This window comes from Hemitrygon akajei, chromosome 3 (assembly GCF_048418815.1).
Source record: "Hemitrygon akajei chromosome 3, sHemAka1.3, whole genome shotgun sequence".
Classification (NCBI taxonomy): Eukaryota; Metazoa; Chordata; class Chondrichthyes; order Myliobatiformes; family Dasyatidae; genus Hemitrygon; species Hemitrygon akajei.
The window spans coordinates 42,865,149-43,153,506 of record NC_133126.1 but is presented as its reverse complement, the minus strand read 5'-3'; the positions used below and the strand labels follow the sequence as shown (position 1 = coordinate 43,153,506).

The following is a 288,358-nucleotide window of genomic DNA, read 5'->3' as shown; positions in this document are numbered from 1 at the left end:
TCAGTTCAACTCTCTAACTGATCGTAGCCTCTTCCTGATTCGTTGTAATCTGCTTCACGGTGAACAAGGCCCCCTAATTTTGTGTCATTTGCAAACTTGTTAATAGTGACATGTATATTCGTATCCAAATCATTTACATAGCTAGACTGGCAGGAGGCAAAGAGCCGGAATCAAGGGGACCTTTTCCGGTTAGCTGTTAGTGACTGGTGGTGTTCAGCAGAAGTCAGTATTCAGACCATTTCCTTTCATGTTATATGTCAATGATTTAGGTAACGGAATTGATGGCTTTGAGGCTAAGTTTGTGGATGATACGAAAATAGGTGAAGGGACAGGCAGTGTTGAGGAAGCAGGGAGTCTACAGAAGGACAGACAAATGGGGAGAATAGACAAAGAAGTGGCAGATAGTGTAGGGAATAAAGGCATAGACTATTTTCTAAATGAGAAAATTCAAAAATCAGACATGCAAAGGGACTTGGGAATCCTCATGCATGATCCCTTAAAGGTTAACCTGCAGCTTGAGTCGGTGGTGAGGAAAGCAAATGCAATGTTAGCTGTCATTTCAAAAGGTCGAGGATATAAAAGCAAGGATGTAATGCTGAGACTTTATAAAGCACTGGTCAAACCACACTTGGAGTATTGTGAGCAACTTTGGGCCTCTTATCTAAGAAAAAATGTGCTGCCATTGGAAACAGCCTAGAGAAAGATTCTAGGAAGATTACGGGGAGGAGGCAGGAGAATGGGGTGGAGAAGGATAATAAATCAGCCATAATGGAATGGTGGAGAAGACTTGATGGGCCAAATAGTCGAATTCTGTTCCTATGTCTTATGGTTATTAACAATGAACAACAGAGGTCCCAACACTGAGTGGGGACCCCACTGGTCAGACGTCTTCAGTTGGACCATCAAACCAGCTTCAGCGGCAGGTTGCTATCGATGCAATGCTCCTCAGACAGGATGAAGAGATCATTACTCCCCAATGCCATTCGGCTTTACAATTCAACCGCCAGGGGTAAGATATGTTAAAGTGCCGGGGTTAGGACTGAGCTTAAGTTACCATTCAATGTATTTTAGTAAACTATTTAAGAACTTTTTATAAGCTATTTATTAATGCTTTTTGAGAGGGTGATTTTTGATGCATATCATATTTATACTGAGTTAAGTATTGTATGTAATTAGTTTTGCTACAATAAGTGTATGGGACATTGGAAAAAATGTTGAATTTCCCCATGGGGATGAATAAAGCATCTATTTATCTATCTATCTATCTATCTATCAATCCCCAGAGGCAATCAAGTCTGGTGACTAAGAAAGTTACAAGAGGTCAAAGTGGAAAACCATCTCACGGGGAAAGTGGCAATCCTCTGCGGACTTCATTGTTCCGTCTGGCCTGAGAGCTGTGCAAACCTCTAATCCAGGAGCTGACCTTCTCAATAAATGTGAGAGAGCTGATGAAGGGAGGCCGGTAGACATGGTTGATCTGGACATTAGCAAAACTTTTGACAAGGTCCTGCATAGTTGGTTGATCCAGAAGGTTAAAACGCATGGGATCCAAGGTGGGCTGACAAACTGCAAAAGCGGCTTGTTGTGGGGAGGCTGAGCGTGTGGTAGAGGGATGCTATTCTAATTGGAAGTTTGTAACCACTGGTGTGCCACAGGGGTCAGTGCTGAGACCACTGTTGTTTGTCATATATATACATGACTTAGATAAGAAAGTATCTGATTCATAGCGGTAAGATTAGTAAGTTTGCTGATGTGACAAAGATTGGTACGATTATCGATAGTAAAGAAGATTGTCCAGGAATACTGAGGGACAGAGAACAGTTGGAAAGCTAAGGCATACAATGGTAAATGGAACTTAATTCAGACAAGCGTGAGGTCAGATGCTGTTAGGGCATTCACAGTAAATAGCAAAGACCCTAAAAGTGTTGTTATGTAAAGAGACCTTGGGGTGAAAGTTCATATTTCTCTAAAAGTGGTGACACAGGTGGATAGGGTAATGAAGAAGGCATGTTCTGACCTTTCTAGGTTGAAACATTGAGAATAAAAGTTGGGACATCATATTACAGCTGTACAAAACATTCACTGGGCTACATTTGGACTATTGTGTACAGTTAGAACCATAGAATGATAGAACATTACTGCACAGTACAGACCCTTCAGCCCTCCAGGTTGTGCCGACCCATATAATCCTTTTTAAAAAAGTACTAAACCCACACTACCCCATAACCCTCTATTTTTCTTTCATCCATGTGCCTGTCCAAGAGGCTCTTAATTACCCCTAATGTTTTAGCCTCCACCACCATCCCTGGCAAGTCATTCCAGGCACTCACAACCCTCTGTGTAAAAAAACTTACCCCTGATGTCTCCCCTAAACTTCCCTCCCTTAATTTTGTACATATGCCCCCTGGTGTTTGCTATTGGTGCCCTGGGAAACAGGTACTGACTATCCACCCTATCTATGCCTCTCATAATCTTGTAGACTTCTATCAAGTCCCCTCTCATTCTTCTACGCTCCAAAGAGAAAAGTCCCAGCTCTGCTAACCTTGCTTCATATGACTTGTTCTCCAAACCAGGCAACATCCTGGTAAATCTCCTCTGCACCCTCTCCATAGCTTCCACATCCTTCCTATAATGAGGTGACCAGAATTGAACACAATACTCTAAGTGCGGTCTCACCAGAGATTTGTAGAGTTGCAACATGACCTCTCTACTCTTGAACTCAATCACCCTGTTAATGAAGCCTAGCATCCCATAGGCCTTCTTAACTAAGTTCAATAGGAACGATTGGGTAGCAATAGAGAGTGCAGATGAGATTCACGAGGATGTTGTTTGGAATGGAAGGCCATAGTTATTAAGAGAGATAGGATTGGCCTTATAGTTTTATAATATGTTAGACAATAATCTCTTTATTCTGAAGGTTTGGTGACCAGGCTTCTTTACAAAGGTCAAAAATACAACTGCAGATGCTGTGGATCAAAGAATACGTACACAACGCTGGAAGAACTCAGCAGGTCAGGCAGCATCCGTGAGAAAAGAGTAGCCAACGTTTCGGGCCGAGACCCTTCACCAGCATATAAATGTCAGTGCAAAGAAGGCATGACAATACCTCTACTCTCTGCTTTCTTAGTAGTTTGCCAGTGACCAAAAACTTTGACAAACTTGTATAGATGCACAGTGGAGAGTATCCTAACTGGTTGCATCACATCCTGGTATGGAAACACCAATGCTCAGGAATGGAAAAATCTACAGAAAGTGGTGGATACCAGTCTGTCAAATCCCTCCCCACCACTGGGTATATTTACATGGAACACTGCCACGAGAAAACAGCATCCTTCATCAAAGATCCCCAACATCCAGGCCTTGCCCTCTTTTTGCTACAACCATCGGGTAGGAGGTTAGAAGCATTTGGGCCCACACCAGCAGGGTCAGGAACAGTTATTACCCTACTCCTGAATCAGCATGAACTGATTCTATGACCTAGGACTCTTTACAATTCATTCTCTCAGTATCATTTTTATTTGCACAGCTTTCTTCATTTCCACATTGGTCTTTGTGTAATTTGTTGTGAAATTTTACTGTATTTCTTTTTCCTGTAAATGCTTGCAAGGAAATGAATCTCCAGGTAGGACTGTATATGGCAACACGTATGTATTTTGATAATAAATTTACTTTGAACTTTAAAAACAATTGCTGTATCAGCTGCTATTTTATGATGGAATGTTAACCCTTTGTTTCAATTTTCCCATTTTATTATTACCAGGTCTGATGCTCTGGAGTCGAGAGCTTGGAATCACCTCTAGTTAAGGTCTATGATTATCACTCATTGTGGGGCCTCTTCAGGGCCAGCACTTCATACCTGTCATCACCCTGACCCTATCATCCTGTCATCACCCTGACCCTATCACCCTGTCATCACCCTGACCCTATCACCCTGACCCTATCACCCTGTCATCACCCTGACCCTATCACCCTGTCATCACCCTGACCCAATCATCCTGACCCTATCACCCTGACCCTATCACCCTGTCATCACCCTGACCCTATCACCCTGACCCTATCACCCCGACCCTATCACCCTGTCATCACCCTGACCCTATCACCCTGTCATCACCCTGACCCTATCACCCTGTCATCATCCTGTCATCACCCTGACCCTATCACCCTGTCATCACCCTGTCATCACCCTGACCCTATCACCCTGACCCTATCACCCTGTCATCACCCTGAACCTATCACCCTGACCCTATCACCCTGACCCTATCACCCTGTCATCACCCTGAACCTATCACACTGACCCTATCACCCTGTCATCACCCTGAACCTATCACCCTGACCCTATCACCCTGTCATCACCCTGAACCTATCACCCTGACCCTATCACCCTGTCATCACCCTGAATCTATCACCCTGTCATCACCCTGAACCTATCATCCTGTCATCACCCTGAACCTATCACCCTGACCCTATCACCCTGAACCTATCACCCTGTCATCACCCTGAACCTATCACCCTGTCATCACCCTGACCCTATCACCCTGACCCTATCACCCTGTCATCACCCTGACCCTATCACCCTGACCCTATCACCCTGACCCTATCACCCTGACCCTATCACCCTGTCATCACCCTGAACCTATCACACTGACCCTATCACCCTGTCATCACCCTGAACCTATCACCCTGACCCTATCACCCTGTCATCACCCTGAACCTATCACCCTGACCCTATCACCCTGTCATCACCCTGAATCTATCACCCTGTCATCACCCTGAACCTATCATCCTGTCATCACCCTGAACCTATCACCCTGACCCTATCACCCTGACCCTATCACCCTGTCATCACCCTGACCCTATCACCCTGACCCTATCACCCTGTCATCACCCTGAACCTATCACCCTGTCATCACCCTGAACCTATCATCCTGTCATCACCCTGACCCTATCACCCTGTCATCACCCTGAACCTATCACCCTGTCATCACCCTGACCCTATCACCCTGTCATCACCCTGAACCTATCACCATATCAGCAGGTGGTTATGACTCAGAGACCAGCAGGATGTTCCCATCATTCTGTGACCAATAGCTCAACTTACCTCTGACTTTGTGGTGTTTGCATTTAGTGCTCAGGTTAATTCCATGTGGTCCAACCAGTTTCATTCATCCCCAGAAGCACGTATAAAGCATATTTAGGGCAGATTTAAAAGTTTAAGACTCAACCATATGGGGTGTGTCTGGAGTCATGTACAGACAAATCCTTGTATGGACAGCAAACTTACTTTGCTGAAAGACAACAGTGAACCTTAGACAGGGTTAAATAACAATCCACTAGTTTTCATGGTCACCACTACTAAGACAGGTTGTATTCTGATAACTTTTTCTTGGACTGGAATTGCCAGGAATCTTTTTCCTCCATATCCTTCTTGTTGTCTGTTGGTCATGGTAGTTGAAAAGCAGACGAGTAATCATAATTCCTTGGTAATCCCATGTAAACCAATAAGAGTTGATGCTGTGTCCATACACATTCACCTACCAGCAGAGGTCTCTACTCACAACTAGGATTTGGACAAACCAGTCTCTTACGAATGGTTCTTGCTCCCCATCGTAGGCCCGGGGATGTTGAGAGATCATCATCGTTCCTCACCTCGCTGAGATAAACACACTGTCCAAATCTCTTCTCTTTGTAGATCAGAATTATGTTCATCTGTTGTTCCTTCAGAAGCATAGCGATCACTGTACATAACTACAGAATAGGTAAGTCAACTATCGATTACTTTCTTAACTAGAAATGTTCTGAAGAAAATGCCCATATTTCCTTTCACACAGCATCCCACGACTCACTAACACTGGTTCTTGGTTCAGCAGTAAAACCATAAAACCATAAGACATAGGAGCAGATTTAGGCCATCTGGCCCATCGAGTCTGCTCTGCCATTCAATCATGGCTGATCCCTCTTTACCATCTCCTCCTCAACACCAGTTCCCAGCCTTCAAGTAACCTTTGATGCCATGTCCAATCAAGAACCTATCAATCTCTGCCTTAAATACACCCAAAGACTTGGCTTCCACAACTGCATGTGGCAACAAATTCGACAAATTCATCACCCTTGGCTAAAGAAATTTCTCTGCATCTCTGTTTTGAAAGGGCGCCCCTCTATCCTGAGGATGTGCCCTTTTGTCCTAGACTCTCCCACCATGGGAAACATCCTTTCAACATTCAAAAGGTTTCAATGAGATCCCTCCTCATCCTTCTGAATTCCAGCAAGTACAGACACAGAACCATCAAATGTTCCTCATATGATAACCCTTTCATTCCTGGAATCATCCTTGTGAACCTCCTCTGGACTCTCTCCAATGCCAGCACATCTTTTCTAAGATGAGGGGCCCAAAACTGTTCACAATACTCAAGGTGAGGCCTCACCAGTGCCTTATAAAGCTTCAGCATCACACCCTTGCTCTTGTATTCTAGACCTCTTGAAATAAATGCTAACGTGGCATTTCCCTTCCTCACCACTGACTCAACTTGCGATACTTCGATACTCGCTGTTAGCGCATCACTTTACAGCACCAACTGTAAGAGTGGGATTCAATTCCCACTGCTCTCTGTAAGGGGTTTGTACGTTCTCCCATGTTCCAAAGCCAATTGCCCATTACAATCCTCATCGATTTGATTTGACGCAAATGACACATTTCACTGCATGCTTTCACGTACATTTGACAAATAAAGCTAATCTTTATTTCAGAAGTACCAAGACTTCTGGCTGCTCACCCTTGCTCTTGAGAATGCCATGGACACAATCCCAGACATCCCTGATCGTGGCACCAGGGGTGCCATCTGGGTGTCTCTATTGTGCCCACAGAAGCTCGTCTTTGTTCCTCTGACTAAGGAATCCCCTATCAACACTGCACCACTCTGCCCTTCTGGTCACTGTGCTCCCTCCAGTAGGTCATCACCCTCAGTAGTATCTGAAGTTATATACTTACTATTGAGGGAAAAGGCCACAGGTGTACTCTGCACTGGCTGCACATTTACCCTCTTTCTCCTGACAGTCACCCATTTTCCTGTCTCCTGCAACCTCCCTGTAGCTCCTGTCTATCACCTCCTCAGTCTCCCTTATGAGTTGAAGGTCATCGAGCTGCAGCTCCAGCTCCTTAATATGTTCTCTCAGGAGCTGGATCAGATGTGTTTATCCAGGAGACTGGGGGCATCCCAGACTTCCCACATCCCACACACAGTACTGAACATTCTGCCCCGGAGCCATTCCTACTAATCTATTATGCCCTAACAGATGAGGAATGAACAAATACAGAGAGAAAGAGAGTAACTCACAAGACAGTTTACCTCACTCAAACCTGATCTCGCCTAAGCCTGATGAGCCAGTCGCTCCAAACATTGGCACACTCACAAGAATGGCCGGTCCACTTGCACTGGGATTATTCTTATTGGCCCTTTCTAATGAATCCCTCTTGCTGATTGGTCAGAACCTGAGGAAGATCAATATCCTTGCAGGCAGGTTGGCTCGAGTTGTTCGGGTGGGTTTAAACTAATTTGGCATCGGGATGGGAACCAGAGTGACAGTGCTGAGGACGAGGTAGTTGGTTTACAAACAGAGGCAATGTGTAACGAGAGTCTTAGCAAGGAGAGACTGACGATAGGGCAAAATTGCAGTCAACAGGATGAGTTGCAAGTTGCAACGTAAAAGGCAGACAAAATCGAAAAGGGTGAATACAGGACTGAAGGTGTTATGCTTGAAAGTGCACAGTAGAAGGAATGACATAGATGAACTTGTAGCGCAGTTACAAATGAGCAAGTATGATGTTGTAGGCATCACTGAATCGTGGCTAAAAGAAGATTATAGCTGGGAGCTTAATGTCCGAGGCACACATTATATTGCAAGAAGGCAGAGGGGTGGCCTGGCTCTGTTGGTAAAAAATGAAAGTAAATCTTTAGAAAGAGGTGACATAGGTGTTGAATCTTTGCGGGTAGAGCTAAGGAACTGCAAGGGCAAAAAGACCCTGATGGGAGTTATATACGGATTCCCAAACAGGAGAAAGAATGTGGTCTACAGGTTACAACGGGAGATAGAAAATGCAAGCCAAACGGGCAATAGTCATGGGGGATTTCAACATGCAGGTAGATCGGGAAAATCAGGTTGGAGTGGCATTCCAAGACGGGGAGTGCCTCTTCTAGAATGCCTATGAGATGGCTCTTTAAGAGCAGCTATCCTGGATTGGATGTTGGGCAATGAACCAGAATTGATTAGAGAGCTTAAGGTAGAAGAACCCTTAGGGGAAAGTGAACATAATGTGATTAAATTCACCCTGAAATTTGAGAAGGAGAAGCTAAAGTTAGACGTATCAGAATTACGGTGGAGTGAAGGAAATTACAGAGAGATGAGAGGAGTTGAACAAAATTGATTGAAAAACAAGACTGGCAGGATGGAGGCAGAGCAACAATGCTGGAATTTCTAAAAGCAATTCGGATGGCACAGGATGTACACATCCTAAGGAGGAAGAAGTATTCTGAAGGAAAGATGACACAACCATGGCTAACAAGGGAAGTCAAAGCCAACATAAAAGCCAAGGAGAGGGCATAAAATAGAGCAACAATTAGTGGGAAGTTAGGGGATTGGGAAGCTTTTAGATACCAACAGAAGGCAACTAAAAAATTATTAAGAAGGTAAAGATGGAATACAAAAGGAAGTTAGCTAATAATATTAAAGAGGATACCAAAAGTTTCTTCAGATACATAGAGTGTGAAGGAGAGATGAGAGTGGATATCGGATGCCGGAAAATTATGCTGGAGAGGTAGTAATGGGGTACAAGAAAATGGCAGACAAACTGAATAAGTATTTTGCATCTGTGGGAGACACTAGCAGTATGGTGGAAGTTCCAGGTGTCAGGGGACAGGAAGTGTGTGGTTATCATAACTAGAGAGAAGGCTCTTGGAAAACTGAAAGGTCTGAAGGTAGATGAGTCAGCTGGAACAGATGGTGAACACCCCACAGTTCTAAGAGAGGTGGCTGAAGAGATTGTGGAGGCAATATTAATGATCTTTCAAGATTCACAAGTTTCTGGAATAGTTCTGGAAGAATCGAAAATTGCTAATGTCACTCCACTCTTCAAGAAGTTAGAGAGGCAAAAGAAAGGAAACTATAGGTCAGTTAGTCTGACCTCAGTGGTTGGAAGATGTTGGAGTCGATTGTTAAGGATGTGGTTTCAGGGTACTTGTAGGCACATGATAAAATAAGCTATAGACAGCATGGTTTCCTTAAGGAAAAATATTGCCTGACAAATCTGTTGGAATTCTTTGAAGAACTAACAAGCAGAATATATAAAGGAGAATTGGTTGGTGTTGTGTACTTGGATTTTCAGAAGGCCTTTGACAAGGTGCCACACATGAGGCTGCTTAACAAGCTATGAGCCCACGGTAATACAGGAGAGATTCTAGCATGGATACCGCAGTGGATGATTGGCAGGAGGCAGAGAGTGGGAATAAAGGGAGCCTGCTCAGGATGGCTGCCAGTGACTAGTGGTGTTCCTCAGGGGTCTATGTTGGGACTGATTCTTTTTACGTTATATGTCAATGATTGGATAATGAAATTGATGTCTTTGTTGAAAAGTTTGCAGATGATATGAAGATAGGTAGTTTTGAGGAAGTAGAAATAGGGAGGCTACAGATGATGAGAATGAGCAAAGAAGTGGCAGATAGAATACAGCGTCGAGAAGTGTATGGTCATGCACTTTGGCAGAAGAAATGAAAGACTGACCATTTTCTAAATGGAGAGAAATTACAAAAATCTGAGGTGCAAGATTCTCTTGTGCAGGATTCCCAAAATGTTAACTTGCAGGTTGAGTCTGTGGTGAGAGAGGTAAATGCAATGTTAACATTCATGTCAAGAGGTTTAGAATTAAAAAGCAAAAATGTAATGTGAGACTTTATAAAGTACCGGTGAGGCCTCACTTGGAGTATTGTGTACAGTTCTGGGCCCCTTATCTTAGAAAGGATGTGCTGAGACTGGGGAGGGCTCAAAGGAGGTTCACGAAATTGATTTCAGGGTTAATCAACTTGTCATATGAAGAGCATTTGATGGTGCTGGACCTGTATTCACTGGAAGTTAGAAGAATGAGGGGTGACCTAATTGAAACCTATGAAATGGTGAAAGGCCTTGATAGAGTGGATGTGGAGTGGATGTTTCCAATGGTGGGAGAGTCTAAGACCAGAGGACACAGCCTCAGAAGCGAGGGGTGCCCTTTTAGAACAGAGATGAGGAGGAATTTCTTTAGCCAGACAATGATGAATCTGTGGAATTCATTGCCACAGGCAGCTGTGGAGTCCAAGTCTTTAAGTATATTTAAGGCAGAGTTTGATAAATTAGGCATGAAGGGATAGGGGGGGGCAGGCAGAAGACTGGGGCTGAGAGGAAAAATGGATCAGCCATGATGAAATGGCGGAGCAGACTCCAGGCAAATGGCCTAATTCTGCTCCTATATCTGATGGTCTTACAAGCAATGTTCATAAGAAAAGCATAAATTAAATATAAAACATGAAAAATTTTTACAAGAATACAATTAGAATCAAAAATGCAATCCATTTTAGTGCAAAGTGATCAAAGTGGATATCATGTTGCCAAACTGTAGTGATTAGGGTTACCTGCTGATACATCTCCTCCCTCACCTCCATTCAGGACCTGCTCATACACCTCCTCCCTCATGCCATTCAGGGCCCCAAACAGTCCATCCAGGTGCAAATCTGCTGGGACCATCTATTGTGCCTGGTGCTCCCAATGTGCCCTCCACTTCAGTGGTGAGACCCATCATGAATTGGGGACCACTTTCCCAAGTACCTTTGCACCATCCACCACAAGATGGACTTACCGTGGCTAAACATTTTAATTCTGATTCCCATTCCCATTCTGACGTGTGATCTTGTGCCATGATGAGGCCACCCTCAGGGTGGAGGAGTAACACCTCATGCTCCCGCTCCTGGTGGTGTGAATCTTCAGGTTTCTGTACCTCTAACTTGTTTGTAGCTGCAAGAAGATGGCATAGGTTGGATAGTGGGGATCTATGTTGATAGCTGTTGCCTTCTTGAGGCAGTGCCTCCTGTAGATAATACCGATAGTCAAATGAAGTTTAGACAATAGACAATAGACAGTAGGTGCAGGAGTAGGCCATTCGGCCCTTCTAGTCAGCACCGCCATTCACTGTGATCGTGGCTGATCATACACAATCAGTACCCCGTTCCTGCCCTCTCCCCATATCCCTTGACCCCGCTATCTATAAGAGCTCTATCTAACTCTCTCTTGAATGCATCCAGAGACTTGGCCTCCACTGCCTTCTGGGGCAGAGCATTCCACATATCCACCACTCTCTGGGTGAAAAAGTTTTTCCGCATCTCTGTTCTAAATGGCCTACCCCTCATTCTTAAACTATGGCCTCTAGTTCTGGACTCACCCATCAGCGGGAACATGCTTCCTGCCTCCAGTGTGTCCAATCCCTTAATAATCTTATATGTTTCAATCAGATCCCCTCTCATCCTTCTAAATTCCAGTGTATACAAGCCCAGTCGCTCCAATCTTTATTGTCACTTAACAACATGCATGTATATAATGTATATAGAAATGAGACAATGTTTCTTTGAACCAAGCACATAACACACAATAACTGTGGGGAGGATGTATTGGCAGAGTCCACAGCTCTCTGCAGCTTCATGGTTCCTGTCCATTCAAATTGTTGAGTGTACTGTAAAAGATACTGAGACACAATTAGAGCTTTATGAAAAATGTTTGAAGTGACCAGAAGTTTAGCCTAAGCTTCATCAAAGTACAATACTAAACGATGACAATTCTCTGATTTTCTTGACAGGCTGAAGTCGAGTTGAAAACATTTTACTTCTTCCTGCTGCGGGATAAGAAGATAAGGGATGAAAAACAGAGCATCTTTACCAACTGACTGACACTTTGAAATCTGTTCAGACTGTTACCCGTCTCAACAGCTATTCAAGAATGTATTTTATTCCTTTTTTGGTTAAACTGAATCATCACTCCTTAGTGACTTAGAGTTAATAGGAGAGGTTCTTCTCTGCCAAAGAATAAGTAACTTTTTAAGTATTTGGTTGTCATGATTTCAAAGCCTGATGACCTAATCAGTTTGATTTACCATTTTCATTCCTCTACCTTCTAACTGTAACATTACGGGGGAGTTAGCTGGAATACTCCGTCTGATCTCCGTAAGAAACTATAATGCAAATGCAAATATAGGAAACAAGATGCAGAGATTAACATTTTACAATCCAGCCTACCAAATAGTTAAGCACGTTATAACTTTGTAATTTTAATAAAGTAATGGAAACATTCAAACGTTTGGTGACATTGCCTGCTCTCGTTCTATTGTTTATAACTGAGATAATTCTCTTCTCCATCTGATACAGACCTTCCTCCCACATCTCTGAGCAAATGATTCATAGATTGGAGCTCAGTCAAATAGATCGTACCCATAGATGGCTAGAATACTTGCTGATTACAAATAGCTTCCAAATGATGGACTTGGTTGGTGATCTGTATCCACATTCTCTGCATTTCTGCTTTGTTATTCGTCAGGCCAGTCAACTTGTTGGCTCTTCTACTTAACAATCTTCACAACTAAATTAATTCACTCATACTGCCTGACTCACTGGTACAGTTTGACTCAGAAACCAAAAATCCTGCTTGGATTAAGTGTCCAACATCTTAATACTGGCAATTAAGAGGTGAATGTACAAACTACTTACTGTAAAAGCATAATTCATGCTGGAATTGCAATTCAATAGGTGAAAAGATGGATAAGTAACTCAATTGGGAGTTTCATTGGTATATGGTATATAAGAGGGATGCTTTCTGTGTATATTATCTATTTTTGATCTGTCATTCATTTACATTACTCCATTAACTTCTCACATGCATATTGGATGCAACACGCAAAGCAGCTAAAGAAACTCAACAGGTCGGTCAGCATCTATGGAGGGAAATGAACAGTCAACGTTTCAGGACAAGACACTTCACAAGGACTGGAAAGAAAGAGGAAAAATAGCCAGTATAAAATGATGAGAGGAAGGGGTAGAGCAAGATCTGGCAAGATCCAGGTGAGGCAGGTGATAGGTAGATGGGTTAGGGGGAGATTGGAAATGATGTCAGACATCAGGAGGTGATAGGTGAAAGTGACAAAGTGTTCAAGAAGATGGAATTTGATACGAGAGGACAGGGGATTATGGAATAAGGGGAAGAAGATAAACTGGAGGGAGGTATGTGTGGGTGAGAGTTTGAGAGGGTGAGGGAGGAGTAAGAATTATAAAAGGCAGGAGTGATTCCCGGAAGTTAGAGAAATTGATGTTCATGCCATCAAAATGGAAACTACCAAGGTCAAGGCGGAAAATGAGGTGCTGTTGCTCTGATCTGCATAGAGCACCTATCCAATAGACAATAGACAATAGACAATAGGTCCAGAGGTAGACCATTCGGCCCTTCGAGCCTGCACCGCCATTCTGAGATCATGGCTGATCATCTACTATCAATACCCGGTTCCTGCCTTGTCCCCATATCCCTTGATTCGCCTATCCATAAGATACCTATCTAGCTCCTTCCTGAAAGCATCCAGAGAATTGGCCTCCACTGACTTCTGAGGCAGTGCATTCCAGACCCCCGCAACTCTCTGGGAGAAGAAGTTTTTCCTTAACTCTGTCCTAAATGACCTACCCCTTATTCTCAAACCATGCCTTCTGGTACTGGACTCTCCCAGCATCTGGAACATATTTCCTGCCTCTATCTTGTCCAATCCCTTAATAATCTTATATGTTGCAATCAGATCCCCTCTCAATCTCCTTAATTCCAGCATGTACAAGCCCAGTCTCTCTAACCTCTCTGCGTAAGACAGTCCGGACATCCCAGGAATTAACCTTGTGAATCTACGCTGCACTTCCTCTACAGCCAGGATGTCCTTCCTTAACCCTGGAGACCAAAACTGTACACAATACTCCAGGTGTGGTCTCACCAGGGCCCTGTACAAATGCAAAAGGATTTCCTTGCTCTTGTACTCAATTCCCTTTGTAATGAAGGCCAACATTCCATTAGCCTTCTTCACTGCCTGCTGCACTTGCTCATTCACCTTCAGTGACTGATGAACAAGGACTCCTAGATCTCTTTGTATTTCTCCCTTACCTAACTCTACACCGTTCAGATAATAATCTGCCTTCCTGTTCTTACTCCCAAAGTGGATAACCTCACACTTATTCACATTAAACGTCATCTGCCCACTCACCCAGCCTATCCAAGTCACCCTGAATTCTCCTAACATCCTCATCACATGTCACACTGCCACCCAGCTTAGTATCATCAGCAAACTTGTTATTCTCAATGCCTTCATCTAAATCGTTGATGTAAATCGTAAACAGCTGTGGTCCCAATACCGAGCCCTGTGGCACCCCACTAGTCACCACCTGCCATTCCAAGATACACCCATTCACCGCTACCCTTTGCTTTCTATCTGCCAACCAGTTTTCTATCCATGTCAATATCTTCCCCCCAATGCCATGAGCTCTGATTTAACCCACCAATCTCCTATGTGGGACCTTATCAAATGCCTTCTGAAAATCGAGGTACACTACATCCACTGGATCTCCCTTGTCTAACTTCCTGGTTACATCCTCGAAAAACTCCAATAGATTAGTCAAGCATGATTTACCCTTGGTAAATCCATGCTGGCTCGGCCCAATCCTATCACTGCTATCTAGATATGCCACTATTTCATCTTTAGTAATGGACTCTAGAATCTTCCCCACTACTGATGTTAGGCTGACAGGACGCTAGTTCTTTGTTTTCTCCCTCCTTTCTTAAAAAGTGGGATAACATTAGTCATTCTCCAATCCTCAGGAACTGATCCTGAATCTAAGGAGCATTGGAAAATGATTACCAATGCATCTGCAATTTCCAGAGCCACCTCCTTTAGTACCCTAGGATGCAGACCATCTGGACCTGGGGATTTGTTAGCCTTCAGTCCCATCAGTCTACTCATCACCATTTCCTTCCTAATGTCAATCTGTTTCATTTCCTCTGTTACCCTATGTCCTTGGCCCATCCATACATCTGGGAGATTGCTTGTGTCTTCCCTAGTGAAGACAGATCTAAAGTACTTATTAAATTCTTCTGCCATTTCTCTGTTTCCCATAACAATTTCACCCAATTCATTCTTCAAGGGCCCAACATTGTTCTTAACTATCTTCTTTCTCTTCACATACCTAAAAAATCTTTTGCTATCCTCCTTTATATTCCTGGCTAGCTTGTGTTCGTACCTCATTTTTTCTCCCCGTATTGCCTTTTTAGTTCAGTTCTGTTGTTCCTTAAAAATTTCCCAATCATCTGTCTTCCCACTCACCTTAGCTCTGTCATACTTCTTTTTTTTTAATGCTATGCAATCTCTGACTTCCTTTGTCAACCACTGTGGCCCCTTTCCCCCTTTTGAATCCTTCCTTCTCCGGGGGATGAACTGATTTTGCACCTTGTGCAGGTATTCCCAAGAATACCTGCCATTGCTGTTCCACTGTCTTTTCTGCTAGGATATCCGTCCATTTAACTTTGGCCAGCTCCTCCCTCATGGCTCCATAGTCTCCTTTGTTCAACTGCAACACCGACACCTCCGATCTGTCCTTATCCTTCTCAAATTGCTTATCATATTATGGTCACTACCTCCTAATGACTCCTTTACTTCAAGATCGCTTATCAAATCCTGTTCATTACACAACACTAAATCCAGAATAGCCTTGTCCCTGGTCGGCTCTCGTACAAGCTGTTCCAAGAATGCATCCCGTAGGCACTCTACAAACTCCCTATCCTGGGCTCCAGCACCAACCTGATTCTCCCAGTTCACCTGCAGTGGAAGCCCTGGACAGAGATGTTGTTGTGCGAGTAGGAAGTTGCCACTGGGAGATCTCAGCTGGTTCAGTGGATGGAGTGAAGGTGCTCTAAGGGAGTATTCTGGAGTTATGTGAATGTAGCAGGTATTAATTCAAATAAGAATCAATTTTCGGTCTTATTGTAAATGCAAATAAGTCCGGGAAGCTTGCTAGTAGCCTTCAGATTTTTTGTAATGTGAAAGCAGTAAATTGATGTTAGAAGCTCATACGGCTCCACAGACTGTATATGCAGCAGTCTAACATTAAGACAGTGGGCTTGTGTTAATTGGCTTGCGTGAAACCAGGCAACACGGCTAAGTTTTTGCACATTGTGACTGATTTCAAGCTGGCGGACTAGACAGATGTTGTCACTTAACATCTCAAGTATGGTCACAAGTATAGGCAGTCAACAGTTTCTGTGTTCCTACCATATCTGTGTACTCAAAGACAGCCCTGACATCATTAATTTTGAGTGTCTGGCTCTCTGTCATCAAAAGGTTTCAGGATATTTGTATTAATTAGATTCTCCCAAAGGTCTTTGGACCTACGGAAGTGTCTTATTAATTACAATGTTCTTCCTCTATTTATCCCAAAGGAACTGTTTGTCAACCCAAAGTATTGAAGCAAACAATGTCATTGTAACTATTGAAATTGTATTGAATCACCTACTGTTACCTTTTGAACTTAAGAATATAGAAAGTGATGTACCATTGGATTTGGGAGCTTCCCTCAAGAGTTTCTCCATAATGATACCTGCTTATTGTGCTGAATAAAGACTTTCACATCCCCAGCTTCAACGTGTCTCCAATGACTTTGATCACAGTCACAACAGGTGCTTGCCAAAATTATTCCCAATTTGCAACCGGGTCTCATCGATGTAAAGGAAGTCACAGCAGGAACACTGGATACAGTAAATGACATCAATTGATTCACATGTGAAGAGTTTGAACAGTCATGAGGGAGGAGGTATCTGGGCAGGTGCAACACTTAATGTGATTGCAGGCGTAAGTGTCCGGAGGAGAATCAGTGGGGAGGGACAAGTGGATAATGAATTAATGAAGAGAGTGATCCCTACAGAACATGGTAAGGGGAGGGGGAAGATGTGCCCTGGTGGTGGAATCTCTTTTGAGATGGTGGTTGTTATGGAGAATGATTCATTGGATGCATAGGTCTAGAGAGGGGGAATGAGGTGAGGGCAGACATGCAGGAAAAGTGGTGAGATGCTGTATACAGAACCAAACTGTATACAAAACTGAAACATGTCATTCTTTACATAAAAACGACTAGTATAATTTCATGGAATACTGAGATATTACTATTATAAAAACCTTCAGCATTTTCCCTGCCACATGATTGTATGACGCCTACATTCACCCCATGCATCTAAGTTTTTGAACTTAGTAAAATTAATTGATCGTAGTTCTAAATGATCTGGAGTTTTACATTACAATTAACAATTTTCATAACCAGATTTAATTAAACTAAATTCTTGCTTAAAGCAAATAGGTTTTTTGTATTAAAATGGCAACACCTTTGAGCATAACTTGATTTTAATGGCAGAATAAAACCTTATAAGCTACATGTTATAATACTCCAGTTATTCTAAAGTGATGGAACATTTGACTGACTATAGGTAATACTGTGGAGGTTCATTAATACAGATGGGTCTTTGTGACTTCAAGGTGAAGCTAACCACGTTTCCTTAAAGGCTTTTGTCTCCCTGAAGTTTTCAGGGCTGTCAGCTAAGGAATTCAACAAGCTATTGGGTTATTAATCCCCTGAATTCTCTATGATTATCTGGCTTATGATTTTCATGATTAACAAAGAGACTGATGATGTGGAGACATTTCTGTGTGCGGACTCGACCACACCTTTCTCTACAGAAAGCAACTAAGGAAGAATCCCAACCAAACTTTCCAGTAAAAGAAGCAAATTAGAAAACAGTTAATGCAAATAGTATTTGTTTCATTTCTGTAAGGGAGAAAAGCAATTAAATAAAGTAAACCAAAATACCTTCTCGATAAACTTTGTGATAGCTGCATTTATGACTTTGCTTATGTAACAAATAAAATAATGATTATGTATGAATTATACATTATAATATCATTATAAATGGGAAATTATTATATATGAAACATGTTCTTACTTTCAACTTTAATTTTTTATATATTTTCTAAAGCTTTCTAGTTATTATCAGTTTTTAAAATAATATCTTTAAAGATACTTTCAGTGAAATATTTCAGAAAACTCCCTAACAAAATTATTCTATAATTATTTCCTGTTGGCTTCTACTGGGAGAGTTTTATTTTACCTCTCCATAAAGCCTGCAGAAACTTCCAAGTTTCGAAACCTATTTTCTGCAAACAGTGCTGGATGATAAAGCAGTCTAATCTGTTAACTTCCCCACCCCACCTCCTCAGCTTTTGGCCTTCCATGTTATTGAACTGGTTGACAAGCAAGTCAAGTTTTCACTTTGCATTTTGTGGTTTATAGTTAATAAACTTACGCATTCACATTTTGGAACACAAAGATCATCAATGTAATAATTTGAATTAAAGCACAGAAGCAAAAATAGCAGTTCTCTTTTTCAGTATCAGGTGAAAATCTGTATAAAAGATATAGCTCAGTTGTAAACCTAAGGAGCTGTTACTAGTTAACTAGGGGAGCTGTAAAACTTTACACATGTGTAAATAAACGGAATAGGGACAAGAACTTTAACATTAAACTAATGAGTTTATAGGGAATCTCAGAGTTAAGAAAACAACCGCAAGTTATTCTGGCATCATGAACAAGCAAAGGCAAGCAAGAATGGTCAGAAGTTTTTTCCTAAAAGGTATTTATGTTTAAGATTTGTCTTTGCAATGCTCCAGTAGTTTCATCATCATTAATATTCATATTAAGTATTTATTCCATATTCATTTTTAGCTGTTGAAATCCTTCATTCACTGTGGTGTGATACAGATTTATATTTCTGGAAAGCTTTTCTAGCAACTTCGTCACTATGCTACATCCCACAAGTAGATGCCATTAGAAAAATATACTTCCCATTTTCTTAGTGATTTCTAGGGGAAACAAGATAAAAGCACACTTGGCTTGTGCTCTTAACGTATAAAGGAATCACAATCATTATATTTTCTGTTGGGGTTTGTTGAGGAATAGGCAGGTGCCTATGGGAAACATGTTTGCATTTTGTGATTACTTTATATGAGGGTAAACAAGGATTGGGCTTAGTAACCTAGCCAAAAGACTCATCCACTGACAGCACCACCACTGGACTGTTAGCTTAGACTTTGTGCTCATCAGGTTCACCAGACTGATTCCTGGGATGGCAGGACTTTCATATGAAAAAAGACTGGATCGACTAGGCTCATACTGGCTGGAATTTAGAAGATTGAGGGGGGATCTTATTGAAACGCATAAAATTCTAAAGGGATTGGACAGGCTAGATGCAGGAAGATTGTTCCCGATGTTGGGGAAGTCCAGAACAAGGGATCACAGTTTAAGGATAAAGGGGAAGCCTGTTAGGACCGAGATGAGGAAAAACTTCTTAACACAGAGAGTGGTGAATCTCTGGAATTCTCTGCCAAAGGAAACAGTTGAGGCCGGTTCATTGGATATATTTAAGAGGGAGTTAGATATGGCCCATGTGGCCAAAGGGATCAGGGGGTATGGAGAGAAAGCAGGTACAGGGTTCTGAGTTGGATGATCAGCCATGATCATACTGAATGGTGGTGCAGGCTCGAAGGGCCAAATGGCCTACTCCTGCACCTATTTTCTATGTTTCTATGTGCAAAAAAGCAATTGAACTATTGACCTTCCAAGTCAGAGGGGAGATTGTTAGCAACTGAGACGCAGCTAACAGAATCTGCCGGGGTAATGGAAGTCACAGATGTTTCTAACGAGACTAAAGAATGATAATGGCAGAAAGAAGAAGAGCTATGGACAAGGTGTTGAGCAGGAAAAGGAAAGAAAAGCTATTGAGCAACTCAAGTACAATACCACTTGCGTGGTAGATCATGTCTAACCAATCCTACGGTTTTTTTCAAGGAATTTACCACAAAAGTGGATGTTGTGTGCATGGACTTTAGTAAGTCATTTGACAAGGTTCTGCATGGGAGACTGGTCAAGAAGGTTCAGTTACACGGCATTCAAGATGAGGTAGTAAATTGGATTAGACAAAGGCTTTGTGGGAGAAGCCAGAGAGTGGTAGCAGAGGTTTGCCTCTCTGAATGGAGGCTTGTGACTAGATGTGTGCCATAGGGATCGGTGCTGGATCCTTTGTTGTCTGTCGTTGATATCAATGATATCAATGATTTGGATGATAATGTGGTTAACTGGATCAGCAGATCTGTGGATGACACCAAGATTGGGGGTGTAGTGGGCATTCGGGAAGGTCATCATGGTTTGTACTGGGATCTGAATCAGCTGGAAAAATGGGCTGAAAAGTGGCAGATGGAATTTAATGCAGACAAGTGTGAAGTCTTGCACTTTGGTAGGACCGGCCAGTGTAGGTCTTACACAGTGAACTGAGGAGTGTGCCAGAACAAAGGGATTTGGAAATACAGGACTATAATTCATTGAAAGTGGCGTCACAGGTAGATAGGGAAATTGGCCTTCACAAATCAATGTATTGAGTATATGAGATGGGATGTTATGTTGAAGTTGTATAAGACATTGGTGAGGCCTAATTTGGAATACTGTGTGTAGTTTTGGTCACCTACCTACAGGAAAGATGTAAACACATTTGAAAGAGTACAAAGAAATTTTACAAGGACATAGCTGGGTCTGAAGGACCTAAGGAAAGATTCAATAGGTTAGGACTGTATTCTTTAGAAAGTAGAAGACTAAGAGGAGATTTGAAGTATACAAAATTATGAGGAGTATAGATAGGATAAATGTAAGCTTCCACTGAGGCTCAGTAGGACTCCAACCAGGGTTCATGAGTTAAGGGTGAAAGGAGAGAAGTTTGAAGGAAACATGAGGGGGAAACTTCTTCATTCAGAGGGTTGTGAGAGTGTGGATTGAGCTTCCAGCACAAGCAGTGCATGTGAGCTTGATTTCAATGTTTAAGAGAAGTTTGGATAGGTACATGGATGGTAGGGGTTTGGAGGGCTATAGTCCCAGTGCAGGTCATTGGGAGTAGGCAGCCTTAATGGTTTTGGATGGGCGAAAAGGCCTGTTTCTATGCTATACTTCTCCATGACTCTGTGACAACAATTTTGAATTTGAAGCATTAAATTCAATGAGTGTCTAATAATAGAGAAAGATATGAGATAGTATACAGATTAGAAGTAGATAGTGAGGCCTGGAGATCCTTTATTTATTTAAAAACACAGTATTTTTGCAAGGAGATCAGTGATTTTAAGAATTGCAGATGCACGTATTTCCTTATAACATTGCCTATATGACATAAAGCCGCAGTGGTGTAGGGGTTTAGCACAACATTACAGCAGCTCAGGGCGTCCGGAGTTCGGAGTTCACTTCCTGCGTTGTTCTGTAAGGAGTCTCCATACATCCTCGGGTTTCCCTCGGTGCTCCAGTTTCCTCCGCAGTCCAAAGTTGTACTGGGTAGGTTAATTGGCCATTGTGAATTGTCTGATGATTAGGTTGAGGCTAATTGGGGTTGTGGGGTTGCTGGGCCAACAGGGCTCGAAGTGCTGGAAGGGCCTACTGCGCGCTGTATTGCTCAATAAATAAATAAACAAATAAATAATATCTTATATTGTTATAAGGCAATATTTACAGATACAGTATCTGCAGCAGCTTCAACTGCTTTCACACCCAAATATAATGTTTTAGTACAAGTAAATTTATCATAATATGAATGCAGCAGAGATGTAGCCAACACAATCAAAACTTTAATTCAAAGTTATCAGTATTGTTCATGGCCATTTAGTCTTGTACACCCCAAATGGAAGAGGAAATGTAGATCCACTCTATTTAAAAAAATGATGTTTAATAAATTCCAGCACTATAATCTCTATTCAGGAAGCACAGCCCAAAATAATGTTTTTCACAGAGGTGTATTTGACTTGTAAAACTAATACGAGGACTACATTTTAATAAAAGGATAAAAACAAGACTGAAAGGCTTGAAACAATAATAAATGTATGTCTCTGTTCATTGATGTCACTGCCTGTTACAGCAGCAGCTAAGGGATCATAAATGTAACAATGTCTTAATTATAGCAGATGGAGAAGTCCTGATTGTTCAGAGTTACTGCAAAGTCACACAGTTGACTGTTGTTTGATGCCAGGCCTATATGCACCATCTCTGCAATCAGAGGCATATTTTATATTGTTACAATATATTTAGCTCAGTACATGTGGTAAACTATGTATACCTGTCTGGACATGCCCCTCTGCTGACTGCTCCTGTGGCTCCTCCCACAGACCCCTGTATAAAGGCGATTGGAGGCACTGCTCCTCCCTCAGTCTCCAGAATGTTGTGGTCACGTTTGCAGCTAATAAAAGCCTATCTTTTGCCTCCCGTCTCCGAGAGTTATTGATGGTGCATCAGTACATAAGTGAGGTGTACTAGAATTGTGAATACTCTAGATCAGCAAAGTTTCTCGAATGGCTTTTGATGCCTATTTTTGTTAAGTTTTCTTGGTTTATGGTGCAGAAAGGAAGATTACCGAGGCTGCTGAGTCTGGTAAACTTTCCTAATTGGGCTTGTGGATTTTACTTCATTTGACACTGTCACCTTGCTTTTTGTAGTCTGCATCTAAGTTGGAGGTTTTTAACGCAGTCTTCATATTTGGGTATGTGGACACTTATGGTCTTTGTTAGGGAGTATTCTGGAGTTAACAAAAGCATAGATGTTTTCTAGAAAGGAAGAAAATTCAAAACTCCTAGGTGCAAAGTGACTTGGGAGTCCTCGTGCGGGATTCCCTGAAGGTTAACTTGCAGGTTGAATCGGTGGTGAGGAAGCCAAATGCAATGCTAGCATTCATTTCGAGGGGCTAGAATACAAAAGAAAAGATGTAATGCTGAGGCTTTATAAAGGATGTGCTGAGTTTGGACAGGATTCAGAGGAGGTTCACGAGATGACTCTGGGAATGAAAGGCTTATTGTATGAACAGTGTTTGATGGCTTTGGGCCTGGACTCGAAGGAATTTAGAAGAATGGAGTTTTCTCATTGAAACCTATTGAAAGTTGGAAGACCTTGATAAGAGTGGATGTGGAGAGGATGTTTCCTATTGTGCTGGAGTCTAGGACCAGAGGGCATAACCTCAGACTAGAGAAATGCCCATTTAGAACAGAGATGAGGAGGAATTTCTTTAACCTAAGGGTGGTGAATCTGTGGATTTTATGGCCACAGACAGTTGTGGAAGCTAAGTCATTGGAAGTATTTAAGGCAGAGCTTGATAGGGTTTTGATTAGTCAGGGCATGAAAAGTTATGGGGAGAAGGCAGAAGAATGAGGTTGAGTGGAAAAATGGATCAGCCATGATGAAAGGGCAGAGCAGAATCAATAGGCCTAATTCTGCTGCTATCTGGTATGGTCTTACAGTTTTTGTGAATAAGACCATAAGACAATGGAGCAGAAGTGAGCCATTCAGCCCATTGAGTCTGCTCTGCCATTTTATCATGAGCTGATCCATTCTCTCATTTAGTCCCACTCCCCTGCCTTCTCATCATGACCTTTGATGCCCTGGCTACTCAAATACCTATCAATCTCTGCCTTAAATACACCCAATGACCTGACGTCCACTGCCGCCTGTGGCAACAAATTCCACAGATTCACCACCCTCTGGCTAAAAAAATTTCTTTGCATCTCTGTTCTGAATGGGCGCCCTTCAATCCTTAAGTCATGCCCTCTCGTACTAGACTCCCCCACCATGGGAAACAACTTTGCCATATCCACTCTGTCCATGTCTTTCAACATTCGAAATGTTTCTAGGAGGTCCCCCCTCATTCTTCTAAACTCCAAGGAGTACAGTCCAAGAGTGGTCAAACGTTCCTCATATGTTAACCCTCTTATTCCTGGAATCATTCTAGTGAATTTTCTCTGAACCCTCTCCAATGTCAGCACATCCTTTCTTAAAGAAGGAGCCCAAAACTGCACACAGTACTCCAAGTGAGGTCTTACCAGTGCCTTATAGAGCCTCAACATCACATCCCTGCTCCTATACTCTATTCCTCTAGAATGAATGCCAACTTTGCATTCGCCTTCTTCACCACCAACTCAACCTGGAGGTTAACCTTAAGGGTATCCTGCACGAGGACTCCCAAGTCCCGTTGCAAAAATAGCAGATATTAAATCAAACAAGAATCAGGCTTCAGTTCTTATTGTAAATGTAAATGTTCAGGAAGCCTGCAATTGACCTCCTGTATTTTTTTTGTAAATTGCAAGCAGCTCCACAGACTAAGAGATTGCAAATGCAAGAGCCAAATGTTAAGACAATGTGATTGTTTTAATTGGCCCGCATCAAACCAGGGAGCATAGCTGAGGTATCTGCACCATTGTGACTTTAGTGCAAGCAGGCAGACCAGACTGATGTTGGCACTTAGTATATCAAACGTGGTCACAGATATAGACAATCAATAGTTTGTGTGTACTTCTGATATTTGTTTGCTCAGAGACATCCCTGACAACTTTAATTTTTGGTGTCTGGCATTTCTGTCCCTGAAGCTTTTAGACTATTTGTGTGAATTACTTTGTGTCAAAGGAGTTTGAACATTCAGAGGCATCTGTCACTGTTGATATTTAATCCAAAGGAAGCACTGTCAACCCAAAATATTGAAAGAAAAGATGACATGACATTGTGACTACTGAAATTGCATTGTATCAGCTACTGTTACCCTTGATCTTCAGTGTATAAAAATGTGATGTACCTTTGGGTCTGTGAGCCTCTCTCAAAAGTGTTTCCGGAATGATGTCTGCTTGTTCTATATCATCAGCTTCAGTGTCTCTCTGGTGACTTTTCACACAGTCACAACAAGGGCCCAGCTATCAGACAGTCTTGGCGAGACAGTTACCAACCACTCAGGATGGTCACAACAGTCTTGAGTGTTGCTGAAACTTCTCACATTATATTTAAACATAATTTTGAGCAGCTTCAGAAACTTCACACTGATGAGGCTCTGCAAATGAGTTGGAAGTGAACTTATGAAAGGTAAGCTAGTCTGCATTTTGATTGGTTACTGCTTTGTGACATGCTTTGTCTTCTCGGAACTCTAGGCTGGCAGCCTCCTCTACATGTCGTTGCCATGGTGTTTACCTCACACCTTGCCATAAGTCTCATTTTTGAGATATTATACAATAATGTTCTAAACTTTTGGCATAGAAAGTACAGTGGTATCTAATCTGTGCCAGCCATTTAAACTGTCTACTCCCATTGGCCTACACTGAAACCATAGCCTTCCATGCCTCTACCATCCATTTATCTATCCAAGCTTCTCTCAAACATTGAAATCAAGCTCACCTGCACCACTTGTGCTGGCAGCTCGTCCCATACTCTCATGACCCCTTACATGAAGAAGTTTCCCCTCATGTTCCCCTTAAACCTTTCACCTTTCACCCTCAGCCCATGACCTCTAGTTGTAGTCCCACCCAACCTCAGGGAAGAAAATCCTGCTTGCATTTACTCTCTCTATAATCCTCATAATTTTGTATACCTCTATGAAATATCGTCTCAGTCTTCTCTGTGCCAAGGAATAAAGTCCGAACCTATTCAATCTTTACTTATACCTCAGATCCTCCAGACCCAGGAACATCCTTGTCAATTTTCTCTGTACTCTTCCAGCCTTAATTAGAGTTATTAAGAGATCCAGTGTGGAAACAGACCCTTTGGCTCTCTGAGGTTGTCCCAACCATCAAGCACAGATTTCAACTGATCCTGCTCTCAACCTTTTCTATCCCCCCCACATTCCCATCAGCTCCTCTAGACTCTACCACTCCCCTAAAACCGAGAAGAATTTGCAGTAACCGATGAACCCACCAACCCGGATGCCTTTTGGATGCGCAGGGAGGGTAGAGCAGCTGAAAGAAACGTGCAGGAACAACATATAGACAGCCCCAGAATACTGCCACTATGTTGCTTGTCCCTGGGAAAAAGTCAGCAAAATTGTAACCCAGAATTTGCAATGAAAATAGCTTGAAGAAACAGTGACCAGCTTTGATAGGCATCTTGGTCAGCATGAACTAATTGGGCCGAATGGCCTGATTCCCTGCTGTATGACTCCATGACAGTTATTAAGGGGTAAATCAGTCACTAACTTTCAGTGGCCATGTGCATGTTTAAGTTAGGGATCTGAAAATTGCTGCCCTGGTTATCCCACTTGACTGAAATACCTTGCGAGCTGATTGTGGTCTCGTCTCACTGGATACTCAGTGAAAGTCTGGGTCTGCCCATGTCTTTGTAGGTGGAGCACTGCAAACCTGAATAGTATCGACTGCCCTGATTTACTCCCGAGTCAAGACTCAATCAACAATGTACCACACCTTTGTCATTCTCCTTTGGGAATCAATCCTGACTTCCTTAAATTTACCTCCGCCTCACTCTCTGCGTATTGCTGTACGCCACCCCTCGCACATGTCACCAGTTATTGAGCCAGGACAGGACACGCGCCTGAACACTACGCTCACTGGCAGACTTCCACTGGAACCGCCGGAAGCCGCGAGTGTTTGTGTGGCAGCGTGGCCTCATCCACTTTGAGAAAGCGTTGTAGCTGAATTACCTCTGATTTCTCCTTTGTCCTTCACTTGGTGAGCTGCGGATATCGAAAATATCTGGCTTTACACCCACCCTACAATCTCCACTCACAACAACCTTCGTTGTGGTTGTTTTTCCTTTCACATAATCAGAGACTGCGGTCAGGCCAGACAGCGGTTGAGGATGGGGGGGTGGTGGTGGGTTGCTGGAATGAGACGCAGAAACATTTGTATTCTGTTACTGATTACTCTGTCAAATCATCTGGAACAGAATATCAACTCAGAAACATTCAGAATCGGCTTTAATGTAACTGGCATATGTTGTGAAATTTATTGCTTTTGCCACAGCAGTACAACGCAATACACAATAATGAATTACATTTATATGTATTAGATAGTTAAGTTCAATAAGTAGTGCAAAAAAGTGAGGTTGTGTTCATGGGTTCAATGTCCATTTAGGAATCAGAAGGCAGAGGGGAAGAAGCTGTTCCTGAATCACTGAGTGTGTGCCTTCAGGCTTCTGTACCTCCTTTCCAATGGTAGCAATGAGAAGAGGGCGTGTCCTGGGTGACAGGGGGCCCTCAATGATGCATGCCACCTTTTTGAGGCACTGCTCCTTGAAGATGTCCTGGATGGTACGGAGGCTAGTGCCCATGATAGAGCTGACGAAGTTTACAACTCTCTGCAGCTCCTTTTGATCCTGTGCAGTAGCTCCTCCGCGGCCCACACTCACAAACGTATACCTGACGGTGATGCAGCCAGTTACAATGCTCTCCACAGTACATCTGTAGAAACCGGCAAGTGATTTTGGTGAAATACCAAATCTCCTGAAACTCCTAATGAAGTATAGCTGCTGCCAAGCCTCCTTTATAGCTGCATCGATATGTTGGGCCCAGGATAGATCCTCAGAGATGTTGACACCCAGGAACTTGAAACTGCTCACTCTCTCCACTTCTGATCTCTCTATGAGGATTGGTGTATATTCTGTCATCTTACCCTTTCTGAAGTCCACAATCAGCTCTTTGGTCGTACCGACGTTGAGTGCAGTTGCTGTGACACCACTCCACTAGCTGCTATGTCTTGCTCCTGTACACCCTCTCATCACCATCTAAATTCTGCCAACAGTAGTTGTGTCGTCAGCAAATTTATAGATGGCATTTGAGCTGTGCCTAGCCACACTGTCATGGTTGTAGAGAGAGTAGAGCAGTGGGCTAAGCACATACCCCTGAGGTGCACCAATGCTGATTGTCAGCAAGGTGGAGATGTTGTTTTCGATCCACACAGAGTGTGGTCTTCCAGTGAGGAAGTCGAGGATCCAGTAGCAGAGGAAGTTACAGAGGCCTGGGTTTTGGAGCTTTTTGATAAGAACTGTAGGAAAGATGGTGTTAAATGCTGAGCTGTAGTCAATAAACAACATCCTGACATAGGTATTAGTTTTATCCAGGTGGTCCAAGGCCATGTGAGGAGCCAATGAGGTTGCATCCACTGTAGACCTATTGCAGTGATAGGTAAATAGCAGTGGGTCTATGTCCTTGACTCTGGCCATAACCAACCTCTTAAAGTGCTTCATCACCATAGATGTGAGTGTTACTGGACGAAAGTCATTACGGCAGCTCACCCCGCTCTTCTGGGGCTCTGGTGTGATTGCTGCCTTTCGAAGCAAGTGGGAACTTCTGACTGTAGCAATGAGAGATTTCCCTCACTCAGACAGCAGGTAAGACACAGCTATTGACAGTCGGTCTTGAACTGAACTTGCCAGCATGGTATAGCAATGTTCCAATGATTAACAACCTCACCATCCTAAACGTAACCACTACTCTCATAGCTATTATATATACACCACTCACGTAGGGCACAAGCTCAGAATTGTGTATGAGGATAGGATCTGAACATGGTGGAACCTCCCCTTTACCCTGCCTGCAGGGTAAGTGTAACCCAGCTGCAGATGAGATCTCAATGGAACTGATTTCTGGAGAAAACAAATGAGTTTTTTGATGAGGCTGTCAATAGCTGAGGGCACAGAGAGGCAACGTAGCCTTTTGGACTGCTGTCTCACAACACGAGAGACTGAGGTTCAAACCTGACCTTTACTTACCTGAACCCTTAGCTCCTAAGTGAAGCATGGGCCATCAGGGACCTTCTATGTCCTTCATCCTCTGAAGTCGATGGTATAGTTGGAGTTCATCAATGCTTCTGCAAACCATTGCATCCACTGTACAGGGGTTTGTCCTATACAGCTTCACCAGAGCCCTGTTGGCTGGCCTACGGCGTACATTTGACGCACAAGTATAAATCAGCCTTTACCCGATTCCACCTCTCACAACGACTTTGAGAGGCTTACCTCGGGTAGTGCCTGTGTACATTTTCCCTGTGTGGTGAACTACATTTACCTGTCTGGACACGCCCCCTGATGACTGCTCCTGTGGCTCCTCCCACAGACCCCGTATAAAGGTGATGGAGGTCTGAGCCCGGCCTCTCAGTCTCCAGGATGTAGTATGGTGGTCACTCACTGCTCATTCCTTCTTCCAGTCAACAAAAGCCAATACCTCGCTTTTACGTCTCAGAGTGAGTTATTGATGGTGCATCACCCTGTGACTACATGAGTTTCCTCCAAACGTTCCAGTGTCCTTCCACATCACGGAGACACGCGGAAGTTTTCAAATACCTCCTTCTTCGCACCCACGTTCCAGACCCATAATATGAATGTTAATCAGCATTGTCTGGTTTGCAATCAGCTCCAGCCTGCAGCTCCAACAATACTATTATTCAGAGCTGCATTTTAAATCCACGTTTAGGTCTGAAGACCGGCTGCTGTTAAAATTAGTATTTGCTATATACCGTAACTCCAGAATATGCCCGAACATAAAGCAAAGCAGATTGAGAGCTGTTTTTAGTGTGTGGCATTAAAGAAACCTACTTTCAGGCAAAAGTAAACGAGAATCTCACTTCCTGGAGCAATGCGCATAAAACCATCCCAAAAGTCATGGAGGCTGCAGTAGGGAGGCTCTCCAACATCGCAAATTAATTCATGTGCACGTACTGCAAGAGCAGAAAAATTATCACTAAGTGAGCTAGCATCTGCAAAGGACCTCCATAGAGCTTAGTTCATAAGATTTGGAGTTGAAAGCCAGGATATTAAATTAGGAATAAAGATGTTATTTTTGGCCTTCTTGGATTATCACTGTATAGTTAACATAGCATTTCAATTGGAACTATGTTTAATGCTTGGGAAAGCTTAGTGTGAATTATTTCAGTTGGCAAAGTTTCTGCAAGTGCAAGTATAAACAAAGCTCAAGGAATTTCTTTACTGATCCCTGAGACAGGTAACATGAGCTGGTAAAGGTCTGCCTTGTAGCTTTGACTCAAAGGTTACTTTCAGTATAAGTTAGCTTTTACACAAAGCAGAATGGTACCTGACAGCTCAATTTGCAGCACCCTGTAGTTAGCAGTTCCTGGAAGTTTTCCATGAGATTATCTGTTGAACAGTTGCTAACTCGAGGAATTTGCACTAACAAGGAATTTCTGCATGTTTCCTTGACTCCTGATCACTGGCTGACTTCTGATTAACTGAACATTTATATTCTAGTATAATTGCATGAACACAATTAGTAAGAAATGCCATCGGAAAATCATTCAATTAAAGTTGTCCAAGTTTGTAATGTCACTCCTGTAGATCCATAAAGCCATCCAATCAATTGTCACAGTTGAGATTTGTACACCGTTTGACAAAACATGATTTTGAATGGGGGTCATTTCATTAGGTGATAGCGAGGGATGGAGGAAGAAGGGAGAAAAGATTATTTTAAAGCCATGTATAAATTTAGATTACATATTTTGTTGCTAAAGATGTTAACTGAATGAACATCTGGAAAACGTTTAGACAGTACTATTCCAAATATTTTGTGGAGACACAAGGCGCTGCAGATGCTTGAATACAGAATTTTTAAAAATCTTCTGGAGGAGTTCAGCATCAGTAGAAGAGGTGAAAAGAATTGTCACTGTTTTGGGTCCTGCTGAAGACACTCAATCGGAGACTGTCACTACCTCCAGTTGAACTCTGTCTTTTGTGTGTTTCCCCCTGAGCCGTCATTCTGTGGTTTTGTATTGCCATGTGCTCTTGATTGTTTCCATGCCCCGTGTGCTCCTGTCCCCGCTCCTGCTCGACTCTGGCCCCTGTACCACTGAGTACTCCATCTCTCACCTGTTTCCCATTACTACCTGTATTGCTGCACCTGTGTCTCATTGTGCTCCACCTATCATCTGCCTCTCTGTTTATTGCTCAGTGTATTTCAGTCCTGTGGTTTCACCTGTTTGTTGCCAGATTGTGCCAATGAGTTTTCCTGATTCTGGTTTTTGAATTTCTCTGGATGGTTGGTGATGCACCATCAATAACTCTTGGAAACTGGAAGTGAACGATAGGCTTTTATTAACAGCAGAAAGGAGCACGACATCTCGAAGACTGAGGGAGGAGCATTGCCCCAATTGCCTTTATATGGTGTCTGTGGGAGGAGCCACAGGAGCAGTCAGCAGAGGGACGTGTCCAGACAGGTATACATAGATTACCACAGTTTGCTCTCTGCCTGAACTTTGATGCTGACTTTGTTTGTACCTCCTGGTTACTCAATAAATATCACAGTGTGCACAGTACTTGGTCTGCGATTGGATCCCTGCTCCATCAGCCTGACAGTACAATCTGGCCAGAATGGATCCAGCAGACCCTGGTTGTCCGAGAGCTGCCCTGGAACAACAGGGAGTGATGCTGGGGAGACACCAGAACCAGCTGGACTCTGTGTTCAGGGCAGTGGAGACACTTCCTGCCAATGTAACTGACCTTGTGGCCCAGACTCAGTCACTCCAGCTGTCCCAGAGTGCCCATCAACATTCTGTGACTGCATCTTCTGCCCTGCCCTCCGCATCCTCGCATGCTCCTCCTGTCCGAGAGCCCTGTCTGCCTCCTCCAGGAAAGTACTCAGGTGAGCCTGGTACCTACCGCTCTTTTCTTTCCCAGTGCACACTCATTTTTGAATTACAACCAACAACATTTCCATCTGATCGAGTCAAGGTAGCCTATGTCATCGACCAACTGTCCGGTCGGGTGAGAGAATGGGGAACAGCTGTCTGGGAGGCAGGCTCATCTTTCTGCATCAGTTTTCAGTTATTTTCTGAGGAGATGAGAAAAGTATTTGATCACTCTAAACGTGGAAGAGGGGCTGCCCGGGAAATGCTTCACATGCACCGGGGCACAGATCTGTGTTGGATTACGCCATAGAGTTCCTGACCCTAGCCACCTCCAGCGGCTGGAACTCGGAGGCACAGGACGATACCTTCCTGAATGGCCTCTCCAAAGACATCACAGATGAGATGCTCCACCTATCATCTGCCTCTGTTTGTTGATCAATGTATTTTAGTCCTGTGTTTTCACCTGTTTGTTGCCAGATTGTGCCAGTGTGTTTTCCTGATTCTGGTTTTTGGATTTCTCTGGATGTTTTGATCTCTGCCTGAACTTTGACGCCGACTTTGTTTGCACCTCAGGATTTGTTAATAAATATCACAGTGTGCACAGTACAGGGTCTGCGATTGGGTCCCTGCTCCAGCATCCTGACAGAGACATCAATATTTCTTCTCTCCAGAAATACTGCTTGACCCTCTGAATTTCTCCACTCTGATTTTTACTTCAAGTAGTTTATATAATCGGACCCAACTCTGTCTACTGTGACACTATTCCTGTTAAACTGCTAACCATCACCATCCCTCTGAACTATATAACCTTGATGACATTTCTTTTAAACAGTCCAAAACAATCTGACTCCTGTGCTCTCACGAACCACTGCCCCATTTTCAAAATCCCCGGCTGTTCAAACATGCATGTTCCTAGTCCACAATTCCATCATTGCATTTTCTGCAAGTTAACCCATGTTTCCCCGGCGTAGTTTCCCAACTTGTTCCTTTGACGTGGTTGAGTTTCACTTTCCACCTGCAGAGGTTTGCCCTCGTTATCAAGCTGAGTGATACTATTGTTGCCTGGATGATGACAAGAGAAGTCAAAGCCAAAGTAAAAGCAAAGCAGAGGGCATACAAGGAAGCAAAAATTAGTGGGAAGATAGAGGATTGGGAAGTTTTTAAAAGCTTACAAAAGGAAACTAAGAAGGTCATTAAGAGGGAAAAGATGAACTATGAAAGGAAGCTAACAAATAATATCAAAGAGGATACTAAAAGCTTTTTCAAGTATATAAAGAGTAAAAGACAGTTGAGAGTATATATAGGACCGATAGAAAATGATGCTGGAGAAATTGTAATGGGAGATAAGGAGATGGCAGAGGAACTGAACGAGTATTTTGCATAAGTCTTCACTGAGGAAGACATCAGCAGTATACCGGACACTCAAGGGTGTCAGGGAAGAGAAGTGTGCGCAGTCACAATTACGACAGAGAAAGTACTCAGGAAGCTGAATAGTCTAAGGGTAGATAAATCTCCCCGACCAGATGGAATGCACCCTCGTGTTCTGAAGGAAGTAGCAGTGGAGATTGCAGAGGCATTAGCAATGATCTTTCAAAAGTCGTTAGATTCTGGCCTGGTTCCAGAGGACTGGAAGATTGCAAATGTCACTCCGCTATTTAAGAAGGGGGCAAGGAAGCAAAAAGGAAATTATAGACCTGTTAGCTTGACATCGGTGGTTGGGAAGTTGTTGGAGTCAATTGTCAAGGATGAGGTTATGGAGTACCTGGAGGCACATGACAAGATAGGCAGAACTCAGCATGGTTTCCTTAAAGGAAAATCCTGCCTGACAAACCTAGTGCAATTTTTTGAGGAAATTACAAGTAGGCTAGACAAGGGAGATGCAGTGGATGTTGTGTATTTGGATTTTCAGAAGGCCTTTGACAAGGTGCCGCACATGAGGCTGCTAAACAAGATAAGAGCCCATGGAATTACGGGAAAATTGCATACGTGGATAGAGCATTGGTTGATTGGCAGGAAACAGTGGGAATAAAGGGATCCCATTCTGGTTGGCTGCCGGTTACCAGTGATGTTCCACAGGGGTCTGTGTTGGGGCCACTTCTTTTTACGTTGTATATCAATAATTTGGATTATGGAATAGATGGCTTTGTGTTTGCTGATGATACAAAGATAGGTGGAGGGGCTGGTAGTGCTGAGGAAACAGTCTGCAGAGAGACTTGGATAGATTGGGGGAATGGGTAAAGAAGTGGTAAAGGAATTACAATGTCGGAAAGTGTACGGTCATGCACTTTGGTAGAAGAAAAACAGGCAGACTATTATTTAAATAGGGAGAGAATTCAAAGATCTGAGATGCAACGGGACTTGGGAGTCCTCGTGCAGGATACCCTTAAGGTTAACCTCCAGGTTGAGTTGGTGGTGAAGAAGGCGAATGCAATGTTGGCATTCATTTCTAGAGGAATAGAGTATAGGAGCAGGGATGTGATGTTGAGGCTCTATAAGGCACTGGTAAGACCTCACTTGGAATACTGTGTGCAGTTTTGGGCTCCTTATTTAAGAAAGGATGTGCTGACATTGGAGAGGGTTCAGAGAAGATTCACTAGAGTGATTCCAGGAATGAGAGGGTTAACATATGAGGAATGTTTGACCGCTCTTGGACTGTACTCCTTGGAGTTTAGAAGAATGAGGGGGGACCTCAGAGAAACATTTCGAATGTTGAAAGGCATGGACAGAGTGGATGTGGCAAAGTTGTTTCCCATGGTGGGGGAGTCTAGTACGAGAGGACATGACTTGAGGATTGCAGGGCGCCCATTCAGAACAGAGATGTGAAAAAAAAATTTTTAGCCAGAGGGTGGTGAATCTGTGGAATTTGTTGCCACGGGCGGCAGTGGAGGCCAAGTCATTGGGTGTATTTAAGGCAGAGATTGATAGGTATCTGAGTAGTCAGGGCATCAAAGGTTATGGTGAGACGGCGGGGGAGTGGGACTAAAGGGGAGATTGGATCAGCTCATGATGAAATGGCGGAGCAGACTCGATGGGCCGAATGGCTGACTTCTGCTCCTTTGTCTTATGGTCTAATGACCATCATTAAATCCCATCCAGAATATCTTTTCACTTCCTACCCTTATTATGTGGTTAAATTGGTAAATTTGTTCATTCTTGTCACATGTACCAAGATGGAGAGAAATGTTGATCTGCATGCTATCCATACAAATAATTTTATCACATCAGTATAGCAAGGGGAAGACAGGGTAGTGTAAGAGGAAGGCAGAATATAGTGTAGCAACCTCTGCAGTCAGCAGTCCATTTCGTCATGGTCTTATAACAGCCAGATGAAGCTGTCATTGGGCCTAGTAGTATGGACTTTCAGGCGTTTGTATTTTCTGCCTGATTGGGAGATAAAATCCCTTCAGTGGCTTTGTCACATCTGACACACAATAAATGGATATTGTTCTTGAGGATGCATTCATAGCCCTAGAAACAGCAGCCGGAGCCATTCCTTCAGTTCCTCATGCCTTCTTTTCTTTTCCTCAGCATTACTTTCATGCTCTGATCCCTGATCTCTCAATTACCTTAATATTGCAAATTTATTTACGTGTCTTGAATCTCCCAAGTGCCTCCACGCCCTTCTGTGGCCATGAATTCTACAGATTCACGAATGGATGGGTGAAGAAACATTTTCTTTTCATCTCAGTCCTGAATGGATAGACCTTGTTTTGAGATTTTGACTTCTGCTTCTAGGCACTCCAGCCACTCCTTCAAGATCCTAGAGAGTACAGGTCAATGTGCATAACCTCCCCTCTGCCTGTCGCGGGAATTACTTTGGTGACCCTCATTGCACTCCCCTTGTCACAAGTATATCCATTGAGACAAGACCTCTGTAAGTAATTCTCATCTTTCCCATGACATAGAAGGAAGTTCTTCAGCCTTAATGGCTCCACAGTCCATTTCTCTGGAATCTATTATCCCTCACATGTCCACTAATTCCACCCTGATTTTCTGGCCAACCATCTACAGCAGGGTAGTTTACGTCTTTGGAATTTATGTTCTATACGTTCTACGTGGGAGAGAACTGAAGGAATCGGAGAAAATCCATGCAGTCATAGGGAAAATAGAAAAATTCCACATGGACAGTACATTGGATCAGATTTCAACTGGGATTGCTGGAGCTTTCCTGAATGTACCACTCTTCCAATAGAAGAGTCAAGGGTTAAACTTCCCTCCCTTCATAAGGTCAGGTGTGAAATTTTTTAGTGCCATTTCAGTGGTGTTCACCTACCTTCACTACTTCAAGTGTCTGTGCCAAAGGATAGTGGCAGGTAAAAATTATTCCTCATAAAGGATACGTAATTATTGTTTCTCAAGTTCATATTAACAAACTCCAGTCCCTCTCCTATAGCTTTCATTGTACCGCCAGCTGAGATATCTCACCTCAATGTCATTGGACTACCGCCGCCCATATCATCGTTTCAGTGGTGTGGCTACAACAGCAATGTACTGGCTCAGTCTTCAAAGTGGACTGGTTTACTTCTTGACCCCCCAAATCTCATGCACCTCCAAGACTCAAGTTAGGCATTCACAATTAACCTCAACATCTGCAACCAAAACAAGACTCAAAAATCCCAGTGCTATAAGAACATGAGTGTCTGTTATCATAAAATCATAAGATATCTGATCAGAATTAGGCTGCTTGGCCCATTGAATCTGCTCTGCATGTCAGCGATGTACTTATTGCTGCTTCTGTCACTGAACTGTGCACCTAACCACAGTTTTAGCTACAACCCATAACCACTGAGCCATTTCAATCTACGGACAATGAAAGACATTAGACTTGAACAGCTTCACACAGATTCATAGCAAAAAACCATCTGTAATTTAATGCTCACTTAGAGACTCTAGCATATTAGAAAATCATGGCGGAACAAAAGGTGCTGTCTTACCTTTGGGTTAAGATTCACCATGACAACAAAACTTTAACTTTGTGATGCTTGCAGGGAAGCACTTCCATCTTCAGAGGAAGAAAAAAATCCAAACTTGTAATTGGCAAAAGTATTTTATTGAAATATATATCTACAGAAATATTAAGCAGGTGTGAATTTATGCACGTAAGTCTTGGCTTTTGTTGCTTACAAGCATAAATGGACTTTGAAGAACAGGAGTCATGTGATAAGACTTTAGATATATTATTTTAGCAGATGCTGCCGTTGGTTTAGAGTTACTGTCTTTAATAAAGGATATTTTGTTGATAGCTCTAACCCTGTTATTTGCTTTTGCCTTGGGATTAGTAGGGCTGAACCACAGCCAATGTTCAGTTTTGAGCCTTTTTCAACTACCTGAACACAACTGGGGAATTCCTTTGTAAAGATTTCTCCTTGGTCACATGCAATGTATAGAGTGGATTACAGTTATTTGGGCCATCAGTTAATTGGGACAGCTGCTTAAAGACCAAAAACAAATAGAGAAAATAGCCAGGCTTCCTGTCATTTATTTGAGACACTATACTGATTAATTGGGGCAGTGGACTGTTACCAAACAGTTTCTAACTACATCAGTCACGTGCATTTGCGCAGCTGTGAGACACAACACCGTGCTTTGAGCGAACAGGTTTTAAAAACCATCAGTTGCATGGGTTTGTGTTCAAAAAGCAGCGATCTTTGTCACTGACAGTTGTCGAGAAATAAGCAGTAAGACAATTCAGAACTGTTTTGCTCGCTGTGTTTCCAAGCATTCAGGCCAGAAACAGCCAGGAGTGAAAATGAAATGATTTCACCACTTCAAGTATGGAGAATTTGGAGGTATCAACGGGTATTTTGAATGTTATTATGAAAGTGAAGATTCGGAAGATGCAATAATCAAAAGCATTGTGTGGAAGGATTTCATTATCTACACTAGGTGTCTGCACTGATTTTATTCATTTACAGTCAAAAGACACAGTGCAGATGAATTCCTCCATCAGTAAGTATAAGAACTAATACACAGATATATAGCACTGCAGTAGTATTATTCTGAATTTCACTTAAATACATAATCTGTTATTCAGGTCATCTTTTTCATATCTCTCCAACTATTTCCATGAAACAGGCTAATTAAGACAGCTGCATAACTAGGTCAAAATGTACTTGTCCTGAGGTGTCCCAATTAACCAGAATCCACTGTAAGTAAATACACATAGTAGTCTCTTTTGAGGTTCAGTTTTTCTCCTTCCAATGGATCCAATTTTTAGAAGTTGGGTGTAGAATGTGTAGGCATCTATGCAACAAGTTTAGCGTGTCTGACACAGGACAACCTTTGACCATAGCCTTACCACCTGAGTTCTGTTGCTCCCAGAAAAGGGAAAATTCAAACCTGCCAATAAGCCAAGGCTTTCCTTAACTCTGTAGTTCCATGTCTTTCCCTCCAGGCCGTAATTATTACATGGACAACATGCTGTGTCTACATAGAATACTACATATAGATATCCAAATCTGAACGTGCAATTGAAAACATGCAGATAAAGGGAAACAACAGAAAAGTGACTTGCATCTTAGAAGTGATATTTTATTAAAGTTTCTTCTGAACATGATGGAAAATACAATCTGTTATGTTTGTGGTACTGGGAAGCCAGGTGGCTGTGAATAACACACACTAGAGACCGAGATGGGAGGAACGTGCAGCTGTTTGTTTTGCTTATAAGACATTCACCCAGAATTCCCACTCACTTTATGTTCTGTACATAACACACAGGGAAGCTTGACAGCAAAACACGTAAGGGTCAAAATATACATGAATACATAACACAGTCTTTCAGAACTATTGCTTTTCCATGACTAATAGACCATAAGATTTGGCAGCAGAATTAGACGCTTTGGCTCATCGAGTCTGCTCCACCGTTTCATGCTAGCTGATATATTTTTCCTCTCAATCCCAATCTCCTGCCTTTCCCCTATCCCCTCATGCCCTGACCAATCAAGAGTCTATCAATCTCTGCCTTAAATACACATACAGACTTGGCCTCCATAGTTGCCTGTGGCAACGAATTCCACAGATTCACCACTCTCTGGCTAAAGAAATTCCTCTTCATCTCCATTCAAAAAGGACGCCCCTCTATTCTGTTGCTGCTACCTCTGGTCTTAAGCTCTCCCACTGTAGGAGACATCCTCTCCACATCCTCTCTATCAGGGCCTTTCAGCTTCAATAGGTTTCAATGAGGTCACCCCTCATTCTTCTGAATTCCAGTGAATACAGACCCAGAGCCATCAAATGCTCTTTATATGACAAGCCATTCAATCCTGGAATCATTTTCATGAACCTCCTTTGAACCCTCTCCAGTTTCAGCACATCCTTTCTAAGATGAGGGGCCCAAAACTCCACCCAATACTCCAAGAAAGATCTCACCAATGCTTTCTAAAGATTCAACATTACATCCTTGCTTTTATTTTGGAGTCCTCTTGAAATGAATGCTAACATTGCATTTGCCTTCCTCATCACAGACTCAACCTGCAAATTAGCCCTCAGAGAATTCTGCACACATACTCTCAAATCCCTTTGTGCCTCAGATCTTTTTTTATTGTCTCTCCATTTAGAAAATAGTCAACCCTTTCATTTCTTCTGCCAAAGAGCATGACCATACTCTTCCCGGCAGCTTATTTCATCTGTTGCTTCTTTGCCCATTCTCATAATCTGTCTAAATCCTTTGTAGCCTCCCTATTTCCTCAACACTACCTGCCCCTCCACCTATTTTCATATTGTCTGTAAACTTCGCAAAAATGGCATCAATTCCATTATCCATATCATTGACATATAGCATGAAAAGAATCAGTCCTAACACAGACCCCTGTGGAACACCACTAGTTACTGGCAGCCAACCAGACAAAGCTCCCTTTATTCCCACTCTTTGCCTCCTGCAAATCAGCCACTGCTTTATCCATGCTAGAATCTTTCCTGTATTACCGTGGGCTCATAGCTTGTTAAGCAGCCTCATGTGTGGCACCTTGTCAAAGGCTTTCTGAAAATCCAAGTACACAAATCACCCGATTCTCCTTTGTCCACTCTGCTTGTTATTTCTTCAAAGACAGATTTGTCATGCAAGATTTTCCCTTGAGGAAACCATGCTGACTACAGCTTATTTTATCATCCTTAATAATTGACTCCAACATCTTCCCAATCACTGAGGTCAGACTAACTGGACTATAATTTCCTTTCTTCTGCCTCTCTCCCTTCTTGAAGAGTGGAGTGACAGTTGCAATTTTCCATTCTTCCAGAACCATGCCAGAATTTAGTGATTCCTGAAAGACCCTCCCTCAGTATTCTGTATACTTCTCATTCTGACCACCCTGCATTTTTGAAATGGCTCATCTGCAATACATTTTTAAATCTGGTAGGCGACACAATCATTTGGTGCTTAGATATGGAACATTCTGGAAGATGGAATTTGTTCATTGATCCAAATTCCTATCACAAAGTACAGTTATTTGTGATACCAACAACATAGGTATTTGGTCTCTCAGCACAGAAAGAACTAACTGACATATTAGTGTTTAAACATTGAAAGATAAAGGAGAAAATGCCCTTCTGAAGCACTTTTCCCAACTTCAGGCCAGCCCTAAGCATCAGCATCTTCTCACCATTAAAGCATTTTTGAAGCATAGTTACCACACTAGTGTTGGTGAATGGCAGGTCTTGCACAAGTACACAGCAGGCTCCTGTGAATGGCAGGTGCTGCACAGGAATACAGCAAGCTCCTGTGATGGGGATCACAGTGTCCATTTCAAAACGATGCTGATTGCGGATAGCTATTGCACTGGGCACAGGATTCTGCAGATGATGGAACACACACAAAACTGCGGAGCAGCTCAGCAAGACAGCTAGCATCTACAGAGGGGGATATACAATCATCTCTCAGCTCCAAAGGTCAACTGTTTCATCCCCTCCATAGACGCTGCCTGACTTGTTGAATTTGTGTTGTTGCACAAAGCATAACCACACCCCCACCTCCCAGTACCAGAGTGTCAGCCTAGACTTTTCTGCTCTACAAAGGTACAATTGTAATTCTTCTTCCTCTAATACTTACACAATTATTTTTATTTATTGTACAGTGATGCTAGAACATTTGTGAACCCTGTAGAATTCTCTCTGTTTCTGCATAAATATGACATAAAATGCGATCAGTTCTTCATGTAAGTCCTAACACTAGATTAGAGAACCCAATTAAATAAATAACACAAAAATCATTACGTACGTGTGTCAAAAAATAGAACAGAGAACTATGAAGCGAGCATTCTGAGTGTTCAAGTGTAATTTTGAATCTCTGGAGTGAGTTTGTTTTTTAATGATAGGGGTCAAAACAGCGGTACTGATTCTTTACAGAGAATACTACTTACAACATTATGTAACAGGTCTGATTCTTGGATCCAGTCTACATTTGTTTAATCTGCGGTCTTTTTAATATGAGCCTTTCCCCTTGTATTGAGACTAGTTCCTTGTTTTATGCTAAACTATCCAGACATCATGGAGTTCTTCGCCTCTGTGTTCTGCAAGCATGATTTCAGAATTTACAATAAGGAGGCAAGTGAGGTTCTCAGTCTTTGAACTTGCCCCACCCCCCACGCCCTGCTGCTCTTCAGTCTGGTTATGATAATATTCACATGAATGTTTATAAAACACCATACAACAAATCTGCTCATTCTCATTAGGAAAAACTGGAGACTTTCCAACAGGATTTGGGAAGGATTATAAAAGGGATCTTGGACTTGGAGGACTTCCAGCACGAAAGAGTACAACCTGGCCAGGGTCCTAAAACCTATCAGTGGATTATATTTAAACTAGTCTCTATGCTCAAGAATCAACCTAACAGGCAGGAAACATCTTGGTTCCAGAAATCTGATTGAGCTATATCCTTTAGATTGTTCGAATCTCTGCGAGTCCACTAGGGATGACAGAGTCCAAGTCCTCTGGAGACTGGAGAGAGGAGGATGGCCTGTCCTGGGGTTAGTGTTTGTGCATGGGTGGGAGGCTGTTGTAGTTTCGTTGTGTTCTGTGTTGTTCTGCTGACATTATGGACTTGCTACGCTGGTGCCGGAATGTTTGCCAGCATTTTCAGGCTGTCCCCGGCACGCCCTCGGGTGTGTTCGTCACTAATGCAAACGGTGCATTTCACTGTATGTTTCAAACGACGCATGAAAAATGGACGAGTTTTAAATCTTGAATCTTGAATCTTTGACCAATTGGTTCTGCAGATGCAGGGCCTCACCCTTGCTTTAGGACCCTTCTCGGGGACAAACCCCTCCAAGAGGACCACAGCCTTGTAATTGGGTTTGGGGGCTTGTGTTGCTCCGTGACCTAGACAGCTATGTTGGCTGGTGTCAGGGGGTTATGCTTTGGCTCTTGGTAGGGTCACTCATACCAAACAGGTCAAAGGGCAGAGGCCAGACTAAGAGTGGTCCACCGGTCCTCCAGGTTTGGGGGTTCAGCTCAGGGCTAGCAACCCTGACTGGTAAAACAAAAGGAAACTGCAATGAAGAATCCTTCGACATCTGTGTGCAATGGTATTCCTGAGTCTCCATTCAGGACTTGCATGATTGACAGCAAAACCGAGAGGAAGCTGCTGACACGCTAAAGGAAGAACTGATCACAGCTAGAGATGGAGTACCTTCGTTGCTGCCCCAAATGCCAGTGGTGTTATGGGGGGGTAAGGAAAGTCAGGGCCAAGCCAGAAATCCCTAACAAAAGGCAGTTGCCAACCACAAAGCAAGTCTGGAGCTTTATGACTGTGAAATCTTTGGTTTCCTGTTGAAGCATTGAGCATGGGCCGGCTGAGCAACAGTGATGACAAAGTGAGATAATAGTGCTAAATATTTTGATATTTTAAAAACTCTTGGACTGCAATACAAGCAACACACACAAAATGCTGGAGGAACTCAGCAGGCCAGGCAGCAACTGAGGAAAAGAGTAGAGTGAATGGTTTGGGCCGAGATCCCTCCTCAGGATTCAGGCCTGAAACATCAGCTATACCCTTTTCCGTAGATGCTGCCCGGTCTGCTGAGGAACAGCTCTTTGTGTCTGTTGCTTGGGTTTCCTGCTTCTGCAGATCTTCTCTTGTTTGACATTGGACAGCAATACATTTCTTTTAAAAACTTATGTGTATGGCAGAGCTGTGTAGGGAACCTGTGCATATTTATGAGAGTGCCACAGCCATGCGGCAATATATCACTCTAGTAGTGAAAACATATGCGCACAGTTTCAGCATGCAACGTATTGTTTGGCCTCTCACTGCATAGTAAGCACTAATTAGAATGCAAATGATGGATAACATTTCTTAAGTATACAAACATTACCCCGTTTCAATTGCCAGTGCTTCAGATAAGCATCCACAATGATTGACATCACTCTACCTGTCTAATGCACAACTTCACCATTCATCTCAATTTTGTAGCTGTGCTGCATTTGCAGAATTTGCAGACAAAATAATGAATTTCACCTGCGTCCGGGACTGAAGTGCTGCTCTACAATTAAATTCACAATGAGCTTGACTTTGAATTTTAATCTTTCCTGAATTCCTGTTCCCATGCATGTGTTTGCTGGTTCTTGTTTGCTGTGTCTATGTCATTAAGGGAAAGGTCAAAGGGTCTGTCCAGAATTGTAGGGTAGTTGAGTTCTGAAGTCTTACCACATCTGCTGTAAATAATGGTGAGCAATTGAACAGACATGAGAAGGAAGAGGCTCCACACATACTGACACCCTGAACAAAGGCAGGGGTTGGCACGGCACATGAATTCTGCAGACAAAGCTGAAGTAGAATTGCCAAAAAGAGACCCACTCAGCTTCCACCTGGGATCTCCACCCTCAGTGAGTCTTCTGCTAGTTCAGTTCAGTCAATCAATGTTAATATGCCAGTTGTATTGAAGAACTGCACTACGGGTTTAGCTGTTCCAATACAGTTAAGCAGTCTGCAAGAATGGAAACTGTCTAAGTCAGGATGTCCAATCACCCTATTGGCCTAATGAGTCATCAACAAAGTGGTGGAAGTTGTCACTGGCAGTGCTATCACATGGCACGCACTCACCAATACTAACAAATAGTCTGTGAGTGAGCCCTCTTGATTGACACCCATTTCTCCATCCTCGTTATTCATTCTCTCTATCACTGGCAAGGAGAGCCTGAAGTGTACATTTATCTATAATTTCACCCAGTCTACTCCAACACCCCCTCCTAAACCTACAAACTCTTCCACAAGGAGATGCACACAGGAACACCATCAACTGCAGGACATCTCCGAGTCACACCTTATCCTGATGTGGAGATCTATTGCTGGTCAGATTTCAAAAGTTAACTACATTAGAAAGGCAATTAATGTTCTGTATCTAAACCTCATATCTTGAAATGGGTTAAGAATTGGAAATATTAATCTGTAGAAACTACCAGCTTTGGGGATCTGAGAAACACTCTAAAGTTAGACTGCTCACCTTAGAAATTATGGATCACGCATCTGTCTACTCCTCAGAATTTCTTCTCTTGGTATTAATCTTGTGTCTCAAGTTAAGAGTTTTTGGTTTAGTATCTCTACTACTCTAAGACATGATCTCTCTTAGAATGTACCTAATTAAGGGTGTCTGGATCATCAAAATTGATCTTTTTTCTTAATTTCTTTATTCACTCTGTCCAAAATCAATGGGACTTCAGTATATTAAAACAACTATTAGCAAAGTAAGAATTTCTTAGCTTACCACCCCTGTTATTAATATGGGGCAGCATAGTAGTGTAGCAGTTAGCACAATACCTTACAATGCCAGCTATGAGATCAGGTTCAATTCCTGCCGCTGTCCGTGAGTTATTTGGATATTCTACCTGGGACTACATGGTTTCTTCCAGGTACTCTAATTTCCTCCCAAATTCCAAAGATCTATGGGATAAGTTTAGGGAGTTTAGACCATGTTATGCTTGTGCTGGAAGCATGATACCACTTGTGGGCTGCCCCCAGCACAATCATTGCTGATTTCATTTGAAGCGAAGGATGCATTTCACTATACAGGTATATTGTATATGTGACAAATAAAGCCAATCTTTTCTAAAGATGTTTAATTTTTTTTAAAGATTGCTTGCAAGCAGTCATGAAATTCTATATTATTGTGAGTTTAAACTATTACAAATGACTGATTACCAGAAAAATCTTGAAGTAATGGGATTGAAAGGGATAGATAAGATAGAAGTAGGAAAGTTGTCTCCATTGGTAGGTGAGACTAGAACTAGGGGACATTGCCTCAAGATTCAGGGGAGAAGATTTAGGACGGAGATGAGAAACTGTTTTTCCCAGAGAGTGGTGAGTCTGTGGAATTCTCTGCCCAGGGAAGCAGTTGAGGCTTCTTCATTAAATATATTTAAGATACAGTTAGATAGATTTTTACATAGTAAGGGAATTGAGGATTATGGGGAAAAGGCAAGTAGGTGGAGCTGAGTTTACAGACAGATCAGCCATGATCTTATTGAATGGTGGGGCAGGCTCGATGGGCCGGATGGCCTACTCCTGCTCCTATTTCTTATGTTCTTATAAAAGAAGTCACATTCAAATAAAGGCACCAGATTATCAGATGACTGTTACACAGAATTAGACTCAGAGAGCATTTAAGATACTGATCCAGAATGGAAGAAAATTATGGCTGACAGATACAAGGATTTCTCAAAGTAATCATGTTATCAGCCAAAGTGCACCCAGGATATTAAGAGTAATTTTAAAACTTTATTAGATTCTCATTAATAAACATTTATTCAGTGCAGGAATGTAGCAAACAAATGAGTTAGGCTCTACGATTTCAGTCATTCTTACTTTTTCATGCCAGCTTTTTATTAAAGTTCATTTTCCAGGATCTGGTCATTGCTGCCAAGTACATATAGAAATTATTTACTCTTGAGAACCCTCTGGAACCACTGTGATCCTTCCTGTGGAGGCCCTTTCACAGCGCTGTTGGGCAGGACATCCCGGGACTTGGAGCTGATGAAGTTGGATGAAGAAGGACTGGCAATATATTTACAAATCAGAATGTTATACAACTGGTGCCAACTGGGTTTCCTGTAATCGAATGCCTTCACTGGAGGCAGTATGTTGACCATTACGAAACTACATTTCATCTACGTAAGATCAACGATACTAAATCAGTGGAACATGATCTAAATCAATGTAATAATCTGAAGTATTAATTACACTGTTAATTAGAGTGAGACTGAGAATTAAAATTTGGTTGAAGATAGCACAGGAGAGATGAGACCCTACTGAAATTCAGAAAGAATGTGGAAGTAGCTAATGCCCGTTTTAGCAGGTGAACGCCACATGGAAAATTTCTGTTCAGACTTCATTACTACGATTAGAGTGCTCAACCAGCTAATTGTATCCACTCAGCATGTTCCTGTATCTCTTGGCTTTTCAATTTAGACACGCAGTTGGGCCGAACAGCAATAACTGAAATTACAACATATACACCTTTAAGATCATTCCCTTTCTATTGGCTGAGCATAAATTGGAAAATTTGCATAATACATTTGAATGTATGTTATAAGTAGCTATATTTCCTACAATGATGCTCCATATCACATATTTATTTAGGGTAGTAATTACAGTTGAAACAGACTGAATCTGAAGTAGTTTGCTTCCTGCATTGTTACTACTGAATGTATTGCTCTATAAACATATTCTTTTATCTTTTTAAAATAGGAATATTTATCACCGTAAGTATGATTATGGGATTATAATTATGATCACAGGCAGGAGAATGGGATTAAGAGGAGAAATAAATCAGCCATGATTGAATGGCAGAGCAAACTCGATGGGATGAATGGTCTAATTGTGCTCCTATGTCCATAATCTATAGGAGCAGAATCTGGCCCTCTGGCCCATCGAGTCTGCTCTGCCAATTCATCATGGCTGATCTATTTCTCCTCTCAGCCCCAGTCTCCTCCCTTCCTGCTGTATCCCTTCATGTCCGGACCAATCAAGAATCTGTCAACCTCTGCCTTAAATATACTTAAAGACTTGGCCTCCACAGCTGCCTGTGGCAAAGAATTCCAGATTTGCCACTCACTGGCTAAAGAAATTCCTCCTCATCTCCACTCTAAAAGGATGCCCCTCTATTCTGAGACTGTGTCCTCTGGTCTTAGACTCTTCCACCATAGGAAGCACCCTCTCCACATCCACTCTGTCAACTCCTTTCATCATTTGGTAGGTTTCAATTAAGTCACCCCTCATTCTTCTGAATTCCAGTGAATACAGGGCCAGAGCCATGGTGTTATGGTGATATCATCCAAATCATGTTCTGTTTCAATTATCCCTCTGAACCATCCAACCTTGGGTGCCTTCTTGAAATTCTACAAACAATTACCTGAGCCAAATCTGGATCATATGTGCTGGTGGGAGGCAGGTGCAATTTTCAGCCAGCAATGTGGGTTTTGTGTGCCCTGCTCACCTATACTCATGTGCAGTCATTCAATGGAGCTGCAGTCAGATCACAAAAAAATTCCTTCCATTTTGGTAATTTTGTAGGGTCAGAAGGCATGGGATCATTCTTCTCAAAATCTCCTACCTTCCTTGCCAAGACCTATTGCTTCTTCCTGTATTCCTGGCTTCCCACCAAAGTTTCAGAACTCCCCTGCCATCTCCAAAGCTACAACTTGCAACTATCTCTACTTGCCCCCCACCCCCTCAACCTCCTATCCACTGGGCGCCTCACGCCACCCACTCTCACCGTACTGTTATGAGAGCTGGGTCAGGAATCTGGGCCTGTGGGCCCACTAATGAAAACTGGTCTCAGTGATCAAGCCTTGATTTAGGACAAGGTCACACAGAACTACACTCAGTGGCCACTTTATTAGGAACCTCCTATATGTTTGTGGTCTTCTGCTGCTGTAGCCCATCCACTTCAAGGTTCAACATGCTGTACATTCGGAGATGCTCTTCTGCACACCCCTGTTATAACAGAAGATAATCGGAGTTACTGTCGCTTTTCTGCAGCTTGAACCAGTCTGGCCATTCTCCTCTGACTTCTCTCACTAACAAGGTGTTTTCGCCCAAGGAATAGCCACTCACTGGATTTTTTTTTGTTTTTTGCATCAAACACTGTAAACTCTAGAAACTGTTGTGTGTGCAAATCCCAGGAGATCAACAATTTCTGAGATACTCAGACCTCCCCATTTGGCATCATTCCATGCTCAAAGTCATTAAGATCACATTTTCCCCCCCCATTCTGATGTTTGGTTAGAACACAAAATGAACCTCTTGACCTTGTCTGCATGCTCTTACACACCGAGTTCTGCCACGTGATTGGCTGCTCAGATACTTGCATTTAATGTGCAGACGGACAGGTGTACCTAATAAAGTGGCCACTGAGTGTATAAGGAAGGCAGTCTTTCCTGCCTCAGTAAAAGGAAGCAAACCCTTTATCTGATGTTTATGTGATGAGCAAGCTGATACAGATTTTATTATTTGTGATGAAGTACAGGTACCAGTCAATTAATAAACCACAGCTGAGCCTATGTCATGGCTGACAGTTTCAACGTCACTTTAAGTGATGGTCTCCTTGCTTAACGTTTTCAGCTTGCAGGACTGCTTGTTCTCTGTGGTTATATATGCAGAAAATGCAGCACTGACTCCGACATCAGCCGACGGAGCAGCCAGCTCGCCTTTGAATCAGTCCGGCCTTCTTCAACCCAACCTCACACTCTACACTTCATTTCTTGCCTTATTAATATTTCAATGGCAATTAAGTATATCCAATATGACCCGTTGACCTTGGGTGGGAATATGTTAGGAATGGGCGGAGAGAAGTAATTATACCCACCAATGGGAAGAGAGAGTTCTGGCACAGAATTGCATTCTTTGATTCCATAATGAGCTGTGGACTGTTTGTTTCCATTAGCAGGGGTGGGGACTGCTGTCAAGTTACATCTGGGGCTGATTACGGTTCACAGTGTGCTCTCCAGTGGAAGACTTAAACTTTAGGTTATTGCGGTGGTTTAGGGATACAAGACAAAACAGTGGGAAAGAAGGGAAGAAGTAGAAAAGCCCCTTTGTACGTGATGTCTGACTGTGAGGGATTAACTCTGGGTAAGTGCCAGTTTCAGTTTACTGCTCTGTCCTCAGCTCTCAGCTTGTGCTCTGTGATACAGATTTAAAAGCTGGACACTCTGCGGCAGATCCTTCAGTGCTGCCAGTCGTCAGGCTTAAGCAACTTAACCTAAACTTGATTTAATTTTAAATAAGCAGCTGGACGAATCATCCAGAACCACGCTCGAGTTGATGAGTCTGCAGGTTTACAAAATCTACGAATATCCAAAGGGTCACAGAATTAAAATAAAGACAGCAGTGGTCAGGAGGGAGGTATATGTGGCTCATATAAATGCATGAAAATAGTTACAGTGCCATTTTTAGAGAATTGCAGTCCCGCTGATTTAATAATTATTAAAGCCAGTTCTCTTAAGGCAATTTGTTTAGCATGTCTAATTGTTGTCCTTTTATAAATGTATATTTAATGCCATTTTATTAAAATATGTCATGGGTTGAATTCTGAGAACTGCATTTATCTCATCTTTTATTAAAAAGGCACTTTAAAAAGCAAATTAACCAGAATCTGAGAGTATAAATCTCACTCTCTACTTTAAATTAGTTTTGACTACTTAATTGCAAAATGGCCATGATACGTTGCTTCAGAAATATACTCACAGTTTACAGAGCCTAAAGAGTTCCCTTTCCGGCTGTTAGGTACTGTAGAAGCCAGAAAAGTGCAGGGTTCAAACCCACGACAGGTCATCCAGAGTTTTTCATCTTTTTCCCCCAATCTATGGAGTTTGAACACCCACGCTTCATTGTCCTTGAGAAAACAGTTGTCAGCAATCTCCATACAGGTGCATTCCCATTGTAAAGGTTCCATATAAAAATGTCCACAGACTATTTGAATGCAGAACATTAGGAAAGCTGCAGATCCTGATGATGCCTGGCACTTTAAGGTACCGTACAGATCAGTTAGCACCTGAATTTGCTGAGATAATTAACACCTCCCTGCAATTATGCAGAGTTCCGGACTAATTTAAAGTTGCTACAATTAATCCTGTTCCCAAGAAAGACAAGATCACGGGACCTCATGATTATAGGCCAGTTGTTCTGACTTCAGAATGCTATCCAGGCAGTGGAAATGAGGAATGACTTCCTCTGACAACCCCCTACCTTGGAAAGTAATGGCCAGGTTGTATCTGTTGTCAAGTCATTCAAATGCTTGGAGACTACCAGCACCAATACATTGAAGTGGGGCAGGCACATTATACTCATCACTAGGAGAGCCCAGCAGAGATTGTTCCTCCTACACCAGCTTAGGAAACTTAACATCTCAGGGCATATCCTGATAAATTTTTATTCATCCATCATTGAGAATGTTTTGGCCACCTCTATCACCATTTGGTTTTTTGCTGCCTCCTTCCTCTCCTGGTCCAGGTCACAGCGAGTGGTCCTCTCAGTGGAGAAGGTCAATTAGCTGTCAGCTACCGACCTTCAGAGACACGTATATTGTCAGAGCTGAAAAAGTACTGCTGACTCCACCCACCTTAGCAGTCAGCTATTCACCAAATTGCCACCAGGGAGTCACAACAGGTCCATCACTCCCAAGACTATATATCACCTACATAATGCCAGATAAACTGCATAACTTTCCTTGCTGTCAAGTTGAGATTTGAATTCAAGTTTCTAGGTTATTAGTCTCTGCCACTGGCTTGCTGATCTAGTATTCTAACCAGTACCCCACCACCGGGTGGTGGGATGGAGATAACATCTCTACTAAAGGAGGTGTAAGGCGCTGCTTCCCTTCACCAGCCTGCAGGTCACTCTTGGGAACATGAAGCCATGGGTGAGGGTGGTAGATGACCGTATGAGCAGAAGGTGCATATGACATGTCTGAAGACAGGCAGACAACCTTTGAAGAGAATTGATAATCTTGTAAAGACACTGCCCAGAAGAAGACAATGGCAAACCACTTCTGTAGTAAAACTTGCGAAGAATAATCATGGTCATGAGACCACGATCACCGATATCTTACGACACAGCACATAATGATGATGATGAAGATGACCCACAACGTATAAATTGGCTAATTGCAGGTGAACGTCATGAGCTTGCTGGATGGATGCAATACAATCTGAAATGTGAAACAAATACCCTCAGTTGGACAATTCTGTTTGCTTTCTTTTGAAACTTGTTCATCTCTCTCTCTATATTGTGGAAATTAAGTATCCAGAATTTGGTCTATGGAGTTCAAGATCATCTCTGAGCCAGCTCATTTAAAAATGGTTGACTCGTCTAGATAGAAGTGAAACAAAAGCTCTTTCATACCCGAATTAAGGAACCTGTTGTACTGTGGTACAGAGGAGTATCAGTCACATTGGTGCTGTGAGCCAGGGAATATAAACCTCGGCAGCATGGTACACCATCTAAGCAATGTACACATTTGAAATTCTTTGCTACTACTAAACCCAGATTAAAGTGAACTCGGCTTGTTGATCTCATGGAGGAAAAGAATTCAGGAGGCGGAATGTGACACAAAGAGACACTTATATTGAGCTAAGAATGCATTTGGCAATTCCACAGTAATGTGAAAGAAAGGGAGTAGGAAGGCCCCAAAAATTGGCTGTAGAAACATGCCTCCACTTTACTGACGTGTGGTTGCTCAGCAAGCCACTTGAGCTACAGCATCAAACAAAGTTCTTCAGTTATAAGCGTTATGGCTGACAGAGGACGTTGTATGTCTCCCCAAAATCCATAACCAACCCAAATCTGGAATTTGGAAGGAGATCACAGTGTGAGTGTCTGGTAGCTGAAAGTGCTATTAGCTTGATACTCTGGTGATGAGAAATATCTAGGCTTAATTCACCTTGCAACAAGAATTGTCACCAGAGTACGAGGGGGTAGCCTCACATACCCAAGTCCTTTTATAATGGAGTAATTGGGCATGGGACTGATGGAGGGTCTCAGCCCAAAACACCAACTGTTCATTCATTTCCATAGATGCTGCCCGATCTGCTGAATTCCTCCAGCATTCTGTGTGTATTAGTCACTGATAACATGTGAGCCAGATTTATTTACGTGGAATGATGTGAGACCAGGCAATAGTTGAGGCAGATACCAAAGTAAAATGAGCGTTTGAAAGAGGGAAAAAACGCAACTTTAGCATAAACACAAAGGCAATAGGATTACTTTAGGATTGGTTGGGAAAAAATCCAACACTTGTAAAGTTAATGGATGAAGATGGTGTACAATGTGAAATTTGCCTTTTTTGGTTGAATGAATGCTTTAATGGACTTCGATAATTCCAAGTATCTAAAAGTAATACTCCCGTATACTTTAAATCATCTCTAGATCACTTAATACCCAATACAATGTAAATGCTATGTAAATAGTTGTTATACTGTATCGCTTAGGGAATAATGACAAGAAAAAGAAGTCTGTACATGCTCAAACAACGAGTGCTGGAGAGAGAACTTCCGGATTTTCCCATTCCGTGGTTGGTTGAATCTGTGCATGCGGAACCCGCGGATAAGGAGGGCTGACTATAGTTGCATTTTTCTGTGTGCATCAAGACAGAGCCTCTCTAAAATTGTGTTATAATTCTTCAGCAGCAGGTCAGTATAATTTGCAGATAGTGACCATTGCGATGATGAGAAGATTGCTTTTGCTTTTCTTACTTAGTTATCCTCTCCTAAAACTCACTTCGCCAAACTATGCTATTGACCAGTACACAGTCTGATCCATGATCGTACTTCGTTGGTGGCTCATTTAGCCAGAGGAGTTGTTGCAAGTGATATAAATTGTAGAACACAAGACCATTATGATTGTACAGTAGTCAATGAGCAGGAATCCTGGATGTCCTTCTTCCCACTCTCCTCACCTTGCAGCAGTTCCGAACCCCTGGCCGTCATTTCTTCATTACATGTCTTGCATGACACAGGCGATCATGGTCTTCCTACAGAAGTGGTTTTCCATTGCTTTCTGATGAGCAGTGTCTTTACAAGATGAGCAGCCATTCTTAATGCACTTCAGAGATTGTCTGCATGGCATCACTGGTTACTTAACCAGGACTTGTGATACGCACCAGCTGCTCCTATGACCATCCACCTCCTGCTCCCATGTCTTCATGCAACCCTGATCAGGGGTTTAAGCAGGTGCTACACCTTGTCCAAGTGTGACCTTGCAGGCTAGTGGAGAGAAGGTGCACCTTATACCTCCTTAGGTAGAGACGAATCTCCACCCTGCCACCTAGATATTTAAAAGAACATAAAATAATTTTTAACTTTTTACTGTTATAAAATAGTTAACCAGGTTAGCAATTTGAGAGTGTTGGCTAATTCTAAACATGCCTTTGGTACTAAATACTGTCACCTACAAACACATTTCAGTGTCAGCTTCTAACAGTTAGTGCATTCCCTCAGATGGCATGTGTCAAATTCAGCAAAACCATTAGGTTCTACTGAGGGAAACGGCGCGAAGTTGCAGATAGAGGAAATTCTCCATTATTTTCCACCAGCTAAATCAATAAGTTTGTTGTGTGTCAATGTGGCCCTAAACATGGGTGAAGTCCTAAATGTGATACCTGACGAGCCCAGAAGAGAGGCAAAGAACTGTAAAAAATTTGGGGCGTAAGGAGAGTGAACAAAATCATAGTGTGGCATGACTCCTTTTGACTGAAAGCCAAATGCAACATCATCTGGTAATGAGGACATGGTTGCTCGTGCTGCCAAGCCATTCCTTGCTTCATGGTTTTATTGAGAACACCTTTTGGAACAGGACCATGTTATGTTTCTGTGGATCACATAAACAGGTCCAGATGTGAACTCACATTCATCTTAAATGATCTAAAACCTCCTTAAATGCTATCATCAGATACAGCAGGTAATTACAATGTGAAATGCTTCTTAGCTGAATTTGCTCCCAAGCAGGACGGACGGACGGGGACACACACACACACACACACACACACACACACACACACACACACACACACACACACACACACACACACACACACACACACACACACACACACACACACACACACACACACACACACACACACACACACACAATGATGAAGGGTCTAGGCCCAAAACATTAACTGTTTATTCCTCTTCATGGAGGCTGCCTGATCTGCTGAGTTCCTCCAGTATTTTGTGTGTGTTATTCTGGATTTCCAGCATCTGCAGCATCTCTTGTGTTTGTAAATTACTATTGAGGAAGGGAAAATATAATTTGAAAGGAAATTAATTCCAACTTTTGAAAATGAGAAATAAGCAAGGATGCAGAAACATTGGAAGTTTAGTTTCATTTGAGAACGCATAAGTGGTAGCACAGGCGTGGTAGGAAGAGTGGCATTTACCCACACGTTAATCTGAGATTCCAGTAATTTAATAGAACATTTATGCTTTTGAGGAAGGTTTAAAGACAAATCAATCACTGTTGTACTGCGATTAGACAAAAGTGAATAATGGAAACATGAATAAGTTTGAAAAATGTTACAAAAGCTGCAAATGCTGGAATATGAAGCAAAAATCACACCCTGCTGGAGAATTCAGTAAATCAAGCAGCGTTTGTAGAGATGGTTGACATTTTGGGTCGACTATTTCCCCACGACACTCTCAGGCCTGATGCAGAAAATCAGCAAGAACCATTGACTATCCCTTTGCCTGCACAGATGCTGCTTAAACAACCTCAGCTGGTTTGTTTTTGGATCTAAAAATGTTACACCCGGAACACTTAATAGAACACTGGTCTGTCAAGTGACTAATGAAACACTTGCACAGGTTTCAATCATTTACAGTGGATTCTGGTTAACTGGAACACATCAGACCAGTACATTTTGGCCCAATTAAGCAGCTGTCCCAATTAGCCAAAGTTTCAGGGAAATAGTTAAAAAGATACCATTTAACTAAGTAACAAATTATGAATTCAAATGAAATACAGAACATATTAGAAAACTACAAGTGCTACTATAGTACAGTAAAACAGTGTATTAGTTCTTAAAGAGGAATTCATCCTGTGAATGCGGCCGTGTTTGTTTGAATGACGCAAATGAACAAGATCAGTGCAGATAATGGACTGCTTTCATTCAATGCTTTCGAGGATTGCATCCTCCAAATCTTCATTTTCATTGTAACATTCAAAATGATTGTCGGTCACTACCTTCAAATTCTTTGTAGTTCCCGGCCATTTCTGGCAGCTTCAAGTCTGAATACTGGCAAACACAGTGAGAAAAACAGTTCTGATTTGTCTTTCTACTTATTTCTCGTCAACTATGGCATCGTGTCTAACTGCCACAGAAATGTGTGTGACTGCCGCTAGTTAGAAACTGTTCGGCAACAGTCTCCTGTTCCAATTAAGTGGCATAGTGCCCCAAATAAATGAAGAGAATTCCGGCTACTTTCTTGATTACCGGTAGTTTTTGTCCCAAACAAGTGGCTGCCCTGATTAATCAGTGGCCCAATTAATCGGAATCCTCTGTATTTTCAACAAATGATTCATCTGATGATAATTTAATATCAGGTGATTTCTGTAAAACTTCTTTAAACAGAAATTTCTTCTAATTTCCCTTAAATTTTCAAAACATCAGAAAATACACTGTATTCTTTTAACATTGTTTGTTTCTTGAAGATTTAACCTATAACTCTAAAATATGGTTCCTCATTGATTTGGGAGATTCTAGATTTCTAGTTTGTGTGCTAGTAACAAAATTTGGTACGAGTGGTAATATATCCCCACTGGACAATGGAACAGTCAGAAAAAAAACAAATCAGCCTTCAATTCCCACTGCTGATCATTTAACATATAACATATAACATATAACAATCACAGCACGGAAACAGGCCATTCCGGCCCTCCTAGTCCGTGCCGAACTCTTAATCTCACCTAGTCCCATCTACCCGCACTCAGCCCATAACCTTCCACTCCTTTCCTGTCCATATACCTATCCAATTTTACCTTAAATGACACATACCTTAAGTGACAAATTGGGACAAAGCCAGGCTAAACTGTGCCTACTGCAGTAACGTGGCCCAGGAACTATTCGTGTCCAAGTGAATTGCTGATAAATTGCCTTTGGGTGGGTGTATCAACAGAACCAGCAATATCCATAACATCAGGTTTACCAGGACCTGCTCACTGCCAAGTGGCGAGGAGAAATTCTGTTGCTGATATTGAGAAGGACATAGAAACATGACATTGGTCCTTAGGGCTAGGTTTAATAGCTAGCAGGTGAGAATTTGCAGCTTGTTTCCACAGCAATTCTTATATATCAAATGAGAAAATAAATTATGTTTTTCTCAATATTCTCACTTATTTTTGAGCAAACTTGCTGCTGTTGTTAAGACTAGTTAATATACATTGTAAACAATGCAGCCCTAGGCCAGGAGACTCATTCCAATTCAATGAAAACAATAGACATGAATGTTTTAGCTGTTTCATTACCATGGTAACGGACAACTAATTTGGATTTATGAAGGAAATCCATTATTTGACAGTTAATTATACATGCAAATATGGACTGTGAACTGAAGCTGAACTACCTTTGCATTCAGAGGAGGGACTGGATTTCTCAACTTTCTTTACATTCATTGAAAGGCATGATAAATGAACAATAGGAGATCTCTGAAATCCTAGTTGAACATAATTTTTTTTGTGGGTACATTCAAGGCAGTAATGTTTAATAAGCAATGGGGGTGGCTGCCTCTGACATTTGACAAACAATCCCATTTTGTAAAAATACATGCGCTTGGGAATGGAAACCCCAGGTCGTTCTTTGAATGTTTATTGGCCTTGCTAGTCTACTGCTCATTAGTCAAAAACAGCCATTAAAAGTGTGAACAGGCTACGTTATTCCCAAAGATATCGAGTAAATAGATCTGCCATTGTATTTCAGTTTTTTAAAAAAATTTTTAATTAGTTTTTCAAAACATTTTACAAAATTAAAAACCCCAAATCCCAATGAGGAGCATTAATACAGAGCAAGGTTAAGCATACAATAACAATATGCTACAGAGGAAGAGAATTTAACAAAAAAGCACCTCAATTAAAGACAATGTATTTCAGTTTTGGTGTTTGTATAGGATGAATTAAATTGTTGGCATTACAAAACAGCAATTAGATCATGGAATTCAGATAAAATAAGACTGAAACTTTTCCAAAATTAGATGAACCTCAAATGCTTCAGTCTTGCAAGTAACTATTCTTTGTCCTAAAACAAATGTTATAAGGTTAAAAAAAAAAGCAAAAGCAGTTTAAGGATTACAAGTATTAAGTTAATCCCCTACCCTTTTTCATAGGATCAGTGATCCCATTGGAATGTATGGAACTGGCTCTTCTTGGCTAAAACTGGCCAGGTGTGGTACATATGGACACTCTCTTTAAGACAGCGATTCCCAATATGGTGTAAAAAGGGTTGGGAACCCCAGCTTTAAGAAGCCATTGCTCCTGTGCTGAGCTCAGTGGTGAATCCAATGACAGGGCATTCAGTCTAGTGTCCTGAACACGACTACCATTGTGTTGGCCTCTCACTTCACATAAAGAGAGAGATATGCTGAAGAATGAGAGACTGCTACCTGACCTTTGCTTGAGCCTAGCAGCTGTCAGTCAGCATACTCAGAGCTCATCCCAATGCCCATTGAAGGAGTTACTGATGAGGCCACTATTAGATTTATTAACATTGTAACTGTCTTGAGTTTGCAGCCCCTATTATTGGACTTGGACTCAAGGAACATTCTCAGTATCTAACCTATCAAATAAACATTTGCAAGGTTTTTGCATTGCTTTGTAATATTTATTATTAACCAAGGAAACCAATCATTTCTATCAAATCGACACAGCACTGCTCATCCAATTCTTTAATGTGAGTGGTTAAGAATGGAAAAGATAGAGCCCTAATTTTATAGATTTGTTGAATCTCAGAATACACTGATAATGTTTTGGAACTCGCCTCTTAGAGGTTCACAAACCAGGTTGTGGGTTTCAGCAGTGAAATGGGTTAATAATTTTCGGTGCTGTGATAATCCTTTGATTTTTTTTCCTTGTGTCCTGCCATGTGAGATAAACGTCTTACAGCTCTGTGATGCCTTGTACTGAAACTGCGAATGACTGCGGTTTTTTGCTCTTTACATGTTCTTATCTACACCTCAATATTTACACGTTTCAAATTGAGAATGTAAATACTAAATCAGTTGGAACATTTTCCTATTATGATCTAATGTCATCTTTAAGAGTCAAACTTGCTTTGATAGTGCTCCAGAGAACTGCCTGGGAGGTTTGTATCGTGAAAAGCACACACAAAATTCTGGATGAACTCAGCAAGTCAGGCAGCAGATATGGAGAAGATTAAATGGTTGATGTTTCAGGCTGGGGAAGGAAAGGGGGAAGAAGCCAAAATAAGAAGGTGGGGGGGGGAGAAGGAGTGAAAGGTGGGTGGGTGAGGGACAGAGGATGAAGTAAGGAGTCGGGAGCTGAGAGGTGGAAGAAGGAAAGGGCTGAAGAAGAAGAAGAAGAGATCTGATAGGAGAGGACGGAGGACCATGGGAGAAGGAGAAAAATGAGGGGCACCAGATGGTCAGCTGAGGGAAACAGAAGGGGTGAGAGGAAACCAGAACAGGGAATGTGGGGCGAGAGAAGGCGGAGGGGGATAAATGACCAAAAATGAGGGAAATGGAAGGTCATGCCATGAGGTTGGAGGCTACTCAGACAGTATGTGAGGTGTTGCTCCTAAAGTCTGAGTGCCTCATTGTGATAGTAGAGGATGCCATGGACTGTCATGTCAGAACGGAACTGGGAAGTTGTATCATGAAAATATTTTATAAATGGATTAAAAAAAATTTAATAAATGAGAATTGCATATATTTTAATTTCCTAAATAAATAAAATGCAGGAGATGCACAGCAAATTAGGTCACGTTTGTGGCAAGAGAAATGGAGGGAGCATTTCTGGTTGAAGTCCCTTCATCAGAATTGGGGAGGAGAGACAAGCAGCTTGTCGAAGGCAGGTCAGGGAGGGATATGTCTCTGATGGAGCAGGACTGGGTTGACCCTGGAAGTCAATGTGAGCGATGAGTGAATGGGAATGGAAACCAGTATTGTGCTTGGAAGGTTGCAATGTACCCATTCGGGGGAAGCGGTGCTGTTCCTCAGGAATCCATTGGACTCACTGTAATGGCATAAGGGGCTCCAGACAGAGAGTGAAGTAGGAGAGAGATGAGGAATTAAAGCAGTAGGCAACAGCAAACTCAAGCACGTTGCTGTGGATGGAACAGAGGTGTTTCGCCAATCTTTGTTGATTTCTCCAGTGCAGAAAACAGATAGTAAATGCAGAATGCAGGACATTAGATTAGAAAAAGTGCAAGTGTGCCATTCCTTCACCTGGAAAGACTGTTCAGGTCCCTGGAAAGGCATCACCTATGATAGCAAGGGAAAGTGCTGGCAGAAGTACCTTTTGTGCGCCACAGTTCCCGAGGAGACATTAGATTGCGCATATTCAAAAAAAAAGATTCAAAATGTTATTGTCATTCTAACCGTACATCAGCTGTGCAGGGCAGAATGAGAGAGCATTTCCCAGGGGCAAGTGCAATCATAACATAACAACGTTGCGGCATCCGTCGGTCTCGAGAGACCATGGATCTGCGCCTGGAGTTTCCAGGGCGCAGGCCTGGGCAGGGTTGTATGGGAGACCGGCAGTTGCCCAAGCTGCAGGCCTTCCCCTCTCCACGATACCGATGTTGTCCAAGGGAAGGGCACTAGGACCCATGCAGCTTGGCACCGGTGTCGTCGCAGAGCAATGTGTTGTTAAGTGCCTTGCTCAAGGACACAAACACGTTGCTTCAGCTGAGGCTCGAACCAGTGACCTTCAGGTTACTAGTCTGATGCCTTGCCCACATAACAAACGCAACAATAAATAGTAAACACAACAATAAATAGTAAAACACAACAACCACACGTCAGTTAAAATCAAGTTATAAGTGTCCAGTGCAAGTTAAAAGTGTCCAAAGCAGAGTCAGGTAGAGCAGCTATTTAGCAGTCTGACTGCCTGTGGGAGGAAACTGTTTAGTAGCCTTGTGGTTTTTGTTTTGATGCTCCCGTAACGTTTACCTGATGGCAGAACAAACAGTTTATAGAGAGGGTGTGAGGGGTCTTTAATGATGTACCATGTCTTCTGGAGGCATCGTCTCTGAAAGAGGTCTTGGACAGAAGGTAGGGAGACCCCAATAACCTTCTCTGCTCCCCTAACCACCCTCTGCAAGGCTTTTTTGTCGGCAGCACTGCAGCTGGAGTACCAGGTGGTGACGCAAAAGGTCAGCACTCTATCAACCACGCCTCCGTAGAATGTAGTTAAGGTGTTAGTGGGGAGTGATGCTTGTTTAAGTTTCCTCAGAAAGTGCAATCTCTGCTGGACCCATTTCACAATCCCAGTGGTGTTTCTGGACCAGGTGAGATTGTCCGAGATCTGCACCCCAAGGAACTTGATGTTTTCCACTCCCTCCGCTGTGGAGAGAGAGTTTGAAAAAAGTGGTATGTTTGCGAGCCACATTTCCCAAGGAGACATTTGATTCTGCAAAATTATGCACTTGGCAAGATGCAATAAAAAGAAGTTAAGCTATTGGAGAGGCTACTGTGTGAGTGGTCCAGTGTGATGAGGAGAGTTGAAACTTTGGCAAGGAGAGACATAGGATATGGGTAGATTTTATTTTCCTTACCTATTCTTCCTTTCTTTCTTTCCTATTATTGATTTAGAGCAGTGGGAATGCCAGGCAGGATAGTGGAATGCTCCTCTTGCAGGATGCGGGAAGGCGGAGAGGCCTCAGGTGTTCATGACTACTATAAGTGAATCCTGCTGTGGCTTCTGACCAGAGTTGGAGCTGGATCTGCATGAACTCCAGATAATTTGGGAGGCTGAGGGGTTGATCAACAGGACATGTAGGGAGGAGGTTACACCCAAGGTACAGGACATAAGTAACTGGGTGACCATCAGGAGGGGAAAGGGGACAGGAAGCTATTCCCCACAACAACAGATACACTGCTTTGGATGCTGTTGGGGAGAGGGATGACTTGGCCTCCAGCATTTTGTGTGTATTGCCCTAATTTGGATGGGAAATGCAAGCAGACCTTTCCCTCCGAGGTTGGTTGGGACTGCAACCAGAGGTCATGGGTTAAAGGTGAAAAGGTGAGATGTTTAAGGGGAACATGAGGGGGAGGTTGGTGAGAGTGTGGGTGGAGCTGACAGCCAAGTGGTGATGGTTAATGGTTCGGCACGGACCAGATGGGCCGAAGGGTCTGTTGCGGTGCCGTAGTGTTCTATGACTCTCTGGTTCTGTAATTACTGCGCTGGCGGAAACGCAAGTCTGCACCAGGAAGCTGCAGGGGTTGTGGCTCCAATTCCTAGCTGTGGGACGTGCCCACTGCACTTCAGTGCACTATGTACAGAAGTACATACAAACCCTTTTAAAGAATCAATAACCCTCTCTTTTAATGTATCTGAATGGTGCTTAATGATAGAACAACCATTAGTCAATCAGAGGTTCAAGTTTCTTGCATTTTCTCTTTGGTTTATTCACAACGGCTAGAATTAGTCTACTGCAGGTAAACCAATAGCTCTACATTACAGTGCATCCTGCTGCAAACACAATTGAAATTCTGGGGAATCCAGCTCTCCATTATATTTCACATCACACAGACTATACAGTTTTATGTTCTCCAGAAAATAAATGACCTAAACTAATGAAAGGACTCTCACTAACTTTGTGTAAGTTACACAGACGGTGTGTATCCTGTTCCCAAATAATGTCAGTGCATCCGGTTAAGTAACCTTATACAGAACAGTGCATTTGCAATCCAATAAGAGACAGACAGGCTATGGGTAATTGCTTTAAAATCAGTTCATAATACAGTTCAAAGTGAGTGCAAGATAAATGTTATGAACATTTTACATAAGCTTTAGAAAACATATCCAACAACAGTCTTTGACTAGAAATAACAGGTAGATTATAATTATGATTGTTGAATATACTTAGATTTTTACTATCAAGATTGTAAAAATCTTTTACATTCAAGATTTTTACAACCATGATGTAATATTAACAAAAGGGAGAGTACAGCATTTCCAGAGAAATGGATCGACAATCATTCAACAGTTAAAAATACCTTCATCCAAGCAGTAAGGACAACATCCCAGAACATTTGCAGGTCCCAGGTCACACTTGCAGTGAAAGCACAGTTAATTGGTGGAATGAGTAACCACAGTACTGAGATTGTAATGATACTGATTGGTCCTATTCAGTCGCTCTGAGGACTGCATGTGGGCGTGGGGTATCTTTCGTCTTTCTTCAGCAAGAACTTAGAGAGTGGCGCTTTATAATGCTTTTGCTGCACTGCTGGGTTACTGCTGATACAATTTGCTTTATCTCCTGTTTAATTCAGACAGAATTAAAAACATTCCAAGTGAGTCTACCCTGTAATTTAACGAACAGACAAGTCATAATATTGAAGATCCCTGCACTCCACTCTCTGTCTTTGTCTCGTTGCCTGTGCCTAGCCAGGGTGATTGGAGAACACCACTAAATTGTGCCCAAACTCCACTCACTCAATCCCATCTGGACTGGCAGGGGTACAGTATATGTTGGGAATGTGGCGACCCACTTCCCAGCGCACTCGAACCGGCATGCGCCGGCATTAAGGCCGGTCCCAAAGAGGGCGCCAAGCCTGCTTCACCAGCAAGGGGGAAAAGCCCGCACGCGGGACGGGACTGTGAATATGCGCCCCCTACAGCAGTCCCGCCCGGGGAGGGCGGGATCAGGAAGGCTTTAAAGCGAGGCCGCGAAGTTTGAATAAACCTCTTTTGTAACTGCAGCTCACCGACTCCGTGTCGTTATTGCAGCGCTGCGTGTAGCACACCGCTACAGGAAGTACTTTTAAACCCACTTCAGATTTAAGTGATTACATGTTCCTAAAAGCACATACCAAATAGGTATGTGACTTTTCTCAAATTCAGCATTTCAGAGTTGTTTGTAATTGACCCACTGACAAACAAGGCTGCTGTGTATTATAACTGCAGCGGTAAATGGCAGTCTGGGAGCAGGCACAGTTAGAGTGGAGCAACTTGTGCTTCAGGTACATCCGATATTACTTGGATGCAAAATGGTATTTAGAGTTCAATTTTGAGTATTCAAACCCATAGAAAGATATATTGACCTTTTTAAGGGGCCATAGTATAAAATAAGTACATAAGCCTTGAACATTTGTAGTAATTTTGTAATATATAAAATGCATACATAAGTTTCATTATGTTTGAATAAGTCCATTATTAATGGAAGCCACAGAAGTGCAGTGGTTAGCGCAATGTTAGCTCAGGTTGTCAGAGTTCAGAGTTCAATTCTGGCGTCATCTGCAAGGAGTATGTATGTTCTCCCCGTTACTGTGTGGGTTTCCTGCCGCACTCCAGCTTCCTCCCACAGCCCAAAGACATACCCAAAGTGGGTTAATTGTAAATCATTCTGTGATTAAACTCAGGTTAAGTGGGTGGGTTGCTGAGTGGCTCTGATTGGTGGGCGTGAAGGACCTGTTCTGCAGTGTATAGACCAGTTAGCCTGACCTAAGTGGTAGGGAAGAGTCAATTGTTAAGGATGAGGTGATGGAGTACTTGGTGACACAGGACAAGATAGTACAAAGTCCTGCCTGATGAACCTGTTGGAATTCTTTGAGGAAATTACAAGTAGGATAGATAAAGGGGGATGTAGTGGATGTTGTATATTTGGATTTTCAGAAGGCCTTTGACAAGGTGCCACACATGAGGCTGCTTACCAAGTTAAGAGTCCATGGTATTACAGGAAAGTTACTAACATGGTTATACCATTGGCTGATTGGGAGGAGGCAGCAAGTGGGAATAAAAGGATCCTTTTCTGGTTGGCTGCCAGTGACTAGTGATGTTCCACAGGGGTCAGTGTTGGAACCACTTCTCTTTTTGCTGTACGTAAATGATTTAGTTGATGGAATAGATGGCTTTGTTTCCAAGTTTGCAGATGATACGAAGATTGGTCGAAGGGCGGGTAATGTTGAGAAAACAGATAGGATGCAGAAGAGCTTGAACAGATTAGGATATTGGGCAAGGAAGTGGCAAATGAAATACAAAGTTGGAAAAGAGTTTGGTAGGAGAAATACCAAATAACCTTTGATGCCATGTCCAATCAAGAACCTGTCAATCTCTGCCTTAAATATACCCAACGACCTGGCCTCCACAGCTGCAAGTGGCAAGAAATTCCATAAATTCCCCACCCTTTGGCTAAAGAAATTTCTCCGCATCTCTGTTTTGAAAGGACACCCCTCTATTCTGAGGCCGTGCCCTCTTGTCCTAGACTCTCCCACCTAGACTCTCCCATGGGAAACATCCTTTCCACATCTATTCTGTCTAGGCCTTTCAACATTCGAAAGGTTTCAATGAGATCCCCCTCATCCTTCCGAATTCCAGACAGACCCAGAGCCATCAAACATTCCTCATATGATAACCCTTTCATTCCCAGAATCATCCTTGTGAATCTCCTCTGGACCCTCTCCAAAGCCAGCAGATGAGGAGCCCAAAACTGTTCACAATACCCAAGGTGAGGCCTCGCCAGTACCTTATAAAGCCTCAGCATCACATCCATGCTCTTGAAATGAATGCTAACTCATCTCCTTCTACCTTAGGCCATGAACTTATCAATCACCCCTGGTAAGTTATTAACTGATGAGTTATTAACTTCAAACTTTCTGCATAATCACTCAAAAAGTTGACCTGCACGTGCATTAACAAGAGCTGTATAACTCATCTTCTTCTACCTTAGGCCACAAGCTTATCAATCACCCCTCGTAGTATCCTTAAGTGCCAAGGAATTTTCCAAGGCATTTGGGCCTGTTGGATTGCTTTTATCAGATGATATTATTGCCACATTACATTTCTTAGCTGTTAATCAGAACATGGAACAACTTTAATTTCAGATTTCCAGTACCTTCAATATTTAGTTTTCAGGTGTCTCTTACGACTCTGGAGGGATATGTATTGTACTAATGGAGACACAAGAAACTGCACGTGCTGGAATCTGGAGCAAAGAAATGACCTGCTGGAGGTACAGTACTCAGTGGCTCGAGCAGCAGCTATAGAGGGGAATGGACAGTTAATATTTTGGGTCCAGATGAAAGATGTTGACTGTCTGTCTCCTTCTACAGATGCTGCTCGACTGGCTGAGTTCCTTCACCATTGTTCCTATTGTACTTACATTTTGACAATTGAACACCAGAGGGCCCCAGTGAGCATAAACACACTCCAGCAATCACATTGCATTATAATGTCTCCCACAGAAAGCTTCAAAGACAATGAAGTAAGACACCGTAATATTAGTATTCTGATGTGAGCACATTATTGCACACAACACTTTCTTTTCTGGATGGAAGTGGTGTAGCATGCCCTCAGGTGTGTCCAAGATCTGGGGACACAGAAGTTGCAAAGACATTAATGCAAATGATTCAGGGGACCAGCCTGACACAAAGCCAGATTTACCACCTGACTTCTTTTTCAATTAAACGTGCACATAGCTTCCCCCAAACTGTTATTTAAGATGATGTAAAGCGATACTATCAGGTGGTCACTTTTAACTGTCAAGTGGGATCCTGTTCATCTGGTAGTAGGAGCCAACAAAGGTTGTGTCACCTTTTAGAAATAGGGGCTTTAACTGCTCACAGTGAGCAGAGCGAAGATGCTACTGTTAAAATAAGGGCTCACTTTTCAGATTGATTTATGGTCCGCTCAAAGTAACAAGGGGACCAATATGATCCATATTTAATGGCATCTGACTAATAAAACAAGTTGCTATTTTTAAAAAATTTGGTACTTATTTGCATCATTTTACAGACATCTTTGAATATTTAGTTACAACAATTTATCAAGGATTATTCTACTGTGATGGGGCTTGCTTCCTTTCTATTTGCATCGAATAGAACTTTTATTCTGTAGCTGCACTTGGAAGTTGGCTGCCAACAGTGTTGCCCATCTGGAATGGCCAAGACAAGAGGGAGTTAATAATTTATTGCTTGCATGCTTAAATCTCCAAGAGCTCTATCAAAGGAATTCTCTGAAACACACTGACAGCAATTGGCTCCTTTTGGTTTTAAGAAAAGCATGATGCTAATGCTGGTGCTTTTGATAAAAGACAAAGAGAGAAACTTCCTGTGGAGACCTTCCATAAGCGTATCTCCTCTAATGGCAACAAGAGGAAGAGAATTTATGACAAGCCATAAACTTAACAGTAGTCTTCGGGGGTTTCACTAATGCATATTTAAGAAGGGTAATTATTGGAGGAGTTTGTTTGATATAAAAGTAGTTTCTGAGGTACCAGGGCAATGATTAACTTAACCTGGCCCTATTTTAATCACTGTGGTTTTGAATTTTCAAGTTTGAACATGACAGCTGGGTCATGGTGGAAATAATTCTTGATTTTCGTATTTTAAATTATAATGAATTCACTACTTATCAGATTAATCCAGTACACTCCTGGGATTTGAATTGCTGAACTGTTTAAAAAAAGGTTTCTGTAATTTTGCGAGCTATTTAATTTCTTTATTTACTTGTAAAAGTTTCTGTTGCTATGCAGTAACTAGAGACAGTGTGCTGTCTCAGTCAAAGCATATGAAATGTGAGAAGTGATATTAATGACCAGTAGAAGTAAAATGTCAGTCATCCGCAGCTGAAAGGAAAGTGCTCAGGTTTGCTGTGAATTTTTAGGAAGATAAGCACAATCTATGTCACTTTCCTTACAGAAAAATAATTTATATTGATACAAATTATCAACATGCTTTACATGCCTTTGGTTTCAACCTCAAGGAAACAAAGAAGAAAACACCATGATCTGCATTTGAAATTTTGCTTGTGATAGCCTTTGTTTTTTTTTCTGAAAAAATATTAAATTTAAGATTTTGATTTTAAATATAATGAAAGCGGCACGTTATCCATATATCTACAAACCGCGTGAATTGTGACACATGATTTTGTGTCAATTTTGTTTATTTAATGTAGAAAGTGCTGATAGCAATGTTTCCTCTTTTATATTGCAATGTGACAGCAGAACAGACTGATCTGTACTAATTTCATCTTTTTTAAATACAAAATGTTCCACAATAACTTATGCTAAACATGACCATAATTGCAGCAATAAAATGTCAAAATTCTAAACAACCAACCCCCCCATTATATGACATTTCTTAAGAACATATTTACAAACTTTGATATTTTTATCATAAGACCATAAGTTATCGGAGCAGAATTAGGCATTTTGGCCCATCAAGTCTACTTTGTCATTTCATCATGCCTGACCCATTTTTCTCCACAGCCCCAATCTCTGACTTGGCCCATATCTCTTCATGCACTGACCAATTAAGAATCTATCATCTTCTGCCTTAAATATACATAAAGACTTGGTCTCCACAGATGCCCGTGACAAAGAATTCCACAGATTCACCACTCTCTGGGTAAAGAAATTCGTTCTTATCTCCATTCTATTCTGAGGCTGCGTCCTCTGGTCTTAGACTCTCCCACCAGAGGAGACATCCTCTCCACATCCACTCTATCAAGGCCTTTCACCATTCGATATGTTTCAATGTGGTCACCTCTCATAGTAGCAAAAGATGTGTGCACACGCACACCTTAGAGGGAACATTGACTCCAAGTGAGGCCTCACCAGTGCTTTATAAATTCTTAACATTACATCCTTGCTTTTATATTCTAGTCCTCTTGAAATGAATGTGTACAATGTCCTGTGTATGTTACTCAAAATGGCTTCTTTGGTTTGTTAAGAGTAGGAATGCTTCTTTGTCTGATAAGTGTTTCTCTCGCAGTTGTTTAGCTTTAGACTTGCTGATATGGGGATTGTATTCATTTGTTAACCAATGGGGAATGTTATTTTGTCTTGTGAGGCTGGGAACTTGGGGGGGGGGGGGGGTTTCGCGGTCTTTTGAGGAGAGTCGAGAGGAAGACACCGAGGAAGGTGGACGTGCGCTGCACTGCTTGGTTGACCACCAGGGGTGGTCCCAGGTGCGAAGACGTGGAGGTCGGAGGCAAGCGACGAGGGGTCGAATGGTTCGATGGTTGAGCTCCAACGATGTGCACTAAACTGACTGAACTTTGATAAGTTGGCGCCTTTTGTTTTTTTTCTTTCCTTTCATATATATTGTATTGCCTAGTACTCTTTTAGTTTTAGTAAACTCTTTAAAATGTATTTCATAACAATATCCGGTGTGAATTTGATACTGTGTGCGGGCGTGAGGCATAAACTTGATTCTCACAGCACCTGCGTGTACGGGAGGTGGGGTTGGTGTGTGGCTGGATCTCCTTTTCCCCTAGACATATACCAGCCTGTTGGTTAAGTGTTACAAATGCTAACATTACATTTGACTTCCTCACCATAGACACAACTTGCAAATTAATCTTTAGCGAATCCTGCACAAGGACTCCCAAGTCTCTTTGCACTTCAGTTTTTTGTATTTTCTCTCCTTTTAGAAAATAGTCAACCCTTTCATTTCTCCTACCAAGCTACATATCCATACACTTCCCGACACTGTATTCCAACTACTACTTCTTTGCCTGTTCTCCTAGTCTATCTAAATCCTTCAGTAGCCTCGCTACTTCCTCAGAACTACCTGTCTCTCCACCTATCTTCATATCATCAGCAAACTTTGCAACAAAGCCATCAATTCCATCATCCAAATCATTGACATGTAACCTAAAAAGAATTGGTCCCAACATAGACCCCTGTGGAACACCACTAGTCACTGGCAGCCAACCAGAAAAGGCTCCCTTTATTCCCACTCTTTGCCTTCTGTCAACCAGCCACTGTTTTATCCATGCTAGAATCTTTCCCGTAATACCATGGGCTTGTAGCTTGTTAAGCAGCCTCATGTGTGGCACCTTGTCAAAGGCCTCTGAAAATCCAAGTACCCAACATCAACCGATTCTCCTTTGTCTATCCTGCTTGTTATTTCTTTAAAGAATTCCAACAGATTTGTCAGGCAAGACTTTCCCTTGAGGAAACCATGCTGACTATAGCCTTCTTTATCATGTGCCTCCAGGTACCCTTTTATAGTTATAGGTTTATAGCTTAATTATAGTTTATTCCACGCAACAGAAAGTGATGGGATTTGGGAACATTAAATTATGATGGCAACATGCCTGACTGCAGCCTCAGGATAACTATTTAGCCTTTTCAGATTCATTTATTTATCAGATGTACATTGAAGCTTACAATGAAATCCATTGCTTGTATTAACAACTAACACAGCCAAAGGATGTGCTGGAGGCAGCCTGCAGGTACTGCCACACATTCCAGCAACAACATAACATGCCCACAATGTTCAACAAAACTGCAATAACAACCATAACAGCAAAACAAGTCATTTCCACCCTCCCGGCAATTCTCTCATACAGCCAGATCTCCATTGCCAGGACAGGCCACCTCCAGACCTCCACCTTCCAGAGTCTGGCATGGACTCACGGACACTGGGCCTCCATCTTCCGGACACACCATCCTAGGGTCTTTGACCATTAGGTCTTGACCTCTGGACTCACTGACTTTGGTCCCAATGACTTAACGATGACTGGACTTTCAACTCTGAGCCTTGAACTCCAGGCTCACACAGATGACCAACGCTGGGACTCACTAACCTGGGAGATTCACCAACCCTCATCCACAGGGCCTAAGGTCATGATTGGCTCCTTCAGTCACTGACCATGGGGATTGCTGGTCTTCGTCCTCCATCTCTGCTGACCTGACATCTTTGCACAGGGATTGCTGGCCTTCGACCATGGACTACCCCGATCTAGACTCTGACCACCAGCACCTGACCCTGTTCATTATCAGTCAATGACCTCTAACCAATGTTGCCTCTAATCTGTAATGACCAGTGTGCTCAAAAATCTTGTGCTGTGCAATTCTTTGCCTAGTGACAACAACATGTGCGTACTGAACGATTTCTTCAATAAAAACAGTGTAAGTAGGCCAGCTCTAAAACCTGCAAACTCCACATTCTCAACACCATCCAGATCATAAACCAGAAAAGGCAATGTGATTGTGTACAAGCTTGAAATATACTTAATATGCCAAGGAGGTAGAAGGTGACAACCTTTTGTGCGCAGTTTAAACTCCTTTGTGCGCTAGTAGCAAAAGATGAGTGTGCACGTGCACATGCACACACCCTCGAGGGAACATTGCCTCTACCTCCCCCTCATTCCTGACTCTGTGACTCTGGATGTCCTGGCATCAGGAGAAAATAGTTCAGGCCCTATTATATTTTATAACTCCAACACATAAAACTAATTGATGTGACAACATGCAGCCAGGGTTGGATGTGAACTTCATTTTTGTTTAGTTTCACTTCAGTGAGGCCTGCACTTATGGCGTGGTCGCATCATGACGTATGCCATTCACGTACATTTACACATAACCCGTAATGAATTATGTAAACAATGAGTATTTGATCAAGCTATATTTACAATATTACTCAAATATTACTGAAATTTTAAATACACAACAGCCTCATGTCAAAGATGTGAACAATAAATTCTGACATAGTAAAGGGTATTGTTAGAATGAGTTGCTAAACTGAGGCCTGCCTTCCTCTCTCAAATAGGTTTGAAAGATTAGCAAACACGAGGAAATCTGCAGATGCTGGAAATTCAAACAACAACACACACAAAATGCTGATGGAACACAGCAGGCCAGGCAGCATCTATAGGGAGAAGTGCTGTCGACGTTTCGGGCCGAGACCCTTCGTCAGGAAGTTTAGAAGGGCTGGACATTACACATATGCCCTGGCTAGTTATGCATTCGTCAATAAACATCATGCCAGTGGCCATCATTACATTGCTTTCCATGGGAGCTTGCCGTTGGCAAATCAGCATTTCCTCCTTTATAACAATTTATGGTCAAAGGACATTCTTTGTCAGACTCTAAGCTCTAAGGAGTTTCAATTTGCCAGCAGTTACAGGGACTGTTGGACAGATCCATTTTGTTATGGGAGAACATATGCAAGTAAACTTTAAAAAACACATTGCATGTATTGTTTCTGAATAGCTTTTTGGGAGTTGTTGTGGCTCCGTTTGCCCCTCCCCTTCCCCATACTCTTGCAATCGACTGCTGGGACAGTCAATTCCCATGAACATAAAACCATAAGACATAGGAGCAGAATTAGGCCATTTGGCCTATCGAGTCTGTTCCACCATCCAATCATGGCTGGTCCTTTTTTTTTCCCCCTCTGCCCCACATGTGGGCAAAATTAATTGCCAATTGTAGGCACAATGATACCTTTATAATTGGCCTAATTCAACAACTCTTAAATCAAGTTCGTAATGAGTACTTCATATTATTAATTGCAAGAAGAGTTAAAGTTTCACAGTGAGTTTACAATTATACTTAAAAGCCTTGTAAAACAGGTCAAAGGGAACATAACCCCTATGATCTGACAGATTTATGGAGCAGATCTGCTATGAGTGTATGGAGAAAGAATGCTGAAACCAACATCATCCTGTGATTCTCTGATTCTGTAGAGAAACCAAGGCATAATATCATTTAGCCACGTACAGTCTGCTTGTTCTGAAAATGAGGAACTTGCTGTTCTCCTGACTTTTATGGATAATCAATCACAGATATCGCGCAACATTTAAATAAATATAAATCTCGTTTTCAACAATGGGTCTCCATGGTCCTCAATTAGTTACATTTTTTCTCTTCATCATGTGATCTAGTTAAAAGAACAATACGGTTACATTATATGATGCGTTTGGCTTTAGAGTGCTGATAATATAATTTGAAACTGTGCAACATTTGAGAAGCTACTTGGTTAAAACAAACCATCTGTATGCATTGTTTTGAGGTATGACGGATAAAAGGACATTGTGTTTGAATATTTATGGAATGACCTGGTACTGAAGATGAAATTATCTGAATTATAAAAATGTGGAGAATGAGATTCTTTCTCTCTCAGTACTAGGAGAAAGGTCATGTGCCATTTCATTTGAATTACATTGAAAGCATTCTCAATTCATATTACCCATGGTGATAAAAGATTGCACAGTAATTTTAATGTAGAAATTGGCATAGTAATGAGTACAGATTTGTTTGAGATAATATAAGATTCTATTAGAATTTTTAAAACTCTTCAATTAATACCTGTAACTGGAAGAGAGTTTCAATTTGCTGCTTGTGTGCTAAATTGACATCAGAGATTGTGCATTATAGAAAATGATTTAATGTCAGTGTAAATTGGCCACCCTCTTAATGTGCAATGCTAGTTTCTGACCGGGGTCAGGTTTAAAATCTACCCCCACCACTTGTAAGTGGAGTTTGTGCTAAATTTTGATTTGTGACTCATCTGGTGATTTTCCAATGGAAGGAACCAAGCTGGTGTGGCTGAGTGATTCATTCCTATCTGCTACAAAAGATAAAATTAGCATAATTTTATCATTTAATGTCAGATCGCTATACCAGTCTAGGTAGTTTATGAAGGGGAAAAGAAATCAGAGCTTTCCATCACTGTGCCCTGACACTGAGAATTGGGGTCCATTGAGAGTAAATCAATCTCCTTCTTGTCCCACTTGCCTTTGGATTCTGCCCTCAGAACAATGACTATTGCTACTCACACCATTTCCTTAAGATCTGACTGTGGAGAGTTATGGTGACATGTTGTTTTAGTCAGATGTTTGACTCAGAAATGATAACTTGTACATCCGTGCTGGTTTTAAATTTTAAAACCCTGCTGCCTGTATCATTCCAGTCCTTGTTTTCCCTTTGAGCACTTTAGGTATTTATCCCTGTCAGCTACTTTAAGATGCTCATTCTCTCTAGCTCCAACCCCAAAGTTAAACATTACATACCATAACCTTCCTCCTCCTCTTCTTTTATGCTCGATTTGACTCTGCATTCGAAAACAATTAAACTCAATGACCTTTTAATGCGACGTAGATTTCCCTTAGTTACATAAAAGAGAATTACATGGAGTATCAATCTTAATCTCACGAAATGGCGTTTACTTCAGTCACTATCAACACCATCATTGGAAGTTCTGTATCTGACAGCAGCCTACACTTGCCAGTAGCTGCTGTTTTAATATGTCAAAAATGTGTGAAGAAAGAAGGAAATGGCAGTGATTTAATGATGTGTTGTCCTTATGTGGAGTCAATATTTATAGCCCTGGCTTAGCTAACACCAATCTGTCAGCCGTTCCCTCCTCATCATCCTATCAGACATTCTGCTTGACACTGCTGATGTGTTCACCTTATTTCACCATCTGCCCAGCATGTGACGATTTTTCCAATATTTACGGTTCTCTCTAATATTCAAAAGTTGACCCATTAGAGTAATAATAAACACTGAATGATTAAGGAGACTTGTGTATGAGACTCTAAAGTGATAGTCCATCATAACTACCAAAGTACATCGATAGTGATTGCCAAGGAATTTGTCCGTGCTGCCAGGGCATTCGGTGGTGCAGGAGGTCCAGGGTGTCTGGAACAGAGGAGTAGGCCCTGTATCCTCAAGTGCTTGCCTTAGTCCGCTTTATCACTGTGAAGGAAATCAGGAAAATGTTGCACTGGTATCAGACAGTAAGTGTCATGCGGTAGTAAGACCCAGGGATGAGCAACATTAAAACAAAATTTCATATCAATGCCTGACATGAAAGAACTTAAGAGCATTCAAAGCCAGAGAGACTTAGCACAAGCCAAAAGGGGTTTCTCCATCTGTCACTTTTATAATAGTCTATACAAGGTAACAGTTACAGGCATCATCAGTTAGGCTAATCAAAGCTTCAGTAAGATTAAATCTGAATGGAAAAGAGCCCATATGTCCAACAGCTTTAAATCTATTCCCTTGAGAATAGCTGTGTATTAATCAAATGACACGATTGAAATATGCCAAAGCAACCACGTGAAGTAACTTAACTGATGAAAAGTAAATACAAGACATGCACCTCTTCATTTTGTTACGTAGAAGTGGTCAATTTCTACCAGTTGTTAAGTCTTGACTGATAAAAAGACAAAAGTTAGATCATTGGAGAAAGCAGCTTTCAGATGAAGAGAAGGAATATTGGTTTATTTCCAAAAACCTGCAATTAACACTGGGCTTCCTTCTCTGTTTTTTTCTGATTAGTTTTAATGGAATTCCCTTTATTCCCATTTGCAGAATATTGTCACATTTTCTGTTTGTTACTGTAAAATGCATTTTGAAAATTTTTCAGCGCATAAGATTTAACCGGGCAGATCCATTAAATGGACACAGAGCAAATCTGAAAAATGCAACTCACTTGTTTGCAGCTCATTACAGTATCATCCATTTCCTTTGCTTTGCTCACAGAAGTGACAGAATAGGAAATTATATTCCCTCTGTATGTCCTTAAGATTTTTCATCACAGTCTGTGCAATGGGCTTACATCATTCCATCCAACTCAGAGTTTTTGTTTTAAAGGGGTGTTAGCTCTTCTTACCATGCGCAATATGATAAATTATTGACACCTACAAGATATAATATCCCATCCAATTTGCAATGAATAAACCTATTATCCCAGTGTTTGAGAAACTATCATATACTTCACACATTATTTGCAGGAGACTACTGACATTGGAAAGAAAGAGTTTTCATTTATAATTCCTAGTTTGGTTTCAAGACGGCCAGACTAAAACTGCCTTCAAAATGTAATCACTGTTGTTCGATAGATAAGACCAAGATCACAGTAATTAGCATTTATATTCACAATTCTATTATTGTAAGGTGCCCCAAGGCAAAAGGAAACATTTTCAAACAAGCATTAAAAAAGATATTATGACAAGTGATAGCTCACAAACGTAGAATGGCATTTGAAAGGAGAGTGGAAGGAAGGGAAATTTTTAATGAGGAAATAGTAGAATTTCAGGCCAAGACGGCTGAGGGCTGATTGGCAGTGCTGAGACAATAAATCAGAGTTGTACAAGGGGCAAAACTGAAAAATTCTTTTAGAAGCTTGGGGAGAGAAGATAAAAGAGACAGAAATTTTGTTTCAGAATCCGCCATCCATACACGCTGCTAACACAGGGAGATAACAATCATGTACAGCTGTGTACAGGACATGGCTGAATATCACTTCCATGAAATTCATTAATACATGCATGGCCCACAAATGGTTTGCCACTTCCATCAAAGCAGACTTTCAATATGAAGCTCTGCTTCGGTGAAACTTAAAGGAGACATGCCTGAAGAGACCATTGTCCAAAATGCCTTTAAATTAAAAAACTTACTTCTTACTGAGGACATCCTTTGTGACAAAGGCTTTCCTTCAGTCATTTAGAACCCTGATCCTATTTATAAATGACCATTGCCACCCTAGGCCACCCAACCAACGTCACTCACCTTGCAGTTGATGCCCCAACGCTCACCTAACCGCTCGATCCTACACTCCTGCATGAGGCCCACTCCAGCCCTGTGACCTACCTGCATTCCTCAAGCCATTCCAACACTTCCAGGACCTTAAATCAAATGCTTCGGTCCACCACACGCAGCGCAGTAATGTGACTCTCAGTTAATGTGACAATTTTCCAGGTCAGGGAGTGGTGACATCTCACATTTGACAGAAAGTGCATTTGGTCCATTAAAATTAAATCGTCCCTTTATCGGATATTCTTTGAATGATTCCAAAATTGGTTTCTAAAGTTAGATTTCCAGGCTTCTATCGAAGATTTTTGAAATTGGTCTTGGGCACCATTGTCCGTCTCTGATTTTGACACGCTAATACTCTCTGCATGTCTACATATAGTGAGTATGTTCCCTTATACTTTTTGAGATGCATAACTGAAAACAAACTTTTCATACATGTCAGTCGTCTTATTCCATGAATTTATCCAGAGGATAGTTTCTTCATTTTGAATACATTATTCATTATAACAAAATGAAGGATTTGTATTAGAGGGGATAAGCAATCTAACTTAGCCTTTGGTTGGGAATCAGACTGAAATTCAGTTATTTTGATCATTTAGTCTAATTAGCAGCATAATTGCCTGATGCCCTGCCATCCACAAAATCTCCTTATGTTGGTGCTATATTGAAACTTGAGTTTTTGAAGATTTGGAATTATTAGCAGCATTCTGAACAGAGCAATGTAACAGCTCTGAGTGTTACACTGTTAAAGTGAAATATTAGCCAGAGTACAGCATTAATTGGACATTGGCAAACAACAAGGCAGAACAGTAAGTGATCAATTTGAACCGAATTAAACTAAATTCTAATCTCCTAACTCTGGTGCTATGTGAAATCTCACAGCTGTGGAAAGTTTATAAAAGACTATCGCATTGAAATTCCCAGATTGGAACTTTCCAATGGATAACATGACTCTACCTAACACAGTAGCATATTCAGAAAAGTGGAAGAAAAGGATTGCTGTGACATGGTCAAGTAAAGGAGTGCAACACATTTGACCCAGGTCACTAAAAGAATTGTAATAAACCGCATGGTTTGAATTGAGTTGCTCTGTTTTGGTCCATAAATGATACAGTACAGTTGATGAGGACTTCAAGATTATTACGTTTCAATGTGCTCAACATCATATTGAAACCCAGAAAATCTTCTTGAGTAAAGCAACAAGACAGAATTTGACTATTTTTATCTTGGACAAGTTCATCTATTCTGCAAGAGTAACTAGAAAATGTACTTCAGTAAGATACCAAAAATATAGCATTCATAAATAATGAAAGTAGAATCAGTTTGATTAAAATTAGTTCACTCTGCTAAAATTTAAAGGTTTGGGTCAGGTTAGATTTTGTACAGTACTGCTAATCTCTCTGACTCCTTCTCCCAAGAATCATAACTTGCTTGCTATGGCTGCAAGTGACTTCCTTTCCAAATGTGTTGCACTCCTTTATGGGACCATTATTGGAATTAGCCCATTATTACAGGGTGAAGTTCAGACTGACGATTGGTTTAGGTAAGAAGATATTAAGTCAGCAGCAGAGAAAAGAAAGTTGACAGGCACAAAGACAGACAAATTAGTTGCACGCCTTTTTCAAGCAGAGCATCGAGCTGGTACTGCCTGTCGTATTTCCACAGTGAGGATCTCTACTTGAGAATAAACTTGGAGCGGTTTGTCCTAAGAGCAGATGTCCTTGGGTAGGGTGAACAGCTGAAGAACAATGGCAGGAAGACAAGTGGTGGAGGAGGGGTGTCCTGAGCTGACAGCAGAGCTTTGTTGCTAGAAGGAATATTTCATCTGTTGTACCTATTCAAGCAGGCTCTGCAATGCCCAGTTTCTCATTTAATACAAGCAAGTGGCCACTGATTAGTTCAGTCAAAATGTCTCCCGTCTGCTTCGGCAGCTGCTTTAATTTTGCCTCAGACCAGAATGACGTGAGGCATTTTTGAGGAGCAAAGCATAGCATTGTGATACTGGTCAGCCAGGGGAATGAGAAATTGAGTGGGGCTTGTACACTGCATCACAGCAGACAACAGTATATAACCATATAACAACTACAGCACGGAAACAGGCCATCTTGGCCCTTCTAGTCCGTGCTGAATGCTTACTCTCACCTAGTCCCACTGACCCACACTCAGCCCATAACCCTCCATTCCTTCCCTGTCCATATACTTATCCAATTTTACTTTAAATGACAATATCGAACCTGCCTCTACCACTTCTACTGGAAGCTCGTTCCACACAGCTACCACTCTGAGTAAAGAAATTCCCCCTCGTGTTACCCTTAAACTTTTGCCCCCTAGCTCTTAACTCATGTCCTCTTGTTTGAATCTCCCCTACTCTCAATGGAATAAGCCTATCCACATCAACTCTATCTATCCCCCTCATAATTTTAAATACCTCTATAAAGTCCCCCCTCAATCTTCTACACTCCAAAGAATAAAGACCTAACTTGTTCAATCTTTCCCTGTAACTTAGGTGCTGAAACCCAGGTAACATTCTAGTAAATCTTCTCTGTACTCTCTCTATTTTGTTGATATCTTTCCTATAATTCGGTGACCAGAACTGTACACAATACTCCAAATTCAGCCTTACCAATGCCTTGTACAATTTTAACATTACATCCCAACCCCAATACTCAATGCTCTGATTTATAAAGGCCAGCATACCAAAAGCTTTCTTCACCACCCTATCCACATGAGATTCCACCTTCAGGGAACTATGCACCAATATTCCTAGATCACTCTGTTCTACTGCATTCTTCAATGTCCTACCATTTACCATGTATGTCCTATTTGGATTATTCCTACCTAAATGTAGCACCTCACACTTATGAGCATTAAACTCCATCTGCCATTGTTCAGCCCACTCTTCTAACTGGCCTAAATCTCTCTGCAAGCTTTGAAAACCTACTTCATTATCCACAACGCCACTTACCTTAGTATCATCTGCATACTTACTAATCCAATTTACCACCCCATCATCCAGATCATTAATGTACATGACAAACAACTTTGGACCCAGTACAGATCCCCGAGGCACACCACTAGTCACCAGCCTCCAACCTGACAAACAGTTATCCACCACTACCATCTGGCATCTCCCATCCAGCCACTGTTGAATCCATTTTTTCTTCAGCTTCAGAAAATTTATTCCTTCCAATTTTTTTGAGATGTGATCAATTAAAAATTTCAAAACTCAGTATCTCAGTATTGCGGAGATATACAGTATGTTCGATGTATAGGAAGAAAGTAATTGGACAGAGTGAAATAACATGATGCTTGTGTTTTAGCAATTCTCATTGTTTTTTTAGTAATTCATCATATTCTTGGTACTACGTGCCATTAGAAATAAGAACCCACATCCTTTCCCCCCAAAAAAGATATATATAAGAAATAGTTAGTTTTCTTTACATTCATAACGTTGTTCAGTCTATACCTTTGTAGTGTTATGCGGCTGATGAATTTGTAGTGTTAGCACATTCGATGTACAAGGGACCACTGCCACATGTGGCCATTTTGGACGATACAAACTTCAAGTGTTAGAGAGGATTGAGGCCCTTACTGTCCAGTGGTAGCAGGACTTTAGACTGCAGTCCTTCTTCACAGAGCCTTTCTGCTGGCTGCACCAGGCTTTAGTGTGTTCTTCGGCCAGTAGTCCTGTAGCCTGAAGTGTGCAGGTGGCAGCATTTGCTTATAGACATCTTGGACTAGAAGGTCACAAGTTTTTGGCAGACCAGAGCATATCTTTCACCAGGATGATCTTCCAGCAGCACTTGACGTTTGGTTAACTGGGAACATTCCCTCTTACATCGGGGAATCCCCTGGTACTTAGCTGCTTAGCTTGTTCCTCAAGAAAGGAACCCTGCATCCACCTCTATGCTCCTGCGATTTGCATCAGTGCAATTTTATCAAGGATAGATTTTAAGGGTCATGAAGCCATTGCAATCCAAAGTTAAGGTAGTGTTTATGGATTTCAGTAAGGCATTTGATAAGGTTCCCCATGTGAGGCTCATTCAGAAGTAACAAGGCATGGGATCCAAGGAGACCTTTCTTTGTGAATCCAGATTTGCCTTACCCACAGAAGGCAAAGGGTGGTTGTAGATAGTTCGTATTCCGCATGGAGGTCGGTGACCAGTGGTGTTCTGCAGGGATCTGTTCTGTGACCCCTCCTCTTTTTATAAATGACCTGGATGAGGCATTAGAAGACTGGGTTAGTAAGTTTGCTGATGACACAATAGTTGGGAGGTGTTGTGGATAGTCTGGAAGGTTGGCAGAGGTCACAGTGGGACATCGATAGGATGCAGAACTGGGTTGAGAAGTGGCAGGAAAGTGTGAAGTGGTTCGTTTCAATAGGTCAAATTTGAATTCAGAATATTAATGACTCTTGGACAGTGTGGACGATCAATGAGGTCTTGGGGTCCATGTCCATAGGAGACTCAAAGACGCTGCATAGGTTGACAGTGTTGTTAAGAAGGCATATGGTGTGTTAGCCTTCATCAACCATGGGATTGAGTTCAAGGGCCGTGAGGTAATGTTACAGCTGTATAAGACCTTAGTTGGACTCCACTTGGAGTACTGTGTTCAGTTCTGGTCGACACATTACAAAGGAAGGAAGTAGATACTATAGAAAGGGTGCAGAGGGGATTTACAAGGATGTTGCCTGGATTGGAGAGCACGCCTTATGAGAATAGGTTGAGGGTACTTGGCCTTTTCTCCTTGGAGTGACTCAGGATGAGAGGTGACCTGAGAGAGGTGTATAAAATGTTGAGAAGCATTGATCATGTGTATAGCCAGAGGCTTTTTCCCAGGGCTGAGATGGCTAACATGAGGGGGCATAGTCTTAAGGTGCTTGGAAGTAGGTACAAGGGGGATGTCAGAGGTAAGTTTTTCCACACAGAGTGGTGTGTGGGTGGAATGCACTACCAGTGACAGTGGTAGAGGCAGATACAATAGGGTCTTTTAAGAGACTCTTAGATAGGTACATGGAGTTTAGAAAAATAGAGGGCTATGCAGTAGAGAAATTGTAGGCAGTTTCTAGAGCAGTTTATATGTTTGGCACAGTATTGTGGGCCGAAGGGCCTGTAACGAGCTGTAGATTTCTATGTTTCTAAGGTACACAGCTGCCATTATTAGTTAAATGGTGGAACATGTTCAGTAGCTGAAAGGACTTCCGTTCCTACAAAACAGAGAAAGGAAAGAAATAAGAAGAAAATTTATTGCACTGTTTGTATCTGTACAAACAACACCAATAAGGCCCTATTGGACTGAAAACCTATTAGTATCTATGGGCTGTAAAATTAACACATTATTTTGGCGTGACAGACACATATCTGGATGCACTGCAACAGCTGATAAGATAGTTGCTCTTGGAATGACAGAATTCAGTCTTTTTCAAAGTAATTTTCAAAGCTTTGTCATGTTGTGCTGTTTGCCTGATCCCTTTCTGATGAAAAAGCCTTGACCTTGCTGATTGCAGAAAGATGTCTTGTTGGGAATAAAACAGAGACTGTGGCAAGAAACCGGCTTGCATAGTTAACTGTGACTTTTCTGTCTAGTCCATCTACACACTCCTCAGATGAGCTAATTTTAATAACAAAATAATTCCACAAATAAAGCTGTAAGCTTAGAAATTCAGGAAGCAGTTGGCAGCTTGCAAATTTGCATTACCAAATAAGTTGTGCAATTGATTTATTGATTTAAAAACAGCACTTCAGAATGGTTTTCATTTCAAACTGTCATCTTAAACTGGGTCTTAATGACTTCATCATGATGTTATTACTGTCGCTTAAAAGGAGATTATGCTGAGAACATGCCTTTATTGTCCCTCCCTCTGCTATCACTGCATCTCGCTGCTTATTTAAACAAATTGTGGAAAAAAGATCACACGCAGAGTCCTATGGACTGTCCCGAATTTGGCTTCTCCAGAACCTGATTCAGGCGCAATGAATATAAAGCCAATACCAGAGGAACCGATTCAGTTGGATTACCATACAGCTCTGGAACCAACTCCAGGTTATTATTTACTTAACCCAATTTCTTGCTTTGGTCGGTAATTGTTGAATTATTTAAAAAGTGTTCTTATTGGGGTTTGCATGACTGAGATGTAAGTAATTTATTAGGATTAGAACTCCCATACATCTTCAACTGAACTTGTTAATAAACTATAGAAATTATTTGATTATTGTTTTAAATCACATAAATCGCATATTGTGTATTCATGAAATCATCTGCCAAAGTTACTGCGGATCAGGGCAGTGACACAGCAGAGCGGCAGACTACTGCTGATTGTTGTTGAAAGCTAATTCATCAGCAGATTCCACTTGTGCAAGGACTCAGCTGCCAAGGTGCCAATTGTCATCAGTTTGAATCTTCACACAAGAATGGCATATTTGTAAAGTGAAGAATGAAACTAATTACTCACTTTGTGGTTGATGAAGGAAAATGAAACTTGCCAAGAAGAAAATGTGCAAATTGAGTTTTTGATGCCTATGTCTTAAACCTAATCAATTATCCCAGTTTTTAAAAATCTGATATAAATTCTTGAATACAATTTCCTGCAACATAATCTCCAACATTGTGTGGCATGTCTGGAAAGTAATGTAGTTAATCCTCTTTGTGTTCAGGTGGATGAATATGCAGCTACTTTATAACACAGAAGTGCTGAATAAAATTGAACATACAATTCACAACTGCTACATTTATTCCTTTAGAAAACTGTCTAATTTTGTCAGTCTTGCTCAATGGAGATATTTATATTGTCCTGCAAAACTGTTAAAGTGCAGTTTGAAGCCCCAGTTCCAAGATGAGCAAGCATCTTCCTTCAGAGCTGATGCGTGATCTTCCTGTTCCTCTGGATATATAGAAAGTATAGAGCTCACCCAGCATTTACACCATAACCAATATAAACAAAGCAACTGGCATTTTTAATTATCTTGCACATAACTGCAAGATGGCACTGTTGAACCACAGCAATGTTCTGCGGGTTACTATGCTCACTTTGGCTGTCAAAACATGGAGGAGTTATCATAAACTCCCACAGCCCACGATCATCCTTTGATTTTCTGGATGCAGGAAAGAAACTCGGATGGTAGTTTGCCTCCCAGGTGCCAGGGTCCGGGATGTTTCAGATTGCGTCCAAGATATACTGCAGTGGGAGGGAGAACAGCCAGAGGTTGTGATACATATTGGTACCAATGACGTAGGTAGGAAAAGGGAAGAGGTCCTGAAAAAAGATTACAGGGAATAAGGAAGGAAGTTGAGAAGCAGGAAGGCAAAGGTAGTAATCTCGGGATTACTGCCTGTGCCACGCGACAGTGAGAATAGGAATAGGATGAGGTGATAAATGCGTGTCTGAGGGATTGGAGCAGAGTTCAGGGATTCAGATTTCTGGATCATTGGGACCCCTTTTGGGGTGGGCGTGACCTGTACAAAAAAGACAGGTTGCACTTGAATCCCAGGGGGACCAATATCCTGGTGGGCAGGTTTGCTAAGGCTACTGGGGAGAGTTTAAACTAGGATTGTTGTGGGGTGGGAAGTGAACTGAAGAGACTGGGGAAGAGGAGGTTGGCTCACAAATAGAGAAAGCTTGTAGACAGTGCGAGAGGGAGGATAGACAGGTGATAGAGAAGGGACACACTCAGACCGAAGGCTTGAGATGTGTCTATTTTAATGCAAGGAATGTTGTGAACAAAGCGGATGAACTTAGAGCATGGGTCGGTACTTGGAGATATGATGTGGTGGCCATTACAGAGACTTGGATGGCTCAGGGACAGGATTGGTTACTTCAAGTACCGGGTTTTAGATGTTTCAGAAAGGACAGGGAAGGAGGCAAAAGAGGTGGAGGCATGGCACTGTTGATCAGAGATAGTGTCACGGCTGCAGAAAAGGTGGACGCCATGGAGGGATTGTCTACGGAGTTTCTGTGGGTGGAGGTTAGGAACAGGAAGGGGTCAATAACTTTACTGGGTGTTTTTTATTGGCCGCCCAATAGGAACAGGGATATCAAGGAGCAGATAGGGAAACAGATCCTGGAAAGGTATAATAATAACAGAGTTGTCGTGATGGGAGATTTTAATTTCCCAAATATCGACTGGCATTTCCCTAGAGCGAGGGGTTTAGATGGGGTGGAGTTTGTTAGGTGTGTTCTTGACACAGTATGTGGATAAGCCTACAAGAGGAGAGGCTGTACCTGATTTGGTATTGGGAAATGAACCTGGTCAGGTGTCAGATCTCTCAGTGGGAGAGCATTTTGGAGATAGTGATCATAATTCTGTCTCCTTTACAATAGCATTGGAGAGAGATAGTAACAGACAAGTTAGGGAAACATTTAATTGGAGTAAGAGGAACTATGAGGCTATCAGGCAGGAACTTGGAAGCATAAACTGGAAACAGATGATCTCAGGGAAATGTACGGAAGAAATGCGGCACACGTTCAGGGGATATTTGCGCGGTGTTCTGTGTAGATATTTCCAATGAGACAGGGAAAGGATGGTAGGGTACAGGAACTGTGATGTACAAAGGCTGTTTTAAATCTAGTCAAGAAGAAAAGAGCTTACGAAAGGTTCAAAAAACTAGGTAATGATAAAGATCTAGAAGATATTAAGGCTAGCAGGAAGGAGCTTAAGAATGAAATTAAGAGAGTCAGAAGGGGCCATGAGAAGGCCTTGACAGACAGGATTAAGGAAAACCCCAAGGCATTCTACAAGTATGTGAAGAGCAAGAGGATAGATGTGAGAGAATAGGACCAATCAAGTGTGACAGTGGAAAAGTGTGCATGGAACGGAGGAGGAGATGGCTGAGTCCGTAACATCAAGCATCAAGTTGGATAAGTCACTGGGTCCGGATGAGATGTACCCCAGGCTACTGTGGGAAGTGAGGGAGGAGATTGCTGAGCCTCTGGCGACAATCATTGCATCACCAATGAGGACGGGAGAGGTTCTGGTGGATTGGAGGGTTGCGGATGTTGTTCTTTTATTCAAGAAAGGGAGTAGAGATAGCCCAGGAAATTATAGACCAGTGAGTCTTACCTCAGTGGTTGGTAAGTTGATGGAGAAGATCTTGAGAGGCAGGATTTATAAACATTTGGAGAGGTATTCAATGATTAGAAATAGTCAGTATGGCTTTGTCAAAGGCAGGTTGTGCCTTATGAGCCTGATTGAATTTTTTGAGGATGTGACTAAACACATTAATGAGTGTAGAGCCATAGATGTAGTGTATATGGATTTTAGCAAGGCATTTGATAAGGTACCCCATGCAAGGCTTATTGAGAAAGTAAGGAGGCATGGGATCCAAGGGAACATTGCTTTGTTGATCCAGAACTGGCTTGCCCACAGAGGCAAAAAATGGTTGTAGATGGGTCATATTCTGCATGGTGGTCGGTCACTGGTGGGGTGTCTCAGGGATCTGTTCTGTGACCCTTACTCTTCGTGATTTTTATAAATGACCTGGATGAAAAAGTGGAGGGATGGGTTTGCTGATGACACAAAGTTTGGAGGTGTTCTGGATAGTGTGGAGGGCTGTCAGAGGTTACAGCGGCACATTGATAGGATGCAAAACTGGGCTGAGAAGTGGCAGATGGCGTTCAACCCAGATAAGTGTGAGGTGGTTCATTTTGGTAGGTCAAATATGATGGCAGAATATAGTATTAATGGTAAGACTCTTGGCAGTGTGGAGGATCAGAGGGTTCTTGGGGTTTGAGTCCAGAGGATGCTCAAAGCAGCTGCGTAGGTTGACTCTATGCTTAAGGTGTATTGGTCTTCATCAATTGTGGAACTGAATTTAGGAGCCGAGAGGTAATGTTGCAGCTATATAGGACCCTGGTTAGTTGACATAGAGTACTGTGCTCAGTTCTGGTCACCTCACTACAGGAAGGATGTGGAAGCCATAGAAAGGGTGCAGAGGAAATTTACAAGGATATTGCCTGGATTGGGGAGCATGCCTTATGAGAATAGGTTGAGTGAACTCGGTCTTTTCTCCTTGGAGCAATGGAGGATGAGAGGTGACCTGATAGAGGTGTATAAGATGATGAGAGACATTGATAGTGTGAATAGTCAGAAGCTTTTTCCCAGAAATATCTCCAAAATGCTCTCCCACTGAGAGACATCATATAGAAGAAAAATAAATAAATAATTTACAGTATATGTATATTGAGTAGATTAAAAATTATGCAATAACAGAAGTAATATTTATTAAAAAAGTGAGGTTGTGTTCAAGGGTTCAATGTCCATTTGGGAATCGAATGGCAGAGGGGAAGAAGCTGTTCCTGAATCGCTGAGTGTGTGCCTTCAGGCTTCTGTATCTCCTACTTGATGGTAACAATGAGAAAAGGGCATGCCCTGGGTGCTGGAGGTCCTTAATAATGGTCCTTTCTGAAACACCACTCCATGAAGATGTCCTGGGTACCTTGTAGGCTAGTGCCCAAGATGGAGCGGATTAAATTTATGACCCTCTGAAGCTTCTTTTGGTCCTGTGCAGTAGCTTCCACCCCGCCCCCCCCCCCCCCCATACCAGGCAGTGATGCAGCCTGTCAGAATGCTCTCCACAGTACATCTATAGAAGTTTTTGAGTGTTGAGAGGATCCCTACCACCCATCCCACCATCTCTTTGACCCTCTACTGTCAGGAATATCAGGACTAGGACTGGGTAACAGCTTCTTACCCAGGCTGTAAAACAAATGAATACCCTGCCACCACTGAGATCTCGCCACCAGGACAAAGAGCTGTTTACTGTTTATCTGTGCTGTGCACTTCACATGCATTTTGAATTATATTCAGTTTTATTTGTGGTGGTATTTTCTTTTATGTGCTATGTGTGATATATTTATTATGGGTAAACTGTGGTTCGGAGCGATGTTGCTTCGCTTGGTTGTATATCTCTACAGTCAGATGACAATAAACTTGAGCTTGAGCTTATGGATTTCATTCAGAGGTACTTCGCACAGACCAGGAACTTTCCCAGAGTGTTGAAGAGAAGGGAGACAGATCTCCCCATTCAAACACTACCACGCTCCACTTTCTACAAGCAGTAATAAGATAATTATGTTCAAAGTTCAAGTAAATTTGTTATCAAAGTTCATATATGTCACCATATCCAACCCTGAGTTGCGTTTTCTTACGGGCATGCTCAATAAATCCATTGTAGAATAATAACCATAACAGAATCAATGAAAGACTACACCAACTGGGGTGTTCAATCAATGTGCAAAAGACAATGAACAGTGCAAATACGAAAAGAAAAAATAAATAACATAAGCAATAAATATCAAGAACGTGAGATAAAGAGTTCTTGAAAATGAGTCCATAGACTGTGGGAACATTTCAATGATGGAGAAGTAAAGTTGAATGAAGTTATCCCCTCTGGTTCAAGAGCCTGATGGTTCAGGGATAATAACTGTTCCTGAACTTGCTGGTGTGAGCCCTGAGGCTCCTGTACCTTCATCCTGATGGCAGCAGTGAGAAGAGAGCATGACCTGGGTGTTGGGGAATCTCTGATGATGGATGCTGATTTCCTGTGACAGCATTTCATGTAGATGTACTCAATGGTGGGGAGGGATTTCCATTCAAGGGCATTGGTGTTTCCATACCAGGCTGTGATGCAACCAGTCAATATATACTCAACCACACTTCTGTAGAAGTTTGCCAAAGTTTTAGATGTCATGTTGAATCTTCACTAACTCCAGAGAGGCACCATTCACCTTGGCACCTGTTCCTCATGGGGAGGGGAGGTGTGTCAAATCGTGCACAGAAGACATTCAGCACATCAGGAAGGGATTCCTGAAAGAAATTCTATAAATTACCTTTATTTTCATTGTGCAGTGCAATAGTATTTGGTTTTAGTGAAAGGAGAATATGACTTAAATAAGATTAATTGTTTGAGCTGTCATCTTGTGTGGGGAAGCTTGGGAATCCCCCAGTTTAGTTCTTTGTCTGTAGCTTACATGACTTTTCTCATCTTCTGCTGACTTATTGCCTCTTGGATTCAAATTCCATACCAGGGATTTGAAATGAGCACCAAGGATTCCAAGCACAAAACCCTGTCATTGTTAGCACCAACTATTTCCACCTCTGCACCTCCTTCTGACGTCAGCCTGAGCTCAGCTCACTGAATGCCTTATAAAAGACATCATTACCATCAGATGTGTTCAGTGCGCTCCCAAGTAGATTCTCTCTTTCTCCCTTTCCAAAAACTCTGCTCTTCACAAAAATATAGATCTGGTTTCCATGGCACTGGCTGTAGAAATCCAAAGGTCCCAAAGCTTGCAGTGCCCTGTGGATCTAGGTCATAATGGTTCATTGTAACACAAAGTTCCATTCACACATTACGTTTCATTTATTTTTTTAATTTAGAGATACAGCTTGGTTACAGGCCCTTCCATACCAACTACACCTATGTACACAATTAACCTCCTAACCAGTATAGTTAACCATACAGTCACTGGGAGAACATACAAACTCCTTACAGACAGCGGTGGGGATTGAACCTCTGTCAAGGGTACTGTAAAGAAATGTGCTAACCACTACACTACTGTACTCCCCACGTCTCAGCTTACTGACCTTAGCTCCCAATTTCACAGTGTGCTGGTTTTATTTTGCCTCTGTTTTGAAGTTCTGTGACTCCGTGCTCCCTTATCTTGGCAATTCCCTCCTGATATTCAACCTTTCTAGATCTGTATGTTGTTCCAGTTCTGGTTTCTTGATCATTCAAAATTTAATGGCTCACCATTGGTAGCTGCATTTCAGCTGCCAAAGGCACTGGTTGTGAAATCTTGTTCATCAACCATTTGATCTGCAACCTTTCTCTCAGCTTGAAGGTGCTGCTTTATTTCTTTAACTGAAAGTTTAGCCCATTTGCACTGGTTTCTTCAATATGCAGTTAGAATTTGCTCCCTGCAGATTTTTTTCACCATCAATATGCTTTATAAAAGCTGGTTGTTGTTGTTTTTGTTATCGTCATCACAGCTTTGAAAACGTGATCTGAATGTTTAAGAAAGAAGCTTATGTGAGGATATTGTCGTTTCTTTGAGCCTGATTAACATGAACTCAATCTGCCAGTCTTGATAATATCTCGGTATTAGACTGCTGTGCACCTTTAGTTGTATTGATTTAAGATATGCTTTGAATTCATTGAGAATTAGCAATTAACTCATAAAAAATCATTAAATATAAATGTCTCAGAGTTCTTGCTATTCCAAGAGTAAAATCCCTCACTTTAACTGTTGAGCCCAGGAAAAAGGCTAGACTACGAAGCTGAGGATTTGAGTAAGGCTACATCAAACACCTAATGCAATATATTGTGATGTTTCCTTGTGATTAAAAAGTCGGCAAGGCCATTTAATGCTGCTTGATACACAAGTAGAGTCAGCAAAGACCTAACTCTGAATCCGGGAGGATTACATTCCCTTTATATCACACTGGGATGATCTGACTGAGATCTACATTGGCACTGCAAGTATAATTGGGATTGTGGAGGTTTTGAACAACTTCAGCCAGTTCCATGGAGACCAGATTAATAGGCCTCACTTATTCACAATGGTGAAGCAACTGCTAGGAAGGACCAAAACTCGATTGATGTTTGACCAGTTTCCATTATTCAGAACTCAATTGGGAACAGTACTAACGCCGTCCTGTTCACTAACTCTCTCAAATTAGGCTGCCTCCCAAATAATGGGCAGACAGAAATAATTGGCATCTGGAAGTCAACCAAATGTACTAGCAGCCAGCCATGACAACAAGTAGAAAGAAATTGGCTCATAATCACTTGTTTTTGAAGTTGAGGCTCATGAGTAAACTTCAGATGTTAGTTAGGCATTGAGAGATAATACTTTTTAATAAAGAGAATTTGTACTCTTGAAGTGTTGGCTACATTAAATTCAAATTAATCTCTCTGTATATTTCAAAGGAGAAAACTTGTAGATATGACCTTAAGTCACAGAATCGTCTCTTTTTTATTTGAAGGGAACAATATGAAGGAGCAAGTGTGTTAAATATTATGCTTATATTTAAGTATTGCTTTAATTCTTAAACCTTTATTTCTTGCTGTGGATTGTTTGATTGTGGATTGCTGCATATGTTGGAAACGAGGTAATCATCCCCGGTTCCTGGGCACTGTATATAAAACTCCACAGTACCTAATAATGTACCTGTGTCTAATAAAGTGGCCACTGAGTGTATATTCATGATCTTCTGCTGCTGTACCCCATCCATTTCAAGGTTCAATGTGTTGTGTGTTCAGAGATGCTCTTCTGCACACCACTGTTGTAACACATTGTTATTTGAGTTACAGTCGGCTTGAACCATTCTGGCCATTCTCCTCTGACCTCTCTCATTAACACAGAGCCACCACTCACTGGATTTTTTTTTGTTTATTCACATCATTCTCTGTAAACTCAGAGACGGTTTTGCGTGAAAATTCCAGGAGATCAGCAGTCTCTGAGATACTCAAACCACCCTGTCTGGCACCAACAATCATTCCATGGTCAAGTTCATTTAGATCACATTTCTTCCCCATTCTGATGTTTGGTCGGAACAACAACTGAACCTCTTGACCATGTCTGCATGCTTTTATGCATTGAGTTGCTGCCACGTGATTGGCTGATTAGAGATTTGCATTAACGAGCAGCTGTATAGGTGTACCTAATAAAGTGGCCACTGCATGTGTCAGGCGACTACTATTTATCAATATAGTACAGCTTCACCGTGTAAAAGTGCAATGTAACTTCAGATAGGTATGAGAATACACATTCCATATTGGAAACTCATTTAGGGTAGAAAATTCGCGCACTGTGATCGGTGCGAGTTGAATATTATGCTGCACCTTCACAATAGTTCTCCATGTCTCCCACCCCCAATCTCTGTTCATTAATCCTATCCTCCAACTACCCACCCAAGCTGAATTTTAACCTTCACCCCATACTGTTTGGCCGCTTCCTAATCACCAAGCTGAATTCAAGCTTGTCTGGTGTATTGAACTTTTCACAACCGATACTCAGCCCTGACCAGGTCTCAGTTCAGACAGGAGCTAATTAAGTTCACAGATGGGAGCCCATAACCAAAATTAACATTGGTACACCACTGCTGCGACATCCAGTGCACATGTTACAACATACCAGAGTTTCTCAGCTTTCCTACATTGATAAGAGTCTGTGCAAAAATGGACTTAAAAAATGATCTCACTAACACCGATAGCTATATGTAATTGGCAAAGCTTGCCTTTTCATAAAGTAAAATTTCAAGAACAAGGATCCAGTTTTGAAATATAAAATTAGATTGGCTTATCCTGCTATGTTTAAAAACAAGAAGACAATCAAGTTCTTTGTAGTTTTTAATGTTAAGAATTATTAGTTAAGATCTGAGCCAAGATGTGAAATCAAATTGCATGACATTTGGTTCATTTCCCCCTTCAGCACTCTGTTTTGTAACTGTGTCATAGCAACAGCCTTTTCATTGCTCCAAAATGTTACTATGCAAAGTTATTACCAGGGAAACGGCGAGAAACATAAACAGAAAGTCACGGAGAACACTGCTTTATCAGCACATGTTAATCAAGTTCACCAATACTCTGTAACATAAATGGCAGCTCTCCTGGATGTGAGGGTGTACAGTATTAATTTTTGTTTCTCCCTATATAATATTCCAGAAATATAGAATTGTGCAGGACAGAAACAGGGGCTGCTCGTTACCCAGGCTTCAAAGGTTACAAAGGTACATTTAATGTCAGAGAAATGTATACAATACGCATCCTGAAATGCTTTGTCTTCGCAACCATCCACGGAAACAGAGGAGTGCCCCAAAGAATGAACGACAGTTAAATGTAAGAACTCCAAATCCTCGCCCCTCCCCCACGTAAGCAGCAGCAAAGCGATGATCCCCCCCCCCCCACCAAAAAAAATCATTGGTGCCCCCTCAAGTGTGCAGCAAAGCATCAATAAAGACACAGGCCTGCAGTACCCCAAAGGCTACTCGTTCACCAGGTATTCAACATACCACAGGCTCTCTCCCTCCCTAATAAGGGAAAAGGAGGTGTCCTGGTTTCACAGTGAAATGGGGCTTGCCTGCATACTTTGCACAATTGCCCAATGACTTTAAATATTCGGGTAGAGGACTGCAAAATATTGTGTTATAGACATGTACAGTTATTGGATTTTGAATTGCTTTTTTTAGCTCAACCATATAGTTAAGGAGACTGATAGGTGAGATGCTCAGGACAGAGATCATGGAAATTGTCTTCATCATCTGCTGCTGCATTCACTTTCTTATCCATTTATTTACCCACTTGTATTTCCCAGCTTCTTTAAACATTCCCATAATCACACATTCCCCATCTTCACACTAAAATTCATGATTACTCTTCCACTCAGACCCTGATCATCTTTAGCCTATTCTTTTTCACTCCTTTTCCTCCACTTGTATTCATCACCTCATTCTGACTCATTCCTTTTCTTCCTCAGAGGCTGATCTTTACACACCACTTTGCCTTGAGGAGAGTTCCAAAGGCTCATAAATCTTTAAGGGCAAAAGCAAAAAGTCACCTTGTCTCTGCTAGAAATGGATGGACCCTGATGTTAAAACAGTGACCCACTGTTTCAAAATTCTCCCACGACCGGGAACCTTTGCTCCATTTCCATTATTTTTATAGAAAATTCCACATTTTCACTTCTAATACTCTGTTTGCCAGATGTTTGCCTACTCAACTAATCTATCCACTTGCATTATTCTTAACATCTCTTCCCAGCACACATTTCCTGATGACAGAAATGTAAGTGAAAAAGTAGAAGCCATAAAAGTAGAGGCTATCATTCAAATCTTTTGTATAAATTGGAAAATATGCAGCCCCAGCATAGATGGTGAAGGGTTTCGGCCTGAAACGTTGACTGTACTCTTTTCCATAGATGCTGCCTGGCCTGCTGAGTTCCTCCAGCATTTTGTGTGTGTTGCTTGGATTTCCAGCATCTGTAGACTTTTTTCTTGTTTGTCTTTCTATCTTTAAATAGCAGGGAGGGTTTAAACTAATTTGATAGGGGGATGGGAACCAGAGTGATAGGGCTGAGAAGGGTTAAACAGAAATAAATCAAAGATTGTGTGCAACAGAGATGATAGAAAGGACAGGCAGGAGATGAGGCATAATCACAGCCAGTGGGATGGGTTACAGGGCAATAGAGGTGTGATGCAGTTAAAACAGAAAGCAACAAATACTGGACTGAAAATGTTGTATTTGAATGCACTCAGCATAAGAAATAATGTGGACGATCTTGAAATTCAGCTACAAATTGACAAGTATGAAGTTGTGGCCATCTCTGAAACTTGGCTAAAGGATGGCTGCCATTGGGAGCTGAACGTCCAAGGATATACGGTGTATCGGAAAGATACGTTAGTAGGCAGAGGGGGTGGTGTGGCCCTGTGTATAAGAAATAATATTAAATCATTAGAAAGGGATGACTTAGGATTAGAAGGTGTAGAGTCTCTATGGGTCGAGTTGAGAAATGACAAGGGTAAAGGACCCTAATGGAAGTTGTATACAGGCCTCCAAACAGTAGCTAGGATGTGGATTACAAATTACAGCAGGAAACAGAAAAGACATGTCATGATAATCATTGGGGATTTTAACATGAGAGTGGATTGGGAAAACCAGGCCAGTACTGGACCTCAAGAGAGAGAATTTGTAGAATGTCTAATGGATGGCTTTTTAAAACAGCTTGTTGTTGAGCCCACTAGGGGAATCGGCTCTGCTGGACTGGGTGTTATGCAGTGATCTGTAGGTGATATGAAAGCTTAAGGTTAAGGAACCCTTAGGGAAGGAACAGTGATCACAATATGATCGAGTTCACATTGAAACTTGAAAGGGAAAAGATAACATCTAATGTGTTGGTATTTCAGTGGAATAGAGGGAATTACAATGGCATGAGAGGGGAACTGGCCAAAGTTGACTGGAAAGGGACACCAGCAGGAAGGACAACAGAGCAGCAATGGTGGAGTTTCTGCAAAAAATGAGGGAAATGCAAGACAGGTATATTCCTATTAAAAAGAAATTTTTGAATAGAAGAAGGACACTACTGTGGCTGACAAGTGAACTCAGAGCCAAAGTAAAAGCAAAAGAGAGGGTATACAAGGAAGCAAAAGCTAGAGGGAAGATGAAGGATTGGGAAGCTTTTAAAAACCTGCAGAAGGAAACTAAGAAGGTCATTAGGAAGGAAAAGATGAATTATGAAAGGAAGCTGGTGACTAATATCAAAGAAGATACTAAAAGCTTCTTTAATTATATAAAGGGTAAAAGAGAGTTGAGGGTAGATATAGGACCAATAGAAAATGATGCTGGAGATATTATAGAGAGACGCAGAGGTGGCAGAGGAACTGAATGTGTATTTTGCATCAGTCTTCACAGTGGAAGATATCTGCAGTATACCGGACATTCAGGAGTGTCAGGGAAGTGAAGTATGTGCAGTGAAAATTACGACCGAGAAGGTGCTCAGGAAGCTTTATGGTCTGATGGTGGATAAATCTCCTGGACCTGATGGAATGCACCCTTGGGTTCTAAAGAAAGTAGGTGGAGAAATTACGGAGGCATTAACAATGATCTTTCAAGAATCAATAGATTCTAGCATTGTACTGGATGACTGGAAAATTGCAAATGTTACTCTGCTATTTAAGAAGGGTGGGAGGCTGCAGAAAGGAAACTATAGACCTGTTAGCCTAACATCAGTGGTTGGGAAGTTGTTGGAATCGACTGTTAGGGATGAGATTAACAAATACCTGGAGGCACATGATAAGATAGGTCAAAGGCAGCATGGTTTCCTGAAAGGAAAATTCTGCCTGACAAACCTACTGCAATTTTTTGAGGAAATTACAAGCAGGGTAGACAAAGGAGATGCCGTAGATGTGGTGTACTTGGATTTTCAGAAGGCCTTTGACAAGGTGCTGCACATGAGGCTACTTAGCAAGATAAGAGCCTATGGAATTGCAGGCGATTTACTAGCATGGGTGGAGCATTGGCTGATCGGCAGAAAACAGAGAGGGGGAATAAAGGGATCCTATTCTGGCTGGCTGCCGGTTACCAGTGGAGTTCCATAGGGGTCGGTGTTGGGACTGCTGCTTTTTCCAATGTATGTCAATGATTTGGACTATGGAATTAATGGATTTGTGGCTATATTTGCCGATGATACAAAGATAGGTGGAGGAGTGGGTAGTGTTGAGGAAACAGAGAGCCTGCAGAGATACTTAAATGGCTTAGGGGAATGGGCAAAGAAGTGGCAAATGAAATACAACTTTGGAAAATGAATGGTCATGTACTTTGCTGGAAGATATAAACGGTCAGTCTATTTTATAGATGGGGAGAGAATTCAAAATGCAGAAATGCAAAGGGACTTGGGAGTCCTTGTGCAGGATTCCCTAAAGGTAACCTCCAGGTTGAGTCGGTGGAGCAGAAGGCAAATGCAATGTTGGCATTCATTTCTAGAGGTATAGAATATAAGAGCAGGGATGTGTTGTTGAGGCTCTATAAGGCACTCATGAGACCACACTTGGAGTATTGTGTGCAGTTTTGGGCTCATTATTTTAGAAAGGATATACTGACATTGGAGAGGGTTCAGAGAAGATTCATGAGAATGATTCCAGGAATGAAAGGGTTACTGTATGAGGACCGTCTGGCAGCTCAAGAGGCTGTATTCCCTGGAGTTCAGGAGAATGAGGGGGGAGTCTCATAGAGACATTCCGAATGTTAAAAGGCCTGAACAGATTAGATATTTCAAAGTTATTTCCCATGGTAGGGGAGTCTAGGACAAGAGGGCACGACTTCAGGATTGAAGGACATCCATTTAGAACTTTGAGAACATTGCTCACTGCAACAGGTATTTCCAATTCTCCTATGTACACTGCCAAGGACTACCATTTTCCACAGCTCACACACTCCACAGCTACCTGTGTCTCAGTCACCTTGTTCTATTTCCTGTGTAAACGTTGACCTTACCGTGTCCTCCATCCTGTTATCTGTGCGTTTAATTTTCCTATGATCAGATTTGTCTCCTTTTTTTTGCCATTGTCTGTTTATTTTTACTCCAATCTTTTTGCATCCAGGCAGATTTTTACAACCAAATCATTTTCCATCTCTGACTGCAGGCTTCTGAGACTGATTGCTTGTGTCGTCCATCAGCAACGCCCAGTGCGTACATCACACATTATCTGTAAACCTGTCCAACCTTTCTAGAGGCCATATTTGTTGTTTATCGTGACTGTAAATGTCGTCAGGTGTAGTGTGGTTAGAGATAGCATCTGTATGGAGCTGAGGAATTATCAACTATAATGATCTCCAGGGATACCAGCACACTAGCAACAACAAACACGTTTATATCACACATATGATGAATATACTTTGGATGCCAATATAGCCCAGTCATAAATTCAAACATATTCTTGAAAATAAACTAGAAATAAAACACAGAAATCAGTGAAGGACTAAATTTTGACCACAGCTCATTTAACGAATATCACATGAACAAAGTTTGTATAAAATCAGATTACAAACCAAATCTTTGAGATTGGCAGCATTTCATTGTCCACTGTGTGTCGTTGGGCAATGGCCCATTTATTGGAGAGTGTGAACAGAAAGGCTCTGTAGGAAGTGTCAGAAAGTTGGCATCTCCACACAGTATCGTGCGGAGTGTTACTCCAGAAGAGCTGACATTTCTTCAGATCCCACGTAAATTAGCATCACGACTGAAAAGTACACGAGTTTGATTCATATTGAAACAGCAGTTCTTTTGTTCCAAATTCTCCCTTTTCGAGACTGCTTTTCGTACGTCTCTTTGTGCCAAACAAAATCCTGACAGAGTGACCTATCTCCAACTTTCTGTCAGTGCTGATATCGAGTTGAGCCAGGTGCAGTTGGGTGGGAGTTGCCCCTTATTCACAGCTCTCCATTCCAAACATGAGCAATGTTTAGCTTCCACTTGACAAATCCTTCAAGGGCTCCAGCTGGAGTGTGCGCCCTGCGTGTGAAGAGAGCATGAAGTCAGCTCATGTCTCTCTCTCCACAATGAGGCACAGCGTGTTGACTTTCTGGTATATCTCAGTACAAAGTAGGCTTTCTGCACTGCAAGGCAACGTGCACATGGTTTTCACCTTTCAAATTATCTATGACCCGTATCACAGAGTACAGGTGTCAAAGGTATAACATTTAGCAGTTCTTCTGATGACGTACTGGCCCAAGCACCACTTTGGGGTGTGGTTGCTCCAATCGTTTTGATGGCGGTTGGGATATTACAGCCTGAGTTATTTATTTCTGGTAGTTTTGTTAAACCTGGCTTTCCTTCTGAAGTTTTTATTTTGTTATTTTATGTTTTGTAATAAAGTCAAAGGAATTAAAATGCCAACATTCTGTATTTTATATGAGAGCATGGAATGTGGGAGTGATTAATTTGTAGCACTTGGAAGAATGGTCCATTATAGACTTTTACCAGTTTACAGGAGTCCCATTTTATTTGTAGGACTAGAACATGCTAGGCCCAGAAACTGATGAATAGCGAATGTTAATATTAATGAGATAGCACTGAATTTTTAATCTATTTTCAAATAAAAACCATCCAATATGCTGAATGAACAAAGTCACCATTAATCAGCTTTTGTTGTAAGCACATGGAAATGAGGTAAGGATATCGAGTGAGAAAGTCTTTCATTGCCAGCACTGGAGTATTGACCACTTTTGGTATTCACCTTGTAAATGTGGCAGGAGGGGCAATTTGTTTGTAAAATAGGACCTTGTGGGGCCATGTAGGAGAGGGCGTTTCTTGTGGTAGAACCTGAAACTAGGAATCATTGTTTCAAAGTAAATCTTTTTTCTGACTACTGCACATCTATGAAACTCTTCCTCGAAGGACAGGAAGTGAAGCCTTTGAATATTTCAAAGGTAGAGGTCTGTGGGCTTTTAGATATAGAAGATTCTGAAACGTTAATGGGTTAGGTAGCAATGCAAAGTTGAGGTTACTTTAAGATCAGGCCTGATCTTCTTGCTCCAGATTCCAATGTCTGCAGTCTCTTGTGTCAGCCATGATCTTGCTGACTGGTTTACATCTACATCTAACTTGTGTGGTCCAGCCGAAGGTAATGGAGCATTGCAGGGATGAATACAGCCAATAACAATGTGGTCACCACATGCAACCAAGGATGGAATTGACTCTAAACGCTATTTAATGACTTTTTGGTTAAATAGCTTGCACAATAAATCTTCTTGTTTTTAAAACAGTACATGCTGGAAACACTTAGCAGTTTTAAGAGAAACAGTGTTAACAATTCAGACCAAAGACTGCACACTGGGATAAAGGGGAGCCAAGTTAGTTGTAGGTTGCAAACAGTGGGGAAGGAATAGATCAGACAATGAGAATGTTTCTAATAAGGTGGTCGGCTCTTAATAAAGCCATCTGGTTGATACAGAATCAGAATCAGAGTCAGGTTTAATATCACCGGCATCTGTTATGAAATTTGTTAAGTTTGCTGCAGCAGTACAATGCAATACATGATAATATAGAAAAAATGTGAATTACATTAAGTGGATATTTATAAAATATGTAAATTAAATAAGTAGAGCAAAAAGAAAGGAAATAAAAAGTAGTCAGGTAGTATTCGAGGGTTCAATGTCCATTCAGAAATCAGATGGCGGAGGGGAAGAAGCTGTTCCTGAAACGTTGCGTGTTTGCATCAGGCTCCTGTAACTCCTTGCTGATGGTAGCAATGAGAAGAGGGCATGTCCTGGGTAATGGGGATGCTTAATGATAGACAATGCCTTTCTGAGGCACTGCTCCTTGAAGATGTCTTGAATACTACGGAGGCCAGTGCCCCCCCCCCCCCACACACACACACCAGATGGTGATGCAGCAAGTCAGAATGCTCTTGATGGTACATCTGTAGAAATATATACAAGTGTTTTAGGTGACATACCAAAACTCCTCAAACTCCTAATGAAATATAGCTGCTGTCTTGCCTTCTTTACAGCTGCATTGAATTGTTGGGACCAGGTTAGATCCTCAGAGATATTAATACCCAAGAACATGAAATTGCTCACTCTCTCCACTTCTGATCCCTTTATGAGAATTGGTTCATGTTCCCTCGTCCTACTCTTTCTGAAGTCCACAATCAGCTCTTTCGTCTTACTGACGTTGAGTGCAAGGCGACACCACTCAACTAACTGGTATATCTCACTCCTGTACACCCTCTCTTCACCATCTGAGATTCTAGCAACAATGGTTGTATCATCAGCAAATGTATAGATGGCATTTGATAGCCACCCAGTCATGGGTGTAGAGAGAGTAGAGCAGTACATCCCTGAGGTGTGCCCGTGTTGATTGTCAGTAAGGTGGAGATGTTATTACCAATCCGCACAGATTGGGATCTTCCGGTTACATTAACGAGGCATATTAAAGAGGGGAAACTCTCAAAGGACTTGTGAAAGCTGCGAAATGCAGGTGGCAGCTGTCAGTGTTAATGGAGAGAGTAAAACTGAGCTATGTTTTCACATGTGTGATCATGAGGAGGACAATTTAGCCTACAGAGTGTTTGCCAACTCACTAATTCTCCACATAGCATTTTCTCCACACATTTCCATCAATTTCCCTCAGAGTAAAGAGAATTTACAGTCCATCTAGTGGTCCTCCTCCTACCTGAATGAAGGCAGAGGCTAAAGATCAAGGCTCCAGAAGTGAGGACAATGAAGAAGTGGCTGCAGGAGAGTCTATGAGGCTGCTTCAGTTCAGTGGACTTGCCCATGTTTAAGGACTTGGAACAAATACACCATGGTTGACAGAGACTTTATGAAGTCAGTCGTGAATTCGTGTGTCCCCACAAGATCATTTGGAGTCTGCGCCAAGTAAAATACAAAAGATTCAGGACGACTCCACATGCCAGCTGGCAACTCTGAACCAAACTGATGTAGATGCCCCACAGGCGCAACAGGGCTTGAAAGCTACCACCTCCTATAAAGTAAAACCAAGCAAAATGACAATAAAGTTTTAATGTCAGGTGAGCTCAATGCCTTTTATGCTCTCTTTGACCAACAAAACATGGAGGCTCCTTCATGAACTCCCACAGCTCCTGACAACCCTGTGACTTCAGTCTCTGAGGCTATTATAAGGGTATCCTTCAGGAGGGGGAACCCACGGGAAGCATCTGGCCCAGACTGGGTACCTGACTGGATACTGAAGATGTGCTGATCAACTGGAGTGTTCACTGATACCTTTAACTTCTCACTTCGACCTTCTGAGGTACCCACCTGCTTCAAGCAAGCTTCAACTATACTGGTGCCCAAGAAGAACATGGCAACATGCCTCAGCGACTATTGTCCAGTAGCACTTACATCCACAGTGTTGAAATGCTTTGAGGGGTTGGTGATGAACTCCTGCCTGAAGAGCAGCTTAGCTCCTCTCCAGTTTGCCAACCATCGCAACAGGTCACGGCCGATGCCATTTAATTCGTTCTTCGTTCAACCCTGGAACATCTGGACACTGGAGATGCACACATCTGGATGCTCTTCATGACTAAAGCTCTGCACTCAACACTATCATCCCCTCAAAACTAATTAATAAGCTCCAAGACTTAGTACTCAATACATCCTTGTGCAACAGGATCCTCGATTTGCTCACTTGCAGACCCCAGTCAGTTCAGATTGGCAACAACATCTCCTCCACAATCAACAGTGCACCACAAGGCTGTGGTCTTAACCCTTGTTCTAGTTCTTTATACTTAGGACTGTGAGGCTAAGCACAGCTCCAATGCCATATTTAAGTTTTGGCCAAATCAAAGGTGGTGATGGATCAGCATACAGGAGGGAGATTGAAAATCTGGCTGCATGGCACCACAACAACAACCTCTCACTCAATATCAGCAAGACCAAGGAACGGATTATTGATTTCAGGATGAGGAGACTGGAGGTTCGTGAGCCAGTCATCATTGGGGGGGGGGGGGGGGGATATCAGAGGTGGAGAAGGTCAGCAATTTTAAATTCCTCGACATTATCAGTTCAAAGGATCTGTCCTGGGCCCAGCACATAAATGCTACCACAAAGAAAGCAGAACAGTGCCTCTACTTCCTTAGAAGTTTGTGAAGATTTGGCATGTCATCCAAAACTTCAACAAACTTCTGTAGATGTACAGTGGAGCATATACCCAGTGGTTGCGTCATAGTCAGGAATGGAAACAGCAATGTCTCAGGACCCACACCTACAGGCTCAGGAACAGTTACTATCCTTCAACCATCAGGCTCTTGAACCAGATGGGAAAACTTCACTCACCCCAACACAGAACTGTTCCCACAATCTATGGACTCAATTTCAAGGACTCTTTATCTCACGTTCCCGATATTTTTTGCTTATTTATTTATGATTATTTTGTTCTCTTTTGTACTTACACAGTTTGTTGTCTGTCTCGTTGTGTGTGCGATTTTTCATTAATTCCATGAATGTTTTGTATTTACTCGGAATCCCCACAAGAAGATGAATCTTAGGGTTGTAAATGGTGGCATACATGTACTTTGATAAAAAATTTACTTCAAACTTTAACAATTTATAGCATGTTACTCTCTTTTTAGAGACCAGGCTACATTATCGTCCATAGTCCTCTCAACAACTCAAACTCCCAAATGGTCCAATGTCGCTCCTTCCAAATCCATATTGCTTGTTTAACTTGTTATTATTCCGGACATCTTGCAGTCTCGCATACAAAAAGTATGGAGATTTGTATGCCCGAAATATCCTTTCTGTCTGAGATTTCATTGACTGTTTTTCATTAATGTGGCAACTATTTTAAGCAGGTGTTACATGTTGAGTGAAAGTTGTACAGCACAGAAATGGGGTCTTTTGGCCCAACTCAGCTTATTGATGTTAATCCTATTTGCCTGTATTAGGCCCATTTCCCTCTACTCATTCTCTTTCAAAGTATCTGTCCAAATACCTTTTAAACATTCTAATTGTATCTGTCTCAAACCATTCTTCTGGCAGCTCCTTCCCTATAACTACCAACCTCCATATGTCCCTCAGACCTCCTTTAAATTTCTCCCATCACCTTAAATCAATACCCTCTAGTTTTAGACTTGGCTCATCCAAGGAAATAGACACTTTCTATGCCACTCATTAATCTCTATAAGGTCACCCTTGGAGTCCTACAAGGTGGTGCAAATGAACCCAACCTGTCCAATCTCCCTTTTTAAATAAATCCCTCCATTTCAGTCAACATCATTCTTGTAGAGTGGCAACTGGAACTGGATGCAATACTCCAAATGATACGTCCAATTTTTGTCAATTGCAAGACACTTATTCTTCAAAAAAATGTAAATATATTTGTATTGGTTGATGGAATATTCTATTACTGAACTCCATATAAAGTTGTCTCCTTGGCCAATAGCAATCATTCAATACCACGAAAGCACCATATTCGTACACTATAAAATAGAGAGTTTTCAATATTTGAAGTGAAATTATCACCTGACAAGAATGTTTGAACATTGCGGAACTTCAACTTTCCATTCCCTGTTTTGTTGATTCTGCCATTATCAGTTGTCTATGTCAACAAATTAATTGAGGGAGAAAGAAGAAAATTATTTGCGCACTTAAACATCTGTTCCTTGAAAAGAGTGATTTGAGTAGAACTTCTTTAAGCATAGTTCTTCAATAGCATGAAGATAAATGAATAACAGAAAGAAAAACATCTAACACAAACCAGAGCTTTTAGAACATGTATCTGATTCATAAAATCACATGTCGAAGGCTGATGCTATTCCTCAAACCCTTTCTGAACTGTACTAACCACATAGATAATATCAGAACATTTAACTTGTTGTCACTTATTCATATTTGCTTTTATACTTTTGGGGGTTTAAGGACACAATAAATGATCCTGACCTCCATTTCCTTTTTAACTGCTAAATTCAGATCCTCGTACTAACTTCAAACCAGAGACCCATTTTTTCTGATAACTACTCTGGATTTTTTAAGGTTAATAGTGGGATATTTCAGTCTTTTAACAGGCAAAACTGATATAACACCTTGAAACAATGGTTACTTGGCTTTGATAAATATATGATTACCACCCTTTGCCAGCTCTGACATTCAGCTTCAATTATCACATATACTTCAATGTTTATGAAATACTTCTATTTCCTGTCTCCAAAAGCAAAGTGGGGTTGACAGAAATGGTCAATAGTTACTATTGTAACCCGGTGCTACAGCGCTAACCTCTCTTGGTTATCAGTGGCGATACTGGCATTTATTGTTTCATAGCCCATCATGGACAGAAATGCAATTTTTTCAGACAATATTCATCCAAGACATTAAATTCTATTTGCCAAAGCGAGAACAGGTCTCTTTTCTTAATATAGGTTACAAAAACTAAGTACTGTGGGGATATTGGAAAGTCTCAGCAGGCCAGGCAATATGTGTGGAGAGTGAAGCAGAGTTTAAGTTCCAGTTAATTTCCATTGATTTCATCACCTTTCAAAATGTGACAAGAAACAAGCTTTTAATTGAATGAGGGAACAATTGACCTTGGCACTGGTTTCATCCCACCAGTTTAGTGTTGGATTACATTCTCTTTGGAAAATCTTACCCAGAACATTTCCAAAGTGTAAACTGGACACGAGTGAAGCTGCCCTTTGGCAGGTGTGTGTAGTGGGAGATGAGTCAGCAGGCTGAATTATGCTGATTTTCTTTTCCAACAGTGGGATAGCGATACATTATTATAGATATTGGTCTTATATAGGAGACACAAGTTTTACCTGAATGGAACCTGCAGTAATACAGCATCTGATTATGATCTCAGGATGCTTTTCAACTGCTGGGTGAATTACTACAGTGAATGAACTTCAAAAATAATGTGAGCAAATGCAGTGAAGTGCTCACTCCATAGCCCAACAAATAGCAAATTAATAATTAACCATACAGGGTGTTCCTGGCAATGTCTGTTCAGGGAGAAATGTTGGCCAAGACATGCAGAGAATTATCTATTTTTCTATGAATAGCACACAAGATCAAATGTTTTATCCAAAATGTGACACCTGTACAAAAATAATCCTCTATTTCGATTACATGATATAACTGACAAGAGAATGTGTCTGATTACAGAAAAGGACTCAAACCAATAAAATTCTCAATTAGAATGCGATTAACTGAACCTAATTAACACTAGGGGGCAGCCCTTGCTAGACTTCAGAACTTGGCAAAACCAGTTGCAATAAATTTGCACGATAATTGTTCTTTTTTTTTGCAAAACCAGCTTGCACCTGAATTTACAACAAATCCATTTGTTTCCAGGCACAGGAATTCTACATTCCTCATTCTTTCAGTGATAGGGAGTCATTGTTTGTTAAGAATTCTGCAACATTTTCATCACAAAGCCAAGCCTCCAAACCCAAGCAATGATTGATACCATCCTTTTCTGTTTTGGATTTGGCAGAAACTGGTTACCCTCAACACCATGAACACCCACAAAGGCAAAGCTTTATAAATCATTTAATCAGTAATTCAGAGCTGGTTGCCAAATTATATGGCTTTTGGAAGACAAAGAAAGTTTTCGTTAATATAAAGAGTGTGGGTAGATAAAAGTAAATAGCAAATGTAAAATAAAATGCTTGCTGTGATTTCCACAGTAATTTAAATTGTGACAGTAGGATACAGGAAGAACCAGATTTGGTGGCTCAGCTGTGTTCACAATAAACATCATGTTTTATGCACATAATTTCTCACCACAGAAGATGAATTCTGAAGGGATGAATAAAAATAGAAATTTATTGAAAAATGCAGCTTAAGCAGCCCATTGAGTCTGGCAAGCCATCATGTGCTTATGTGAACGATCTGAATCAAATAATAAAGATCAAAATTTCAGACAGCAGACTAAATGTGGTGAACATAAGCTACCATCTGCAGTTATCATTGTTTAGAGAACGCCTGGACTTAACTGCATAGGGCTGGGATAATGCATGATCAGTAAAGAAACAGTGGTGGTACAGTGGAGCAACACCCTTCCCCACCCCCACCACCCTCTGAAACCCCCTTGACATTTTCCAAAACCATAATCCAGGCTGCATTTACTGAGAATTCTGGCAGGGCCCTTAAGTGAATATCATCTGAATATCAAAAGGAACTTAACTGCTCTACAAGTTAGTTAGCTAATGTGATGGAATACTCATCACTTGCCCAACAACACTCGAGAAGCTCAGCACAATCCAAGATAAAGCAGCCGACTTGATGAGGAAACAAATGCACCACCCTGAACATTCATCGCTCCCACCAACACTCTGCAGCATGCGATCCCTCTACAAAATTCACTGGGATTATTACTCAGCCAGACAACTCTGTTGGCATATCCCAATCCCGGGGAACATTGCACCAAAAAGGACAGAGAGAGCAGATGCCCGGGAACACAAATGACTACAGGTTCATCTCCAAGCCACACTCATGACTTGACTTGGAAATCTCCTGCCCTATGGCAGTATGGGAGCGGCTTAATCAGAAGGATTGCAATCGCTCAAAAGTCAGCCCTTCACCACCTTCTTCTGTGCTTTCAAGGAGGGCAATGAGGTTTGGCCTTGCAAGTGATGCTCCTCTCTAAAAATGAAGAAGCTGTTAATAATTAAGTAAAGAATTTATTTTATATAATTTAAAATATATCCTTTTTAAAGTAAAGTAAATAGAATAATTTAAAATAAATTAAAACAGATCTTAGTTATTAAATTTGTAAAAATCACATTCTATTTTTTAAACAAGACAGTATGAGTGTTTTTTGTATAGGTCTTTGTTCTGAATCCTTCTCTGGGGTGACAGAGCCTGCAAAAGATCCGAACCAATTAGGCAGCTGAGGAAACGCAGCAACTTGAAGCTCCATCATTGGAATCCCTCTAACCAAACATATGATAAATATGCTGCCAGCTATTGTCAAGCAAGATAGGGCCTTCTACATTTGTCTATGAATGTGCAGATACCCCAGAACTTAAAAGCATATGAACAAGTGCCTCTGTTTCCACTTTGAGCAGATGGCATTGATTTTGTTATTTCTGTTTACAATTCTTCTGGAACCATCGTTTTGTCACTTTACCTGTCCTTCATCACTCCCTTTCACCTTGCACCAAAATCTCTTATGCTATTTCATGTTTTCTGAATTCCACCCTTTGATCTTTCCCTTTTGCCTGCTCGTTCCTTTATCTTCAAAGCTTGTGATGGTTTCACAGTATTTCAGGTTAAAAAGTCATCACCCTGAAATACTGTGTCTCCCTCTGTACAGACACTGCTCAATCCATTGAATACATCCAGCAGTTTGCTCTCACTTCAGATTTCAAACGTTCCTACTATTCTGTTCAGTGACAGATACTTTTGACTCTAACTCATCAATTATGTGGCATTGCCAACCATTCACTGAAATTCACTGACATCTCATAAGTAGTATTTCTTGGACAGCTGTAACTATCACTGCAGGGATAAGATGTACAATTCCACTGGTTTTTGTTGAGCTCAAAATAAATCCCTTTAGTCTGTGTAATGCCTTCAGTTGTGGCTATCAAAGGCAAGACAAAAATATATTTTCCTACATATAAGATATATAGCAAAAACTGAAAACAAATGTAGGTGACAACTAAGGAGGACAAATGTTTATTCTGCATCATCCATAATTTCCCTGAAGTTATATTATTTCTCCCTTTTTCATATTTCCTTAAGATGTAGGAGGATGCTGTTTGGTCCATTGTTTCTTTCTAGGCTCTCAGAGCAATCCCATTAGTTTCCTGTAACCTGTTTTTTCACCCATTAACACCTCCCTGATCATCACACCACACTTGGGCTAATTTCCAGAAGGGGGAGGGGGTGGTGTGTGTGTGTGTGTGTGTGTGGGGGGGGGGTGGTGTGTGTGTGTGTGTGTGTGTGTGTGTGTGTGTGTGTGTGTGTGTGTGTGTGTGTGTGTGTGTGTGTGTGTGTGTGTGTGTGTGTGTGTGTGTGTGTGTGTGTGTGTGTGTTTCCATTTGTTAGCTCTTTGCTAGCTGTTGAACCTCTCTCATGCACACCAGTTCATCATGAATGATTTTTGATGGAGAATTTCAGAAGGTTGTTAGAAGGCTTCACAGCCAAATTCTAATACCTAATCATTCTATCTGTGGGTATTATGTTTCCTGTAGCAGGTAATTTTAAAATTTTGATTGGTTTTCTCCAAACATTCATCTTACTGCATTAAATCCTCATTCAATATTTGTCAGCCAATCTCTTCCGTAAGTTTCTTACCGAGATATACTTACTCTTTTCCTCCCTCAAATTTTGGACTGACTTATTTCCCAACCTAAATTACAAATATTATTCATCCTAACTCACCTCTCATTCTCTCCTCTGTACTTTGGGAGCCTATGGAGCCAGTTTGGAATAGATGGGGCGTACTTGTTGGATACCATGAAGGACTAGGATTCCAAAATGGCATAGAAGGCACAAATGCACTCTTCTGAGCAAAGCCCACTGGCTGCATTATTGAATTGGAATAAAAGGTTTCCCTGCAACGCAAGGTGCCATTGACTCCATGAACGTAATTCTATCAGTTCTCCCATGTGCCTCTATCAATTGGTCTTGTTCGTCCTGCAGTAGGTCCATGCCCACAGTCCTAACAATGGTCACAGTGCCTTCATTCTTCAGTCACCATGCTGAAAGGAAGAGAGACTTCACTGAGAGAAAGCATACACATTGATTCAATGTTGTATTCAGGTTTGCTGATGACACCACTGTTCAGGCCAAATCAAAGCATATAGGAGAGTGACTGAAAATCTCATTGAATGGTGCCACAACAACAACCTCTCACTCAATCTCAGCAAGACTAGAGAGTTGATTATTGACTACAGGAGGCGGTAGCTAGAGGTCCATGAGCCAATCCTCATCAGAGGTGGAGAGGATTAGTAACTTTAAGTTCCTCTGCGTTACCATTTCAGAGGATCTAGTCCAGCACATGTCCTGTTATAAGGAAGGCAAGGCAGCACCTTGACTTTCTGTGAAGTTTATGAAGATTTGGCATGTCATCTAAAATTCTGACAAACTTTTATAGATGCACTGTAGAGTGTATTCTAACTGGTTGCATCATAGCCTGGTATGGAAACACCAACACCCTTGAATGGAAAAAACCTTCAAAAATTAGTGGATACAGCCCAGTCCTTCCCCACCATTGAGCACATTTACAAGGAGTGCTGTCGGAGGAAAGCAGCATCCGTCGTCAAGAGCGGCCATCATCCAGGCCACGTCATCTTCTCGCTGCTCGTATCAGGAAGGATGTACAGGAGCCTTAGGTCCCACACCAGCAGGTTCAGGAACAGATATTACCCTTCACCATCAGCCTGCTGAACTAGAGTGAATAACTTCACTCACTCCAACACTGAAATGATTCTACAACCCATGTACTCATTTTCAAGGACTCTGTGTGTCTCACTTATGTTCTCAATATTCATTATTACTGTTATTTTACTTTATTTCTTGCTTGTATTTGCACAATTTGTTGTCTTTTGCACATTGGTTGCTTGGATATCTTGTATACAGTTTTTCATTGATATTATTGTGTTTAGATCATAGAACATAAGACATAGGAACAGACAGGCCATTCAGCCCATTCCATCATGGCTGATCCCGGATCCCACTCAAACCCATACACCTGCCTTCTCACCATATCCTGTGATGCCCTAACTAATCTGGAAATGATCAACTCCCACCTTAAATATATACCACAGACTTGGCCTCCACTGCAGTCCGTGGCAGAGCATTCCACAGATTCACTACTCTCTGGATAAAATAAAATTCCTCCTTACCACTTTTCTAAAAGGTTGTCCCTCAATTTTGAGGCTGTGTCCTATCTAGACCTTTCAACATTCAGTAGGTTTCAATGAGATCCCCACACATTCTTCTAAATTCCAGTGAGTACATGCCCAAAACTTCCAAACACTCCTCATATGTTAACCCTTTCATTCCTGGAATCATCCTGATGAACCTCTTCCGGACTCTCACCAATGACAACACATCCTTTCTGAGATATGGGGCCCAAAACTGTTGACAATACTCCAGGTGCAACCTGACCATGTCTTATAAAAGTTCAGCATTATCTCCTTGTTCTAATATTCTATTCCCCTTGAAATAAATTCCAACATTGCATTTGCCTTCTTTACCACAGACTCAACCTGTGAATTAATCTTCTGGGAATCTTGCATGAGGACTCCTAAGCCTCTCTGCACCTCTGACGTTTGAACCTTCTCCCCATTTAGATAATAGTCTGCATTATTGTTCCTTTTACCAAAATACCTTTTCCATACATTTCCCAACATTCTGTTCCACCTGTCACTTTTTGCCTATTCTTCCAGTTTGTCTGTCCTGCTGCAATTGCATTGCTACCTCAGCACTACTTATCTCTCCATCTATCTTCGTATCATCTGCAAACTTTGCCACAAAGCCATCAATTCTATTATCTAAATCATCGACAAACAATGTGAAAAGTAGCAGTCCCAATACTGACCCTTAAGGAACACTAGTCACTGGCAGCTAACCAGCCAACCTTTTATTCCCACTCACTGCCTCGTGCCTGTCAGCCATCCCTCTATTCAGATCAGTATCTTTTCTGTAACACCATAGGATTTTATCTTGTTAAGCAGTCTCATGTGTGGCACTTTATCAAATGCCTTCTGAAAATCCAAGTAAATAACATCTGCTGCCTCTCCCTTGTCTACCCTGCTTGTTACTTCTTCCAAGAATTCTAACAGATTGGTCAGGCAAGATTTCCCTTCACAGAAACCATGCTGACTTTGACTTATTTTATCATTAGTCTCCAAGTCCCCTGAAACCTCACCCTTAATAATAGACTCCAACACTTTCCCAACTACTGAGGTTAGGCTAACTGGCCTATAATTTCCCTTCTTAAAGAGTGGAGTGACATTTGCAATTTTATAGTCCGCTGGGACCATGCCCAAATCAAGTGATTCTTGGAAGATCACAACCAATGCATCCATTATCTCTTCAGCAACCTCTCTCAGGACTCTGGGATGCAGCCCGGCAACATGTTATAGTGCTGCATTTGTGAGGGTGAATTGAAGAATATTAATGTTAGGTGATTGAGTACTGTTGGAGGGAGAATGGTGTTAGGTGATTGAAGGCGATGTAGTGAATTGAAAGGTATCTAAAACAGGTAAAATATGGTATTTTCAGTTGTGTTCACTAATCTTGATCACTGGTGTGAGGCCAGTAAATATAAGAATACCCATATCTGAGCTTCCTCCCCACGGCTTTCAGGTCCTATGTGTGGATGTCCTCTTGGTTTCCTTCAAATCGAAGCCATCCCTCTTTCCCATCTCCTCCACTGAGCCTGGACACTCATTCCCAAGGGTAACTATTGATGATCGGTGAACAGCATCCTACTGTGATATTGGAAGAGCAGCTCTCCGTTTAAGAGGCGCGGGACAGATGTAAACAGTGCAAGCTAATTCTAATAGTGATAGAAACAATCAAAAATGGCAGCCTGCCTACAAGCCATAGGGGCATCAATGGCTGCACGCTGAAATCAGTATGATGATTGGACAGAAAAGGTTGCCGTAGACCTAAACCACATAGAATGGGGAAAGGGTTAATCCTTGTCATGATTTTATAGACTATTCAGTTTATCCTCTGTGCCCTTTTGCATTGAGAGCTTGAAATAGTTGCATCATGTCGCACAAATATTCTTGTCTCTGAATAGGCGATGCGGGTAATGTGCTGTGCTATGCATTTCCCATAAGAATGCTTATTACTTTCATCACATATTAAAATCCTCATCCATGCCTACTTCAGCTCGACTTAAGTAGATACTTTCTTCTTCTTATCACTGCCACCCTTCTTAATACACTATGCATTTTTCAAAGCCTCGATCCAACACTTAGTTGTCACTCTTTTCCACTGCTCCTGTCCCTGCTGACCTATGTGGCCGAGTAAGACACAGAAAATGCTGAGGAACTCTGCAGGTCAGGCAGCATCTATGGAGAGGAATAAACAGTTGATGTTTCAGGCCAAGACCCTTCTTCAGGACTGAAAAGGAAAGGGGAAGAAGCTGGAATAAGGAGGTTGTGGAAGGGGAAGGAGTGCAAGCTGGAAGATGGATGGGGGAGGAGGTATGAAGTGACAAATTAGGAGGTAGAAAAAACTAAAGAAGGAGGAATGGGAAAGGAGAGGAGAGTGGACCACAGGAGAAATAGAGGAGGAGCACCAGGGAGAGGTGGTAGGCAGGTGAGGAGAAGAGTCGGTATAAGAGGGGAGCCAGAGTGAGGAATGGAGAAGGCAAAAGGGGGAGAGGGAAAAATTACCAAAATTAAAGACATCGATCATCATGCTGTAAAATTGGAGGCTACTCAAAGGGAATAGGAGGTGTTGCTCCTCCACTCTAAAAGTGGCCTCATTGTGGCAGTAGCACTGGCTGAAGTCTGACATGTGAGAGCGGGAATGAGGAGTGGAATTAAACTGGGTGGCCACAGATCCTGCTTGTTGAAGATGGAGTGAAGGTGCTGATCAAAGCGATCTCCCAGTGTGTGTCAGGTCTCACTGATGGTCAGATGGGGAGCACTGGATACAGTGCCCGACCCCAGCAGGTTCGCAGGAGAAGTATTGCCTCGCCTGGAAGGACTGTTTGTGGCTCTGACTGGAGGTGAGGGAGGAGGTGAATTGGCAGGTGTAGCACTTCTTCCACTTGCAGGGATAAATGCCAGGAGGGAGATTGTTGCAGAGGGACGAATGGACAAGGGAATCATGGAGACTGATCCTGGTGGAAAGCAGAGAGTCAGTGGGAAGTGGGGGGGGGGGGGTGGTTGATACAGATGTTTATCATGGTAGAACCTGCTGGGTTCTTCCAGCATTTAGTGTGTGTTACTCTGGATTTCTAATATCTGCCGAATCACTTGTGTTGATGGCGTACATTGCTTCCTGATTACCTTTGCTTTACATTAACATTTCTGTTCTTTCAGTTTAAGTCCCTTTTCACCTTGTTCAGCCTTACCTTTTCAATCCCATGCAGCGTGATAAACTGACAGCTCCTTTGATTCTGGCTTCTCACCCCATGACCACCACTGCTGGACCTGCTTACATCTCAGAAATTCCCTACCCAAACCTACTGCCTCTTCACTGCCAACTTCACCTTAACATCCACCTTCAAACACATCTCTTCATCAGTTTTTCTGAAATTACTCTGCACAGGATCTTATTCATATGATAGCTCCTCACAGAAATACCCTGAATGTCATTCTGTGTGAATAACCCATCTATTAAGTGCAAGTTGTCGTTGATATGCGTTACGATGATGGCTTTTCCTCATATAAGGGATTCAAAGGAAGCTACATCAACAGAAGGACAGGAAACTTAAATAATGAAATGAGGAAGGGATAACAGCACAGTTGGAACAAGTGGCCACTTTCTGCACTGTGTATTCAATGAATCCAGACTAAAATCAGATAGCTATCTACAAGATCAAGATCAGTAACATCTGCAAAGCATAAACTGATCTATTTACCTAATGCACACAAATAAACATCATACATTATTTTCCAGAAAGGATGCAATTAAATTCTCCACACTGCTGTGAAATGAGAAATAAATATTGAGCTGACTAATGCTGTGAACATTGATTTACTTAGCTTGGCTCCTAACGTTAAGCTGGTCCAGACTTTTTAAAGCAAAATTGTTCCTGTTATTGCTGTTGGAATACAAATCCTCCTTTGTCCCTGAGAGAGAGACTCCTCTGACGCCCACATTAAGACTGTGTTTAGACAATACACTTTCCATGGGCTAATGAGTCACAATGAATATTTCACCAGCACTAAGTGAAGACAGAGGAGGCCATATTAATTGATGACCCAAATGCCTAACAATTGGTATGGCTAGTTCAACCACGGAGCTCAGTATTTCAACCTGCATGATTAAGCATGCTATTTGACGTGACTCTGAAGCTTCCCCTGAGAGATTTCAGTTGATAACGATTTAAGTACTTTAGCGGGGGTCTCTAAAAGGCAGTAATCTTACAGTTCTTAAAAAAAACTCTGCACATGCAGAAGCGGCAAAATTGAGTTTTGCTAACCGAGTTTATAAATAAAAGTATCATTATCAACAAGGATTCTCCAGTTTCCAGAAATACATTCATGAATATTCACGGGTATTTTCCCTGTATTATTTTCAGAGACTCGATCTTCAATATTCACAGGGAGTCGCCTCATCATTATTCACCTCTATTATATAATGGTATCCACACCTCTTTATTAACGTGAATAATTTTGCATCTTTTATCTTCCTGAAGGCATTGGTTCAAAGAAAGGTGTGGCTGTATGGGAATGGAAACATGCCTAAACAACCATTGTTTATATTTGAGCACAGATGGTAAGTACAGGGTGATAACTTCACCCTGGTGATAAACACACCTGGGACCAAATTTGGCCTCATGCAGTGTTCATCCTTAACTTTTAGCTGCAGTCACTGGGCAATGGCACCTGGCTGATTCCTCTCCTTTTCTAATTCAGGCCACTCATTAATTTTTCAGAGGTTTTTGTATTAATTTTCTTTCACATGACTAACCTGCAGCTGTGAGCAGGCAGGTGGCTGCACTGTGTGGCAGCAACATCTGTGTTTCCTACTCCGCAGGGAAGCCCGTGATCTCTGCTCTGCTCCATGCTGCTTCTAACAACTGAGATTAAAACTCAGGACGTGGGAAATTTGTGGAGGCTTACAATGGATTGATGAAGAGTGTCCCGTAAATCCCTGGTGAAGTGGGGCAATGAGATATCAAATATCATGCAATTCTATCATCCTTTTCACTTCAAATAAAGTTAGCACAGACTGATGTTGCAGGAAAGCAGCATCCATCATCAGTGACCCCCATCAGCCAGGCCATGCTCTCTACTCACTGCTGACATCAGGAAGAAGGTGCAGGAGCCTCAGGACCCACATCACCAGGTTCAGGAACAGTTATTACCCCTCAGACATTAGGCTCCTGAACCAGAAGGGATAACTTCACTCAATTTCACTTGTCCCATGTTCCCACAACTATGGACTCACTTTCAAGGACTCTTCATCTCACGTTCTCAATATTTATTGATTATTTATTATTTTCCCCCTTTTTGTATTTGCACAGATGGTTGTCTCTGGCACACTGGTTGTCTGCCCTGTCTTTCATTGGTTGTTGGACTTACTGTGAATGCCTGCAAGAAAACAAATCTCAGTATGTGGTGACATATATGTACTTTGATAATAAATTTACGTTTGCAGTTTGAACTACCCTTATGTAATGCCTGAGTACATCTGGTGAGGCTCAGACCCTTCCACCACTTCACATGTTAGGCCCATTAATGTTGTTACTGCTTTTAATGTTTCCACTTGCTTACTTGTATTAGTTAGATGTGACAGGCATGGACTTGAAAGCACAAAGTTACAAGCTCCGTCCCTCTCATGAGGTTGGCCAGCCTCCAGAAACTGTGGTGAAACAATGGTAGAGTAATGGTTACTGTCCTCTGAGAGTTGGCACCTGACTTCAGACTGTGGGAAAATCTTTCATCTATTCACAGGGTGTCGTTATGCACAAAGTGTTTAATCCCAGGACAAACAGGGTGCTAATACAAAAAGATTATCTGAAACAAAATACCCATACAGCTTCACTCATTTTGTTGAAACCTTTCGGAAATTTAATATAGATGGAATATGGCAGCAAGGTTGTTTTACCCAGTCTTTCAAAGCAGCAGTGATTTGAAGAAAAAGCTACATACTTATATAGTTAGATCCATCTGAGGATGTCATGCTAACGTACTAAAATAACACTGAGTGTTACCAGGCAGAGAAATGCAGTGCATTAATGTGAAAACCCAGCTACTTCTACTTGATGAACCACAGATCAATTTGTTTTTCTTTAATTTGTCCTTATGATCACTAAGGGGAAATATTATTACCATTTCAACAACCTATTGCAGAAATAAGCTTCCAAGCTGCGTATATAGTGTATTCTGACAGGAGTTTCAGAATGACGTGTTTCTGCTTACCACGTTCTCTTCTGATTGCAAGTTTGTGGCTGTTTGTTTTCTGCCCAGTCGGAGTTATCCAAACAAATTTTTGTAGAAACGGTATACCAAGAGAAAGACAAGATATCTACCACAGCAGCCTTGCCTGGACTAACATGAAGTCAAAGACCAATATCAAACCTACTCAGACACCACCTGAACGGCTTATTTGTGGCAAGAACAGAAAGAGAAAATTGGAAGCTCGACACCCACTGATGGTACAACAGTATTTGTTTAAACTGGAGGTTCTTAAAGTAATCCTCCAAGAACTTAAATTTACATCGCACTCTCACATTACAAGATAAAGTAAATCTCCAATAATATACCCAATTGGTCTCAGACCAGCAGATTTTCAGGTCTACTGGATGCCATTTCTACATACACCTCAACACTCTGTAATTCACTTTTTTTATGTGTAACACAGTTCTAGTAATGGTTTTTCCACTTTACCAGCTGAGAACTGAGACCCCAGCGAGTGGGGAGGGAGTCAAGTGAACACTTTCTGGTGAGCCTGAACCCGAACAACTGGCAATTCTGATTCATCAGATAGTGGGTAATGGAAGCTTCACTCTGCCTAATGAGATGATTTAGTGGGCAACTGAAAGCCTGTTCAGAGTGTCAGGCTTAGTGGAAATTTTATAAGGGCAGGAAACGGTGTCCAACAATCTGGGACTAAATGACTTCCAATTCTATAAATGAGGAATAGGTGGTGAAAAGGGTAGTGGAAAATGGCAGAGAGAATTTCTGAATCAGAGGAGTACAGATTGAACATTTACGATGGGTTTGAAATTGGGAAGGGAACTGTAGAAGAATGATAAAATTACAGACCCATTATGGTGCAGGAAGAGGCCATTTGGGCCATCAAGTCTATCCTAGCTCTTCATTCATTCTCATTTGCCCTCTCTTTCCCTATGACCCTTTATATTATTTTCCTTTGAGATCTTTCTAGGTTTCTTTTAAAAATTCTAATTGACTCTTCCACCACCTTTACTGGCTGCAATTTCTTAATTATTGTGACTTATTTATTTTTTTTTGAGTAAAAAAAGATTTTCCTCACATCCCACCTCAGTTTGAATCAGTTTTATCATCACCCCATACTACCCTGAGATTCATTTTCATGTGGGCAGGGCGTTCACAGTAAATACAAAGGAAAGCAATAGAATCAATGAAAAACCACACACAACAAAGATGGACAAACAGACAATGTACAAAAGACAACAAACTATCAACTACAAAAAGAAAAAAAGCAAAATAATAATAATAATTACAAAGAAGAAGTATCGAGAACGTGAGTTGTAGAGTCCTTGAAAGCGAGTCCATTGGTTGTGGAATCAGTTCAGTGATGGGGTAAGTGAAGTTGAGTGAGGTTATCCCCTCTGGTGGTTGAGGGGAAATAACTGTTCCTGAACCTGGTGGTGTAGGACCTGAGGCTCCTGTACCTCCTTCCTGGTGGCAGTAGTGGGAAAAGAGTATGGCCTGGATATTGGATGCTGCTTTCCTGCAACAGCACTCCTTGCAGATGAGCTCAGTGGTGGGAAGGACTTTACCCATGATGGACTGGGCCATATCCATTACTTTTGTAATATTTCCGTTCAAGGGCATTTGTTTTTCCAAAGCAGGCTGTGGTGCAAACAGTCAGCACACTCAGCTGCGTCAGTCAAACTTCTAGATGACATGCCAAATCTTTTCAAACTTCTAAGAAATTAGAGGCACTGCCATGCCTTCTTTATAATGGCAGTTATCTGCTGGACCCAGAACAGATCCTGTGAAATGATAACACTGAGGAATTTGAAGTTGCTGACCCTCTCCACCTCTGATCTACTGATGAGGACTGGCTCATGGACTTCCTATTTCCTCCTCCTGCTTTGTGGAAGAAAGCCAGGTGTGTTGAAAGGAAACGTAAAACACGATAAGATTGAAATTGCAACGAGCCTGTTGGGGGACCGAATAGAAAGGGGAGAGTTCAAAGCTAAATGCAAGAATCTTGAAATTACTTGATAAATCATATGTTCCTAAAGATGTTGGCAAGAAACTTTATGATGGGAATGGAAGACATGGCTTGACTGAAGGCAGAATGGTAGTGGGTAACTAAAAGATAAAATACATGGATCAGTACTTCAATCTACAGCATTTTTTTGGAAAAAATATTGTGATGTCTGTGTGATATTAGAGATGAAATACACTTACATTGGGTTCACACATTACAGTTCAGACACTGATTTGAAGTTAACTGACGCTGCATGAATTTCCTCAGGGGTGGGTAATTCAGTTTTTAGCTTTGGGAGTTCCCGCCAGTGCGCGTTTGCCAAATACTCTTCCATCTGTCCAGCCGCCCCCCGGGAGATAGAGCTGTAAGATGTTAATGAACTACTATGCTTGGTAGGATTTCTGCATCTTTGTTTCATTGGGCTTGTATCTATTTGGCCTCCGCAGAAATAGCAAGGATTTTCAACGTGCAGAGAGATGGTAAATATACGCTTTTCAAGATTTTAGCCGTGGTAAGAAAAACCAATGAGATTGGAAGTGAGCTAACTTTTGGAAGTGTAAAATTCAGCTCAAGGACAAATAAGTCACAAATTTAAAGCAATGCAGACAGGAGCAGATTATGATTCTGCCCATCGGTAATATTATGCTAGTGTGTAAAATTAGACTGGCACGGGTCAGCGGGATGTAATGATGTACATCTATAGAATAAACAGGATTTCCTACAGTCAATAGCACTATTGTTTCTCACTTCCTGATTCTGAAAGGTTGGCCTCTTGTCTACACAATTCCACTGTGACCTAATGATAAAGGCCATGTAGAGAAGATACAATGACTACAGCATTTTTTCAAATAATGAAGACATAGTAGAATGCATCACAGAATTTTTTAAAAGTAATATGAGATTGAAATCTACTTCATCTGAAAAATAGTAACAACAATTTCTGGTTCATTTGAGCTGTTATTAGGTACAGCAGCAGCTCTCTTTCGTGCTTATCCATGGATACATCAGAATTTCAAGGTTTACTTGTTTCAGATGCCGTTTTGAATAATCTGAGATAATCCTGCATTTAGGCTTGTGGACAATATAACCATCTTTCTCCAATTCACTCCTCTCTGCTTTCCTTCTATGAACACATATTGTGGGACAATTTCAAAAATTTTGGACTTCCTTTACGCTGCCTTTCCCAGAAGTTTCCCATAGCATTGACCCAATGTCCATGTGTTATCCTGCAGTGGGAGTTTTCATATAACTCGCAGCTGGAAACGATGGTGCATTCTTAACTCAGTGACATGGATGCTGGTCCCAGTGTCTGTGAGATCAGCAGGGAGTGACACCAACTTGGCTTGGTTTGATAATTCAAAATAGGAATGTGATGAATTATATCTCAATGCAAAACTACTTTTGCACAGATTTAAAATCATTCATAAATCACATATTACCTAAATGTAAATGGAAGAAATAAGGCTGTGTTTACCTTGAACCCTTCATGTCTCATGGATATCACAACATTCCATACTCTTCCCTCCCCTTTCTTGATCTCTCTGTCTCCATCTCTGGAGACAAACTATTGACTGACGTCTTTTATAAATCCACTGATTCCCATGGCTATCTTGACTGTAAGTCTTCCCACCCTGTCTCCTGTAAAAAGGCTATTCCCTTTTCTCAGTTCCTTCAACTCAGCCGCACTTGTTGCCAGGATAAGGCTCTCCTTTTCAAAACATCAGTGATGTCCTCCTTCTTCAAAGAACAGGGTTTCCTTCCTCCATCACTGATGCTGCCCTCACCCGCATCTCTTCCCCTTCCTGGACATCCGCACTCACCCCATCCTCCCGCTGCTTTAACAGGGATCGAGTTCCTCTTGTCCTTATCTTCCACTCCATGAGCCTCTGCACCCAACATCATTCTCCACAACTTCTGTCATCTCCAAAGGGATCCTACCAGCAAACACACCTTTACCTCCCACCCCACTCTTCACTTTCTACAGGGATTGCTCCCTCTGTGATTGTCTACTTGTCCCTCCCCACTAATCTCCCTCCTGGCACATACAAGTGGCCAAAGTGCCATACCTACCCATTCCTCTCCTCGCTCACCTCCATTCAGGGCCCCGAATAGTCCGTCCAGGTGAGGCAACACTTCACCTGCAAATTTGCTGGGGTCGTCTATTGTATCTGGTGCTCCCAATGTGACCTTCTTTACATACAAATACTTTATTGTCACCAAACAATTGATACTAGAGCGTACAATCATCACAGTGATATTTGTTTCTGCGCTTCGTAAATTGTAATAGACCCATTGTAAATTGGGGGACCACTTTGTTGACCACTTCCACTCCATCTGTCTCCAAGTGGAACTTCCTGGTGGCCGAACATTTTAATTTTGATCCCCATTCCTGTTCCAACATGTTGGTCCATGGTCTGCTCTTGTACCATGATGAGGCCACCCTCAGGGAGGAAGAGCCATACCTAATATTCTCTCTGGGTGACCTTCAACCTGATGGTATGAATATCAATTTTTTCTTCCAGTTAAATAATTTTCCCTCCCCTCTCTCTTCTTCTAATACCCACTCACCTCTTCTCGCCTGCCTATCACCTCCCCCTTGTACCCTTCCTCCTTCCCTTTCTCCTATGGTCCACTCTCCTCTCCTATCAGATTCCTTTCTCTCCAGCTCTTGACCTTTCCCACCCACCTGGTTTCACGTATCACCTTCTAGCTAGTCCTCCTTCCCTCCCTCCAACACCCTTTTGTTCTGATGTCTTCCCCTTTCCTTTCCAGTCCTGAAGAAGGGTCTCAGCCTGAAACATCGACTGTTTGTTCATTTTCACGGATGCTGCTGATCTGCCAAGTTCCTCCAGCATTTTGTGTGCATCGCTTTGGTTTTCCAGTATCTGGAAAATTACTTGAGTTTACTATTTTGAACTGTGGTCCTTTCTGTTATGTGGTTAGAAGGATCATCCAAACTAAACACAGTAAGATTCTGCAAAGAGAAACCAAACTACACGACCAGTTAATCTTTACGTGGTGATAGGTTGACTTGAGATCTGAAGACCTTGCCTTCCTGTGAATGCTCATATGGTATCTTGTACAGTCAATGACCACTATATTAGGTACATCTGCTTGTTAATGGAAATATCTAAACAGTCAATCATATGGTAGCAACTCAATGCATAAAATCAAGCAGACATAGTCAAGAGGTTCAGTTGTAGTGCAGACCAAAAATTAGAATGAGGAAGAAATGTGATGTAAGTGACTTTGATTGTTGGTGACAGATGGGGTTCGTTTGAGTAATGCCTCGCATGTAGGTTTGTAATTTGTTCTAAAATGTAATTCAGTTTGAATATCTAGTAGTAATTCATTAAATGACCCTCACGAAGATTCTGATACCCTTTTTTGTCCTGAGGATTTATATTGTTTAGGGATACAATTTCTCTTCTGATGACTTAAAGGGAAAAAGTTCTTCCCTTTAAAATAGTTAGTATAATACTGATTAACTGTTGGTGTAATTGGTATTCAACATTCCAAATGAACCAATAGGAAAAGTATTAAAATGTGTATATTTCTATTACAAAAGAAACAATCAGAAGGTTTTCAGGACAGGACAGTGATCTCATTGAAGATGTTCATTGTAATACCCACATACTAGATGCAGTGTTATGTTCCACAAGGTCCAGTTGACATAATAGCTCTGAGAGCTTGCAGGCAACTTGTCCATAAACTTACTTCTTTACATTGGAGATGTAGGCATAGGTTTAAGGTAAAGGGATGCAAGGAAGATGTTCTTCCATGCAGAGGGTGTTTGAAATCTGGAACACACCACCTGACAGGTTGGTGGAAGCAGAGATTCTCACAACATTTAAGATATATCACAACACTTGATTTGCCCAGGCATAGAAAGCTACGTACCAAATTTTCATAAATGGGATTAGTGTAGATGGGAACTTAATGGGTAATGTGAACTTGATAGTCTGTTTCTCTGCTGCACGATACTATGAAAGGTAACTTACAAAAGCAAGTCTTCCTTTACATATCAAAATGGCACTGTGCTCTTTACACAGTACGATGCTGTGGTATTTCAATTGGTCAGTATCCTTTGATATTTTGCCTGCATATATCGATTAAAACAGGTTAAATGAAATAATTGGTGGGGGTATCCAGATCTAGAGGGCACAGCCTCAAGATCGAGGGACGACCATTTAGCACAGAGGTAAGGAGAAACTTTGTTAGCTAGAGAGTGGTGTGTCTCTGGAATGCTCTGCCACAGACTGCGGTGGAGGCCAAGTCTGTGAGTATATTTAAGGCGGAAGTTGGGTGTTTCCTGATCGGTCAGGGCATCAAGGGATACGGCGAGAAGAAAGGTGTACAGGGTTGAGTGAAATCCGGGATTGGCCATGATGGAATGGCAGAGCAGACTTAATGGGCTGAATGGCCTAATTCTGCTCCTATGTCTTATGGTCTAATTTTAAAATATTTTCTCTAAGTATGTGTTTGTTATCAAAACTTGCAGTTTACTTTCTACCAAGAATCCAAACTTTCCTTTGATTTAGCTTCGTCATATGGGTATTGCTGCATCTTGCACTACTTTACATCTCATTTAGCCAATGGAGCTACAGATGGTTAGACTCTTAAAATGCTGCCAGATTCCCTTTTTTGTAGATTTTATCCCTGTTAACATGTTTTCAAGATCTAAAGCACTTGGATTTTAATAGCTCCCCCCTCTTCTCTAACCCCAAACATTTAAGTGATTTTACCTATTCAGGGCATAAAAGATGTTCAAAGGGAATTATATCCCCAGAATGATTGTAAAGAATGCATAAATAAGCACTTCTCTATAAAATATTTATGAATTGAAGACTATATGAATGGAATATCTGCTAAACATGCAGTAACAAATAATTTACTTGTGTACTAACCCTCCCATTGCTGAAGCAGCAGATTAGACCTCATGCCACCATTAAAAGACCAGTAGCAGTCTGAAGTAATAGAAACGAAGCGTTGCTTTTGAATCGTTCACAATACTCTAGAAAAACGGTTCCAAAATTCTGACTCTGGTTCCTGTTAAACACACATGGATAATCGGCATAATTCATTCTTTATAATTTCCTTCAAGGGCTTGGCCAGACTGACAGAAATGAAAGTTAATTACTCCAGAAGGAAATATAAGTGATTACCTAATTTGGGTCAATTTAAATCTTTGTGCCACGACAGCCTGCAGAAAAAAAATAGAAAATGTGTTCGTTCTCTATTCGTTCTAACAGACTGGTTTACTGTTACGTCCTTCAAAAGGAAATAATTCTTACTACGAACTCTCCAATGGTTTCGTTGAGTATTGGCATTGATCGGCCTGCCTCTCTTAAGCCGTAAAGCCTCATTTTCAAAAAGGATAAAACTAGGAGTAGGCCAGAGACGATTTGCGGGACGTAGATTGATGAATTGGTTAACAGATACCTTTCCTTGTTTTAACAATTATCAGTTACAACTAAACTTAATGAACTTCATGTCTTGAGAAAACCCTGTCGCAGGAGCCAAACCCCGAATATTCCCTAGGCAGAGTATTTTAATAAATTCCAACGCCCGCTGCGGAATGAATGGAAGCACTTGGGAAGTATTTTAAAATAAAAGTCCTCGCCTCATTGCCAAATCTTTAGTTTTCATTCAGCCGACACTAGTTTAAATTCCTACACGAGTTACAGAACTGAATGTTATTTTTCTCAAAACGATCTCGGCAATCTTTAATGCAAATCTCATTCACGATTTGAAAGCTACTCCCATTTAACACAGCCCGCGCTATCTGTCCGCGTTCGCTGGAATTCTATCAGCCTGCCGCCGTGTCGATTTGCTGACAGAAATGGCTGCTTGATCATACGTTGTCTGGCGAACTGAGTGAGGCTGATAGATTCCTGTAGATTCCCTCTTACAACTTCCTCCCTAGTCTTCGCCCAGTATTTCATGCCCGCTTTAGCAGCCTGCTGCATCAGCTGGTCGGATGCTGCGAGGTAATTGGTCAGGACGGCGAGGCTGTATTTTGAAAGGATGTTAGTCCTGTTTTTACTGGTCTAAGATTACCGTCAGAGACACATTTTGGCAGTGTCTTTGCTTCTCCCTCTACTTCGCCGGCTGAAACATTCAGCTTTCAGCCCCGGGACGGCTCTCCACGCGCGGCAGTGTGAGTGAAGAAGACACGGAGGCAAACGCACCACACACACAAAAAAAAGGAGGGCTGTAGACGTAGGAAAGAATCTGATTGAATGGGTTGCTATGGTAACTGACTCTGGCAGGGAGACCCCGGAAAACTGGATCGTGAATGGGGAACATCTCCTGTGGCAGGCAAACTAAGTAACAGAGAGACTGGAGGGAACGGGTTCAGCATGGAGGACGGGTTTTCTGGCTACAACAGCCTCTACGACACCTCCTCGCTGCTTCAGTTCTGCACCGGTAAATGATCTTAGTTTTCACTATTAGTCTTTTTAGTATAGTAGGAGGCAAATTGGGACCTTGGGCTATGGAGTGTTTAAAGATTGGGGATTCCCTGGAAAAATATTTTCCGAAGAATGTATACAAAAAATGGTTATTCCGATCTCCACTAGACTATTTCAGCATTAAATTGTTCTGTGTTTAAAACTGGAAAGTTCTTGTGCTTTCCCATAACTTGGGTTCATTGTATTCATCCCATTATATCCTCAGATAATGGGTCTGTGCTGAAGGGGGCTTCACGGCAAAGCGGGAAGTGATGCCGTTTGCAAGTATTATTGCTGGCGACATTGTGTAAACTTATCTGAATGTGGATTGAACTGGACTGCCTGAGAGTAAAATCGTTGGGAAGTTGATCACTGTGAATGAACGTTGTGCACATCAAAGTGGTTCTGATAATGAGAGTGGGAACTTGGGTATTCAGTGTGGTGCTCAGAGCATGTTGTAAACTGAGTGCTGCCTCTTAAGTTTAAGACGCACGACAATTCCATGTGAAGGGCCTTGGTATGTTCTCTTGTGTTTAAGGCGCGATAAGAATTCAACCTGCTGTTGCAACATATGTTTAGGGATAACAATATATTTTTGTTCTCTAATTGTAGTTAGTTTGTTATTTCCTTATTTTTCAACGTTATTGTTTCTACTTGTGGATGAACTTGTCCTCGTGCTTTTTGTTTGCAAGTTCAGATCAATGTTGGTATTTGGTTATATATTCCAACATTTCTATTCCTCTCACATCTCCTGACCTCCAGGGCTAACTGGAGAATGGCCTGTTTTATCAACAGGTGGACTGAGTAAAGGATCCCTGCACATCTGCTTTGAGAGCTGTGAGCACCAAACAGTGGGCCAGGGGCTGGCTGAGGTATCAGATGGAGTTGGTGTGAGCTAAGTTCAACAGGCCATGGTGACAAGAAGCTAAAGGAGCACAGATGTAACTTTAAATGTACCGTACCTGGGCTATTCTCCTCTGATATCAGTGAGACCTGGTGCAAGAACCCTCCCTTCTTATCCCCATAGGATCTCCGATGTTAAATTGCCTCATTGGATGCTTAAAATTAACCCTCATCCGTTTGATATCTGAGGAGAATGGCTCTGGCAAGTTTAATTTAAAGTTACTTTTGTGGTCCTGCAGCTTCTTACCACCCTGCGCTCACCTGTAGAACCTTCCTACCAGCTGTATCTGATATCCCATGAGCCAGATTTCAGTGCGTTTGATATAAATGTGTTTACTCAACTCCACACTTACTTAAGCCAGGAAACACGGTCTTACAAAATCAATTTGAGGCAATAGTGGCAAATGATCAATGCGTCCTTTAGAGGAAAAAAAATAAGTAAACAGCATAATCAAATCCACCCTGTGCAATTGCAATCGAGGCATTAATTGGCAGTCTGGGCTTGAAAAGCCGGTGGCAAAGTAGCACAAGGTGCTGCCAATGACAAATAAAGAGGCAGAGAATAAATAGTAATCAGAGACTCGTGCCTGGATGCTTTGGTTTTAAAGCACTGTTGATTGCAAATGGAAGGGAAACTGAAGGAGCGAAGAACTTTGGGGTTTGGAGAGATTATGAGTTCAGATAGTGTAACAAGGCAGAGGGGCAGTGAGTGGACTGCGATTAGTATCACCATAAACATCACTTTGAGAAGCTAATCAGTTAAGTGATTATATGCTCGATATGTACCCTTCACATGTTGCACTCTCAACCTGATTAGGTGCTGGCTGCGAGGGAGGCGAAAATGCTTGGATATCAATTCCCAAACACCAGGCTGGCAATCGCAGGAGGTGGAATCGGGGGTAACTGTGGGGGGGGGGGGGGGGGAGGGGGAGGGAATGCACTGTTCTGACCTCCAGCTGAGCAGGAAGAACATCTGTGTGTAAAGTGAAGGGGCTGGGGGTCATTAGGGCATCTGATTTGTAATTTGCACACACATTGCCAGCTCAGCAGCATTCATAAGGTGTATTAATAGAGCTTCGAAGAAGGCCCATTGATAATGATGAATGGCTGGGAAAGAAAAGTAGTTCTGGCCTGTTGACAGAGTTGAAATTTAGCAGATGGGTTTCATTTAAACCTTTGCAGATTTATGCTACAATATTTAAGGTGACTGGATTTATATCACCTTGATAGGTACCATTGATGGACTGAAAAGAATAATTGGACAGATTATCTTTAAAATACTATTATAATTGAACCCAATAATGCTACTTTTGATTTATTCTTTGGGTGGTGTAACCACAGATCAGCTTCCAGACTTAGTCCTGTGTTTAGAAGTCAGGAGAGTGTCTTTGTTTAGTTGATCTGATGTTTTTCACTACACATGAAGGATCAGATGAACACCTCGAGGGAATTTAAACTATCTCACTGTTTGGGGGCTCTGTTGGGGGAAGGGCATGGTTGGGATGGAAGTGGTGTGACAATTACTTCCTAATAATTGTGAACAGCAGAGAAAAAAGCAACACCTGAGACTTGAGTTTCAGTCATTTTTCTTGCGCAGAGGACTGTCTTTTAATAATTCATCTCTTGTCTCTGTTACAAAAACTAAAACAAAACTGCCCTGATCCAGATGGCTGTGCTGCTGTCTCCACGTTGCCAGGGAATTATGTGGAAAAAATGCCTCAGCCTTTGGGTCAGAATGTTCGGTTTTGAAGAATGAGAGAACTCTGCAAAAAATAAGTGAATCCACGTACTTTGTTAAACCTGCAGATGGAGTAATTCACAGAAATTTGTGCTTGTGGGCCATTATTATCCCAACCTTATTATAGAGTCAGTGTGTGGGCCACACAATGTAATCTGTAAGTGTCTAGAACAGAAGGAACTCAGCCAACCACACATTTTCCAGTTGTAATGTGGCAGAGCAGACTCTAATGTAAGCTATTGTGTTGTTTATGTGGGGAGGGTACACTGACCTGATACTAGCAATGGACAAGCAGTCCATGTTGCATTCTGTTAGTGAGTTTTTGTTGAAAGCACTAATTGACAGGAACTAAAAAGTTTACTATGTACTGCTTTAGCAGCAGAAGCACTACTCTACACTTCCTGTCACATTTTTAAAACATAAAAATGTTTAAATTGACTTCAAAGTTCAAAGTAAACATATTATCAAAGTACATATATGCAACCATATACAACCCAGAAATTCAATTCCTTGCGGACTTACCCAGTAAATCCAAGATCCGAATAGAATCAATGAAAGACCACACCCAATAGGGTGGACAAACGACCAATTGCAAAATACAACAAACTGTGCAAATAGAGAAAAAAAAAGCAATAAATATCGAGAGCATGAGATGAAGAGACTATAGAAAGTGAGTCTATAGGTTGTGGGAACAGACCAGTGATGAGACAAGTGAAGTTAAATGAAGTTATCCTCACTGGTTCAAGAGCCTGATGGTTGAAGGGTAATAACTGTTCCTGAACCTGGTGGAGTGAGTCCTGAGGCTCATGTACCTTCTTCCTGATGGCAGCAGTGAGAAGAGAGCATGGCCTAGGTGGTGTTGCTCCCTGATGATGGATCTTCCTCCTCTGCAATACCAATCTGTGTAGATGTGCTCAGTGATGAGGAGGACTTTACCCATGATGGACTATCCAATACTTTTTGAAGGCAATTCCATTCAAGGGCATTGGTGTTTCCATACCAGGCTTTGATACTGTCAGTCAATATATTGAAAAAAGATCTATATTTATTAGTCAATATATTCTCTGCAACACATATACAGAAGTTTGTCAAAGTTTTAGAAGTCATGCTGAATCTTTACAAACTTCTATGGAAATAGAGGCACTGTCATGCTTTCTTTATAATTTTACTTCCATGCTGGGCCCAGGACAAGTCCTTTTAAATGATAACACAGAGTAATTTAAAGTTGCTTACCCTTTCCACCTCTAATTCCCCGATGAAGACTGGATCATGGACTTCTGGTTTCCTCCTCCTGAAGTCAATGATCAGCTCCTTGGACTTACTGACATTGAGTGAGAAGTTGTGTTGTAGTGCCTCTCAGCCAGATTTCCAATCTCCCTCCTATATGCTGATTTGTCACCTTTGATTCGATCAAAATTTGATTTGATTTGATTTCAGGAGACATCCCCCCGCTATGTCTCCCCTCACAGTCCTCAGCAGCCCTGTGTCCACCGTGGAGAACTTCAGGTTCCTGGGAACCACCATCTCTCAGGATCTGAAGTGGGAGCAGAACATCAGCTCCATCCTGAAGAAGGCCCAGCAGCGGATGTATTTCCTGCGGCTCTTGAGGAAATACGGTCTGCCTCAGGAATTGCTGCTGCAGTTCTACACTGCAGTCATTGAGTCTGTCCTGTGCACCTCCATCATTGTGTGGTTTGGAGCCGCCATCAAGCAGGATAGAACCAGACTACAGCGCACAGTGAGGACTGCCGAGCGCATTATTGGAGCCTCCCTGCCCTCTATTGTGGACCTGTACTCTTCCAGGTTGAAGAAGAGGGCGGGGAACATCATAAAAGACTCCTCTCATCCTGCGCACGGACTGTTTGATCTGCTTCCGTCTGGTAGGCGCTTCAGATCCCTCCAGACTAAGACTAATAGGCACTGGAGAAGTTTTTTCCCTACTGCGGTCACTTTGCTGAACAGTTAACTGACGGTTAACTGTTGGCTAACTATTACTTGGATTGCACTACCTGTATGTATAATCTATATTTTCATTTATATTTATCATTAGTATTGTTATGAGCAGAGAGACAACATCTACCGGAAGTAAATTCCTTGTATGTGCATAGGTACTTGGCGATTAAAGTCTGATTCTGATTCTGATCATTGACAGTAGTGTTGTCAACAAACTTAAATATGGTATAGGAGCTGTGCTTAGCTCTACTTTGAGAGTAAAGTGAGTAGAGCAGGGGGCTAAGTACACAACCTTGTGGTGCACCTGTGCTGGTGGAGATGGTGGAGGAGATGTTGTTGCCAATCTGAACTGACTGGGCTCTGCAAGTGAGCAAATCGAGGGTCCAATTGGATAAGAAGGTATTGAGGTCATGGTTGACGCTTATGATGAGTTTTGAGGGGATAGTAGTATTGAATATCGATGAAGAGAATCCTGATGTATACATCTTTGCTGTCCAGCTGTTCCAGGGTTGAATGTAAAGCCAATGAAATAGCATCTGCTGTGGACCTGTTGTGCTGGTAGGCAAAATGGAGCGGATCCAAGTTGCTTCTCCAGCAGGAGTTGATGTGTTTCATCACCAACCTCTCAAAACACTTCATCACCATGGATGTAAGTGCTACTGGATGACAGTCATTGAGGCAGGATACCACGCCCTTAACCAGTATAATTGAAGCCTGCATGCTGCAGGTGAGGACATCAGATGGCTGAAGCAAGAGGTTGAAGATATCGGTGAACACTCCAGCCAGCTGATCAGCACAGACCTTTAGTACTTGGCCAGGTACCCCATCTGGGCTGGATGCTCTCGCATTGGCCCAAGAGACTGGAATCACAGGGGCATCAGAGGCTGTGGAGGTTTGTGAAGGATCCTTGATGGTCAAAGCGAGCATAGCAGGCATTGAGCTCATCTGGAAGTGAAGTCCTGTTGTCGTCTTTGTCGCTTGGTTTCATTTTGTAAGAGGTAATAGCATTGCAGCTCTGCCACTGCTGTTAAGTATCCTTCATTGATTCAGGTTTAGTCCGGAATTGCCACTTTGCCTGTGAGCAGGCTTCCTGGAGATTGTACTTGGACTTCTTGTATCTTATTCCGTCGCCAGACCTGAATGCCTTTGATCTTCTTCCAGGGCTTCTGGTTGGGGAAGACTCTGAATGATTTTATGGGATACACTCATCTACAACTGATTTTATAAAGCCTGTGATCTCCATGGTGTATTCATTCAGATCCCATGATGAACCCTTGATCATGGCCCAGTCTACCAACTCTAAGTAATCCTGCAGCCGTTCCTCTGCCTCTTGCGACCACCTCTTTGCTGTCCTTATCTCTGGAGACCTGATCTTTAGCCTCTGCCTGTATTCAGGTAGGAGGAGGATAGCCAAGTGATTTCCCACAGTATCATTTGGACATGGAACTGTAGGTATTCCTTACCATAGTCTAACAGTTACATGCTGATGGTAAATAGGCAGAGATTTCTTTAAACAAGCCCGATTGAAGTCCCTGACTATGATTTGAAATGCATCAGGGTGGACTGTTTCTCGTTTGATGATGGCAACATGCAGTATCTCAAGAGTCTGATTACAGTCAGCCGATGGTTGTATGTATCTTGTGGTCAGGATCACAGAGGGGATCTCCCTTGGTAAATAGAATGGTTGGCACTTGATCGTTAGGTGTTCTAGGTCAATATCTGGAAGTTCAAAACATATATAGACGTAACCACAGAGGAAGTGGTTAGGAAAATCATGTCAAAGTAATGAATTTTGATGCAACTTTCGAAGAAAGTTGCCTGGAGAATAGCCGTGCTTTAATGCTGAAGGAGGTGGAGGGCAATATAGAAGCAAATGCTGGAAATATTCAGCAGATCAGGCAGCATCTGTGGAAAGGAGAAATAGAGTTAAGTTTTCAGGCTGAACAGGTCCTTTGACAGGAGAGGGGAAGAGAAAAAAGTAAGTTTTTAGATGCCAGAAGGATATGGTAAGAGATGAAAAGGGCAAAGTAAGTATCTCTGATAGGATGAGGCCAGAACTGCCATGGAGATAAATTGGAGTATAAGTGGAAAGAGTCCATACCTGGAGAGAAAGAACAGAGTCAAAGTAGGAAGGAAGAAGCTGAGTGAAGCAACTTCAAGCTGAACCAATGTGTCTAAATCTTGGTAACGAGATAGAAACGAGCTCTGGGATTGTGGCACTACAAGATTGAAATTGTGGAGGGACAGTCCCCTCAAGAAATGAGACTTGTGAGCTGAGAGACAATGGCCTGATGTTCAGTACTGGATAGCTGCTTTGTTTATTAGAAAACTAAACTTATTTTCCTTCCCTGCACCTGTTTGCTCTCCCCTTTCCCATTCCCAATGCCCTTCCCCACATGCTCATATTTGATGCCCCAAGTTAATGAATCAGTCATCCAACCTTCTCCCAGTGTCCCTGAGTTTGCCACACTAGGAGTGCAGTTAAAGTTAGGACCACTGGAACTGAAAACGTGTAATCTAGCACCCAGTGATTTAATAAGGGGAGAGTTACTTTGGAAAGTTTAGCAAGAGATTTCTAAATGGTGGAACTGAGTAGAACTTGCATGCCTATGCCTGGGTGTCAGGATTGTAGGAAATTGCTTTTCCACTGCAAGTCTGGAATTATTTCTTTGAAAATGGCTGATTGCCAATGAAGCACATAAATTCTCTTATTCTTAGGGAACTAAGACCTGGTTGTGTGCTTAAACTTCCAGTGGTTAGAAATGAATATTAGCACTTGCTTAGGAAAACTTTTTTTCTAATATACAGTACATCTTGTGGAATAACATCACACAGCTGCAGGCAACTATAATAAGGTTGCCAATGTGGAGGTGGCCCTTGAGAATATGTGCTCATGTTGCGGATGGAAAGCCTGACCACTATATGGTCTAATATGAAATGACATATTCACTTTTTAGGAATACTGTTGCCTCTGATTCAGAAAATTGTGACTTCAAGTTCATCTTCAGAACCTTCTGGAAAATAATGTAACACTCAAAGAGATCTATGTCATTGCAAAGGGACAGAAATTACTGTCACCTTTGCCTCTATAACTGTATTTTTGGAGGCAGAGGAGGAAGTTCTCACAATTGTTCAGAATGGGGAGGATGCAATGTGCAGTTTGAGATTTTGAATTTAAGCAAGTGCGATTCTATCAAACAATTGGAGAAATGAGTGGTTACTGAAGATGCCTCACATCTCCTCCTTCTGTATGGGTATCTCAGTTTTCTAACCACACTGATTCACGTACCCTCAGCTGATGGGTGTGCTTACTTTATTGCCAGCTAAGAAGACTTATTTTGGCGGCTTCACTGCGAGCCCTTTATGAATGCCACCAGCTGAGGAGACTGTGAAGCAGCCTCTTTTCTGGAAATGAAAACAAACCTAAATAGCCCTCTGTATTAGTGTAAGTGCTCGATTTTTAGTTTTCTGGTGCAACTGAATTTAATTTAAAGCATTGGCAGTGCATCAAGGTACATGAGTACAGTGGGATTGAAAGAAATAGCCATGTATATAAATTGTTCAGTGATTTTTATACAAATTTCCAAGCATCTTTCATACATTGAAGAGCACAGAGATCTCTAGTGCTGACCTTTATTCCCTTGTTGAATCTGATGCCAGTGAGGAAACAGTTCTACCTACTTTGCTCTCATTTTAATGCATCTTGCACACATCATTTCTCACCTTGGTGTATTTTCAGGCTAAAATAAAATTTTATATTTAACTTCATCTGCCCGTTCTCTCTGCAGCTTTATGCAGTGCTGTTTGTTGTTCTGGCAAACAAAAGGCTGATGGATGGTTGCTTGTTATACTCCAGGATTATTCATGTGAAACCATTCTAATCAGAGGAGGCACAACAATCAGAAACAACAAAAGCGTTTATCCAGCGATACTTTGGTGTGCCTCTGATTTTCTTTTTGCTTCCAATCCCAATCTTCTGGGTGTTTCTTCCATGAGTGACTACCCTTTGATATTGGCATTAAAATGACATGACAGGTGTGAACCTTTCCTTGATTCTCCAGTAGTAGTCGAATTAGAGTAACAGATCAACTTTGGCTATACTATTAATACTTGTAGATATTTCAGCAAGATCAACTATTATTTATTTCTTAGGTCATGAAACCCATAGCAATTCAGTCTCTCCTCCTAACACAAGCCTGATACAGGAGATTAGCTCATAGCGATTTTACATATTGTTCCAGCATGTCAATGTCTCTTATTTCTCTGTGACTTGAACTAAATATAACTTGCACTGAGATGAGCTGCACCAAAGTTTGAAGATAAGTTATATTCCATGGTTTGAAACATCTTCTGAGCTTAATCTGAGTTGATTATTGTTCATTTTTGTCGGTGAAGTCTTGATGAGGGGAAAATCATTTTAATATTGAATGGGAGTATTTTTTTCTATTTCACAAGCTCACAAAATATTATAGAAATGCCTATTTATAAATTCTTTCAAGCAGCTTCTACATGCTCTGTGAATTCATTGAATTTGTTTAAACTCACTCAACCAGTTTTACAAGTTGAACAAATCAAATTAGCGTGCTAAAAACTAAATTAAATATTATCAGGCTCTATTCTTCTGGTGTTGGGCAACTAGCCAGATCATATCTTTATCTCTGTAGGATTAATGGAACCAATCTGTATGTCTTAACCATCAATGCGATGAGTTCCACTCGCATACGATAATGATCGAATATTAGTCTTGTAGAGGTAGACTTTCTTTAGTTGCTGATGGACATCAAATCTTGGAATGTGGTCAGACTGCAACTGAGTACAGATATTGTAAAAGTTTCTATTAATGGTGTGGCATTTACGTAGGGTGTGCAGTATGTAGAGTTTAGAATGAAACTGCAAAGTAATATATTTCAGATTAGGTTTCTTCCACATTCACTAATCAACTGTGAGTAGTAATTTTAGTGTATTCCTTTGACATATTCATGTTGTATGACAGTAGAGTCACCAGAATGGAGTTAAATAAACCCAGAGAGGTTTAGTGCCTTTAACTCAGCACTGGAACACAAATTCATTAACTGCATAGAAAGGGGCCCATATTCACAGTTGCTGGGTGTCAATATCTCTGAGGATCTAACCTGGTCCCAACACAGAAGGCAAGCCAGCAGCTATATTTCATCGGGAGCTTGAGGAGATTTCTATTCAGACTTCTACAGATGTACCATAGAGAGCATTCTGACTGGCTGTATTATCGTCTGGTATGAGGGGTGGGGGGAGGTTGCTACTGCATAGGGTTGTAGTAAGCTACAGACCAGAGGTTATAGGGTAAGGGTGAAAGGTAAAAAGTTTAAGGGGAACATGAGGGGAAACTTCTTCACTGACAGGGTCATGAGAGTGTGGAATGAGCTGCCAGCACATGTGCTGCATGTGAGTTTCAATGTTTAAGAGAAGTTTGGATAGATACATGGACACTTGAATGGTTATGGAGAACTATGGTCTATGAGAGTAGGCAATTTTAATAGTTTTGGCATGGACTAGATGGGCTGAATGGCCTGTTTGGGTGCTGTACTTCTCTATGACTCTAAATGTTAATTTATCTGTCATTCACCTTGAACTGTCTCCGTAACTTGTACCATAGTGTTACCAACAGTGGCTATGTAGCCTGAGAGATTTTGGTTCCTAACTTATCCATCTTTTTAATCAAGTATTATTTTAAAAAGGTGCATAAGGAATTAGTTTTCTTGTTCTTTCTGGTTGTCAGGATATCCCATAGTACTTCATATTGAAATATACAGTAGCTGCTGAGTTTTATTATAATAGAGTATTTTCATGACATGTCATAAAATTGTTGTTTTGTAACAGCAATACAGTGTACTGCCCCTTGAAGATGCCTCAATGGTGGGAATGAAAAGGTTTGATGGCTCTGGACCTGTACTCACTGCAGTTTAGAAAAGTGAGGGAGATCTCATTGAAACCTATTGAATATTGAAAGGCCTAGATAGAGAGGATAGAGTGGTATTTCGCTTTACTCAGTGCTGAGTTCCCATCACCAATCACAGGTGGAACTTCCCTTCTTAGAATCATCTGCCTTACGAAGCACTCCTTGCAAAAGGGTTTCCCCTTCGAATGAGATCCTCCCGACATCTTCCCTGGTGCTCTTCTCCCTGCAGCTCCTGCCAGACGTCTCCAAACCAGACAACTGTCCTTCAGAAATCTCTTCCTGCACTGCCCTCTCACATCCCACAGCCCTGATTGGCTGGCACAACATTCTCAAGTTGGACAACATGGCTCCTGATCTTTAGCTGAAGCCAAAACACTCTTACCAGCAGGACACACAGCTTTTACAGACAACTGCTAGAATAAACTACCTCACAGCAGAGCAGTGGAAAATGAACAGCGCATTACATACATTTAAAGCAGTGGGTTGATAGGTTCTTGATTAGGCAGGGCATCAAAGATTATGGGGAGAAGGCAGGAGAATGGGATTGAGAGGGATAATAAATCAGCCACGATCGAATGGCAGAGCAGACTCGATGAGCCAAGTGGCTGAACTTTGTTCCTATGTTTTATGGTCATGGTCGTACCAAATCTTTACAAACTCCTAACGAAGTAGAGCCCCTGATGTGCTTTCTATGTAATTGCATCAGTGCATTGGGGTCAAGATGTATCCTCTGAGATGTTGACACCCAGGAAATGGAAGCTGCCCATCCTTCCCACTGCTGAGAGCTGCTGCATCTTCTCCCAGCTTTCCTTTCTTGAAGTCTTGCTGCTGAGTGCGAGTTTGTTGTTGCAGCACCAGCCAACCTGCACGCCTTGGTGTGACATCTCATCTGAAAGTCAAAATTTCTAAAACTTTAGCAGTCCCTTAGTACTGCACTGTAGAGACGTGCTGTATTATGTCTTCGGAGTTGGTCTGAAAGTCACAACTGTTTGATTCACAGAAGAGCATCATGCACTGAAATAAGATTAAAATAATAAATCTAAAGCATGAAGCTCATTTTGTTTTGGAACCAGATTCAGCATCAGCTGAGTACTTGAGCTGCCAAAATTTAAATGTTGGAATGTTATTTGTGCTATTTGGGAGAACTCAGTTGGCAATGGCGGTATTGCATTAAAGGGCACACATTGTGAAAGGTTGAGATATCTGCGCTTCAAATACTGAAGCGAATGTTTCTTTGCTTAATAAGCTGACACTTGGGCCTCAAATTCAATTTCAGATCAGTTCATTCAATTTAAAATTTGAATGGAATGTATCTGGGGAAATCCTATTCCATTGTGATTCATTGGTTTTAGTAGAGAAAGGGACAAAGGTTACACCAGGGAGGTTAATGTAATTAACATGTGGCTTAAGCCCCCTCTATTGTCATAGACGTTGGTGCACCAGAAATAAAATTAATGCTTTTGATTTATTATTTTAATCTTATTTCAGTGCATGATGCTCATCTGTGAATCAGCCAGTTGTGACTTTCAGACCAGTGCCAAGGACTGAACCCAGGATGACCTGACAGTGCTAAGAGATTGCTAAACCATTAGAAGTTTTGACTTTCAGGTGAAACGTTAAACCAAGTTGTACAAGATGGCTGCTGTTGCAACAGCAAACTTGCACTCAATGTCAACAATGGCCAAGAAATTGATCATGGACTTTAGGAAGGGTAATCCTGGGGAGCAGGTACCAGCCTTCACTGAGGGAATCAGCACTGGATCGGTACTGTGGCAAAAGATTAAAACCTATTGAATACTCAGAGGCTATACTGTTGTGTATTTAATATTTCAGTAATATTTGAGCAATATACTAAATTTATTGTTTGATTAAGCATTAAGTTACAGAGAAAGGTTGAACAAGTTAGGTCTTTATTCTTTGGAGCGTAGAAGGTTGAGGGGGGACTTGATAAAGGTATTTAAAATTATGAGGGGGATAGATAGAGTTGACGTGGATAGGCTTTTTCCATTGAGAGTAGGGGAGATTCAAACAAGAGGACATGAGTTGAGAGTTAGGGGGCAAAAGTTTAAGGGTAACACAAGGGGGAATTTCTTTACTCAGAGAGTGGTAGCTGTGTGGAACAAGCTTCCAGTAGAAGTAGTAGAGACAGGTTCGGTATTGTCAATTAAAGTAAAATTGGATAGGTATATGGACAGGAAAGGAATGGAGGGTTATGGGCTGAGTGCAGGTCGGTGGGACTAGGTGAGAGTAAGCGTTCAGCACGGACTAGAAGGGCCGAGATGGCCTGTTTCTGTGCTGTAATTGTTATATGGTTATATGTAAAAGTACATGAATGGCATATATTATTATGCCACTACTTAATCAGTGCATGCATCACTATAAGTAAAAATGAAACAAAAATGCACGTCTCCCAGCTCCATGTTTTTTTATTTTTTATGTTCATGAGTTACAAAACATAACAGTGGCAACAAGGACAGTTTAAATGAACCGAACTTGACTACCTACTTGTTGAAGCGCAGGGAGACTTTCATAGAAACATAGAGAGCCTACAGCACAATAGAGGCCCTTCGGCCCACAAAGCTGTGCCGAACATGTCCCTATCTTAGAACTACCAAGGCTTACCCATAGCCCTCTATTTTTCTAAGCTCCATGTATCCATCCAGGAGTCTCTTAAAAGACCCCATCGTTTCCGCCTCCATCACTGTCGCCAGCAGCCCATTCCACACACTCACCATTCTCAGTGTAAAAAAACTTACCCCTGACATCTTCTCTGTACCTACTTCCAAGCACCTTAAAACTGTGCCGTCTCATGCTATCCATTTCAGCCCTGGGAAAAAGCCTCTGACTATCCACACGACCAATGCCTCTCATTATCTTGTACACCTCTATCAGGTCACCTCTCATCCTCCGTCGCTCCAAGGGGAAAAGTCCGAGTTCACTCAACCTATTCTCATAAAGCATGCTCCCCAATCCAGGCAACATCCTTGTAAATCTCCTCTGTACCAAGTTTTAAAAAAGTGCAGTGATATATTTGAGTTTAAAAGAATTGCAGCACTATTTTTTCTTTGCAAAAGGAGAAAGACATTTGAGTAAAAATAAAGAATGGTAGAAATGGGAAATTCAGGGGTTCATAAACAGTGAGTATCGGTGATAATAATCATTAAAAAAAAGAAACAAAATGGCTGGCTGCATGGGAAAGACAGTCACGTACAATTACACAACTGATAACTGGATTTTATATACTCAGTGAATAGAGCAGTATTTTGAAGCAAATTAAATAGCCACTGACAAGTGCATGCCAGTTTTGCTGATTGCATTGGATTTAAAGGCATACAATTTGTTTAAAAGTTTAACTGCTCCAACCAAACCAGCTAAAATGAGCTTTGCTGATGTCATGAAAGTAATGCAGGAACGTTTGGAACCAAAACCATTGTTGATTGCAGAATACTTCAGGTTTCATAAGCAGAAGCGGAGTCTATTTCTGTGTTCATGGCTGGATTGAAGAGATTATCTGAGCATTGTCAGTTCAGTAATGATGCACCTAGTTTGCGGAATCTTACAAGACAGTATTCAAAACTGGCTCCTAATTGTCACAGATGCCAGAACAATGCAGAAATTTGCAGAAAACGTAACAAAGTAGGACGTATACAAAGAGCAAGTCGAGCAGACAAAAATAAATGGACTGCACGTGGAAAAGAAAAAAAGATAAAATGTCAAGTTGCAGTCTCAGAAAGGGCACTAATCTGCATGCTGTAGTTGCAAAAAATCTGATAATGATGAGAGTGACTCGGGACTGAGTTGCCTTGAGATTTATAATGTGAACATTAACAGTAGACGAGCAATACCGGAAGTGAACAGCAAATGAATTAAAATGGAATAGGACACTGGCTATACTGAACTGAAGCCTGCAGTTATCCAATTAAGAAAGGAGAACTGCTGTGGGAATGACATTCGTAACAGTTCAATACAACAACCAACAATTCACATTGAGCTAGGATGGCATTGGAAAACTCAAACATATCAAGGGTAAAATTGTGTTAGATGAAAATACCAAACCCAGGTTTTACAAAGCCCATCAGTGATGAAGTAGCCAGTGAGCTAGATCGCATGGAGGCTGAAGGAATTATTTCCAAGGTTGAGTGGTGCCCATGGGCAAAGCCAGTGGTCCAGTAGCCAAGAAGGATGAGTCTGTCAGAACCTGTATTGATTTTAAGGTCAGCATCAATCCAATACTAAAAGTAGATCATTACCCTGTGCCCAAGAGAGAGGATCTCTTTGTGAACCGTGCTGGAGGAGGACACTTCAGCAAAGTGGACTTGGCTGAGGCCTACTACAGATGGAGATGGAAGAAGACTCCAACATACTTCTCACCATAAACATTCGCAAAGGACTTTATCACTACAATAAGCCTATTTTTGGAGTAGCATCTGCACCTACACTCTGGCAGAAAGCTATGGACCAGGTGCTGCAAGGCTGCCCAGGAACTTATTGTTACCGGTGAGGATGACAGGGGATGTCTCCAAACATCCTCAGTGTTAACAGACAGTGTTAAAAAGCTTAGAAGATTTAGGGGATCAGAGCACGATGCGACAAGTGTGAATTCTATAAACTAAACATTATTCACTGTGGTCACACTATTGATGCACAACAATTACACAAGTGTGCTGACAAAATTCAAGTAGTGGCGGGTGCCCCCAAGGTCAAAGGACGTGACATAGTTGCGGTCCTGTTTAGGATTTGTCAATTGCTATAACAAGTTACTGCCAAACCTGGCCACTGTGCTCCACCCCTTAAAGACTGGGGAGAAATGGGAATGGAAAACGCGGTGTGAGGTGACTTTGCAAAAAGTAAAGGAAACGGTGAAATCAGACACTGTACTCACACATTACGATCACGTTGTCCGGTGAAGCTTGCCTGTGACGCCTCATCTTGTGTTATCGGTGCAGTGATGTCATGTGTTATATGTGATGGAAATGAATGCCCCATAGCGTTGGCATCACGTTCCCTTACACTGCAGAGAAAAAATGCACAGATAGAGAAAGAGTCCTTAAGTCTGGTTTGGGGTGAAATAAAATGTTTTAACCAGTACTGGTATGAGTGAGTTTACCCTCATTACTGATAATTAGCCATTGGTGTCCACTTTCAATCCACAAAAAGGTTGTTCCATTAACAGCAGCTGTTTCTTGGAGGACGTAATTACAAGATCGAATTCAAGAGGACTACTAAAGGAAATCCTGATGGATTGTCCAGTTTACCCGTGGAAAAAGAAATAACTGAGAAAGTTACAAAAGAGGACACTTCTCTTGATGTATTCACCCTAATGCAAATGTTCTCCCTATTATGACAGAGATGATCCAAAAGGAAACCAGAAAAGACCCCACACTGTCTCAGGTCCTCACGGAAGCCCAAAGTGGCTGGAACTTGCAGCAGCAACTCTACTTCCCTCATTCTTGCCAGTGCTGGGATGAACTTGCTCTTGACAGGGATAACCTTAAAAGACCATGAGATATAGAAGCAAAATTAGACCATTTGGCCCATTGCCTCTGCTCTGCCATATCATCATGGTGATCAAATTTTTCTCTCAGACCCAATCTCCTGCCTTCTCTCCATATCCCTACATACACTGACTGATAAAGGATCTATCAACCGCTGCCTTAAATATACATAAAGACTTGACCTCCACAGCTGCCTGTGGCAAAGAATTCCACAGATTCACCACTCCCTGGCTAAAGAAATTCATCCTCCTCTCCGTTCTAAAAGGAATCCTCTCTATTCTGAGGCTGTGTCCTCTAGTCTTAGACTCTCCCACCAGAGGAAACATCGTCTCTATGTGCACTCTATCAAGGCCTTTCACCATTCGACAGGTTTCAATGTGGTCACTCCTCTTACATCTGAATTCTAGTGAATACAGGCCGAGGGCCATCAAACACTCTTCATATGACAAGCCATTCAATCCTGGAATCATTTTCATGAACCTCCTTTGAACCCTCTCCAGTTTTAGCATGTCCTTTTTAAGATAAGGGGCCCAAACCTGCTCACAATACTCCAAATGAGGCCTCATCAGTGCTTTATAAAGTCTCAACATTACATCCTTGCTTTTATATTCTAGTCCTCTGGCCTTCCTAACCATAGACTCAGCCTGCAAATTAGCCTTTAGGGAATCCTGCACAAGGACTCCCAAGGCACTTCACACCTCAGATATTTTTTGTTTTTTCTCCATTTAGAAAATAGTCAAGCCTTTCATTTCTTCTACCAAAGTGCATGACCATACACTTCTCAACACAGTATTCCATCTGCCATTTCTTTGCTCATTCTCTTAAACTGTCTGTTCTTCTGTAGCCTCTGTACTTCCTCAAAACTACCTGCCCATCCAGATATCTTCATATCGTCTGTAAACTTTGCAAGAAAGCCATCAATTCCATCATCCAAATCATTGACTTATAATGTAAAAAGAATCAGTCCCAACACAGACCCCTGTGGAACATCACTAGTCACCAGCAATCAGCCAGAAAGGTTCCCTTTATTACCACTCTTTGGCTCCTGCCAATCATCCACTGCTTTATCCATGCTAGAATCTTTCCTGTGATATATGGGCTCAATGCTTGTTAAGCAGCTTCATGTGTGGCATCTTGTCAAGGGCCTTCTGAAAATCCAAGTACAAAACATCACTCAACTCTCCTTTGTCTATTCTGCTTGTTATTTCTTCAAAGAGTTCTAACAGATTCATCAGACAAGATTTTCCCTTGAGGAAACCATACTGACTACAGCCTATTTTATCATGTGCCTGCAAGTACCCTGAGACCTCATCCTTAATAATCGGCTTCAACATCTTCCCAACCACTGGTCAGTTAATTGGCCTATAGTTTCCTTTCTTCTGCCTCTCTCCCTTCTTGGAGTGACATTTGCAATTTTCCAGTCTTCCAAACCATTCCAGAATCTTGAAAGATTACCAATGCCTCCATGGCCTCTTCAGCCACCCCTTTCAGAAACCCGGGCTGTACCCCATCTGGTCCAAGTGAATTATCTACCTTCAGACCTTTCAGTTTCTCAAGAACCTTCTGTCTGAATATGGTAACTTCACACACCTCATGCCCCCTGACACCTGGAACTTCCACCATACTGCTTGTGTCTTCCACAGTAGTATGTGAGGTTTGAAAGTTGTACCATACAAGCTGAGAGCTAAAGTATTGGAGGAGCTTCATGTCAGTCATTTGGGTGTGGTGAAAATGAAATCATTGGCTCAAAGCTGTGTCTGGTGGCCTGGAATAGATCAGCAGATCGAGCACCTTGCCGTGCACTGTTTGGGATGCCAACACACCAAGATACAAAGAGCAGCACCTCCCTGTCCCTTGGAATGGCCTGTACTGCCCTAGCAGTGGACTCATGTGGAATTTGGTAGCAGTGAATACAGCTACAAAATGGCCAGAAGTGTTTTCAATAGCCTCCACTACAGACTCCACTCACTGTTGATGTGTTGGGAATCCTCTTCTGAAGGACTGATGTTCCAGGACACGTCGTCACTAACAATGTTGTCAATTTGTTGTGAAACAGTTTCACTTGTTCCTGAAAATGAATGGATTAAGACATATAACATCTGTACCGTGTCATCCAGGTACAAATGGCTTGGGGGAAAGAATTGTCCAGAGTCTAAAGAATGCACTGCAAGTGATGTCAGAAGAACACAGGACGCTGAATCAGAATCTCGGCAATTTCCTCCTTGCATATCACAATGCAGCACACTCCATAACCAATAACTCACCAGCTATGCTGTTCCGGGGCCATCCTTTGCACTCACACTTGGATCTCCTCAAATATAGTCTCAGAAGGAGTATGTAGAACAACCAGTTAAGACAAATTAAGAGCTCCTCAAACCAGAAGGTTCAACGTTTCATTCCTGGACATGCAGTCATGCTGACGGAATACAGAGCTGAGCAAAAGTAGGTACTTATAAAGATTAAGGACAGAACTGGACCATTTTCCTATACAGTGCAGATTGTGGCTGTCATCTGGAGATGACACATCCATCAGTTGCGGAGAGCAGAATCAATTGTTAGAGAAGAAAGCTGTCTGGAACTGTCAGAACCACTCCCTGCAGTCCCAGAGTCAACTCCTACAACCACCACGGAGGAGGCCGCTAATCCTGAGATTGTTTCACCGTCGCAAGGCTCACCTGCCAAGCAGAGTGTACTCCCCCCATGTTAGGAAAAACGTTATTCGAAAAGAGTAAGACATCCTCTATTGTGATTAAATCTTTAGGCCTGAATGGGACAATTTAAAATTTAGTATGCTGTGCATGACTATATAGTAGTTGTATTACATAGTGACTAAAGAGCACAACATAACATATTTGAGTTGGATGCATTCTATATAGAGTTGGAGTTGATTAATAAGCAGGGAAGAGTTGTGTATTTAATATTTCAGTAATATTTGAGTGATACTGTAACTATATTGTTTGGTTAAGTATTCTTTGTTTATCCAAATAATTCATGATGGGTTATATGTAAAGTATGTGAATTTCTTGCATTCATACACCACAATGTCATATGTGCGTGCCTCATTAGAAGTAAGAATGAAATTAAGACATAATTGTAGACAGTTGTAGCCAACTAAATAGAACACACTACAAAGTTAATGTCCTGCAGCTACCTGGCCCAGCAGAGCCTATTGTTGATTAATGTCCACACCAGCTGCTTTGCAGACTTCTCCTTTACCCCACCTCTTCAACTCCATTCCCACTTGTGCATTTTTGCAGTTTCTTAACAGGTGAAGACACATTTACATGCATTTTTGAACTTACAATTGGATTTTTCTCTTACATTTTCAGTTGGCTTACTGGAAGTTATTTTATATTTATGACTGCTCATTTGGTCTCTCCCAATAATGAAAGCACAATTTCTGCATTTGTTCATTTTTTAACAATCAAAGTATGCCTCCCTTACTGACTGTTTTTTAACAAAGAACACCTGCTCATTCACTGTCTCCTGTAGGTGTAACTTTGCTTTTCTGGCATTATCAGTGTATGTGTACTTTTTCCAGAGCTTCCTCATTCAAGTCAATCAACCATCCAAAATTTTTAATGCAAGATTAACAAAACGCCTTGGCTCTCAATTCCATCTGTCTAGAAATGAACTGCAGTACATTTTTCATCATTAAGCCAAGTTCTACTTAAACCTCTATTGAGCCACATATTTTGCGAGGATAATGTTGCTTCCTTGGGCTTATGAAAACCTCAGGTACTAATTGAAAAAATTGGAATAGGTTTGGGAATTGCAATTCAAGACTAATCCTTAACTGTTGATTGCAACCACAGGCAGCATTTCAACTTCATGGTGTCTGCTCCTTACAGTGATCTCTGCTTCCAAACAGATCTAACCTCTCTGTCCACTTACTGAATGTATCAGCAGGGGAGCAGCATGAGTGGTTGCCTTGAGTTGAAGTTCTCCTCATTCAGGAGTGTTGTAGCAAGAGCAAGCACAGGCTATTATGCAGAAAATGAATTTGTTATGGAAATTAGTGAAGATTGGCAATCAGTGGATAGTTCCAGATTTTAGAATGCTGTATTGGAAGGCTGGAAGTTGGAGTTGGAAGTTAAACAATCTGTCCTATATTTGTTGGAGCTTGGAGACCTTTCCAGTACATACTAAATGTCAATCATCCAAAGAATGGAGTCCAGGCAGCATACAAGAACAACAGTAATGGTTTAGATTCCTGAATGCGCGTCAGTTCAAGCAGTGTCCCATAACTATACTGGTTGATAGACCCACAGATGGTTACATGCCAGGAGAACTCGGGGGTATTTTGGATGCTAGCACTTTTGATCAAAGTAAATTTATTACCAAAGTATGCATATGTCACCATATCTCACCTTGAGATTTATTTTCTTGCGGGCATTTCGAAGTTCAAAGTAAATTTATTATCAACGTACATATATGTTACAATATGCAACACTGAGATCATTTTTCTTGCAGGCATATTTAATAAATCCATAATAGAAGAAGAACCATGGTAGGATCAATGAATGTCTGCACCAACTTGGGCATTCAGCCAGGGTGCAAAAGACAACAAACTGTGCAAGTACAAAAAAAAGGAATAAATAAGCAATAAATATCAAGAACTTGAGATGAAGACTCCTTGAATGTGAGTCCATAGGTTGTTGGAACAGTACAGTGATGGGGCAAGTGAAGTTGAGCGGTTGTCCCTTTTGGTTCAAGAGCCTGATGGTTGAGGGGTCATAACTGTTCCTGAACCTGGTGGTGTGGGTACTGAGGCTCCTGTACCACCTTCCTGGCAGCAGTGAGAAGAGAGCATGACTTGTGTGGTATGGGTCTGATGCACCATCAATAACTCACTCTGAGACGTAAAAGCGAGGTATCGGCTTTTATTGACTGGAAGAAGGAACAAGCAGTGAGTGACCACCATACTACATCCTGGAGACTGAGAGGCCAGGCTCAGACCTCCATCACCTTTATACAGGGGTCTGTGGGAGGAGCCACAGGAGCAGTCAGCAGGGGCGTGTCCAGACAGGTATATGTAGTTCACCACAGGGTCCCTGATGATGGATGCTGCTTTCCTCTGACAACGCTCCGTGTAGATGTGCTCATTGGTGGGGAGGGCTTTAGCCATGATGGACTGGGCCATATCCGCTACTTTTTGTAGGATATTCTGTTCAACGGCATTGGTGTTTAAATTACAGGAATAGAAATTTATGAAAAACTATACACACCAGAGACTGACAAACATCCAGAGTGCAAAGGAGACAAATTGTGCAAATATTAAAATTTAAAAATGTAAATGAATAGAAGTGAGAACATTTGTTGTAGAGTCCTTGAAGGTGAGTCGAGAGGACATGGAGCCAGTTCAGCATTGAGATGATTGAAGTTTTCTATGCTGGTTCAGGAGCCTGCTGGTTGTAGGGCAATAACTGTTCCTAAACCTGGTGGTGTGGGTCCTAGAGCTGCTGTACCTCCTTCCTGATGGTAGTAGTGAGAAGGGAGCATAGTGCCTCAGGGGTGGATTTTGATGGGGTAGGTTCCTGAAGAAAGCTGTTGGCTACACGTAGTACAATGTTTCGGGAAGTCTGCCACAAAGCCTAAGCTTAGTGTCAACGAACAGAGCGAGATCTAGCATTGGCAGCAGATTTTACGGAGGACTTGAAGTCTATTCTTTCCAGCACAGAAGCAGTTGTATGTACAAATAACACATTTGTAGGCCTGACCATTTCAGCTTGTTTGGAGCACCAGCTTTAGCGGCCATATGTCTGAATGCCAGAACTAAACTGCAGCAATTGTAATCCAGGAGAGGGTACACTGGACAAGTACTCAGGAACCATACATATTTAATTTGTTGATGTTTTGGGAAGAATTGACTTTCTTTTGAGCTGGCTTTCATTTTTGCTGAGATGGGCATTTGATGGATATGAAACTGGCGAACGATGGGGAAATGGAGTTGCAGTGATTCATATCACGTTAGGTAAGAATGACGGATGGTCCAGGTACAAGTAAGCTGTGTTGCCACCTTCCTGCTGCTACTGCTCCTTGTGAACACCTATGCCGTGACCACCATTTTCAAGCTACAAGATAACTTGTAACAGTCAAAAAATATGCTTTAGTGATCAATGAGAATTGTCTGTTATATCATTATGGCAGTAAACCAGCACCTACCCTGGTATCATCTGTATCTAGATGTACAAAGAAGTAAAGAACACTTCTCTTCCACACAAACAACTACCGGTAAGTTCTTTCACAGTCAGTAGTTCCACACTCTAGCTCATATGTGTCAAACTCAAGGCCCGCGGGCCAAATCCGGCCCACGGTGGAATTATCTTTGGCCCGCGAGATAATATCTAATTACTATTAAAGCTGGCCCCAGTAATCGAAGCGCCTGTGGCGTATGATATGGCTAATGCTGAGTTTATTCAGGTACCAGGTTTCCAGGGTTTTTAGTGTTTATTCGGCAGTCTTGCTCGGCAGTCTTCTTCATAAGAAACGGAATTTGTAAAGTGAAACACTTTGTAGTTATAGCAGAGACTGAGACACATGAGAGCAGGCTGAAAAAACGGAGGCAACGAAAGCTGCGTTCGCACGCGTCCGACTGATCCGGCCCGCGTGAACCTGCATTTTGCTCAATCCGGCTCGTGATCTAAAATGAGTTTGACACCCCTGCTCTAGCTTGTGATTTGGCTTATTATTGATTACTGATAGTTAAATAAGCTTAGAAAAGAAAATTGTAATAACTTTACAGTTTTTCTACCACAGCTATGAGCTTTAAACACTTGGGCTTATGGTAATTAGTAGTTAATGCCCTTACACTCTGCTGTCTGTGGTTCCCAACACTTAACAACACAATGTTTCATTACGTCATTCTGTTATGAAAAATCAGGTTAAATATCTTACACTTAACATTAACTGTTATAAGGGATTGTTCATTGCAGTAGACACTATATAACCCATTACCTATTACAGCTCACAAAGAGAAATTGATATTTCACCAAACACCATATTTTTAAATTTGGGAGCTTCGTAAAAAGAAAATGCTTTATGAATAAGTACTTTCTGTCTGTTCACATATTTACAGCTATTTGCTTAGCTTACTGGAAAATCTGGAATTTAGTCGGGAACAAAATGGCTTTGATTGTGTTTTGAGCTTAAAAAATGCATTCTGTTGATTTACGAGAAGCTGAGAAGTATAAATGTTTAGCTTGTGAAACTCCACTGCCTTTGAGCTGCGTGAAACTGCAGTATTCTGGGAATTTGTTGACTGACCGAAACAATGTTTCTATATCCAGATTCAAATTTGTTACACATTTGTTGAAACATACAGTGAAATGTGTCATTCACCTTAACAACCAAGGCAGAGGTGTTGCTACATTTTCTGGTGCCAACGTACCATGCCCATAATGCTGAGCAGAACAGCACAGAACACAACAAACAAACAAAACAACAAAATTATCCTCTTTCCTCCATCCTGTGCACTCAGACAGTCCACCAAGTGTCTCCACGTGGACCCGCGCTGAATCTTTGCTCCCAGATTCTGGGTTAGAGAGTGCCAGAAGACTGGGTCTAAATTAAATTATGGACGTCATGGAGCTGTGCAGCATAAAAATGGCCCTCCAGCCCACCCTATCCACAAAGGTGGCCCTCCGGCCCACCCTATCCACAAAGGTGGCCCTCCGGCCCACCCTATCCTCAAAGGTGGCCCTCTGGCCCACCCTATCCACAAAGGTGGCCCTCCGGCCCACCCTATCCTCAAAGGTGGCCCTCCGGCCCACCCTATCCACAAAGGTGGCCCTCCGGCCCACCCTATCCTCAAAGATGGTCCTCTGGCCCACCATATTCATAGCAATCTTTTTCTCCATGTTAGGATTGTATATTTCTAAGTTTTGGCTATTTAAATGTCTTTCTGATTGCCTCTTAGACATAGTTATTGTATCTGATTCCACCACCCCTGCTGGTAGTATGTTCTATATATTAACCGTGCTCTTTGTAAAACAAATGCCTTACCCCACAGATCTGCTTTAAACCTTCTTCACCTCACCTTAAACCTATGCTGCCTTAGTTATGATGTCTCTACCAAGGGGAAAAAAATCTTTTGACTACCTGTTCTGTCGATTCCTATCAAAATATAATATAGTTCTATCAGCCCACACCTCAGCCCATGGAAAATAAACTCCAATCTTTTTCCCCATTTACTGCAGACTTTCGGGCAACGTCCTATTGAATATCCTTTGAAAACTCTTCAGTGCAAACTCATTGTTCTAATAGTGTGCTGACCACACACTGTATTCCAAGTGCAGTTTACTAGTACTTCGTAAAGTTGCAGCATGTCATAATTCTTACATTCCATGACCCAACCTATGAAAGTAAGCAAGCAATTTGCCGCCTTCTCTACTCTGTTGACCTGTACAGGTTTCCCCCGCTATCCGAAGGTAGAGCGTTCCTATGAAACCGTTTGTAAGCTGACCTGTCGTAAAGCAAAGAAGCAGTTACCATTAATTTATATGGGAAAAATTTTTGAGCGTTCCCAGACCCCAAAAAATAACCTACCAAATCATGCCAAATAACACATAAAACCTAAATTAACACTAACATATAGTAAAAGCAGGAATTATATGACAAATATACAGCCTATATAAAGTAGAAATATTGTATGTATGGTGTAGTTTCACATATCAAAATTGGGAAGATAGTGAGCCAAAATTGATTTGGAGAAAAAAAGTTGGCACATACACAACTGCCCGCACAAGGCTTCACGGTCATGTAGTCTTTCTCGGGGTAAATACACATATAAAGTGGGCGTTGTTTTTTCGTAAAAGCGAAAATCCTCTTTGGTTTGCGAAAACAGATACTATGTAGGTCTTTCGTAACAGCGATCGGTCGTAAAGCGAACGTTCGAAAAACGGGGGCCACCTGTATTGCCATTTTCAGAGATACAAACTTGGACCCCTAGGTCTCTCTGTTTACCAACATTTCATACTGTTCTACTATTTATTTGGTAATACTTAACCAATCTCCATTGAAGCCCTCCAGTGGTCGGGGGTGACCATCCTAGCTGTCAAATGTAAGCCAGGGCAGTACAATATGGAGAGCAAACTGTTGCCCATGCAGCTGATGAGTGCCTAGGAATGGCAGAGATCAATACAGTTTGGCACCAGCGGCATCTCACAAGTTGCCAGTCAGTGTTGAACTCAACGTAGGACTCCTTGAGGACACCAGCTTCCATTTTTTCCCCCCTGGGTTTTACTCCCGAAGCCGTCCCTGTGAGTGGGTATAGCTGCAAAGCAGTGGTGGTTTGAGATCGGAGTTTTCCTTCTCCCAGATGATGAGCCCCATTTTCCCAAGGCGACGGGTTTTCAGGCGGCAGTAACGTGCCTTGGCTCCTTCTCCTGCCAGTAGAAACGGTTCCACCAGCCTTAGTAGCTAAGCTACATGTGAGGGCCAGGAGTTGGACTTGGTTGTCAGAGGCTATTTGAGTTGCAGGCCATTGGGAGCATTTAATGGGTAGTGGGAGCTCATCCCCACTACCTCTCCCAGCTGTCTTAATGAACCAGTCTCCATCATAATATTGTTAATGGAGATTTTCATCCTCCTGTGGATCGGGATGAGTAGGCACGCATTCCAAAAACATTCAAGACTGTTGTTCCGTGGACAGACTGGAGACAACAATGAAAAGAGAGCCAGATCCAGTTAACAGCCTATTAGTTTGCAAGATTTATTAAAATATAATTAAGAAACCTTTTGAAAAGAGGATGTGAAAAACAACTATTCCTGAAAGCTAGAGATAAGTAACCCTGATATTAGCTCGCAGAGACGGTAGACAGTGAACATTAAGCAGGCCTAAAGTGTAGGTAAGATGACAGCAAGTCAAAGAGAAGTATTCAGATTAGAACTGAACGTGATAGAGAACTACCTTTAGATTTGAGAGGCAAGAGTTTTGGGATAAAATAAACTTGAAAGAAAAAACAAACAAAAATACAAATTCCAGCTATTTGTTCTGTTAACTGGGCAGATGATCGCCACCTTATTACTTTTTTGCCCTCTTTTTCCATTACTTGTTTAATTTAATTTATATATGTTTTTATTGTAATTTTTTAAATGTATTGCAATATACTGCTGCTGCAAAACAACAAATCTCATTACATACGCCAGTGATATTCAACCTAATTCTGATACTGATTCAGATACAAACAATGAAAGACAAAATGGGCAGGGAGCTGTAATAAGAAACTATAAAAAGAGACCTGCAGGGGATTTTAAAAGTAACACACAAATATTTTACAATTAGGTTCAGTGAAATGAGAGTAGTCTGAAGTGATGCTTGCCTCTTGAAAGCCAATTATGATGATGTTGTAAATTAAAGTTAGATAATGACAGTCATGGTGAATAATTTTGTGTTGCTGCTCAAAGAAGAGGAAGAAGGTAAGGTATCTAACATTCCAAGAAAACCAATATTGAATTAGACATGGGAGCAAACAGAATTAATGAAGTAAAGAATGGTACTCCCCATGTGAGGCAATCAGCAGAGGCCAGGTTGCTGCAGGAATGTGATCCAGCTCTGGCGTGCAGAAACAACAGCTTTACTGCCTGGATGACTCCAGAGAAGCTCCAGTGTAATCATTAGAGCAGGTGTCAGTGTTCATCCGGGTGTGCTGTATACTCTGAGCAGGAGGACAGTGCTTATACTAAAACAAAGCAAGTAACTTGGCTGCAGTCGTAGGAAAAGGAGGAGGGAGAGGAAGACAAAAGGGGAAGCCATTGTAGTCTGCTCTTTCTAGCTTTTTACATGGAGTATAATCCGGACAAGAGTGATATGTTGCACTTTCAGTGGTCAAATGTAAAGGGAAGGTATCAAATTAATGGCAGGATCCTTAACCATTTTTGTAAATAAAATGGCAGAGGGGATTTAAGTTTAAGGGAAACAGTAACAACTCCTTTATTGTAGATCAAACACAGAACATAAAGTGCGGATAAAAACTTCACATCATTATGTCATCACATTGGACCAGCACCCCAACTCAATAACGGTGGTCGTGCATTATGCCTCTTTTCCACCCCTTACGTTACCCTACAACAGCACTGATATAAAGAGAGATCTTATACTCTTGTATGATAAGATGGAGCTTGACATCGAGTCCATCCTGTTATGATCTTGCATTTTTGTCGTTCATCTGCATTGCAATTTGTCAGTAGCTTTTACACTTTATTATGCCGTGTTTTTGTTTTACCTTGTTCTATCTCAGTGCACTGTGTCATGATTTGATCTGTATGAGCAGTAAGCTTTTCACCGCATCTTGGCACATGTGACAATATCAAACCAGTACTAATGCCAGCTTAGGGTCTGAGTTCACAGTTCCCTGAAAGTGGCTGCACAGGTTCATCGGGTAGTAAAGAAGGCATGCAACATAATTGCCTTTATCAGTCAAGACATTGAGTACGAGTGTCAGGAAATTAATTTTGCAGCTTTATAAAACACAGGTTGGGCTACATCTGGTGGACTATGTTCATTTCTGATCTCCCCACAATAGGAAGGGTGTGATTCTCTGGAGAGGGTGAAGAAGAGTTTTAGCAGGGTGCTGCTTGGATTAGAGGGCATGTACTACAAAAAGAGGTTGGATGAACTTAGGTTGTTTTCTCTGGAGCAGTTGAGGCTGAGAGAAGATCTGATGGAAGAGAGGCATAGACAGAGTCGACAGCCAGTATCCGTTTCCTAGCACTGAATTGTTTAATACCAGAGGGCACGCATTTAAGGTGAGAAGGAGTAAATTCAAAGGAGACGTGTGATATTTACGCAGAAGTGGTGGGTGCCTGAACTGCAGAGACAAGGGTGATGGTGAAGGATGAGAGATTTAAAAAAAATTATTAGCTTAATTTGTCACAGGTTCATGGAAACATACAGTGAAATGCATTTTTTGCGTCAATCAGCAAGGATTGTGCTGGGGAGCCCACAAGTGCTGGCACGCTTCCACCATTAATGTAGCTTGCCCACACTTACTAACCCTACCCGTACATCTTCAAAATGTGGGAGGACACTGGAGCACCATCAATAACTCTCGGAGACGCGAGGCGAGATATAGGCTTTTTATTGGCTGGAAGAAAGCACAAGCAGCAAGTGACCACCACACAATATCCTGGAGACTGAGGAAGGGGCTGTGCCTCCAATCGCCTTTATACCGGGGTCTGTGGGAGGAGCCACAGGAGCAGTCAGCGGGGGGGGGGGGGGGGGGGGGGGGTGTCCAGACAGGTATATGTAGTTCACCACAGACACTAGAGCACCTGTGAGAAACCCACATAGTCACGGGGAGAATGTACAAATTTCGTATAAACGGTGGTGGGAATTGAACCCAGATCTTACATCTACCGCGGTAAAGCATTTTGCAATCTGCTAGGCTACCATGCCACAGATACACGTGTTTTATTGGCTGTTAGATAGGCACATAAATATTCAGGAAAGAAGGGTTATGGACTCCGTACGGGTGGAAAGGAGGAGTTCAATTAGTTCAGCATACCTTGTGGGCCAAAGGGCTGTTCCAATGCTGTACTGCTTTATGTTCTATCAGGGAAGAATAATGTTAACTACAACCATAGTTCCCCTTTCATTACTGGTCCTGCGCCTTACCTCTGTTGCTCGTGCACGGCACATAAATAAAGCCAGCACAATATAAAATAAAGCCAAATTTGTGAATGGGCTGTCACTAAATTCCACGTGAACTTGATTGTTCCTGTCTGCCTCAGGGTATTTACTTGTCATCATGCTCTGCGCACTGTTGCCCCTCTGGCTGGAAGGCTTCCAATATTCGTAGGAGGCGACTGATAGTGTGGAGGGAGAGCAGTCTCAGATTAGACGGGGCATGACTCAGTTGGAAACATCACCCATTTTGGATAGTGGCAAGAATGTGATATCATAGCAAACAAACTTGCTGAGAGTGGAGAGCTGACGTGTGCATCATTCGTAGCCTCTGTTGTTAGCCTTTCCACAGTGCAATCCACAACCTTGATGGCATCTGTTTGAGCATGTGAGGCTATATTCTAATCAATGGGTGAAGGTTACCCTATCAGCTGAACCAACTTAGTTCCGGGTTTTCTTTCAAAATATCAACTTTAATCTATTGCAATGGAATAATTTGTTGCTATTGTATTTGTTTTACTGTTTCCTGTTGAAACGTGGAGCAAATAGTTCTGTGTGCCTTCAGGCAGCAAATTAAAATACTATTCCCTACTTTCTTTAAATATGATGACTCGTGTTTGGATGCTATTCTCAGCAGTGGGAAACTGTAGGAGGATGTTTACATCCAATGCAACTTGCAATAAAATGTGGTTATTACCATCCGCTAGCATGTGGTGAACAATGACTAAAGTTATCTGCCAAGGACATTGCTCTTGTATTACTGACCATTTGCTGTCTGTCAGACAGTCATTAACCAAATGAAATGTCTTAAAGCTTGCTAATTCTGCCACGTGGAATATTACCTGATACCAGTTTAATGGACAATGAGAACCTAATTTTCATATTAACCCTGCATTTTCTAAAAAGTGGTGAGGGCTAGTGGTGCATTTTGTTGAGGCTGAGTAATGCTACGTAAAAGATCCAGAGTGCAGATCGAAATTGAGCAACCATCTGAGCTATATCTTTGCCGGCTTTATATTTAATTTTTCTGTAATTATACAGAAGGAGGCAGGACAATGTTGATTCACAGGAGAGAAATCTCCTTGGCCCCATCCTACAGTGCTTACGTTCTGTGCTCATGCAACTTATTCTCTGTCACCATTGTTCATTTTGTTACCATTGACCTATGCCGAGGAGTAATTTGTAATAACCATTTAACTTGCCAACCTGTCTCATCCAAGTCAGTTTGCTATACTCTCGGTATTACCACCGGTTAGTGAAGAATCCATTAGAAACCATTGCAGCTCACCAGTGTCTGAAAGCAGAAACTCTCACCCAGAATTCTCTTTACCCCTTCACAGAAGCTCCCCTGGCATTCCGGAAATTATTGTGATAATTAAAGCCTGTGAAGTCTCAGCTAGATTTATAAATATTAGCTGGACTGAATGGCTTGTTTTATACTGCACCTTCATTTCTATAGGTAAAGTGTTTTCAGTCGTTCTGACAATAAGCAGCGTGCTGCAGCTGCAAATATTCAAATCTTTTTCTAACATGTTTAGAGGGCAATTTTCACCTCCCGTGCCCTTGGGAACAGCATGGCTTTGCTCCATTCCTAACTCTACTGCCAGTGATTTTGGCATCAGTTGAGATACCTGCAGGATTTCACAGAACTACCATTGATTATCGCAAATCATAGTTCCTTGGACAGTTGCCTTGCCAGCGATGCTGTCGGGAAACTAATGAATTCATAAAAGTTGAATTAAAAAATATCTAGCAAGGCAGGTGTGCTCCCATACAGTCCTAGAACTCGACTGTGAAGGGTCCCTTCCCACTCTCCCTTTCTCTTGCTTGCACCTCCAGGTGCAAACTTTAGCTGCCACAACTAACTGGCAGATTGATGCTGGTGACTGCCTCTGTGTCTCCTCCTCTGGTCTTCAAGTGTTTCCCTCAATTTTACTGGAAATAACCTGTGAGTCAGACCAGGCCTGGCTGACAGAATCACCTAAGCTTTTGATGAAAGTTTCCACTTGCCAATGCTGTCCATTCTCTCTGGGAGTTCAAATTGCCCCTTGCGTCTCTTCCATGTGCATAGTTTGGCTTGCAGCATGTAGTTCCTGGAACAAAACAGTTTGAAGTACTCAGCAAGTCAAGTGGTGACTGTGGAGAGAGAAGCATTTGAAGTATTCGGTCAGTGATCCTCTATAATGTGAGAAAGCAAGCTTGGTAAATTGCAGGGAAGGGGTATGAAATAAACTGAGTGGCTACCCAAAATAGTTAAACTCAGTATTGAGTCCCCATGCTCAGAGAGAAGGCAAGAAGCTGTTCCTTCAGCTTACTTTGGGAATTATTGAGAAATGTTGAAGACTAAAGTGGGAATGGGATGGGGACTTCAAGTGACAGGAGACTGGAAACTTAGAAATATTGCTAACACAAAGTACACTGCCGATGCTGTGGTCAAATCAAGACGTACAAAAAAGCTGGATGATCTCAGCAGGTCGACCTGCTGACTTCATCCAGCTTTTTTGTACATTTAGGAATATTGCTGACTGGAGGTGTCTTGCTAAGTGGTCACCCGATCTGTATTTGGTATCTCCATTGTAGAGGAGACCACATTGTGAACACCGGTGTAATACACAGCATTGGAAGAAGTTCAAGTGAACGGCTGTTTCACCAAAAGGGTTATTTTGGCCCCTGGATGGTGAGGAAGAGGTAAAAGGGCAGATGTAAAAACCTCCTGCAGCTGTAATGAGAAAGCGTGATGGGAAAGGGAATAACTTCGGGGGATGAAAAGTAGATCAGGGATCCATGGAAAGAACGTTTCCTTCAATATGCTGAAAGGTGAACCAATTAATTGGAAGATGTGCTTGGTGTGGTATCTCAGTGGAAAGGATGGAATTTATTAAAGACTACCTGTTTTATGCAGAGACTGGTGGGGTGAAATGAGAGGATGTTGAAAACTCTATGTGTTTCTGACAAAGGAGAGGAGGTATGAGTAAAGCTGCAGAAAGTAGAGAAGTTGCCTTCGAGAGCCTTATTAACTGTGTTAGGACCATTTTTAACCATTTCTCTCTTTTTTTCATACAAGTAGCTCTATCAAAGCCACTTAAATGGACAAACATACCGTAGGAGGAGAGTAGATAGATGGAGAAATTCAGAGAATGGAACCGGATTCTTGGAGAGAGTAGGAGAAAAGGTAGTTAAAATGGGTATGGGTGTTGGTAAGCTTTTAATGAATATGAGGGGAGGGATTGTTAAATGTAGGAAGAGCTCCAATATCATAACCAATATAACGCTAAAATGAGTCAAGGGTGGTAGACTGAAAATGATTGAAAGACCACTTCATTCACTTTGAGAACAAGTTTAGCAGGTACAAGAGGGTTGGCAAAATTCTCAGCCGTGTTTCTTCCATTTTCTGCACATCTGTTCTTATCTAACTCCACCCCATCTTCTGCAAGAACACGGATAAGGATCTGATCTCTTTCTCCACATTTTCCACAGTCTCTATAATCAGTAGACCATCCTTAATAATTTCTCCACTTCCAATGGGGTTCCACCCATGAGCACATCTTCCCCTCCCCTCCCATTTCAACCTTCTGTAGGTACCATTTCTTTTATTTCTTGCCGGTCAACTCTTCCATCTTCAGCATCCAATTCTTTCCTCAAAAGCCCAGTCAGGGGTGAAGTTGCACCTTCCCTTTTTACCTCTAATCTCTAACTTTGTTTAAACATCTCAGATGATCTTTAGCTTCCTGCCCTCCGTGACTTTAACTCTCTGTCCCACTACTGGCCCTGTGTTCTCAGCCTCCTTTTTTACTCAACAATGCCAAAAGGAAGCTCAAGGAACGTCACCTCATCTCCCTCGATCGCTCTACCTTCACCTGCCCCTCCCCCACTGCATCATGCACTCTTCTCTCTTCAGTTTTCCAGTTCTGATGAAGTGTCCTTGTCCTGAAGTTTCTGTCCTTTGCATGACCCACCAAATTCTTCCAACACTTTCTGTTTTTATGTCAGATTTCCAGCACTTGCAGTATTTTGCTCCTTGCTTTTGTGAAGTAAGGTTTAAAATAGTGTACCTCTACAAATTGCACCTGATTTGTCCACAATTCATCGTACTAAATGCACTAAATGCATCTAAAATGGTGTCATCCTCTGTTTCAGTGAAGGTTTCTGCCTGTGCCATATGGACAATTAGTGCAAGGTTAAAAACATGAATGACAGCTCTATATAAGTGATAATGAGGTGTACGTTGTACTACTTGTCTACTATTTATATGTTACAGCTTATATAATTACTTATGAGCTACACTTTATATTAGAACAATTAGCTAATTGGATATTTATTTGTACTAAGTGGGTATGTTATTGAAATGGCTTCATTAATAAAATATTGATGATTTTGCACAATGAAAAATTATTTTATCCCACTAGTACAAGGTATCAGTATGAAACTCCAGTGTAAAGCTCCTGTGAGTGATGAATGTAATGAAAGATGTTTTCACTCTTTGACCTCTTCTGTACAATCTGGATAAAGAATGATGAGAAAAGGCAATCTATCCATCTAATCTTTCCACCTCAATGCCACAAATTCTCATTACTAATTTCCTTTACCTCAATTCACTTTATTTTGGTATAATGTCTTTCTCCATCCTGATTTCCATTCATACTGCAAGCCTTTCTGAATTCCAAACCTTTTACTTCATTGCCAAGGTTATTAATATCTTGAAGTAGACTAAATGTCAGGCTATTCAAATGATTCACAGATTGTGTGCTTTTATTACTAATACATGGAATGAGGGTGTTATTGTAAGGTCAGCATTTGCTGTTCATTTCTAAATGCCCTTGGGGGGGGGGGGTGGAGAAAGGTAGTGAACTGGCTTCTTGAACTACTCTGCGGAACGGGTGCTGAATGCATTCCCAAAAGGTCATTAGGTAGGAACCTCTGGAACATGGGTCCCCAACCTGGGGTCCACGGACCCCTCAGTTAATGGTAGGGGTCTGTGGCATAAAAAAGGTTGGGAACCCCTACTCTAGAATCAGTAAAAGAATTGTAATAGATATTCAAATCAGCATGTTATTGACTTGGATGAAGTGGTATTTCCAACTGCCAGCTTTTCAATGTTATTGAGGTAGGAATTGATTACTGAAGACATATTCAAGTTGTTCCTTTAGATACACTGCTGTCATGGGTATTTTCATTCTGATTCTCATTGACTCTTGGTTCCTTGATGTCGTACCAAGTCAAGTGCTTCCTTGATGCCAAGGGGAATTATTTACAGCTCCCCTCTGATATCGGCCTCTTTTTACCATGTTTGGATCAAGGCTGTACTAATGTCTTGAATTAAATGGATTGAAAGTTCAAAGTACTTTTTAGTATCAAAGTACATACATGTCACCATATACAACCCTGAGATTCATTTCCCTGCGGGCATACTCAGCAAATCTATCGAATAGTAACTATAACAGGATCAATGAGAGATCAACCAGAGTGCATAAGACAACAAACTGTGCAAATACAAATATAAATAAGTAGCAATAAATAATGAGAACATGAGGTAGTGAGATAGAGTCCTTGAAAGTGAGATCTTTGTTGTGGGATCATTTCAATGATGGGGCAAGTGAAGTTGAGTATAGTTATCCCTTTTTGTTCAAGAGCCTGATGTTTGAGAGGTAGTCACTGTTCTTGAACCTGGTGATGTGAGTCCTGAGGCTCCTGTACCTCCACCTTGATGGCAGCAACAAGAAGAGAGCCTGACAAGCACGGTGGGGACCCCTGGTGATGGAAGCGACTTTCCTGTAGCAGTGTTACACGTGGATGTGCTCAATGGTTGGCAGGGATTTACCTGCTCTGTCAGAGCCAAAGTTAGCACCTGTGAACAAATTATTATTGAGTAAGTGCTGATGCTTGGCCATGTTAGTGACCCATGTCATTGCTTTGTTAATGATTAAAAGGAGGTAGGTGGGACAACAATAGGGTGGGTTGGATTTGCAGTATATTTGGAGGTACAGCACTGGTATTTTGGCAATATTGTATCTGTGTCCAAGCTCATTTTGGAAGCTTATTACATATTCATAACATAACTCACACTTGATAAACTTTTATTGATTTTTCTGATTCTATTATTGAATCTCAAAAACATCTTATTTAATCGGCATATGCAATCTCAGCTTCAGAGCTTAAAAAGCGGCACACGGCCAAAAGTTTACATCAGTTCTGAGATGTCACAGTGAACTGTTTAAATAAGAGCATGAAATATAAGCAGGAATAGGCCATGAGTCTTTTGAGCCTGGTTTCTATCCAAGATCAGCCTATTCTTCAAGTTCATTTTCCTGCCCTCTCCCTAGAGCCCCCTTAGTTCAAACCTGGTGGGAGAGAGAACCACTCAGAACCAAGCTGAACTTGTAAGAAGAGCTCAGCCTGTCAGTCTGCCATTTGAACTGTTATGGTGGCTTTTTTAAATAAACAACACGTGATGTTGCAGTTCATTTATTGATCTTATTTCCCTCAGGTAATTACATTGCATGTACTTATGTCCATTTGTAAACCCAGAAACAAATAGAAATGATAGACTGCTCGCACTCCCAGCTGAGCCCCAGGATGAAACACCACCACACTTTGTTCATGTCTGACAACAGAAATGGAAAATATAATATTTTCCACCTGTCTGCTCATTTGAAGCATCTACTGTTTTTCATCTGCAAGTAACAATCAGTGTAGTTATAAAATAACTCTGCATTCTTGTTAGAATTTGTGATGAATAATTTATCCAGATATAGAATTAGACTCCGGTTTAATATTACTGCCATGCCGTATGTCATGAATTTGTTGTTTTTGTGGCAGCAGTACATTGCAATGCATGATAATAAAAAACCTATGAATTACAATAAGAAATATACAAACTGGCATTAAAAGAGAGCAAAAAAGAAGGGGAAAAACAGTGAGGTGATGTACAATGACCATTCAGTAATTTGATGGTGGAGTAGAAGAAGCTATTCCTGAATTGTTGAGTGTGTGTCTTCATCTGCATATCTTAATTAAATACTATATGAAAGTGAAAGTAAAAGTAACCAGCAGCACATTTAGACAGGTAAAGAAAGTTCATGTTGAAGAGTTGTTCTTAAAGTAGGTCACATGACCATTCGAGCTTGGAACTGGATTTTGTTTATTATTGTCAGATGTGCAGCGAAAAGCTCTCTAATATACTGTTTATACAGATCAATTCATGAGATTGTGGCTTTCCTCTTGGTTCAGCTTCATTGGCTTTTTCCTGTTCCTGGTTCTACAATAGACATAGCTTGGATGAAGGTTCATGGACTTGAAACCTTTAATTCTTTTTCACCCTCCACAGAAGCTGCTCAACTCACTGAGTATTAACACCATTTTCTATGTTCACTTCCAATTTCTAACACCTGCAGTGTTTAGATTTTGGGCATGGGAATTCTTATTTCAATAGATTGGATATGATATAAATTAAAATAAAGAATGCTGGTGTTACTCTGTGTATCGGGCAGCATCTGTGGAGAAGGAAACACAAAATATTTCAGGTTGGTGTCCTTTAATTGCCTCATCCTCAGTGGTTGGGAAAGTGTTGTGAGGAATTCCTCACAAAGCGTTGGAGTCCATTATTAAGGATGAGGTTTTGCGATTCTTGTAGACTAATGATAAAATAAGTCAAAGTCAGCATGGTTTCTGCAAAGGGAATCTGTTAGACAAATCTGTTAGAGTCCTTTGCGGAAGTAACAAGCAGGTTAGACAAAGGAGAGGCCGTGAATGTCATTTGCTTAGATTTTCAGAGGTCATTTGATAATGTGCCTCACATGAGGCTGCTTAACAAGATAAAATCCTGTGTTACAGGAAATATACTGGCATGAATAGAAGAATGGCTAGCGGACAGGAGGCAGCGCGTGGGAGTATAGAGGGCCTTTGGTTGGCTATCAGGGACTAGTGGTGTTCCTCAGGGGTCAGTATTGGGACCGCTGCTTTTCACATTGTTTGTCAATGAATTAAGTAGTGGAACTAATGGCTTTGTGGGTAAGTTTGCAGAGGACACAAAATAGGTGGAGGGATAGATAGTACTGAGGAAGCCGTGCAATTGCAGCAGGACTTAGACAAATTGAAAGAATGGGCAAAAAAAGTGGCAGATGGAATACAATGTTGGGAAATGTATGATAATGCATTTTGGTAAAAGGAACAATATTGAATATTACCTAGTGGGGAGAAACATCAGAGGTGCAGGGGGTTTTAGGAGTCCTCATGCAAGACTCCCAGAAGGTTAATTCACAGGTTGAGTCTGTGATAAAAAGAGCAAATGCAATGTTGGAATTTATTCAAGGAGAATAGAATATAAAAGAAAGGAGATAATGCTGAGCCTTTATTACATAGAAATATAGAAAACCTACAGCACAATACAGGCCCTTCAGCCCACAATGCTGTGCCGAACATGTCCTTACTTTAGAAATTACCTAGGGTTACCCATAGCCTTCAATTTTTCTAAGCTCCATGTACCTATCCAGGAGTCTCTGAAAAGACCCTATCGTATCCGTCTCCACCACCGTCGCCAGCAGCCAATTCCACGCACTCACCACTCTCTGCGTAAAAAAACTTAGCCCTGACATCTCCTCTGTATCTACTTCCAAGCACCTGAAAACTGCGCCCTCTTGTGTCAGGAAACCTTCCTGACCACACCTAACATACTCCACCCCATCTAAACCCCTTGCTGTAGGAAGATGCCAATCAATATTTGGGAAAGTAAAATCTCCCAGCACGACTACCTTGTTATTATTACACTTTTCCAGAATTTGTCTCCCTATCTGCTCCTCGATGGCCCTGCTACCATTGGGTGGTCTATAAGAAACACCCAGTAGAGTTATTGACCCCTTCCTGTTCCTAACTTTCACCCACAGAGACTCAGTACACAATCCCTCCATGACTTCCTCCTTTTCTGTAGCCATGACGCTATCTCTGATCTGCAGTACCATATCCCCATCTCTTTTGCCTCCCTCCCTGTCCTTTCTGAAACATTTAAAACCTGGCACTTGAAGTAACCATTCCTGTCCCTGAGCCATCCAAGTCTCTGTAATGGCCACAACATCTTAGCTCCAAGTACTGATCCACACTCGAAGATCATCCACTTTGTTCACGATGCTTCTTGCATTAAAATAGACACATTTCAAACCATTGGTCTGAGCGCGTCCCTTCTCTATCACCTGCCTATCCTCCGTCTCTTCAGTTCGGTTCTGACCCCCCCCCCCCCCCCCAGCAATTCTAGTTTAAACTCTCCCAATAGCCTTAGCAAACCTCCCTGCCTGGATATTGGTCCCCTTGCTGTCTTTTTTTTTGGCTTTCCTCCATTATGTCCTGTTTAAGTTTAGAGAAAATAAGAATTCAGACATTGGATGCATCCTTTAAATTTGAGGAAACTTGGCGACCCTTTATTCATTATTTTCATAGGCTTGGACTTATGGCCCTTCCAGTTACCTTTCTGAAGTTTTGGATTTGATCAGAAAGTTTTTCCTTTTTTCCTGCTTTTACTCTCAAGATGAGTTGCCCAGTTGTTATTTCTTTTTTTGTGTTTTTTTTTGTGTTTTGGGTTTTTTTTCAATGTACATTTCAATTATAAAAGTTTCTTTATCTTTTTTTCTTGTTATGGATAAGAGAAGAAACAATTTTTAAAATTATATACTATTAGATTAATTCTAGATCGGGATACTGTGTATTTTTCCTTTTATTTGAATTGTTATTGATATAGATTTTTGAGACGATTCTCTTGTGTGTATGTGTGTGTATATATATATATAATATATGTACTTTTTTATTTAACTAATAAGAAGATTGATAAAGAAAGAATATAGGTCCCCCTCGGATTCAAGTGCAACCCGTCCTTTTTGTACAGGTCACACCTGCCCCAAAAGAGGTCCCAGTGATCCAGAAATCTGAATCCCTGCCCCCTGCTCCATTCCCTCAGCCATGCATTCATCCTCCACCTCACTCTATTCCTATACTCACTGTTGTGTTGCACAGGCAATAATCCCAAGATTACTAACTTTGAGGTCCTGCTTCTTAAATTTCTTCTTAACTCCCTGTAGTCTTTTTTCAAAACCTCTTCCCTTTTCCTACCTATGTCGTTGGTACCAATATGTACCATGACCTCTGGCCATTCACCTTCCCACTTCAGGATATCGTGGACGCGATCAGAAACATCCTAGACCCTGGCACCTGGGAGGCAAACTACTATCCAAGTTTCTTTCCTGCGTCCACAGAATCACCTGTCTGACCCACTAACTAGAGAATCCCTTGTTACTGCTTCCTTCTTCCTTTCCCTACCCTTCTGAACCACAGGGCCAGACTCTGAGTCGCTTCCCCCAGGTAGGCCGTTACCCCCCCTAACATTACTCAAACAAGAGTACTTATTGTTTAGGGGGACAGCCACAGGGGTACTCTCTAGAATTTGACTCTTGCCATTCCCTATCCTAACTGTTACCCACTTGCCTGTCTCCCGAGGCCCCAGTGTGACTACTTGCCTATAGCTCCTCTCTATCACCTCCTGACTCTCCCTGACCAGACAAAGGTCGTCAAGATGCACTCCAGTTCTCTAACCCGGTTTCTAAGGAACTGTGGCTTGATGCACCTGGCACAGATGTGGCCTTCTGGGAAGCTGACACCCAGCACAGAACACGGGCCTCACAGACATACTTCTTGTTTCTATTCTTCACAGGTAACCTACCTTGCCTCGACCTGTTGAACCAAAGCCCTCCTACTCTGTCTACTCTACTCCGTTGTCCAATCCTCCAATGCCTGCTGTATAAAGCTGTCTACTTTTAAACTCTTCGCACTGGTCTAACTTGCTGATGTCCACACGCTTGCACAGTCGTTCCTCGATCAAATTGCTGAAGAAAAGCTTATTAGACACTGGTCAGCCGCACTTGGAGTATTGTCAACAGTTTTGGGCCCCTTGTCTCAGAAAGGATGTATTGTCATTGGAGAGAGTCCAGAGGAGGTTCTGGAGTATGATTCTGGGAGTGAAGGGGTTAACATAAGAGGAGTGTCTGGCAGCTTTGGGCCTGTACTCACTGGAATTTTGAAGAATATGTGGGGATCTCATTGAAACTTACCAAATGTTGAAAGGACTAGATAGGGTTGATGTGGAGAGGGTGTTTCCTATGGCGGTATCCAGAACTAGAGGGCACAGCCACAAAATTGAGGAGTGATCTTTAAGATCAGAAGCAAGGAAGAATTATTTTAGCCAAAGAGTGGTGAACCTGTGGAATGCTCTGCCACAGACTGTGGTGAAGGCCTCATCCATGGGAATATTTAAAGCGGAGTTTGATTCATTCCTGATTGATCTGGGCATCAAGGGATATGGTGAGAGTGCAGGTGTATGGGATCCGGGATCAGCCATGATGGAATGGTGGAGCAGACTCAATGGGCTGAATGGCCTAATTCTGCTCCTATGTCTAATCATACAGATTGATTTGGTTTGATAGTGAACTGTTTTCATATGTAGACCATTGACATAGGAGCAAATTAGGCCGTTTGGCCCATTGAGTCTGCTCTGCCATATAAATATGACTGATCTATCACCCTCTCAACCCCATTCTCCTGCCTTTTTCCCATAATTGTTGATGCTCTTTCTCATCAAGAATCTGTCAACCTCTTTAACTATGCCAATGACTTTGGCTTCACAGCCATCTCTAGCAATGAATTTAACAAGTTCACCACCCTCTGTCTAAAGAAGTTCCTCCTAATCTCTTTTCTAAAGGAATGTCCATCTGTTTTGAGGCTGTGCCCTCGGGTCCTAGACTCATCCAATATAAGAATCATCCTCTCCATGTTCACTCTATCCAAGCCTTTCAATATTAAATAGATTTTAATGAGACCCCACTGCCCCCCCTCACTTTTCCAAACGCCAGCGAGTACAATCCCAGAGCTATCAAATGCTCCTCATACGTTATCTCTTTCTTTCATGGTATCATGGGATAATTCTCATAAACCGCTTCTGGACCCTCTTCAATGCCAGGGCATCCATTTTTAGATAAGGGACCCAAAACTGCTCATAATACTCCAACTGTGTTCTGATCAATGCCTTATAAAGCCTTCGTATTACATCCTTACTCTTATATTCTAGTCCTCTCAAATGAACGACTTAATCTGCAAGTTAAACTTTTTATGAATCCTGCTTGAGGACTCCCAAGTTCCTTTGCAGCTCTGATTTCTGGATTTCTTCCACATTTAGAAAATGGTCTACTCTTTTATTCCTTATAGCAAAGTCCATGACCATACAATTCATTACAATGTATTCCATTTACCACTTACTTGCGCATTCTCCTATTTCTATATCCTTCTGCAGACTCCCTGCTTCCTCAACACTACCTGCCCCTCCACCTATCTTCGTATTGTCCACAACCTTGGCCACAAGGCCATCATTTCTGTCATTGATATACAGTAGATCGTGAAAAGAAATTGTCCCAACACCAAACCCTGTGGATCACCACTAGTCCCTCAGCCAACCAAAAAAGGATCCCTTTATTCCTACTCTTTGTCTCCTGCCAGTCAGCCAATCTCTATCCATACTAGTGACTTTTCTGTAATACCATGGGCTCTTATCTTGTTTAGCAACCTCATAGAACATAGAAATCTACAGCACATTACAGGCCCTTCGGCCCACCATGTTGTGTCGATCATGTAACCTACTCTAGGAACTGCCTAGAATGTCCCTACTGCATAGCCCTCTGTTTTTCTAAGCTCCGTGTACCTATCTATAGTCTCTTAAATGTGTGGCACCTTGTCAAAGACCTTCTAAAACTTCAAGGCACTGCCTTGTAAGTTAACTGGAAGAGAGCAGATAAGCTGCAAAATTCTTGGCTTGTATTATGTTCAGAGTCTAAACAATCATTACACAGATTTTATACAATTCCTGTTAAGATCAACTGCAGACTCCTCTGTTTGACACTTGCATGCATTCATACTGTGCACTTTGAAATCATCTTACTTTCCAGTTTTAAATTATGCTAATGGATATAGAGTGTTCAGAAATAGTAGTTGTAAGGTTACGTGCATCCATTGTTAAAGAGCTGTTTTAAATTTCAGAATAAGTCTTTTAAATAGCATGTCATATAGTATGGAATAAGATAAAATGTACGCAAAATGATTTCAAAAATAAGAAACTGTGCACAAGTACAGATTATGAGTCCAAAATGTATGGGAAATAGAGAGAAGTTGATTATAGTCCCCCAGACAAAGCTTAGTAATTATGCTGGTCCAAACTTAAACATGGTACTCTGCACAAACCACAGTCAGTGCTGGCTGCCTCTTCTTTGAGAAAGGGCGGTGGACATTTCTGTATCCAAGATTTTATCCAGCCCCTGAACAGTTACTTTTTGAAAACCTTATAATGGTTTTGTTGTGCATGTTCTCTGTAATTTAACACAAAACATAACTTGTCTTTTGATAAAACTCTAGCTGAACACATACTTTAGGTGAGTGAGGAGCATTAACATAGAGAAAGTGGGACTGTTGTTAACAGCAAGGAACGTGCACATATGCAGTCAAGTTGGCTAATACATATTTCCTGTTCTGCAGGGACCATGAGTCATTGTAAACGAAGGATAAAACTCTCTTCATGTTTCAAACAGCAAAACTATGAGATGATCATGCAATAAATTATAAATAGCACAGTCAATGCTGCAGTTAACCTAAGAGTTCATTAAAATACTTTAATGCTGGTGGCCAGAGTTTGAGGGGAAATTGTAATGGGTATTCACTGTTTCTGGGCTGGGGGGGGGGGGGGGGGTGGTGTTGGTTTTTCTTTGCCAAGCTCAGCTTTCTATACACAGCAGCCAATACTTCTGAAGATCAAAATGTTGTTTTTGAATAAGTTAAACTTCCAACCATTTTTTTCTTCTTCTTTTGACTTTTAATGGCGGTTGGCAGTCCAACCTAAAAGTGTATTACCACCACCAACTGGACTGGAGTGTGGTGTAGAGTTGGGAAATAAAACCCCTATTAGTTCTTTATCAAGTGAAAACTAAATTACCCCCAAAAGCCCTATAGATTGTAAATAATGAAAGACAATATTGTGAATTAAAGTCTCTTTCATAACATCATAAAGTTTTTAAATGAAAACTATCAGCCCCTGAAGATAGTAGTGAAGCTTGCATTTGATTTCTTTCACCCTTTTATGCTTCAGATTTGAATAGAATGTGCTCAACTGGTTCATAATGATGGCAAAACGTACACATCCCAGAGTGATGTTTTCCAACACGATATAAGGAATAGTTCAGCATGATATGCCCAATTTTACGTTGAGTCAATATAATTGAAATTTGACAAATTCCAACTGTTATTGTTTGTTTAGCTGCTGGTCGTTGACATGAGCCAGACTACAGTTCTTAATGTCAATTGCAAGCAGTAATCAGTTTAAAGTTAACTGCAAACAGAAGCAACCTGGTGACCACAGACCCCTTGTTTAATGGTATTGGTCCATGGCATAAACAAGGTTGGGAGTCCTGGTCTACAGAGTCAGAGATTTGCTCACTTACAGCACATGTACTTATTGTAAGACAACAGGTTATTTAATTTGGCTTGTTTCAAAATAGACAATGCTGGCTAAGTTATTTAGTTCAAGGAAGCTTGCAGATGATATGGATAATATGTAGCATATTAATAGCTGATATTTAGTAAATTGGATGATTTATGTACTCATGGAGTCAACTTCATAGTCTTAATTGTGGGTACCTGGGAACCTTATCTCCAGAAACTTTTAGACTGTGTTTGAAAGATATCTGAAAATATATGTATGTGAAGTACGTACATATGTGGTGACACGGGAGCATAGTGGTTAGTTCAACACTTTACAGTGCCAACAGCCCGGGTTCAATTTCCGCTGCTGCCTGTCAGGAGATTGTACGTTCTCTCCGTTACCATGTGGGTTTCCTCTGGGTGTTCCAGTTTCCTCCTATAGTCCAAAGATGTACTGGTTGATAGGTTAATTGGTCTTTGTAAATTGTCCTGTGATTAGGCTAGGATTAAATTGGGGGATTGCTGGGTGGCACAACTTTAAGGGTTGGAAGACCTACTCTGCACTAAATTCAATAAATAAATCACCCAAGTGACCCAAAAATGTAGAGAGCAGTTCAGGCTTTTTAGGAATGGGATTAAAAACACCAATAAATGTGACAGAAACACAGGGTAAACTAGAATCCATTCCTCTGCCTTGGATTCCCGCAACGGACAACTAGTTTGTCTGCGGCTCATATGTATGTCTTTTTACTCAGTAGAAATTGTACCTGTGTTTTGGAAATCCTTTGTAAGTAGTATAAGATAGAAATCCTCTGAGTTTTAATTGTGTTTTAAGAATGTTGCTTTGATTTAAGCATGTATCACTGAAAATAAATGAAGTGTTTAAACTACTTTGGTAGCTGGAAGTTTCTTCTCTTTGGCAAGGAGAAGGGACCCACCACTCAAAAAGCGGGTATTGGCAGCTAAGCTCGCCGTGGAGGATAAGCAGAGAGGTGAACTAGCCTTTGAAGATTGGGTAGTTACTGTATTCCTTCCTTTAGTGAGAGTACCCATGGCTATCTTTATCAGATAGGACTTAAGGTCTTTGTTTGAGTTTAGAACTTGCAGTCAGCAAACCCAATACCATCACAAAATATCAGTAAGATTGTTGACATTTCCTTGTAACTGATGCAGCCTCTGGATTTCTGTTCATGTGTATATGTCTGAATCCACATGTGGAAATCCAGAAGTTTCTGCAGTTGGCAGTGTGGGACATCCAGTAGACTCCATGCTGAACTCCTCAGCATTTGGTGTTGATGCACCATCAATAACTTTCGGAGACGTGAGTTAAGGTAGGCTTTTTTTGGCTGGAAGAAAGCACCATCAGCAGTAAGCGACCACCACACAACATCCTGGAGACTGAGGAAGGAGCAGTGCCTCCAATCACCTTTATACCGGGGTCCATGGGAGGAGCCACGGTCCGTGGGAGGAGCCACAGGAGCAGTCAGCAGGGGGCGTGTCCAGACAGGTATATGTAGTTCACCACAGGTGTGCAATCGGAAATTTGGGCTGAAGCTCTCCAGTCCAGTGCCAGATAACAGCAGACACAACTGGCCTTTTCCTCTTGGCTTCAATAGACATAAGTAGATCTGAGAACTTCAGCTTTGTGGGTTTTTTATGTTTTTTTAAAAAAAACTACATTTTGCTAAATTGTTCCAAGATTTTAAACAACTCTTTAAAGATTTTAGATTTCTTAATGTTTAAAATGTTAAGCTTTTTAAAATGTTTCAGTGATTTAATTTTTTTTGTCTTTCAACTCAAGTCCTTTTCTTGTGTATGATCTTTATTTGAATGTTTCAGAAATATTTGAAATGCATTGACAGCTGTTGATTATTCCAGTGAAGACTTACTGTCATAAGTTTTTTATTCCTTTTTCATGGGCGTGGGACTTGTTTAGTCTGGCCACATATGTCTATTGGTTGGATTTCACAGAATTTAGTGACTGAACATTTGCAACATCAAACTGCCAGTGTTCACAATTAACTTAAAAGCTGAGTTCAATAACCTTAGCTAAGGTATCAACTACACTGACAGTTTTTTAAATTGTGTACAGGTAAAATATATATACAGCAAGATAGCAAAAGGAATAAAATAATTGTATTCCTCATGGTATGATTGTGCTTTTCTAAACAGTTTCATTATCTTTCAGTCAGACTGTTCCTATATTAAACTTTTTCAACAATTCTGTTACCCTAATCCTTGATGCATTGACTGTCCTACCCCTCCCAATCACTAACCAAGTGTAATGGTACCATTCTTTTCATTCCAGCTAAACACTCCACAAACGTCCCCTTTCACTTCAATCCAAATGGTTGCGTAGGGCATCATGGCGAATAACGGGTACAAGTTTTGCTTCAAATCAAACTCAGTACGTGCTCAAAGGAAATTAAGTTTCTTGTGTGGAAACAGCCTCTGAGAGAGCAGGAGCCAGAATAAGTTTGTTTAGGCTGCCCCTGAAAATTGGGTGATATCAACATCAATGTTCTTTGCATAAATGGTAAATTGGATCTTTACATCCTGACCTATTACTCTGTTGTTTCTACACCCGAGGACTGCTACATTGAAGTTCCTTGTAGACTAGCTATTTATTCATGCCTCGCAGAATATGGCTGAATTTTGCTAAATATGGCCTTCATTAGCAATCTTAACAGTCTTTATCTTGTCTTTATGTTTGATTTAATTTTGTCAGAGAATCATGATCTAGCTACCAGGCATGTCATTTTTTGTTTCAGGCCAAAAATAAATCATTAAAATTGGCTCATACCGAACATATTGCTATGATGGAAAATCAAAGAGACATTTTTCCATATCAAAGCCTAATTCAAATGCACTTTCTTCTGGGCTCCCAAACACCGAATTATTTATTTATTGTTGCTGATATAGCGCAGAGTAGGCCTTCCAGAGCTTCAAGCCCTGCTGCCCCAGCAACCCCACAACCCCAATTAACCCCAACCTAATCACGGAACAATTTACAATGACCAATTAACCTACCGGTAGAAGGAAACCGGAGGACCCAGAGAAACCCACGAATTCCATGGGGAGGACGTACGGAGACTCCTTACAGAACGGCGTCAGAAATGAACTCCGAACTTTGGATCACCCTGAGCTGCAGTACTGTTGTGCTAACCGCTATGCTACCATGATGTCCACTGTGATCCGCATGCTTCTTATGTGGGTAATATTAATGAAAATGAACAAGCTGACTCCATCATAACAGGTCCAACTTAACAGGCACAGGATTTAAAATGGTAACAAAACTCTGTACACTGAATTCAATCTCAGAATTTAGAAAAATAGCAGGCTATGTGTAACCCTAAGTAATTTCTATAGTAAGAGCATGTTCGGCACAGCTTTGTGGGCCGAAGGGCCTGTACTGTGTTGTAGGTTTTCTATGTTCTAACTAACTGGCTGCATCATTGTCTGGAATGGGTGGAGTGAGGGAGCAGGTAAAACACAGTGCAGGATTGAAATAAGCTGCAGGAAGTTGTAAACTCAGTCAGCTCCATCATGGGCACCAGCCTCCCCAACATCCAGGATATCTTCATGGAGCGAAGCCTCAAAAAAACATCATCCATCATTAAGGACCCCCATCACCCAGGACATGCCCTCTTCACATTGCGAGCTTCAGGGAGGCAGTACAGGAGCTTGAAGGCACACACGCAATGATTCAGCAATAGCTTCTTCCCCTCTGCCATCAGATTTCTAAATGGACATTGAACCCATGAACACAACCTCTCTACTTTTTTTTTGCACTACTTATTTAATTGAAAACAGATCTCTACAAAGTGATCTAAATTAATTACAAATATAAAACACAAAATAATTGATTGCACAAGTATTCACCCCCTTCAAGTCAGTATTTAGCAGATGCATCTTTGGCGGTGATTACAGCCTTGAGTCTGTATCAGTTTTGCATATCTGGACACTGCAATTTTCCCCCATTCTCTTTACAAAACTGCTCAAGCTCTGTCAGATTGCATGGGGATCGTGAATAAGCAGCCCTTTTCAAGTCCAGCCACAAATTCTCAATTGAATTGAGGTGTGAACTCCAACCTATACACTCCAGGACATTAACTTTGTAGTTTTTTAAGCCATTCATGTGCAGCTTTGGCTTTATACTTGGGGTCATTGTCTTGCTGGAAAACAAATCTTTTCCCAAGTCACAGTTCTCTTGCAGACTGCATCATGTTTTCCTCCAGGATTTCATTGTATTTTACTGCATTCATTTTACCCTCTACCTTCACAAACCTTTCAGGGCCTGCTGCAGTGAAGCATCCCCCTCAGCATGATGCAGCCACCACCATGCTTCATGGTAGGGATGGTGTGTTTTTGATGATGTACGGTGTTTGGCTTATGCCAAACATAGCGTTTAGTCTCATGGTCAAAAAGCTCAGTTTTGATTTCATCAGATCATAGAACGTTCTTCCATCTGTCTTTTGAGTTCCCTACATACCTTCCAGCAAACTCTTGCCAGGATTTCATGTGAATTTCTTTCAAGAGTGGCTTTCTCTTTATCACAGTCCCATAAAACCTTGACTGGTGAAGAACCCGGGCAACAGTTGTTCTATGCGCAGTCTCTCTCATCTCAGCCACTGAAGCTTGTAACTCCTGCAGAGCTGTCATAGGTCTCTTGGTGGCCTCCTCACTAGTCTCCTTCTTGCATGGTCACTCAGTTTCTGAGGACGGCCTACTCTAGGCAGATTTACAGCGGTGCCATATTCTTTCCATTTCTTGATGATTGACTTAACCGTACTCCAAGGGATATTCAGTGACTTGGAAATTTTCTTGTACCATCTCCCGACTCGTGCTTTTCAATAACATTTTTGTGGAGTTTGGAGTGTTCTTTTGTCTTCATAGTGTAGTTTTTACCAGAATACTGATTTTCCAGCAGTTGGACCTTCCAGATACAGGTGTATTTTTACTTGAGTCAGTTGAAACACCTTGACTGCACACAGGTGATCTCCATTTAACTAATTATGTGACTTCTAAAACCGACTTTGAATCACCAGTGATGATTTGGTGTGTCACATTAAAGGGGGGGGGGTGGGTGAATACTTATTCAGTCAATCATTTTGTGTTTTATATTTGTTATTTAGATCACTTTGTAGAGATGTGTTTTCAGTTTGACACACAAGAGTCTTTTTCTGTTGATCAGTGTCAAAAACGCCGAACTAAATCCACTACAATTCAATGGTGTAAAACAATAAAGCATGAAAACTTCCTGGGGGGGGGGGGGGTGAATACTTTTTATAGGCACTGTGGCTGATGCCTATCATCCATTCATCTTTTTTGCTGAATGGACGGTTGAAAGGGTGCCACCCATGGAGGAAACCTCCAAGAGATTTCTGGGTTACCTTCTGAGTGGTCCGATGGAACGTTCCCATTGGCTGACACTGCAGAGAGCTCCGGAGAAGCTCTGCCTCTCTCCCCAGAAGGTTCCCTTCTGTCTCTGAGCTCATATGCCATTCCAGTCCAAGGCAGAAAGTTTCAAAAAAGTCTTCTGGATTTCTTCTCGCGTTCATGTTGCAGCCTCTTCCTGTCATTGCCGAGTTCAAATTCAAGTTCAGGTTTATTGTCTATAAATGTATTAGAACGTATCTATGTACCTATGAAACAATGTTGCTGCGGACCCTGGTGCACCTACAAAACATATGTCGCACACAGCACATAAAACAAGATATGACCACAAGTAAGTTAATAAAATATAATTGGTAATGCATGTAGTGCAACAGCACAGGTAAACTATAAGGAGCTCACTGTCCGAGTGACGAGACCGCGATGGTGACGGGGTGTCCATTAGTCTCACAGCTTGCGGGAAGAAGCTGTTCCCCAGTCTGGCAGTCAGAGTCCTGATGCTCCTCGTCCTCCTTCCTGATGGTAGTGGGTCAATGAGATTTTGTGGGGGGGGGGGGGGCGGTTAGGTGGTGGGTGGTAGGCGTCCTCTACATATGCAGCACCCCTTCATATACAACACTCCTGGTAAACGTCATGAATGGTGGGGGGAGATCCCAATGATTCTCTTGGTGGTTTTTACTGTCCTTTGTAGTCTTGTGGCTTCCGTACCACAAGGTGATGCAGCCAGATAAGAGGCTCTCCATCTTGCTCATGCAGGAAGTAATTAGAATGTGGGTGGGGAGCCTTGTGCACCTCATTCTCTCAGAAAGTGTAGATGCTGCTGTACCTTCTTGACTAATGAGGAGGTGTTGTGGGTTCAGGTTAGCTTGTCCATTATGTGCACTCCTAAGAGTTTTGTGCTCTTCCCTCTCTCCACGGCAGAACCATTGATCTGTAATAACAGAGTGGTCAACCAGCTCTTTCCTGAAGTCTACAACCATCTCTTTTGTCTTGTCCATATTGAGACCCAGGTTGTGTTTCTCACATTTGACAGGCCTCCCTACCTCCTCTTTGTATGCTGACTCATCACTGTTGTAATCACTCCTGTACTTTTTTTTATCGCGTCACACCAGATGGTCAGCCATTCTTGTCTGGTGCGTGGTGTCAGGATTGGTCTCCTTTCGGATTAACTGGGTCACGATATGAACGTTTCTGACTCGACCCTTGTATTTTTCCACGAGGCCGAGTGGCTAGCTCGACGCTCAACCCAGCATGGATGGAAAGCGTGGTCAGGGGATGGCCTGATTTGGATTCGAACTCGGGAGCCTTCGTTCTGGAGTCTGGCGCAGATGCCATTGCGCCACCAGCCGGCCCTCTCGTGTACTGTATATGAATGACTGTGTGATCACTGTAAGCAATAGACCCAAACTACTTGGGTCCTATGATGTCATTGGAGCCATACCTGTATATGTAAAGTAAAATAATTGTCTCTTTAAAAATGCTGATGTCATCTTAACTGACTGCTCCATCTGTTGGACAGGCGAGGTTAAAATCACTTTACTTAACCCATTTAAAACGGACGAGTCTGATCTTTGAGAACTGGTAATAAAACTCTGCAAAAGTTTTCTTAGCTGGAGTCTTGCTTGTGACCACAGCAGAACTCACTGCAAAAATTAAAGCAAACAAGGGTCAGGAAGGGACCATGAAAGTGTTGTTTAAAAAAAACAGAATGAAATGGTAGGGGGAGGGGAGAAGCTTTAACGTGCCGGAAATGGGGGAGTACTCTGGCTTCTCCCCCCCTTCCTTCCCAGTGCTGGTGAAGGGTCTCAGACTGACAGGTCGGCTCCTCATTTCCCTCCCTGGATGCTGTTTGACCTGCTGAGTCCCTCCCATAACTTGAGCTACTCCAAAATCATTTTGTGTTTGTTCACAATTTCCAGAAATAGTATGTGAGTACTTCTTTTATAATTTAGCCCAGAAAGTAAGACTGATGAACAAGCCAGAAAACTCCATTAGAGATCCAGTCCCAGCGGCAGCGTTTTTCAGCAATATAAAGGATCCTTCAGATGAGAATCATTTGTTGAGATTCCGCAATGATAATATTACTACTCCTGATTTAGCTTTAGTTTTTATTGTGAATTAGGTAATTGACCGTTTATTTTATTCTTCATCTTAGCCGCCCCTTGGGATCAAAGGGTGACTTCCTTTAATTTTCAGGAGTGGAAGTTGCCTTTGCATGATTTTTTTTTAAATGAGGGATTGTTGCAGTCGATGAATTTTTAAAAAATCAGTTCTAGGTCCAATACTAATGAGGTCCAAGACCAGGCTCTTCTCTAAAGTGAATACACAGGCATTACACATCTTACTTGGACACAGCTGTTACAACACAAATTGCTCTCTCCTTTCTCCATGCTCTCTTCCCACTGTGTTACCCTCCCACCCCCATCCCACTCCGGTCCCCCCAGAGTTCTGTTTCCTCTCATTTCTCTCTTCGTTAACCAAACTTCTCTAATCCCCTCATTATGTCAGTCACTCTCCCCCTCACCTCCGTCACTTTGGAAAGCCAGTATCAATAAGTACATGGCATAGTGAGAACAATCTTTCCACAGTTCAAATAAACAAGGCAAGTTGAGTGACAGCAGAATATAACTTAGGCTTAGTGCTAGCAGTGTGCAACAGCAAAGTGATCTCACAACAAACAGATCACTTTAAGTGTCTGCAGTCCTGCCACATGCAGTGATGAGTTAAGTATTGCAAACCTTGGAGGCTGTGCTGGAAAAATACTGACATAGACTGGATCCTGTACAGCAACACAGCTAGCAGATCTAACATACTTACCCACAATGGCATAATAATACACGTACACATAATAATAATGTGGGCGTTGATATAAATTGTTCTTGTACCAAGTTGGCTGTTACGAATTCAGTTACAAATACTGTACATGATGTTTTAATCAAGCATCTCTTTGCATAAGGACTGTTTGACCTTTGATACAGAAAACTGAAATATCCACATAGCAAGTGGCTGCAAGTCCATTGCAACTTGTCATAGGATTTTGAATTGATGGAACAATCTTTAAGCAAGAGCTTCCATATGATTGGCAGTTGTTTAAAATCCTCAAAAAGAACGAAGTCAACTTGCAATTTGCCAGCATTGGAAAATTCGTCATTATTAGAAACAGTATGCCATTTTATTAGATGGCATTGTATCTGTAAACTGTTGCTTTCCCACTCTGCATCCTCTTTCAAACCTTCGTCTGGATTGCTTCCATTGACGTTGAGCTAAATGCTGTTTCCATGTGAGAGCAGCAGCTGGGGAGGTGTTTATTGTAGCCATCTGCTCTGATGTGGCTGTGTGACACCTTAAGTGTCATTGTGCAGGATCAGCACTGTAACCTTCTTTCATTGACAAAAGATGCTCCATCTCATCAGTGCTTTTTTAAAAATGGAATTAATTCTTTAGAAACATGAGAATTTGCAGATGCTGTAAATCTTGAATAACACATAAAATGCTGGAGGAACTCAGCAAGTCACGTAGCATCAACAGAGGGGAATAAGAACATTTTTTGTGTGTTGGACTAATTCTTCATTAAGTTATATTAGCAACAATTGTTTTCAGACCTATCAAATAAAGCGAGCTGTAAACCTAGCTACCAAATATTGAAATGCCTGGATGAAGTAGACGTGAAGAAGATTTGTCCAGTAGTTGGGAGAGTCTAGGAGCAGAGGGCACAGCCTCAGAATAAAAGGACATCCCTTTAGAACAGAGATGAGGAGGAATTTCTTTAGACAGAGGGTGGCAAATATGTGAATTCATTGCTCCAGACAACTGTGGAGCCCACATCACTGGGTATTGGAGGTTGTTATGTTCTTGATTAGTAAAGACATCAGAGGTTATGTGGAGAAGGCGGGAGAATGGGATTTTGAGGGAATAATTTATCAGCCGTGATTGAATGGTGGAGCAGACTCCATGAGCTGAATGGACTAATTCTGCTCCTTGGTCTCATGGCTTTGTGATAATTTTGCTCTGAGTCTTCTGATGTTATTTATAAACATGGTACAAATGTGTTGTCTACATATTGGTGGTTCATTACTGCATCGTGCATATTCGGTGACCAGCAAAAGCCTGCTCTATAGTGAGTGGGTATTTTAAGTTCACTTTCACTTGCATCGTTCAGGTAACTCTTTTTAAATTGGACAACAGCAAAACAGATGTCAGAATGCCGCTTATCAGTTATAACAGCATTCAAAACCTCTCAGTATTAATAAGCAAGTTTCAAAACCTGGGCCTCTGTACCTCCCTCTGCAACTGGATCCTCAACTTCCTCATCAGGAGGCTACAGTCAGTGCGGAAAACATTGATAATCAACACAGGTGCATCTCCAGGATGCGTGCTGTGCCCACTGCCCAACCCTCTCTGCACTCATAACTGTGTGGCTAGGTAGTATAGCTTCATTGCTATCTATAAATTCATAGATGACACCATTATTATTGGTTAAAATCTCAGAAGGCAATGAGCAGCTGTAAGATGGATCAGCTGGTTGAGGGGTGTCACAACAACCTTTCACGCAACATCAACAAGACCAAGGGAATGATTGTGAGCTTCAGGAAGGGGAACTCGGGGAACAACACACACGCTGTCATTATTAGGTCAGCACTGGAAACGGAGAGCACGTTTCAGTTCCTTGGTGTCAACATCTCAGAGGATCTATCCTGGGCCCAGCACATTGATGGCATGCCGGTAGCTCGACTTTGTTGGGAGTTTGAGGAAGTTTGATCTGTCATCAAAGGCTCTTGCAGACTTCTGGAGAACATTCTGACTGGCTGCACCACAGCCCGTCGTAAAGGCTCCAAAGCACAGGATCAGAAGGGGCTACAGAGTGTTGTAGATTCAGCTAGTTTCATCGTGAGCACAACCCTCCCCACTGTCGAGGAGAGTTTCAAGAGGCAGTGCTTAAAGAAGGTGGAATCCATCACTGAAGACTTCAAGTTCCAGGATATGCTGTCTTCCAATTTCTACCATCTGGAAGGAGGTAGGGCCACTGCTAATAATTCAGAAACAGCTTCTTTCCTTCTGCCATCTGATTTCTGAACTGTCCGTGAACCCATGAACACCACCTCATTATTTGTCTTCTGGGCTATTAATTTATTTTGTAATTTATAGCATTTTATGTCTTGGCACTGTACCGCTACTGTGAAACAACAAATTCACATCATATAATGATAATAAACTTGATTCTGAAAATATTTCACAAAGAGTTTGAATATAATTCAAAAGAGCGACCTCAAAGCTTGCAGATGATTCTCCTAGACGGTCCTATAAATTAGACAGTTCAGAGTGGTTGAGAGTTCACTGATCCTGTTGTAACTCACTGCTGACTGACTTATACAACTAACACGTTATGATATATTGCCATAACTTAAACTGTCAGTTCTCAAAAATCATGTTTCCTTCTTTTTCTGTGTCTATAAACAGGGAAAGTTACACATTGTAACAGGGTTTGCTATAATAATTTTCAGCCTGGTAAATGATTATCTTGAATCTCTACACTAATTGGTCTTTTCTGGAACCACAATGATCTAACCTGAAGGCACAGCAGCTTTCTGAGGAGACTGAGGCTGCAAGGTTCCCCGCCCCCATCCTGAAACGTTCTAGAGGAGCATCATTAGGTGGTCCTGTCTGGCTGTATCATTGTTTGGTACAGACTCTGCAGGGCACTAAACTGCAAGATCCTACAGAGGATAGTAAAAGCCACAGAGAGGATCATCAGGGTCTCTCTTCCCCCTTATTTCTGACATTTACCAGGAGCATTGTATACAAAGGGTCCAAAGCCCCACCACCCATCCCACAATCTCCTTGACCCACTACCATCAGGAAGGAGGTCCAGGAGCATCAGGACCTGGACTACCAGACTGGGTAGCAACTTCTTCCTCCAGGCTGTGAGACTTATGAATACCCTGCCACCACCAAGGTCTCGTCACTAGGAATCGGAATCAGAATCAGGTTTATTATCACCAGCATGTGTCATGAAATTTGTTAACTTAGCAGCAGCAATGCATTACGTTATATAGGAGAAGAAGAAAAATAAATAAGTAAATCAAATACAGTATACATACATTGAATAGATTAAAAATCATGCAAAAACAAATAATATATATTAAAAAAGTGAGGTAGTGTTCACAGGCTCATTGTCCATTTAGGAATCGGATGGTAGAGGGGAAGAAGCTGTTCCTGAATAACTGAGTGTGTGCCTTCAGGCTTCTGTATCTCCTACTGGATGCTAACAGAGAAAAGGGCATGCCCTGGGTGCTGGAGGTCCTTAATAATGGACGCTGTCTTTCTGAGGACAACAAGCTGTTTACTGTAATGTTTACCTGTGCTGTGCATGCATTTTGAATGATATTTTATTAGCTTATATTTGTTTTAGTGTTGTGTGTGACATATAATTTGTGGGTGCACCAAAGTCTGAAGGAACATTGTTTCATTTGGTCATATATGTGTATAGTCAGATATCAATAAGCTTGAACCTTTCTAGCAATTGCTCTGTTGAATCCTTGTGTTACACATAGGAATCTCTTGAATCTTCTTGGTTTTATACTTGCAATTGTACTGGAGGTAAACTGGAGTACAGGGGTCATGCTGACAAATTCATCTGAGAGAGGGTATAGAGAGCACTTGTTGAATCTCCCTAACAGTAAGAATGAGGAGCACTAATGCAGCTGGCCGTGTAGCTGTGTACACAGCTTTGGTATTTGCTGCCACTACGGGCACAAAGGTCGCTGTGGAGAATTTTTCTGTCTACCTATGAGTGAATAGTGCTCACTGGGTGTACATCTTTGTACACCTCTGAGTGATATCTTGTGGGGAGATTCTAGCAGTTTTGAGCAGAAATGCTGGCATTTACCCAGAGAAACACACATAAAACGCTGGAAGAATTTAGCTGGCCAGATGGCATCTGTGGGGAGGGATAAACAGTTGACGTTTCAGGTCGAGACCCTCCATCAGGACTCGTGTAGGGGCCAGCAAGTTCAGGCGTGAGCATGCAAGTTCTAAATGTCCTGACGGTTCTCTGCTAGCATTTTCGTGACTGTTGCCCTGTCACCAGATTCCTGTTGGACTCCAAGTGGCAGAGCACAAATGTGCAGTGCTTTCCCAGCACAGTTGCAAAGCAAACCAAAATAGACCAGATGTGGGTAGCTCTTCACTGATTTTAATGGAGAGAAGACCAAGGTATTAAGTTAGACATGTTTGTGCTTTAATGATATTAAGTATTTGAATTTACTTAAAGTTTATGTTATTTTTTAAAATTTTTGATGAATAATTAATTGATTAGCTCTAGAGACTCTTGGCCTTGAGAGCTGGATGGACCAGCCAAGAGCCTTTGGCTGTTAAAAGTCTTGAGCATCCTTGAGGATCCCTTCTGAAACCCACATCAAGGAACACAGGAGGTGTTATCCATTTGGGTTAGCAGAATTTTTTCGGGAAGTCTTTTACTTCAAATACAATGAACTATCCCAGAGGTCCTTATTTTACACAGCAGGATCTTTCTAAGGAAAAGTGGGTTAATTCTGTCTGGAGGTTCTATTGGAAGATGTGTACTTAGTGTGGGCTCGGCATGCAGGCCAGCAGAGGGGACAGACAGACAATGCTGACTGCAAAACATGGCATATTATCAAAGCAGGAGGAGGAGCAGAGAGGGTCATGGAAAGGACATGAGGTCTTTTGTGCAGAATACTGCATAGAGTCAACAAGTGTGCCTCCCCAGAGAGGTAACGGGGAGCCACATTATCAGCCCCAGCCACTCCAGATTAATACCATCCACAAACCCATAAGGAAGCTCGGATCACAGCTTACGCAGGTCAAAGATGTCCTGGGACTCAGGATTACAGGATTCCCTGTAAATGCAGAACTGTGTATATCGGCCAGACGGGACAACGGTGGAAACCCACATCAAGGAGCTCATGAGGTGTTGCCATTTGGGTTAACAGGAGAACATTGTATTCACAGTGGCCATAGGATTGACTTCGATGGCACAAAACTACTGTGTTGTACCAATGACTTTCGGGACCACCTGATGAAGGAAACTATTGAAACAAAGCTAGAGACAAAGAATTTTAACAAAGACAAAGATCTCACTCTGTAAGAACTGGAATTCGATTGTAAACAAGGTTGGAAAGCGTAAATGTGATAGGATGAGAACTAACCAATCAGGAGGAATGAATGATGGGGGTACAAATACCTTTCAACTAGACATGCTCGGGCATCATCCCTGATGAAGATGGCAGAGTTTGTCATTGAAATGTCAGTTAAGATCGATACTTGTACCCGGCTGGAATCCCGAGAAGAGTTTATTCCATTTTAACTACTTCACTCAATTCTGATAATGCTGGATTATTTCATAAACTGCACCATTCAGAGTAACCATTAACTTTTAACATCAGCAAAGAGATACAACCAATTGTATCAGGTTCCTGGATTTACCCAAGTTAGAACAGCACAGAAATAGGCCCTTCTGCCTACGTTGACTATGCCGAACATGATATTAATTTAAACAACTATCATCTACCTGTCAAAGGTCTACATCTCTCCATTCCTCACCTGTACATGTACTGTATAAATGCTTCTTAATTGTTGTTATCATATGAACCTCCAGCACTTCCCTTGGCATCGTATTCTAGTTGCTTTCCACTCCTGAAGTAAAACAAAACTTCCTGGTAGGTCCACTTCTAACCTTTTCCCTTCTCACCTTAAGGCTATTGCATCTGGTATTTGACATTTCCCTCTTGGGGCAAAGAGTCTGACTATTTATCCTGTCAGTGTCTCTCATAATTTTATAAACATATATCATGTTATCTGTCATCCTCTCACTCCAAGGAGACCAATCCAAGTTAGTCCAACTTCTCCTTATAGCTAAAACCCTCTATTCCAAGCACATCCTTGAGGATCTGTTCTGCATCCTTTCCAAAGCCTTTTATGTCCAGCAGCCAGAACTGTACACGTTACTCTAATTGTGACCTAAGCAAAACTTTATACAGCTACAGCACAACCTGCCACTGCTATACTTAATGACCTGAATGATAAAGTTTGTCTCAAGTTCTCTGTGTATGCCATTTTGCTAGAAGTGATTGTGGAGTATTAAATGCAATATATAAATGACACCAAGCTCACAGGAAGACGTAACTGTTTGAGCTAATAGCTCCCTGGGTATGTCCTGCTGAATAAAACGAGCTGGCATTTACCTCACACCACCCCTTCCTCTTCCCTCCTCCCCCTCTGATTGATTCCAACACTAGGATTGTATCGGCTTCTTCATATTCAAACGTTTTTGCAGATCTTTTCAGCAATGTGCCCGTAAGTGTTCACAGAGTTGCCTTTATCTGCCCTAATTCTCTACCCTGGAGAGGCATGGAGACCAAGACCCTGCACCCATTCAGTGCTGAGACCAAAAGATTTCTGGACATTATGAGAATCCAGGATTTAGCAGTAGTGCATCACTGAGGTAGAAGTGCTTGATGAATGTGGAGGAGGTTCAGAGGGTTGATGGCCCCGCTCTTACTCCTAATTATGTTCTTCTGCTGGGCATCCTTACCAACACTCAAATAAATGTGATAATCTATGGGCACATTTTATACTGCCAGGCATGGATGAGTGATCGAGGAGAAGTCTTAACAGGCTGGTATTGCGGCAAATTGCAGAGAATAATTGAATATAGCAGCAAGAGGGGTGAAGTAGTAAAGTAGCTGGCAGTCACCAACAAGTACTTAATCAGAGTGCTGTTCTTTTAGAGGCAAACATGCCATTCCAAAATGTCTCTGTGAAACCCCGTTACTTTGCAGAGGAGTCAATGCAGATTTCATGGATCACAGTAGAAAAACAAAAGCACAAAATCCTTAGCCAGTGTGCAAAACACTGAGTTTTTTTCATATTTAGCTTACAGTGAAGTCATTTTAATTTTTATTTTAATGTTCCCTTTTTATTTCATTTTTAATTTCAGTACGTTTGACTATAGCTTAAAGCTAAAATCAAAATAAATATTCTTCTTTTTGATATCTAAAAGCTTCGGGTTAAGATTCTGCCCAAAGGCTGAACCCTTTGTTTTTGTAATCAATTGCCCTGGTAACAATGGCTGCATCTGGTACTGATGCACCTGGGAGCCTAGCAGTCCAAAACCATCTCATATTCTGTCTGTATAAAGGAGTACTGATGTCTACAGAGCTTCATGTCTACAATTGTATGCAACTATTTCATTATTACTGCAGGCATGTGGAACCCTTAGAGAGAAGTGGAGTGTGTATGAAGTTTAAGCTCAGAGAAAGATGCCCCACTGGCTGAACATACAAACGATGATTTAGGAGCAGGATCAGGCCATTTAGCTTCTTAAGCCAACTCCACCACTTAATAAGATCATGGCTGATCTGATTGTAATCGTATCTCCACATTCCTGTCTGCTGGCGGTAACCTTTCACCCCTTTGCTTAACAAAGCGATATCAACTTCTCCCTTAAGAATATTTAAGGAAGAGAGTTCCAAACACAGCATAAATTCTTCTCATCTATCTTAAATAGGCAACCACTTATTTCTATACAATGACCTTTAGTTTTAGTTTTCTCACAAGAAGAACTATCTTCTCCACATCTATCATGCCAGGTCCCCTCAGGATTTGGTATGTTTCAGTCAATAACTGCTGCAGATATGAACCTGTCCAACCTTTCCTCATAAACACCATTCCACACCTTAGTCCATTATGTTCTTTGTTAGAACCACCCGGTCTTTTTCCATATCCTTGCAATTCTTTCCCTTTGATAAGGCAGAATTCATCACCGAGGGCTCTCACCATCCCAGGTGTGCACTATTCTCGTTTCTACCTTTGGGGAGGAGGTAAGGGAGCCTGAAGATGCACACTTTTTGAGTCTGGAATAGATTCCTTAATCAACCACCGGCCCCAATCAGATTTCTGAATGATCCATGAAAACTGCTTTATTCCTTTTTCGTGCACTATTTATTTATTGTAATTTATAGTAACTTTTTTGCACACACTGCTACCATAAAACATCAAATTTCACATAATCTAAGTACGTGATAATAAATCTGATTCTAATAAACTATCAGTGAACCTGCCCGCAGTGTCCTTTCAGGCAGTGAATTCCAGTTCATAATAGATACCTGCATAAAAATATTCTCATTCACTATCTGCCATGTATTCAACATTGTCCACATCGACAAGGAGCACTGCCACAAGAAAGCAGCATCAGCAACCCCCAGCATCCAGGCCATGATCTTTTTATTTTCGCTGCTATCATTGGGAAGGAGATACAGGAGCCTTAAGTCCCACACCACCAGGCTCAGAAACAGTGGATAACTTCACTCACCTCAATACGGAATTGCCTCTGCAATCTATGGACTCACTTTCGAGAGCTCTGCAGCTCGTATTCTCAGTTTTATTCATTTATTTATTTATTACTACTATATATTTTTGTATTTGCCCAGTTGTCTTCATACGTACATTGGTTGTTTGTCTGTAGTTTTTCATTGATTCAATTGTCTACTATGAATGCCTGCAAGAAAATTAATCACAGGGTAAAAGATTGTGACATTTGTGTACTTTGATAATGAAATTTACTTCGAACTTTGCTGATTTGCACTTTAATGACATCGTCGGTTGTCTTAAGCAAAGCCATTTCACATGTGATCTCTCAGAGTAATCCTCAGCCTTTCCATGTTCACTGCTGTAGATAGATTAATACACACAAAATGCATCTAGGAAGAGTCCAGTCCTGCCAAAGGGTTTTGGCCTGAAACATCAACTGTACTCTTTTCCTAGACGCTGCCTGGCCTGTCGAGTTCCTCCAGCATTTTGTGTGTGTTGCTCAGGTTTCCAGCTTCTGGAGATTTTCTCTTGTTTGTGATGTAGATAGAATAACTCAAGTTAAGGATGATGATAGAAAGTCAAAGCTAGGCAGTCAGAACTAACTCAGATGTGCACATTACATCCAGTGGCAAAGATTTCCTTCCTCTGCACAAATTCGGATTAGGTTCCTAACTTTTTCTAATTCTTGGTGTGGTGAATTAGAAAGTAAAATGCAAACTGTGAAAAGAATTTTATTTTTCAATGCACCACGCAAATCCCAACAACAAAAGTATAGATTGTGTCCGATTTGTGACATTCTTTCTTAGTGACAGTTACTTTACAAAGAAAATACAGGAGCCACAGACAAGCAGAACTAAATGTGTGTGTCTCGACGTTTTTCGCCATTGAGCTGTTAAGCTTGTTAGCCAGTTTAAACCTTCACAAATCCTTCCTGTCATAAAACCTTTTCAATGACCAGGTTGTGACCTACATTTTACAACTATAATACCGCTTATGGCGGAGATTCCTACATTGCAAGGGAATTCATCTTTTGGAATCTGAGTTCTCTAGTAATTTTAATCCTTTAAAGAACTGAAAGTAGTATATACATTGCTATTCCCATTTCCTTTCAGATTTAGCATAACCGTAGAGTAAACTTTGTAGATAGAGTCTTACACTTAACTGTCCTCAAATCTCATGAAGAAGCATCCTCTTTCAATAACTTTTTGCTGTTACTCTTGTCAATTTTGCAGAAATCCAGTCGATCTCTCCCAAATCATGGTTTCTCTAGTATGCTGCCAAACCACTCGAATGCTTTCAATCTAATGCAATGGCTATTTTTGGGAAACAACTTTAGATAATGGAATTATTGATTCACATACAGAAATGATTTTCAGTTTATAATCAGAATCTGGACTTAATTCTAACAAACAGGTATCAGCAATACCACACAGTTAGAAGAACTCTTCTTTGTAGTGAATTTAATATTTGAGTAATATTGCAAATATATTGTTTGATTGTTGTTCACATAATTCATTACGGGTTGTATGTAAGAAGTATATGAATGGTATATGTCATTACGCCGCTACATCATATGTGTGCATTTTACTAAAGCAAAACTCAGTAGCCAAATATTTCAGACACCGGTGTCTTTTTATTCGATTAATTTCTGGACTTACAAAACGTAACAGTTTTGATGAGGAAGTTTTAGAACAAACCCGAGACAGCTACCTACCTGCTGAAGCATTGAAAAAGGCAGAAAATGGATGAAATTAACACTGGTTTACAAACAGTGAATATTGGGTGACAATAAATAAATAGATAGATAGATAAAAAGCAGAAATGGCTGACTACATTGGAAAGATAGATGCATTCGATTGCACAACAATCAATTGCATGATCTACACTGAAAGAATTGAGCAGTATTTTGAAACAAATAAAGTAGCCAATAAAAAACGAGTGCCAGTGTTGCTGAGAGCTGTAGATGAAAAAGTTTGCAGTTTAAATGTTTACCTGTTCCCAATAAAACCAGTCGAAATGAGCTTTACTGATATTGTGAATGTAATGCGGGAATATTTATAATGAAATCCATTGTTGCTTGCAGAACACATTAGGTTTCATAAGTGGAATAAAAAAAGGAAAGTCTATTTCAGCTTATGTGGATGAATTGAAGAAATTGTCTGAACATTGTCAGTTCGGTAATGGGCTTAATGATGCACTGAGCGATCATTTAGTTTATGGAATCTTATGGGACAGCATTCAGAAATGGCTCCCAACTGAAGCACAACTTGCATTTAAAAGTGCAGTTGAAATCACTGTATCAATGGAAAGGGCAGCCAGAGATGCAGTTGAGTTGCAGTCAGGATTGAAATTGAGCGTGAACAAAATTGCAATGTCTAAACAAAAACCAGCCTGGCCGAACAAATTATATTACCATTGTGCAGGGGCTTACATAAATCAGGCCAATGCAGGTTTAAAGGTGAAATTTTCAGAAAATGCAACTAAGTAGGACATAGACAAAGAGCATGTCCGGTAGACAAAATAAAAAGGACTGCACAGGGAAGAGAAAAAGATAAAATGTCAAGCCACAGTTTCAAAGAAAGCACTAATCAGCATGCTGTTGATGAAACTGAGAGTGACATAAGATTAGATAGGTTTGAGATTTACAACGTGTAAAATAATAAATGACAAGCAATATGGCTTACACCAGAAATGACTGGCAAATTAATTAATTGGACACTGGCTTGGCTGTTTCAGACATTCCACAAATTGAGTTTGAACAGCATTTCAAAGATATTGAATTGAAGCCTACAGATATCCAATTAAGAACTTATACTAGAGAAAAGATAACTCTTGTGAGATTGACATTCCTAACAGTGAAGTACAAACAACAAGCCACATTGGGCTTATATGTGGTAAAAACAGGAGGCCCTACATTGTAAGGGCTGTTAATTAGCTGAAACAAATACAATTTGATTGGATGTCCATCTGTAATTTGCATGCCACAGTCAATTGAAAGTGCATTAAAGGTACTGGATGATGCTTCAGCACTGTTCAAGGATGGCATTGGAAAAGTCAAACATATCAAGGGTAAAATAGTGTTAAATGAAAATGCCACAACCAAGTTTTACAAAGCCCATCTGGTTCCTTATACCATCTGGGATTAAGTAGCCAGTGAGCTAGATCGCATGGCGGCTGAAAGAATTTTTTCCAAGGCTGAGCAGAGCCCATGGGCAATGCCAACATCTCCAGAAGCCAAGAAGGGTCTGTTTGGATCTGTGGTGATCAACCCAATACTGAAAGTAGATCAATGCCCTCTGCCCTGGATAGAGGGTATTATAGCAGTTTTTTCTGGAGGGGAAATACATCAGCAAATTGGACTTAGCTGAGGCCTACCTCCAGACAGAGATGGAAGAAGAGTCCAAAGTGTGTCTCATCATAAATACTCACAGAAGGCTTATCTTTGGAGTGGTACTGCACCTGCATTTTGGCATAAAGCTATGGAGCAGGTGCAGTAATGCTGCCCAGGCGCTCAGTGTTACCTGGGTAACATCATTTTTACTGGTGAAAATGACATGGAACATTTCCAAAACATCAAGTCTGTGTTAAAAAGATTAGAATATTATGGGCTCAAAGCATGACATGACATGACATGACAAGTATGAATTATATCAAGCATCACTTACTGCAGTCACTCCATTGACGCACAAGATTTGCTACAAAGTGGCCAGAAGAGTTCCCAAAAGCCTCTCACGCTGTTGATGCGTTGAGAAGCCTCTTCTGAAGTATTGGTGTTCCAGAACACGTAGTCACTGACAATGGACCGCAGTTTGTTGAGGAACAGTGTCAGTTATTCCAGAAAATGAATACAATAAGACATATTATATCAGCACGTTACTTCCCATTGACACATGGCTTGTCGGAAAGGTATGTCCAGATTTTAAAGAATGTACTGTGAGCAATGTCGTAGAGCACTCTACTATCCACTAACGAAGTAGTTTAGTGCTACTTGTTTGCTGCACTTGATACTTCCCACTCCCTCCACTCCTTCCCTGCAATATTGTTCCTTGTCATAACTACTAAAAATAATAAATGTCTAAAGTAATCCCTAAGCCACTTGATTATTGAGGGATGTTAGCTATGAATTACCTGAGATGCAATCAAAGCGAATTTGTTGAAGATCAATGGCTAGGGAGACCCTTTTTTTTACATTGTCTTTTAGGGAGCTAAATCTAGCAAATTGACCATTTTGTTTTTTACCTTCATGTTGTTGCCAGCTGTATCAAACTCATTGTAAGAACTGCTTTGTGTGGCCAATCCTCAGTCAGATAAGTATTTTAAGAAATGATTATGCGGTCAGTTAATCAGCTGCTTCCCTCGTAGGCTATAAATGAAAATTAGAAACACACACAGACAAAGCAGTTTGAGCTGGGGCAAGGTGACTGTTCACAAGGTGACTGGCACATCCATTATTCGCTGAAGTTGACCTTAGCACTCTTCTGTCAGATTTAGGAGTCCCTTGCTTATTGTCTCCTCAGTTTGTCTTGTCCCTCTTCCCTCAGATGACAGTGCTTCTGCAGCCAGCAGCATGGAGGTCACCGACCGAATCGCCTCTCTGGAGCAGAGAGTCCAGATGCAGGAGGATGAGATTCAGCTGCTGAAGTCTGCGCTGGCAGACGTGGTGCGGCGCCTGAATGTTTCTGAAGAGCAGCAGGCCATGCTGAACAGGAAAGGGCCCACCAAAGGTAACAACGAAGCATAAAATATGAAGGTGCAATTAACTACACAGACTATCGGGTGTCTGGGGCACAGACTGGACTGCAAGTACTTTGCCTTGCTTTGACTGTAAAGAAGTTATCCTCTGTCACCCGTGTTAAAAGTAAAATATAACAGCAGTTACATTCTGTTTCCAAGAAGAGGGATACTTTGAGAGTAATTTGTAATATAAATAGAGTGGTACTGGAATGCAGTTAGCCAGAAATTTAGTTAAAGAGAGTTTGGGCTTGGAGGTGGTTTTAAAGGAGCCATTGAAGAACTCACAAAAGAATTTCAGAGAAAGGGTGAGAGTAGAGGAAAGGAGAAGATGCAAGATCGAGGATTTTAAATTTGAGGCATGTTGGACAAGAATCCATGATTAAACTAATAATTTTCTCTCCACTTCTTCCCTTCATTGTGTAACACTTCCAATTACTCGGGCACAACGGTTGACATTTAGAATTGGCAGGCTGTTCAACTACAGGGGGCATCACAGCTCAACCAATGACCCTGCAGTCTGTAGCTCTTATGAAAACCACCAGGTGGCAATCAGGAACAGAAAACATTTCCCTTCTGCTCTTGAGTGCATTAGCTCATCACAAACTCTGCTGAATATGGAACATTCCTAAGCAGAATGATCATCTACTGTTTGGGTGTCTTCATTCAGTTACTAAGAAGCTCAACTATGACGTCTTCAGCCAACTGTAAAGAACATTCAGAGGTGATCTTATTTGTGGAATTACATTTCATTGCAGTCAGATATTTTTATCTAGCTCTCTCTATGGAACTAGACACCATCAGACCCCATATGTTCTGAAAACTCAAGTTTACAGATATAGAAGTTGCATCAGTACCTAATCCAGACTTGGATTCATATAGGCATTTGATAGCTGGGTCTTCAGAAGCATATCAGTACATCCAAAGACTCAAGAATATTCAGAGACTAGACTTACAAGGAAAATGGATGTTTCTAACATAACACTGCTTATAATTGAGGCAAACAAGAAAATTAATTAATTAATGCTTCTGGGCCCCTTTTTGAGTATTTGACACTCGATTGATGATTGCTTTAACTGTTAAAAATAACCCAAGGCATTTTAAAAAGTTACTAAAATGTAAATCTTGCACTAATAGTAACAAAGCTCTAACCCTGGCAATAAAAGTGATAAACCCAAGAGATTCTAGAGATGTTAGAAATCCAGAGTAACGCACACAAATTCCTGGTTCTCAGCTCGAACATGTAGCAAATATCATTTGGGTTTTGTGAAAAAGATACCAGTTTCATCTTGAAATACTATAGAGAGGATTTTGCTTATGGCGATGTGATGGGCCTCGCTCTCCACAATCCTTTACGCTACAAAAGACATTTGGAGTAAAGTAAATATTTAAAGCGAAGTAACATATAAAATCTCATCTCTTTTTGCAATCAAAATTAAATTCTGGCGCTTGGTAGGTGAAATGGTGCAGATGTGCACTTTTAGTTTAATAATATCTAAGTCAGAAATTTCCAAAATGAAACTTACCAAAATGAGCTTATTTTGGATTCCAGACCAGTGTAGAGCACAGAACAGGCCCTTCGGCCTGTTCATTGCACGAAGAACACAAAGATACTGTAATGGTATGTGGTAGCTTAATTAGTACATTCAGGTAGAAATATTCATTACAAACCAGAAAGTGTATTCTTTGAGGTACGAAAGCAGCTAAGGGTATCTATAGAATAGGCACAACAAAAGTCTGACCTTGAAGATCCTTAAGTACGTGTTACCAAGTATTTAAGTTATGCTAATTAGAACATTTCAAAAATCTTAATAGAAGGGTATAGATTATTACAAACAGTTTAACAGGATATATTGTGTCTGATCTGGCTGTGAAATTGTTTTTAAGCTACCTTTATTTCCAGCCTACATCTGAATCGGTAATTGAACTTAGAACAGGAACAGGCCTTTCGGCCCACATCGTTGTGCCAGACCAATTGAATTAGTAATCAAATGGCCAACTAAACTAAACCCTTCTGCTACACAATATCCATATCCTTCCATTTTCCTCACGTTTGTGTGCCTACCTGAACATTTCTTAAAAATCCCTAATGTATCTGCCTCTACTACCACCCCAGGCAGCACCCACCACTCTGTGTAAAGAAAACTTGCCCCTCACATCCCCTTTGAACTTATCCCTTCTCACCTTGAATGTATGCCTTCTGGTGTTGACATTCCAGCTATAGGAAATCTTATAAGCCTCCCCTTAGCCTCCAGTGTAACAGAGAAAACAACCCAAGTTTATCCAACCCCTCCTTTATAATAAATGCCCTCTAATCTAGGCAGTGTCCTGGTAAACCTCTTCTGAACCTTCTCCACAGCCTTGACATCCTTCCTGTAATGGAGCAACCGGAACTGTATGCAATACTCCAGATTCAAGATTCATTTATTATCAAAGAATGTATAAATTATACAACTTGAGATTTGCTTGCTCGCAAAGCAGGAAATCCAAAAAAAAGAATAAAAATAAAAGACCAACACTCGATGGACAAGATAAAAGGAAAAAATACATAAAACATGCAAGCAATTGAAGTGAACAGCAACATTCCAAATGAAAATTGAGGTCAGATCCGAACCCTGGAGTAGGCCCAAAGCCTTGCTTATCGGTTCATTATATAAGTGGGCAGAATGCACAGCAGCCAGGGCAGTCTTCATCACCTCAGCGCCATGGAGAGAGGAGTGACCATGATGTGGCCTAACTAGAGTTTTATGAAGCTGCACATAAATTCCTGACTTTTAAACTCAGTGCCTTGACTAATAAAGGCAAGCATGCTGAATGCTTTCTTAACCACTTATCAACCTGTGTAGAAACTTCTAGGAAACTATGAACTTGGACCCCAAGATCCCTCTGCTCATCAATACTGCAAAGGATCTTGCCCTTATCAGTGTGTTGTCCCTTGTCATTTGGTCTACCAAGGTGCAACACTTCACATTTGGTTTAGTCATAATTCTTTTCAAAACTGAGAAATTGAGACTTTTATTTAAACTCTGAAATGTCTTAAAAATGTAACAATCAAAGTTCACTCCTCTTTTCTCCACTGCCTGGGTTATTCTAGTGGTGAAAGTAAGCTGAAGCAGTGCTCTTGAGAATAGAATAAGAGTTTTCTATTATCAGGTGATATTATTGTATAAACCAACACATACGGCAGTAATTGCAATGGTTTAAAACATTCTCAGAATCAGTTTCAGCTTTAGTATCATATCTATTTTTGGTTTTACTTTAGTCCAAGTTCAAGTTTAATGTATCTGACTACATATACACCATACAACAAATGAAACAACGTTCTTCTGGACCATGGTGCACCCACACAACATATATCACACACAGCACATAAACCAAAATATTATACTATAAATAAGTTCATAAAATATAATTCAAATATAATTTAGCATTGGAAGTGGGCAGCAGACTGAAAGGGCTTTGGCTCAATGGGCTTCAGTGGTAATGGGATGAGGCGAGGCAGTTGCTCATTGCAAAAGGAGCTAGTATGTGTGTGAGGCCAGTTTTCTGTGGTCAGTGTCAGAAGTGGAAGGTCCTGGAGTCTCCCGGCATCCCGGATGGCCACATCTGCACCCGGTGCATCGAGATGCAACTCCTCAGGGACCGTGTTAGGGATCTGGAGCTGCAGCTCAATGACTTTTGTCTGGTCAGGGAGAGTGAGGAGGTGATAGAGAGGAGTTATAGACAGGTAGTCACCCCGGGACCACAGGGAACAGAGAAATGGGTCACAGTCAGGAGAGAGATGGGGAAGAGTCAGGTATTAGAGAGTACCCCTGTGGCTGTACTCCTTGACAATAAGTACTCCTGCTTGAGTACTGTTGGGGGGGCAGCCTACCTGGGGGAAGTGACAGTGGCCATGCCTCTGGCACAGAGTCTGGCCCCGTGGCTCAGAAAGGAAGACGAAGGCAGTAGTGATAGGGGTCTCTATAGTCAGGGGGTCAGACAGGCGATTCTGTGGATGCAGGAAAGAAACTCGGATGGTAGTTTGCCTCTCAGGTGCCAGGGTCCAGGATGTTTCGGATCGCGTCCAAGATATCCTGCGGTGGGAGGGAGAACAGCCAGAGGTTGTGGTACATATTGGTACCAATGACATAGGTAGGAAAAGGGAAGAGGTCCTGAAAGAAGACTACAGGGAGTTAGGAAGGAAGTTGAAAAGCAGGACCTCAAAGGTAGTAATCTCGGGATTACTGCCTGTGCCATGTGACAGTGAGTATAGGAATAGAATGAGGTGGAGGATAATTGTGTGGCTGAGGGAATGGAGCAGGGATTCAGATTTCTGGATCATTGGGACCTCTTTTGGGGTGAGTGTGACCTGTACAAAAAGGACGGGTTGCACTTGAATCCCAGGGGGACCAATATCCTGGTGGGCAGGTTTGATAGAGCTGTTGGGGAGGGTTTAAACTAGTTTGGCAGGGTGTGGGAATCAGAATGTGAGTGCAGGGATTAAGGTAGGACAAGGGCATGATGCTAAGAGTTCTGAGTTGATGAGGAAGGGCAAGCAGTGGACAGAACATAATTGTAGCCAGTTAAAGGGGTTGAAATGTGTCTTATTTCAATGCTTAGGAGTATTAGGAACAAGATGAACTTAGAACATGGATTAGTACATGGAACTATGATGTTGTGGCCGTTACTGAAACTTGGTTGGAGGAAGGGCAGGATTGGATGATGCAGGTCCCGAGGTTCAGGTGTTTTTAAAGGAATAGGATGGGAGGTAGAAAGGTTGGGGGGGAGTGACATTGCTGGTCAGGGATAGTATCACGGCTATAGAAAGGGAGGACGCTGCAGAAGGAGTGTCCACTGAGTCAGTCTGGGTGGAAGTCAGAAATAGGAAGGGATCAATCACTGTGCTGGGAGTAGTCTATAGGCCCCCAAATAGCCCTCGGGACACCGAGGAGCCGATAAGCAGGCAGATTTTAGAATGGCGCACAAAATACAGGGTAGTAGTTATGGGTGATTTCAACTTCCCTCATATTGACTGACGCCTCTTGAGTGCAAGGGGGATAGATGCAGCTGAATTTGTCAGGTGTGTTCAAGAAGGATTCCTGACACAGTATGTGGACCGGCCGACGAGAGGAGAGGCTATACTGGATCTAGTCCTGGGTAATGAACCTGGTCAGGTGACAGACCTCTTGGTGGGGGAGAATTTTGGTGAGAGTGACCACAACTCCCTTAGCTTCAGCATAGCTATGGAAAGGGATAAAATCAGACGAAATGGTAAAGTGCTTAACTGGGGAAGGGCTAACTTTGAAAGGATGAGGCAGGAAATAGCGAGAGTAAATTGGAAACTGATGTTCAAAGGGGAAAGCACAGAAGTAATGTGGGAGAAGTTTAGGGACCACTTGAGCTGGGTTCAGGATAGGTTTGTCCCACTGAGGCAAGGAAAAAATGGTAGGAAAAGGGAACCATGGCTGACGAAACATGTGAGGCAACTCGTCAAGAGGAAAAAGGAAGCATATGTTAGATATAAGAAGCAGGAAGTAGGAGGGTCTCGTGAGAAATATAGGGTAGCCAGGAAGGAGTTAAAGAAAGGACTTAGGAGGGCTCGAAGGTGGCATGAGAAGGACTTGGCTTGTAGAATTAAGGAGAACCCCAAGGTGTTCTATGTGTATGTGAAGACAGGAGGATGATGAGAATGTAGGGGGGACCACTAAAGAAAAAAGAGGGCAACATGTGCCTGGAGGCGGACGAGGTTGGGGAGGTCCTAAGTGAATACTTTGCTTCAGTATTCACAAGTGAAAAGGATCTTGATCAGGGTGAGGTTGAAATAGAGTGGGCCTGTGTGCTGGAAAATGTGGAGATTATGGAAGAAGAAGTGCTGGATCTTCTTAAAAACATCAAGATTGATAATGGCCGGATATGATACACCCCAGGTTGTTGTGGGAATTGAGAGAAGAGATTGGTAGAGCATTAGCTATGATCTTTGAATCCTCTTTTGGCTACAGGGGAAGTGCCGGAGGACTGGAGAATGGCAAATATAGTTCCCTTGTTTAAAAAAGGTAATAGGGAGAAACCTGGGAACTATAGACCGGGGAGTCTTACGTCGATGGTCTGCAAACTACTGGAAAGGATTCTTAAGGATAGGATCTACGAGCATTTGGAGAAGTACAGTCTACTCATGGATAGTCAACATGGCTTTGTGAAGGGAAGATCGTGCCTCACGAGCCTGATTGAGTTTTTTGAAGAGGTAACAAAAGAAATTGATGAGGGTAGGGCAGTGGATGTAGTCTACATGGACTTTAGCAAAGCATTTGACAAGGTCCCTCATGAGAGAGTCATCCAGAAAGTCATGAGGCATGTTTGGATAAAAAATTGGCTTAAAGGAAGAAAGCAGAAGGTAGTTGTGGAAGGAAAGTATTCTGCCTAGAGGTCGATGACTAGTGGAGTGCCACATGGATCTGTCCTGGGACCCCTGCTATTTGTGATTTTTATAAATGACCTGGATGTAGAGGCAGAAGGATGGGTGAGAAAGTTTGCGGATGACACGAAGATTGGAGGAGTTGTGGATGGAGCTGCAGGTTGTCGAAGGTTACAGGAGGATATAGACAGTCTGCAGAGTTGGGCAGAAAAATGGCAGATAGAGTTCAATCCAGATAAGTGTGAGGTGATGCATTTTGGAAGGACAAACTAGAAGACTGAGTATGGGATTAATGGTCAGTTACTTAAGAGTGTGGATGAACAAAGGTTGATAGGGTAGTTAAGAAGGCCAATGAGACGCTAGGCTTCATTAACAGGGGGATTGAGTTCAAGAGTAGAGAGGTCATGTTGCAACTCTACAAATCTCTGGTGTGACCGCACTTAGAGTATTGTGTTCAATTCTGGTCACCTCATTGTAGGAAGGATGTGGAAGCTATGGAGAGGGTGCAGAGAAGATTTACCAGGATGTTGCCTGGATTGGAGAACAAGTCATATGAAGCAAGGTTAGCAGAACTGGGACTTTTCTCTTTGGAGCGTAGAAGAATGAGAGGGGACTTGATAGAGGTCTACAAGATTATGAGAGGCATAGATAGGGTGGATAGTCAGTACCTGTTTCCCAGGGCACCAATAGCAAACACCAGAGGGCATATGTACAAAATTAAGGGAGGGAAGTTTAGGGGAGACATCAGGGGTAAGTTTTTTACACAGAGGGTTGTGAGTGCCTGGAATGACTTGCCAGGGATGGTGGTGGAGGCTAAAACATTAGGGGTATTTAAGAGCCTCTTGGACAGGCACATGGATGAAAGAAAAATAGAGGGTTATGGGGTAGTGTGGGTTAGTACTTCTTTTTAAGGATTATATGGGTCGGCACAACATGGAGGGCTGAAGGGCCTGTACTGTGCTGTAGTGTTCTATGGTTCAAAATGCATGTCGTAAAGCACAGCAAAAGTAAACAGTACAGTAATGCTGTAAGATGGCAGTTAAAATGCATTAGTATTTATATCTTTAGAAAGCTTTTTAAAAATTAAATTAGAGTCCCTCTAACTCCATTTATTTTGATATATTTTAAGCTCCTGTTCTTTATTCAGAGGTTTTTAAATTGCAGTCTGTATTGGGATAATACTGTCTCCCTTTCACAGCCGCTCTGCTTTCATTTGCTTAACACTTTGATCTTTTATTTATTGCACCTTTAGATGTTTCTTTCTGGAATTTTTCATACTTCTGCCACATTTACCTTTTATTTTCCTCTTCTGTTTCTGTCTGTCTTTGCCAAATGTACCTTTTTATGGACCTTTAGATCAGGCAACGTCTAAACGAACAGAGGCAGATAAACAGGGCAGAAATAGCAAATCAGGTAAGCATTTCACTGAGCTCCCCAGAGAAAAAAATAATATTTGCAAATACGTGGAAGGTGTTGATGAGTTACAGTAGCATTGTAAAATTCTAGCACCTATCAAGTCCATTGTTAATCAAAGATGATGGATTGAGTGTTAGATATTTATTTAAAATGTTGTAATAAGATGATGGGTGTTTCGTGACCATTTCTATTTTACTGTGATGAGATTTGCATATTGTACATTGCCCTAGATAAGCCAATGGGATAAGTTGTGCAGGTGAACTGCTTCCTGTCACACCTCTGTTAAGGCTGCCTTGCAACCACATAATGGAAAGTGCTTAAAGAATAGGATATCCTTGTCTTCTGCAATTTGCCTATCACCACAATAGGTCAATGGCAGACACAATCTCAATGGCTCTCCACATGGCTTTAGACCACCTGGACAACACAAACATCAATGTCAGGTTGCTGTCCATTGACTATAGCTCAGCATTTAATACCATCATTCCCACAATCCTGATTGAGAAGTTGCAGAACCTGGGTCTCTGTACCTCCCTCTGCAATTGGATCTTGACTTCCTAACCGTAAGACCACAATCTGTGTGCATTGGTGATAATATATCCTCCTCGCTGACGATCAACACTGGCGCACCTCAGGAGTGTGTGCTTAGCCCACTGCTCTACTATCTATATACACATGACTGACTAGGCATAGCTCAAACACCACCTATACATTTGCTGACAATACAACCATTGTTGGTAGAATCTCAGGTGGTGACGAGAGGGCATACAGGATTGAGATATGCCAACTAGTGGAGTGGTGTCGCAGCAACAACCTGGCACTCATCATCAGTAAGATGAAAGAGCTGATTGTGGACTTCAGGAAGGGTAAGACCAAGGAACACATACCAATCCTCATAGAAGGATCAGAAGTAGAGAGAGTGAGCAGTTTCAAGTTCCTGGGTGTCAAGGTAACTGAGGATCTAACCTGGCCCCAACATATCGATGTAGTTATAAAGAAGGCAAGACAGCAGCTGTACTTTATTAGGAGTTTGAAGAGAATTGGCGTGTCAACAAATACGTTCAAAAACTTCTATAGTTGTACCGTGGAGAGCATTCTGACAGGCTGCATCACTGTCTAGTATGGAGGGGCTACTGCACAGGACTGAAAGAAGCTGCAGAAGGTTGTAAGTCTAGTCAGCTTCATCTTGGGTACTAGCCTACAAAGTACACAGGACATCTTTAAGGAACAGTGTCTCAGAAAGGCAGCATCCATTATTAAGGACCTCCAGCACCCAGGGCATGCCCTCTTCTCACTGTTACCATCAGGTAGGAGGTACAGAAGCCTGAAGGCATACACTCAGCGATTCAGGAACAGCTTCTTCCCCTCTGCCATCCGATTCCTAAATGGACATTGAATCTTTGGACACTACCTCACTTTTTAAAAAATATACAGTATTTCTGTTTTTACATGTTTTAAAAAAATCTATTCAATATACGTAATTGATTTACTTGTTTATTTATTATTATTACTGTTTTTATTTTATTTTGTTTTCTCTGCTAGATTATGTATTGCATTGAGCTGCTGCTGTTAGGTTAACAAATTTCACATCACATGCCGGTGATATTAAACCTGGTTCTGATTCTTCCACTTGTCCTTCATGATCTTCGGGCTCCACCTAACAGTACAGTGGCCATCTCATGAGCTGCTGGGTTGAATCAGGCACTTACGATGGAAAACTTGGGAAAGTAATCTGATCCAATTATTTTGCCTGCATAAAGCATTTAGTTAATGGATTGATTTACGATAGGCCACTTCAGGTTCAAGTTTATTGCATCGGCATACATTACAGAGAACATAAATGCCTTGAAAATCAACTTCTTACAGCAGCAGTACAGTGCATTACAAGCATGACAAACATACATTAACAAACAAATTAAAGAAGGATCTTGTGCTTAAATCAACAAATTATACAAATTGTGAAAACTGTATAAATGTAATGTATGGGCATAGAAACAAATTACACATATTGTATTTATAGTTTTCACAATGTATGTATAATTTGTTCATTTAAGTTTCTTAAATCTAAACATTGCACTCTAATTAACAGTGTCTTACATTTATACACCACCTTGAACATGGAAAGATAATGGAAAACAAAAGCATGTCAGGAGGCTGGAGAATTGAGTAAATGGTTTGTCAGATTTGGGTTTTAAGGACAAGCGGAATGTGTAGAGCCAGAAGTGTTATTTGGGAACCAAGGGTCAATGTAGATCAATAAGAGCAGAGGTGAAAGGTGAGCGGGACTCTAAAACAGAATACAGCCAGCAGGGTTTAGCTTGTGTTGAAATCAAAGGGGGTTGGAGGTTGTGAATGCAGTGACGGACAGGAAGAGGCAGTGTGAAAGAGTTGAGTCTGAAAATGGTGGAATTGCAGGTGAGAGGCGGGGCAGCTGTTGAGCTGAGGTAGAAGCCAGTGCAGGAAACAAAATGTTAGAAGGCTGGTTTTGAATCAAAAACTGGAATAGTAAGCAGTCGCAGTAGTGTGGCCATGAAGCTTTAGTATATTAGTTGATTTGTGTTAGAGGAAATTATGGCTCATTCGAGACTGTTGGCTGAATAAGCAGATGAATGCACAGAGACAGTGCAGTATTCTCAAGGTATTGATGGGTTGGGGGGGGTTTACTGTAAATTGTGGTAATATGAGACTGAGAAAAGCATGTATTGGGAAGAAATGAATTATTCAAGCTCACATCCTGAATAATATTGAAGAAAATTTCAGATGTATGAATGAATCCAACGTCCCATTAATTATTCTACAGAACAAGTGCAATAAGTTTTGGGATGCCTTTTAGGCTGTCTTTTTAGTTGGAAAAAACTATGTGCGATGTTATAAGATGGATACAATAAGATTTCAAGGTTTTGAAGTTACATTTAATGTCAGAGAAAAGTATACAATATACATCCTGAAATACTTTGCAACTATCTTCGAAAACAGAGGAGTGCCTCCAAAGAATGAGTGACTGTTAAATATTAGAACCCCAAAGTCCCCCCCAGCTCTCCTCCTTCCCGCGTGTAAACGGCAGTGAGCAACAATCCCTCTTCCCCCACCAGCAAGAAAAAACATTGGCACCGCTACCGAGCACTCAAGTGTGAGCAAAGCAACAGCAAAGACACGAACTTGCAGTTACCCCAAAGATTACTCGTTCACCTGGTATTCGACATACCACAGACTCTCTCTCTCCCTAATAAGGGAGAAAGAGGTGTCTCCGTTTCACAGCGAGAGGGGAGACATAACAAACAACTCGCTGGGTTACGGTGTTAAAAGTGCATTGTGTTGTTTTTTCCGAACTCTGTGCCCAAGGATCTCGGTTCAGCCAGAGATCCTCCATCTCCAATGACACACTGATCTCCTGCAGAGACACTAACCTCTGGCTTCCCCCCCCACCCCCTCCCCCATATCCAGAGCCACAAAATCTTGGTCCTCCGAAGGCAAGTGAAGCTCTTAGGCCGGGCCCTTGGCATGCCGAACGACAGCCATTCGTGAAACCCCGAGAGCGGGTCCCATACCCGCAAAGAACTGTCAGCGTGTAACTCCAGGTCAGGGTTTTCAAAAGAACCCTGAAAGGGAAACAAACAATAAATAAAACAAACAGCAATAGCTACTTCACTTAGGCGACACTTCACCTGTGAGTCAGCTGGTGTGGTATACTGCGTCTGGTGCTCCCGGTGCGGCCTTTAATATATTGGTGAGACCCGACGCAGACTGGGAGACCGTTTCGCTGAACACCTACGCTCGGTCCGCCAGAGAAAACAGGATCTCCCAGTGACCACACATTTTAATTCCTCATCCCATTCTGATATGTCTATCCATGGCCTCCTCTACTGTCAAGATGAAGCCACACTCAGGTTGGAGGAACAACACCTTATATACCGGCTGGGTAGCCTCCAACCTGATGGCATGAACATTGACTTCTCTAACTTCTGTTAATGCCCCTTCTCCCCTTCTTACCCCATCCCTGATATATTTAGTTTTTTTTCCCCATCCCCTTTTTCTTTCTCTCTCTGCCCATCACTCTGCCTGTTCTCCATCTCCCTCTGGTGCTCCCCTCCCCCTTTCTTTCTTCCTAGGCCTCCCGTCCCATGATCCTTTCCCTTCTCTAGCTCTGTATCTCTTTTGCCAATCACCTGTCTGGCTCTCAGCTTCACCCCACCCCCTCCGGTCTTCTCCTATCATTTCACATTTTCCCCTCCCCCTCCTACTTTCAAATCTCTTACTATCTTTCCTTTCAGTTAGTCCTGATGAAGGGTCTCAGCCCGAAACGTCGACAGCGCTTCTCCCTATAGATGCTGCCTGGCCTGCTGCGTTCCACCAGCATTTTGTGTGTGTTGCAGCAATAGCTACTAATATTATTAGTAAAATAAAACTCCACTAAGCAAGTGGGGGAGTTCCTGGTTCTTAACCCTGATTTACTGACATTGTGTCTTGCCTTCTCTCACCAGTGGCAAACTTCCTGCTGTTTCTGAAACCAGCAGTACCCTCCCATTGGGCATTGGGAATTATTTCTATAAATTGGAAAGAATCGTCATTTTGGTCTACTCTTCCAATTCCTTTTTGTCACAGTTTTCTTCATTATTTTTCCTCAATTTTGTTTCCTTAATCTAACGTTGTTGCTGAGAGGCTAGATGATTCCAGATCCAATATTTCCTGAAACCGTTAATAAAACTTCTCTGTAAAGTCCCTGGATAAGACTTTTCCCATTAGCAAGTCTTTACTCAATATGACTTGGGCCTAAAGCTGAACGGGCCATTATCCAATTTCATTTTGTAGTTAACTCAACAACCCTGTACTTCATTGAAATGTAATTTGTCAATTTACCTTCTATTATTTTTGTCTAATGGCTGACTGAGAGCAGGTTTAAGGCGAACAAGCCATATCCCTCTGCTTTTCCTCTCTGCCATAATGATCAAGTCTGGTCATTAAATGGATTAACTAATGAATCAATGAAGCAGTGTTTTGGAGACGTAGCCTCTCTATTCAGTGGCTGAGAAGGAATGGCACAAATAATATACATCATTAGCTCCTAATTTGTAGATAGCTCTTTTAAAAAAAATAACATTTTAGTTCAATAATTACTCATGAGGGAATGATAATGTTTATGGTACTGTACCGATGGTCAAGCTTGCCTGATGAAGGTTAAAGACTGTTTGCCAAATGACTTGTTGTACGTGCTGCTGGCGGTCCCATTCATATCACACTGCAGCAACGCGTCCGTCACAGAGGGGTCCTGGCAGGCAGCCATCGCTCATCGGCACAACTGCTTTCTTTGCTCTGAATTAGCAATGAATACACAAGAAAAGTCGATTTTGAGAATACACTCATTGACCTTACGCTGAAGGAAAAAGTGACAACATGGTTAAATAGAAAAGCCTTTCTGACAAGCTGCGGGGGGTGGGGGGGGGTGTTACCGTTTTAATTAATGTGCTTGGTAAGGTAATGAGCCAAGGGCCTGTTTGCAAGTGTGTTTGTTCCTGGTTGTGATGCAAAACAACCAAACTGACGAAGAAAATAAGGGGCAGCTCGGCGGTGTGGCAGCCGGCGCAACACTATCACTGTGCCAGAGACCAGAGTTCAGTCCCTGCTGCTGTCTGTGAGGAGTTTGCACGTGCTCCCCTTGTGGGTTTCCCCAGGGAGCTCCAGCTTCCTCCCACATTCCAAAGATGAATAGGTGGGTTAGTACGGTCACACAGATGTAATTGGATAGCATGAGCCCATTGGTCAGAATGAACCTGTTACTATGCAGAACAAAAATAACAGAATAGGTTAAGCCATTACAGGGAAAGCTTGATGGTCTGGAAGAGATGGTTGTGTAGAAAGTCGCAAACGAGAGAAAATCTACAGATGCTTGGAAATCCGAGCAGCACACATAAAATGCTGGAGGAACGCAGCAGGCCAGGCAGCATCTATGGAAAAGAGTATGATGGATGTTTCGGGCCGAGACCCTTCGTCAGGACTGGTGGGGAAAAAAGCCAAGGACTCAGAGTTAGAAGGTGGGAGCCGGGGAAGGAAAAACACAAAGTAATAGGTGTAACGGGGTGGGGGGGGGGGGGGGAGATGTGAAGTATAGAGTTGGAAGTTGATTGGTGAAAGAGATACAGGGCTGCTGGAAGGGGAGTCTGATGGATGAGGACAGAAGGCCATGGAAGAAAAAGGGAGGAGCACCAGAGGGAGATGATGGGCAGGTTCTGAGATAAAGTGAGAGAGGGAAAAGGGGATGGGGAATGATGAAGGGTGGGCATTACCAGAAGCTCAAGGAAATCGATGTTCATGCCATCAGGTTGGAGGCTCCACAGATGGAATATAAGGTGATGCACCTCCAACCTGAGTGTGGCTTCATTGTGACAGTAGAGGAAGCTGTGTGTGAACATATCAGAATGGGAATGGAATTAAAATGGGTGATCCCACTTTTTTCTGGCGGACGGAGTTTAGGTGCTCGGCAAAGCGGTCTTTCAATCTAGTTCGGGTCTCACTGATGTACAGGAGGCCAAACCAGGAGCACTGGATACAGTATATGATCCCAACAGACTCACAAGTAAAGAGTCGCCTCACCTGTAAGGACTGTTTGGGGCTCTGAGTGGTAGTGAGGGAGTAGGTGTAGCACTTGTTCTGCTTGCAAGGATAAGTGCCAAGAGGGAGATCAGTGGGGAGGTTCGAATGGACAAGGGAGTCGTATAGGGAGCGATCCCTACAGAAAGCAGAAAGTTGGGGTGGGGGGGAGGGAAAGATATGCTTGGTGGTGGGATCCCACTGGAGATGGTGGAAGTTACGGAGAATTATGTGCTGGACGCAGTCTGGTGGGCTGGTAGGTGCGGACAATTGGAACCCTATCCCTGGTGGGGTGTGTGAAATGGAAGAGATGTGGTTGAGGGCATTGTTGATGGTGGAGGAAGGGAAGCCCCTTTCTGTGAAGGAGGAGGACATTTCCTTTGTTCTGGAATGAAAAGCGTCATCCTGAGAGCAGATGCGGCAGAGACGGAAGAATTGAGAGAAGGGATTGCATTTTTACAAGTAACAGGGTGGGAAACAGAATAGTCCAGGTAGCAGTGAGAGTCAGTGTGTTTATAATAGGCGTCTCCCATTTTCATTCCGCTTCCCATTCCGTCATGTCAGTCCATGACCTCCTCTACAGTCACGATGAGGCCACACTCAGGTTGGAGGAGCGACACCTCCCATTCCGTCTGGGAAGCCTCCAACCCTGATGGCACGAGCGACGATTTCTCAAACTTCCAGTAATCCAACACCCACCCCCCACCATACCCCATTCCCTTTTCCCTCTCTCACTTTATCTCCTTACCTGCCCATCACCTCCCTCTGGTGCTCCTCCCCCATTTCTTCTGTGGCCTTCTGTCCTCTCCTGTCAGATTCCCCCTTCTCTACCCTGCATCTCTTTCACCAATTAACTTCCCAGCTCTTTACTTCACCCCCTAATGGTTTCACCTATCACCTTGAGTTTCTTCCTCCCCCTCTACCTCCCACCTTCTAACTCTGACCCTCATCTCCTTTCCTCCAGTCCTGATGAAAGGTCTCGGCCCAAAACATTGACTATTCTTGTCCATAGATGCCGCCTGGCCTGCTGAGTTCCTCCAGCATTTTGTGTGTGTTGTGTAGAAATAATGGTTTCAATTCCTCCAGGAATTATTTTTCCAGAAGTCAATATTTGAACCTGATAGGTTGGAACTGCTGTTGGTAGATTGTTGGGGGGTGAACTGCACAGATGTACAGACCCAACCTTCTAATGTTAAAAAATTTGCACGTCTGAAATCAGACTCAATGAGTATAGGGATATCAATGGTTGAAGTAGAAAATTACATTGAAATGATGTAATGGTAAAAAAAATGGGAAATGTCAGTGAAACAGAGTATCCTGAAACCTTTCAGAAAAGGTCAAGACACATTTTTATCTAATTTGGGCTGATGGCGCCAAGGCTAAAAATTAGACTTATAAATTCAAAGACCTCCTATGGAGCACATTTGAAATTATGAATGCTAGCATGAAGTATTATATTGTTTCTGTGGCATGGAAAGGGTCATTAACTCATCATGGCTGTGCTGGGTTTCTGTTTAACATGAGTTTTCGTCTAATTCAGCCAACGTATTCTTCCTCGCTCATTTGTTTATCCAACTACCCCTTAAATGGATCCATGCAAATCCGCACCTTGTGGTAGCAAATTTTATAATCTAAAGCAGTTCCTCCACAATTTCATTTTGGATATATTGGATTTCAATTGTGACTCATTGGTTTGGCCTTGTCTGCAAAAGGAAGTATATTCTCTTTAAGTTTTAGAGAGAGACAGCTTGGAAATACGCCCTTTGGCCCATCAAGTGCATGCCAGCTGTCAACCATCCAATTATAATAATCTTTCACCGATTCCCACAGATTCTTCTGTTCATTTAAACACAGGGAACACTTTGAAGCAGCCAGCCAACTTACAACCTGCACATCTTTGTGATGGAAGAGCAGACAACACATTTCAACGTTTTGATGTACAAAGCCAGTCTTTAAACTAGGAAGGAAACCCACACAATAACAGGAAGAATGTAAACTTTGCACAGACAGCAGCCAAAATGGGGATGGAACCCAGGTCTCTGGTGCCGTAAAGCAGCAGCTGTGCCCCCGTGGCACAAGCTTTTGCATCATCCTAAGTTCACTCATCAGTCTAAACCTTTCTGGGGGAGAAAGCCTCAGCCTGTTCAATCTTTCCAGAAAGTTACATGTATGCACGTGTTTGCATTGATTACGTGTGTCATTAACGTGCTCATCTGAAAGTGGTCAAATTTAAATTCTTATCCCTGACCACAATTTTCACTGGCTGAACTGACCCTATTCTATGTGATAGTAAATGTGACACAAATTTTGCAAATGGAGATCTTCATGCTGGCTGTGGATATTATTGCTGTGACCCATCCTATCAGGGTATAGTTCCTGTTGATCACAAAACTTCTATAGTGAAATACTTACTGAAAACTGCACTTACATTGGAATGTCTCAGGGTGAACTTCTGAAAGTAATGTTATCCAGGTAATTATTTACCCCCTGGCAACGCCTCGGGGTCTGTTTACAGCATGGAAAGCTTAAACATGAACAACTGTTTGCCAAAGGTTAGGTAGATTTTTCACTGTCAGCCTTGTTTATTCTGAGCTGCTTCCCTGCCTTAGTTGGTCCTCTCAAGTATCAAAGAGATGGACTTCTGATTGCTGGTAGTAATGCTACAGGACAGGAAGCCCTTTCCAAAATGGGTTCAAAGACTCTAATGGGAAACCAAGAGCCTCTTAGGAGACAAATCCTAAAATATAAAGATTAGTGAAAGGCACTTTATGATACAATATGCTTTTGGTGAACCTTCATGAAGAAAATCATTCTGAGAATGGTTCTGATGAGTGCTAACTCACCACTTCAGATTTACTTGTTTTAACATGGTAAACTAGAAGTTTAAAGCAACTCATCAGCACCTGTGTGCTTTTCTTGCCGAGGATATGAATGCATTTAATCTCCTAAATTAAAACAGCTGTGAAGGCTGCAATCATTGCATTGTAGACTATTAATATTATTTACTATAAGAACGATACTGCACAGAGAGTAGTGATATGTTTGCTTGCTTTGCAGCGAGACCCTTAGTGCAAACCCTGCCATTAAGACCTACAGTTAACAATGGAACAGTACTGCCAAAGAAAGTAAGTGGCTCTCTACCATCTCCTTCTGGAACCAGGAAGGATATAACATCAGCAACCAAAAGGTAAAAACAAAGTAGCAGATGTAATTAATAATATTCATCATATGCACTGTAATACTTCATATGTCTTAAATCACTTTATATCTAAATGAACTCATTATTTGTATTAAACATTTTATCAGTTGCCAAATTTCCACTGAGTCCTTTTCAAACTTGTTATTATGCTTGGTACAGGTTCATATCGGTTACTTCTGGAGGTGCTCCCTATCACTGTCAGCATTCGGTCAAAAAAGACCATGTCTAGCTACCTCTTTTGAGGAAGTAACTGAGTCGAGTCCTATGCTGGTATTATGCAAACATCCTGATAGTATTTGATAAGTTCAGTATAGTGGATAAGCTATCTTCTGTATTAATATTGTGTGTGTTTTTTATTATCATTGTGTTCTTTATCTTTTGTGCTTTTCTTGTGCTGCATCGGATCCAGAGTAACAATTATTTTGTTCTCCTTCTCCTTGTGTACAGGAAGTGACATTAAGCAGTCTTGCATCTTGTATCAAAATTTGTGAATGGATGAGAAATCGGACTGATTTAAAATGCAAATGAGTAAATGATTCCATTTAGTAAAAATTGCTGAATAAGCTGATTCATGGGACATGTTACTCTTTATTTGTATTAAGAATTGTTTTCAAAAGTGCAAATAAAAATGGTTTGTGTTGTTGGGGGCGTGGGTGGGGGGGGGGGGGGGAGTGTGGATTGCTCTGCACCAGATTAAAGATGAGAACTGATCACAAAGGCATGTTGGAATTGACATTGCGAAGCGTTAACTGGAAGCTTGAGCATTTTCAGACCATTGGCTCCCATCAGTTTTGTTTAGCTTGTAGCATTATTAGGCAATCATTCTAGCAATAATTTCTGAATTTCTCAGTAAAAAAAAGTTCGATATCCAAGCAGCCATGGGGTAGTTGAATCAGATATATTTCCTTAAAAGTTTTATCTTCTTTCTCCTTGAAGGTGTAGTAGGTTCATTTGTGATATCCAGTATCACAAGTATCCAGTTGTTCGATAAGCATCAGGAATTGGATTTTATACGGTACCCTTGCACAGCAAAATGTCACCAGATTGATTTGCAAGACAGAATGATTCAGAAGAATATAAAGTTATTGCATTGAAAGTTTGACAGGATTAATGCAGATTTCACCTTTCCCTGTCTTTGGTGTCTGTAACAGAGGACCACAATCTCAAAGTGAAGGATTGAAAAGAGTAAAAATTTCTTGATCCAAAAAATATTGAATTTCTGGAATTCTCTACTCTAGGAGACTGTGGAGGCTCAGTCACTGATTTTATTCAAGACAGAGGTCATATTTGAAGTCAAGTACTGTAAAGGGAGAATTATGGAGTTCAGGAAAGTGGCACTGATATAGGAGATTTGTCATAATCTGTTAAATGATGGAGTAGACATGAAGGATCCAGTTTACTCTTGTTTCAATTTCTAATATTCTTATTGAGATATCAACAGTTCAGTTTATTCTTAGAATGATTCAATAGCTTCCTCTCAATGTATGTTATTGTATAGTTATTTTAAATTAAAAAGGTATTCTTTTAAGTTGCTCTCTGATTCATATTGCACATTTTTTCTAGATGGCCTCTAGGTGACAAACCAAGTGATATTTTTTCTTCCTAACTGGCCTTGAAGCAGTAAAATCAATGGGCGATTAGAGAAGAGCAGAAACCATTTTTTTCACATCAATGCATCAAACGTTTTGTAGGAAAGCTGAAATAAGTTGCCGTTCAAGGTTATCAAGTAGAGAGAGGAAGATTGAGGAAACGTTGCATTCCATGACATAAGTCCACAGCCTTAATGAATATGAAAAGAAGATAAATGTGTTTTAGTTAACTCAGTTTCACATTTAATATTTGTATGTCAAGCATATTGCAATCCCATTGTCTGCTGAGGGAATAGCTCCAGTACATGGTTAAAACCTGAGTGTGTCATGGTGCACGCTTGCAGAACTGGACCCAGGTGTGGAGGAACAGCAGACTCTCTCTGTCAGGGTGGTCACTGGCACCGACTCAACCCAGCGGCGGCAGATGGCAGCATCAGTCACAGTTAATGCTGTCAACGACTGAAGCCAGGAGTGGAGGAACAGCAGACTGCCCACGAAGAGACAGAAACAAGAGGTTAGACACTGAAATACCAACAGAGCATTGGAGGCACGAGCGAATGACAACGCAAGACAAATTATTCTACACACAGTAGGACAACACTTGCAAAGCACAACGGGAGTCCCCTTTAAATAATCATAGAACACAGGAAACATGAGTCGGTCACAATCAACCCAACAAGACCAAACAGAAAGCTCCTGGGCTTAACGGCTTTAACAATTAGTAAATGCAGGTGCTCAAAAAGCCCAGAGATTTTTGAGATTTAATTTATGACTGAATTTTTGCAAAGGCAAAGTCTATTTGTGTTAGCTGTGTTCATGAAGCTGTCCTTAAAATGTTTTAATGAATATTACATGATGCAAATGTTATCTATTTGTTTATTTATTTAGAGATGCAGCAAGGTACCAGGCCCTTGATGAGCACTTGCCACTCATTTACACCCACATGACCAATTAACCTACTAACTCGTACATCTTTGGAAAGTGGGAGGAAACCGGAGCTGCCAGAGGAAACCCACACGGTCACGGGGAGAGCGTACAAACTCCTGACAAAGAGAGCAGTGGCATTTTACCCAGCCGCTGGCGCTGTAATAGTGTTATGCTAACTGCTAAGCAAAATTTGAAAAGAAGCTAAATTTTTTTCATTCTAGAAGAGTTTACATTGAATTTACAAGGATAAATTTATTCCTGGCTGATTTGGACTAGTTGTAGTATTTTAATAACTTTATATTCAAATATGCAGAATAGCTTTACTTTGAAAACGAGTACCCAGGCTGAAAGGTTTTAGAGTGAAGTGGGCATATATTTACACTACAGCAGAGTATTAGTAATTTTTAAATACAATTAATCATGCTGTAAAAGCCCTTTTTAAAATCAGGCTAAACTGTATGATTGTTATTTTTTCCTTAACAACTGGCAGAACAGGATTAAGAGATGAATGATGTTACAGATGGTTAAATAAATATTGGATAGGTTCTGAAAAAGGACATAACTTTTAATTTGTTCCTCGAGATAATATTTCCTGTCATATAAATTTGGTCATTATTAAGGAAGCTGATTTCAGATAATTATCCTGAATTATTAAATAAAGGCATTTTGTGGTATTATTAAAGGGCTTTCAAATGATCCTTCCACTCTTCTGCATTTAGAATTTTAAAAACCTGCTATATTTCCAGGTGTTATTGATTAAGATGTTTGTAAGAAACAGTGGTGAAATTCCTCATCAATTGGAAGTTCTATGGCTCATTTTCAATCTGTCCGCATTTTTGTGACAGAGACAAAATGTTGCCTTTGGCCCCATTTTTCTGCAGTGAGTGGGTGTCGGAGAATGCGCTACTTCATTTCTCCAGATGGAGCACTGTCAAGTATGCAGGAACATGTGTTGTATGTCTCTTTCTCACACTAACCCTAACCTTCATGTTAGACATTCTAAGCCACACGTACAGGCTCTGAGCAACTGCCAGCAGCAGGATTTGTGACATTCTTAGGCCACGATCCCCCATAATCCTAAAATAAAGCAATTACTTTGCCTGTAATACACACGCTTAAAGAGAAACTTGCATTGAATTGTCATTAAATTTAGATTAAATAGCTCAATGCCAGCTAATCAAGCAAATGTTTTCTCCTGAACCTCCAGAAATCACTGGCTAGGTCTCAGCTGGCTTACTGTATCCAAATCTGTGAACTCTACTTTAGGAAGGATGTCATTGCCTTGGAAATGGTCCAGGGATTTACTGGAATGGTGCCGAGTACAAGGAACCCAGGAATGAGGGAAAATAGCTGCATTGAGAAATTGGAAAGCTAAAAATGTTCTCTTTGCCAAGCCGTCACTATAGGAACTGCAGAAGATCAAATAGGAAGTTTGCCACCACCCTTCCCAATTAGGTGTGGACAATAAATGCTGACCTTGCCAGCAACGTCCCCATCTGGGTAAGAGACTACTAGACAGGTATATGGAGGAATTTAAGGTGGGGGGGGGGGTTATATGGGAGGCAGGGTTTGAGGGTCGGCACAACATTGTGGGCCGAAGGGCCTGTAATGTGTTGCACTATTCTATGTTCTATGGGTAGATAAGAAAGGAATGAGAACATTGAATAGAAATGTTGAAAATGCAAGGTGTTTGATAAAGTGAAATAACAAAAATCTATTTCAATTGAGAGGTGGGTAAGTAAGCAAACAAAAATGTTTTAAGTGGTCGACAAAATAATGATGAGAATGAATTGAATATTTCTACTACAGATATTGTGGTTGTCTGGAATATACAACATAAAGAAGAGGCAAATTAAGATTTAATATTAACTTTCAAAATGGAATTGGATATATACTTGAAAATCGCAGGATTTTCAGGGCTATGGGGACAAGCAGAGAGGGAGTGGGAAGACATGGGAATGAAGGGCTGGCAAAGGCAATATAGCCTTCTTGTGTTCTGTGATTCATCAGTCCACGATTTAGACTGCCTTTCCTCAGGATACCAGGAATCTAAGCTAGAAAACCACAGAATATTTCTGTCACACTGCCATTGCAAAACCATATATTCACAGGTCATGCCATTTAATGACTGTGCTATGTCATTGTTGCATTTAATTACTTACCACCTTCATGCTGTTGTGATAGACCACTGACAATTCACTACACCAAGTACATTAATGCTTTGAATATTTTCATTGTCAGCTTTTTAAAGCTATCATTGTTGTATATTTATGACCATTTTTTTTCAATATCGTATGTCTTTTTATTTATTCCTTTTTTATTTTCTACATAACATTCATTTTCCTTCTGCATTTTTCTTTCCATTCTGCACTTCATCTCTGGATGTAGCAGGCAAGGGTGTCTGACTAGTTTGTCTAAACTGAATAAAGCTACTAAAAGGTGAGGTTACCATGGAATCAGTTTAAATAGAAGTTTCTTCAGTGGACTCTGCTAGCATGCATTAATCCTTTTCAACATTTCGCAGCACTGCTAACAGAGTGCCAATAGCAGCCATTGCATTTTGAAATAAGGGTTATAGCCAGAAGGAGCAAAACAAATTGATTGCATTAAGTAGAGGAGTGTTAAGCTGAGTGCACAGGATTTGCAAAGTTATTTATCTCTTGTTATATTCCAAGCAATTCTGAAAGAGAAAATGACATCAAACACAGTACAATGTACCTAACTGGAGGAGAGCATTTATTGTCCATGTGTTTCTTTAACCCATGATTTATGGTGCAGATCATCACACAGCGTCCCAATAGAGGTCTTGGTGATAAATACAAATAATTCCTCCTTGCTTTCTTCATGTTTCTTTATTTTTGGCTAGTTATTTGGTCAATGTCATTTTATGAGTATTATTTGCTACTTTTAAGCTGTAGATAACAGAGCTTTATATATTTTACAAATATACAAATATAGAAAAAAATTTCTTTATTTCTATGTGAAATAGGATTTGTTCAAAGTTATTTTTGAAAAATAATCTGTTCTGTTTAAACAGAATATCTACAAATAGAATTAAATGTGCCTTAACTAGAGGTTTGACATTAAATGATCAGAGAAATTTAGATTCTGAGGGCAATTATGTTTACTGAAGAAAGGAGTTTCTTTCATTTCAGGAATACGTCTGCTATTGGTTCTAGTCTGATTCTTTTGCTATCCATTGGGCAATCTCATCCCTAGTATGATCTTAATATTATGAAAGAATGACTCTCAACAGATTAAAGCTATATAAATTATTACTTTTACAATTTTTTACTGCATTTCTGGGGCTTCATTTGAATGTAGTTCAAGGGATTTTTGACAAGAATGAGATATTTTGTATCAGTGTGCTACAGTATCTGAGATGTATTAAATTATTTTGTTACACATGACTGTTGATACTGTATAACAAAACTAAAGCTACTACATTAAACATCAAATGAGCTTAATCATCTTTTTATATTGTTGAGATCTCCAAAAAAAAGAAACAACTTTAACAGATATGTAGCTGAAATATTTTCAGTTAGTTGTTCCAATATGCCTGTCAAGCCAGAAGGTTGATTATATTTAAATTTCATTTATGTAATTGGAAAACTGTGTTCAACCAGTTTCTGGCGATGTTGTGTCTGATAAACTGTAGAACTCCAAGGTAGGCTAAATTGTTACTTGTATAAGGAACACAGATAGTATACCTCGTATAAAATACATTCACCCTTTTCCTTCAGATGCACACTTCATTAGATAAGTTTTATCTTGTACTGTTGGGAATTTGAGAGACATGCCTGGTATGTAAAACAGGTGGGCTTTCATTGATAAAAATAATAAATCAAAGCACACTAAAGCTAGCCAGATGTGGTGATATGATGGTTTGTTGAGGTTTGGGAAGTGAATGGAATGTATACTGGCATTTATTGCTGTACTGGAATATTATAACTGATCCTACTGAGAGGTTCACAAATCAGTTAGCTGAACAAGCATTCTAATTTTCAAATCTCCCCAATTTCTATTTCATAACATTTTTGTTCAAAACCTCTTACAATTATTTTCTTTCCTTAATTCTTCAACATCTTCCTCAAGGATAAGAAACGACATTTGTTTTCACTTGTTTTGAAGTTTGGAGCTCCATACTAAGATGCAAATTAAGGAGCCATCTTTCTGTCTCAGGAACATAGGCATAGAAGGCTGCTTCCATTAATGCACAATTCCTACCCAACTTCAAAGTTTTTAATGAGTTCTGTTGGTCTGGTATAACATTACAATGAAGTGTTTCACACTGCATTTTACTTTCCTGCCACTTTCATCACTGACTGATCCAGCTAATTCCATAAATTTAAAATCATCATACTGATGTTCAAGTCCTCTCTGATCTCGCACCTTCCTATTTCTGTAAACTCCTCCTGCCTTAGAAATGTCTGAAAATTCTACTTTTCTCCACTCCAGTCACTTTCACAAAATTTTCTTCCACCATACACCCCCCACCCCAACGTCCTTAGAGTTGGCAACAGCGCCTTCATCCTTCTCAAACACCATTGCTTCTCCAGCCTCCTCCTAAAACCTTTCAGATCCCACCTAAAACCACTTGTTTTGATGAAGAATTGCTTCAGAGTTTTTTAAGTGCTTTCTGCTTTGACTCCAGATTAAGTTGTATCTGATTATAGCTTGATGAAGGAATTTAGGATGTTGTAATTATGTTAAAGACATTCATAACATGCAAATTGATGTTTCTGAGAATCTGCACAAAGACCTATCAGAAATTATAGGATAGCATTGTCACACTGGATAATAATTCTCACTTCAATGATTCAAAGCACGTTTACTATCAAAGAATGTGTAAATTATACTCCTTGAAATTCGTTGGCTTACATGCAGCCACAAAGCAAGAAACCCAAATAACCCAATTTAAAAAAAATAAAGACAAAAACTACTTAGATTTATCTACTTGTATTTAACAAAGAATGAGTTGTTGGTCACAGAGGCCAAAGATATGGTGGCAAAGATCTGATAATATAGTAGAATTACAATAAATGTTCCTGCTGCAGTGTTTCTCTGATTTGTTTCTCATCTAGAGAGTTAGCAAGGAAGGCTGACGTACTGTCACACTGTTTTTAGCAATTGTATTAGCAGAGGTGCATGGAAAGCAGATTCAATCTTGAATGAGTTGGTTGTGGATTCAATTCTCACTCCAGGGACCAATAGGCAAAAATCAAGTTTCACCCTTTACTGTAGCATTGAGAGGTTACAGTGATGAGGTGATGATCCCCACCCCTCACCCCATCCCTCAATTGGTTTAAAAATCTGTGGCATTATTCTGGTTTAGATCATGTCTGAGTTTTCCAGGTGTATTGGTCAATTTTTACACATCAAACAGCAGCACAAAACCAGACAATTTGGCTGTTATTACACAGCAGTTCCACAGACTTTCTGGGTGATAACTAGCTGTTGGACTCTTTAAATGTACTTACTCATGCAAAGTCAACATCACTGCAAGGCCAGCTTCTACTGTCCATCGGTAATTAATCGCTGAACTGAATGGCTGATTTGGCCATTTGATCTAATGCCATATAAAGGTCAGACTCGTTAAGGTTGGTTGATTTCCTTCCTTGCAGAACATTAGTGAATCAAATTGCTTTTTGGCAATCCAGCTATTTTTATGACTTACAATTTTCAGCTTTAATAAGTATATCAATTAAAATTCCTGAGTTGCTGTGGTGAGGTTCAAACCTGTCTCCAGATCAATAATTCTGACTTCTGAATATGAGTCCAGTAATGAATAGTTGTACCATAATCCTACAGTATCGCAGCATCATAGAAGAGATAACACTTCAAAAATATTCAGTTTACAGTAAAAGTCTATCAGGGCAATGTGGTTCTTGGTGGGACCAGTGCCTGAAAGCCACTGCAGAAATACAAGTGTTTCTTCCAGTTTCCATCCTAATCATAAACCAGTACTGGAAAACAGTGAAAAGAAATAATTTCTCAATATTGCTGTGATCAATATCTTTCCAACTCTGATGTATAAAGGCCACAGTTAAAAGAAACTCATACATCTGTGGGAAATATGCTCTGTAAAAAATGCCCAATGTTTATCATATTCAGTCAGTTGTACTGACAGAATATTCCTAATACGATAAACCTAGTATGAAATCATGTGACTGGATAATGCTGATCCTTTCCACACAAATTCCTTTTAGTATTAGAGTTTAATATCCTTGTCATTATTAAGATTTTTTAATGTATATTCTTATAAAAGCAATCACTTCCTTTACAAACACAAGAAATTCTGCAAATGCTGGATATCCAAAGCAACATACACAAAATGCTGAAGCAGGTCTGGCAGCATCTATAGAAATGAATAAACAGTCAATGTTTTGGGCTGAGACCCAACATCAGGGCTCAACAACAGTTACTTTACATGCAGCTAGTATGAGTGCTTGCTTCACATAAAACAGTTGTGAATAAAAATAATTTGAATGAAAAGACATATGATTGGAAGATGTTGCATTTGAAATAAGTAGAATTATTTCTCAATAAATTATCAATGACAGAGAAGTTGTCAATATTTTTGAACAAATGAACCATATTTTAATGTAGTGCTGTGAAGAGAAGCAATTCTTCTGAACGTGTGTCTTCAGCAGCACGAAGAGAGAGTTTCGGAGATTCAAAGAGCAATAGGACCCGCACCGGATCAACCAGCAGTGGATCTAGCGGCAAAAAGATCAGTGATGGGTGAGTTAAAGTGCATATGTACAATTTTCTGACTTGTATGTCATTTCTGAATTGAGTTTAGTAGGATGTTATTGCTACTTCTGTGTAACAAAAGATTGTGGTTAGCTGATAACACAGATGAAATGTCATTAATAGTCTTTCCCTCAGGCTTCAAATGCTTCCTTTAACTTCAGCTCCAAGCTCCAGTCTGAGGATTTATTACTCTCTTCAATGCCTAGCAAAAAAATTAATGTAGGATCTTATTAGGGCAAATCAGGGCAAAAAAATCAAAATAACAGCATTCAGTTTATATTCTTAATTCCAATAGTTTGAATTTGTATGAATTGAATTTGATTAGCAGAAGTCAAACTTACAGTACGGCGAATGGTAAGTCAGTCCAGTTTGGATTTCGATGTCGTCTGAAATGCCTCCTTAGAAGATAGTTTTGGACAGATTGACGTTGAAATAACTTGATGTGATAACAGAATTGAATACTAACCATTGTGTGTCTTAAGCACCTGTGAGAATGACGAGGCTTAAGTAGACTGAATGTTCCCTGCATCAACACCGTGCTTGCTGGCATGTAGATGATGATTGACTTTCTCATCTGACATTGCTCTCACAGCTGTTTAGATGGTTCCACATTTGCTCAGCAGTTTCAAAATGTATTACTGTATTTTTCTAGGCTAGTTATATAACACATTAATTGCTCTTTTAATGCAAACGATCCATCTAAGAGGTACCAACACTAAAGATACATTCCAATGCATTTTCTTTCATAGAAAATCCAAGGACCCTCTCTATAATGCAGGTGAGTAGTTTTGTAAATCATTCATTTTCAGCACAAAAGAACTTATCAAGACAGTCTGTAAATTGTGACGTTCTTGCTTTTTGCTCTTTCCCATTTCAATTTTCTAATTTTTTGAATAAAAAATTTCTATAATTTTGTTTTTGTTTCTATAAATTTTCAAACAGATAAATTTGCAAAGCCAGAAATTAGGGATTTGACCACAATGCCACACAAGTTTGCTATGTTTTTCAGCCATTAAGAAGGAAACTCACTTCAAATCTATATCAAATCCATTGACTGTTAGGCATTGGATTTTTGTAGAATAAGGAATGGGTCACAATACGATGCTCTGTTAATGTATCATTTACATATCAATTAATAATGCTTTCAAGAAATGGGGTATTTGTTCCCAAGGATTTTGCCCTCTTCTTGACCCAACTACCTTTCAGGAGATATGTATCTGCCATGTTTCACTTTCAATCAGAAACTCCTTTGTTGTCGATATTAAATTATATATAGAGATGCTTTGGGAGACTTAGCTGTGGATTATCATGGTTACCTTACTTTTTTTTTACCTTACATTTCCCTTTTTCCTTCCCTTATTCTGAAGAATGGAATAAACATTGCATACATAATGTCTTCCATTGCAACCCTCTTAGGAAATACAGCTCTACAGCAACGCTCTTCCAGCTAAATGGCCCACCGTTTTCTTGACCCGCATTTAAATCAGTGTTTTTCGAGGATGTTGTTAAGATCTGGACAAAAAAATTCTCTCTAAAAGATGACTAATCTTCAATAATGTTATTTTATTACATAATGTAGGTAAATTGTATCACTTTGAACCTATTGAATCTCTGGTTTGAAATGTTTTTCTCACAAAAGATCTCATAAAACTAAATGAAGAAGTGCAAATGAGTTTTTTCTTAGTGCCCTTGTCAACATCAATCCTTCAACCAATATCACTAAAACTAATTGTTTATTCATCAATCCCATCACTGTGTGGAGAGCCTTTATGTTTACAAATGGTCTACGGCATTTCAATAATAACACACCAAAGTTTCTTGAATAATTGTCAAATATTTTGAGAGATCCCAAAATCATGACTGACACAGTATAATGATTAATTCCTCTTCTACTCAGTAAGAAATACTTACTCTTATCCATAAACCTAAAGTAATAAGAAAATCCATTCTCTTAAACTATTTCCCCTGCATCTCCCTGCATTTTCATTCTTAATACAGTTGTTTCCCTTCCTTCAAACTGGTAACGGCTTCTTCCCCGCCCCATACCTAGCAGCAACAGATTTAAATTTAAATACCCCTCTTATAGAACAAAACACATGTCATGTCATGCTAAAGAAGGGTAATAGGAGAATAAACCCAAACCTTGGTCAAAGAGGTAAGTTTAAGGTAAGACTTAAGGAGAGAGAGAGTAAAAGGTGGGATGTTTATGAAATAAACCCCACAGCTTAAAGCTTGAACATCTGAAAACATGATTTGACTTATGGGGAGTAAGAATGATTGGATGCACAAGAGATCAGAAACAATACATTTAGAGGGTGCAGGAAGTGATTAGAGAAAGGGATGTACAAGTCTGTTCAGATTTTCAAATAGAAAGAGAATTTCCAAGATTGCAATGTGCCACAATCAGTTTGAACACTCTTGGGCTGTGGATTGCTTGACTGTGATGGTAGAATGTTGGACATGAAAGTCCTCGGTGTAAAGGTGGAAACCAATTCCCACCACTGCTGATGAGGAGTTTGTATGCCCTCCCTGTGACCACATGCGTTTCCTTTGGGTGCTGACAACAATCCAAAGATGTACCAGTAGGTAGATCAATTTGTCACGTGATTAGGCTGGGATTAAATCAGGAGGTTGCTGGGCAGCATGGCTCAAGGGGCCAGAGGGGCCTATTCTGTGCTGTATCTCAATAAAAAGATTAATTAATTAAGACATGTGCATGCATCATATTGCTAGGGGGCAGCATGTGGAGTAAAAAGTGCCATTGAAAGAAGAAATGCGATGTATGACTTGCGAGGTAGCATAAGATACAGGAGGAAAATCAGGCAGGACACTTGACCTATCAAGTCTACTCCACCATTCAATTGTGATTGATTTATTACCCCCTCTACTCCATTCTCCCTACCTTTTCCCCATATCCTTTGACACCCTAATAAATCGAAAACCCGGCAACCTCTGCATTAAATATTCCCAATGACTTGGCCTCCACAGCTGTCTGTGGTAATGATTTATGCAGATTCAGATATGGAAAAGAAAAGATTCATTGTTGGAACGATTAGTGAGAGAGGAGGATTAGTATTGCAGTTTATATAGAAACAGCAAGGACACCTCAGTAGACCTTTGGAGAGTATCAGGAGAGCCGGAGGGAGTAGCGATGAAATTCAAGTCTTGGATGATGTCAAGAGAGTAGAAAGGGAAGATAAGTAGAAATGCTCAGGGTTGGGACAGGGAATTGGGTTGGTGGGGGGGGGGGGGGGAATCTCCTTGAGGGGAGGCAAATGACGGGATTTTTAGAAGGAAGGAAGAGGAGAAAACGGGTGAAGGGGCCAGGAGAAAAAAGTGAAATGATAAGGGTTTGGGGACCATAATTAAAGCTGGATGTCCTTGGGAGTCCAATAAACGTTTCCTCCCTCCCCCCCTCAGTCCAAAGGATTGCCTGAACTTTTAAAGCTGGTGCATTTGTTGAATTTCAGTCAGTCTATCATCCGAATGAATACAGACAGTTCTGTTTTCATTAAATTAGATATGTTATTACCATAAGGCAGAGATACATTCAGAATTATGTGAAAGTGCCCATTTGGAGAGTTTATTTGTTAACACAGAATTTTCAAAAAGATATACCAAATGAATTGATTTTTAGTTATGTTGAAATTCCCTTCAGGTTTAGTAGGATTGAAATTACATTTGCTCACAATACATCATAAATTAAATCTGCGTATAACAGATTTGGCGGGAGAGGAGTGCACCACGGATTACATCCATAGCAAGCAAGGGACTAGCGTGATCTTATTACAGCTTGGAGCATTGGAGTTCACAGTTCAGTCCCAGCATCTTCTGTAAGAAGCCTCTGTAGGTCTTCACCGTGTAATCCATGGGTTTTCTCTGGTTTCCTCCTATTTCTAAAGGTTAATTGGTTGTTCTAACTTGTCCCGTGATTAGATTAGGGTTAAATTGGGGTTGTTGGGGATTGTTGGGCAGTGCGGCAGGAAGGACCTATTTCGCTCTGCGTTTCTAAATAAATAAACTAGATTGTGAGAGATTATTCAGAATATGTAAATAACTGTGGCTAAGAAGCCATTAGAACAGGTGTTAGGTGAGCCTGACTTTGCTCATACACATCTTTATCTAGCACTTCTGTCTCTGTCTCTGTAATCACAAGGGAAACGCCGTGTGACTCATTGCAAAGGTAGGTCTCATTTGTGCAATACTCTAGCTCTCTGAACGTACCTGCCTCCTTGCTGTCAGGTCTCATTCACATGCACACACAGCCTCTTCAAGCATGCTGACATTTTGTTTTGAAATGCAAAGCTTGTGTATTTGGAAATCACTTTTCAATGTAACCAAACCTTTCAAATGCATTAATGAGACTTTCCTTGGAGCAAACCATCATAGACTTCAAATATTTAGGTTTTTGGGACTAACAGAGTAATGGCGATGAGGTGTCCTGAATCATTTGTGGATTTTTGGGCAGTCTTTATGTTTTGCTGGCTTTTTGAGTCATGTGATTGAGGTGCAGAGAGCTAGGTCACTTGTAAAGTAGTGCTGCTGCTTTTCAAATTTGCTACTATAATTCTGGTGTTTGAGGAATAAGATCTCATCGTTTTGTAATATCCGCATGAAAGTTTGCCAAAATATACTAATTTTTACTAACAAAATTTTTGTAGTGGATCCAAGCTTCGTCAGAAACAAATTTCTCAGTCAAACATGAATGCTTATAGATAAAACATAGTACAGACATAAATGCTTCTAGATAAAACATGTAGTTTTTTTTCATGAGCATAAATTCTTCAAAGCAGTGAGCAAAAGATGAATCTATAAAAATCAAAAAAACTGCAGATGCTGGAAATCTTAAAAATAAGAAATGTTTAGCAGATCAGATGGCATCTGTGGTATAGACAAACCTAGCAAGTGTTACTTGGGTGTTGTGGTGTCTAAACTAGTCTCAGTTTTAACTATCGAATTAGAGGGTAAGTTACTTTGAGCGATAGCATAAAGCATGGTGATGGAACTGTGGACAGTGGAAGAATGGAAATACATTGTCTACTTGCCTTCACATGTTTTATCTTATCACGCAAAGTTACTTCGCAGAATCATCTCAGAAGGCTCTGAGATGCTTCATCGACTGTTTTGCCACTTGCTTTGTCCATTCAGTATTCTTGTCTTCCAGCCACAAGTTTCATTTCAATGTTTTCTCATTTGTGAAAAGATCAGTAACTGCATTAGGACAAAAATAATCAAAGTTTAATGCCAAGCTATGCAACATTTGTGACTATTAAATATGGAATTAACCACTAACTGGATGAGAAAACTGTCTGGAATACAGTTTGAGGTTTATGACTGTAAAGCCTTAATCACTATATTTTATGACTGAAGCCGGTATTTTAAGAGTTGAAAACTGTGGAACAATCTGTTGTTAAAATACTAGTTTATTCTTCACTAACAATGTTAAACATTAAAGCCTCCTAGTCACCGATAATCCTTTTATTGCTTCTGCTCTCCCATATACTCGGCATCTATGACAACTCCATGTAGTTTCAGTACAGGTGTTTCTGGGTCAGACTCCAAAACTGATTGCCTCTCCCAAAAGCAGTGCTGGACTCCTTAGTCTTCTGTTGAACCAGGAACCAACTGTTCAAGAACATGGAACCACCTCAGTTAAAGTTACTGGGAAGCTTGGAACTCGCAAGTCACCCTCTCTGACCCTGCCACTTTCTAAAAGTCCAAGTCAGGTTCTCAACAGCCCGACTGGCATGTCGAGGTCTCCAAGTGTGATCAGCCCACTTAAAACCCCAAGCCAGTACTTCCAGATTTGTTTTTAATCTCTTACCTTTTACAATCGAGTATTTGATGGGCTGTAAGGAACATGCCTGTTTGTTTTTATTTTGTTCTCTCTTTTCCTGTACGTTGTGTTTTCCTCTGTCATGCTGTCTTTTGCCATCTCTTGCTTTCTGCATTGAGTTCTTTGTTTTGTATGTTTAATATCTATTAAATGGCATGTTGAGTCACTGATGTAACTTTGGTCAGATGGAATGTCACAAGTTGCTGCATTTTTGAAAAATTCTGCTTCATTGTTTCAACATGAACACTACTCACTGCATGGAATGAAACTGTATGAAACTTTTCACATAATAAAGTTACTATGCTAAACCAAATGTTGGTGTTGACTGTATTTCACTTTCATTCTGTCTCTAAATGCCTATTAATTCATTTCATTTTCTAGTATTTTAAGAGATTCTAAAAAAAAGAGGAACGATTGCTATATTCTGTCTTTTTATTTTAGAGGAAGGCTACGTAAAAATGTTCCTACGTGGGCGCCCTGTCACCATGTACATGCCCCAGGAGGTTAAGGAGACCTACAGCCTGGAAGATAAAGCTGAACTTCCGACCAAAAAGCTGAAGTTGGACTGGGTGTATCCTTCATCTGTGGACTCCATTTATTTCACCACCATTATGTGCTAACATTTTCACATTGAGAGAAGCCGCGCCAAAGTTGTAGAAACAGCAGTTGAAAAGCAAAGCTTAACTGGTAAAGAAAAGAGCGAAGGGACTTGCATAGAAACTGCTGAAACTACTCAGCATGTAAGGCAGGATCTGTAGAGAGGAAAACACAGTTAATGCTTCAAGTCTCACAGGGAGTCTTTGAACTGAAACATTAACTCCTCCCACAGATGTTGTCTGACCTGCTGAGTTTCAAAACATTTTTTGATACGCTTCAGATTTCCAGCATCTTGCAGTTTTTTTGGTTTTCAAAGTTAGAATCAAGCTTATTTTAAGTTGCAAAGAAAGGAGAGGAATGGAAGTACACAAGTAACACTTTGATCAGATGGTGATAGAGAACACAGGGAACACTGAAATGGTGATAGGGAACACTGTGAGATGTGATAATAGAGATCACAGGTAACACTGAGATGATGGTAAAGAACACGGAGCACTGATATGGTGATAGGGAACACTGTGATATGGTGACAGGGAACACAGGGAACACTGTGATATGGTGATAGGGAACACAGGGAACACTGATATGGTGATAGGGAACACAGGGAACACTGTGATATGGTGATAGGGAACACAGGGAACACTGTGATATGGTGATAGGGAACACGGAATACTGTGATATGGTGATAGGGAACACAGGGAACACTGTGATATGGTGATAGGGAACACGGAATACTGTGATATGGTGATAGGGAACACTGTGATATGGTGATAGGGAACACTGTGATATGGTGATAGGGAACACAGGGAACACTGTGATATGGTGATAGGGAGCACGGAATACTGTGATATGGTGATAGGGAACACTGTGATATGGTGATAGGGAACACAGGGAACACTGTGATATGGTGATAGGGAACACTGTGATATGGTGATAGGGAACACAGGGAACACTGTGATATGGTGATAGAGAACACGGAACACTGTGATACGGTGATAGGGAACACAGGGAACACTGTGATATGGTGACAGGGAACACTGTGAGATGGTGATAGGGAACACGGAATACTGTGATATGGTGATAGGGAACACAGGGAACACTGTGATACGGTGATAGGGAACACAGGGAACACTGGGATACGGTGACAGGGAACACAGGGAACACTGTGATATGGTGACAGGGAACACAGGGAACACTGATATGGTGACAGGGAACACTGTGATATGGTGATAGGGAACACTGTGATACGGTGATAGGGAACACTGTGATATGGTGACGGAGAACACTGTGAGATGGTGACAGGGGACACTGTGAGATGGTGACGGAACACTGTGAGATGGTGATAGGGAACACTGTGATATGGTGACAGGGAACACTGTGAGATGGTGATAGGGAACACTGTGAGATGGTGATAGGGAACACTGCGATATGGTGACAGGGAACACTGAGATGGTGATAGGGAACACGGAACACTGTGAGATGGTGATAGGGAACACTGTGATATGGTGACAGGGAACACTGTGATATGGTGATAGGGAACACAGAGAACACTGTGATATGGTGATAGGGAACACTGTGATATGGTGACGGAGAACACTGTGAGATGGTGACAGGGAACACTGTGAGATGGTGACAGGGAACACTGTGAGATGGTGACAGGGAACACTGATATGGTGACAGGGAACACTGTGAGATGGTGACAGGGAACACTGTGAGATGGTGATAGGGAACACTGTGATATGGTGACAGGGAACACTGTGATATGGTGACAGGGAACTGAGATGGTGGTAGGGAACACGGGGAACACTGTGATATGGTGACAGGGAACACTGTGATATGGTGATAGGGAACACTGTGATATGGTGACAGGGAACACTGTGATATGGTGACAGGGAACACTGTGATACGGTGATAGGGAACACGGAACACTGTGAGATGGTGATAGGGAACACAGGGAACACGGATATGGTGATAGGGAACACAGGGAACACTGATATGGTGATAGGGAACACGGAACACTGTGAGATGGTGATAGGGAACACAGGGAACACTGATATGGTGACAAGGAACACAGGGAACACTGTGAGATGGTGGTAGGGAACACGGGGAACACTGATACGGTGATAGGGAACACGGAACACTGTGAGATGGTGATAGGGAACACAGGGAACACTGATATGGTGATAGGGAACACTGTGATATGGTGATAGGGAACACGGGGAACACTGTGATATGGTGATAGGGAACACGGGGAACACTGTTATGGTGATAGGGAACACGGGGAACACTGTGATATGGTGATAGGGAACACTGTGATATGGTCACAGGGAACACTGTGATATGGTGATAGGGAACACGGGGAACATTGTGATATGGTGATAGGGAACACGGGGAACATTGTGATATGGTGATAGGGAACACTGTGATATGGTGATAGAGAACACTGGGAACACTGTGATATGGTGATAGAGAACACAGGGAACACTGTGATAACTGGTGATAGGGAACACTTTGCTTGACTGGCAGTCACCACCCTAAACATTTACTCATTCATTCTTTCTGCTGCTGTGTGGCTTCAATGTGAACTATCCTCAAGATTCTCAGTGGCAAATCCCAGCCCTATTACCCTATGAGAATACCTTCCAATGTGTAAAAGGTCAATGACAGTGTGCGCATGGTGAAACTGCAGCTTTCCTCCTCAACTCATGGACCATCCTGGCTTGAAAACATATCAGCATTCCATCATTGTCACTCCATCTAAATCCAGGCTCACAAATGAGAGATAGGCCACCAGTATTGGCAGTGATGCCATGCAAATTTAACATGAAAGCAAAGTCACTTTAACTATTCATAACGTGATTTTCTGTTGGACTAAATGAGTGAGAATTTACAGTCTGACCCAAATGGTCTTAAACCTGAGAAATCTATTGGGTTCCAGTAAGTCGTGACCCGCGGTAAGGTAGTGATCACTGAATAAGTAAGTGGTGCATTCTTCCACCATCTACTACACCCCACATGAATCTTCCTGCCTCACTGCTTTAGATGTTATTGTTCTTATAATAGCATAATAAACCAAGGATTCACAATGTTCCGACAGCACACCAAATAAATATGTTGTGCACCGAGACTATGAGAGTTATAAAATGATATTTCACACTCAAAGTTGAATCAAATAGTTCAACTATCTTTGCTTTCTTAGGAGCTTTGAGGCTTTGGGGAGGTGAGGACGGACATGAACAAGTGTATAAAATTATGAGATGCATAGATAGACTTTTTTTTTCCAAGATGGTAATGTGAATTATTAGAGGACGTAAGTTTACGGTGGGGGGGGGGGGGGGGAAGCTTAAAGGAGATTTGCAAGGCGTCAGACACAAAATGCTGGAGGAACTCAGCAGGCCAGGGAGCGTCCATGGAAATGAGGACAGTCGACATTTCAGGCCAAGACTCTTCAGCAGGATCTTTTGCAAGGCAAGATTTTTTACACAAAAAGTGTTAGATGTCTGGAGCATGCGGCTAGAGGAAGTGAAAGAAGCAAATACAATAGCAATGAATTTAGACAGACGTGAACAGGAGGAGTAGAGGGATACAGACCATGTGTATGTAGATGAGATTAATTTAGATTAGCTTTATAGTCAGCACAAACATGGTGGAGAAAAGGGCCTGTTCTATATTCTAAGTCCAAATGATGTATAATACTCAAACTGATACCATACATTTTTGATTACCCTGTTATAGGAAAGATGTGGTTAAACTGGAAAAAGTGCTGAAAGATTTATGAAAGGTACTGCCAGGGCTAGAGGTTGGCCAGGCTAGGTCTTTATTCCTTGGAATTTAGAAGGAATAAATCCCTTCTAAAGGAATTTTAGAATCAAAGGGGCGACCTTATATAAATGTTTAAGTTGATGAGAGGCATACATAAGGTGCATGTTCTGTCTCTTTCCCATGGACCAAATGCAGGAAATTTGGACTAGCTTGGTGGATACTGTGCTCAGCATAGGCTCACTGGGCTGAAGGCTTGCTTCTGTGTTGTATTACTCTCTGTCTCTATAATCTGTGAAATGATATTTCGCTGATTTTATATGCTTTATTGCCATCCTGGAAAAGTCAGCTCTTCATATTTTAGTGGACATTATCCTGCTGGACTTTTAGTCTGTGTGTATTGTACCAGAGTTTGGTGTTCTACCAGCCAGAGGCTGGCAACATTATAATGTCTTGTTGGGGCACTTGGCACTTTCATTTCAGAGGTTCCAGACACTGCCCTTTAACTGTGTAATGGAATATAATAATTTAATGCAACTTCTGAATAGTAAGTTATTCAGAACAGAAGAGACTCCTCCACAGTTGCTGGAAATTTTGAAGACCACATGCCAAATGCAGGAGGAATTCAGCAAGTCAGGCAGCATTTATGGAGGAGAATAAACACCCAACATTTTGGCCTGAGACCTTCGTGACCTCATGAGGATTAGAAATGGGGGTGGGGTGGGGAGAAGCCAGAATAAGAAGGTGGTGGGGAGGGGGAGGGTAGAGGAAGGAGAATCAGTTGTCTGGTGATAGGTGAAACCAGGTGAGGAGGGAGGTGGGGGCGCGGATGATGTAAGGAGTTGGGTGATTATAGGTGGAAGAGGTAAAAGGTGGTAGAGAAGAAAGAATCTGATAGGAGAGGACAGAGGACTATGGAAGAAGAGGAAGGAGGAGGGACACCAGAGGGAGGTGATTTGGCAGATGAGAAGAGAAGGTGTGAGAGGGGAACAAAACTGGGAATGGAAAAAGGGGGAGGGGGAGAAATTACTGGAAGTTGGAGAAATCCATGTTCATGCAATCAAGTTGGAGGCTACCAGAGGGGAATATGAAGTATTGCTCCTTTAACCTGAGTGTAGTCACATTGAGGCAGTAGAGGGAGGCGATGGACCACCATGTCGGAATGAGAGTGGGAAGTTGAGCTGAAATGGATGACCACCAGGAGACAGAGTGAAGGTGATCAATGAAGTATCACCCTATCTATGTCAGCTCTCACCGATGGCACTCGATACAATAATTGACCCTGACAAATCATCTCTGCATCTTACACAATCAAGCCTCCTTAAAGTTTTGTCTGTTTCAGTAACTGACATTTAGCTCTTCTAAACTCAAGAAAACATAGACAAAGCGTTCTTATAGGACAGTATGTCCATCTCTGTTTTCTTTGCTATATTTTCTTTGTAGCGAATATGTCTTTGTGTAGGGAGAACAAAATTGGGTGTGGTCTCATCAGATCTTCCTTCTTGTACTTGAATCCCCTTGCTATACAGATCTTCATACTGTTTTCCTTCCTATTTGCTAGCAATTGCTGTATGGCAGCTTTCATTATCTTGTCTTACAGAGGACATTTGACAACTTACAAATAAGAATAGGAAAGGCAGCAGGTGTTGGAAATCTGGGGCAGCACGCAAAGTACTGGAAGAACTCAGCAAAATCCTGTGTTGCCTGACCCTCTGAGTTTCTCTAGCAATTCATGTGGGTTTACAAATAAGAACATCTGTCTCTCGTCTTTTTTTCTTATTCCTTTCAAGTTAATTGTCAGAGTATGTTTCCATGGTTAAGTTAGTTATATATATTTTTCCTTTCCTGAGCTGTATAGCAGATGGCCCACATTTTTGGGATTATTTTGGCAGCTACATGTTATGCAACCATCCTACTCCGAGTTAAGCCCAAAGATCCTTGCAGAAGAAATAGTATTCGTGTTCCTGAACACTAAAGTCCACAACATCATGATGCTTACAGCAAAATAATGTAGCAGTTTATAACGTGAAGGTGCTGTTTTCTCTAAGAGTATAGTCTATTAGGCTGACAGCATACTTTATAAAATAAAATTATAAATAAGTCACCCAAAATCCTTCCAAGTGCATTACATGGATGTAGTTAGAGCTGCATTGTAGGTTATTCTGGTTCACCCCATTAATAACCTAATGATAAATAGTTGCATTATTTTAAGGGAAGGTATATAGAGAAATAAAATGTATGATTGCTCATTTCCACCAGTTTTCCATCTACTGGTGTGCTCTTAATAGTGATTTTTTTAGTGCACATTCTCGCCTGGCTTCTCAAGATTCTGTAACCTATACATCTTGTAACAGCTTTGTGTTCTTTGCCTCTGGAGTCGATTGCCTCAGAACAAAAATTTGAATTTGAAAAATTCACTTTCAAAAAGTTTACTCTAGCCTGTGTAAAGGTCTACCTCTTACTCGAGTTAACATCTTTAATGAGTTTGTTAGTTATGGCTATCGAGGCCGAGACTGCCGGTGCAACCTGTACCTTCTACCAACAGGAGAGATTGTATATTTCATTGCATCTGTCGTTGTATTGTACAATGTGGAGGAACAGCTTCAGAGACACTACACTGGCCATAATGATGATGTCAAGTGGTAAGTTTTGGAAAAAATGAAGTGAAATATGTCCCATCTACTGATTATTGCTGCCAATATTGAAACTTTTTCACAAATAAAATTATGTGGGCTGAAATCAGAAATGGAACCAAAAAATGCTGGAAGAAATCAGCCAGAGAAACAGCCTCCGTGAAAAGAGTAACCAGTTCATACTTTGGCTCAGGAATCCTTTCTCAGACCCTTTTTACTGTCAGATTGGCTTTTAGTTTGGTTTGCTTGAAGTCTGATTATCTATCATCGTGTGAGAGCATTTGATCTGCAGGGTAGCTGATGTTGTGGAAGTAAAGCAAAATTTGCCTGCCAATAAAACACATATACATTTTTCAAAGAACTATTTCCATTCATTTGCAGGCCAAGCTATGTGTTTGTTCCCACATGTCTTCAAAAGAGCCATCGAATATTACTGATGCCAAAATATTGTCAGGGTCTTCAATGAGATTAATGTAATAACAGTTATTAATAAATCTACATGAGCTATGTTTTGGTTTTCATGCTACAGCTGACAGCTGTTTCCCTTTTCACAGCCTTGCAGTCCACCCTGACAGGATCACCATAGCAACTGGTCAGGTCGCGGGGATAACCAAGGATGGAAACGTGTGTGGTATTTTTATTCATCCAAGCAACACCTAACATTAAGTGACATAGAAAATGCACATATGCAATACATCTTATTCACTCTGGCAGGTGTTTTAATAATAGAATTTTCCAACAGTCTATTTAAAAGTATGTCTGCACGTTTAACGAATTTTTAAGATCATTTTAACTGAAGTAATACAATGGCCTTACGGCAATTTAAAAAAAAGGTTGCTGAGCCGTTTGACAAGGCTTTGATATGGGCTGGACTGAAGTGAAGTGAATCTGCCTCTGCTTTATATACACAGCAAGCTGCTCCCCATGTTCGGATCTGGGATTCTGTGAGTTTGAATACACTACACATCATTGGAACTGGCTTCTTTGATCGATCAGTATGCTGTATTGCCTTCTCAAAATCGGTAAGTGCATGAACTTATTGGCCGAAGAAAGTTATTTCTGTTAATGTTGTAGTTATGTCTGTTGTATCTCTGTGCTTACAATATATCTCTTTCAGAATGGAGGGTCTACTTTATGTGTGGTGGATGATTCCAATGACCACGTCCTTTCCGTGTGGGATTGGCAAAAAGTAGAAAGACTAGGGGATATTAAGGTATTTTAAAATTATATTTTTGGTTCTACATTAAAGTTACATTGCAGTGATTTCACTTAAATTCATGATGATTGCCAACAATCACAGTTCCTTTCTTCATTCTAATCTGTTTCACCTAATCTAATGTGTCTATGAGGAGAGTAAGGGAAGGGAAGGACAGGGTGTCTGTACCGGTGTGTGTAGGTGAGGGATAGCACAGGCCAGACTGTAACACAGATAAGTTTACCTGCACAACTGCACGTGAAAGTAAGAGATAACAAAGACAAAGTTGGGTGCACAGGTGGAACTCAAAGACCTGAATTCAGTTTTACATTGGTTGCACTGGTATTTAATTTCAATTAATAATCTGGAATTTAAAAAAAAATGAAAATAACTATGTGTTTTGTAATACTATAGACCAAAATGTCAGTCCAGACTGATTATCATTGAAGTTAACTGTGAAATGGCTTAGCTCTGTTCAGGGACAATACTGGTGGGTATCAAAAGCTGGCTTTACCTACGATATTGTTATAACCAAAGCAACATCATTTGATTCAAATATTTACCGATGTGTTCCACATCCCAGTTCCTGAGCAGCTTGCCATGTTGACGGACTCTCTCCTAGTTCCTCGAAATCAGATATTTAATTGAAGGATTTACTGTGGGCAAACATTTGCAGAATATGTCTGTTCACTTGCATGGATATTCACAAACTTGTTTTTATTTCTGGACTATGTTACAGTATATTGTTACAATTTTTGTTGAGAAAATGCTACAAAGATATTTGGAATGGGCTTAATATGAAATACTGGTTGTTAAATAACTTTGCATTGCAAAAATGGATTACTTCCCCAGCTCCAAAGCCACAAAATAAATCATTAAGTCAATTTCTACTATTCCCATGCCCCAGAGCTATTGTTCCTTATGCTATTGGTTTAAAGCTATGTTCCTCTAATTAAACGATGCTCCCTGTAGGAAAGTTTAATAGTAAGTTGTCATTTTCCCTGTAATTGAGTGCACATCCTGAATTTCCCTGAATGATGCAAGGTTTTGACCGGCTTTGGTTTTTGGCTCTCCCTGTGCCTCCACAGATGCTGACCGGCCCACTGAGTTCCTCGAGCATTTTGTTATGTGCTCCAGATTACGGCATCCAGTTTCTCCTCTGTATGGCATGACATCTGCTTGAGAGTAGCTCTCCTAAAAGGAGAACAGAAAATAGTCTGGGTGGCTTTGATCACAACTTAATAACTGGGTGAACCAACCATGAGTTCAAGCAGGTGTAAAGCAAAGAAATATTTATCTGAGGTGAACTTCACGTGGCTGCATTACAGATTGGTTTGTGAACACCAATGCCTTTGAGCAAAAAATCCTACAAGAGGTAGTGGATTTGGCCCAATTTATCACGGGTAAAACCCTCCCAACCATTGAGCAGATCTACATGAAACGTTGCTGTAGAAAGCAGCATCCATCATCAGAGATCCTCACCACCCAGGCCGTGCTCTTTTCTCGTTGCTGCCATCAAGTAGGAGCTATAGGTGCCTCACTCACACCACCAGGTTCAAGAACAGTTACTACTGCTCAACAGTCAGGCTCTTGGACAAGAGGGGGTAGCTACACTCATTTAACAAACTTTTTACATTGTTATTTCATGCTCGCTATTTGTCATTATTTATTTATGTCTGCATTTGCACAGCTTGTTTACAGTTAACAGTTCCTGATGTTTACAGTTTACAGTTCTATAGATTTGCTAAGTATGCCCACAGAAAAAGAATCTCAGGGTTGTATGTCGTGATATGTATATACTCTGATAATAAGTTTTACTTTGAACTTCATGTTTTGTACAATTAATGGTCATCGATCAATAATTTTTGGTTATGTTGTTTGTATCTCTGACAGTGTTCAAATGAGGCCATCTTTGCAGCAGATTTCCATCCCACAGAGACGAACATCATCGTAACTTGTGGGAAATCCCACATTTACTTTTGGACACTGGAAGGTGGCTCTTTTGCAAAGAAACAAGGGCTGTTCGAGGTAAGTTTACATTTCTTAAAAAAAAATTGAAGAGCATAAGACCATCAAGTAAAACAACTCGACTCTTACTGATCAGTGAGGACAGGTAAGTAAAAATTAAGATGCTTTTCCAAAAGTGCAACTGACCACGTGCTCAGACAATTCCTATTGTACCTACAGTATTTCAGTAACACACAGTGAAGTGGCACTGTGAGAGTGTTAAAAGGATGGTGTTAGGTTCTCAAAAAGTGCCCTGGTTACATTTTTCATCCCAGCTGGACACAGTATTCTGGATGTTCATTCTTACTGTGGTATGTACTGATCTAAATGTGCCTATCCAATGTATCTGCTTCTTCCTAGAAACATGAGAAACCAAAGTTTGTTCTGTGTGTGACCTTTGCTGAGAATGGTGACGCAATAACCGGGGATTCAAGTGGAAATGTTCTCGTCTGGGGAAAAGGTGAGAATGGGTTGAAGTTTGTTTTTTAGTCACATTTTAATTCCATTTCTCCTATTCGCCTAAGTGCTAGTGACATGTATGCAATTCCATTAACTAATTAATGTGCAAATTACCATGATATAACAATGCTTATGAATAAAACTACAATCTCTGAATATATAAATTGAAATGAGTCATTAGACAGTGGCATACCTCCAGCAAATAACCTTATAGTTGCACTTCAAAATTTATAGCATAGTCTTCCGTTCAGTTGATGTTGCCCAACAGGGATAACTCATTATCACCAACTTAATTTCAAGTTCAATTTGTTGTCATCTGACTGTACATATGTGGCAACCAAATTAAACTATGTTTCTCTGGAAAACATACATATATCACACACAGCGTATAAAACAGAATATCACCACAGATAAGTTAATGAAATATAATTCAAAATGCGTGTAGTACGTAGCACAGGTGAACAGTACAGTAAACAGCTCACTGTCCTAATGACAAGACCTCGGTAGTGGTAGGGTGTTCAGCAGTCTCAAAGCCAGAGAGAAGAAGCTGTTACCCAGTCTGCTAGTCCTGGACATGATGCTTCTGTACCTCCTTCCTGACAGTAGTGGAACCAAGAGATTATGGGATGGGTGGTAGGGATCTACAAAAAATGCTTCAGGCCCTTTGTCCACAACATTCCTAGGAAATGTCACAAATAGGGGGCAGGTAGACCCCAATGATCCTCACAGCAGTCAGTAGGGTCTTGTGGTTTGATGCCTTGCGGTTTCTGTACCGTACAGTGATGCAGCCAGACAGGACACTCTCGATGGTGCTCCTGCAGAAAATTGTTAGAAAGGGCGTGGGGAGCCTTGCACACCTCACTCTCCTCAGAAATTGTAGACACTGATGTGGCTTATTGACTAGTGAGGAGGTATTATGGATCCAGGTTAGATTGTCTGTTATGTGCACACCAAGGAGATTTGGTTTATTCACTCTCCATGGCACAGCCATAAGATATAGGATCAGAATTAGGCCCATTGAGGGTGCTCCACCATTTCATCATGCCAATCCATTTTTCCTCTAAACCCCAATCTGCTGCCTTCTCCCCTTATGCCTCATGCCCTGACTAATTAAGAATCTATCAACCTCTGCCTTAAATATACACAAAGACTTGGCCTCCACAGCTGTCTGTAGCCACAAATTCCACAGATTCACCACTCTCTGGATAAAGAAATTCCTCCTCATCTCCATGATGCCCCTCTACTCTGAGGCTGTGTCCTCTGGTCCTAGATGTGCAATGGAGGGTGTTTGATCTGCACCTTCCACTGTCATCTCTTTTGTCCATGTGGAAACTCAGGTTGTTGTTCTCCCACATTTGACCAGCCTCTCTGTCTCCTTTCTGGATGCTGACTCATCATTGTTGCTGATGTGGCCAGCCACTGTTGTATCAGCAGTGAACTTGGTGATGGTATTTGAGATGGATCTGGCCTGGCCGTCATGAGTCAGCAGCACGAACAGCATCTGGCCGAGCACACTACCCTGGGGATCATTTCTGTACTTCGTAAATTCCATGGTACATATAAGTTATACCTGTAACAAATAATACTGCTCACTGTTTATTAGTACAAGTTGATTGTGTTATTTCACTAAAAAGTGAAACTGTTTCTCTTCTACCAATCATCTCATTTCTATCTTGTTCTTGCAATGTGCTGTGTATGGAATTCTTTGTTGTGAAAGCGCTTGTTGGGAATTCTTATAAGTGTATGGTCTTATAGCACAGAAAGAGGCCTTTCAGCCCATTATGTCCATGCCAGCCATAAGAAGCATCCATCTATATTCATCCTATTTATGAACACTTTGCTGTAGCTTTCTATGCCGCTTGGTTTAAGTCCTGCCCCCATTAGAGGTCCTGAAATATATGACTTCACAACGTTTCCGTAACACGATTTTCTACTATAGTTGGAAATCCAGTCTTCTTGTTTTGTTTTAATTTGCTGTACTAGAAATAGAAAAATACAACTTTCAGCCTGGAATTTACAATCTTCTTCAAACCATGGGAAAGTCACAGAAGCCATGCAAAGTCCCCATTGACAAGTTCAAAAAAATTATTGTTTTGCTTAAAATAAAATGTATTGAGATTAAAAGTTGTCAAATTTTATTGAAATTTTATTGAAACTGATGCCATTTATCTGTTCTGTCTCCAAGCAGTGACTGAAGAAAATATTAACATTATATTATGTTAATATTTGTGGATCTGTTTGATAAGTGAATTTATGTTGTGATAATATGCCTTAGGTACCAACCGCATTAGCTATGCTGTTCAGGGGGCACATGAAGGCGGTATATTTGCACTTTGTATGCTGCGTGACGGCACTCTCGTATCTGGTGGGGGTAAAGACCGAAAGCTGATCTCTTGGGACCGTAATTACCAGAAGATACAAGAAACTGAGGTGAGATCTCAGGGCCAGAAATGCTATCATTTCCCATTTGTACAGATCATCATGACATTTTTGACTTTGTTTTTGCATTTCCTTTAGTTCACCAATAAATCTTGAATATACTCCCAGCAGCAGTTCTGAACTTGGCAATCTTTAGGGTTGTCCTGATAATTTAATATTAAATTTTCCTGATGATTAAAATTTAAAGTACAGGACATCAGAAGAATGTGTTAACCTGCGACTAAAGACATCATTACTGAGTGTGGGTATCTCGTTTGTTGTCAGCTAGGTAATATTACGAAGAGGCAAGGGAAACTTCAGTCTTGTATCTCGATATTAGGCATCCTGATGTTTCAAGCGAAGAATACTATGGGAATGTTAGACAGTGCCACAGTGGCATAGTGGCTAGTTCAACACTATTATAGCTTGGGGTGTTGTGAGATTGAAGTTCAATTCCAGCGCTGACTGTAAAAAGTTCCAGTATCTTTCCCGTGAGCACATCGATGTTCTCAGATCCTCTGGTTTACTCCCACATTCCGAAGATGAATTGGTCATTGTAAATTGTCCTGTGATTAGGCCTGGGTAAAATAGGTGATGGCTGGCTGGTGGCGCAGTGACACCAGCACCGGACTCCAGAGCACAGTTTCCTGAGTTCGAATCTAGTCGGGCCGCTCCCGGACACGCTTTCCATCTGTGCCAGGTTGAATGTTGAGCTTGCAACTCGGCCTTGTCAAGAAAAAACACTGCGCTGTGAGAAGGGTATGGGGGACCACTCACAGAATCTTTCCTCCAAGACAACCACTTGGAAAAAAAAAGTGGTTGCTGAGGCCCTGGCAGAGTATGGCACACAAAAAAAAATAGGTGGTTTCTGGGTGGTGCACCTCACTAGGCCTGTTCTCTAAATAAATAAACCTAAGATGTGCAACACTTCAGAAAGTTGTACAGAGGATGCACAAATCAGTTACCAAATTTATACAAATAAAATTTCACATGCCTTTTAGAACAGTGAGAGAAATGCACAATTTGAAAGATAGGCTAAAAAGTGCTAATTTTTCAAAATCTGTTTTTCTCCTAAACATCTCCTTCTCCAATCCCATCACCTCCTATTCTTCTCTTCAGGACTGCCAGGTTGATAAAAAGTAGACAGTGTTCAAAATATTGAAGCAAGTATGCAGTGTTAGTGTTAGGGTTGGGTGTGCACAGTAATCATTGTGAAGCCACTCTGTGTATCAAGTCATTTGAAACTTTTGCAATGATTGCCTGTAATTGCAAATACTATAATAACTAATATTAACTCTGAAAACATCATAGTTCAAATATCATAAATCAAATTTCAACTCATGTTTATGTTCTCACTTGCATTCTATCTTCGAAGCTCATTCACTAATAAGAGGGATCTGTTAATAGTATTTGATCTATTAATTATAAAGGCAAGTACAATATGGCAAAATAGTCAGACTGCCTGTTCAATAGCTTCTAAAATCATTGCATTGCACTTGAGAACCCAGGCCAGTGTTTTACAAGCCAACTTTGATTTAGATGTACTTTTCCTTGTACTTGGCAACAAGGAAACATTCCCATGCTCCCAAATAAATACAGCAGAATTTAAAATGTTTGTCTACATGACACTAGGCACCATCATCCAGATTAGTTGCTGGAAACAACAGGTAGAGGTTTGTAAAACCATGGAAACAATCAAGAATTAAATTCTATTTGTTTAGACCACAATGCTTCCTGTTTCCAGTTCATCTCCCTTGAAGTGATGTGAATGAATTACCATCTGGAATCATTTGCAACCACGTCCATTTGTGAATTACTTTGGATTATTTATTCTGAAAATTCAAGCTCAAGTTGAACTGCTATAGGAAGAATAGAATATAACTTATCCTCATTTTATTCCCTCAGATTTCTTTCACGTACTTATTTCCATATTATGAAATGGAAATAAGTTAAGAACTGAATGGGCCTGGTTTTTGAATGTTGCCTGGATTCAGTAAAATTTTCTTCCTATCCAATGTGGGCAAACTCTTGCTGACAACAAACAAAGCACAATTCTGTAAATGGAATCTCCTCCCAGTGCCAGCAACAATCCAAAACCTAACTATAACCATTAACATTATGTTGGTACTCTGCCAACTGTACAGTGCATCTTTACATGTGATTTCATGTGGCCTTGTACTATGAACATCATTTTGCCAAACTATGCCTACAGTATTATTATTCACTCTTTGACATAGGTTCCTGAGCAGTTTGGTCCAGTCAGGACAGTAACCGAAGGAAGGGGAGAAGTGTTACTGATTGGCACAACAAGGAATTTCATCTTACAAGGCACTTTATCTGGAGACTTCCACCTCATCACCCAGGTAGGAGCAGATGCCCTCAAAATAGTCCCAGTTTTATCTCTGCCACATCCTTGAATTGATGAAAGAGTGACGTACGATAAATCGTTATCACAAATCTAGATACAACACAAACGTTACCATCACGGGGTCTGATTAATCCCCATTGTAAGTTGCTCATGTGGAACTTGCCAATGTCAAAGTGGCCTTTTAGACTTGAGATATTTATCTGTCTTCTTTAGAAAGATCCTGAGCAGGTTGGCTTTCCTTTTCTGTGAATCATCCTGACTATAGTTTACAACTGGATAGATAATGAGCAGCAATCTGAATTTCAATTGAACTTTTCCCTGCTGTTGGGGAGGCAGCTTTTTACTTTTATTGTTCTTCATACATAGTGGCCAGTGAGCCTTCTTATAAACCAATGACATTTGAACACATTAGGCAGCAGTCAGCAGTAGTCAGGGGTGAAGAATTATTGCTTCTTTGTGTGGGCTCTGCATTTGCTGAAATCCTGTTCAGAAAGCCTCTTTATAACAGAAGGAAATATGAACTTCTTAGCCATGAGTAATTTCATTACTAATATCCCATACCCAGCCTGAAATAAACTTTTCAACTGAGATAAAAATTGAGTATCAGAAAGTACAAGGTTTTGAAAAATCATCATCTGGAAGGAAAATGGCACATTGGTCTTCATTTCAAAGGAGCTGAAGTTTAGAAATGGGGAAATAATAATACAACTATATAGAGTCCGGTAAGCAACATTTAGTTCAATAGCTCAATACAGACAAATTCACAGAAAACAGGAGCAGGGGTTATTCACCTGGCCTCTTCAACATGATTATGGCTGATTTGCCCCCCGCCTCAACTCCTCTTTTGTGCCAGTTCACCAAAGCCTCAATTTCCAATCCTTCAAAAATGTATCTAATTCCTCAAATACCTATGATGATCAATACTCCACAACCTTCTAAGGCAGAAATTTCCAGAGAGTCACCATTCTTTGTCAGAAGGAATTGTTATGTGCCTGTGTTTTAAATGGTCCTCTCTGATCTTGTACTCATGACCCCTCATTCAAGATTCTCACACTCTTGGAAACATCTCAGCATCAACCCTGTTTTGTGCCTTTTTATTATCTTAGACTTTTAATAAGTTCTCTTTTCATTCTTCCGTTTGGCAGGGCAATAGGAACCAGAGTGAAGGGACTCAGGATAGGACAGGTGGTAAAAAAGCAAGGGTAGTGTGCAGCCAGCCTGTTAGGAAGGGCAGGCAGATGACAGGACAAAATTGCAGCCAGCAGGGTGAGTATCAGTGAATTAGGGATGCAGAATCAAAAAGGGTTGCAAATACAGAACTCAAAGTATTGTATCTCAATAAGAAATGGATGATCTTGTTGCACTTTTATAGATTGTTGGGTATGATGTTGTGGCCGTCACTGAATCATGGCTGAAGGATGGTTGTAGTTGGGAGCTGAATGTGCAAGATTATGCATTGTATCGGAGGGATAGGAAGGTGGGCAGAAGAGGTAGTGTGACTTTGCTGTTAAAGAACGGAATCATCTTTAGAAAGGTGTGGCATACGACTGGAAGGTGTTGAATCCTTGTGGGTTGAGTTAAGAAACTGCAAAGGTAAAAGGACTCCCTGGCAGGCCTCCCAACAGTAGCTGGGATGTGGACTGCAGAATATAACAGGAAATAGAAAAGGCATGTCAAAAGGACAATGTTATGATAGTCATGGGAGATTTTGACATGCAGGTCGATTGGAAAAATTGAGTTGGTAATGGATCTCAAGAGAGTGACTTTATTGAATACCTACGAGATGGCTTCTTAGAACAGCTTGTTGTTGAGCCTACTAGGGTATCAGCTGTAACGGATTGGGTGTTACATAATGAACCGGAAGCAATTACGGAGCTTAAGTTAAAGGAACTCTTAGGAGACAGTGGTCGCAATATGATTGAGTTCAACGTGAAATTTGATAGGCAAAAAATAAAGTCTGATGTAGCAGTATTTCGGTGGAGTAAAGGAAATTACAGTGGAATGAGAGAGGAGTTGGCGAAAGTAAGTTGGAAGGCGATGCTGGCAGGAATGACAGCAGAGCAACAGTGGCTTAAGTTTCTGAGAAAAATGAGGAGGGTGCAGGATAGATGTATTCCAAAAATACTTTAATGGCAAAATAGTATAACCGTGGCTGAGAAGGGAAGTCAAAGCTAATGTAAAAGCAAAAGAGAGGGCATATAACATAACAAAAATTAACAGAAAGATAGAGGATTGGGAAGCTTTTAAAAGCCTACAGAAAACAACAAAAGAATTATTAAGAGGGAAAAGATGAAATATAAAAGATGGTATATATTTTGGTTTTCATAAGGCCTTTGACAAGGTACCATGCATGAGGCTGCTTATGAAGTTAAAAGCCCATGGTATTACAGGAAAGTTACTGGCATGGTAAGAGCATTGGCTGATTGGTAGGAGGCAGTGAGTGGGAACAAAAGGATCCTTTTCTGGTTGGCTGCCAGTGACTAGTGGTGTTCCGCAGGCTCGGTGTTGGGACCGCTTCTTTTTATATCTATGATTTAGATGTTGGAATTGATGGCTTTGTTGTCAAGTTTGCAGATGATACAAAGATTGGTGAAGTGACAGGTAGTGCTGAGGAAACAGGAAGCTGCAGAAGGATTTAAGACAGATTAGAAGAATGGGCAAAAAAGTGGCAAATGAAATACAATGTTGGAAAATGCGTTGTCATGCATTTTGGTAGAAGAAATAAATGTGCAGACTATTTTCTAAATGGGGAGAAAATCCAAACATCTGCGATGCAGAGGAACTTGGGAGTCCTTGTGCAGAACACCCGAAAGGTTGAGTCAGAGATGAGGAAGGCAAATGCGATGTTAGCATTTATTTCAGGAGGTCTGGAATATAAGAGCAGAGATGCGATGCTGAGGCTTTATAAAGCACTGGTGAGGCTTTATACGCACCTTGAGTATTTTGAACAGTTTTACACTCCTTATCTAAGAAAAGATGTGCTGGCATTGGAGAGGGTTCAGAGCAGGTTCAAAAGGATGATTCTGGGAATGAAAGGGTTATCATATGAGGAATGTTTGATGGCTCTGGGTCTGTACTCACAGGAATTTAGAAGGCTGAGTGGGGATCTCATCAAAATCTTTTGAATGTTGAAAGGCCTAGACAGAGTAGATGTGAAAAGAATGTTTCTCAAGGTGGGGGAGTCTCAAACAAGAGAGCAGTGTATCAGAATAGAGGGTCGTTCATTTATAACAGAGTTGCAAGGAAATTTCTTTAGCGAGAGGGTGATGAATTTGTGGAATTTGTCACCACAGGCAGCTTTGGAGGCCAGGTCGTTGGGTGTATTTAAGGCAGAAATTGATAGTTTCTTGATTGGCCGTGGCCTCAAAGATTACAGGGAGAAGGCCAGGGAGTGGGGCTGAAGAGGATAAAAAAAAAGGATCAGCCATGATTGAATGGGGAGCAGACTCAATGGGCTAAATGGCCTAATTCTGCTCCTATGTCTTACTGTTTGCTTACAGTACATGAAGTATTTTATATTGATCCATGTTTATTTCAGCCATTGCTGTTCTGGCATCATCCTGGCTAATGACCCCTTTTGTTTTTATGTTGTTTTTGACTTCCACTACTTCTTCAGGATGCGTCTATCCTGTCCCTTCTGAATTGCTTCCAGAAACCAGCCATTACTGTTTTGCCATCATCCCAGCTAATGACCCCTTCCAATCAAATTTGGCCAGATCTTCTCTCATGCCTCTGTAATTCCCTTTACTCCACTGTATTGATACATCTGACTTTAGCTTCTCCCTCTCAAAATGGAAGGTGAATTCTATCACGTTATGATCACTAGCTCCTATGGGTTCCTTTACCTTAAGCTTCCTAATCAAATCTGGTTCTTTACACAACATCCATTCCAGTAACGCCCTTTCCCTAGTGGGCTTGACCACAAGTTGCTCTAAACATCCACCTTGTAGGCGTTCTACAAGTTCCCTCTCTTTTCGGAACCAGCACCAATCTGATTTTCCCAATCTACCTGTATATTGAAATCCCCCATAACTATCATAATGTTGCCCCTTTTTACTTGCCTTTTCTATCTCCTGTTGTAATTTCTACTTCACATCCTGGCTACTGTTCAGAGGCCTTTACGTAACTCCCATCGAGGTCTTTTTACGCTTGTGGTTTTTAACTCTACACACAAGGATTCTACATATTTCCCTGTTTCTAAAGATTTGATTTCTTTTTTTTTTACCAACAGAGCCACCTCACACCCTCTGCCTTCTTGCCTGTCCTTTCAATACAGTGCATATCCTTGGATGTTAAGCTCCCAACTATGATCTATCAAACTCTGCCTTAAATATACATAAAGACTTGACCTCCACAGATGTCTGTGCCAAATAATTCCAAAGATTCACTACTCTCTGGCTAAAGAAATTCCTCCTCATCTCCCTTCTAAAAGGACTGCCCTCTATTCTGAGATTCCTCCATCATTGGGAGCCTCCTCTCCACATCCACTCTGTCAAGGTCTTTCACCATTTGATAGGTTTCAAATAGGTCACCCCTCATTTTTCTGAATTCCAGTGAATACAGGCCCAGGGCTATCAGATCGCTGTTCATACGACAAGCCATTCAATCCTGGAATCATTTTTGTGAACCTCTGATCATTCCCCAGTTTCAGACCATCCTTTCTAAAGCAAGGAGCCCAAAACTGCTCACAATACTTCAACCGAGGCCTCACCAGTGACTTATGAAGTCTCAACATTGCATCCTTGCTTTTATATTTTAGTCCTCTTGAAATTAATGCTAACATTGCATTTGCCTTCCTAACCACTGACTCAAGCTGCAAATTATCTTTGGGGAATCCTGCACAAAGACTCCCAAGTCCTTTGCACCTCAGTTTTTTTTTTGTGTATTTACTCTCTATTTAGAAAATAGTCAACCCTTTCATTTCTTCTGCCAGAGTCTTCCACCTGCCATGTCTTTGGCCGTTCTCCTAATCTGTCTGTCATTCTGTAGCTTCTCCACTTCCTCAAAACTACCTGTCCCTCCACCTAACTTCAAATTGTCTGCAAACTTTGCAACAAAGCCATCAATTCCATCATCCAAATCATTAACTCTAAAGAATTGGTCCCAACACAGACCCCTGTGGATCACCACTACTCACCGGTAGCCAACCAGGAAAGGCTCCCTTTATTCCCACTCTTTGCTTCCTGCCAATCAGCCACTGCTGTTTTTAATTTAAAAAAAAGATCATTATTGTTATTGAGGGGAATAGCCACGGGGTACTCTGCACTCTCAGGATGAGGCTTTTCATTCCAGGACGAAGGAGATGTCTTCCTTTTTTAAACAAAGGGGCTTCCCTTCTTCCACCATCAACTCTGCTCTCAAATGCATCTCTCCCATTTCCCGCACATCTGCCCTCACCCCATCCGCCCGCCACCCCACTTGGGATAGGGTTCCCCTTGTCCTCACCTACCACCCCACCAGCCTCCAGGTCCAACATATAATTAACCGTAACTTCTGCCACCTCCAACGGGATCCCACTACCAAGCACATCTTCCCCCCCCCCCTTTCTGCTTTCCGCAGGGATCGCTCCCTACGCGACTCCCTTGTCCACTCGTCCCCCCCCATCCCTTCCCACTGATCTCCCTCCTGGCACTTATCCTTGTAAACGGAACAAGTGCTACACCTGCCCTTACACTTCCTCCCTCACCACCATTCAGGGCCCCAGACAGTCCTTCCAGGTGAGGCGACACTTTACCTGTGAGTCAGCTGGTGTGGTATACTGCGTCCGGTGCTCCCGGTGTGGCCTTTTATATATTGGTGAGACCCGACGTGGACTGGGAGACTGTTTCGCTGAACACCTATGCTCTGTCCGCCAGAGAAAGCAGGATCTCCCAGTGGCCACACATTTTAATTCCACGTCTCATTCCCATTCCGATATGTCTATCCATGGCCTCCTCTACTGTCAAAATGAATCCAAACTCAGGTTGGAGGAACAACACCTTATATACCGGCTGGGTAGCCTCCAACCTGATGGCATGAACATTGACTTCTCTAACTTCCGTTAATGCCCCTCCTCCCCTTCTTACCCCATCCCTGACATATTTAGTTGTTTGTTTTTTTCTCTCTCTCTGCCCATCACTCTGCCTGTTCTCCATCTCCCTCTGGTGCTCCCCCCCCTTTCTTTCTCCCTAGGCCTCCCGTCCCATGATCCTTTCCCTTCTCCAGCTCTATCACTTTCGCCAATCACCTTTCCAGCTCTTAGCTTCATCCCACCCCCTCTGGTCTTCTTCTATCATTTTGCATTTCCCCCTTCCTCCATTATTTTCAAATCTCTTACTATCTTTCCTTTCGATTAGTCCTGACGAAGGGTCTTGGCCCGAAATGTCGACAGTGCTTCTCCTGTTACGGATTCAAGCAACAATAAATATATCAGTTAGGCAGGGGTTTTTATAACAAATAACATGTTTATTAAACACTGAAAACAAACCCCCCAAAAGTAAACAAATCACTAACGTAACCGGAAATCAGCTGCTGTGCGGCAGCTTAAACAATTCTTAAAGCAATGAAGCTTAAACAGTTCTTAAAGCGATGTTGCAAAACCAGTTCTTCAAAGTAGTATTGCAAAAGTTCAAAATGCTTACAGTCCATTTAAGGAGAGACTTTTTAAGACGATTTATATTCTCTTTCACGTTGTTGTTGCAGTTCCCAGTCAAACTACTTCTCCCACGAAGAATTTTACGAAGATGAAGTGAAACGGCTTAAAGGCACTGACCTTTCCTTTACAAAACTGTTTCCAATCCTTTCTGCTATTCACAGGGATTAACATGGGGACAGGCAACGAATTCCTTTGGAATGAGGATCAAACAAGGTCGAACCCGTTTCACTGTCGAAATCGATTCTCCTCGATCTTTTAACTCCCGAACTCTGATCTTCACTCTCCACTGATTCTCAACTAGCAGTATTATAAAGAAACTGCTGGCAATGACCTTTTAAACTTTAGGCATTAAATAAAACTCCATCTTTCAACTAAACTGCGTCATAACATTAAATCACGCAGTGGCATGAAATCAACGTGGCAAATCCAGCCACGAACTGCCCCTCCTCACAGGGAGGGGTCCTCCTTTTATACCCTGTACAAAAAACCTGTCACATGACCTCTACTGGCAGGAAAATGACATCACTCCACCATCACAAGACCATTACCTCAAGTCCAGTATAGCTTCAACCCCTGTCACGTGACAAGTACACTACTGTCACGTGTCACGGGTACGTAACAGTCCTTATAGATGCTGCCTGGCCTGCTGTGTTCCACCAGCATTTTGTGTGTGTTGTTTGAATTTCCAGTGTCTGCAGATTTCCTCGTGTGTACTCTGCACTGGTTGCCTATTCCCTATCCCTCTCCTGACAGTCCGTCAGGCACCTGCCTTCTGCAACTTGGGGGTAACTACCTTCCAGCAGCTCCTATCTATCACTTCCTTGTTCTTCCATAGGAGCCAAAGGCCCTCATGCTGCAAGTCCAGTTCCTTAACATGGTCTATAAGGACCTGGAACTTGATGCACTTCATGCAGATCTAGTTATCAGGGAGACTGGAGTTTTCCCAGAGTTGCCAAATCTCACACAAAGAACATGCTGCTAACACTGGACCCATTCTCAAACCACTAGCTGTGTACTAATAGACAAAGAAGTTGCTTTAAGCTGCTTTGTTTCTTCTGCAGGGTCACACAGATGAACTGTGGGGTCTAGCCGTCCACCCAAGCAAGGAACAATTCCTAACATGTGGGCATGACAAACATATCACTCTCTGGGACGCTGTCACCCACCAACCTATCTGGAGCAAGATCATAGAGGTATCAAACTATCAACATCTCACTCTACATTATTTTCCTAATCAGAACATTTAATTGCATTCATAATGTTAATTAGGCTGGAAAGATCAATATTTAATTAAAGACAATTGGAGATTGTTGGAAATGTTCATGGATGGAGAAAGTCTGAATCTTAATCCCAACAGAATGACAAGAAAGATTACAGACCAGAATTTTCAAATTCTATTTATTTATTTGAGATGCTCTTAACAATAGAAATGTTGCTGGTCTTGGTGCAGCAAGGTTAAAATATGGTTATAGCATAGTTTAATTATCAGAACACTGTAATTTAAAGGAAATGTTTGCTTTACAAAAAATACTCCACCTACATAATTACTATATACTGAATGTTTTAAACAATTGAGATTTCAAGCCCACCATCTCATGGGGTTCAATTAGTCTATTACTAATAGTCTGTGCTTCTGAATTTGTTTCATCCAAACTTTAGGACCCAGCTCAATCTGCTGGTTTTCATCCATCAGGATGTGTTGTTGCTATAGGAACCCAAACTGGAAGGTAAGAATGAATGAGGGTTTTTCTCTATCAGAATGGGCAATGCCAGTTGTCTTGTTTCAATGCAAATTATTAATTTAAATTTACTACAAAATAAAAAAATAAAGTTAAATTAGTGTGGAACAGATTGTAACTCTAAAATTCATCTTAACAGTGCAATGTTTTATAAACTTGGCAATGGGATTTTAATCTAAACCCCAACAGCTGATTAAAAATGACCAACAATTCCAAAGCTATGAGAAATTGTAGGATATACACCATGTTTAGCTGGATAGTGTTTGAGTGATAGTGATTGGAATGCAATAAACAATTGATATAGTTCACTTTTTTTCATGAGAAAACATGGCTTGAAACTGACCTGAGCCTTTCTGTAGAAGGAGCCCTTGCCTAGAGGGTAAAAGCTATTGCTGTATTAGTTAAAATGCCTGTTCCTATCTGGGCCATTGTCAGCAATGAAGATTCAAGTTCATTCTTCCAGGAAGTCTTCCAGTTTTAAGGTAGACTTTTCTTCTGTGAGTGGCCTCAGCACCAATCTCCCCCATCCCAAGTTTCCATATCCAATGGCACTATTTCCCATTGACTTACAGGTATTAGATGTCACAAATCTACCTCTTATAATTAAAAAAGTGTCCCTTTTCATCCAAGCAGTGCAGAGAAAGTACAGAGGCAAGGCTATATTTCTTGCATAACATTAGGCCTACCCCATTTTAATGCATAGTTAGCTGCATAAGGCCCAAAATTCCTAATTCTAACCCACAAGGTAGGATGCACATTGTGTGCCGCAGAACAACCTGCTTAGCTTGGTCAAAATGAGCTTTACTAGATGTAATTTTGTGTTTAAACAAGTCTTAGACTATGTTTGCAAATTCTGATTTTAAAATACTATCACTTGTTCAATTATTTATCATTTGTGTCAGAAAATAGCTGATTAAGCAAGAGTTGGTGTTAATCTGAGAGCTGTGTAACAAGAGTGAACCCTACTGGTGAGCTACGGAATTGCTGACACAAGTGAAATGAGTGAATGGGCTCGATCTTACTGGCAGTAACTCGCTGCCTCCAATCACAACCACTCCATGTCTTCCCCTTACCTAGTTTGAATTTGGAAGGTTTTCCTTGCTGGCCCTAAATTCAGAGGTATTGCCCAATCAAGAGCAGGTCACCTCATTACAGGAATGATGTGGATACTATAGAGAGAGTGCAGAGGAGATTTACAAGGACATTGCCTGGATTGGGGAGCAGGCCTTATGAGAATAGGTTGAGTGAACTCGGCCTTTTCTCCTTGGAGCGACGGAGGATGAGGTGTATAAGATGATGAGAGGCATTGATCGTGTGGATAGCCAGGAGCTTTTCCCCGGGGCTGAAATGGCTAACAGGAGCGGGTACAGTTTTACGTGCTTGGAAGTAGGTATAAGCGGGGTGTCAGAGGTAAATTTTTCACACAGAGATTGATGGGTGATTCTGGCAGAGGTGGATACAATAACATCTTGTATGAGCCTCTTAGCTACATGGAGCTTAGAAAAATAGAGGGCTGTGCAGTAAGGACATTCTAGGGAGTTTCTAGAATAGGTTACATGGTCGGCACAACATTGTGGGCCGAAGGCCCTGTAATGTGCTGTAGATTTCTATGTTCAATGTTCTTGGGCCTCATGCTACACCCCTGAATCACCCTGGCCCCTGACAGGGTTTTGCCAGCTGTCAAGGAGCTCAAAGTTATTAAATACACTAGTATATTCTTGAGTTTCGAATAAATGAAAAATCTTTAAAATGATGTGAATGTTTTGAAAATTAAATTTATATATTTCAGACAAATTAAATTAGATAACACTAAAAAATTAACAGTTAATTAAAATTAACAAAAAATGAAACAATGAACTAAAATGGCATTTTCCCTACAATTTTCTCTGTGGCCCTACAACTCCCTTTGAAATCAATATGGTTGTGATCCTCTGGTTAGTCTTGTCCTGTCCTGGTTCAGCACCCAGAAGTCAGTTCCACACTGCAAATGCGAGAGAATCTCAGCAAGTTTGAACCCTGCTACTGAACTTAATGGAAACCAGGAATGGAATGCTTTGATATTGCTCCCTCTATTGTGGAGGCAATTCAGAACATCAATGCTTGATCAAGCATACACCAGCACCCTGCTTCTGTTTAATCTGAGTCTGTATTTTAACCAAACACCATTCTTCACATTCGTGTAATGTATAATCCCAGAGCGGCAGTTTCCACAAATGGGAATGTGACTGATTTTAATGCTAAACTTCAACTGTGAGGTATGACCCATTTTAACTGGATCTAGACAGGTGAAACTGGGCAGGCTGCACCTGAACTTGAGAGATCAATGTCAAGCAGGTTTGCTTGAGCTTTTGGAGAAGGTTTAAACTCAATTGGCAGCAGTTGGGAAGCAGAGAGTTCGGCCAGATGATGGAGCAGTTAGTGTAAAGGTAGATGCAATGTTTAGAAAGACTGTGAGGAAGGATAGGCAGCAGATAGGACATGAATGCAGTCAGCTGGATGAGTTGAAATGTGTTTAATTGTGAGAACTATTAAGAACATGGTTGACGTATTTAGAGCATGGCTCGGAATGTGGAACTTCATGGTTGTGGCCATTACGGACAATCGGCTGTGACAAATGCAAGATGTTCCCGGTTTAGATGCTTCAAAAGGAATAGGGAGAGAATTAAAAGAGGAGGGTGTGGGGGAGGTGGCATTGCTAATCAGCGATAATATCGTAGCTGAAGAAAGGGAGGACGTTATGAAGGGATACTCTGCTGAGTCAGTGTGGGTGAAAAATCAGAAACAGGAAGGGAGCAATTATTCTACTGCCCCCCCCCCCCCCCCCCAGTATTAATAGGGACACTTAGGAAGAGATAGGTAGGCAGATTTTGGAAAGGTACAAAAATAACAGGGTTGTTGTCTTGAGTAAGTCCAACTTCACTGATATTGATTGGCACCTCCTTAGTGCAGAAGGTTTAGATGGGGCAGAAATTATTCGGTGTGACCAGGAAGGATTCTTGACATAGTATGTGGACAGGCCGACTAGAAAAGAAGCATTATGATGATATTTGGTAGATACTTGGGATCATAACTTAAGAAAAGATGTTCTCGGAGAAACGCAAGGCAGAAATATGGAGGTTGTTTAGGGAGCACTTGCATGTGGTTCTGGATGGTTTGGTCCCATTGAGGAAGGGAAAGGATGGTATGGTTAAGGAACGATGGCTGATGAGAGAATTGGAACATTTAGTAAAGAGGGAGAATGAAGTGTTGGGAAGCAAAAATCAGACAGGGCTTTTGAGCATTGTAAAATAGCCAAAAAGGAGCTTAAGAAGGGACTTAGGAGATCTGAAGGGGCCAGAAGAAGGCCTTGGTGAATTAGATTGCCCAAAAACCCCATACCATTCTACACATATGTGAGGAACAAGAAGATGACTAGAATGAGGGTAGAACCGATGTGAGATAAAGGACGTAACATGGGTGGAGTTGGAGGAGGTAGGAGAGGTCCTTAATGAATATTTTGCTTCAGTATTCACCAGGGAGAGGGACTTCCACAAACATGAGATCATCATAGAACAGGCTATTATGCTGGAGCATGTAAAGGTTAAGAAAGGTGCAGTGTTAAAGCTGCTGAAAAACATTAGGATGGGTAATTGCACAGGGATGGATGGGATATACCCAGGTTACGGTGGGAAGTGAGGAACGAAACTGATGATATCTTTGCATCCTCCATGGCCACAGAAATAGTAACAGAGGATCGAGGGTGTGAGATGTTCCATTGTTCAAGAAAGGTAATAGGGGAAATTCTGGGAATTATAGCCCTGCAAGTCCTATGTTAGTAGTGGGAAAGTCAATAAGAATTCTTAGGGACAGGATTTACCAGCATTTGGAGAAGCAGAGTCTGGGACAGTCAGCATGGCTTTGTGCGGGGCAGGTCATGCCTCACAAACATGATTGAATTTTTCAAGGAGGTAACAAAACAAATTGATGAAGGGTAGAGCTGTGGATGTGGTGTATATGGAGTCAAGTAAGGTGTTTGCCAAGATACCCTATGGTAGGCTCATCCAGGATGTCATGAGGCATTGGATCCATGGAAATTTGGCTTTGTGAATTCACAATTGGCTCGCCCACAGAAGACTGGGTGGTAGTGGATGAAGCATATTTTGCCTGGAGTTCAGTGTTTCACAGGGATCTGTTCTGGGATGCCTAATCTTTTTAATTTTTATAAATGACTTGGATGAGGAGGGTGAAGGGTAGGTTTTCAGATGGCACCAAGTTTAATGGAGTTGTGGATGATGTCATTAGTTAAAATAGTATGTAGACAAGAATGGAGAAATGGCAGATGGAGTTTAATCTGGAAGAGTGTAAAGTGATACACTTTGAAAGATTGAACTTGAAGGTGGAGTTCAAGGTTAATGGCAGGATTCTCAGCAATGTGGAGGTCTGAAGGATCTCGGGGTCTAATTTCATAGATCCTTCAAAGTTGCTACATAAGATGATAGGATGGTTAAGAAGGCTTATGGTGTGTTGAGGAATTGAGTTCAAGACCCACGAGCTTATGTTGCAACACTATAAAACTCTGGTTAGACCACATTTGGAATATTGTGTTCCATTCTAGTTGCTTCATTATTGGAAGGATCTGGAAGTTTTGGAGATGATGCAGAGGAAATTTACCAAGATGCTGCATGAATTAGAGAGCATATCTTATGAGGAAAGGTTAAGCAAACTAGGGCTTTTCTCTTTGGAGTGAAGGAGGATGAGTCAATTTGATAAAGGTGTATAAGATTATGAGAGGCATAGATACTACATAGAGTGGACAGGGTGACAATGGCCAATACTGGAGAATATCTATTTAAGATGAGTGACAAAAAGTTTAGCAGTGATGTCAGAGGAAGGGTTTTTTTTCACAGAGAGCAGTAGATGCCTAGAGCATCCTGCTGCGGGTGGTGGTAAAGGCTCGTAAGAGATATGTATGAGACTCAGACAGGCACATGGATGTAAGCAGAATGGAGAGTGACGAGTTGTGTAGGAGGGATACAGTAGATTGAGCAATGGGTAGGCTTATATAGGTTGTCACTGTGTCATGGGCATAAGGGCCCATACTATGCTGTATTGTTCTATGTTCTAAATCAAAAGGGGATCAATACCAGTAAGATAATCTAACACTGGTTCCACTTATATTGAAATAATCTAACTGAAGTGTAACATAACAAAGCCACTGTTTCATTATTATGGTCAATTATACAATTAACCTCTAGTGGCAACTAACCAACACACAACCGGATTTCGCATGTGACTCTTTGATAACTGGAATGCTTCCATCATCACCGGGATATCCCCAAACAGATTTCAATGATATTCTAGCAACCAACAGTGGCTCCAGTGGAAACTGGAAGGCACTCCAGTTAATGGTGCACTTTGAAAGCATGGAAAACTTAACTATTCTGATGAAGGCCATTCAGTTCATCTTGTCTGTGCCTGTCTGCAGCCTGCAGGAGTGAGTGTCCAAGCCCTGACTGTGTGTGGTGAGGTTTCCATTGCCATGCTACTTTCAGGAAGTGAGCTCCAGATTCTTCCCACTTGCTGTGAAAATAATACAGTTCTACTCACACCACCCACCCCCACCGGATCCTTCTACCAGACCACTTACATCTATGGCTGTTAGTTGTTAATCCTTCTGCTAAAGGAAAGAGATTCTTCCAGTTTATTCTGTTTAGGCCCCTCTCAGCCCCTCTGTTCTGGTGTTTGAGATGCTTGTTTGGAAAACATTTAGAACTGAGCAGTGAATTTTGTTTCGTTAACAGGTGGTTAGTCCTGGATACAGAGTCAAAAGATTTGGTGACAGTTCACACTGATGGGAATGAGCAGCTCTCAGTCATGCGTTATTCACCAGGTACCCAGCTCTTTCGAAGTTCTGCTGATAAATTATGCCTAGAATTCTATTTCAGAGTCTTGCAAAGGAAGAAAGCATTTCTACGCCATTGTTTCCCCTGATTAATATGAATTTTCACAGCTTCAGGCCTGCAGCTGTCCAATGCCAAGTTGTAAATCTCAAAGTATAACTGACGGCTTTGAGCTGGAAATGAGCATTCAAAGCAGCAGAGATCAAGTCTCTTGTTGCCAACATCAGGAGTGGGGGGAAGGGAGAACTAAAACTTTCATTTCAAAAGGAAACATTTCTGGACAATAATGGCAGAGAGAAGAGTGGGGCCCATTGGATAGCTGTATGAATCTCTGATTCAAAGTTATAACTATCTGTGTCTTTCTTTTCACTTGCTGAAATCTTGGCAAGGAAGTGCATCTCATCTTTAATTAATGTATATTTTCCATTTGACTTCTTCACTTTCCTATAAACGTTTTCCCGTCTATTTCTTTATTGATTCTTCATATCATGATACCTTAATGACTGAGCATGCCACACTGCCAAACTGTCTATAGCTGCATGGAGTTGTACAACTAATCAGAATCAGGTTTATCATCACCAGCGTTTGTTGTGAAATTTGTTAATTTAGCAGTAGTAGAACAAAGCAATACATGATAACATAAGGAAAAAAAGTAGTAAGGTAATGTTCAAACACGAGGAAATCTGCAGATACTGGAAATTCAAACAACACACACAAAATGCTGGTGGAACACAGCAGGCCAGGCAGCATCTATAGGAGAAGCACTGTCAACGTTTCGGGCCGAGACCCTTCGTCAGGACCAACTGAAAGGAGAGATAGTAAGAGATTTGAAAGTAGTGGGGGGAGGGGGAAATGCGAAATGATAGGAGAAGACCAGAAGGGGTGGGATGAAGCTAAGAGCTGGAAAGGTGATTGACGAAAGTGATACAGAGCTGGAGAAGGGAAAGGATCATGGGACGGGAGGCCTCAGGAGAAAGAAAGTGGGGGGGGGGGGGGGGAGGGTGGAGCACCAGAGGGAGATGGAGAACAGGCAGGGTGAATGGCAGAGAGAGAGAAAAAAAACAAACAACTAAATAAGTCAGGGATGGGGTAAGAAGGGGAGGCGGGGCATTAACGGAAGTTAGAGAAGTCAATGTTCATGCCATCAGGTTGGAGGCTACCCAGCCGGTATATAAGGTGTTGTTCCTCCAACCTGAGTGTGGATTCATCTTGACAGTAGAGGAGGCCATGGATAGACATATCAGAATGGGAATGGGACGTGGAATTAAAGTGTGTGGCCACTGGGAGATCCTGCTTTCTCTGGCAGACCGAGCGTAGGTGTTCAGCGAAATGGTCTCCCAGTCTGCGTCGGGTCTCACCAATATATAAAAGGCCACACCGGGAGCACCAGTAAGGTAATGTTCATGGGTTCAATGTCCATTTAGGAATCAGATGGCAGAGAGGAAAAAGCTGTTCCTGAATTGCTGAGAGTGTGCCTTCCTGACGGTAACAGTGAGAAGAGGGCATGTACTGGGTAGTCAGGATCCTTAATGATGGACACCACCTTCCTAAGGCACCACTTCTTGAAGATGTCATGGATACTATGGAGGCTAGTACCCATGATAGAGCTGACTAATTTTACAACTTTATGCAGCTTCTTTCGGTCCTGTGCAATAGCCCCACCCCCCATACCAGACAGTGATGCAGCCTGTCAGAATGCTCTCCATGATCCATCTATAGAAGTTTGAGTGTCTTAGATGACAAACCAAATCTCCTCAAACTACTAATGAAGTTGCTTTCTTTATAGCTGCATCAATATGTTGGGACCAGGTTAGATCCTCAGAGATCTTAATGCCCAGGAACTTGAACTTAATGGCTATGGGTAACATATTCAACAGGATACGAACATACTTTGTGGGATAAACTACACCAGGCAGAGCTGAGAAATCAGAATATTCGGATTTCCAAGATGCTTTCCTTAACACTTGTTTTTGTAACACTTAAGCTTTTGATACACTATCTACTGACACGGCTGCATTGCGTGAATCTCTTATCCATGACTTGTACTTTAAAAATGTTATCACAGCATCTCAGATCCTCCAAAATACATGGCATTTTATATCCATGAGTGTCACAATATTTGGCTTAGGTCGTGGTACGTGTGGTTAGAATTGTTAATAAATGTTCTATTTTGCGGCGTGTAACTCAGAGACAGCAATAGAGCAGAAAATATCCTGACAGATAGCATCTGCCTAAAACTACAAGTGGAATTATACAAGTCATATTTAAATAAGAATATATATCTAGCCATACTTTTACAAATTATCAAAAACATTTTATTTTCAAATCAGAAATGCAGCTAAGCTTACAATAAGTTTACCTCAGAGTCAGACAAAATTATGGTCATACTGCTTTCAAAGTTGTATCACTAACCATTTTTGAGCTCAATTTCAGTAAGCAATGAACTCTTACAAATAAAAGTTGATTTTTGGTGTAATATTATTTAACTCTTCTGACTGGTATATCTTTAGTTTGTATAATGTCCTAGCTGTAGCATGATAATTTATTTGTGTATTTTGAGAAGATTGTTATATTTTTAATAATCACATTTTACTTCAATTAAATTCAGTAATTTATTTTACTTTGTGATTTGTTTTGTTTTTAGAAGGAAATTTTTTAGCTATTGGCTCGCATGATAATTATATCTACATCTACACACTGAGTGAAAATGGCAGAAAATACAGTCGAGTTGGTAAATGCTCAGTAAGTTGAATTTAATCTAAATTAGGTTTAATGCTTATATATCCTTGCTAAACTTTTGGACTTTTTAACTATGAAAGTGGTATAAGTAGAATGATGTTGAATTAGCCTTGGTTATAAAATGTTAGCAAATATCAGAAACTAACAGGCAGTGGCTGTAAGTTAAAATTGGACTAAATTTCTCAGCAGCCTAATTAACTTGGTGAATAAAGAGGAAAGGACATTGATGACCAACCTGAACTTTTCATCTAAAAACCAGGTGCAACAATGTTTTTAGATCAATGTGTAACTTTCCTTTGCATACAATTTTCAGAAACAGCTCCAAAGGGACAGTTATGTATAACCGTAACCATTTTCACTATATAATCCAGATAGATATTATTTCTTCCCTCTCCTAGGGTCACTCCAGTTTTATCACACACCTTGACTGGTCGATTGATTCTCAGTACTTAATCTCTAATTCTGGTGATTATGAGATCCTATACTGTAAGTATTACATTTGTTAGATTCTAAATAAATATTAGTTTAATTTGCAGTTTGTTTCAAAGAACAATTTGTGCCTTTCAAACTAAATAATGTGTATTGACTCCCTGTCCTGTTCTGAAATTCTGATCCTTACAGCAAATCCCCTCTATCATTGTAAACTTCTACTGTCTTGCTCTTTGCAAGGGCAGCATTATGTTGTGTTGTGCCATCATTGATGCTTTAAACCACTTGAGCCTTGAGCCCTGCATTCCTTTCTCAATGTCTATCTCTCATTCTCTATCCCTTTAAGCCTACCAGATATCTCTTTATGTCACCCAGATTTTGTTTGATAACACTCCTTTGAAACACCTTTCTATGTTTGAATATATTAAAGTTATGATACAAATACTTTGTTGTTGAATGGTCTGTTTTAGACTCTTAGTTAATCATTTCTGTCACATATTGGGGTGGCATGGTAGTATAATGGTGCAATTCACAATGCTTTACCGTGCATGGGGGTTCAATTCCCATCACTGCCTGTAAGGAGTTTGTACGTTCTCCCTGTGACCATGTTGGTTTCATCCCACAGTCCAAGGAGATACTGGTTGGTAAGTTAATTGGTCATTGTATATTGTCCCATTAAACCAAGGGCTTTCTAGGCAGCATGGCTTAAAGGCCAGAAGGGCCTATATCTGAATAATAATAATATTAATAATATTCATGTGATATTTCCATGAGAGAGGATTTCTTTGATGACAAGATCAGTGTCTTTATGGCTGTTCATGTCCAGCATTAGTAATTAGCTTTTATAGATAGTTAAAGACATGCATGTGGTTACATGGGCTGTCTTCTGTCTCTCCTGATCTCATATCATCAGGCTAATGCTTTTAGACTTCTTTAAAGGATAAACAATACAAAGAAACTAAATGATAGATGCTGAAGCTGTGCCAATGTTAATTCTTAAAATTTCCCATAATATCAAGGTAGAATTTGACTGGAAGTAGACTTGCAAGAACAAATGATTTAGTTTTTACATGTCAGAGTGAGCAGGGGATCACTACAAGTTTAATTGTGAAACTCATCTGCGTGTTTCTTCAATCTAAAAGTCTAATGTAGCAGAGGTGACAATCATCCATGAGCGACTAGTTAATGGTAGGAAATAACTACTGTGCAGAATGATCAGGACTACTTGTCACCAGAATCTCCAGGATCCATCCAGCACTTGACTGCATAGTACCCAAGCCAAAGTCCCAGTGTCTGAAATAATTTCCTAATTAATGAACTCACATAGGCCTGAAAAGAATTCATCTCAAACTATAGACCTGTTAGCCTGAAATCAGTGGTGAGAAGTTGTTGGAAATGATTGTTAGGGATGAAATTACAGAGTGCCTGGAGGCACATGACAAGATAGGCCAAAGCCAGCATGGTTTCCTGAAAGGAGAATCCTGCCTGACAAACCTACTGCAATTTTTTGAGGAAATTGCAAGCAGGGAGACAAAGGAGATGCAGTAGACGTGGTGTACTTGGATTTTCAGAAGGCCTTTGATAAGGTGCCACACATGAGGCTGCTTAGTAAGATAAGAGCCCATGGAATTACAGGGAAGTTACTAGTATGGGTGGAGCATTGGCTGATCGGCAGAGAATGGGAATAAAGGGATCCTATTCTGGCTGGCTTCCAGTTACCCTTGGAGTTCCACAGGGGTTGGTGTTGGGACCACTGCTTTTTACGATGTATGTCAATGATTTGGACTATGGGATTAATGGATTTTTGGCTAAATTTGCCAATGATACAAAGATAGGTGGAGGAGAGGGTAGTGTTGAGGAAATAGAAAGCCTGCAGAGAGACTTAGATAGTTTAGGGGAATGGGCAAAGAAGTGGCAAATGAAATACAATGAAAGTGTATGGTCGTGCACTTTGGTGGAAGGAATAAACAGGCAGACTATTATTTAGATGGGGAGAGAATTCAAAATGCAAAGATGCAAAGGGACTTGGGAGTCCTTGTGCAGGATTCCCTAAAGGTTAACCTCCAGGTTGAATCGGTGGTGCAGAAGGTGAATGTAATGTTGGCATTCATTTCCAGAGGTATAGAATATAAGAGCAGGGATGTGATGCTGAGGCTGTATAAGACACTCGTGAGACCACACTTGGAGTATTGTGTGCAGTTTTGGGCTCCTTATTTTAGAAAGGATATACTGACATTGGAGAGGGTTCAGGAAAGACTCACAAGAATAATTCCAGGAATGAAAGGGTTACCATATGTGGAAGATCCAAGATGGCGGCGCGACGTAGCTTGCAGCGGTCACTCCGGAGCTGATTATCTGTTATTTGTGAAGTGGAGTGCCATGCGCAATCATAATCGATTGAAAACAGATGTGGGAGCACGGAGGAACATCATGAAATCTCCAGGAAGACCTTCTTCGTTGCTGCTGCTGCTGTGAGGTCCGGGACTCTGCTGAGAACAGGCTCCAGTCCTCGGGGTCGCGTTGCCGATGGCCATTGGTGGGGCTGTCTTAATACGCTCGGCAGAGGATGGTGCTCGGAGAAGCTGTGCCGGAGGGGATGGTAGTCGGCTCAAAAGTTCAACAGACTCGGAGTCCGCTGCGGTCAGGTTGCTTTTGGTGTGTACTGTGTCTGCGAGGCTGGGTTCGACAGAGCTCTCATTGTGTGCTGCGTCTGCGAGGCTGAGTCGGGCGGCGCCATGGAAGTCCATAGCGGGGGTACTCCCTTCTGCCGCCAGCGTGGGATGGCAAGCCTGTTGGGACCCTGGGGACTTGTGGAAACTGTGGTGATTTCTTTTGAACTTATAGTCCTTTAACATCTTTGGACTATTTTTACTGTGCCCATGGTCTGTTTTTTTTTATCAATTATGCTATTGTTTGCACTGTTGTAACTATATGTTGTAACTATGTGGTTTTGTGCAGGTCTTGTAGCTTTAGTTTTTGGTCTTGTTTGTCTGGTGGATTTGGAGTTCCTTTCCGGGGAATGCGCTAAGACGGTAGCGCGATATTAATACGCAGCAACCTCTCCGGACTCTGGATCAGAGATTGCCAAACGTTATGTGGATTTTCTGGTGTAGTCTGTTTTGTCATATGCTTTTGTGATATCATTCTGGAGGAACGTTGTCTCATTTTTTAACTGCATTGCATTTGTGGTTTCTCAATGACAATAAACTGAATCTGAATCTGATATCACATCCCCCATTCATCCAGCCCCATCTCCCCCTTCACCCTCAAACCTCCCCTCTAACCCACTCTAACCACCCCTCCTCTGTCTCCTTCTTTCACTCTCTGCCTGCTCTCAGCCCCTCTATCACCCCCTCTGCCTCCTTGCCCCCTACCTCGTCTCCCTCCCTCTCACTCCTCCTTCATTCTCCCTCTCTCCTAGTCTTTCCTCCAGATTGTACAGTCACTGGCACTGAATGTTGCTATCACATACCCTAGATATCCAACCAGTTTAGAGACAGAGGGAGCCAAGCCAGGGTATTTAACACCATTGCCATAATACACTCACAGTTAATCAGATAGAGCCAAAGAATATTTCAAAAATGTAAATGTGATGTTTGCAATATTTTAGTGACTTGCTCCGTTTCTTCACAGAAAATCCCCAAGACAACTTCACTGTGACAATGCTCTAAACTTTATACAAATCCTTCTTTATTATTAAAGTCCATGAATGCATATTAATAAGTTATGGAATGTACAAAAATCCTTTGATACCACAAGAAAGTAGCTCCTTACACAACAGATAGTATTACCAGTAAGATGTAACCAAGTTTCTTCACTCAACTCAAAGATTATATGCAACTGCAGTAAAGCTACAAAATAAAGTGGGAAGTTTAATTAGAACATCTCCTAATGGTATCTAAAGAAAATGTCATGGTTAAGCAAACCTCTTAATGTGTGATTTTCCAAAGCATTCTTATAATATTTTCAATTGAACATGTAACTTGGAAACCTTTCAGAATATATTAGCCAGGGTTTTGAGATCGGTGTTAAAGAAATAGTTCTCATCATTTGTCAATATTATCATTTATCAAACCTGCTGGATTTTTGTGGGGTTCTAATCCTGGATGGCATTTTCAAATAGAATTATTTGTTTAAAAGGTATTTTGTAAAACAAAGGATACCAACCAGTTGTGATGCCCCCGACCTGTAAGCATGGCTGGCATCTTGATCTTGTAATTTCTTGGCTCAAAGTGAATGCATGAAGTCTGTGGCATAGATGGTAAGTGATAAAATTCATTTCAATTCTCATTCCTTTGTGCCAAATTCTCTGCTCTTCGTCATCAGGGATGCCTTCAGCCTGCAAGCAAGTGGTGAGTGTTGAAAATGTCAGGGACATTGAATGGGCCACTTACACCTGCACATTAGGATTTCATGTGTTTGGTAAGCATCGTTCCTACCATTTTATGTGAGAACCTTGAATTTTAATGACCTGTATTATTGAATGGAATAATCCTTTCTTTTAGATATTTATGATGCACGCTGGTGCTCTGGAAGTGCAGGATCACTGAGATGCTGGGAGTTCAGGATGTGTTATGATTGGGAATCTTATAAGCTCTTAGTATCAGTTTGTATTCCCAAATTGATATTCTGAGTTATGATACCATCTTGAAAATGTTTAGACTCATTCCATTTGAGGGATGATATATTTGTAGTCTATCAGATGATTTGGAAGGCCAAAAACTGATAGATTATGTCTCTCCAAGGAAGGAGAGAGCCATCACATACTGCTGCACCATAAGTTCCGAAGTTGCACTCACTTTGGGTTTCTTTGTTATGCCCACTGTACCAAATTCCCATGGGACAGTGAAGCAGTTGGTAAATTGCCTTATTATTGTTACAAAAGTGAGGTACATTGAGAAACTTTGTTTTTGCATGCCATCCATACAGATCATTTCATTGCATCAATGCATTGAGGTAGTACAAGTTCAAGGTTAGTTGTCATTCAACCATAATGAATACCCATGAATATGGCCAAATGAAACAGCGTTACTCTGGGGCCACGGTAACAACAGTCATACAGAGCACAAGGCCCGTTGTTTCCAGGCACATATAAGTCAGCAGTAAAACACAGGAACACAACAAATGTGTAGTCCAAGTCCCTGAGTCCATGAATGTTGTAGTAGTCTGCAGTCAAACACAATACAGCTTGTCTTCTGCCGAGTGAACACTGGGGGGGCAGCAGTCAGCATGGGCACTGCACCACTCTACCTCTGGCACTCCAGTGGAGTGCCCAACTCTGATGCCTCCCTCTGGGTGGCTGCAAATAGGCAACACCATGGTTTGAGGCCTAGTCCTTGCCACAACCCCGTCAGCTGCCCACGCTGTTCACCAATAAATTAATGAATTGGACTTGCAGCATTCTTCACAACCAATGTCTAACAAGATCTTGCGATCACAAGAAAAGCAACTAGGATGATCACTTGCCGTTAGACTGCACGCTTCCACGTACCGTCGCCTCTCCGCCACAGGCAGCATCACAGTCCGCACCAAGTCGACCTGCTTCAGTTTCTCCACCAATGAACAACTTGCTGATGGGGTAAATCTTTCAGTACCTTAAGTTCTTAATATCCAGCAAGGTCTTGTGATTGTTAAAGATACGTTTAAAGAAAGACAATAGCACCTTTGGTTGACCCCCTAGAAGCAGCTGCATTCAAGTGCACTGCCATCTTATGGGAAGAGTGTGAAAAATAAAAATGTAACAGAGGAAGTGTAGTGCAGGCAGACAATAAGATGTAAGGATATGAAGGCAGATTGTGACTTGTTTCAATATTCAGGAAAAAGACATGCATAACTGAATGTCAAAAATCACAGTTACTTGAGGTACATATTGGGGGTACCAAGGCTCAGCGAGAGAAAGCACAAATGTAGTAAGAGAACTGGGATCCTTGCTAGGATAAAAGCCAGGCCTTTGAAGCCCCCACTTCCAAGTGCCTTTCTTACAAGCACCGGGTGTACGATATAACCAACGAGAACTTCTGAATATCAATACCAAGTGTATTAAGAGCTCTCAGCTCACTCTCACAGAACACATACTGTCAGAGATCACCATAACATCGGGGCGAGCCTCGACACTACCCCCAGTAGGGAGCACAACAAGAGGATGCAGAAGTTTGGTAAGCGAGCCAGGATTCGTGCTAGTCTAAAAGCTACACCAATCAAGCCCCCAACTTCTGAGAGTCTTCCTCGCAAACAACTGATCAATCGCTAATAAATTGGATGAAACCAGACTGTGACTTAGCCCACAAAGGAATTTACTCAACTGCTACGTAATGATCTTCACTGAAACCTGGCCGGATCATAACATACCCGATGCAGCTACTGAGTTTGCGAGCCAGGCTGACAACCAAGGTTTCAGTAAGCAATTAGGCAGTGGCTTATGCATTCATGCTAACAATGGCTGGTGTACGAACTCTGTCATCATTGATAGTCACTGCTGTCCCAGCCTGGAATATTTCATGCTGAAGTGCAGGCCTTTCTTCCTGCTGAAAGAACTCACAGTTGTTAACATCATAGCAGTCTACATTCCACCACAGGCCAACACTAAGTTAGCATTCGCACAACTGCATTATTAATAAGCAACTGTCTGCCTACCCTGACGACGCCTTCATTGTAGTCGGTGAGTTCAACCAAGTCAACCTTAAGACAGTATTCCCTAAATTTTACTGGAATGTGGAATGCCTCACAAAGGGCAAAAATACACTGGACCAGGTTAACACCAATATTGTGGACACATACAGGGCTTATCTATGTCCTCACATGGGACTGTCTGATCACCTGTCTTTATTTCTAATTCCAGCCTACAGACCAGAGATAAGGAAGTCAGTGACAGCATGGTCTGAGGAGCTGTCTCACAGCTTCAGGACTGCTTCGAGCGTGCACATTGGAACCCGGAATTGACTTGGAGGAATACACCATCGCGGTCATGCACTATATCAAATACTGTGTAGACAATGTCCCCAGCAATAAGAACATTCGTGTATTCCCGAATCAGAAGACATGGATGAACAAGATCCAGAATCTGCTCAGGGCTTAGGGTGCTACTGACAAATTTAAAGACGCTGCAGCATACAGCGAAGCTAGGTCAAACCTTAAAAGAGGCATTAAAACCGCCAAGTACAGATGCAAATAACAGAGTCACACTTCAGTAACACCACCACCACTTGACGCATGTTGGAAGGAATTAGGTCTATCACTGACTATAAAGGAAAAATCTCCTGCCCTACAAACAGTGACACCACACTAACTGAGGAGCTAAATAACTTCTTTGCTTGGTCTGAGAGGGACAACAGTGAAGAGTGGTGAAGGCCTTGTATCCTGAGGAGGATACGGTGCTGAGACTGAGCACATGAGGTGAGACATACTCTCCACTGTATCAACACACGATGAGCAGCAGGACCAGATGGTGGGTTCTCAGAGACTGCACTGGTCAGCTGGCAGAGGATTCTGCTGAAATCTATATCTTCTCTCTGTCCTTTGCTGTGGTCCCTGCATGCCTCAAAACATCGACCATCGTACCATTCCCAAAGCCAGTCAGTGGTGGTAGAAAGCCTCAGCAACTACAGACGGGTTACTCTCACCCCCATAGCTGCCAAATGCCTGGAGAGGCTCGTTATGTTCCACGTAGAGTGCCATCACTGCTACACGGGACCAGCACCACTTTGCCCATCAGCCCAGGATGCCATCTCCATCGCTCTCCATATCATACCGGAACACCTGCAAAACAGGGACATCTGTGCCTAATCTACTAAGTTTTGCCTTCAACACCATACTGCCCAACAAGTTGACCATTAAACTACACAGTCTGGGATTCAATACATCAATTTGCAACTGGGTTCTGGACTTTCTACCAATCGCACCCAGACAGTCAGACTAGGCAAGTACACACCAACCTCCCTGGCCCGGAACACCAATGCACCGCACGGATGTGTACTGAGCCCACTCCGTTACACTCCTTTCACCCATGACTGTGCCCCGCCACATCACCAACTCCACCATCAAATTTGCAGATGCCGCCGCTGCAGTAAATGGATTAATTACAAATAACATACAGAGAAGAGGTGCAGAAATTGTCTGAATGGTGCAATAACCATAACCTTTCATTCAACATCAAAAAAATGATTGTTTTCAGTAAATCAGAAGGTATGAACGAACTCCACTGGTCACAAGTGGTGAAGCAGTGGAGACGGTCTCCAGCCTGAAGTTCTTGGGAGGAGCTCTCTTGGACCACCAACACTTGGTCTATAATAGGGTATAGTACACAATATAGTACGCTAGCTGCAACAAGATTGACCAAAAAGCACTTCAGCAAGTGATCAGCACTCCACAGAATATCACTGGGACACAACAACCAGATATGGAGACCATCTACAACTCACGATGTTTGTGGCGGGGTCGCAACATTGTGATGGACTCATCCCACCCCAGAAATCACCTGGTCGATCTCTTCCAGTTTTTTGCCCGGGCTGTTGTGCAGCTGAACAATGCCGCATTTTAGAGTTGTTTGTTATTTAATTTAAATAACTCAGACATTATTTAAAATCTCGTCATTGTGTTTTTAGTAATTGAATTGCCAATTTGCTGCTTTGCACTGAATAAAGCAGCACTGAAATCTCATTTTCCTCACCAATGACAACAAAACTAGATCTAAGTAATTAGTAGTTGTTAAATTGCTGGATTAGAACAGAATTTGAACAAAGATAGGTGAAGAATTAAATTCAAATATTGAAATATGTTTGGGGTAGAAAGCTGCTCTGGCGTATAGCTTATTCCAGACCTACCACTGTGGTTGGCTATTCTCAGAAATGGCCAAGCAAGTCAAAGAACAGTTCAGGATAACATTAAACATTGGCTTTGCCATTGACAAGATTGGGCCAATAATAGCTCTTTAATCTCTACAAAGATATTGTAACCACCATTTAAAAGTGAGACGGAGCATGGTGTTGCTGCAGGTGTTAAATTATCATATTGGTAAACCAGGGGACAGGGCTAATAATCCCATGAGTTCAGATTCAAAACTCATTGCGGCCACTGTGGAATTTAAATTCAGATAATAATCTGGAATTTGGGGAAATTTAAACCAGTCCTAGTAATAATGTCCAAAAAGAAACCTACCTAATTGTTGTAAAAACCCATCAGATATCCTGATGTCCTGATGAAGGGCTTTGGCGTGAAATGTCGACTGTTTACTCTTTTCCACAGATGCTGCCTGGCCTGCTGAGTTCCTCCAGCAATTTGTGTGTATTACTTTAATTTTTACCATCTGCAGGTTTTCTTTTGTTTGTGATCAGATACTCTAATGTCTTTCAGGGAGACCTGTTTGGTCTGTCCAATGTGTGACTTTACCTGCATGATTGATTCCCAAGTCCCTCTGAAATGGCCTGCAGGCCACTCAGTTGTATCACTAATGCTGTGTTAACAGGAGAAAATGGGAAAAAAATGCTAGAAGGTTTGAAGTATTCAAGGAACTGACTTGGCAACACCTTCTCAGGGACATTTGGGGATGGACAATAAATGTTAGCCTTGCTTTTGATACCCAGATGCTGAAATTGAATAATTAACAAAATCTTCTGTTCAATTTTACGTTTATTTTTCCTTACCATTGTTTGAGTAATATTAGGTAAGGCAGAATACAAGGTTCTTGTACTGTACTCCCAATGGAATTACTGTACATCTTATTTTAATGTAATGTGTGGGACCATAGCTTTGCCCACAAACTGAATTACAAAATATAATCCAAAACGCAAAGAAGAAATCCAAAAGCCCATGGGACAGGGGAGTGAAACTCGAACATCAGGTATATATGAATAAAAACTACAAAGTTTGAAGAAGAATTCAAAAGTAGAATTTATTTTATTTAGAAAGTAGAGTATAAAAATCTTGGCATTATTCAGAGTTTTTAAGCTGCGTTTCATCTTTGGAATATTTTATTTAACACTTTACCTCTTTGATTCTGTATTTCTGGAAAGTGATAGCCTTTCACCTGATTTCCAATTTGGAAAACAGCTTTTCACTGGCTGCGTAGAACTGTCCATGCTCCATGCCTTCCCTGGTAATGCTTCCCAACTCACCATCGATGACTGCATTGGTGCTGCTTCATGCACCCATGCTGAGCTCATCAATTTCATCAACTTTGCCTCCATCTTCCACCCTGCCCTTAAATTCACTTGGTTCATTTCTGAAATCCCTCTTCCCTTTCTTGATTTCTCTGTCTCCATCTCTGGAGACAAGCTATCTACTGACGTCTTTTATAAACCTACTCTTTCCCATGACTATCTTCACTATACTTCTTCCTACACTGTCGCCTGTAAAAATGCTATTCTCTTTTCTCAGTTCCTTTATCTCTACTACATCTTCCCCTCCAGGACATCAGGGATGTCCTCTTTCTTCAAAGAATGGGGTTTCCCTTTCTCGACCATTGATGTTGCTCTTAGCCACATCTCCATTTCCCAGACATCCACACTGACTAAACCTTTCCAGCTGCCTTAACAGGGATAGAGTTCCTCTTGTCCTCTCCTAGCACCCCATGAGCCTCCACATTCAACACATCATTGTCTGTAAGTCCTGCCATCTTCAACGGGATCCTATCTCCAAACATACCTTTATTTACCCTCACTCCTACTCTCTGCTTTTGCAGGGATTGCTCTCTCCATGATTCCCTTGCTCATTTGTCCCTGCCCACGAATCTCCTTCCTGGCACGTTTCCCTGCAAGCGACAGGAATGCTACACCTGCCCACTTACCTCCTCCCTTACCTCCTCCCTTACTTCCTCCCTTACCTCCTCCCTTACCTCCTCCCTTACCTCCTCCCTTACCTCCTCCCTTACCTCCTCCCTTACCCCCTCCCTTACCTCCTCCCTTACCTCCTCCCTTACCCCCTCCCTTACCTCCTCCCTTACCTCCTCCCTTACCTCCTCCCTTACCCCCTCCCTTACCTCCTCCCTTACCTCCTCCCTTACCTCCTCCCTTACCTCCTCCCTTACCTCCTCCCTTACTTCCTCCCTTACCTCCTCCCTTACCTCCTCCCTTACCTCCTCCCTTACTTCCTCCCTTACCTCCTCCCTTACTTCCTCCCTTACCTCCTCCCTTACCTCCTCCCTTACTTCCTCCCTTACCTCCTCCCTTACTTCCTCCCTTACCTCCTCCCTTACCTCCTCCCTTACCTCCTCCCTTACTTCCTCCCTTACCTCCTCCCTTACTTCCTCCCTTACCTCCTCCCTTACCTCCTCCCTTACTTCCTCCCTTACCTCCTCCCTTACCTCCTCCCTTACCTCCTCCCTTACTTCCTCCCTTACCTCCTCCCTTACTTCCTCCCTTACCTCCTCCCTTACCTCCTCCCTTACCTCCTCCCTTACCTCCTCCCTTACCTCCTCCCTTACTTCCTCCCTTACCTCCTCCCTTACCTCCTCCCTTACTTCCTCCCTTACCTCCTCCCTTACTTCCTCCCTTACCTCCTCCCTTACCTCCTCCCTTACTTCCTCCCTTACCCCCTCCCTTACCTCCTCCCTTACCTCCTCCCTTACTTCCTCCCTTACCCCCTCCCTTACCTCCTCCCTTACCTCCTCCCTTACCCCCTCCCTTACTTCCTCCCTTACCTCCTCCCTTACCTCCTCCCTTACCTCCTCCCTTACCTCCTCCCTTACCTCCTCCCTTACTTCCTCCCTTACCTCCTCCCTTACTTCCTCCCTTACCTCCTCCCTTACCTCCTCCCTTACCTCCTCCCTTACCTCCTCCCTTACTTCCTCCCTTACTTCCTCCCTTACCTCCTCCCTTACCTCCTCCCTTACTTCCTCCCTTACCCCCTCCCTTACCTCCTCCCTTACCTCCTCCCTTACCCCCTCCCTTACCTCCTCCCTTACCCCCTCCCTTACATCCTCCCTTACCTCCTCCCTTACCTCCTCCCTTACATCCTCCCTTACCTGCTCCCTTACCTCCTCCCTTACTTCCTCCCTTACCCCCTCCCTTACCTCCTCCCTTACCTCCTCCCTTACTTCCTCCCTTACCCCCTCCCTTACCTCCTCCCTTACCTCCTCCCTTACCTCCTCCCTTACTTCCTCCCTTACCCCCTCCCTTACTTCCTCCCTTACCCCCTCCCTTACTTCCTCCCTTACCTCCTCCCTTACCTCCTCCCTTACCTCCTCCCTTACTTCCTCCCTTACCTCCTCCCTTACCTCCTCCCTTACCCCCTCCCTTACTTCCTCCCTTACCTCCTCCCTTACCTCCTCCCTTACCTGCTCCCTTACCTCCTCCCTTACCTCCTCCCTTACCTCCTCCCTTACTTCCTCCCTTACTTCCTCCCTTACTTCCTCCCTTACCTCCTCCCTTACTTCCTCCCTTACCTCCTCCCTTACTTCCTCCCTTACCTCCTCCCTTACTTCCTCCCTTACCTCCTCCCTTACCTGCTCCCTTACCTCCTCCCTTACCTCCTCCCTTACCTCCTCCCTTACTTCCTCCCTTACCCCCTCCCTTACTTCCTCCCTTACCCCCTCCCTTACTTCCTCCCTTACCTCCTCCCTTACCTCCTCCCTTACCTCCTCCCTTACCTCCTCCCTTACCTCCTCCCTTACCTCCTCCCTTACCCCCTCCCTTACTTCCTCCCTTACCTCCTCCCTTACCTCCTCCCTTACCTGCTCCCTTACCTCCTCCCTTACCTCCTCCCTTACCTCCTCCCTTACTTCCTCCCTTACCTCCTCCCTTACCTCCTCCCTTACCTCCTCCCTTACCTCCTCCCTTACTTCCTCCCTTACCCCCTCCCTTACTTCCTCCCTTACTTCCTCCCTTACCTCCTCCCTTACCTCCTCCCTTACTTCCTCCCTTACTTCCTCCCTTACCTCCTCCCTTACTTCCTCCCTTACCTCCTCCCTTACCTCCTCCCTTACCTCCTCCCTTACCTCCTCCCTTACTTCCTCCCTTACCTCCTCCCTTACCTCCTCCCTTACTTCCTCCCTTACCTCCTCCCTTACTTCCTCCCTTACCTCCTCCCTTACCTCCTCCCTTACCTCCTCCCTTACCTCCTCCCTTACCTCCTCCCTTACTTCCTCCCTTACTTCCTCCCTTACCTCCTCCCTTACTTCCTCCCTTACTTCCTCCCTTACCTCCTCCCTTACCTCCTCCCTTACCTCCTCCCTTACCTCCTCCCTTACCTCCTCCCTTACTTCCTCCCTTACCTCCTCCCTTACCTCCTCCCTTACCCCCTCCCTTACTTCCTCCCTTACCTCCTCCCTTACCTCCTCCCTTACCTGCTCCCTTACCTCCTCCCTTACCTCCTCCCTTACCTCCTCCCTTACTTCCTCCCTTACTTCCTCCCTTACCCCCTCCCTTACTTCCTCCCTTACCTCCTCCCTTACTTCCTCCCTTACCTCCTCCCTTACCTCCTCCCTTACCTCCTCCCTTACCTCCTCCCTTACTTCCTCCCTTACCCCCTCCCTTACTTCCTCCCTTACCCCCTCCCTTACTTCCTCCCTTACCTCCTCCCTTACCTCCTCCCTTACCTCCTCCCTTACTTCCTCCCTTACCTCCTCCCTTACCTCCTCCCTTACCCCCTCCCTTACTTCCTCCCTTACCTCCTCCCTTACCTCCTCCCTTACCTCCTCCCTTACCTCCTCCCTTACCTCCTCCCTTACCCCCTCCCTTACATCCTCCCTTACCTCCTCCCTTACCTCCTCCCTTACATCCTCCCTTACCTGCTCCCTTACCTCCTCCCTTACCTCCTCCCTTACCCCCTCCCTTACTTCCTCCCTTACCTCCTCCCTTACTTCCTCCCTTACCTCCTCCCTTACCTCCTCCCTTACCTCCTCCCTTACCTCCTCCCTTACTTCCTCCCTTACCCCCTCCCTTACTTCCTCCCTTACCCCCTCCCTTACTTCCTCCCTTACCTCCTCCCTTACCTCCTCCCTTACCTCCTCCCTTACTTCCTCCCTTACCTCCTCCCTTACCTCCTCCCTTACCCCCTCCCTTACTTCCTCCCTTACCTCCTCCCTTACCTCCTCCCTTACCTGCTCCCTTACCTCCTCCCTTACCTCCTCCCTTACTTCCTCCCTTACTTCCTCCCTTACCTCCTCCCTTACCTCCTCCCTTACTTCCTCCCTTACTTCCATTCAAGGCCCCAAACAGTCTTTCCATGTGAGGCAACACTTCAAATGTGAATCTGTTGGTGTCATCAATTATGTCCGGTGCTCCCGATGTGACCTCCTCTATATTTGTGCGCCCCAATGTAAAAAGGGGAATCACTTTGTCATGCGCTTCTGCAAAAAGTGGAGTTCTCTGTACCCAGCCATTTTAATTCCTATCCTCATTTCCATTCCAACTTGTTGGTCCATGGCCTCCTCTTGCCATGATGAGGCCGTTCTCAGGGTTGGGGAGCAACACTTCACATTCCATATAGGTAGCCTACAACCTGATGGTATGAACATTGATTTCTCCTTCTGGGAAATCTTTTCGCTCCTCCTCCCATCCTTCTGCTATCCCCCACTCTAACCTCTTGCCTCTTCTCCTCCCCCTGGCACCCCTCATCCACGTTCTCCCATGGTCCACTCTGCTCTCCTATCAGATTTCTTGTTCCCCAGCCCTTTACAATTCCCACCCATCTGGCTTCAACTATCACTTTCGAGTTATCCTCCTTCCCCTCACCCCACCTTTTTATTCTGATGTCTTCCCCCTCCCTTTCCAGTCCTGAAGAAGGGTCTCGGCCCAAATCATCAACCTCATTTATTCATTTCTGTTTATTGTTTTCATTTATTCATTTCTATAGATGTTACCAAATGTGAAGTTGAATTTCCCATCACTATTCTAACTGCCAACAATTTCCTTGTAGCTGAATATAGATAATATGTACCTTTTGTGTTGCAGGAGTTTGGCCTGAGGGATCAGATGGAACAGACATCAATGCCGTGTGCAGATCCAATGATAAAAAACTTCTCTCTACAGGCGATGACTTTGGCAAAGTACATCTGTTTTCATGTCCATGTTCACAGGCCAGGGTATGACTTGAGTTATTCATAGTCCTTCTTTAGAGTTTACCTGTCCTTTAAGACTTTCTCCGTCCTCTATAAAGCTTCGCCACTGTTGTTCCATGATGCTCATGCACATAAGAAGTAGAAGCAGGAAGAGTAGGTTGCATAATTGCACCAATCCACTTCATCCAATAAGATCATGACAATTGCTGACTTCATCCCTAAATTCCCCTCTGATTTCCAACAAGTCCTAAATTATTTCAGTCTCAGCCAAAGATATAGACCCGGATTGAGCGTCCCAGTCCTTGAAGTGGCGAGTTCCAAATATCCTCTGGGCGGAGACGTTCTGCTCCCCCTTTGCCCTGAAGGCCAACCACAAGCTGAGTGCCAAGCTGTATTAATAAGCAGCAGCTGTTGTCTAGGTGCTCCAAACCAGTAAGATTGTGCCCACTGTCAAACTGTCCTCTAACATGTGCTGTATTGATTTCAAAAGGGAGCATACTACATTAGATACACAGTATCTTTAAAAAAATAAATAAGGATTACAAAGCATGAATTACAGTGCTGTCTGTTAAAACAGGACCACTCCTACCAGACTTTGTGGGGCCTCCACAGGGTACCCCATCAACATGGAACATATAGCTCAAATATACATGTACAGGCACCTCTCTCCACTGCTGACTAAGCTGATGGGTATGTAATTCGAGCATCTGTGAGAAAGGTCACCAACTCCTCTGCACTTGACCACACCTTCAGTAAGTCAGCCATGTGCCAGGTGAGACTCAGATCATCTGACGTAGAGAGATCCTGTCCCAGTTTGTAGCTCTTGGTAATCAGGGGCAGTTTGCCTTTTAAAGATAAACTGGCTGCTCCGGGAAATGCAGTACAGCCAGAACTGTAATTTACTGGAAGTGTGAGTATTTAGGGGCAGTTCCACTCCGTAGTCTGTGAAACTTTAATTCTCTACTCCATTGTATTTCTTTGTCTACTGCTTTTCCATGTTGGCAGTTCTTTTCCAGTATATATTTGTGCATTTTACATTATTTCTGAAGAGCTATGGCTTCAAAAGTACTTTGAAACAGGAATCAGAGGTAGTTTTGAAATGAACACTATTGATTTAAAGAGAGATGTTGTAAAGGAGCAGATCGTATGTTCTTTGTGCCCAAGGCCAAGAATTAATCAAGTGGTTTGGTCTTTGTACCTTCTGGATGGACAGCAGTGAATAGTGATACATGTGACAGGTAGTGAGGAAAGGTTTGACCAGGGAATGATTACTGGTGCCAGATATGGTTATTGCAGATTCTCAGAAACTGTTCACCTCCTGGGATTTTCATGCACAGCAGTCTCTAGAGTTTACAGAGAGTGGTGCGAAAAACAGATACAGCCTGTAAGCCGCAGTTCTGTGTGCAAAAACGCCTTGTAATGAGCAAGGTCGGAAGGCAATGACCAAACTGGTTCAAGCTGACAGGAAGTAATTAAAATAACCACATGTTTCAGCCGTGGTATGCAGAAGGTCATCTCTGAACACACAACACAGTGAGCCTTGAAGTGGATAGTCAACAACGGCAGGAGACCATGTACACTATGTACATACACTCAGTGGCCACTTTTTTAAGTATAGGAAGTATCTAATAATGGACATACTGAGTGTAGATAACAAGAGTTTCTCAGATTGGTCAATGGAAGATGCTTAACACATGCAGCACAACTTTATGAAATAAACATAATGGAATTTTGCAGACTGCAGAAAATCTCATGTGAGTGAGGTCTTGTGACCTGACATCATATAATTAAGCCTTCAGGAATGTGTTCAGTTAAGGTGGCATACTTGCTTGGAGCGATGTGTGGGGAATGTTGTTGTTGTGTTTGACGGAGAGATTTTCTGAATATATGAAGGACTATCCTCTGGGTAGAATTATCAAAAGCTGTGTGCAACTTTAATTGAAATCAATCTGTTCAGGACTGACATGAGTTTAGCCTTGATCACAGCTTAATGGTGATATACAACTGAGGTAACTAGTTCCTTTATCTGTATATTTGATACACAGTTCAAAGTAAATTTATTATCAAAGTACATATGCATTACCATATACAATCCTGAGATTCATTTTCTTGCGGGCATACTCAATAAACCCAACACGGCACAACTGGGTGTACAACCAGTGTGCAAATACAAAAAGAAAAAAGAAATATAAGCAATAAATGTTGAGAACATGAGATGAAGAGTCCTTAAAAGTGAGTCATCTCCATAGGTTGAGGGGGCATTTCAGTGATGGTGCAAGTGAAGTTGAAGTTGTCCTCTTTGATTCAAGAGCCTGATGATTGAGGGGTAATAACTGTTCCTGAAGTTGGTGGTGTGAGTCCTGAGGCTCCTGTACCTTCTTCCTGTCTGTTGGCAGCAGCGAGGGGAGAGCATGACCTGGGTGGTGGGGCTTCCTGGTGATGGATGCTGCTTTTCTGCAACAATGCTCCGTGTAGATGTGCTCGATGGGGAGAGCTTTACCTGTGATGTACTGGGTGGTAGGGTTTTCTGTTCAAAGGCATTGGCGTTTCCATACCAGGCGTTGATGTAGCCAGTCAATACGCTCCCCACCAAACATCATGGTTTGGCGATAGAAGTTTGCGAAGATTGGCATGACATCTAAAACTTTGGCAAACTCCTAAGGAAGTAGAGGCGTGTCGTGCTTTCTTCATAATTGCACATGCGTGCTTACAGTATGAAAATCAAACAGAAAAAAAAGACTTTTTGTTTAATTTGCAGGCTCCAGGCCACACATATGGAGGACACAGCAGTCATGTGACCGGTGTGAGCTTCCTCTATGATGACAGTCAGCTAATCTCCACTGGTGGGAAGGACATGAGTGTCATGCAGTGGAAAGTCATTTAAATTGACCTTCTGTCCTGAAATTTACTTTTGGACTTCAGAGCAAATGTAACAAATGTGGAATAATATTTGCCAGATGTTAAAACTGCAGCTAACAAAAAATAAGAGAAGTTCCTGCACTTTTACAGCCCTTGATTTGACATTTCTGCTAAACGTCAAAGATTTTACTTAAACCTCAGGAAAATCGAGCCTCTGCAAGGTTACTGGTGCATGGTGTGGTAATGACTGTATTCCGGAAAACAGACTTGATCCTGCTCTCTACGGGCTCCAGCATATTTCTACGTGGTGAAGTGAGGGTATGCCTGTGCTAATGTGCAGTATTGTTCATGAATTTACTCCAACATAATGTCTGTGACTACAAACTTTCGTTTTAATTGGTGAGAATAAGCTGTAATAAATTGTTTACTATTGATATTGTATGCACTAAATTTCCTGTATAGACAAGTCTTTAGTAAACATACTGTATAATGTAAACACAAAAGAGGTTCTGCAGATGCTGGAATACTGTATAATGTGTCTTAAACCTATGTTGCATTTTGTATCTGTTACTAAAGCATGGGGAAGCTTGACATTCAGTTGTCACATTGGCGCAAGCTGCTATGTATTTTCTTCCCCCATTCCCCACCCCGCTATATCCACACCTAAAGGGAGCCACAGTTAGATAAACACAATAATTTATTTGCGGAACCTATAACTCATGCACTCTAAGCTTGCAGAGACAGAGAGAACGAGCCTACACTTCTATGAGTGTGCAACGTCTACTCCTCCTCTGCCCTCACCCCATTCCCTCCCTAGGAGTATGCTGTGTGCATGGAAATTTCCCCATTGTAAACAAAGCTGACTGCTTGCAAGGAAAAATGCAGGCAGGGGTTTAAACAGAGCTGACGAAACAGCTCACACTTTCAGCAAAATCAGAACATGCAGTTTACATTTGAAATGTATGTAGAGTTTTTTTTATTAAATGAAACTTATTGGTACATTATTTTAACACTAAACTTCAAAAGCCTGTTCTGTGAGTCTTCATCAATAAATCAAAATTGCTGAAAGGTACCATTGTGAGTAGGTGTCTGCACTTTTCTAACCTACACAGGATAAGCAATATTTAAAATGAATTTCAGTTTAAAGATTTATTGCTTGTGAATTTGCACATTTTGCGAATATATGCAAAATTAGCTATCGAACACACAGCAAATTAATCAAACGTGCATCTTATTTACATCCTAAGTCAGAAAAAAGGCAGGAGGTGACCTCCACATAATGGAGATGATAATCACATGAGCATGCAAGCAGAAGCCATTGAAGCCAATATGCTCTCATATATTAGAGAGGATTGGATGGGAAGGGGCCGGTGGAAAAGAGAGGATAGAATTTCAGTGGTGTTTCTCTAGGCTCCATCGATCTAAATGAGCTTTAGGGATGTGATGCAGTGATTTATGCAGGTATGCCTGGGAGTCTCTTTATCTGCCCCCAAAGTTATAATGGGAGGTCATGACAATCAGTCATAGAGCACTGCAGTACAGCCAAAGGACATTTTGCCCCATAAGTGCTTAATAAAAGTATAAGATTAACAACATCAGAGGCAGTAAAGTAAGGATGTAGTTGCAAACATGAAATTTCTTATTCAGTGACTAATGCAATCCTATTGTGATAGGAAGAATGGAAAATCAATCAAGAGGTTTCATTCAGGGAATGGTCCCAGCAATCAGATCATATTACAAAGAGGCAAAGTAATCCAGGACATTCGAGAGAAAGTGAAGCTGGATTGAGCCGGTAGGTGCAAGGAGCCAGGAGATCCAAATTGTTATTTTATGAACAGTGACTGGTGGGCGCCATACTAGCTTAACAGCGTGACACAGCTACACCCTGGGTCGTCGGAGCTCAGAGTTCAGTTCAGGAGTCTCTGTACGTCCTTCCCTTGGAATGCGTGGCTTTCCCCAGGGGCTCAGGTTTCCTCCCACAGTCCAAAGACGTGCCAGGTAGGTTTATTGGTCATTGTAAATTTCCCCTAATTAGGTTAGGGGTAAATCGGGGTTGCTGGGGTGACATGTCTCGAACAGGCTTCTCTGCGCTGTGTTACTAAAATCCAGATAATCAACAGCACTTTTTGACTTCTATATCGGCATGCAACCCCACACCTACAAAAGCTCATTTAATATTCTACACCTCTTTTGTTAATTTTTTTACTTTTAAAGGTATTTTTTCTAACAGCGTTCTAACTGCATTCCCTTGCTCTACTCTCTGCAGATTTTAAATCCAAAATTCTACTCCCTGTGTCAAGACTCACCTGAAGTTTAACACTCCTGTGCTCACAGGCTAAAAATGCTGGGTAAATTCTGCCTCATTTTGAAAAATTCAACACCCTGAACCATCCGCATTTTCCAATGTTATCCCTCTGGGTTTCCCTGAAGTTCACAGTTGTAGCCTTGCTATCTAGAATCCCCTCCCTAAATGCCACCTGTTCTCTCTATATCTTTCACTTCTATTACTTACCTTTAAAACATGCCTCAATGACCAAATGCTTACCCCAATATCTGCTTATCTAAGTGATAATACTTCTGAGAAGCACTATGGGACATTCTATATATTGACAGTGTTGCTTTTGACACTGCTGACGGATACAAGTCCATGCTAGATAGCAGAAGCAAAGGAGACTGGTTAATGGATCAGCACATGGGCAAAATTAGTTGATGGAGCTAGAAAGAGAGAAAACTTGGAGTAAAGGAGGATAGGGAAAAAGAAGCATTAGAGATTGGAGATCTTAAAGCCTCCACTAAACCCACCAGGAAAACCTTGCATATTACAGTGCATTTACTTTGAAACCACAGGTCTACTGTATTTGATTTTCCTGTATACGTGCTGTTGGGTGAAATTTGCAAATATCTAGGCCATTCAACTTTTGTAACAATACAATAAGTGATCTATTATATATTCTAACTGAAAGCTGAACGTTCCAATGCTTAGTAAATAAAAACAATGTTTGCTACTCTGTTTCTAATAGTAACAATTTTAACTTGCTGATGTAAGTTATGCTGAGATGGAGATTTGTAAATTAATTAGATTTAGCATCCACTTGATGAAGGAGGGTGAAGTTAGGGCAATTATAATGAGCTGGTTTCATAGGTAAAAGAGTTGAATGGAACACTCTGGGAAAAAATGTGAACATATGGCAACGCAAACACTACGATGTTAGAAACTGCGTGGTACGAACAGATGGACAGAGACCGAACACTTCCAAAGGACAGTCCAACTTAATGTTTGCGGTTCAGAGACCAAAGAGATTGTCGCTTTACTAGCAGCAGCTCCCGAAGAGCTAAAGTGTTTAAGGCATCAAGAAATTTTTAGAAAACATCAGGGAAGAATGGCCTTATTGAAGAGACTTCTAAATGTAGATGGGTATGTGTGATAAAGTTTTAGTGAAATGTTTTCCATTTAACTAGATGTTCAGTTGGCTAAATCCAGAATATTAGTGTAATCATGATTGTAATCATGGTGTTAAAAGGAATGGATAACACAGTATCTCAAGGCTTCCTGGAATACTGCACTTCACTCCCACTCATCTTCCACCCTCAAATTTATGACTCTACATTTTTGACATGTACGATCTTTCTCCACAACATCAGATGGCAGTGTCATGATCACACTGTGTTTGCCATCATCTTCACTAAAAAACCTTACAAATGTATCGCCCCCCACCCCCAGCATAAATGTAATGAGTTGCCTCCTGCCGCAGCCTTCCTTGACCCTTCATGATAATATATAAGATAAATAAGATTTCAATGTATACTTTACTGAAAGCCAATGTCTACCGATTAAAAATATTTGATTCTCTGGTTCCAGCTTCAGACCGTAGATACCGGGGAAATTATAAACCAATATGTAAAATTTCTGTGAATTTTGCTCACTCAAATTACTCTGAAATAAGATGAACTGGGCAAAGTTTAGTTTGTAATGTAAGAAGATCAAAATATCTAAAGTTGTGGAAATAATCCAGGTTCAGTTTGATTTGGACTGTACTCCTGAAAGCCTTCACCTTCAGGAATCAGTTAGTTTGTCCTTTAAATGAAAGACAAACAACTGTTTAATGATTTCCTCAATCTGAATGTACCAGTTGACTGACCTGGCAAATATGAACACACGAGAAGCAGAGACTTATCTTTATGAAATTGTGAAATTAAATTAAATTAAAACCAAAGCATTTTGGAATTGGCTTAAATCAGTAAGTAAATTGTTATTTCTGGCTTTTGCCAATGTTTAAACGTGTCTAGCATATTTTAAAATAATCCATGATGCACTAAATTATTTACAACAATTTTGAAAATGCCCATATTAGTGTTTCAAGTATTTCCAAAAAACAAGTATTTTTAACAAATTATTTATATTTTACAACAGTTTGTTCATATTATGATTTTGGTTTTTATAATTTATTATGAATAATATCATTGAAATAAAGGTTAACCCAAAAATGATGTTGAAAATTGTGTCTTTTCTTCTTAAAGTTCTCTAAATAGGGTTCATATATTTTAATGGCGCAATTTAAGGAGCAACCAAGAAAGGATCTTCTGTAGATTTTTAAAAATTTAATTTTCTTTCTTTTTTTCTCATTCACAATGAAAGAGGTGGGAATGCCAGACAGGATAGTGGAATGCTCCTCTTGCGGGATATGGGAAAGCAGGGAGACCTCCAGCATCTCTGATGACTACACCTGCAAGAAGTGCAACCAGCTGCAGCCTCTTACACACCAGGTTAAGGTATTGGAGCTGAAGCCAGATGAACTCTGGACATTCGGAAGGCTGCGGGGATGATTGGCAGATGATACTCCCAAGATGCAGGACTAAAGTAACTGGGTGGCTGTCAGGATGGGGAAAGGGGAATTCAATGTTAAGGGAACGGACAGGAGGTTCTGTGGACGAGAAAGAGATTTCTGGATGATATGTTGCCTCCTGAGTACCAGAGTCAGGAACAGTTTGGATCAAGACAACAGCATTCTTAATTGGAAGGGTGAGCAGCCAGAGATCATGTTCCAGTTAGGTTTCTATGACATAGGTAGGAATGGTGATGAGGTCCTGCAAGCAAGTTCAGGGAGTTAGGAGCTAAGTTAAAGAACCACCAAGTTAAAGAACAGAACCACTAGGGTTGTGTTCTCAGGATTGCTATGCATGCCAAGTACTAGTGAGGTCAGAAATAGGAAGATCATACAGATTAACACATGGCTAAGGAGTTGGTGCAGGAGGGAGGGCTTCATATTTCTGGATCATTGCGCTCTCTTCTAAGGAAGTTGGGACCTGTTAGGGCAGGACAGTTTGCACCTGAACTAGAGGGCGAATATTGTTGTGGGAAGGTTTTCAATGCAAATATTGTAGGAAAGGCAGGTGAGCTTAGGAAATGCTCAGCACATGGAATTATGATATTGTAGCCAGTATTGAGACTTGGTTGAGGAAGGGCAAGATTGGCAGCTCAGTGTTCCAGCGTTTCATTGTTTTAGATGTGATGGAATGGGAAGGAGAGTTGTTTCTCATCAGGGAAATGTCACAGCACTGCTCAGTCAGGTCAAATTGGAAAGCTCATCTAGTGAGGATAGATAGGTGGAACTGAGGAATAAGAAAGGGATGACTATATAAATGGGATAATATTATAGATCACCAAATTGTCAGCAAAATTTAGAAGAGCAAATTTGCGCAGAATGTTGTAAGAAGTAGGTGATATGAATTTTCCACATGTTGACTGGGATAGAGTTTCCCAAAAGTGTTCAGGAAAGTTTCCTTAATCAGTACATAGTGATTGCCCATTGGCTGAGAAACAGGGAGCTGGACTTGGTGAGGATCGTGCTGCTGCTTGATTAGGAGGTGTCAGAGGAATTAGTGCACAAAGGCAGTGGGCGGTTTAGCAGCGAGTGATCGTCTTAGTCACTTCCCTTGTGATTCAAGGCCCCGCTGGACATTGGTAAGGTGGAATACTGCAAGTCTGATCCACTAATTTATTGGCAGATGGCAGGGGAGCTGTGTGGCTTTGGTCACAGCAAGGGCTAGGCATCAAGCCTGTCACCTGTTCACAGCTGCCCAGGGGAGAGGTGTTGCAGGCGGTGCTGCCCCCCACCCTCCGCTCACCAGAAGACAATCTGTGTTGTATTTGACTCCAGACTGCTACAACAGTCATGGACTCATTGTCTTGAAATATATGTTTTTCATGTGACTCTATTTTCCTGATATATGTGCTTTCTGTCTTATATGTGTCATATATGCCTCTGTATTTTGCATCTGTATTTACTCATAAGCTGGACACAGAGTCTGTAGGAGTGAGGCGACGCAGCAGTAAGGTCTGACCCTATACAGATTACAAAGGAGGAGGCATTTGCTGTCTTGATGCAAGTTAGGGTGGATGAATCCCTAGTTTCTGACAAGGTGTTCATTTGGACCTTGTGGGAGTACTGTGATGCCAAAATTGCAGGGGCCCTAGCATTCTGACAGGCTGCATCACTGTTAGGTATGGAGGGCTTCTGCACAGGACCAGAAAAAGCTGCAGAGGGTTGTAAATTTATTCGACTCAATCTCGAGTACTAGCCTACAAAGTACCCAGGACAACTTCAAGGAGCGGTGTCTCAGAAAGGCAGCGTCCATTATTAAGGACCCCCAGCACCCAGAGCATGGCCCTTTTCTCACTGTTACCATCAGGTAGGAGGTACAGAAGCCTGAAGGCACACACTCAGCGATTCAGGAACAGCTTCTTCCCCTCTGCCATCCGATTCCTAAATGGATATTGAACCCGTTAACACTACCTCACTTTTTAAATATATATTATTTCTGCTTTTGCATGATTTTTAATCTATTCAATATACATAAACTGTAATTTATTTATTTATTTATTTGTTTGTTTGTTTTTAACTTCTATATTATGTATTGCATTGAATGCTGCTGCTAAGTTAACAGATTTCACGACACGTGCCGGTGATAATAAACCTGATTCTGATTCGGACTCTTCTGAAATTTAAAATGTCCTCAGCAACAAGTGCTGGAGGATTGGAGGATAGCTGATATTGCTCCATTGTTAATCAAAGACTCTAAGAATAAACTGGGAAATTATAGCCCAGTGAGCCTGATGTTAGTAGTGGATAAGTTATTGGAAGGTATTCCAATGGACTGGATATACAAGTATTTGGATAGACAGGGACTAATTAGTGAGAGTCAGCATGGCATCGTGTGTGGTAGGTCATCTCTAACCAATCTTATAGAGTTTTTTGAGGAAGTTACCAGGAAAGCTGGTCAAGGCAAGGCAGTGGATGTTGTCTACATGGACTTTAGCAAGGCCTTTGACAAGGTCCCGCATGGGAGGTTGGTCAAGAAGATTCAGTCGCTTAGCATTCAGGATGAGATAGTAAATTGGATTAGACATTGGCTTTGTGGGAGAAACCAGAGAGTGGTAGTGGATGGTTGCCTCTCTGACTGGAGGCCTTTGACTAGTGGTGTGCCACAGAGATTGGCACTGAGTCTGTTGTAGTTTGTCATCTATATCAACAGTCTGGATGATAATATGGTTAACTGGATCAGAAAAATTGTGGATGATACCAAGGTTAGGGGCATAGTGGACAGCGAGGGAGGCTATCAAAGTTTGCAGTGGGATCTGGACCAGCTGAAAAAATGAGCTGACAAACGGCAAGTAGAATTTAATGCAGACAAGCATAAGGCATTGCATTTCAGGAGGACAAACCAGGACAGGACTTAAACTATGAATGGTAGAGCACTGAGGAGTGTGGAAGTAGAGAGAGAGATCTGTTGAAGTTGTGTAAGACATTGGTGAAGCCCAATTTGGAGTATTGGGTGCAGTTCTGGTTCTCCTACCTACAGAAAAGATGCAAATAAGACTGAAAGAGTACAAATAAAGTTTACAAGGATGCTGCCAGGATTTGAGCACTGGAGTTATAGGGTAAGGCTGAATAAGTTAGGACTTCATTCCCTACTAGAGTGTAGGAAAATGAGGGGAGATTTGATAGAGGTATATAAAATGATGAGAGGAATAGATAGGGTAAATGCAAGCAGGCTTTTTCACTGAGGTTGGGTGAGGCTAGAACTAGAGGTGATGGGTTAAGAATGAAAGTAAAATGTTTAAGGGGAACATGAGATGGAACTTCCTCACTTAGAGGGTGGTGAGAGTGTGGAACAAGTTGCCACCAGAAGTGTTGTATGCAAGGTTGATTTCAACGTTTAAGAGCTGTCTGGGCAAGTACCTGGATGGAGGGGTATGGAAGTTGATAGTTTGAATGCAGGTCAATGGGATTAGGCAGATTAATCATTTGGCACTGACTGGCTGGGCAAAGGTCTGTTTCTGTGCTGTGCTACTCTATGAGGGAATTACTCTAAATAGTCCGCAGGTTAAAAATTTTTGAAATACTTCTTCAAAAGTGCAATTTCCCAAATCACTTTTAAAATAAAACCATAAGGTATAGGAGCAGAATTAGGCCATTTGGTCCATCGAGTCTGCTCCACCATTTCATCATGGCTGATCCAATTTTCCTCTCAGCCCCAATCTCCTGCCTTCTCCCTGTATCCCTTCATGCCCTGACCAATCAAGAATCTATCAACTTCTGCCTTAAATATACTTAAAGACTTGGCCTTCACAGCTACCTGTGGCAAAGAATTTCACAGACTCACCACCCTCTAGCTAAAGTAATTCCTCTTCATCTCTGTTCTGAAATGATGCCCCTCTATTCTGAGGCTGTGTCTTCTGGTCTTAGACTCACCCACCATAGGAAAAACATTCTCTCCACATCCACTCTATCAAGGCCTTTCACCATTTGATAGGTTTCAATGAGATCACCCCTCATTTGTCTGAATTCCAGTGAATACAGGCCCAGAGCCATCAAACACTCTTCATATGACAAGCCATTCAATTCTGGAATCATTTTTGTGAATCTTCTTTGAACTCTTTCCAGTTTCAGCACATCCTTTCTAAGATAAGGTGCCCAGACCTGCTTACAATACTCTAAGTGAGGCCTCAGCAGTGCTTTATAAAGTCTCGACATTACATCCTTGTTTTTATACTCTAATCCTCTTGAAAATAATGCTAACATGCATTTGCCTTCCTCACCACAGACCCACCCTGCAAATTAGACTTTAGAGAATCCTGCACAAGGACTCCCAAGTCCCTTTTGCACCTCAGTTTTTTGTGTTTTCTCTCTATTTAAAAAATAGTCAACCCTTTCATTTCTTCTACCAAAATACATGACCATACACTTCCCTTCACTCTATTCTATCTACCAGTTCTTTGCCCATTCTCCTAATCTGGTTAAGTCCTTCTGTGGTCTCTCTACTTCCTTAAAACTACCTGCCCCTCCATCTATCTTCATATCAGGTGCAAACTTTGCAATAAAGCCATCAATTACATCCTCCAAATCATTGACATGTAATGTAAAAAGAATCAGTCCCAACAACGACCCCTATGGAATACCCCTAGTTACAGGCAGTCAGTCAGAAAAGGCTCCATTTATTCCAACCATTTGTTTCCTGCCAATCAGTCACTGCTTTATCCATGCTGGAATCTTTCCAGTTTTAACATATAGCTGTCCTACCTACTTGATAGGGAGAGACAATTGCCCTAATCTTTGTTTCCTTAGAAGTGTAATTACAATTCTGAGATGGAATCTTATTTTGTGTTACGTTCTGTTGTATTGACACAGTCACATGATCATGTTCTCTGTTTGTCCTTCCTAAAACTCGTAGAGGGAAGGTAATCTATTGTATTTGGTTCTCTAATATTCTCCACTGCCCATTCTTCAAATAAAGAAGTCTCGTAAATGAACAATGCGAATTAAGCAAGCCTTTGAGCTAATACACAATTAATTGGGAAGTAGTTTACAAGAACATCCCATTAATATAATTTTGTGTTATTTGTGTCTTGTGCTTCTTGTTTTGGACCTTCTTTTACTGTGATAGTGTTACAATAGAAAAAAATTGATGGTTACTATAAATTGATAATTCACTGTGAATTATTAATCTTATATGACACATCAAAAACTCTATTCCTGCCACACTGGACACTCAGCAACATGGTTACTGACAGAACAGCTCTACGAAAGATGCCTTTGTATTTGTCATGCATCTGGCCCCGACACATCTAGAGAACATGGTCACTTAGGTCAGAATGTTGTTTCTGGATTTCAGTTTGTCCCATCGATCTTGGTGAACAAACTCCTTCTCCTCAGTTTAAACACACCACTGTGCAACTGGGTGTTGGACTTCTTAACCAACAGACCTCAGATAGTCAGGCTGCACAAATGCTCCTCCCTCACCATCACCCTGAACACGGGTGCCCCCCCAGGGCTATGTGCTGAGCCCACTGCTGTTTGCTCTCCTCACATAGCCAAACATCCGAATAATCACATTGTCAACTTCAACACAACAGTGATGGGACTCAACACCAACAATGATCAGAGAAAAGGTGGAAGAGCTCGAAGCCTGATTCCGGGCAAATAACCTCTTCCTCAATGTCAACAAGACAAAAAGGATGGCTATCGACTTCAGGAGAACTTGCTGCTCTCACACGCCTCATCGACAGCATAGCAATGGAATCCGCAAGCAGTTTCAAACTCCTGGGAGAGCACATCTTGCACAACCCCTCATGGTCCCAGAACACTATCAGGAAAGCTCACCAATGCTTCTACACTCTAAGGAGGCTGAAGAGAGCTGGACTATGTACATCAATACTCCATACCTTCTACAGACGTGCAGTAAGGAGCATCCTAACATGCTGCATCACTGCATGGTGTGGAAAATGCTGGAAGGCTCTACAACGGGTAGTCAAAACTGACCAATGCATCACTGGCACCAGCCCACCCACCATCGAGGGCATGCATACCTAAAGATTCCAGAGAAAGGCAAACAGTAGCATGAAGGATCCCACCAACCCTGCTCATGGACTGATTTTCCCATTCCCATCAGGGAGGAGGCTATGTAGTATCCTTGCCAGGACCATCACTCAGAAACAGTTACTTCCCCAAGCAGCAAGTCTGATCAATACCTCCACCCATTAACCCACCCCACCACCACCACCACCACTACTTTATCCTTTCCTGTCAGGCCCACCTTATGTACAGACACTCCAATGCATAGCGTCATTTTATGGGCATAAAATTTAATCCATACCTAGAAGTAATCCTATAAATTGAGTGGAAAAGCAAATTGTGCAGAGTATTCTGAGAATCTGCAGAGAGATATAGGTAGGTTAAGTGAGTGGACAAGGATCTGGCAGATGGAGTACAATGCTGGTAAATGTAAGGTCATCTGCTTTGGAAGGCAAAATGGAAGATCAGGTTATTATTTAAATGGTAACAGATTGTAGCATGCTGCTGTGTAGAAGGACTTGGGAGTGCTTGTGCACGAATCACAAAAGGTTGGTTTGCAGGTACAGCAGACTATTAAAAAGGCTACTGGAATGTTGGCCTTCGTTGCTGGAGGGATTGAATTTAAGAACAGGGGGTTATGCTGCAACTGTGCAGGGTACTGGTGAGGCTGCACCTGGAGTACCGCATGCTGTTCTGGTCTCCTTACTTGAGGAAGGATATACTGGCCCAGTGAAGAAGTGGAGGCAACTTCAGTACTGTACGTACTGTATACATAAGACAAGGTCGGATAGATTCTTGCATAGTAGGGGAATTAAGGGTTATGGGGAAAAGGCAGGTAGGTGGAGATGAGACTATTGTCAGATCAGCCATGATCTTATTGAATGGGGGAGCAGGCTTGACGGGTTAGATGGCTGACTCCTGCTCCTGTTTCTTATGTTCTTATGTTACGGGGAGAAGGCCAGAGAGTGGAGCTGAGGAGGGGGAAAAAGGATCAGCCATGATTGAATGGTGGAGCAGACTCAATGGCTCCTATGTCTTATGGTTATGGTATTTATATTTATTGTGTTTTTTTATGCCGCATTATATCTGACGTTACAATTATTTCTCTTTTTCATCTGTGTACTGAAAATGACATTAAACAATCTTGAATATATTTAATTTGCTATTGCAATCATCTTTGAATAAGGTAAAAGGCAAACAACCAAAAATAGGAGTGATGTTGTTTAAAAGTTAGAAACATTACTTTTCTGATTATCAAACAAGAAAGATGAATCTGGATAATACAGGTTTTAGAAAAACTGAGACATCTGAAAATAATAATAGCATCATAAAATATAGAGTACAAAAAACCTTCTCTATCACATGTCTATGTACTCTTATTCTAACATTAGTTTCACTGCTAGCTATTCTACTGACTGATGCGAGCAGATGCCTCTCCACCCAAACTCACTTTATCACCAACAGTCAAAAAAGAATCAACCTATATTCAACCCATATTCAATACTGGAAATAAGAAGAACATGTACTTATCAGAAGACAGATAAATCACCTAAAACAGATGGACTACACCCATGGGTTCTGAAAGAGGTAGCTGAAGATATTGTGGAGGGATTAATAATGATCTTTTAAGAACCACTAGATTCTGGAATGGTTCAGGAGGACTGGAAAGTTGCAAGTGTCACTTATCTCTTTCAAGTTGAGTCAGTGGTATTGATGAGGGGGGTGTGTACTCTGTCTTTTGATCTCCTGAAGTCAATGATCATCTCTTTTGTTTTAGAAGTGTTCAGGACCAGGTCGTTGTCCTTACACCACTCCGTCAGATGATCCACTTCGAGCCTGTAGGCTGTTTCATCCTCATCTGAGATCAGGCCAACCACTGTGGTATCATCCGCAAATTTAATTATGGAGTTGGAGGTGCAGCCATGTGTGAAGAGTGTGTAGAGCATGGGGCTCAGCACACAGCCCTGCGGGGTGTTTGTTTTTAAGGTGAGGGTGGTGGAGGTGTGCTTACCAACTCTGACTTGCTGTGGTCGGTCTATGAGAAAGTCCATGACCCACGAGCACAAGGAGGAACCAAGGCCAAGAGTGTTCAGTTTGCTGAACAGTTTATGGGGGATGACTGTGTTAAATGCAGAGCTAAAGTCCACAAATAACATCCTCACATAAGTGTTCGGTTCCTCGAAGTGAGTCAGAGCAATATGGAGGGCTGCTGTGATTGCATCCTCTGTGGAGCGGTTTTCCCAGTAGGCAAACTGGCGTTTGTCCAGATCAGGTGGGATTGTAGCCTTAATGTGTGAGAGCACAAGTCTCTCAAAGCACTTCATGGCTATGGGTGTCAGCGCTACAGGGCGATAGTCATTCAGGCACTTCACAGCTGATTTTTTGGGCACTGGGATGATGGTGGAGGTTTTAAGGCATGTTGGAACAGCAGCTTGTTGCAGTGAGAGGTTAAATATACTTGTGAACACCTCAGCAAGCTGGTCGGCACATGACTTAACCTATATTGAAGTGTTTCAAGAGGCTGGTGATAACACATATCAATTCCTGCCTGAGAAGAGACTTGGATGCACTTCAGTTTGCTTGCCTGCACCACAGGTCTACAGCAGATAGCATCTTCTCGACTCTTCACTCAACACTGGAACAGCTGGGCAGCAAAGATGCATACATCAGGATGCTCTGTATCAACTACAGCTCAGCATTCAATACCATCATCCCCTCAAAGCTAATCAATAAGCTTCAAACCCTTGGCCTCAATACCTCATTGTGCAATTGGATCTTCAATTTCTTCATCTGCAGACCCCAGCCAGTTAGGATAGTCATGGACTCACTTTCAAGGATTCTTCAACTCATCTTCTCAATAATTATTACTTAATTTATTATTAATAATTTCTTTTTGTATTTGCACAGTTTGTTGTCTTTTGCACATTGGTTGTACACACAGTTGGTGAAGTCTTGCATGGATTTTGTTACATTTATTGGATCTTTTGAGTATGCCTCAGGGTTGTGTATGGTGACATACAGGTACTTTAATAATAAATTTATTTTTGAACTTTTTTATACTGCTGTGTGGGAGAAATGTAGATATAACTTGCTTTAGCTTATTGTCCTGAAGCTAATTGGTCTTCACCGATACATCAAACTTGAACCTTATGCAGTTGGGCATGGTCTAATTCTCAGCAAACATAGCTTTTGTACTTGTTAGAGTGATTTTTTGGGGTTTCACACATATAACAAATAACTTCAATCTTCAAATCAGAATATAGATTGTAGATTAAATTTAAAATGTTGCATTGAACACTAGGTCCCTAAAAGCCTTGAACCACAGACTTGAACATCAGGTGCTGGTTATTATACATTTAGAGGTCTGTGGTATGGGTGCGAATTGGGAAGTATGAAGTTTGTGTGTAGTTTCAAAGAAAGCATTTTGGATTCATTGTAAATATGGAATTGTCCCTTGATGTTAAGCACATAAAATGTCAGGTAGTGTTGGGCCAGCCAGACCTTCTCCACCGAAATGTTTTCAATATGATGCCTGCTCGTTTTGTCAAATAAGGAAGCTGCTTCATGTCTACCAGTACCTTGCTCCAGTGATTTAATTCACACAACAACTTTTGGTGTCAGAAGTGAGGTACCTTTGTGTGACCCATCATGTGGCCAGCAGTCTTTGGGGTCCAAGTGGGTGAGTATTTTTAAAATTAGCACTCCACTTGGATCTGCTCGGGTCAGTGGCACACGGGAACGTGAGGGATGACAATCACGGAGAGCTGAACGGATGGATATAAAAATAAAATTGTGTGACTGCATGTGTGTTCACGTAAGAGATGGGGCCACCAGTTGTGAAGGGTAGTTATTGAAGGTTTGGGACACTAGAGTGGGGGCATGTGTTCTCATTCCGGGAGCTGCATTTTAGCATATGCATTTTGCAAGAGTGATGCAAAGGAATACAGCAGGCATCAGGAGTTCAGGCGCAGAAAAGTAGCAGATTGCAGAGTACGTGCTCTGTGGTTTTAAGTATGTGCTATTTAACTGGTATCCGTCTTTTATTTTTTGTGTACTGTGGAAATGGAGATATTTCAGGGAGAGGTTTTACCCAGATATATCTGCCAGGGTGGCACCTATTGAGGTCAGGCAAAGTCAGGTTGAGAACCCTGATGATCCGAGCCAGCCCTTGACCCTGATTGTGACCATACATAAACCTGTCACCCCTGGGGAGAAACAGATCATTTTGTCTAAGTTGCTCTCTGTCAAAGTCACATGTGGGAATTTGGAATTGTGGCACAAGTTGGAGGAAATGGTTGAAACTCACCAGATGCATCCTAAAGATTACACGTGTTGGTAAAAGCGAAGTGCCCAAGGCATATGTGGGACAGGATGGCCCAGTGGATGGTACCTGGGCAACTACCGGGAACGCCAGCAATGAAGAAAGATATCACTCTTTTAGAGGTCAAGTTAGGCAGCAACTGGGGGGAGGTGAGAGTAACCGGGGAATGATAATGACAGTAATTCAAAAAGCTGAGGAGACGGCCATGGATTATGCAGAACGTAAATATCGAGCGTATGAGGAGTATTCCAGGTTGGATAATCCAGGGAGGGACGACCCAGTCTTCCTGAAAATGCCGAAGGAAGGCCTGAGCTCAGCCCAGCAGGAAATTTTAGATTTGGGAATAACAGTAGGGTCAACCTACTCTGCGATAGTTTCCTGGGCCGGTGAGAGAGACCAAAGAAAGTACGAGAGAAATCGTAAAGTGGCGGTAGTGGATCAGCTGCTGTGATGTCGCAGAGGGTTTGTTTTGTGTGCTGGCAGCCAGGGCACACAGCAAGGAACTGCTGGAATAGAAATGGGAGGGTAAAGGAGTTGATACGCTACAGCTGTGGCCGATCAGGACATGGTTGGAGGCAGTGCCCAAAAAAGAAGAAAGAAAAACAGGTGAAAGTCACAACATCCGTGCAATCTCTCACTCCATCGGTGCGTGAAGATGGCTTGTATATCAGAAAATGATGTGGTGACAGCCCCCACTGTCAGTGCTGGTGACCCGTTGGTATACTGTACCCAACAGCATTGTTAGGGGGCCAGCAATGCAATATGTTAGTGGACACGCGGGCATCAGTATCAGTAACTGACCCACCCTTGCCAACAACCGAACAGGCTGCTTATATTACGGGTGTAGGAGAAAAAAACAGTGAAAGCAGACACCTGTACTCGAGTTTGGCGGGGTGCAGCTTCCAATATATTCCAGTGCCTGTCCAAATAATGAGGGTACTATCCTGGGAATAAGGGAAGCAGGGGCCATTATAGATTCAGGAAAGGGAGAAATAATATGGACAAGCCCAGGGCAGTGAACACATAACACCAACAGAGTACGCAGCATAGTCAATGAAGCCACAGCTGCCCTGACCCTCAGAGACCGGAGCCAGGTTGGTTTCTATGGGTTACTTTGTCAGCAGTTCCCATCGGTGTGAGCTAGACACAAGCAAGGTTGTGGTCAAGTAAAGATAAACCCAGTTAAAATAGAGGGCGGCCTGCATGCACCCCCAAGCAGTATTCTATAAAAAGTGACGCACTGGTAGTTGTTTGTAAGTCAGTGATGATGGTTAGGGACACTAGAATGAATCCCGCGGGAGGTGCACGAGTGCCAAATAGAAATAGAGCAGGAAGAAGGTATTGGTGTGAAGGAAACACCTCTGGAAGGGGAGGCAGAGAAGATGTTTATAGGTGGTCTCGGAGTTACATAGACGGTACAGGGTGGAAACAGCCAAAGAGTTGCTCAGCTCGGGTGGTGGAACTGGTGGCACTGACGGAAGAACTGCTCCACAGTGAAGGCAAATGATCAAATATATATACTCACACATGCCCTCGGGGTGGTGCGTAATGATCTGATGGCATGGGCATGGCGAGGATTTGGACCCTCAACAGGGGCAGGTATTCAGCACGGGCACCTGATTCATCAATTGCTGGAAGCAGTGAGTCTGCCAGCAGAGGTGGCAGTAATCAAAGTGAGAGCTCACCAGGAAGGGGAGAGTGAGGAGCTGAAAGGAAGTGAGTGGGCAGACATTACTGCAAAGAAGGCGGCAGAGGAACAAGGGGCAATTGAAATCGAAAGTGTGCAGGAAGAAACAACTGAAACCAGATTAGTAAAATGATATGAAGAGTTGGAGGCAGAAGGAGAATGGGGGAGAAAGGGAGCAAAGGAAGGACCAGGTGGGAGCTGGACCCCCGAGGAGGGAAGAGTCACGGTGGTCCCACCATGTATTAGGCAGATACTACCATGGGGTGATGCATCAGCGATCACAACCCTCTGGCAGCACTGGTGGTGGCCAGGGATAGGCGGGGGTGTTGAGAAATTCTGCTACTGTTGTATGATTTGTACCTTAATAAGGGTGTAAAGCTACAGCTGGCAAACCAGCCATGGCCCAGAGAACCCTGAGAAAACAGGTAGATGGACTTCATGGGGCCCCTGTCAAAAAGCAGGGGGCAAAGCTACAGTCTAGAAATAATGGATCACTTCACCCGGTGGGGAGAAGCTTTCCAACAAGGGACCACTGCACAGATTCTAGTTCGGGATTTCCTCCCAAGGTGGGAACCCCAGTCCAGGTGGACTCGGATCAGGGAGCACAGGGAAAGTGATGAAGGAAATGTGCCAACTGTTAGGGATTTGGCAATGGTTCCACGTACCCTACCACCCTCAGAGCTCAGAAATGGTGGAAAGGATGAACCGAACAATCAAGAATTCCTTAGACAAAGCTATAACCGAGATGGGAAAGACATGGGTTGATGTATCACCAGGAGTCCTGATGAGATTGTGAGCAACCCCAAACTGCACACTGGGTCTCAGCCCCTACGAATTATTGATGGGGCGAGCAATGCGACTCCCCTATGGGGTAATTTCGGGTGGCAGGGAGCCTGGGGATTATAGGGATAGAATGACACAGTATGTGAAAGGCCTTAGTAACCAACTTAAAGTGTTGAAAGGCTGAGCAAAACGACAGCTGTACTTTGCTAATCAGAGAGAGCTGGAGGGAAAGG

General features: G+C 41.7%; 1 protein-coding gene across 11 annotated transcripts; it reads left to right on the top strand.

Annotated features, from left to right (window-relative positions):
- Nucleotides 1–48,390: 48,390 nt before the first annotated feature.
- On the top strand, nt 48,391–271,553 carry eml1 (EMAP like 1). 11 transcript variants are annotated; one of them, XM_073039693.1, is made up of 25 exons: nt 48,391–48,602; nt 186,883–187,065; nt 194,823–194,879; nt 204,525–204,654; nt 209,571–209,621; nt 213,792–213,926; nt 214,688–214,716; nt 218,095–218,121; nt 220,216–220,345; nt 226,623–226,772; nt 227,318–227,387; nt 227,675–227,785; nt 227,881–227,976; nt 229,852–229,986; nt 230,326–230,425; nt 232,700–232,854; nt 235,080–235,205; nt 242,906–243,037; nt 243,504–243,571; nt 249,364–249,452; nt 252,107–252,204; nt 252,600–252,687; nt 256,957–257,052; nt 267,516–267,646; nt 270,381–271,553. In XM_073039693.1, exons 1-25 carry the CDS (start codon nt 48,575–48,577, stop codon nt 270,504–270,506), a joined length of 2,541 nt encoding a protein of 846 aa, XP_072895794.1. In that variant the 5' UTR covers nt 48,391–48,574; the 3' UTR covers nt 270,507–271,553. The 11 variants fall into 11 exon arrangements, with proteins under 11 accessions (XP_072895794.1, XP_072895792.1, XP_072895790.1 ...); XM_073039691.1 differs by lacking the exon at nt 48,391–48,602 and adding an exon at nt 80,847–81,015 and having other exon boundaries at nt 209,574–209,621; XM_073039689.1 differs by lacking the exon at nt 48,391–48,602 and adding an exon at nt 80,847–81,015.
- Nucleotides 271,554–288,358: the final 16,805 nt, after the last annotated feature.

Bases quoted from the DNA above. Each gene is read 5' to 3' on its own strand.
- eml1 (XM_073039689.1), top strand. From the start codon at position 80,946: ATGAATATAAAGCCAATACCAGAGGAACCGATTCAGTTGGATTACCAT. The intron at 187,066-194,822 runs GTAACAACGAAG...ATGGACCTTTAG, and splicing joins CAGGAAAGGGCCCACCAAAG to ATCAGGCAACGTCTAAACGA. The intron at 232,855-235,079 runs GTGAGATCTCAG...TCTTTGACATAG, and splicing joins AGAAGATACAAGAAACTGAG to GTTCCTGAGCAGTTTGGTCC.